Here is a 237785-nt window from a genome sequence, read left to right on the forward strand (position 1 = left end):
CTGAGTACTTTTGCCACCTCAGCTTTTTTTACATAAGCATCTCAGTACTTCTACTTTTATCAATCTTTATCAGTCTACAAGTATATATCTAAGTACAGAATGTGAGTACCTTGCCACGTCTGCCTTTATAATTAAATATATTTCTTAGTCTGTAATGTTTTTTCAACTTTTTACCCAAGTGAGCTAAAGTATATTTTTCAAGTGTCTGAATGTGTTTTTACTTAAGAACAGTGTTACATCCCTTTGCCCCTCTGTTTTTGCACTATTGAATATTTTATTCAATAGTCTGCTATTTTTAACTTTTATTTAAATCAAGGAGTCCGCTCAGTATTTGCATCTTGAGTATTTTTAGACTTCTTCAGTATATTTTTGCCACATTTGCTTTTGTATTTAAATGCATTTGAAACGCTGTACTTTTTTAAAGAATACAATGTAAAGGAGTTAAAGAACTTGTAATTTGATTATTTTGTAACATAAGTGCAGTAGCTGTCATTTTAAGTACGCCATGTGCGCATAATTGCCCACGTTGAGAGTGAGGGAAAACACATACAAAAAAAAGATCGTCTGAAGTTTAGTAAGAACCAATTTCAAGTTTGTTTCTTACTTCCCACACTAAACAGTGGACACATGCCTTTGAGAGAAATGGGGGCGTATTGCACAGGTCTCACCAGAAAGACCACATGCACGGTGCCTTCGTGCAGGGGGTGGGGGTGCAGAGTAGGTGGAGGAGAGTGAGGAGAAGCTGCCGCATGATTTTCACACGGGTATCAATACGATGCCAAACGTGGTGCGTTCGCGGACTAATCCTCAAAATGATCGATTCCAATTCCAAGTTGTATGTCATCATCCCAGCTCATGATGTTGGATGCTGAAGGCGACGCAGCGAGCTTTCTATTGGCTTCCGGCGGCGTCGCTCATAGGATTGACAATTTTTTTTTCCACGTACTTGCAGCTCTAAGCAGCTGATGATGCCCAGGCAGTGAACGCGGAGCCTGGGAGCAAGTGTTTCATGCAACTTACGCCCCGTCGTCGGCGCTTTGTTGACCGAGGATTCGCTCTCACCTCCGTCCAGGGATTGAGTGAGTGATTTTTCATCATGTCACGACGCATAGGCCTGATTGGGCTTTTTTTTTTTTTTTTTCTCCCCTCTGACTCCTCACTCTCTCTCAGACACATTGCTCTTCATTTTCCCATCTCATCCTCTCCTATGTGCATGACGCCTGCTTGATCATCCCCACCTCACATCTGTAAGGTAAACACGTAAATGAAATCAATAAATGAGTCCCCCCCCTCCAAAAGCTTCTCTACGCGTCATAATGATGGCTTTTTAGAAGGCATTGAAATTGCTCAATCGTGTGTCTTGTTGGCGCAACAATATCGTGAACATGCTCGGCATCTAATGTATGCACCGGTTGCTGTGGAGGCAGAGGGGAAGCGTGCACAGTGCTGGAATGGTGGCGCGCTCCGCAACGCAGTTAAACGGTGTAGCAATCTCAGTACAACATCCCGTGCATCCTCACTTCATCACATTTATTATCTAACCACTGGAAGCATGTTTGTTTTACATCTACAATAACACTATCAAAGTCATTCTTCATTTCTGGGCATGTCAGATGCACAGAAAATGTGATCAGGGTAGTCAGAGGGATATGTTTCTCCACCTATAGAGCAGCTCGGGGTTTTTTTTTTTGGGGAGGGGGGGATAGGTCTGCTTAATGGGCTCTATAATCAGTCCTCAGTGGCAGTTGCATATCCTTCGATGGCCTCAATCGCTTCTCCTGGAAGGATGTAGCTGAGTGGAAAGTGCACCGCATAGGAAGACGCCCACAGGCACATGAGCCATATCATCATTAAAAGTGTGTTTTGGGAGATAATGAACAAGTGTCAGCTACACAGTCATTGGTGGAAAGTAATAAATAGTAGTTAGTTACTTTAGGCTACTCGTACATTTTTGAAGGTCTATCTATGTTTTGTTAATTTTTCTGATGACTTCTTACTTTGACACCCTTGATTTGAAAACATCTGTACTGTCCTTCACCCTAAATAGGGCAGGGTTCAAAATTGGACCAACCCTCTAACTTGGGTCCATTTTTTGGGTGTTTCATGAACAACACACAAGTTGTATCAAAATCATCAAAGTTAACGGCTTGGTCTCATTATTCTAAAATTGGTTTGTTTTAGACTCAGCAAGAATGTAACTTTATCAACTTTTTTAAACCTCCATTGATGGCAACATAATGCAAATAAACAAATAAATAAATAAATAAATGCAAAATATTTACTGTACCATGCTTAATTTGAGAAGTGTACAGGAGTTGTTTTTTGCACATTTGTCTGTACTTTAATGCTGAGTGTGATTAGACAAGACATCAACAAGGGAAAACATGACATAACATAAAACAAAATTGCAATGTAACATAAACAAAGTCAACAAAAACACTGCTCATGAAAGTAGAAGAACAGATGCCCGTGTACAAAAAAAGACTGGTAAAGGTAGAAGTATAAAGTCCTTTAATTAAAACAGTGCAGATTGTGGAAACAAACAAAAGTTCAATTACTTTTTTTTGCTTTGAAGAAAACAGATGTGGACTATAAGGCCTCTATTTGAAAGAAAATGTCAGACAAAAGTGGCAAAACAAAAATATTCAACTTTAGGTATTGTAATGATAGCTCAGAAAATCTGCTGTACGGTCTTGCAATATGTATGTATAATTCACTTGATGCTCTCCATGCACCCAAGTGCCCTTGAGCAAGACACTGAGGGGCAGCTCGGTACAGCAGCTGGGTGAATGAGTGAATGCTTCGAGCACCCTTGTTGAAGAAAAGAGCTGCAGACTACTACAGCCGTGCAAAGGGCGCTCATGTTCGTTTAGCATCCTTTAGTATTCTTTCTAGCACAAAACAAAGCATGCAGCTCCGGCATATGGGTAGTAGCAACGACGAAGTCAACTTGAAAAAAATGTCTTTACAATAATGTGATCTATACGGCCCGACTAGTCTAAACACTGCTTGCTTGACCACGGAAAGGTCGTCCAAGACGTAGGCGCCTCGCTCCATGTTGTTGTTGTGTGGGTTCCCACATAACAGAGACACTTGATTATGGAGCCTTACTTTTTATTCTTAGCAATTTTTTTCCACATATAAATTTAGCAGGCTTGTTAACAATACTTTTTCTCTGTGTTGTGTCAAATTTACAGACATTTTTTGTCCCTCTACTCCCACACCCTTTTAACACATTTCAACTTATTAAAACACACTTTATAACACATTCCTTTGCTCTTGTTCTTGTCCTAGTTAACAACCATCTACTGCAGAATGTATCAATATGATATTTTTAATGTAAGGAATTCCACAAAGTAGGACCTTGGACTGGGAACTTTCAGAATTGGCATTTAGGAGAGTTAGAAAATCGACACTATCTATGCTTTTAAATAGAACCTTCGGTAGAGACTGCATTAGAATCATTAATCTCTCCATTCATCCATTTTCAACACCACTTTTGATCCTGTTTGCTGGAGTCTTTCCCTGCTAATGTCAGGCAGACTACACCCTGAACTGGTCGGCAGCCAGTTTCAGGGCACATCTAGAGACTAACAACTAAACACACCCACATGAACACTGCCGCTGAGCAGAAATTGATCCCACGCTGCCTGCACACAATTCAAGCAAGTGGACCCCTACACCATCAGCGTCTTACACCAAACAGTATCCAAGTAATTCTTTTACCAATGACACTTTAGTACTCTGAGGCAGCTCAGCCCCAGGCTGGAGCCAACACTAACAGAGCAAAACAACTTCAACCAAGTTGTTTTACCAAGTCAATTTGCTTTGTGGTGACAACCAATCAAAGCCATTTACAGCCTGAAAGAAAGCATGTTAGCCAACCAGAGGGGACTTTGTTCCTTCCAACATTCTGTTATATTTACAATAAGATTTGTTTCTGTTTAGCTTGCCACAGTGTGTATCAGACTTTGCCTTGCTCTCTTCAAACAGGATAGCCGTGTGCTGTCAGTACTTGCATTTTGTACTTGAGTAGAAGAAGATATTTATATTTTAAAAAAAGACTTAAAATTTGAAATATTGATTCAACTCATGTACCAGGAAAGGAATAGACTTTAAATGTACTGAAGTACAAAAATAAACATGTTTTTTAACTCTAAATTACATGCACTTTACCATTCTGATAACTGAGTAGACTATAAAAAAAACCTTCCCCGCACAAATAAAACCTACTTTCCATCTTTTATTAATTAACATCATGCATGAAATGAGAAGAAAAAAATCACATAAAACACAATTTTTTATTATTATTTCAAACCAACAGCTAGCTGGTAATGGCTCAGGATTGGTGCTATCAAAACGTATTACTAATGCCACAAGCACCTCTTTATCATTTGCGTATGTTTTTTTGGCCTAGTTTAATCGCCATAGTTAGTGTTCCAAGATTGCCGACCTACTGCTCGTGCGTGCCTCAAATTGCGCCGGGGTCACAGGTCACGTCTTGACTGGGACAGGTCCTAATAAATATGCAGGGGACGTGATCCCCCCCATTTGCAGTGTCATCTGCGCCTCTGGTTATCTGTACACACGAGGGAGCAAAAGTGATCAGTTATGAGCTCTATAAATCTCAAGTAAAGCTTCACAGGTACCTGAAATGCCCACATAAGTACAGTAAACAAAGTCATTACTAGCCTCACCTGACTGTTGGATAATGACTACTCCTATATGACAAACATTGAAAAGGTCAAGTACACCAACCACCTGATTGACATCAATCAGCACAATGCTTAGTTCCTTCATCAAAATACTGCGTTCTTACCTTTTGAATGTTTGCTTTTGTCTTTTAGGCACAGGTGTTTGGAAGCTCCAAAAAGACTGAGAGAAAAATAACCTGGAGAAAACAGGAGTCGTAAATTTAAAAAAAAAAAAAAAAAGACATTCACAAGCAGCAGCTTGAGGCAGAGGGGGACGTGAAGACGAATAGGACTTAGAAATGCGGTGTGGTCAGAAGCTCACCGCATTTCTCTTGGACTCCACAATTGCCTCTAACTCCATCTCGCAGCAAGACTGTCATCGCTGAATCGCCAAGGGTCTCGTTTCACCTGCTGGAGGAGCTCTGCTAAACGGTGATGTGATGAATAAGTTTGAAGTCCTTGGCATTGTGGGTGAAGGTGAGTTGCTGGATTTTATTGCATGTATTCTTATGTGACATGAGTTAAACGTGCCTTGCCCACAGAGGATCGAGATCTTTCTCATCTCTTTGTCAGGTTTTATGATACCCTTGGTGAGCTTGATTGAGCGAGATTTTTATCGCTGTGCAGATGAAACCACAAACAACAATGACAATCATCATGAGCGCATGTGTTGTGTGTGCGTGTGTGTGCGAATGGATGGATGGATGGATGGATGGATGGATGGATGGATGGATGGATGGATGGATGGATGGATGGATGGATGGATGGATGATGGATGGATGGATGGATGGATGGATGGATGGATGGATGGATGGATGGATGGATGGATGGATGGATGGATGGATGGATTGACAACTTGCATTGTGCTGCCAACATTGTAAACCCATGATGCATTGCACATCCGCAATCAGAGGTGTGTCAGGAAACGACTTCAAAAAATGATTAAATTGCTTTTGTGGAATTTCCTTTAAGAGATTGTAATAGGTGCATGTGCAATGTTTTTGTCGATATTAGTAAAAATAAAAGTGAGACAAGTGTGTAGGAGAATTTGTATGCCTCACACCTCATGCATGTTTGGGAGCCCACAACACAACTTAGAGGTTGCAACTTTAAAGCACATCTCAGATTCATGTTTTATTGATCTTTTTTTCTCTTTTTCTATGAAGGCGCATATGGGGTGGTGCTCAAATGCAGACATAAGGTAAGAATTCTCCTCACTGCAGGTCTATCATTTATTTATATGACACATCAAATGTTATAGTTTGTATTTGGGATATCCTTGTTGTGGTTAAACTACAACTGAGTTCATTGGGGAACATGATGCAAAAGAGGATGAATGTGTGTTTTCAGATTCATGTATAATTTGATTGACTTCCAGTAGCTCCTTGAAAGAAGTTTCCAAATGAATGACATTCATGTATTTGACTTGAACTACACTTCCAGTGGTGTCTTTATATAATTGAATGCTTGTGTGACTTCCTCTGCTTGCGATTTCTCAGCAGTATGTTTATCAAAGCATTGGCAATCTTGTCAGGCTGTGTCTTGTGACTTGCACTTACACAAATTGCTAGGCACTCTTGTGGAAATGTTGTTCTAGTTGATATGCAAGGGAAGATGAGACTCTGTTAGGCAGGACATAGAAGAGTGGACAGAAAGCCAACAGAATAATTGACAGCAAACACAACCCCATGACCACACCCACTACACGCAAAATGTTAGGCAAATTTCAGGAAGGGGTGCAACTGTCAACTCAAATGCCGTTTCCCCCACAAGTTGGTCAATAACTGGCAGAGGACTGGAGTTAAGGTTTCAAAGTAGTGTTTGGATTTGAAAGCAGGGTTAGGGTTTCAAAGTTGGTTCAAATTAGCGTTCAAACTGAGATTAGGGTTCAAATGAAGGTTTCAAAATACTTGTTGAATTTCAAATTAGTTTCACACTTGGAAGGTTTCAGACTAGGAGTAAGGTTTCAAATTTGGGTTTCAATCTCAGGTTTAGGGTTTCAAATTAGGGTATCACATTTAGATTAGGATTTCAAGTTAGGGTATCAAACTAGAGTAAGGTTTCAAATTAGTCTTTCAAACTAGGGGTTCAGGTTAGGGGTTCAATCTAGGAGTAGGGTTTCCAAATAGGGTTTCCAGTTTTTGGTGTATTTTCAACATGAACTTGTCAAATGCTCTTAATTCCATGAAATGCTGTTGAAATGTGTTGAGCGGAGACCTGAGCAGTTGATTTTCCTCAGGAACATTCTGCCACCTGATTCTCACTGACTTGAAGTCAATGCGATTCTTGTTCTCACGCAAAGCCAGACCCTGACCGGATTAATACTACATTTGCTGTACAAGAGCAAGTTATTTTTACTTTTCTCAGCTGGAAGCAAGGGAAAAGACATCGGGTGGGAGGGGACGAGCAAGAGAAGCAACGTGATAGTGTGCATGCGTGCATGCGTGTGCGCAATGGAATGGAGGAGGTACTGAATTGAACATGTAGACCTAGCTGATTTGTAACTGGGTCACCCTTTTAACAGTCGAAAGCCGAGATGGTATTGCTTTGAGTCAATCATAGGAATATATAGGATGCCATGCAACAGCTACTGGAATGTGACCCAAGTGGGTGACTGTGATGGCACTTAACGTAATGCGTTGCAAATGTGTACGTCTAAATAATGGATTCATGTGCACAACGTGGCGACTTGGAGGGAACATTTAATTAGCCTAGCAAATGCGTGCCAGTTTTTGTGCAATGTTCCACCACTCTGTTACAAGTGTTGTGGCGAATGTGGGTGTGTGTACGGAGGCTAACGTGTTATCTCTCAATTTGGGAGTGACAATAGCGCAAGCTACATGCTAGCCAGTGTTTCCCTAAGGCAATTTCTCACTGCTAAAATAACCTGTGATTTGATTACATGAAATAAAATTAAGTGACTTTGGAAATAGAAGTGATGCAGGTCGAGGTGAAACGTGACATCACAAACTGGTAAACAAATACGCGCAATGGCAAAAAATAAAACAGCAAAACACCATAGTTGCTAATGTAAGAAAAAAGATTGTGAAGATTTAGCCCGTATATGTTACAATCTGGAGCTGTTCGTCTCCTAAGCAGAAGAAAAGTCAGCGGTTATTTATAACTACGCTGACACCACCGTGGCTCCAAAAGCCGACGAGAGAAGGTCAGAGACGCTATTTACGATTAAAACAATCATCAGCATCCTGCAAGATGCTGTCACGGAGCTTGAACGCAGTCTACTACATCATGCATGAGCGCTAATGACGGGAAGTCCTTCTCTGCCGTTCACGTCCTCTTGCCTTCAACTTCAGCCGCAAGAACAAGTCGTTGGATTACATTTCTCTCCTCAGACATGAGGTGAAAATGATGTGGTGTTTTTTTTTTTCGCTCTCCTAAAGCATCCTGAGCCAGGCAGCGGGTTTGTGTGGGAGATCTCGCTGCCAGCCCCTTGCTGTGCGCCAACACTGAGAGACCTCTGATGTCTGACCCCTCTAGAAAACAACACGATCGAGATGCATTGGAATAGAAGAAATGACAGAGGGAGAATCACATGTAGGCTTTAGTTCTCGTTAGTCTCTCTCCTCTCCATAGGTTGAATCTTAGTTTCGATATTATTTTAATTGAAGAATGACAATCAGTGCTTCTTAAACATTTCATTCTCTACCAACAGTAGGATGCAGAATGCCCAAGAGTTGTCAAACACAAGGCAGGTGTTTCATTCCTGGATTGTATTTAATCTTCTTGTGGCATTGTATTTAATCTTCTTGTAGCCCCGAGTTAGCCCCAAATCCGATTTCAGTCATTTTGCAGACAACCGCGAACCGGCGGATATGCAAAAGGGAGGGCTGTGCCATTGTGGGAGTGCTCACAATTTACTTCAATCGTGGACAATCAAAGCATTTTCTTCTCTTTAAAAGTGGCACAGTAGTTGCACACTAAAGGAAGGACCTTAAATATTTTCCAGCTCCTTCCCTCTGCTCAGCACGATGGTACAATGCACACCAAAACAAGCAGGCGTCCAATGGTTTCTTTCCCCTTGACATTAACACCTTCACTAGTTGACTTGTAATTTCAAAGTGACTTGTCAATCTGCAAATCTCAAGCTCCTTAATTACTATATTCACCGTTGCAGCTCTGTCACACTGTTTACGACAACACTCGATCGAATATCAAAACTGTTTTTTGACATACAGAGGATTTTGATTCGAAATTTGCGTGTGTGTGTGGGAGGGGGGAGCCTGCTGCCTCAGATATTAATAAGGTCACACCACTAAAGATACATTTCCAAAAACAGCACAAAAGCAAAACAAGAAGCCTTTAATTAATTCATTTCAAGTTTGTGTTTTGTGAAAATGCATTATTCATGTCCACTACAAGTTCCTTTGAAATGACATTACAACAACAAATCAGAGCCAGTGTGCCTCATTTTTAAAACTGCTTTTGCATATCACCAAAGTTCCGCCCGCAGAAGATTGATTTGAATGTATGGCACCTCAAGCTAAGAGCACGGAAGGCCTCTCAAAAACAACTTATTACCACAAAAACCGAGAGAGAGAAACCGGCGTGAGTCATTTCTCATCGCAGATCGACGTCATTGTATTGGGTGTTGTTTAGTCACATGATCAGACAATGTGTGCAACCTCTTGATGAGTCCAAGTGTTGTGTTTGTTTCCGCTCACTTGCAGGACTCCCCTCTGTACACAGAATGAGTCATAGCTCACTAGCTGGCTTCTCTTTTTGTGTTTTGGGTGATTCCTGAATGTCAAAATGGGCATTTTTTTCTCTCCAGTGATTAAATTGGTGGATTTGGTTATTAATTCGGACACGCATGAAACGTGGGGGCAATGGTGGGGCATGCTTGTGAAGTTGCAATGCAAAAGCCAAAGATTTTTGTAATTTGTGAAATACAAATGAACCGATTAAGAGGATGATTTTTGGAGGGAGTAAAATTATTTTATCAAATTGGCTTTTGTGCATGAATTCGCTATTTGGTATTGGGCCTTGGTAACAATATGGTTAGTTTATAATATTGTTTAAGAGCTTAATCGAGTAGTCTGCACAGACAATCTATCAGTGAGTAACATGAAAAAAGTTTGGACCCATGCTTCTAAGAATATTTCCAAGATTATTGTGCATGTTTTCTGGAAAAGAATCCAGGCTTCTATTGGCGCTATCTGTGAATGTGTTCCAAGCCATCCCAGCAAATGTGGGATGTGTTAAATCCTGCGCACATCATCTCGTAGAGCAGCAAAAGCCACATCGGAAGAAAGAATCTGGAACTAGACCAGATTGTTGAATTCGGCAGGGGCACTAGAGCAAAGCTGAAGATACATCTTAATCTTATTCTTCTTTTGTTCTGTGTGTGGGTGCCCCGGGGTAAAAGAATTGCCTCTTGTCTAGATATACTGAAGTCTTTAAATCTGTGAAAGTCAATTGAATAGTTCTCCTCTTCATTAGTTTTACAAAGCCGTCCATCTGTTCATCCAGCACTCCATCCATTCCCGTTGTGACTCACATAGCCAGGAAAGCTACAATATGTTCCCAGTCTGAGATTTGTTTACAATGAGACAATAAGGATTATAATTGTGCCTATTGTTTTATTTATACACATTCATTGCACCCATCCATGGTTTTAACGCTCGTGCTTGCGTATTGACAGGAAACCAACGAGCTGGTGGCTATCAAGAAGTTCAAAGACAGCGAAGGTGAGCAGGACAATGGCAAGCCCCCGCAATAAAGGATCATCGTCATCATCATCTTCATCGCAGTGTTTTACTTGCACACACAGAAAATGAAGAGGTTAAGGAGACGACTCTTCGGGAGCTGAAGATGCTTCGCACGCTGAAGCAGGACAACATCGTTGAGCTGAAGGAAGCCTTTCGCCGCAGGGGGAAGCTCTACCTTGTCTTTGAATACGTTGAAAGGGTGCGTACTTTAATCCGTCAGTGTAGACCAGGGGGTTTCAACTGGTTTTGTCCAAGGGACCACCATAATAATCAATAAGCAACTTGGCCACCACTGCTTTGGCGGAATATTATTTTATTTTACATTGCTATTTATTTGCATCTGTATGTCTATTTTGGTAATCTCAGCTATATTTGACATCATTTGGATGGGTAAATGATTCACAAAATTAGCTGGAAAGTCTAAATAATACTTTCTTTTTAAATATGCTACAATTATTTTTCTTTTCCAATTTCGTGGACCACTTTCAATGCCGCCATGGACTAATAGAGGGCCGCGGACCACCGGTTGACAATCGCTGGTGTAGACTGGATATTCTCACTGTTCTGCCTCTACACGCTTACATTTTCAGTTTGTTGAGGCTGCTCAGTTACACGTAAAAAAAAAAAAAAAAAGCATCGCCATGGCAACATATGAACTTTGTTTTCATGAATAGTGGATTCCCTCACTATGTTGCCACGGTATCCAGCCCAGTAGTTATTTCATAATAGGTTTGATTTTAATGTTCAGTGTCATTTTTGCCCACAGATTTTTTCATTTCATTGCTGAGTGATTTTGTTTTTTATGATTAAGCTCCTTTTTAGAAAACACCGACCAATCAAGATGCATGTGAACGCATGCTATTTGCAGGAATTGAGTAATAGGGAATCAGGAAAATCTGTGAGAATCACTGGTCTAACTGAAGTGCCTCAACTCACAAGAACATGGAGTCAAGTTGTCAATAGATGGTGGCAAAGTACTACTTTTGCCTCAATTCAGAACCTCAACTTACTTCAACATAATTTCTTGCCATCATCCCCTCAACAGTCCAGGGTGTGCTCACCTCTTGCCTAAAGTCACCTGGGATTGGTCCCAGCTCATACGAAATTCTAAAAGAGGACACGGCCAAGAAAAATGAAGAGATCATTTTTGTCTGTTCAACTGTTGAATGCACCTTTCAGAACATGCTGGAGCTGTTGGAGGAACTTCCGAATGGTGCCGCGCCAGATAAAGTCCGAAGCTACATCTACCAGCTTATCAAAGCCATCAACTGGTGTCACAAGAACGAGATCGTGCACAGAGGTGGGATCTTTATTCTTTTTCTGAAATGGCATGATGATGCTTTTCTGTCACTCATGGGTGACATTTTGGGATTAACCCAGAATACACTGTAACCCTTAAACATGAGTTTGATTTGACCTTCTGTCTATTCATGGCTCAAATATATTGATATTTGTTCACATTTAAGGGTCTTCCTGAAATTCCAAAGGTAGCAATAGAAAAAGATTCAGACACATTCATCAACGGCAGAAAGATGTCAATGTAATACTTTTGTCTTTGGGTCTCCCGCTCCTCCAGATATCAAACCAGAGAACCTGCTCATCAGCTCCGAGGATGTCCTCAAGCTCTGTGACTTTGGTGAGCTTTCCTTCTCAAATGCTAATACTAAAATACAGAATTTTTACATTAGTACTGACCATAAACAAACAAAAAAAGGATTTATATTCTAATTCTTCCGGTGCTTCGCATTCCCTGGTAGGCACCGATTCTTAAAACAATCTTCTCTTTTTTCGAGGTGCATGTTCAAAACAACTCTTTGTTGCCAACAGCCTTACAAGTTCCCAACCTGTGCAAGTCATTTTTAAATGCTACAGGGGTTATGATTGTTTAGAAAAAGGAACAACAACAACGAGAAAACTGCCTGTAATTGCTCCTACCTCAGGTACACTGTGGATCAAGTCAACATGTTTTCCTGTCAGCCTTTTGTAGACTGATTAAACTTTTACTGTTCAATAAAGTGCACAACACCACGGGCTGAGTCTCAAATGAAATTAGCAGTAATCACTGTAGTTATTTTTATTTAGTTTTGCCCTGTGAAAAATGTCATTGTTTATTTATCACCTTGTAAATGGTGTATCTGCAATAGAATTTTTGCTACTGAAAACCAATACAATAAAATGCATAGTTAAAACCTCAAACACAAATAGAATGATTATGTATGAAATGGGTTTTTTCCAGAGAAAGTAAGATTAATGTTGTTTGTTGAGCCTGAGAAACCGGTCATTTTTCAACATCAAGCCAGCGAGCGAGGCAGACAGACAGGCAGACAGGCAGATAGACAGACAGATTTATATGTTTGCATGCATTCAAATGTGTTTATTTTTATTCATTTGTGTTTTACTTTGGCTCAGGTTTTGCACGCAACCTGTCTGAAGGAACCGATGCCAACTACACTGAGTATGTGGCCACAAGATGGTACCGCTCACCCGAACTGCTGCTTGGGTGAGTAAGGACTAGATGCTTCCATCTTGAGCATGGATTAACATGAACGTTACACGTGAAAAAACAGTTTGGGGTTGATTGGTTGGTGTTGTTTGTTTGTTTGTTTGTTTGTTTGTTTGTTTGTTTGTTTGGTGTTGTGTGTTGGTTTTTGTTAGTTTTTTGTTTGTTTGTGTGTTGCATTGAGATGGCCAACATGAGAAAGATTTATCAGTGGGTTTTTGTGTGTTCACTTTATATTTTCCATTGTAGATCTGTAACCTTGAATTTTTAGCTATTGACCCTTCAATATTGGAGTCTAATTTGACTTGTTGACAGCAACAAAAATAACCCAAATGTCAGTCTCTCATCTTTAAATTGAATTGCTTTTCCTAAAGTGACCCCAAATACACAACACATAACATTGTTTAAAAATGTGGTTTTTTTTGTCCATGTGCTCCAAAGTTTTTGTAGACTAAGGCTGTTTTGTGTCTACAAAATGAATTTTAGATTTACCAGTGTGTGTGTTAAATGAAGGGGAAATGGCCGCAATAGTAAAATCTTGAAACCAAAACTACGGTATGTTTTATAAATGAGTGTATTATTTAAGGAGCAACTTGAAGCCTCCTGTAGTTTTACTGAATTTGGGTTCTCTCCACCTTCTTGGTCTTGAGATCAAATTTGTGTTGTGTTGTTCATGCAGCTATATATTGTGTTTTGATTTTCTGCATGAAAAGTCCAGTCCAGCTGAGAAACAGTTGAAGTCACATAGACTGGATGCGCTTGCCTGATTTAGTAAACGCCCTGGAACATTTATCGAGACGCTATTTGAATGCCGCCCCCTCAAATCATCTCTCCCTCCAACACCACCTCTGCTCGACTGCTGCCAGATCGCTCGCCTTTTCTCACCACGCTCCTCAGCTCCATTCTCTCGCAAATGACAGTTTGTTTTATGTGCATCGCTTCCCGTAGCATGCAATCGCTCTTTTTATTTCCCTGCACCAACATCACTCCTTATTCGTCTTCTTTTCATTTCCAGCGCCGCCATCCTTGTTTTCTCATTTCAGCACCGAGGTCATAATGCGCTGTTAACGACTTGGCACATTTTCTTCATCGTGTCAGGGCTCCTTATGGCAAGGCGGTGGACATGTGGTCAGTGGGGTGCATCCTCGGGGAGCTGAGCGATGGGCAGCCCTTGTTTCCCGGGGAAAGCGAGATTGATCAGGTCTGCTTACTCTCGTGCCCTTAAAGAAAAAAACAAAACGATTCTCACAAGACATATGTCACGTTCATCATTTTGAACATCTATAAATGAAAACATAAGAGGAGAGTTCCTCCAACTGTGATAATTGCAAATCCATATTTCCCCCACAATAATCCAAATGTCTCTAGCATTTATTATCTATCCTTGATGTCCACCTTAAAGTGCATGTTCTACTATAATGCTCGTTGTCTTCACTCGTAAGACAATTAAGTGGAGAATGACTCAGGCGCCCTATTAGAATGTCTGTGTCTTTGATTTTTTTTTTTTTTTACAGAACTGCCTTCTACTACTGTTTGACATTTCAGCATTGGTATTTTGGCTAAAAACTTACTTGTTGACATCTGCACGCTACAAGTAGCCGACTGTGAGTGAAGCACTACACCAGTCGAATTTTATAATGTCACACGAGCAGGGGTAGGCAATAGCGGCCCTCGGTCCTTCACGTTTTAGATGTTTCCCTCCTTTGACACACCTGATCCAAACTGATCATCTGATAATGACTAGTAGTGTGCAGAGGTCAACTGGGGTACTAGAAATATAAAGGTAGTTGTCCTACTTGTCTTACTAGTGAGGACAAAGCGCATACTCGTACAGAGATGGAAAGTTGCACTTTGTTCTTTCATTCATTACGCTTGTCCCATAATGTCTACGACAATATCAACACTACAATAATATTAACACCAATGTTTGATTTATTATTATTTACAGCTATTCACTATTCAGAAGGTTCTTGGGCCACTTCCTGCTGAGCAGATGAAACTGTTCTACAACAACCCTCGCTTTCATGGAATCAGGGTACAACACTGCTGTTTATTCTTTGTCGACTTCCTCGTATTTTTTTCCCCCTTCTTCGTCCTCACTCGTCGCTGTTTTTATCGCTCACCTCGCTTCTTCATGACTGAGTCCAGTGCTGTGACTCATGGGATGGAAACAAACCGTTCCACAAGGCCTACGGTGAATGTGTGTGTGCGTGCAGTAGATTTCGAGTACCATGTGACCTTAGCCAATTAGAACGTCTTACAAGCATAAAAATTTAATTAAAAATATCAAGGTTTGACATCGTCTCTGTGTGTATGTGTGTGTGTCTCAGTTTCCCTCAGTTACTCATCCTCAGACACTGGAGAGAAGGTACCAAGGCATTTTAAGCGGTTTGATGTTGGATCTTATGAAGGTAAAATTCAAACACAATACAATGACACTTGGTTAGGTACAATTACACTACTGCTTCTCAAACATTTTACAGAGATTTTATTCTTATGATTACAATCATTTTTTTATTATACTGCCCAGGAAGAAGAAAAGATTTCACACCCCACCCCAATTCTCCTCAGTAACCAAAAATAGGACATAATCTGTCTATAAGATTATAACACGTAGACCTGTGCATAACTTTGTGGCCTTATTAACATGTTCCCTGGGGTCACACAAACGGGGGCTTGCCCCACTATTTGAGAAGCACTGCACTCAGGGGAACAGACAGACTGCTACTTGTACGTGTACCATACGTTGGAAAACTAATGAGAGTCAATACAAGCGCTCTGAGAGGCATTTATTTATAGACAGTGAACCCACGCATTATTTTTCAAATTCAACAATTCTTTAACTTTGAACCTATCCTATCGTCATTTGCCTGCATCCATAGACAATTGCAGTACAGAATAAACCTTTTGCCTTGTCAGTTATTCACTTTCATTTGCGGCAGGGTTCCGTCCCTACCTCCGTGAATTATGGGGTTCACTGTATTATGGAAATAATTTGCACTTCACTTAACGTATTTAATCACAGAAGAGAACACTAGGACTACGTGTGACATTATAAAATTCTCGGAATCAACATCTATCTTGTGATCCCGCGCATCTATCTTGTTTTCTGGGTTTTATGTCAATTTCAGTCGATAGCTGTATTAGGCTAAAATGTCTGATGAGAAGTTCGATGAGAATAGATGCATTCATCTGATTCATTCTTATTCCAAAAATCCAATACTATTCAGAACACCATGTTTAGACACATATTTTTGCAAAGAACATTTTCTCCGAGAGTTTCCTTTGAATGCACGTGTGTGTGTGTTACTCATCAGAACCTGCTGCTTCTCAACCCGACTGAGCGCTATCTGACTGAGCAGAGTCTGAATCATCCAGCCTTCCAGCCTCTGAGGCAGGTGGAGCGAGAGAGGCCTTCGCCTTCCTCGCCCAACCCTCCACGTTCCTCCAAGAGGAAAACACACCATCATGGAGAAAACACAGTCCCGACAAGGTCCAGTAAACAGCTTTTAAAATTACGCTTCAGCTATCGTACTACTACGTTGAAAAAAAATTGCACACACTATGCAGTGCTACATCGTCTTTCATCATTTGCAGCAATGCTGTTTTGCTTTTTTCTATATATGGCCAACATAACAGTGAGACTAGTACTATGATCCGTTTGTGTTTTTTTTTTAATGTGCTATCACTTTGTTGAGTATCAAATCTTTAATGGTTTTTAATCCAACCATAGCAAATCAATTTCCACTGACCCGTCTATGGCATTCCGAATTATATGTTGGTGTGAAGCGAGCTGACTTTCATTCGAAGAAATATTTCATTCGCTTTTGTTTTGTGTTAGTGTTATGATAAACCTCAACAGGCAAAGACAAATCGACAGCTTGAAGCAAGCACACTTGGCATCTTATTGCGCTAACAAGCTTTTGCGTCCCATTTCTTGACTGTGACACCGAGACCATGTGATGAAGGAATACTTAAATACGCTTGTTTTTAATTACTTTAAGTTTAAATGTGTTTAAAGTGTCTGGGAAGGGTAAATGCCATAAACAGGGCTTCCATGTTATAATTTACTAGTAGTGCATGTTTAACTCGGTGTGCTGCCCCCAAGCGGCCAGAAATACAGCAAGCACACTGAATTTGAACATGTTACCCTAGGAGTCACACCAAGAGCTCAAGCCAGCGTCGCTCCAACAGCAAAGAATGTTCAAGTCTCCCACGTCATGGTGAGCTCCATCACCTTGGCAACGAGAATTTCTTGAATGGTAACAAACCCCCGTCGAGTTTAAGTCCGACGCTTCACCCCAAGAGTCAGTATCTGTCCCAGACCCTCAACCGCTCTGCCTCGTCCAGCAAAGATCTGGCCAATAACAACCTGCCGCACCTCCTCAGTCCCAAAGAAATAAAAAACAAATCGGAATTTGATTTCAATTTGGGACCCTCGCCCAAGTTGCCAGAACAAGGACATGGTGCAAAGTACAGCCTCAGCAAGTCCAGCGGTTCCTCTCGCTCGCAGCAGCAGCAGCAACAGCAGCAGCAAGGTGGACGCCACACCTTCCTGGAAAGCAAGACCAACACCTTACAGTCAGCAGGAGACAAACAACACGGGAGACACACCCACAGCGTGGCCGACTCAACCCATGGATCCATGTCGTCTTCTTCCAAAAGCTCCACCTCCTATCTCAGCCTGTCCAAGAGCCACAACACTCTGAGCGATGCCAAATCTGTAGGAAACCTCAGCGACGGTCGACTTCACCCTGACGACCCAAATTCCAACACGACCGCAGCGGTGGGACCCGGCGCCCGTTTCTTCCCTGCCAGCTGTCTGGACCTCAATGCCCCTGCGGGGGCCCCTGGGCCACCTGGCAGCCCCTCGGCACGACACAGTGATCGCCCGGGGCACAGCCCCGCATCCCGTAGCAGCAGCAACGTCCGCATGGAGAGCAGCACGCTCGACTCCTCCTCCAGACACAAGTCCAGACATAAATCTTTGGCTCCAGGTAGGTTACACTGAACTGAAAACGTAATAGAAAATTGCTAGATGGATTGTAGATTCTTGAAAATGTGCAATGAATCTTCCCTCTCACCCGCAGAGGAGGCCAAGGCTCCGGAGCTCTTAGACCCTGGGGGTGCGGGGATGCCCTCCACCCACACGCTGCCCTCCCCACACGATTCCTACCATTATGGCCTGGGTTACTCGTCACCCTTCTCCTCTCAGCAACGGCCTCAACGCCATTCTATGTACGTAAGGAGAGAGCGTCACCGACCTCATGGCGGAGAAGCTGGGATGGTGGGCTTGCCCCCTCCGGCTCAGGCTATTCCGACACGAGCTTCTAGTCTCCAGCTTCTTTCCCCGCAACTTCAGCACAGGACCACGCTTAGTGGGCACTCGGTGAGCTCTTCCAGGGAAGACTGCACGGACGGCATGAGCAGGGTAAGTGTAATGTGGGGGTGGGGAATCGGGTAAAGACGGATGGAGAGAGAGAGAGGAAACTTTGACCACCTTTGACATGTTCGTTTCTTCAACAGAGCGAGCCGTCCCCGAAAGACATGAGCCACCCGTGTGCCCCCGTCAAAGATTCAACAAGAGACAACACTGCCACTTTTCATACTCAGCGACTGCCTAAGAATGAGGTTTGACATCATATGACTTCCATCTTACAAAGAGTATAGACAGCTGTTTTTTTTGCTTGTCTCAGTGTCTAGTGTGGCAATCATAATAAGATTCTTTGTATTGCGTTGTCTTGTGCCCATTTGTGCGACGTATAGGTCGGTATGTATCACGACGCTCATGGAGAGGATGGAGCGTCTTCCAAGGAGAACCGGATGATCTTCACTGAGTCCATGCCTCGAAGAGTTGGTAGCTTTTACAGAGGTCTGTAAAACTGTAAATAATAAAAAAATATATATCTTATTGTTTGACTTACCTGGACAATCTTAGAGATGATTTATGTTATCGCAAGAAGGAACAAGGCTTGTCTTGGTTCTGTCCAGTGCCGTCGCCCAGACCAGATAACTCCTCGTCTTTCCACGAGGGTGTTGGGCAGGGTCGAGGACCAGTCGTACCCGTTGTCCCTGGCAACCCTGTTACCATGGTCAACCACTCCAAACGCCAGACTGCCTTTGACTGGTGAGAATCTTTTTAAAGAGAACGCCTAGGTCTTTCAAGTCGGAGTGGACAGTGGCTTAACTTGAGTTGAAAATGTGGCCATGACTTTAGGTACCTCAATCCAAAAACTTTCATTATAAAACTTGGTATTATAAAAACGATAATGCAGCATCATACCGGAATAGATTATAAAATAAAAAAGACATATAATGTTGATTTTTTTTCCAAGAGAGTTGTATTGCAGAGATGTTTGTATATTTTTTCTCACAAAAAGCTTTTTGAAGGCAAAGTCATTTATCACATTGTGGTCTTGCCATTACAAACATAGTCGATCGGTGAGGAAGGTTTCCTTTTTCAGGAGCGCAGCGGAAGCAATGGTGATGAATCCTCCAGAGCCTGCCAAAGAGAAAGAAAAACAAGGCTTCTTCAGAGCCATTAAAAAGAAAAAGAAGAAGACACAAGGAGTAAGCACTTTCCCACAAACGATCTATTCAATTGATGGCAATTGGGGGAAATTATTACTGTGATGTCCGATGGGATAACAAACACAAAACATCATGAAAATAAGCAAAAGTCAATCAAATACATCTGAAATGATAGATTTCGTCCGATACACATGTTAGTTGTATCGGACTAGTTTTGAGGTGAATTTACTCCATTTTGTTGGGTGGTTGCAAAACATTGATCCAGATACATATTTTAAGTAAAAATACTTTGTAAAAACTTACTTTGTATTTCACCACCAATAGGAAAAGTATACTGCCGTATAGTGCAGACATACTGTATATCATGTTTAGTGATCATTTATTCATTTAGCTGCTGAGACTGAAAGTGACATGTTTTTCTCTTCACAGGCAGACATGGCGGACGGGCGGAACCCCAGTATCAGGAAAAGCCTCTTCCCGCTCTTCAGCTCTAAGAACAGCCTAAAGCACAACTCAGCTGTCAAAGTCCTTCCTGTGGTGCCCTCGCCTATGCTACAACAGCAGCCTCCTCCGCCGCCATATCCTGCCACAACTGTAAGACTAAAAAGCACATGACTGTGATATCTAGCATAAAGTCCATGTCCTCAAGAGTAAGACAACGCAGCACACGAGTAGGACCACTGTCTCACTACCAACATTTATTTCCACTACTAGTTCTACTTTAATTACTAGTCTTACTATTGAGGAGAAAGTCTTTATTTATACATGGGCCAAGTAAACATAATTTATTTGTAAACAAAAATATATACCTGATGATATACTATATCTGATGCTTATCTCATATCTTCTTGCGAAAAGGGAACTGGGAATGCTCAAGAGCATCTGTCCTTGCAGAGGGGCTCCAAATCATCCTCTCGCCACGGAAGCCGTCGGAAAAACCGAGAGCGTTCCCGAGACAGAGAACGAGAGCAGAGCAGAGACCGCGATCGAGACAGAGAACGAGAAAGAGGAAGAGAGAGAGTGAACGAATGGCCGACAGAAAAAGCGATTGACTCACATTCTCAGGTACATACTCGGCCTCAAGTACACCTGAACGTACAAGGAAAGGTACAATTTTCAGTTTTGGTAGCAGTTAAAGTCAACTTGTAGAATCGACAGTATCTGACAGTAAATGTACTTATCAAAAGTAATTTGAAGTAAAAACAGTAACAATGTATTTGCACTTTGGTACTTCCCTCCACTAACTGTAAAACCTGATTAAAACTGATAAATAGCTATCTATGTACAGCTAAATTTTGTTAGTGTACTTTATTATTTTATTATTATGTATTTATTCATTTATTTATTATTTACATTTATTTTTATTCATTTATTTATTATTTATGACATTTATTTACCTGACAACTTTCCTTGATGTCCCTCACGCGTAGAGCCAAACACTGAAGTCCCTTCGCAGGCTTCTCCACCTGTCCCCTTCTCCAAACCAAGGCCAGCCCCCTCCTCCTCCTCCTCCCGCCCCCACAGACCTGCGCTTCCAGCCCCCTCTGCCCAACCCCCCTCAGCCTTCCTCCAAAGCGGTCTACGCCGAGGGCCGGGGGCACGCCGAGAGCCGGGGTCACTCCGGAGCGAGTGGCTCGTCTCAGTCCAAGAACCGAAAGGCCAGCTACCCGCTGCCGGGCCAGCTGGAGTCCGCCTGGCACGTGTCGGCGCTGCAGCGGGCCGAGGGCGTGCAGTTCACGGCCGAACAGTTGGGCATCAAACCGGGGCAAAACGGACCCACCTTTACCCGTGCCTCTCGCACCAGAATGCCAAACCTCAATGACCTGAAGGAGACGGCGCTCTAAACGTCCAACTCAAGCTGTACCACCTCTGCTACGGCTCATCGTGGACACACCTGCTGGAATGAGGAGGGCCCCGCTTGACTATAGTTACAGTTTAGGTAAAAACGTCTTGCGCTCCTCTGGCGCGATGAGCCCGGACAAGGACCGAATGCAGACACACAACTCGTCAACGTGAACTTGCACCCCAATGGAAAAAGCCCTTTGAGCATTTATATCCAATTTAGGGTCTAGGCTCTAGAACTCTTTTTGAAAATTAATTTAGCACATAAGTTGCAGTATTGTGTCTCACTAATATTTTTTTCCACAACTAGTGCCATTTTGGCCTACAATTAAATCATACTACTAAACAACCGTGCTGCACTGTTACTAGTTAGGTCAAACTAAACTAGTTAGTCTCCATGCACTCCTTTTCCTACTAATGAAGCACTCGATGGTAACTGGTAGAATCGTCACTCGTAGCAGTTTTGCTTCAATGGTAACATGTGGCCTAACAAGCTGTTCTACCAGTGAGCGCATGGGTCATACGAGTGGTATCAAAGAAATGTTTCTTCAATCTCCTTGTTATCCATCTTAAGGTCCACGCGTATTTGTCCTCACCACTAAGACAATTCAGTAGTTGGGACAATCCAAGGCAGCCCAGTACTTTACTAGAAAGGTTTAATTGCATACTAGCCTAAAGTAGCCCTAGTTGTGGAACAAGTGATTCTACTGAATTGGCTGGGTAATGCAGACAAAGATTGTTCTAGTACAGAGACCTGACACCGGATGAGAATTCGATGGACTAAATGCCGAAACGAAACCTTTCCATTGGCCTGCCTCTGTCAGGGTTGTTCTTCTGTCTTGAGGATTAGAAACTGCCTCTGCTCCCACCTTTTGGTCACAGAACACAGCACATTCCCCTGATGACCACTAGAGCTTTTTTTTTTTTTTCTCAAATATTTGATGAGAGAGAGAGAGAGAGAGAGAAAAAGATATATATCAACATAATTTATTGTTATTTGTTTTACATCTGAGTATATAAGGTATAGTTATAGCCCTAATAAGATAAAGGGCATTATTAAAATGGTATGTAGTGTTCAATGTGTAATTACAAGAGCTTTACTTTGACACAGAGATGAATAGATGACTATGTCATAGAAATTATTTAATGGTGACTGTTGTTTTAATTTAATTTGATATGGTCTCGACAGATTTTCTTTTTTTTTTTTCACTTTTGTGGTTTTTTTTCTCCCTAGAGACAATAATGATAACCCTACGTGTGGTGGTGGGGGGTGGGGGGTTATGTCATGTTAAGTTCTCATTCAAGAATATACATGTCCAGCAGTTCAAAGCATTTCGAGGCTATTTGTCAACATTTTGACAACAGCTCTCCTCTTCCTCGCTGCTACATTGATTTTTAGTATCCAAAAAATTGTTATTGTGAAAAGTGAGCATCTTGGAATGAGGATAAACGTGTCGTCTTAACACAAGTCATTTGTAACTTTTAAGATCTACGAATAAAATGATGATAGTTTGTAAAATAAATTCCAGTGAAAAGACTATAAACAATAATTATTGATCCTAACTTCAATCAGAATTCCAATAAATAGCTAGTAGCTGATACTTGCATGCATGTCGGTGACAGTTCTGTCATTATGATGTACAGTATACTGACTATATCACCACAGACTCATTCGTTTTCTTAAAATTTGTGTTTCCATTCAATTGATCACTACTTGTTTATGGTTTAAGAATTGTTTTTAATTGTCATAATCGGGGTTGATTCATAGTTTTACTGAATAGATAGACAGACTGGCCAATTGATGGACGGATGGATATGGATTGATAGACAGATGGATGGGTTGGCAGGCGGATGGGCAGACGGACGGACGGATAAAAAAATCATTACACACCCCTGATCAAATGTCAGCTTCCAGTGAGCTAAAGAAATTAGACCATCAATGTCCCCTATTAACTGTACAACTCATGTTAATAAAAAAGAAAGAACATTCAAGCTTTATTTGAGGTTAAATAGCGGAGCTTTAAATGGTGACAGGTGTTTGCTGACTCCCTGTGATTGGTTAATTCTGAAAACAGCCACACGCCCAGTTCTAAGAGGGTGTGCTCACTTATGCAACCATATTATCTCTCATTTATTGATTTCTACTTCCCTTCTCAACACGTTTTTTTTGTCTTTTTAGTTGTGCAGGTTAAAGATCATAGTAACAGTGAACAAAGTTTCATCTCTGTCCCATTTGTTCATAACACCTGATATTTGAACAGGGGTGTGCAGACTTTTTGTATCTATGGCAGAGAGATAAATCCGGAAACACAAGCGAAAAAAAAAAGCGACATAAACAAAATCTATCAAGCTACATGTCTGATTTAAAGCAATAAAATTGACTGACTGACAGACTCGATTGACTGACTGATGTAGTAACTGATCAAATCAGTGTAATTGGAGCCGAATAGAGTCAAGAGGGAGACCGTGATTAAGGGTGTGCACTTAAAATCAAATTATCCTTGAGCTGCCTCATCTTGTGGTTATGGAAAGTACTGATTGTATTTGATTTGTTTACATCTTCACTTGAAACAGTGTTGACATAGTTTGCCTTGCTCGTGACCAGAAGCCTTACATTTGTTCATTATTGACATGAAAACAAAGGCTTCAACTTCCCCCCCCCCCCTCTCCAACACTTGACACGCATTCACTGATTTTTTCTGCTCTCAACTATGAATGTTTCCAAGAACAGCAGTTCATTTTGTTCAGGACACAGATGCCCACTTCTTACAAGATGTAAATAAAAATAATAGAGTGTATCTTATACCGAGTGGTCCACACTAAAAATATATAATAATAAAAATCGACTTTTTTTTTTAATGGTGCACACATTTGTTTGGTCTCACTGACAGAAAGAACACATTATTTTGGCAGTTTTGGTTTCCAGGGTAAGAAGAAAGGACAGTGTCCCTTGAGATACCGACCAACTTTCAAAGTTACTTTATAAATATGTATAGTTGAATATATACATATTCAACAAATTATGTATGTTTGTATAAATTCAACAAGTGACGTTCTTTGAGGATATCTTTATTATCAACAATAAAATCCGTGGTGGGGCAAAGCTACGAGACATACATTTTGAACGGAATATTTAATTAATAAATAGAGTAGGGTCACGTTAGACATGAAAAGAAATGGGAGTCATATGGGAGTAGGCTATATTTGACATCAAAGATTCCACTTGGCTTCTTATTTTATTGAATAATCAATATCCTAAACAGAATTATTTTAACATGGAAAAAGAAATCATAAAACTTGATGGCACCAAAATACAAGCTATCGATGACACCCGAATTTGATTTTAACAGATGTTTTTGCATTATGTCAAAATGACCACAAGATACATACGTATGCATCACCTGTTTGTTTGTTTGTTTGTTTGTTTGTTTGTTTAATAATTAACAAATGTTGCATTTTATTTATACAATGATCCCCCCGCAAACAAACTCAAAAATTGATCTGTGTAAATCAAATATCTCAAATTAAAACTCGGATGACAGAAATACAGCTTAATTATGTTCATACAGTAGTAAGAAATTGATATATTTTTGGATAAAATCAGCATCAATAGCATTTATGGTCACAAAACAATGACCTTGTGACCTTCCAACAGGATATACCTGTAATACAACTCGGGTTGTGTTTTTCTTCTTTTTGCCATCATCCACAAAAGATAATATTCAAGTTATCATCTGCCTGCTGTTTCCTTAGAGGCTGGTAAGGAGAGGCTTGGTAAGAGCTGTAGAATTCCCTTCTGACCACCTCACGTCAAAAGAGGCAGCGAGCGTTTCATCGAGCTGTCATACGTGTTCGGGATTGGTTTGTTTGTGTGCATATTTCCGCCATAGCAACGCGCTCTCTCCTGCGCCACTATTAATTACTGTTTTGAATTTATGCCCTTTCAGTGCAAATGCAACAATTGGCTAGCAAGAAAAATTAATGCAGTCAGTGTCATGACGACTGGTTTAAACAAACACAATGGAGAGTTCATTTGCATATCAAACATTATATTCAATCAAGTCGAAGCAAACCTTTTGAAACAGTATTTTAGTCTACTCATGGGACATTCCAGAATTGAAGGACATTTCAGAATTTGACGAGAAAACCCAAAATATCTCATGAACATCCCTTGAAATGGTTTTATGTATTCCCCCATGTCGCTTCCCTTAGTCTCATATAAATATCAAATAAAATAGCTTTTTGATGTGATTTCATCTTGTATGTAAATGTTAAAATATTTTAAACGCATTGTAAATAATTGCAATTAATGCTCTCTGTTTTTGCTCTTAGCACACAAACGTCTTAGTAAAATGTTTTTCACCATCAAAATCATCAGCAGGAATGACTTCAAGATAATTTCTCTGACCATCAATAAGGTAATCACTGGTCTTCAACAGTCAGCATATTAAATCACACAGAGTTAGCATGAGCAAAAAACAACATTTGTATTGATTTCAACCCTGTTACTGTAATTATCATAAATTAAACTAAAAAAATATGGCAAATGAAGTATCTAATCAAAATCTTACTTTTGCGAGTCTAGCCGTACGATAATAAAATCATATGGGGATTTATTTATATTTTTTCTTGAAAATAAATCAACAAATAAATAAAACAATACACTAGATATATAGATCGAGATAGATACTGTAGATGGATCGATAAATCGAAAGATAGACAGAATGATTGATAGATAGTCTGTTATTCCAAAATATTGGTGCCTACATTGTCCTCCAATCCTGGAATGACTGCTACACAACTATGATGGAAAATAAACACACACGCTGAGAGGGTTTGGACAGAGGAGGTTGAAGGTAAAGGCTTGGAGGAGTGCACAAGTGGGAGGCTCAGGCACATTTGTTCATGCAGAGCAGCAGCTCCAGACGTAGCGCGATGCGTGTGTGCCATCCCAGGGGGAGGATGCGGATGTAGCGCGCCACGATGGGCGGCCGCAAGAGGTTCTGCACTGACGAGGAGCGGTCCGAGTTTCCATAAAACACCTGACGAGAAGCACGAGAAGATGTGTCAGAATGATCACTTCTAACTGATTTTTGTCTTACTGGCGATTGTGTTCTTCAACTGACCCTGTTATTCCCAGTCTGGTCCTTGTAATAGATCCAGTTGAGTTTTTCGTCCGTGCGGTACTGCACACTGTACTTGGTCACCCATTCGTCGACGTCGCAGCGACCTTGGGTGAGGATCCCGGAGACCACCATGGCCTCTCTCAGGTCAATCTGCAACCACTGGCTGTTGTCTTGGAACTTGGAGAGCCACGCACAGCTGAAACACAAAGACGTTTGGTGTTGATTTGAAAAAAACATACCTTTGTCATTTTCCTCCTTTACAGTTTGCCTACCCAAATCCTTGGCTGTTGAGACGAGCCTTGCTTGGGAGCCAAGAGGAGAACCAACCGCTATACTGATCCTCATTGGAGCAGGTGATCTGGTCCGGACTCACCGATCCAGCCTCGAAGCCTAAAGGCTTGTGGTACGGACACTCTGCAAGAAGACACACTCGAGAAGTAACCGTCTGACCGTATGAAATGAAATGCAACCGAATCTGGTGTTCTATGTGGAGCTCATCAGAGAACACCACATATAATCCCACCATAATGTCAAATGCCTGACTTGTTTTTAATCTTCATGTGTGAGGTCTGTAACAGATAATCTCTTAAAATCTGAAAAATCCTATCCTAATATTTGTCTGTCTTTTCCTCTAACACCACTTCAAACTTTATTTTTCATGGGATCTTGCTAAATCATAAATTGTCCTTTTTAAGATTGATTCATGACTCCATAAAGTAATCGCTTACTAAAATCTAGCATTAAAGAATCCATTCGTTTATATTTTCCGACCCTTCAAATTTGAGTTTGTTTGTACCTATGAAGTTTTATTATACTTGCAAAATGGATAGAGGTTGATACAAATGTTTTAAGCAGCCCCAAAGTGACCCACATGCCATCCTAAGAGCATCCACTCTTAATTCTCCACTTTGAGAGATCAGGCGATGGCCATTCGTGGAGTGGGCGAACAGATGGCCGTGCGGAACCCTCTGAAGCTTTACTCTGTCCTCGCGTCCACGAACAACCAAAAATAACAAGTCCTGATGGGAATCCTCTTTGAAAAAAAAAGTTGAGCTGAAAAGGACATTTTCATCAAGAGTGCTTTAGTCCCTTGAAAAAAAAAAAGTGTTGTATAATGTGAGCAACACGCCGCATCGCCGCTGGGGCCCATCCAGTCTAATCCGAGTATTACAACGTACTGAGCAGCGGCTCTGTGCATGGGAATCTGACGGAAGTAAGTGCTGACGTAACAGTAAAGCCTGAGACTTGGATGCAAAATGACAATGGATGAGGCAAATATTTGGCTGTGCCAATCATAATTTGCACCCTATCTATCTATCTATCTATCTATCTATCTATCTATCTATCTATCTATCTATCTATCTATCTATCTATCTATCTATCTATCTATCTATCTATCTATCTATCTATCTATCTATCTATCTATCTATCTAGCACGTGCACACACACACACACACACACCATTTGAAAATGTCCCCAATTTTGTATTCATTTTTGTGAAGAAGTTGGCACTGACTCAGAGTGGAGAGTCTCCTTGCTAATGGCTCCGCCTTTTCTCTCCCTTGGAGCATGTTCTCCCTGCAGTGTGATGCATTCATGCATGTGTGCATGTATATATAGACTTCTTCCATTGATTTTTCACCTATACACAAGAGCTTCTCTTTATCAATACATGATACCAGAGAACATTCTTTCATTTCAAACTGATTGGCAATCCTTTTTTTCTGTACTGTTTTTGAATATGCCGATTGAATAACATGTTTGTGGTTATGAAACTGACTTTTACCTGGCATGCAGTCCACTCCTCTCACTGAAGAGGAGCCAGTGAAGGAGAACTGAGTTGGTGACACACCTTCTTCACAGTTGCATTTGCATGACTTGCTGGTCCATGCTTCAGACACATCCGTCTTAAACAAACCAAGATACACATCACTTTAAAAACAAAAGACAAAACAGTCACGTGTAAACAATCTAAAAGTGCTTATTTTTGGACTGAGTCTGTTAGTTATGATAATAAAATGTAAAAAAACATCCCCAAAATGTTAGAAAGAGCATCATGAAGACATTTCTAAAAATTGCAAGGACAGATATAAACATACGACTTGTCCGTGTGCATCAAACGACTGTATTATGATCCAGTCCAATTGACTTCTATGTTCTAAACATCATTTGAATGTACAGTCCAGTAGTGTTTGTGCAGTTTCCTCATACCTCTTGAGCAAGGCTGCTGAGAATGACTGTTCAAGCAGATGACAGAGACAACATTTTTATTATTTTATTAATATTTTTAAATTCACAATTTTAATTAAATTCAAACAAGCACAACATGTACATCAATCTTTCATCATAAAGACATATCTTACTTAAATAGACATGGGATTAAGAAAAAGTGGAAATACTGTAATTTTTAAAAATGAAAATAATATATTGAAGTGCATTTGGGAAATTAAAAAATATCGGTACCCTGTAAGCAATCAGCCACCCAAATTAATAAAATAACTCAAATCCTACCGTGAGCTGCAATCAAAAGCAGAGTGGGCAGGAAAGGACGCACGTTGAGAGCCATCTTGCAGCCTCCACATAGGAAAACGACTGAGCATGGATGGAGGAAGCAAGCCAGCACTCATACAAAGTCTGGATTACAATAATCCACAGGACCCGGATGACCCAACCTAAAGCCATGTTTATCTGGCAAAGCCCCTACAACTGTTCTACTGCTGGCATATGCAGTGGGAGACGACGCCAATGATATGTTTGTTATCATTAGGACAATTTATGCTAGAATGAAGCCACATTTGTGGCTAGAAACAATCTCGCCAAACAAAGTCAGAGCCTTCAATCCAAAACGATGTACCGTATTTTCCAGACTATAGGGCGCACCGGACTATAAAGCGCACCTTCAATGAATGGCCCATTTTAAAACTTTGTCCTCATATAAGGCGCACTGGACTATAAAGCGCATCATTAATGCATCATGTCAGATTTTTAATACAAATTAAATCATTCTCCATTTTATCTTTTTTATTTCAACTTCAGATGCAACAAATTACTTTAAAATCACAAAATAATGATCCATAGTCATTTTGATTCATAATTCATAGTCTTCAGATGGCCACTTATGATTGATTTCTTGACACAATGCTTCGGGTCAGTTTAAATTTAGGAATTTGGTCCATATATAAGGCGCACCGGACTATAAGGCGCAGTCGGCTTTTGAGAAATACCTTCTTTAAAGGTTCTAAATGGCCCTTGTGTGGATAGTTGTTTACATGTTGTAAAAATTCATGAATGGATGTTCATGAGTATAAAGAAGTAAAACATTTCTGTTAATTATTTGTTTATTTATTTATTTATTTATTTGTTTATTTTTGGGAGCGGTGAAGTGAATCAAATAAGGTTTTGTTTAATTTCAGGTCCTAGGCTAAATCTAACCCTAGTCTAACCTAATTTAAGAGCTAACAACAAAAAAACAATTTTGGTGTGAAAAATATTTATGGTAAAAGAATTTTAAATCCAAACTCAGAAGGCATAGCCACCAGATTGAATACTGAATTAATAATAAAAAAATAACAAATAAATAAATAAAATAAATAAAATAATAAATAAAATAATAAATAAATAAATAAATAAATAAATAAATAAATAAATAAATAAATAAATACATACATAAATACATAAATAAATAAATACATAAATAAATAAATAAATAAATAAATAAATAAATAAATAAATAAATAAGTGGCACGGATATACAGAATCCCAGCGTACCAAGAAGCCTGTGAACGCTGCATTCCACGCAAGGCTGTCAGTGTGAAAGCCATTAAGCCTCATTAGGGAAAGCTGTTTTTAATTTGTTCCCATTAAAAGCAACCTTTTGCTCCTTTGCCTGTCTCTCATCCAACGCACAAGCTCACTTTTTACTCCTTTGCTGGTATGTTTCAGGAGGAAAACCTCCTTGGGTGACTACTTTGACACAATCCAGACACAGCATCAAACAAAATGAAGGCTCTTGCCCGTGCAGCACCCAAGAAGAGGAGGCGTTGTGCTCGCTTCACTCTCAAACCTCGTCATGGGGTTAAACCCCAGCAAGGGTGTTTGGTATGGAACTTTTTTTTTTTTTTTAACTGGTGTGGCAGCAATACACGTTCGAAGTTTTGCTTTTCATTTCCTTGTGCAGGTCATTCCAGCCGGGTTGGGCACTTTGGGTTTCCTGCTCGGTAATCACACTTTGCCCAGACCGGTCGTTCTCGGATTGGTGAGCTCGGAGGCTTCGAGGCTTTCGAGAAGAAAGCGGGTCAAAGTCATCACCTTGCGTGAGATCGACACTGCTGTCACACTCGTACGACAAAAGCTTTGTACCAAGGTTGCTGCATGACATATGGTATGGGAAATGCCCACTTCTATTATTAAAGAGTATATTTTTAACTAAGTCTCAGGCCTTGCACTGGTATTTATTTAAACCCTCTCAACTTACTTGTACTATGGTTACATACAACAGTTAAGTGTTTGTCTTATGTGATTTACTGCAGTGGAGACAGTCAACAAAACTCTTAGTGCAAAACTGTTCAAATTTCAGTTTGTTAGCTCAATGTCCAGACTTTAAAACGGCCTCAGTGATTCTCTTGTCTTGAAACTCGTGCATCTCAGAGCATGCATTTTAAAAAAAACCTTTGTGTTAATTTTTTGTTTCTTAATTAGTCTTACAGAATTATTTTTTTTTTCTCCCCAAAACTGCTATTCCACAGGATATGTTGACATAAGCAAATGCAATGTCAGCGTCCTCCAACTTGTTTTTTTCCTTCAATTTACAGGACATTGTGCTGCTCTTTCTGTTGTATGTGGCTTGGCCACATGGGGGCAGTGTACCAAACATGGGTATCAAGTTTTCCGTAAGCCACAGTGATCTTTGTTCTTTGCTGAAGACAAAGAATATATGCCTGTTAATTTGTATGTTGTTCCACGCTTACCAAGTACTCAAATATACTTTGCATAAGGGATATAACAACATGACGCCGATGCTGATTGCTCACCCACCTACGGGATTTCTCATGAAGGTCACTCACTGGTAAAATATGATTTTCTGCAGCACACCTGATCTGTCACTGCACCCTGGCTGGGGAGTTGGTGAACTACATGCTATGGGATCACTTGACAATGTCTCCGCCTCCTCGATTCCCTCTCATCTCCTCCTCCTCCTCCTTTTCCTCTTCCTCCTGAAGAGCTACACAATCTCCGCCTCAGACATGGGTACAAAATAAAGATGAATGGCAATGGAAGAAGCACCTAAATATCTTCTGGGCTTGTCCAAAGTTGGATGGGAAGCACGTGGATCCATCTCATGGTTTGTGACTCACTTGTAAACATTGAGCAGGTAAGAGCATCACTTTCAATCATTCTGTTGTCATCATTCAGGACAGGGCTTTGTTGGTGTTACGAGAGCAGGATTAAATGTACTATTCTGTTTTAATCGACCGAATCGTTCTCTGATATTAGCTGAGCAAAAAAAAAAAAAAAAGATGTTCATTTGAAGACACAGTTCATATCACTATTTTAAGTTGATTCAAAAAAAATTCTGAAACCAAATTTCTGTGACTGGTTTGCCATTTTACCTTTCCAGTCTAATTAAAATTCAAAATGAAATGCTATTAAAATAGAACAAGGTCATTTTTTGTGTGGGGGGAAAAATAAATTCAAACTCACATGGCACAAAAGGGCCACTCAATTACGGAAGTAATTCATATTGAAACTTTGGTGAATTTCAAATTAAACTTGCCATCATTTTTTTGCTGTTGCTTTTGACCATTCAAAACAATAGAATAAAAAATAAAATAAAGTGAAACTCTTCAAATTAAATGTATTTTTTTTCCATCTCAGTTTGCATTTAAATTTACCAAAAAACATTGCTTAAATCTTTTATGGTTTAAAATTATGGCATTGTTGTTCCATTTGAGTTAAACTTTTGTATGTTGAGTTTTATTTGGTTTTATTTTTTTTTTTTACATATTTTATCATAGTCTATGCTCTATGAATATACATATCAATGGCTCTCCCATTCAGTCTCAGTGCTGTGCTGAGCACACCCACCTCACCACAGACGGCTTCGCAGACTCCACCTGCCAGATGTGATCTACCTTTTTCCCCATTCATGCAATTTGTGGACTTTCTCACTGCTCACCATGGGATGCGGCGCCTCGGTTGCCATAGAGACACAAGTGACGAAGGTGGCAGGTACGTAGGTGTTGCTGTGACATGAACCTTGGCTCTGTTGTAGCTCAAAGACTGTGAAATGTGGTCTCCTTTGGGATTGGTTTATTAAAATAAAATCCAATTAAATGTGCTACATCACCTTTGATGAATGACTCAGCATAAACAATTTAGGTGTTGTATTGTTAATCAGTGGAAGATTTTTTTATTTACTCAGAATCTGAAATGAATAAATTTAAGACTAATAGACTATCATAAAAAAGGCTTATTGTGCATTTGAGTGAAATTTCAGGATGACCCTAAAATGACCTTCACAGGTGAACTCAATTTGACCCTCTCTAAACTTTTGAATTCACATTCAACCGTGCACAACTAGCTGTTCGCCAAGATAGAAACCCTCACCCATGAATCGAGCAAAAGATTTCCGATGATGTCCACTTGATTACCTTTCTGTGGCTCTTCCAGTAAGCTGCTGATGACACTCAAGAAGCTGTTGATGAATTGTTAGGTGTCATTTTAGCCGTATTAAAATGTAATGAAGAGCACTATTTAAATGCTAATCTAATTGAACAAGGAAATATACGGGTCCATTCACAGATCAAACACATGTTGTGAATTTTTCCATCCAGCTCCATGTTAGAGAAGAGCAAATGGCAAATTGTCAACCCAGACTACGACCGTACATTTGTGACAGATGTTTGTAATCCCTAGTGTCTTCTTTCTGTTGTTTGTCTCAAAGGTTGTGTATGTGTAATGTGCTTTTGAGCTTTTCCTGTCCCGCAGTGGCTCACGGCCTCCCTGGTGTCTTGTTAACACTTCCCTATTTGGTTTTCGTCGTGTTTGCGTTGCTTTGCAAATCATTTTATTCAATTAACACGTTCCAACGCTGACTTCTATTTTTCTTCACTCAGATGAAACAAAGCCACCCAATCCAGCATTAAGTAAGAGCAATTTATTTCTCGTTGGTCATTAGCATATGCAAGTCTGATTTGAGAAAGAAAAAAAAAACAACCCGGTACAAAAATGTACTAATTACTGATCCTATATGAAGGATGCTTCAGCACTAATTCAGTATTTTTGATATCCATCTTAAGGTCAATGTATTAGTGCACTGCTTGTGATCAGTTGTAAGACAATTCAGGACGTGTAAAAATGAAACAAATATCTTGCTAACAAGTTTTTTTTCCACAACTTTTTGCTCACCAGTAAGACAACTGTAGCCAGACAAGCTGATTGACCTAGTGAGCCAGAATTGTGTACTAGTTGATATCTGCATGCTACTAGTACTACCAGTGAAGCACATTACTTTTTAATTTTGTCATTGCTTTTATGGTCCTATTTCTCAGGACAGTACATTAGGGTGAGCATATTAGTCATTTAAGCATTTATTCTTTCATGTCACCAGTTGACACGTTTGTAAAATGACTGTCTGATCCATAAATATGTTTTTCTACTCATGCCTGTTACTCAAATTCCTTGGTGTTGCCCCTGTAGCTATGAAGGCAGCAGTGCTGATCCAGCGCTGGTACCGCCGCTACATGGCCCGCCTGGAGATGAGGCGAAGGTACACATGGAACATCTTCCAATCCATCGAATACGCCGGCGAACAGGATCAGCTCCAGGCAAGTACAGTGAGATGTCTTAAAGACAACCTTGTAAACCTCACCAAGCTTTTTGTTTGATGCTGTTTCCCCCCTCAGCTGTCAGGTTTCTTCAGCTTCATGCTTGACAACTTCACTCAGCTAAATGGAAATGGACCAGGTAAGATGACGGCGAGAACAACTGGTACAAAGGACGACTCAACTCACTTCACAATAAGCAGCAGCTATAGTATTTTATTTATTTAGTTAGTTAGTTATTTTATTTTAGTATCAAACTAAACCTAAAGAAGAGAGAATTACATGCTTACTCGTTTTATGGTAAACTTGGGAGTGATGAATAAACACCTTGAAGCAAGCACACTTGGCTTCTTATGTCATATATTTTTTTCAAAATGTGTGGGTTAACACTATTTTGAAAAATACATAACAGTTTCTTCTCAGTGATTTTCACCCTGTGATCAATAGGGATCGACTATATTCCTTTTTTTCCCCCCACTGCTTTGAATTAAAACAGAATGTTCTGTCTAATACATACCATATCTGTGTAATACGTTTATAATAAGCAATTCAAATGATTAAATTGCATCACATTTGTACACGTGTATTCATACATAGCCTTCAGTCAATCAAATGAAACACCACTTTGATTAGTGATGCTCTTTTATTTGGATGTGAAAACCCCTTTGTGTTGCCTAGCAACTAATGTGAGCGTGGCGTGTCGCACGAAAGCAGCTGTGGCTTAAGGGTGCACTGACCCACTCATTCAGCTAAAAAGCCTTATGCACCATTGTAAAGCTAATCCTCATCATCTTTTTTGAGTCAAATGAAGTGATGGAAAAGGGCCAGATCCTCGCTGCCATTTATGACACACGACATCTCTGTGTAACACAACAAAGGACATTGATTCACACAAAATAGTCAGTGAGGTGAATCAAGCCTGTTTAGAAATGGTTGTTTGTAATGCTGATTGAATACCATAATGCAGAAAAGTCGGCATTATTTCGTAATCAAATGACAGTCAATTCTTACTGAAATGATCAAAATAACTAATTACTAAAACTAACTCAAAGTAAGTTATGGGTGAATTCCCATAGGTAGCCGTTTCCATTTTTTTTTTATAGGAATTTGGATAAAAATCTTTTTTGATTTCTCAACATGAAGCCTATTTAATTGTTTTGCCTGCAATGTTTCTCAAAGTGGGATGTGAGTTCACTCTTGTGGTACGTGAAAGAATGACTTAAATGTTCAAACTGTGATTCACTTGATTAACATAACCTACTGGTAATTTGAACATTTTGATGGTTCTTGAAGTGCTAAATATTTTTTAGTATGTGCAAGTGATTTTTTTTATTTTTTTTTGTAAATAGAGAATTTGACTTTCTTAATCATTGCAACTGCCATACAGCAAATTCTGCTTTCTGTTCTGTGGTCAACAGATCTGATTTCGCAGCTTCTGGAACCCGTGATTGACCCCTGGTTAGACCGAGAGGGCTGCTACGACGCAATCCAAGTTCCAGAGTCGTACGTCGGACCACGACTGTCGTTTCCCCTCTCCACGTCAGACACAAACGCTCTTCTCGGTGCCTTTAAAGAGCAGCAGGTAAATTGTGATTCCTCCCATTGCTTGTCACGTATCTCAAAAGCTGTTTGATATATTTCCATTTGAGGTGCATGTCATTTTTGTCCTCACTAATCATGAAGCTGTTTGAGTATTAGGGGGGGGGGGGGGCAATGACTTTTACCACAAATCGGCCTGCCCACGTGGTGCCACAGAGGGAAGGCGACCATTTTAATATTGCTTTGTTTGCCACTTTCTGTTGACCAACTGCCATCAAAAAAATCGTATCAAAGATGCCCGTTCCCACTCATGCAGTGAAGTAGGTTCGCATTCGCCACTGCACAAATAGCCACTTCTTGTCCCTCATCCAAGAGATTTTTTTCAATGATCAGCTCATCAGCAAGCTCTGAAGGAGTTTGGTAACCAGAGGTGTCAAATCCAGGTCCAGAAAGTAAAAACCGTGCCACATCAAAACAAGCTTCCCCACGACCTAGCTCATTTACCTAGAAGCACCTGTTGATTAGAAGCTTCCTTTGCACAGACTCTCCACGCCAGATACGTGTTGCAGCTTCTCTACGAGACCAAGAAGCTCCTCAAACAGATGCCCAACGTCATTCACCTGTCCACATCCTACACAAAGGAGATCACTATATGTGGTAGGTGGTCTTCGTCACTTAGTCCTACTATGCTATTGTATTTTAATGGCGGTCGAATGTTTCAAATGGGAGTTATATGAAGAGAAATGTGAGAAAAATAATGCACAAAAGATTTAATGATACCTGGAAGCATCTAGAAAGTATTGTTTGGCCTCTAAATTGTATGATTGGGGGGGGCGGGACGTTGAACTTTGGACACACCTTTCATCTGTCATGTTCATGCTTTTTTTTTTTTTTCTCTTATGTGTAATTTAGGTGATCTTCATGGTCGACTTGATGATTTGCTTCTTATATTTTATAAGGTAAGTCTTGACATTCTGATTTTGGCTTTACAAGTAGGATGTTTTATGAGGACGAATGACTTTTGGTTAAAAATCAACTCTTGTAACCCTGGGAACTGCATTTTTCTGTTGTCCCCAATTTGTGAGCCACTTGAATTGAAAATAGGAACATTCAATAAAATGTACAAAGGCTTCTTTGATTTGATCTTGACCAGAACGGCCTCCCTTCCGCTGAGACGCCATACGTATTTAACGGGGACTTTGTGGACCGAGGGAAAAAGTCAATCGAGGTGGTCATCCTCCTGTTTGCTTACTTGCTACTTTACCCTGATTACATGCATCTGAACCGAGGAAACCATGAGGACCACATTATGAACCTCAGGTAAACAGGAAGTGGAGTATCAAAAGAGAAAACACGCATGTTTAATGGTTAATACAGAAACAAATCATGCATCGAGCGCAATCGTAGAAAACATCTTGCCTTTTCATTTCAGATACGGATTCACAAAAGAGGTCATGCAAAAATACAAGGTATGCTTTGGCAATGTAGTCATGATTTCTCGATACCTACAATACTGGATGTAACGTATTCCGTTTCCTGTGAACAGGCTAATGGGTGTGAGATCCTGCAGCTTTTTCAGGACGTCTTCAGTTTTCTGCCTGTTGCCACAGTGATAGATGGGAAGGTCCTAATTGTTCATGGGGGCATATCAGACCAGACTGACTTAGACTTCCTCAGTGTCATTGATCGGCACAAGGTCAGGAAGGGAGACAAATATCTGTTTTTTTGCATAGATCAGTCACTACTGTCGGCAGAAAAAAGTGTGTTGTTCTTAAGTCAGTATTCTAATACATGTGTGACTATTCTATGACCATGTATGTGAGTCCTCCCCGAAAAGTGCTGACTGACTAAGATTTTTTGCCAAACATTTACCAGGTTAAATCGGCGCTGAGGCTTCCCAGACGGAGTTTGGAGCAGCTGGATATCGGTCAGTCCAATAAACAGACGAAAAGAATGAGATCCACGGATACTTATCGCAGTCACTCTAAGAACCAAAGAACCCCAAACCTGAGGTCAGAGGTCAACCAGAAAGGGGCTTTTGTCAGACATCATAAGTCTTGTCATTTTCAAGCCCTTGGTTTTTGTGTGTCGCTTCAGGAGATGCTCCAGACTAAGCCAGCAAGACAGCTTTGCCTCCATCTCTTCCTCATCTTCCTCATCCTCTTCGTCATCTTCCTCACTCTGTTCTCCACACACCCCATCGTGCTTCTCGCCTAATCCGTGCACGTCGTCTCCCAATGTGCCGTACAACATAAATATCCTCCAAGTGCCTTTTCTGGATTCTGCAACCTCCATTCCGCCTCCTTTGCCTCCACAAAAGGAGCAGGAATGGAAACAGGTAACAGGTGACGTTCCAGTGTTTGGCTCTTTGCGCATGTATTCAAAATTTTGGAAATTCAGCTCTTCATTCTTCTATCCCATCCACATTTCTGTTTAAAATAGCTTATTTATTTACTTCTGAGCTTATTGTGGCATCGTGGTGTCAAGGAGCTATAATGTTGTGAGGTGCGAAGCTTCAGAAGACTGGCTAATAGAAAAGTAGTTCTCTTCCACCATCTTGTGGCATCAAAATGCAAACAAACCTTTTGAGGGATGGGCGAGCGACATCTTGGTGCAGAAGAACTATATTCAAGAATTTAGGAGTTTAATTTAGATAAAGGCAGTGCCGCCAAATTGTGGCATCTTGAGTCCAAGAAATTCAAGTGAGTTGAAGAACTTTGGACAAATGTAGTGTTTTGCTGCCATTTTATTGCATCTTTGTTCTGAAGAATAATGTTGAAGTACGTTGAGAGGCTTCATTTAGACAAAAGTAGTGGTTAGCCAACATCTATAGGCGATTATAAACTTCTTACTGGGGGTATCATGGCAGAACACGCTATAATTTATTTCAGCAACTTTTCATTGTAGATTGTGGACATACTTTGGAGTGACCCCAAAACCCAAGAAGGTTGCAGCCCAAACACATTCAGAGGTGGCGGCTGCTACTTTGGCCCAGACGTCACGCGGAGATTGCTGCTCCAACATGGCCTGCAGCTGATCATCAGATCCCACGAGTGCAAACAAGAAGGTTATGAGCTGTGTCACAGTGGCCAGGTATTGTCACGGTGACTTATTCACTTTCCTATTTGAAAGAAAACATATTTGTCATTGCTCAACAGGTGATCACCATCTTCTCTGCATCTAACTATTATGAGGAGGGAAGCAATCGAGGAGCCTACATTAAACTGGGGAGAGATCTGGTTCCACGCTTCTACCAGTACCAAGTCAGCCGCTCAACACGCAAACTCACATTGACTCAAAGGTACATCGAGTTTGCTTTCAACTGGTTCCTTTACAATTTATGGCCCATTGGTCTACAATGACACAAAGCAAAACAAAAACAAAAATACATGTATTTGATTTTTGGCTGTGTTCACAGAGTGCGAGCTGCTGAGGGTTCAGCTCTCAGGGCTCTGAAAGAAAAAGTGTTTGCCCATCGTTCAGACCTCCTTGCTGGCTTCCAGAAGTATGACCAGAATAACACTGGTAGGCTAAGAATCAATCACTCTTGTCCCCTGTGCTTCAGTGCATTCAAAGATTTGAAAACAACTCCAACAATCTCTAGGTAGAGTGACGGTCAGTGAGTGGGCTCTGGTGTTGGGTTCTGTCCTGAGGCTGGACCTCCCGTGGAGGACCCTATGTCCTCGTCTAGCTCATCTGGCACCAGACGGCAGTGTGGACTACCAGTCCTGTTTTGAGGACATGGGTGCCGGCATACAGCTACCTCAGGTTAGAGATCACCCAAACTCAACTAGTCACATTTGTGTAACACTATCTGTCTACACTATTACAAACTAGCCATCCTTCCATTTTTACAGAACTGAAATGGCGAGAACTTTGGGTTTGGGTTGTTTTGCATATAATGTACCTGGCTGTAAGAATGTCTGCTGATAAATTTTCCGTCTTGTAGGTCACGCCAAACATGGCAGAAACTCTGTTTCGATACAGGACAGACATTGAGATCATATTCAACATTATCGACAAAGACCACTCAGGTAGAGAAGCACTGCGCTTTGTTGAAAGGACTTTTCTTCTTGGAATTGGTGAAGATCAGTGTTGTCACATTTCAGGTCTTATTTCCATCGAAGAGTTCCGTCATACGTGGCGTCTATTCAGCGCTCACTTGGGGGTAGACATCAACAACGGAGCCATTGATGACCTGGCTCGAAGTATCGACTTTAACAAAGACGGCAGTATAGACTTCACAGAGTTCTTGGAGGCCTTTAGAGTTGTGCACAAACTGGACAGCAAGGATCAGCAACACAAGACAAGTGGAGAGTAGGTGCTAGACATTTTGATTTTGGATAGCTGGGCCGTCCCCTGGAAATGAATTCTGGATTCTGTTGTGATTCTGCAGTGTTTATTATTAATACTGCAATGGATAGGTGCAATAATCACAAAGTTTTGTCAGTGGAATTTTAGGATGAACCTAAAATGCAGTTTGGTATAACCAAGAGTTTTGCCATTAAGCTACTTTAAATACTGAAACATTGAATAGGTGGACATTCAAGAGCATTCAAATGTTTAGAGAAGGTCAAATGCAGCCGTGTGGTGATAGATGGATAGATACTTTATTGATCCCGGGGGGGGAATTCAGGACACTTGTTGGACATGTTCATTACACATTAACTCTTACTACTCTCATTAATACAAAACATTTCAATTAGATCTCTGGATTACCCAGTGAGAACATGCAAACTCCACAATGATCCCAGAACTTTGAAACTGTCAGACGGACACAAGCACCACATGTCAACCGTGAGGTAGATGCGTCAACCGCATGCTCCACCGGGCCGACTATACGTAAATATACGTTTATGCACAATGCAAGCATCTCATATTTCTGCAGATGTTTAATTTTTCTCAATTCGTGGCACAGCACAAAAAAAATGACACTTTGCTACAGTGGTAGTCAGAATAATACTTGTATCACTGTTATTGTAAATTTTAATGCTAAGGGTTTAGCTATTAATGACTATTTTGTGCTACTTTGAGGGAACAATAAATTGACACTGTTACATAAGACCATACTTTCATGGCAGCAGCAGCAGCAGCCTCCCACTGGTTAGAATATCTTAATTTCCTCACACATCAGTTGTACAATGACAATAAAGCTGTTCTACATTTCATTGTGCCAAAGTATAATTTCTTCAGTGTCATCTCATGAAAAGATAAATATCTGCAGAAATGCATGGGGTGTACTGACTTTTGTGAGAAACTGTAGATCTTGATTTGGAAATAAATGCACATATGAAATGATGTCCACAGTTCAGGTTTACAAATGTATTGTGAAGACTATGATGTCAACATATCTTTGGAGTAAATATTACAAGCACATGCCTCCTCACAAGTCTTTCTAGAGGACCCAGTGTATGGAAAGACGACTGTCTTACAAATAACATCTGAAATCATGAATGTAAATTTCCCCATTGTGGGACTAATCAAGTTTTTCCTAACAGAAAGATGTTTAAGCATTTACTTACTATGAAAGAAATCTATCTTAAGGTTGTACTAGTAGGTCATTCTATCAGTGCAATGATTTGTTGTAGTAGTGAGTATAAAAAGCAGACCAGTATCATGGACCTAAAGATGGATGCAAGGACATCAAATAATTACTTCATAAAAATGAAATAAAACAACAGTTTTCACTGCATCAGGCAGCTAGAACTTGGCAGAAAGTCTTGAAGGTATGAGATTGCCGCTTTGGACAAATACGTCATGGTGCCGTAGCGGCCACTGGGGGCGCTGTCATAGAAAAAGTTGCAGATTCCTGTTGCAGGGTCCTTCTGGAGGAAATAATCACAGGCACTGTGAGATTTCTGGGGATGTGGAGAGAACAAAAAGACTTGTTGGACATGTCTTCCAAAATGGATGCTTCTTCCTGTCAATGTGCCATACATACCTGGTCGCTGAGGAACAAGTTGTTGGCCATGTGTAGGATGCGCTCCACATGGATGATACCCCCAATGCTGTCAACGTCCACGTCGGCTACCAGGCCCAGAACCGTCAAGGTCTCCACCAGCAGCTGTCTGTATTCTGGTTGAGGTACGTGGTTGAGAACTGACTCTACCTGCACTGCAAACTTGATTTCTCTTGCTGTCATCTACACACAAGGCAGAAAAATGCATTCATGTTGATTCCGTGTTTCCAGTTACTGAAATACAGACTTCTGACATGGACTTCGGGATATTAGGCTTTCATTGATAAGTACCTCTCTTGTGGTGGACGAGGGTAATACGTATCCATCGATGGACAGGCCGTGGCACTTTTGCAAAATCTTCCACACCTTCTGGTAAAAACCCACCGGAACTCTGTTGATGGCGCCATCCAACCTGCGTCTCCTGAGCCATTGGCCTTGCCTCTCCTCCCAGTGCAACTGCGTGTCACCTTGCGCAGAGCCCACTGGGGATAACATGCCACTGGGAGTAGAGGGACTGCTGCAACGCTGTGGTGAAAACAAAGAATTTACTTTCACAAGAGCCAAAATTGTATAATTATGACACAAATCACAATTAACATGCCATTGTGTCGAGTTTGCTCAGCGTACACAACAGTCAAATGCGAAATGAATTGAAAACAGATGAGGTGAGATGTTTTTACCGTGGAGCGAGGAGAGGTGACATTGCTGCATGTGGACAGACTGCCACTGACGATCTACGTAAGCACATGGATGACATGACATGAAGTTGGAGATGCTTTCGTGCATCCTTCGAGGCGTGAGGTGATGAATGAAATCAGTTTGAGCTGGTTACAAAAAAGATGAGATCAGTTCTTGTGCAAGACAGAGCGGCCATTCCCATAATGGAGCTGCAGTACAAAAATATGGCAAATAGCAAATGGTCAATGTTAGCGAGAGTCACATATATATTTTTCTTTTTTTCAAACCCACACTGAGTGGCCGAGAGTCATCCAACTGCAACCAAAGGCAAAAGAAACACTATTATTGAACACATTTCATTGATTTTGTTTTTTTTGTCAGGCAAATTTGCTAACCTCACCTGTCTGATTTCACTTTTGAGTTTGTGTATCCCTGAGCGCTCTGTCTTAGTGGCTCCAGTGTGTCCTAATTCATGGATAGAGATGGCCGGACTGGTGGCTGTTGACTGGATAGGTCGCACTGATGCACACAGACAAGAAAATGTTTGACACAATGACGGAAATGGAAAGACTGCAGCTGCTCAGTCAAATAAAATAGTGGAAGTTGTGGAACAAACAACTCACTGCTTTTTTCCACTCCAAACTCCTTGCCGCTGAGGATATGGTGCAGCAAGTTCTTCATGCCAAAAGGACTGAGGCTCATCAGGCTCTCAGAGGCCTCCTCACCTACAAAAAAAACAAAGCCTTTTTGAAACATTGTGATATTGTGGATTTTTCATGCGCACATAGAATGTTCCGGGTCAGTTATGACAACAATATCCTCATAATAATTACATTAAATTAAGAGACACATTGTTTCAAAATCTATTAATAGCCTGTCTGACAAGTTCCTACCGGAGCATCGAAGACTGCGAGCCAACTCGGTTGCCATCACTTGCATGATGAGTCCTATCCTCAGACGAAGCATGTCACCAAATAGGGCAGGCTGGGAGCGCACATACATGGCCAAGTAGACCATGATTTCCTGCAAGATCAGCACACGTCTCACACTGGTTGTCACAAAACCAGAAAAAACAACATTGCACTGATCTCCAAAGTCACCTGAGTGAGCACAGCAACACTGATGTCTTGACCGCTGGCTTCAAAGATGAGAGCATTCAGCTCCTCAGGGGGGAGTGGACTGGGAAAGAAATGAATGTAAAACAATTCAAGCACAGATTGAAAGTTTTTGAGCAAATTTGACTTACACTGTGATGACTCTTTCCCTGGGTTCAGGAGGCAGACCTACGGTAATCTGCTTGTGGTGGGAAATAAGGTCCGTACAGGCCTGTGCATTACACACGTTAAATAATTACTACATACATTATCATATATGTCTAATATAGTTTTTTTTTTTAATAAAAGTATTTATTTTACCACTGTAGCTATACATGCAGCTCATTCCGTTTGATTAAAAACAAGCTCATATATTATACAATGAATTGTTCACTTGTGATTTTTTGGATGAAAACATAATTTTGCTTTTGTAATTTGATAATTTTATCTTTTAGAATTTTGCAATTAAAATAAATGAACTTTTCTATTATATTTTAATTGAGATGCTCATGCATAGCAAGTGCCTCGAGTGTTTTGATTATTTTAAGGATGAGTTGCTTCACATTAATAGCCTCTAGTACACTCATTTCTATTACATGGCATATTGGAATTGTAATTTCCATCAGACACTGTAAAAAAGCATGAATTTGTTCCATGTCCTCAAGTACCCTTGTATTTTATCATTATTGAACCGCAAATATTAACAACAAAATGAATTGGAAATCAGAAGTCTCTGAAAATTGTGGCGACAATATATTTATGTGTACAACTATTGTTCATTTAAAGTTGAGAGATTTGGTATGGAGAAAAATGCATGTCAAATGTAAAGAAAAAAAAAAAAAAGGAGACAATTTCAGATGCAGACCTCACAAACACCAAGAAAAACAAGTGCAGGGTGAAAAGGCTTTAACTCCATTTGACTGCTATGATAAAGCTACAATTGAATTCCCTGACCTCAGCGAGGACTTCCACTCTCTTGCGTAGGATTCCCGAGATGTATCTGATGAGACCCCATTCCTGGGAGGCTCCAGCTTGCACATACAGCTCCTCCAAAAGGGTGCGCACACTCACCCAACCGTGGCCTGGACCCGACACCTCAAGCAGCCAATCAGCTCCTCTGGCCAGCGAGCACAAAAAGAGCTTGTAAGGAAAGGTTTTGGGTCATCATTGCTTGTCTTTTTTGTCTTACTTCATCACATAGAGAATATAAAGGATGTCTGCTTGGTCCTGTAGAGTGGGGCACTCCCTCAGCTGCCTAACCAGCGCTGCAAAATCTGTGTTGCCTTGGGCATCTCGTGGCAGGTGGAGATCAGCTACACTGCGACACTTTGCCAAGAAAAATCCATACACAATATAATAATAACAATAATATGTATAGTAGGTAATGGCATGGCATGCACCAAAGAGGCAATAAGAGGAAATAAATGCTGAGATACCTTCTGAAAGGAAAATAGTCAATTGAATTTTTTTTCTATTTGGCTACCTTGTGCTGCTTCGCATGTGAAGCGGGTTGAGGAACTTCCAACAGGTTCAGAGACTTGCGATGCTTGTTCATGAAAGGAACAACAGGTAGATACATAGAAGACTCTGAAGAATATACAAATATGTTTGTTGTAATATACAATTGTTGCAGAGCGGCAATCAACTCCTATTTTCATTTAATGCAGGGTAGTGATTCAATTCTAAAAATGCCTTTGTGGCTCTAGTTGTCTTTTAAAATAATCCCTAGGAATTGTGCTTTGTGATGTGATTAGGAAAGGACTTCTGTCGAACTATGATGCTCTTTTTGCTAGTTTAGTATGTTTTTTAAATAATAACACATACACTACTTTTACAAAATTGCAATCCAAAAAGTAATGAAAAAATTATTTAAAAAATTATAAATGAATTATAAATATTAATATAAAATATAATTTACAAATATTAATATATTATTAATTATAAAAAATTACAATTATATCCCTGCTATGAGTGGTTGATTCCCCACTATTATTTTTTTTTTCGATACAAAATATCCAAATGAATAACGTAAATTTTGCTATTAGGAATGGATTGCCCTTTTAATGAACATGTTGGTAGCTGGTAATGCAATAATACATAGACTATTCCAACTCACTGGGCATGTTAAGCCCCTGAACCTGGGCCATCATAGACAGAATATCTCTGGTGGTGTGTTCAGCACTGAACACGTGGTCCTGCCCACTCTGGATGGGAGGAAGATGACATCTGGAGGTGGTGCTGTGGAGGAGCTGCGTGAGGTACTGATCAAACATGTCGTCTGAGCCCTCTAAAGTCCAAGAAAACATTAAGAAAACTGTGGAAACTTTCAACATACATGTGAAATCAAAATAAATATTGGCCTCATGATGTAGGCTACCTGGAAGCTCACAGTGACTGTATTCTTCCCCATAGTCTTTATCTCCCTCGTCATCCACTTCAAGTAAATTGTCGTTTTCTTCATCCAAGAAGCTGAGGTGAGTGTGAAAGGAAGTGTTTTGTAGATTGGGGAGGTCTGACATCTGGATCCTAAAGGCGCACCAAAACGAATGTTCACGATTCATAAAAATTTAGGGATATGGAGCTTTTGGGTGAAATTTCAGGATGAACCAGTTAGAAAATGTTGATAAACTTATTTAAACCTCTAATATCTTGAATGCCCAACTGTTCAAATTTTCAGTACAAAGTTTGAACTGCAAAATGTGTTCAATGGGATCTCATGCTCCTGTATGAGAAAACAGACCTTGCTCCAGCAAAATAGCCATCCTGGAGCTTGCTCAACGTTGCTAGGATACACGGATCAATGGCATCTCCATCTTCAACTAAGAAAAGAAGAAAACGTGAACAATAATGTCACTTGACAAATGAAACTTAATAATTACAAATCATGAAAACAATGGAGAATGAAAATCCATTCTGGGAATACAATTCTTAGCAAAAAAACGGCCAAGAGCCGCCACACATACCAAAAATTCTCATTTTGATCTATAACCTCTCTCACTTGCGCACGCACCAAAAATCAGCAAAAAAGCATCAACAGTCAACAGAAAAGTCACACACACACGCACAAAAGAGGGTCTTAGGTATTAACAAGCATTGTAATGAATTTATTATTATTACAACTTTTGTTTGTATTGGCATGCAATTCGTGAAGGGTGACTTGGGTGACTCTTTACCAAGCATGCTGCGAGTGATGGGGAAAGTCAGAGTGGGCCGTCCTGTCATCCTCCAGCAAGAGGAGAGATAGGCCACTTCCGTACGCAGCATTTCCACAATCATCTGGTTGTCCAGGGCCAAATAGAAATGGTGCTGATCCAGAAACTTCACAGAAGAAGACAGCAGTGTGAACAGTACAAAGAATAATGAGGGAATCGCAAAAGAGGAAGCTTGTTGTACCTGAGGGGTGAAAATGTAAGAGCGATTCCTGATCTCATAAAATTTGGATGTTCCCAAAACTCCAATGTGTCTGTAGGGCCTGCCGCTCAAATCCAGCTTCTTGCAATTCCCTGTCGCATTGACACACAAAAATGGGATCACTACATAATTTCATATTCTGGACTACTTGGAAAAAAAATGTCATTTTTTTTAACTTATTAGTGTTTCATTGTAAACATATCAGAAAACAGGCAAACATGTTGACCGGTTTTCCAGGAATGTCTTTTGTGCTTAAAACAAGATCCACACTAAGAAAACAGTATTTTGTTTGCATTTGTGTGCGGGTACCCAGTCGGACATAAATGTGGCTGAGGATGCGAGCAGGCAGGACCCTAATAGGCAGAACCTCAGACAGCATTTGGACCTTTATCTCATGCTCACGTAACAAGTTCTGGATTTCCTTCGATTCTGCTAAAACACAAACTGATGCAAACACAAGCAAGTTTAAAAAAAAGTCTGAAAGAGGACATTTGCATCAACATTCATGCCATGTCTTTCATATCCAGCTTTGTGTACTAGTACACTATTTGTCCTCATTATTAAGTCCATCCATTCAGTGCACTGCCACTTTTCCCTTACTAGTACTCAGTTACACGTTACTGGTAAACTAGTGTGATGCAATAGTAACACTACAAGGCATGACAAAATGTGTCATGTACACTTGTACGCCACTAGCCAACAATGCCCACTAGTAGAGGAAGGTATTAACAAAAAAATAATAATAATGATAATTCTATTACTGTGTTGGATTTCAATAAGTCACTGTACTTTACCAGTAAGATTTAATTGCAGACTTGTTTGCCAAAATGGTACGACGACTACTAAAATCACGGCTATGAAACAGATGCTCAAACAACTTTCCATTTCCCACTCAAACCAACCTTGTACCACAACATCTGGCTTTAAACTTGTAGAGAACCTCCTGTTGAGTGGATCGATCTCTCCTGGTGCCAAAAAGCCCTTCGAACGCACACGGGTTAAATTTAGAATAGCAGGGTTAGGTTTAGGGTTAACAACACAAGTGGTGCTAAGGCTTATCGTACTACATACCTCAGCCAAAAGGCAACCCAGGATGTACAATGATTGTCCCCACATGTGAGGCACCTGGCCCATGGCTACTCGGTCCACAGAGTGAGGGTTGCTGTACTCCTCTTCCACCTGCAATTAACTACAGTTTTAGTTTTCCATGTATTTCATCAGTAGTAGTAATAGGCAGATATCAACTAGTGCATATTGTTACCACGCTAGTAACATGTCCTACTTAGTGTGCAAAAATGTAATACGTCTTATTATTATTATCAATGGTGTGATGTACCTTGTCACTTGGTACTGCATAAAGTTCAGGTAGCAATTTGATACCATTTTTACCCCGGATTAAGATCCCCTCCAGTGCCTCACGGTACTCCTGCACCTGAACACAACACACGACGGTTTAGTATAACATTATCGTGAATTCGGAGACAGTCATTGAAAAAAAAAAAAAAATTCATTGTGGTAGGGAGTTTGTCTTTCTGACCTGCACTTGGTCTCCTGTAAAGACTCCATCAAGAATGAGGTAGGTCCAGAAGATCGGCCACTCGCATTCGATATTCTCAAACAGTTTCAGCTCAGCAGGATCATAATGGAGCCGGGTTGGGTCCTGGGAGATAGGACGAAATATTGAATATTCCATCAAATGCCACTCTTTGAGTGGAAGCAATTTGATGAAATCGTAACCGAAGCGATGCACAGCCAGGAAAAAATGGTGCTGCTCTGCTCTCAGTTCACACATTATATTGACTGGCCTTATATCATATATCGTCCAATATTTAGGCTTTGAATTAAAAAAAATACTGGAAATTTTACCTCTTTAGGACAGTGATATCCATCCCTGATGAAGCGACAACAACCATAGCGTCCCTGTCAGGGAATACAAGGTTACTGGTATTACATAAGAATAAAACTGTGTATTTCTACTGAGCCAACACACTTTAGTCTGAATAAAAATCTAAAAAAACTACTATGTATTTTGAATAAAAACGGGTGGTTACGAGTTAAATATGTCACAGCAGAGTGGCCTGATATTGCCGGGGAAAAAAAGCAAAACATGTCTGAATAGAGTTAACAAAATGTGGTCTTAAATAGTACCTGCAATTTACTAATGATCTCCGACTTGGTGATGGCCACCAATTCTGCATCCTCCACTGCAAAAGCAGGGAAGGAGATAACAGATAGGAGGCCAGCATCTATTTCCTTGGACGTGGAAGCTCTGGGCAGCATGGAACACAGGATGGACTGAAAGCGTGTCAAAAGAGGCAAGATGATACTATATAAACGTCTCTCCATATTTGTGCACGCTTAGAAGGTGGAAGGCGCATTATACCTGACAGTGTTCTACTTCATCGGGGAGAACATGGATGACAGACTTCGGGCCACCGTGGGCACCAAAAAGATCCAGCTCATCAATAGCTTCAAGAGCTGCCTGGAAACACAAACACATCGCATTGGTTTAGATCGGGTTTGCAGCCAATGTCCAAATACAATACCGTAGTTCATCTTTCCATGCCAATGATGTATAGTGACAAGTAAAAAAAGTCACGGAAGAGCAGGAGATATATAATGAACCTGTAAATCCATTTAGTGTTGTTCCATGAGATTTTTTGGAATGTAAAATATGTGCCTTACATCATTGACCTAATGAAACCCCCCTTGTAACTGCCTAGAGATGCCACAAGGTAGCAGAAAAGAGCAAATTTTGTCTGAATAAAGCGTCTCAACTTACTTCAAATTGTTTCTTCTGGACCAAAATGTCACCAAATGTTACAAAAATAAACGCAAATCGGTTCCCCATCAAAAAATAAAAATCCTAGACCACAAATATGCAGGGTTGACTATAATTCTAATTTGCAATTAAAATACCTTAGCGATTCCGACAGAGCTCCCGTTGAGCTCAGGGATGCCCTGGTTGGTTTTGTCACCTCTCTCCCACATCCCATAATCCTAAAAGAGGACAACAGGCCTTGGTTCACAATGTCTTCATTTCCTAACATTCCGCTCATCAAATCATGATGCTTACCGCAACCTTGTACGCAGCCTCGATGTAAAAGACCAAGTTTTGGATGAAAGCCACCTCATCTAAGTTTGAGATGATACGAAGACCTGCGTGATCATATGGATTTTTAGGTTTTATCATATGATGAGGTATTTAAACATGAATTTAAAACCACTTATATGCGCCCAAAAATCCTCCACATAAACTTTCTCATGTCACACACCAAAAACTTTTTTATGGTGTGTGTATGAAAGTCGATCCATAGGTGGGTGTGAGGTTTTTCGGTGATGTGACAGAGTCTTTTTGGAGTGTGCATGTGTCTGTCGCATGTGAGTTTTTGGATGAGTGTGAGGGAAACATTTTTGGGTGAGTGCATCTGTTTTGTGGGCTTTTTGTGTATCCGAAATGACTTTGTGTGAGTGAAAGTTTCTTTAGTGTGCGTAAGTGGTCATTGCCTCAAGAACACCTCATAGAAAACAAAAGCCAAGGTCCAAACCTGATGCCGTCATCTGTGCCAACATCAGCAAGTAAATCGAGGTGGCATCCACCTGAAGATGACCCCACTGGTCATCTCCCACAACGGTGGCACAAGTGGGAGTGTCATATTTGGCATGCAGGCAATCCTTAGTACTCTGCGTGTGTTTGAACTTCTCCACCTTAGCAACCTGAAAACAAACAACAAAGTGTAGTTACCAAAGAGCAGGACTTGGGTCAATACTGGTCTACATCAAATTATGAACTACAGATTTATTTAAACAATGTAAAAATAGCCTTTGTGGCAAAAAACAAACAAATAAATAAAGAAATAACACAAGCCTGTTTTACCTGTCTTATCATGCAACGCAGAAGTCCTTGCATCAGTTTGACCACACTCTGCCAAGAAAGCAAATAAGAGTAAATACAGCTAACTGAAGATGCTGAAGATGTTTTTACAAGTTGAACTTTTAGATTTATTTTCTTGTTCAATTTCTCCATTAACACAAACAATTAAATGAGTTAGTTGAACGCAAAATATATTGTTTAATTAAACAAATATGTGCTATTTCAAAGAATATATACCAAAAATCTTTACATGTGACCTGTAACCTTCTAGTTGCAAGGATAGCAGCTTAATGTTCAGCTATATGCTTTTCCTGACATTTATATTGCTCTCCAGCAGAATTATTCAACTATCTGTCCATCTCTATACTAAGTGTGCATTTCACTGCGTTTGTAGCCTTTTGCCCCTTGCAACATTGACTTGAATTGAATCCTACTAAAGCACAGAAGAGTCACAAATGTTTGATCATCTTCCAGCCAATATCCGAGTACAATCAGCATGTGGGCGATGAAAGAAAAGAGGAATGGCTAGAAGTGGCTGTCACAAACACCTGCTCCAGTTCGTAGGCCTTGGCCTTGTCCTCGTCACGGTCAGCATTCTTGCGATAGGCCATGCCCAGCCCCCACACGGCCAAAATACTGTACACATTATCCCTCACCCATGCATCCTTTTTCTGGGTGCTGGCAGGCAGGAGCCCTGACACTGGATTCTGAAACACATACATGAACACACAAAACTGAAACACAATAAGGGAAGAAGGGACATGATAACTTGAACTTGAATGACCCATGCATTTACAACAAGCAATGAGCTTAAAGTCGCTCTAGCATTTATTCAATAGCATTGATCTCCATGTAGCTTTAAGGTCCATGTGCTTGTACCCTCTTGGTCCGCAAGTGTAAGCAGACTTGGTAGTGGAAATGAAGTGAGGCTGTATATTATATAACCAAAATGACAGCTGCAATATTTAAGTAAATTACTGCAGAGGTTTTCTTCCCTTGTATTCATTTGCATTGACTCTGGTAGATTTTTAGTGCTCCAGTTGTATGTTGAGAAAAGGAGTCACTAGTGTTATGCATGACAGAAATCAACACCGCTGCTTTATTTTAGATTTTAAAAAGTTAAATGAATTGATAAATGAAAATGCATATTCCATTCAGTTTTGGTGGTAATTATTAACTTCCTGCAGTTTCAACTGCAATGCTTTGCTTGGTGTATGTACTCGACTTCCCGAAAGAGACAAGCCTCCTACAAAGCAAAAAAAAAAGAGGAAAATTATTGTGAAACTATCTCATCAAAGCAAATATGTCCAACGTGCTTCAAAGTCAATTCAAGAGTCGGTCCCAGGAGGCAGGCCTCGATCTACACCAGGGTTGGTTGACCTTTGCCCGTGTTTGTTTTTATGCACTTCACACTGGTGGAGCCTGAACCTCAAGAGACAACAGAACATCTGGATTTGTCGATGCAAAAAAACAAATAAAAAAAACCCCAGCATGTTCCTAAATATTGATTTCTGCAACCAATAGCTAACCTTTAAATACTGTTTTGGTCAAATAGTTGGGGAGAGCTTGGGAACCACCAATGTGGGTCAATTCAAAGAAAGTTCTAGCGTCCTCATTTATACCACAATAATGTGTTTTGAACTTTGGTCTAAGTCCAGCCATCCATTTGTACTACTGTCTCTGTAAAGGCATGTTTTTATGTAGCTTCCTAAATTAGGGGAACATAGAATCTTTCACATGGAAAAAAATACATTGTCAATTTATATTGAAACAATTAAAAGAGCCTACTTGACTCTGTTACAATGAATCTCATTAGACTTTGTGAATGTACCTAATAAAATGGCATGTTAGCATAATAACACAATTAATTTGATTTTGTCTGTTTTACTGCACATTTTAAATTGCTAACAACTTTTATGTGCTTCTCAGTACAAATGAATAATTACTTGAATACCGTTTTCATTTATTTAAGTAGTGGCAACATACAAACTGGTAACAACAGAAACACAAGAATTAAAGAGCAGTAGTGTATCAGGCCTAAGTGAAAAAAAATAACATGGGGTTTTATTCCTAAAACGATTATAAAATAAATCTGTAAAATAAAAAAAGGAATGCACTTAAATACAAACAAAAAAAATGAAGTGGACATACGAAGTTACATAATAATGAACCCAAAAGTGAAATACAATTAGACAGTACTCAAGACAGTGATATTTTCCGCTACCACACGAGGGCGCCCGCGATTCACTAGCGCTACTTGTACCACATTCTAAGAATATTTCTGTTCTCGTCCACAATTCAGACTCCATTTTACCATGAGCTGTCAAATGCATACAATTGTTGAGTACCTGATGACACAGAATAGTCTCCTGGACAAGCCTGGCATATCCATCCAGCCTCACTCCCGAATTACTGCGGCTCCTCATCCTTGCTTCACAGTCTGGTTATAGTCCGAACGAGACACGTCACATGTTTCATGCAAATCTTCCCTTCAATCGGCTGCCCTGCGCACTCTCTCTTCAAACTGCTGTGCGTGACTCCGCTTTTCTACTGAGGAGCATCCACCCGTGTTTTTTTTTACATCATACCAACGCAAAAATGTTGAAGACGTCAAAGGCAGTTGTTGGTTGGTTGTCACAAACGACGCTTCGTCGCATAAGGCGGAAAAAAAAAAAAAGCCTGTTCATGTAATTTCACCATTGAATCAACAGAGGGCACCAACAGCCTTTCCTATCATGGTTGACGCAACCGTTCCAATGTAAACAGTCCGCTCCAATGTAAACGGTCCTTCTACCCACCGATCTATCTATCTATCTATCTATCTATCTATCTATCTATCTATCTATCTATCTATCTATCTATCTATCTATCTATCTATCTATCTATCTATCTATCTATCTATCTATCTATCTATCTATCTATATACATATTTACATATATACATGTATATATATACATATATCTCTCTCTCTATATATATATATATATATATATATATATATATATATATATATATATATATATATATATATATATATATATATATATATATATACACACATACATTGTGTGTGTGTAGGGACATAGATTATAAAGTATTCAATTAATTAATTATTTAAATAAATGATTTTTAAATGAATGAATGAATGAATGAATGGATGAACGAACGAACGAACGAACGAACGAATGAATGAATGAATGAATGAATGAATGAATGAATGAATGAATGAATGAATGTCCAGTTTTGCGACGTAGGGAATAACGGTACATCCCAGCCAATCACAATGCTGCTCTGTTAGTTTTTCTGTCCAATCAGTGCTGATCCGAGCTGGTTGTTGCCTCACCATCAATTGCTAACAACTAGCCGGATGAGACGCTGGCTAGCTCGTCTGACACGTATCTAAAGCCTTGTTTGTCTTTTTTTTTAATGTGTTTTATGTAATCTTACACATCTCTGCGATCCTCCAAACGACTACAACAAAGGTAAAACGATGCATTTCTTATGTGCGATAGATTAAAAACTTGATGAACGTCGTGAAAATTGAAGTGAGAAATTGCTTGTCCATCGATTTAGCAGTTGAATCGAACATGTGTCTAAATGAAACTTTTCACTGAAGCCTTTCAGGTGTTTGTTGTCATACGAATGAATTATGCATGAACTGACAATCAAAGTTGGAAACTTTCTATGGATATAACGGAAATTGATGGGGATGAATTAGGAATTTGCACAAAATGTTGGCTCATATAGTCGGAACCTGAATATATTTGAACGAAATATGTTTTAGATGAATAGTGACGAAAGCAACTCGTGGCCCAAGTTACGCTATGTATTTATAATTTAGAATATTTTGCAATTATGCATTATACATTCCAATGGAAATTTGCTGAACATTTTCCACACTGTATTGTGCTGCACTGAAAAACGTGTCAAAGTTTGTACTTTTCAACGCTGTATTAATGGAGTGAAGGAGTTGAATCAGTACTTCTAGTTTTGTCACTTGTTTCACAAGTGTATGTCTTTCTACATAGGTAGAGTTTGAGTATTAAGAAATTAATTCGTTATATGAGCACACATCAATGAACGTCTAGTAAAACTGAATATGTTGAGCAATGTTGCTGAGTAATTTTGGCTGAGTCATGAACATTTGTCACTCAATGTGCAACTTGACTCTGTCAGATGCAGTTCATGCTGCTATTCAGCCGCCAGGGAAAGTTGCGTCTCCAGAAATGGTACGTTCCTCTCTCTGACAAGGAGAGGAAGAAGATCTCCAGAGATTTGGTTCAAACCATCCTGGCCAGGAAGCCCAAAATGTGCAGTTTCTTGGAGTGGAGGGACCTGAAGATTGTCTACAAGAGGTGAGTCACACCATGATGTCTACTGACGCAATCTCATGACATTCAATACTCCCAACAATATAAGTTTTGGCATTTTGCACTCACCATATGTGTGTGGTAGATATGCCAGCCTGTATTTCTGCTGTGCGGTGGAGGATCAGGACAACGAGTTGATCACCCTGGAGATCATTCATAGATATGTGGAGTTATTGGACAAGTATTTTGGCAGTGTGAGTTTCTTATTGTCTGTCACACCTAATGTTTATCATGAGAAGTAACTCACCTACTTTGCTTCTTGTGTCCACGCAGGTGTGTGAGTTGGATATAATCTTCAACTTTGAGAAGGCCTACTTCATCCTTGATGAATTCCTCCTGGGGGGAGAGGCCCAAGAAACCTCCAAGAAGAATGTTCTGAAAGCCATCGAGCAGGCAGACCTGCTGCAGGAGGTACGCGCATCGTCACACCGTCAAGTAACTGTAGCAGCAGCGAAACTGTTGCTCCCGCCTTTTACGCGCACTACATTTGAATTAGAATGATGCTCATGTGATATCTCTACTCCGTCTTCAGGAGGCGGAGGCTCCACGGAGTGTCTTAGAAGAAATCGGGCTGACATAAAAGTTGGCGTGTCAGAACAAACGCTGCCACACCTTTCTTTTCTCCTCGTTGACCGTCAGTGTTATACTCGTGTATTGTAGGTATGTATGAATGTAATCAACACGTCTGTGCTGTATTTCTCGGAACTGTGCTCCCCCTGTAACATCCCGTGACTGTGGTGGTGCCAAGTGTGGTTTCAATGATGTCTTTTCTGTAGTGTCGTCTAATGTGCAAAATCCTTGAGACCAATGTAGCAACGAGAACATAGCCTCAGTATCAATTGGTGTTCATGCAATCCAAAAATCCAATCATGCCTTCATGTTGTTGTTCTGCTGCATCTGAAAAAAGTACAAGTATAATTCAGCTCATTTAGTTGTTGATGGTTCATTTTTGTTGTGAACGGTTCCAAACATGTACATGGGGTACTTCAAACTAATTTCAGAAAGCAGAAGCGCCTCTGTCAATGTTATGTAATTACGATACAAACATGAGTTGCAAAGCATATGGAACTCAGTTCAAAATGTGTTGTTTCTGTGGAGTGTTGTTTGTAAACCTCAATGCATTTTTATTTTGTAACCTGGAGAAATGACAGTGCCCACTTCAGGTCAAGTAATGTGACCCAAATAGAAATAGCTCTATTTTCCTTACATTGATGGTTTACATTTAAGCACTGATATATATATATATATCATATATATATATATATATATATATATATATATATATATATATATATGACCAAAGAACTGTGTTTTACATTCTTAATGGTGTCTAAGGGAGCCTAATGCGATACAAAAATGGAATCTGGTATTGAGAGATGTTTGAAGCAAAGTATTTTTCATTTCAATCCAATGAAACACACACTATCAAATGTACACTTTGCAATACACAGCAGCAAAAGAAATTTGGTAATATCATGTTCCAGTCAAAAAGTAAAAAAAACAAACAAAAAAACAGTGCAGCCACATGGTGTTTATTCTAAAACTTCAGCATTCATTCAGAATGCAAAATTTCTTTCATATCTGCGAAAGAAACCATTTTGTATTCGCCATCGTATTGACATTTAGATTCGACAGTATTTAACAATAAATGTCTTCAAACCGGAAAGAAATGTTGACTTTTTCTTTGCAGTTTAACTAGGATAGATCTTTCCATAATTAACCAGATGAAAGTTTCAATTGTAAAAGCCACTAAGAAGAACTTTGTGTGGGCTCATCAACCTTTTCTATTTCAGTGCTTGGACATACATTCAAGTCATCTTTGTTCTGAAGTTGTTCTGCTTTTTCTCCACTTGGACTTTTTGTCAGGTGTTTGTCCACAGTCTCTTCCTCTGACTCTCGCGATGACCTCATCGATTCAGGTGAACTGCTCCGCTTCTTGTGCTTCTTGCTTTTCTTCTTGCTCTTTTTCGAGCGCTTGTGGTGCCGGCGTGTTTTGTCGTCCTCATCGAGAACACTTGGATTTTCATCTTCAGCCTCCGGGCTGTGATCTTTGCTCTTTGCTCTACTTGATTTGTTTCTTTCGACATCTTTTACCACATCTCCGTTTCTGTCTTTCTCTTTACTTTTGTTCCGATTTCTATCTCGACTCCTTTTCCGGTCTCGACTTCTGCTCCTGGACGTCTCTCTGCTTCTGCTTTTACTTCTGTTCCTGTCCCTACCCTTGTCATAACGCGCTGAGCCAAAGGAGCGTCTTCTGTCGTCTCCTTGGTGCCAAGACGTTCTCCTATCCCGACTCCTCTCACTGCGTCGGTCATCTTCTCGTCTGCCGTAGGATCTTTCCGATCTCTGTGGGCTTCTGCTCCGGTAACTCCTCCACGATCTGTCGCTTCGTCTTTCCGAGTATCTCTCCGAGTGACTGCCTTTGATGCTGCGATCTGGTGAAATGTGAAGGTCCCTGTCGGCCTCCCAGAATTCATTGCCAGGGTTTCGAAATACATGCAGGAAATTGCAATGTTTCCCTTTGGGGCACTTCTTTCTGTCAAACAGCCCTGTGGGAAAACAAAACAAAGGTTTCTCAACCTCTAGGGTTGCAAAGTGGATTTCTTTTTAAACTCTAAGAAAGGTTCGAGTAAATTTCAATGGGGCAATAAAATGGGGGATTTGGGAAATATTTCAATTAAATATTCCAATTAAATATTCTGGTCAAATCTATTTTTGTTTGACGACAGAGCATTTATAAATTTAAAAGTGAAAGTAAAACATTTCACTTCAGGTTCTACTTCTTAAATTCATATTGTGCATAGCAGCGAACTATCTTCTTGTCTAGAAACTTTTTCCGAGGGAGAATTTCAAACAAATATGCATGGCAAGTGTAAGCAAAGTCAACTTCATCTCACCACAAATGGCATTCTTCCACCGTGTTACAGGACAGATGTCACAGTGAAGCTGTTTGCCAGCGTACCACCTTCCGTTAAATTTGATATAGGCTTCTCTGCACTGCTCCTCACTAGTCAGAAAATGATTCATGAAAACATTTGTTCAAAGTCCAGCTCATTTATTATGCATGATTATTTTCAGCCCTTGTGTGATAATTACGTTTCAAACTGGACGTAAACGTTCCCTCGCAAGTGTGGCTCATAGTTGCAGCTGACCTAAAAACAAAGATTTCAGCAGAATTTTAGTTTCAACATCATGATGTAATAATGATTACCCCTAGTTACCGTTTATCCTATATTAATAATTACTTCTACAAAGCAATGATGGGAATTGGAGGATCACTGAACCTGAATCTTCTTTTCAAATCGATAACCACTATCCAATAAATTTGAGGGCGCGTCCCAATTTACCTTAAACTGGACCACCTTGCCAATCGTCCTAAACTCTGGTAGAACATCATGGTAGAATTCTACAAAGGACTCGTGCAGCTCTTCCTCACTGTGCTCCAGAGAAGCATCCCCGTCGTAGTCGTCCCGTTGAGACTGTTCCATGCCGTATGTTATGAACATAGCGCGGATCATCAGAGTGGGGCTGCTCGATGGGTAAACGTGTTTCCGAGAACATCTAAAATCAAGAGGAATGAAAAAAAAAAAAAAAGAAATTGCTTCATAAAAGTAAGTGACACAAATGAGGGTTACTGGAATCATGGGGGGAAAAAAAGCCAAGCCACAGTACCTGTCTCCAAATCGACACGATCCAGTTTTGAGGAAGAAAGGGCAGTTGGCGACATCCCGCTCTGTGCCATAATTTTCAGATTTCGCTGTTACCGGTGCTTCGGGATTCATCCACGGCCCTTCATTAGCTAGCTGCAAAATTCAAAAACATCATGTCAAATTTGTATACCATTACGCGAAGACAAAAAAAAAAAAGAGATCATACTTGAGGTAGTGATTATTAAATGTACTATTAATGGGACATAAAACAGCACGACAAGGAACAGTACCTGATTTTCTGCTTCATCCAACATTTTCTGAACAGCCTCCTACAAATGGTGTAAAGAGATGTCAGGTGAAAATGTGCATTAGGCGGAGCATATCTGTTTCCTTCTTGTTAAGACCGCGTTCACTGGGGCAGATAATCACAACAGCTTTGACAAACTTAGTCAACTTTGATGACTCAAAAGGTTTTTGGGGAGAAAACACACAAAGTTAAAAGATACGTCCTCGCCGTGACAGTTGGGGGTGCAGGTAAAGGACTTTTGCAACAGTATCTTTGTTAAGGAGAAGGATGCTCGCTGCTTGTGCCACTTTGTCAAGGAAAGAATTTTAAAAAGCAAGAAGACAAGAATAAATTCAACATTTTCACGTCAGTCCTTCTCTGACAGCCACAGATCCAAAATGACCATTACACGTACACAAAGTGGAGTCTTGCTTGTAATACAAGTTGAATGTCATTTTTGAATGGATATCATCATTTCTGAAGATGATGTAGAAGTGGATATTTTTGTCTCCGCTTTTATCCTCCCACGGCTCGTTTCACCTCTCTGTCTCGCTTCTGCTGCTGCTTCTGTTCTTTTTCTTCATCGTCTCTCCTCTGCTGTGCCTCCCATTCCTCCTTTATCTTCCGCTGTGGACACAACAGTTGAAAGTAAACATCGCAACATGCCAAACAAACGTTTGAATAGCATTAAACAAAATCTAGCTAATGACGATAGAAATGTTACTGTAAATCTCAAATAATGATAATAATGCATTTTATTTTTAAGGCACCTTTCAAGGCACTCAAGGTCGCCGTACAGACCCAAAATAGCATAAAAGAATTCCCGCATGTAAATTTTAAAGCATATAATCAAGGAGTTGTTCATCAATCGTATGTGATGAAATACTGCATTACCTCATCATCCTCTCTTCGTTTCCTTGCAGCTTCCTCCTTCTCAGACCTCAGACGAAATTCTTCCTGTGCAAGCCGCTCTCTCTCAAGCCACTCTTCATGGAGCCGTTGCCTGGGTAAAAAAAAAAAACACAACTTATACATGTTTCAGTTTAGCAACCGTTGTGTCAAAGCTTCTCTTTGACTTCGTTAGTGTTGAATTTATTTGTCCACAGCAACAAAAGCTTAACCCAATGCTTAAATGTTCACCCCCACCTTTCCTCATCAAACATACTGGCATCCTCATCATCTACTTCGTCCTTTTCCTCTGAAGGATCAACAACGGTTCCACTTTGTGTCGCTACAACAGAAGATTAGTTTAGTTTAGCGTTTGGCATTACAGGATATCGCAAACAACACAAGTTGTTTTCATACCACATTCTCTGGTTCGGGCGATTGCTTGTCGTTTGCGCTTTCTTCTTTCTTTCCTCGAGGCAGCCTTTCGTTGCTTGTAACTGAATTCAATGGAAGAGAAAAAAAAGTTAAACTACATGGCCGCATTTTTGGTATTTCCTCAAAAGAAGTGTGGGCTTAATTTCATTTACTATACAGATTATCTCTTTAAAGGAAACTTTAATAGACATCCCACAGTTATCTATGGATGACACAAGATTCTGGTAAGGCACTACTTTTGTCTAAATTAAGCTATGATGGTAGCAGCAAATCACAATTTATACCTAAATGACTTTGTTTGTCTAAGTTCAAACAGTTCCATGGCACCAACAAAACACATAAGGCTGCAAATTACAACTTTTGTCTAAATTTAGACCTCAACTTAGGTCAAAATAGTCTCTGGGTGCCACGATGCCAACAGTAAATCGCTAGGTCTTGATTTTCATCGATAGCGCCAATCAGCTCCATAACATAACGATATAAAACAGCAAGAATAAAAAGAAAAAGACTATTTCAGAATGGATATTCGTTCTGATTTCAAATCAGGTAACATTACGTTGTAAGACAAGCGAGAAGCTACAGAAACACACTCACCTTAAAGCAGGAGCACTGTTCAATGGAGCAATAGGCGCCGCCATCACAGCAGCTAACTAGCTAGTTAGCGACGAGCCTACGACTCCGAATTCTTTAATAATTGTAAAAATCAAGTATAAATATTGAGTCGAAACGTAAAGTTTCCCAATGTGGGGCAATGTTTGTGCGATTTCACGGAATCGACGCTTTTTTTATTATTAGCTGCGTTAGTGCAACATTGAAAATACTTCCGGGGTGAGAAAGAACTACTTCCGATGTCAACAAACGAGCCTAACGGGTTCAATAATTATGTGGCATAAACCTGATACTGAGTGGTCGTCTAATAAATGTTTTAAATAGTGTGTACACTTCATATTTTTAAAAAATGCTGCAAAAAACAAATCAAATATGAACTAATTTTATTAACTATAAAATATTAAGCACAAAAAACACGCTTAAACTCATTATGCCTTGAACTCTTGAATTTTTTTTTATCATGTATCTTTCCAAACTATTACTGATTTTCCAAAACAGAAGAAAGAAAGCTTTACAGTTAAAAAAAAACACATGTACAGACAACATTTATTTCCCCTCACAGAATTAATGAAATACTGTATCTCACAAAATTGAGCAAACTCTTCACATTTTTTTCCTCAATATGTAATTATATTTTTCATTGGACAACATTGTTACATTGTAATGTAGTCGGTGTATTGCCTGTATAACAGTGTAGCTGCATTGACTTCTCAGAAAAACTCAGTATTATTGTTGTCCCATGAAAAGATATAATATAATACTTCCAATTATGTGAGAAAAATACAGATTAATGGATGGATATACTGCTATGGTACACATTTTTTCCTCCATATGTAATTATATTTTTCATTGAACAACATTGCTACATTGTAATGTAATTGCCTGTATAACAGTGTAGATGAATTGTCCCCTCAGAAAAACTCAGTATTTAGTGTTGTCCCATGAAAAGATATAATACTTCTAATTATGTGAGGGCAATACGGATATGGATGGATATACTGCTATGGTACGTGCTCCAAAACATGTTTTACATATTTTATTTTACATCAAAAAGCACTCATTTATTTATCTCAACTAGCTACTACACCTTGGTTAATAGCAGCCCTTCTGTAAGAGAGTGTACACTCAAGCATTTTTCCTATGTGGCATTCCCTTGAGGAAGAAGGCAGGCCTGGTAGTGTAGCGGTAGCAAAGGGCCTGAGGCACCACAGCATACAGGATATTAACCAGCAAAAAGACAGTTTGGTTGTCAACGGGAACTCTGTAAGACAATGGCGTCCGTGTGTGGAGGGAGGCGCCGATATGAGAGAACTGGGCCTGGTGGAAAAAGGAGGGAGGAAATAAAGACGGGGGGGTCATCAGAGATTTTACCTGAGGTGGTTACGAAATGTAAAAAGTTCCAGAGCCACTGGTTAATGTTGTAAATTCTTCCCAAGTCAGGACCGAGATTTCGTTATTTAACAAGGAGCTATGACTATGAAAACGAGGCAACGCATAATTGCACATAGATTGTTTAAGATTTTGTGTTTAAGTGATGATCAAGATAGAAATTATTAATTAACCCTCTCCTGAGTATAGTGTTTCTATTGTTTGGGGGAGGGGAGCACTGGACATGTCCCCTAGCAACCATAGTTGTCAGGGCACCAGCAGCCCTATTTTTATCTTTGTTCAACAGCTGACATTTAGATGAATACCACCAATACCAGGATTCCTCCTGGTCTGAAGTCAGCTTCCGTCCTCATCCAGCGAGTGAGTGACGTGTCAGGTTGCAGCGCTAACACAGCAGCTGCTTTGTTCTCTTTGGTTTACACTGTCCACTCCTCTTGCTTGGCACAACTTTTTGTTTTGTTTGGTATGCATGCAAACATACCTCAAGTAAACCATGACAGAGCTTATTTGGCCAGATCCCTTATCTCCATATTTGGCAACATATTCACACCGTGTACTTCTAATTGTAAGTCTGAGTTTGACCATTACATTGTGTAGCAGTAGGAGCAGTGTAGTTTGTATGAGAAATGAATGCAGTGCAGCATTTTTTGAAAACTGGTTAATTGCATCCTGTTGCATGTACATCATTGCATTTTTTTTCTTCAGTGATCTGGCTGTCTACATTTTGGTAACCATCGTATTGGTTCATTATTGAATGCATTGCAAGGTCGCAAGATTTCATGGCCTCACCATGCTGGAAAAAAAATTATATTTATTGATGTTGTGTAAAACAAAAAATTAGTACCTACTTGTGCTATTGCACCTGAATGTACAAGAGTCAAGTCCAGCATCCACTCACATCCTGGAACCAACAAGCTGTAGAGAGTCATGATGTAGTATGGGCACGAGTACAGCATGCTTACCAGCATCTGACAAAAAATTAGAAGATTTACCGCTTCTGGAATTCAAAGAATTCGAGTACGAGGGTGAGAAGTTAGCGTATTCTTACATGTTGTCCCAAAACCTGCAATACACTTTTTTTTCTGTTTTGATTCTGGTATCATTTGGAAAGACGTGAATCCATTAGCATTTGAGAGCTTAGGCTTTGCGGCTTTGAGCGATAGTCCGCTTTAAGAGTTTGGTCATTGATAGTAGTAGCAGACCTTCCGCACCATAGTTTTGAAATCTTGGTACGAATAGCGTTCCTCAAATTGGTGCTCAAGTGCTTTTGGGACACCATGTATTCACAACTCATGGACGCTTACGTGTATTTTAGCGTAGGCCGAGGGGTCTTTCACATATGGCTCGTAATGTTGTACATAGTGTTGGCATAATGTGTTGGAGCAGTCCAGGGCAACCTAAAGCAACCTAAAGTTAGACTCATCGAGAGAATCCTTGTGTGTTTGTGTTTCTTACCAGACCTCTGAAGACACAGAAGCTTATAGCTGGGATGAGGCAGATCACAAAACATAAGTCCAAAGGTCTCTGGAATAATGTCATCCTCTGAGTTTCCTGGATGTTCTGGTGGAGAAAATGATATTTATAACATGCATGTCACAGGCGACTTAATTTAAGTCTGATTGATTGAAATATATACATAACATCAACTGTGACGCGATTAAAAAAAAAAACAGTTTGTAGATGCATTCTTTTTATTGGTTCACAACGATGTAGCTTCGAATTGTCGAAACTAGCTTTCTAGCTCTGGAACTGCTATGTACATTATAATATATAATAATGAAAAATATACATCTAACTTACTGTCAACTCAACAATTTGTGCAGAAGGATGGCTAAAGATGCGAAAACAAGCCCAAACAGACACTAAGATGTACAGCAAGTGAAGGAAGAAGAAAGGACCCATTTCAGTTTCATATTTTCCTGGAAAAGAGAGAATTACTAAAGAATCAGACTTCATATAAACCAAAATTAACCATTATTGATGCACAAATAAGTGAGCAGGTAGAAATATCAAAGTTATGGACAAAGCACAACATAAAGAGCCTAACAGTTGCCTCCGACATTTTGAAATGTTTTCGGAAAACGAGAAAAGAACAAAACAAAAAAACAAAAAAATTCAACCTTTGCAGGTCACATGACCTGGATAACCAAAGAAGAAACAAAAAGAAACGCAACTTTTATTGGCATTTTTCCTTCTTAAATTGATATTCTGATTGTTGACATGTTAGGCAAATCAAATATATTTGATCAAATATATTTGATATATTCATTTGTGTGTCTTTCATAATTTTGACTGTACTTACCAACAGCATTCCCAAGAAGGTAGATAATGGAACGCATACCAAAAGACCCAACCCAGTAGAGTCCAATAGCTCTGAAGTTGTCCCTGAAAACAACACATTTTAGATACTGGATGGCATGGAAATGCATGTGGATACTCCAGCACTCACCCCCAAGTAATTGCAGCAATCATGAGCAGATACATGAGATAATGCACGCAGCCATCCCAATACGACATCATGTGGCCATGTGCTGTATTAATGTGCGGATCTGCCTGGAAAAGCAGAGAGGGGAGGGGGGGGGGGGTTATAAGTAAAAGACAGAGACAACATGGACTCAACATTACAAGGGGAACATCAAGCTTGCCTCTTTCAGGTAAAAAGTCACAAATCCATCAATGATGTTGTCCTGTTCCAGTCCGATGATTAAGCTCACCACACTGAAGAACGCATGGACTGCATACACTGAATAGATGCATACATTCATTTTTAGCAGCACATAAATGCACATTTTTAAAGTTTAAATGCAACAAAAACATTTCATTGGTCATTCATGTTTTTCCTTCTTTTCCCCTCCCTTTTCTTCTCTTCCGTATTCCTGCTTGCAGATAGTATAAAACCTTCTGATCTGTACTGACTGGCGTAAAACAACTCAAGATCTTGCAAATAAAGAACCAACTATTAGCCCACATCTTTTTTTCCTTGCTCATCTTGAACAAAATGCAACAACTTTCTCAATGCATCTACGTTTGAGCATGAGCTCAAGAGTTACATATTTATTATTCTAAACAAAATATAGCAATCAGTATTACGACAGCTATGGTTTTGCGTCATGACTACTATATATACGACACAACAAGTAAACATTTTTGTATTTTGTTCATGGTTGAAATTCCCCATCTGGGACAAAAAAAAAAAATGTCCCTACTTCTAACCCAAGTATACTTACCATAGAAAAGAGAGTCTAAAGGAGCTTTCCTCTTGAGTATAAAACGAGTAGATATGATCAGAAAGATGAATGTTGCACATCCAGCAAAGAAGAAGGCTTCAGCGCTATAAGAAAAACAAGTGGGAAATAAACAATATCAAAACATCCCAGAAGTCCTAACTCAGACACTCACCTGTTGTTGTAGACGAGAGAGTTGAACAAGTAGCAGATGGGAATAGACATCAAAGAGAGCACAAACACTCCAGTCCCCGCAGAAGCACTCATTGCTGACCGTGTGCCAGATCCATATGTTTATTCTGTGGGTGGCGATAATATTGATTTGAACATTATGAATAAATGGCAAAGCTGCACAGTTGTTTCCAATGCTGGACTGACTCGAGTTGTAATGGTTGAGCAGGCATTCAGTGGGTAGCTCTATAAATCTTTCACACCCATATCCACACCCACTTTTGTTCAGTTATTATTGGCCACAGTGAAGGCACTGCTGCCGAGCAGTGGATTCATATCCTTGTGTGTGCGGGTCATCAAAATGTAGGGCGTCAAATGTGGCCATCAAACGTGCCACTACACAAATGAAATTACACAGCGAGAATTGAAATGTTAAAATTTCAGGGTTAAATTACTGAGAGTTCATTCCAAAACTTTAACATTTTCAGAGTTAAGTGGTAGCCAGGAGACGTGTTATTGAGTGAGTGAGTGAGTGAGTGAGTGAGTGAGTGAGTGAGTGAGTGAGTGAGTGAGTGAGTGAGTGAGTGAGTGAGTGAGTGAGTGAGTGAGTGAGTGAGTGAGTGAGTGAGTGAGTGAGTGAGTGAGTGAGTGAGTGAGGCAAATAAATAAATAAATAAATAAAGTATGAAAAGTTCAATTGTAATAAACTGGCAAGTCTGTAGCATACTGGATTTTGCTTATGCAGTAAGCTGTGGGAAAAAATAAAACGCTTGACGTGCTACAAAAAAAAGCTTGTATATTTTTTTTAATCAGCAAGCTAATTTTAGTGTCAGCATAAAAATCTAACTCGGAATTATTATTATTTTCAATTATTTCCCTTGTGTAACATTTAACAGATGTTGTGTAAGTATAAAAAAGTCATATTCAAATAATTTGAATGCTTTTGTCAAGTGTGTACTTATCAATAAAGTTGTGAGCAGGCGCCTGTTTTTAGTGCGCCTGCGTGCGTCATTCCGGGAGCGACGCAATAGAGGCTAGCTAGCTCAGAAGACAGCAGGTGGCTGGATATCAAAGTCGAATGGCGACCACGTAAACGAAACAAATAAACTGACTTGGTAACAACAGTCTATGGCGACCGGTGGCGGCGGTGGCTCGGCGTCAAACCATGACGTCCAAGAGTCCAGCTCGGCTCAGAGCGGAGCTCCGGTAACGCTCTCCAACGCGCCGACCGCCGCTCTCGGCCCGCCCGCCTCCCCGCCGGTACTTGCCGTTAGCCGGGAGCCCGGGGTGTACAACTGGCAGGCGACAAAGAGCTCCCTAAAGGAGCGCTTTGCTTACCTCTTCAACAATGAACTGCTTAGCGACGTCAGGTTTGTCGTGGGGAAGGGCAGACAGGCGCAGAGGATCCCGGCCCATAAGTTCGTCTTGGCCGTAGGCAGTGGCGTATTCGATGCCATGTTCAACGGGGGGATGGCGACCACCTCGACCGAGATAGAGCTGCCCGACACCGAACCGGCAGTTTTTCTCTTGTTGCTCAGGTGGGTCGAAGCGACACAGGTGTCGAACATGGTCGTGTTTGCTCATGCCCCGTTCCCCAGTCTACTTCCAAAGTGGAGGGGAAGCAAATTGTTTGAGTCAGCCAACTTCTCTCCTCTTGCATTCAACTCATCTAAATTATGATGATGACAACCACTTATTCATTTCTGGATGAGGTACAACTCAATATCAACAAAGCATAAGTAACCACAATTCAAAAAAACGATTGTTATTTCCAGCAAGCCATCTGCACTTAAAAAGGAAAGGAGGTGAAATTGTTTTTAACCATCAAGTCAAAGTCATAATCCATAATAATAGCCACAGGACAATGAAAGAATACTTTCTGATTTCCTTAGTTTAGGGGTCACCAATGTCCAATCATCGATGATTGAGCATTGTGAATTCCTAATAATGTTGAAGATACGATTATTTGTAAATGTGCTGGGGCTCGATGTGTATTCTGAAAACGTCTGAAGCATAACAAAACCTCAAATATGAGACTGTACTAATGTGTTCATATTAAGAAACGTACGTATGTGAAGGCCAGCATGGAAAATCAGTCCAATCTAATTGACTCGTTCTGAATTTGATATATTAGTTTTTATCTGTCTACATTAGCACCAGGCTAAATTTGCAGCGTAACACCAAAGTGAAATATTATTTCTGAGGAACACTGAATCCTGCCCTCTAGTGTTCGAATGGACACGGACAGGCAATGCTATGGACAACAACATTTTATTGCCGTTGCAGGCATTACAAGTTCTGTGATGACTAAACGCAGTTATGCAAATTATCCATCAGTGTGTGAATGTTTGTCTACATGTGCCCAGTGATTGGCTGGCACCCCCTCTCCCTCATTCAGCTCAAAATATGCAACTGGGTGAACAATGAAAGATGCTATGTATGGCCAAGCATTTACTAGTAGTTTTCGTTGTCTAACTTCTTTTACAACTTGAAGATCAGTGAAGCCGCATGTTGTTCACACGTTCGAATGCGGGAGTCATCCGAATGGCCTTTCAAGTTCTCACTTTGGTCCAACTGTGACTGGTATTAATGGGCCCGTGACCACATTAAAAGAGAGTGTTCTAAGTGGTGTCATAGGCTATCTTCGTGTTTAGTGCTTGAGGTTCCACTTTGTAATCGACAGAAAACATCTGTTGTCTCACTACTCCGGTCCGTCCTTGATTTGTTCCCAAAGACATTCAGGTGTCCTTCAGATATAGATATGGCGTTGAAATCCTTCCAGATATTTTTTTTCTTAATAAAAATAAAAAATAGTCCGTTTAATGAATTCCAATTCCAAGCAAGGATGAAACAATCGACTAACTCATTCAAATTAAAATGGTGCTTAGTGCTCAGCAGTGTTAAATTTTTTTTTTTTTGTGAGACGTTGGTGCACAATGATCATTGTAAAGTTCTCGTGTTCTTTTGCACAGGTTCCTGTATTCAGATGACGCTCACATCACTCCAGAGACTGTGATGTCCACTCTGAATGCAGCCAAGAAATACGCTGTCCCTGCTCTGGCCACTCACTGTGTGGAGTTTGTGAGCAAACATCTGAAAGCAGACAACGCATTCATGTTTCTCACACAGGTTCATGCTTTCACTTTCTGAATGTACTCCCCCACATGGAATAGCTTCAAAGTGCATCTTTATAAACATTATGCTGACATGCGTGACTTCATTTGGGAATGTATTTTTTGGTGTTGGTCTCCAGTCAGTCACAGGGCAAATTGTTTCTCAATGCTTAAATTGAAATCTTAAAAGAATCGACCCAGAATACAATTCAAATTGGAATGCCAAATGATTAAAAGTAGTATCGTGATTTTACAGTTTTGGTTTATCTGAAAAGATCATAGTAAAGAATGTAGAATGTTCTTGTGTTCACAGGCAAGGTTATTTGATGTCCCTCAGATTGCCAGCCTCTGTTTGGACACCATAGACAAAAGCACTGCAGAGGCGGTCAATACAGAGGGCTTCACTAATATTGATCTTGGTAAGCGAGCCTTGGACAAAAGTACCTTTTTCATAACTGACCTGGCGATTGTTTTGTGTGCCGTAGAAACTCTATGCACAGTCCTTGAAAGAGACACGTTAAACATCAGGGAAAACCGTCTCTTTGAGGCTGTGGCACACTGGGCTGAAGCTGAGTGCAGCAGACAACACCTTCCGGCAACCTCTGAGAACAAACAGAAGGTATTGGGAAAAGCCCTACAACTCATCCGCTTCCCACTCATGAGTGCCGAGACGTTTCCTACAGGTAAGAGAAGTACATACCGGCCACTGTTTTGGGCCCATGTGTCATGTACAACTTTATGATACCTTGACAAAGCCAATTTAGTCATTTACTTGCTATTCTTTCTTATGCAACAAGTGGCGAGTGAGGAAATCTGTTTTTTTTACACTCGACAGCAAACCCAACACCACGGCCCAGCACCAACGACCGATCACGTTGCTACGTTCGCGGTGAAGAATGCACCATAAATAGATTTCAGCATGTCGAGAGTCGATGGGGCTACAGCGGTACCAGTGACAGAATCAGGTGAGGTGACAGCGCGGTTGTCCTAATAAATGCCAGCTTCATACAAAAAAAAAAACTGTATTTCTCATCGTCTTCTTATGTAGATTCAACGTCAGTAGACGAATATCCATCGTGGGTTTTGGTCTTTATGGTTCCATCCATGGACACACAGACTATCAGGTCAACATACAGGTAACTGCTGCCGTGTTTACAACATGATGCAGCTGGAGTAACGTCATTAAAAATGGGGCTGGAAGCTTTCCGTCATTGTGGGCGCTAGAATTGTCAGTATGAAATGTATGCATTACATAGTGACCTAAATAACTCACCTTTGACACCCAGAACTAATCCAGTCATAAAAGAGCCCTGTTGACAATTAAATAAAATGTCAAGTGCGTTCTCGTCGAGTGAGCTAATGCTAATTAAATGTCATTCATTGCTACACAGGTAGCCTCCATATACCAGCTTTGGTTTGACAATAGTTCATTCATAATGGACAACTGAAATATTTGTAAGTATTTACCACAAACTCATAGTGACTGAATCCACCAGCTCTTAACCAAGTCGTGCTTTCTATTTTGTCTCGGTCGATTACAGAAATGAATTCTTAACAGATGAATATGTGAGAGTTTTAGGTATGCAGCTCATGAAATTGAGAAAACTAAAATGAAAAGTATCATTAACAATTCCCTGTTAATTCTCATGGAGAGTGTCGAATTGGGGGTATTTCCCAAAGCCCCCCCTGCTTCATTTACCTTGGCAATTTAACCCTAGACAGCAACCAGCCAGCAAATTGGATCCATACCTTGTTGCACTACAGTGCATATTCACATTTTGGCATTTTGGGGGGACCTTATCATCTGTCATTCGCAGCTAACTCACCTTTCCATTGTTTATTTATTTTTTTTCTTTCTAGATAATGGAGAGTGACAAACACCTGACCGTGGGCCAGAACGACACGGGATTCAGTTGTGACGGCACATCAAACACCTTCCGGGTAATGTTCACAGAGCCTGTGGAAATTCTTCCTAACGTCAGCTATACTGCATGTGCTACTTTAAAGGTGAGATGGCTCTCAAACATCAACTTTCAACCAGCAAACATTGGGTGCAGATTCATCACATTTGCTCATTTTCCATGTAGGGACCCGACTCCCACTGTGGCACCAAGGGCTTGAAGAAAGTCACCCAGGAGTCAGCGACAGGGACTAAGACAACATTTGTCTTTTTCAAATCCCCCGGAAACAATAACGGTACCTCGGTAGAAGACGGACAGATACCAGAGATAATCTATTATACATAGATTGACGTGGGAAGACTTCACGTGGCTTGAGTTGTTTTGTGCTTCACAATCTCTGGGAATGAACACAGAGTGGCAGTTGATTTAATGGCAAAATTCACCGACACAAGGATTGTTCCAAGCAGCAGTGAAAAAGAAAAATCAAAGCCAGTTTTTGTTTTATTGTTATTAGATGTAAATATGTAAATAATCAGACAAAGCATATGTCCTCCATCGGAATTGGTTGGAACCAAACGAGTGACTGTTCTCCTCCAAGTTATTCGTTCCCCTGTGAGTCTTGTGTGACAAACTTCCGTCAACCAGTTGGCAACAGCACCAGACTTTTCAGTCGGTAATAAAAGTCGTTTGAGCATTTATTCTATATTCTGTGATACTCATCTTAAGTTATAATATGTAGACCTTAAGATGGCTGTGAAGGATTTACAGTAAATGCTCAAACAACAACAAAAATATTTCCCGAATACTAGGAGGATGCAGTTAATGCAAATGTATTCAAGTTTGTTGTCAGTACATGCTACATAGTGATTCCGCCAACTCGGTGTGTGTTATGTGATTTTGTTGTCACCTGTTGTAATTCATACGCGTTTCCTTGGCACTTCTTTGAAATTAAAAGAACAGCTTCTTTTTATATTACAGACTTGGAAAAAAAATTTGTAAAGTGTAAATGAGATTGCTCTCGGTTACAACCTTTGTTATCGGAAGATAATGATGCTGTATATAAAAAAAAAATATTTTTTTATAAATTAGCTCAATTAGCAGGCAAGACTCAGTATAAAAGAATCCAACCTAAAATGTATCATTCTACAGACTGTGCTTCTGCTAAATTTGATATGGAGCTCATCTTATTCAATGTACAAAATGTTGTGAGCGTGCACTTCTTTCCAGCCCACGTCAAAGCAACATGGATATGCAGGAACACGTTGCCCGTGTACGCATGTCCAGCTGGTGGAAGTTATGCAATCTCGATTTTAATGATGTAGGACTGACTACTAACTAATTAACACATGACCATACTGTATGTACGTATAGGAGTCTGTGTGATTAGTAGCAGGAATGGCCTTGAAGCTGGTGAATAACTTATGAAGCCTTCTCATGATTAACTTCTAATTAAGTCACACGTGCATAGGTGTCATAGATGAAATTTCAGATGACTGGCACATCGGCATGGGCTCTTATTCGTTTTAACCTGGTAACTCATTTGAGAACACTTTCTCATTTACAATGATGACCAGGAGGCAAAGTGTGTAAAATGTCTTGCCCAAGGACACAATGACACGCGACCCAGACAGACTCGGGTTCAAATCGCCGATCCTCCGGTTTCTGAACGAACCGCTCTGCCTGAGCCACGTAATCAGTAATGTCTTAAAATGTCACCAGGATTGCACCAAACAAAGCAAAACATGACCAATAAAATATTTCAAATGTGACGGGGTAAGGCATCTCACCTATACCAACCCCTGCCTGAAGAAAACTCAGTTGATATTTTAAGAATTTAAATGTCATCATATGTTCACAAATAGAAGATATGATCAAACACAAAAAGAAAAATGTGTTTGGTATCCTTCACAAGACTCGTGTTAATATTTAATCCATCCTAAAAATAAAGTCTTTATAGTGTCAAAATATTTACCTCAAAAGCTGTTCGAGTACTCGAATTATTTCAATTTTAAACAGGTTCAGTGCAGGGAAACAACTGAGGTTAAAACTGACCCCATCTAGATTTATGGACGGGGCGTCTACCCCACTTTTGACGGTTAAGATGGACAAATCAAATAATATGGTGGGGTTTGTCCATTTTTTTCCAAAACAACCCCAAATTAGAAAATACTGCCCATTCCGGAATGGCCCATATAGTGTGCGTATTCTGCATGTCCCCGCTAGATATAATCAGACTAACAAGCAGAGAGCCACTGTCTATACACGGATGACCTGACCATCTTGCATGATTAACTTACAGTGCAGACTGTGCAGTCGAACGAGCAAAGGAATAAAATACATCTTAAGTTCTCGAGTATGCATGAGCGTAAATCCTTACCATTCTATTCACTGCTATACATTTTCTTTAGGAGGCTGAGTGGAGAGAGTAGAGTGCCACTACTTTTCTATTCACACGTGTCACATGCTGTATGAACGCTGGACTGGCCTGGGTCAACCTTACCCCCCCCCCCCTGCACTTTCCAACACCAGATGTAGGTCGCAGAGTGCTGCAGGGGTTGCATGCGGGGTTGTGTGTTTTGCGTGCGTGTCTGTGTGTGACTTTGGACGAGAGACTGATGATTGTAGTCTCCACCGAGGACATGGCCCCCAGCACACTGTCTCCATGGCTGTCACTTTGCATCATCCCAAACAGAGCGCAGCAAGTCTGACAGGCTGCCAGATAGGCCGAAGGGATTGTCATGGCTCCTTTCGCTACTGTCGCCGCTCTCTCTACTGTTTTTCATTGTGTGAGCTCGTCACCACGCAAAATGCATTAACGACATGCTGATTAAAATGTAATGGACATTGGATGGGGTCACAAGTTGTATTTTCATGGAGGAAGGTGTGTCGCAACGTCCAAGATGAGGAAGGCAAAACCACCACTTCACCTCATCACACCTCTTTTGAGGAATGCACACAAACTTCCAGGTCATGCATGGCCGCTATGTCACAAGTCTGACTGGGAGAATCATCGCAACTTGAAAGAGTGCAAGCCAGGCACGTACGTAAAAAAAAAAAAGCTCCAATAAATAAATTAGTAAAAATCACAGACGTGATGGCTTTTAACTCGAGAATCAAGTCACCACTTTATTCATAACGATCCGTAGTGAGTAGCTTCAACAAACTTGACAGACAGCACACATGAAGCCAAATGCTTCATTTCATTGATACAGTACACTTACAGTTTTCAGTAAAATGTCGAACTACATAATGGATTTGAGAACTCACACATAAACACATTACTTCTTTTTAAATGAGTCAAATCTATGCCATAAACTCATGAAAGTAAACATTCTTGACACTGTGAGACTGGTCAGACGTCAAAAAAAGAAAAGAACAGGTATAACATTGCCACATATACAAATAATGAAATCCTCATGATCAATATCTGTCATAAGACTTATTGTAATGTGAGTCGCTTCCCTGATGGGAGTTTGACTGAGACCCACGATCATGCCCCCTATATCGGTCTTGGTGTTGCCTCTGATGCCATCCTCTTCCAGGGTGATCACCCCTCCAACCTTGGCCTTCTCCCCAGCCACGACCTCCTTGACGGTACTGGTGCCTACAGGGAGGCAAACAAATCAACAACTGCTCTTTACAACTTGGAACATCCAGCTATGTTTTTCTAATCAGGAATGCAAGCAAAATCGATGATCTTAATTTTAAAAAGTGCTAAATTGTAATATTGGAATCATTTAGAAAATTTACAGCTAACCATAATGATTAAAATATAATTTAATATAACTAACATGATTTATATAATTTAATATTTTTAACGATGATGCCTTGACTTACAGGTTTAATTTGTCCCATAACTATACTTGGAACTCAAAATGTCATGTTGCAAATCATCGTTACAAATTGAAATGTCGAATAGTGCTTTAAGAAGCATTAAATTATGCCTTTTAAAGAATCCATAAATAAAGAAATGATCAAATTTCAGCTGTATAGGGCTGTGCAAGACTGGAATGCGCATAAAACAAGATTTGCCAGGATGTACATCAATATCCAGTGCACTACATGTTTGGTTATCCGAGGAAACCGTAATTGAATTTTTACATTTGCACTTTTATCTCGTACCTATGGTATATATTGGTATATTGACCCACTCTACCTTCTATCTCTCCCTTGATGGTTTCCTCCCCCACGACCTCTCCAGTCCTCCACGATAGGCGGCGGATCAGCTGGCCTGGTCACGTACTGCTGGTATTCTTGGTCCTCGGAAGAAAATCTGTGAGCGAACATCTCCTCGTAACTTTGAGGTTTTTCTGTAGTTTCGCTCATTCTGAAATGAATGAAACTCTAGTTAACATGAGGCAAAGGCGATTGCTATAAGAAAACAAATATATATATACTTTTGGTTAAAGATCGTCTCCATGTTTGATAATGAACTATTACAGAAAAGAAAATCCAGGCTACAAAGGGTAAATTAATCCATATTGTTTGTGGAATAAATGCTTTAAGCATGATTGTTTACAAGCATTAGATTTAGCCTCTGGCTGTGTGCGCAATGTAGATAGCCTCAACAACAAAGCTAGCATAACAACGAGGTGACAAAATGCAGCTTAGTATTCATCAAACCTGTTAACAACAAATCCGTAACTAACAACCTAGTAGTTATTAGCAATACTTCTTGAACACATACCTGAGTACACTACGAAACAGCACACTCCGGAGCCCTGAGTCCACAGCACAAATAGTACTACGCTAAAAATGTCCCGACTGGAAACAACAAAACGAATACCAAAGGTGCCGGAGCACACGCACGTGCAATTGTTTGACAGCGATCGCCTGCAAATTGGATGAGAAAAAGGTTATTTCCAAATACGCTAAAGAAAATTGAAACACGTCGAGTAACTAATGCCCATGGGTGGCACATATATACCCTTGACATCTATCTATATATTTAAATAATTCAAAGGATTTTTTTTTTCTGTTGGAAACTGACAAGCACTCACTGGAAGTCATGTAAGTGCATGAGAGAAGCAAACTAATTATGTCGTCGACCGTTAAAGTATTAATTGTGAAGGATGCATGTGTTTGACCAACAAATTGTGCGTGTAAGGGGGGGGGGGGGATTCTGCGCAACGCCGCTCAATTTTATGCAACTCAACTTTATTTTGAAATTACTTTAAAATGTTGCTAGAACAAAATAACATATGTAAATACAAATAGAACAGAGGAAGGACATTTTATTTTAGGACAAAGTACAAAAGATGTGAGCTTATGTGTGCAAATAATTATTTTTGCAGCGCCCCCAGTGGAAAAGACATACTCGCAATTTGGCACACACGGATTCACCTATTCGCATTTAAAAAAAAAAAAACTAAAATTAAATAAAAATGTAGATTATTCAGTCCTATCTTTTATTTATTTTTGAGGAACTGTGAAGTCAATCCCTACTATCTGGAGGTTACCCCACCAAGAAAATGAATGCATCTGTTTGCATTCATATTGCTCATAATTAAGCATAAATAATAAATACTTGTAAAGGTATTTGTTACTTTAACACTGGCTTTCCGAGCACCACCACCAAAAAAAATTAAAAAGTGTGGGCGTGTGAGCAGGTGGAAGCCGCTCCGTGTCGCTGGTGCTGCTGTTGCCTGACGCGTGGAGAACTCAAGCCCACTCACTGGGGTGGAGGAGGAGGAGGAACAAAAGTCGGGCAGGTAAACGCCAACATTAACTCCACTAATTCAGTGATCATTTCGAAGAGAACAGCGAGGTGAAGGCTTTTCTATACTGCTTTATTTTCATTTGCGTTTTTTTCATTTGGAGGTGACGAAGGTGAACACAGCAGGTGACAACTTGGTTAACAGGAGACAGAGCTTTGCAAAACCTCCAACACCACGAAAGAAACAAGTGCTCAGCGATTTTCTTCTCCCAAGCGACAACGGCACTTGTTCGAAGGGGAACAACATTAAACTCTGAAGATCGTGGATTTTGATTCGCGTTCGCCTCGCGCCACGGCATAGCGCACGCAGCCCAACGAATCCGGAATATCTCCGCGTTACAATGGGGTGAGTACGCTACAATCCAAATTTACTGTGCTCCCATTTAATAGTCCTTCAAAATACCTTCCCTTCAATTTTCCTCATTGGTGTGAAGATAATGCACCAGAGCGTGATCATTTGAGCAATTCCCTCACTTTCCATCTGTGACACCCCCCCCCAAAGAGCGAATAGTCATGTCACTAAAATATGTTTCACCACTGAAGCAGAATTATAATGTGGATTTGCCAGAAATTCCGATAATACGTTATGTGCTTTTGGGGGGTAATGGTGTCATTCAGCTCTGCCCACGGGGAGTGCGTGCGTGTTGCAATTAAGTGTGGAGGTCGCTGTGGACACCCACGGTGCACTATTTTCGCTTATGCTGTCTCTGGACCAACAGCGGTCCAAATCGATACTGGCTATCAATTTGGATTTATGCACTTACTCTATATTCGGAATTGACAGGTCAAGGTCTTGTATTAGTTCACTTTGTCCTCTCTCTCAATTTAGTATACTTGCAGAATTATTCGGGCACAATAATAGAATGACTGGTTTACTAGTAATAGTTTATTCCACTACTTGCGCTATTTCCCCACTAGTATGCAATCAAACTTGACTACTAAACGACTATGCTGCTCTAGTTAAGACTATTATGGCCAACTAAGGTGACATGCGTTCTGCACTAGTGGTCTCCTGTACTCTATTCGCATCATCAAAATTCCTGGTTGTCGCTTTGCCTCACTAGTAGTTGTCCAACTAATGCTAAAGTTGTCACCCTCGTTATTGTCCTTTTTTTCTTACTAGTGAAGACAGAGTGTACTAGTGCATGTACCCTATGATGGATATTAATTAAATATGCACATATGTAAAGCATTTGGCATGACACATTTGACATCACAGCAAATCTGAGAGTTGTGATTAATAAAACTTTGTTAACAGATGTTTGATATCTTATCTCTTTGAAAAATCAGTTCTAAATCCGAAATGAAGCGACATCCTGGAACGTGCCCCACTAGCAATGTTTAATGTCATTGGTCGTACTGTAACTTTGGCATTGGTATAGAACTGCACTGTCTTACTGAGATGTTCCTAACGTTTTGACTGTGTAAGAGCACTGGTTATGGGCATATGAATGTAAATTCTTCCTTGAAAAAAAAACAAAAACAATAATACATAGAAGTGTGTTTTTCAAATGCCAGTAATGGATCGCAATTGGGCAGTTAGAGTAAAATGCAGGGTTTCCTCCTGTGCAGGAAAAACCTGGCTTGATGTGCTGTATGTACTGTTAATATGTTGCCAAAATCTTTATTTAATCAAATTTATCTTTATTCAAACAATATATTTTATTGTTCTACACTTTAATGCAAATGTTCCATATCATTGAAAATCGAAAGATAATTACACTAAAAGGATGTACACACATTTTTTTAAGCTCTAACATTATCAATGTACCGGTGGCATTTAATAATAAAAATAAAAAATAAAAAACATTACCCTGATAGTTTCTGGGTGAATATACTGTAACATCCCAAAAAGTTTATTGTGACAAGCCAACTAATAACTAATGTAAATAAATACAGTACACTGGCTAAAATGAAGGGCACGTTTGGAAATGGGCTCCGAGCATGCACTAAAAACAGAATGCTGCGTCCAAGTGAATTTCCAAATGCAGCCTAGCCACCATGAAGCCGAGTTGGCTTCTCTACCATCACGTTCAGCGAGTTTTCTGGGGAAACGCTGAAAGAGTCTAGCTCCAGTAATGTCAAGGGAATGCTGCACTACCTGTTTTCTCAGAACACATGTTTTCCAAAGCGAGTACCACAGTCGTGACGCCTTCTCTTGAGGTCTACGTACTTTCCCAAATGCTTTGAAATGTCATCCATAGTGTTGTCATGAAACCGCCCCCCCCCCCCCCCCCCCATAGATCAGCAGCTGAGTGAGTGTCTCAGCTCATGTCGCCAACATAGTGACGCCGCGCTCGCCTACGTTCACTCACTGCCGGCATGTCGTTGACACCTCAATACGTCTGGTCAGGCCAAACTGTTTCTTTACATTCTTTAGAACCACAATCGAGGACAATATGAATACAAAATCTCTTAAAAAATAGACAGAAAACCATCAATCTAAGTTTCTACTTGATGGCAGAAATGTAAATATGCAAAAACAAGCAGTGGAGTTAATGTGTGAGTGTGTGTGTGTGTGTGGGGGGGGGGGGTAGATAGATAGATGGATAGATTTATTTATTATTGAATTAGGTAGTGTAAATAAGTGATAGTGCATTTTGAAGCGTCACCACTGTAATTTTTTCTTTTCCTCTCTTCTTCTTTTTTGGTTGTCAGCGTTTTGCCCCTTTGGCCCGTTTGTTACTAAACGTGGTTATAGATTAACAATCGCAGACATCATGTAACCTTTTGCTGCCCTCCTGACCTTGACACATTCGTATTGATTCGATCCCCATGTGTAATTTACAATTCAGTGTCATTTGTCGGTAAAATAAAATAAATGAACCACACAATCCGATTCAAGACAGGACAAATGTATACATCTTGATGATGAGAGCGCAACGTTTAAAAGACATCTGCAGTACCTTTCAGGTTGGACGCTTTTACTGCCTTGTATTCGGGAATAAACCTTAGCTATTCCTTTGACAGGCACCCACAGAAATGCAAGCCGCATATTGCTATTTAAAGTAAGTCCTGCTGGGAGCTGCGCTAACACAGGGATAGATGATAATCTGGCTGGCTAGAGACTGACATCGAAAGGCTAAACACTCATTGATTAGTCTCACACGTGACGTAGCACTGGGTCTCGCTACCGCGCCAGGAGAGTAGACTATAAGCCTAATCTCAGCACGCCTCCTCTGTCTGGTCAGTAAGCAACCCGAGAAGGTGTAGAAGGAAAGTGGCTGCACGGCTTGGTGTTAAGGAATCATGGGTAAATGAAAGAAGACAGGCTGAAGGCGGATTGGAAGTCTCTTTGCCAGATGGTTGAGGCCTGGGAGGCCATCTGCTGCCATGCTGTGCCACACTGGAGACTTCTCACGTCCTCTTGCGTAGAGATTAAGATGGCCTCTGTGACCCACTGCCTTCGTTGCTGTACTGGGGGATCACTGTGCTTGATAGTTGGAAAAAACTGAGCCTTCGGTCTTGCTTCATGAGCTCATTCACACACCGAAGAGTGAATTCAGGTGAAGCAAAGTTAAATAAAACCTCAGTTGCATCAAGAATTTGGTTCTTGTGGTTGTTGCAGCTTTTTAAATACATTGTTGTCACTCAAATGAAGATGAAATCATATTTTCAAATCAATTTATGCAGAAATTCAGATAATTCAAAAGGGTTGGCATACTTTGTTTTCTCAAATTAGTTCTTTTATCTTCCACTCTGACATATTTTGGAGGCATTCTGCGTTTATTGCGGATGTGTCATAATGAAGAAAAGTACAGAAGAAGAACAGCTTGTAACTCAGTACTGAAAAAAACAAAACTCTTATCCATATGTTGTGTGACCAACGTCTGCCCATGCAAATTCATCCAATTTGTCAGAGGTCACAGTTCTAACATGGACTTGTATCGTCATCTCAGATGTTCTCAGCGGAGTCTCGCTTTTGTCTGGCCTTTACAGTACAAACCTGACTGACGTATTGTCACTCAGCAGGTGGTTCACTCGAATGTTTCCGAGCGCATATAGCGCAGCACGTCCAAACCACCGACTCCTCCTCACTGAGACAATCAGCTTTGTTTTGCACCGGGAGGATTGAAACGACGTCAACGTTGTCTCCCTGACGTATCGCACGCTCATTCACACCAATGTGGATTTGAGGTTCTTGCCTCCAAGAACGAGCACCGTTTATTCCTCCCATGTTGATGTTGCTAAAATCATATCTTGGCTGACCCATTTTGCATGTGTGTATATATCGCTGCTATTGTCGTGGCGTTAATCTGAATAATACTGCGTTACGTCGTCTAAGAAGCAACACGCAAAGCCCGATGCACGTCGGAGATGTTAAAAAAAAACTATTACTAACACTGGTTTGACATTGTTGTACCTTCAGTTTGAAGGAATAAAATCCAAGAAGACCTGGATGGCCATCACTCATTTTCCTGCTTGTGGCACATTTATCTTGGAAACTCAATTGTGGAGCAAACACTGCTCAGTCCTCTTGATTGAATTACAGATGTTACTGTAGAAAGTAGGATGGAAAACAGATTTTGTGGGCATGAATGCATCCCCCATATGGCTTCACCAATGTGCCTTTGAGCTGTTAGAAAGTACATTACAGGCTAACGCAAATGCGTTCCCTCGAGAGCACACACCCACCTGTAAATTATTTAATGCATCAGATGGAGCGGGGTAAGCATGTCGCAGTTAACTAGATGAGGAACTGCTGCCATTAGGTCACAAATGCAGTCTTGCCAAGATAAATAGGTAGCCATTGAGTTGGATTTTTTTTTTTCTGGTGGTTCTTCCTTCTTGCATCTGTGCAAAACTGGTGTACTGATGCATGCAGTGACAGCTGTGGACACCTACTGTGTTCCTGCTCTGGACATCGTCAGCTTTTATATTGATAGTGTCACAAAATGTTCAACATATCCTCAGCATCCTGAGCTAAATTGGTAGATTTTCAACTCAAGTTTATGATTTATAAATATGTGCGGTATTTCCTTGCAAGAGAAAACATCTCTTGTGCTTGCTGCTAGGCTAGCCAAGTATACTATAATTTGCTCAACTTGGCCAAACACGCGAAATAAATTTTTGCCTTTACGTGCTCTCATGAATGACAAATGACCCGTAAAGTGTGTTCCTCAATCCGCATCTGTCAAGTTCACCCCAAAACATTAGTGAGCAAAACCATCATAGAACATGGATGGATGCATATTTTCTCTCCCTCACCTCTAAAATGACAACTATACTTCCTCTTTTAATCCAGTAAAATCAATCAAGCTAATGCTTTTTATCTCAGCAAAGCAGATCACTGCAATCAGCCGACAGTTGTGCGAGTGCACCCGTGTGTTCGCCATTGACCTATTACTCCTGCTTCCCTGCCAGTGTGAGCTGCTTCTGACTTTGTCACAGTAAAGGTCAGCGTACGCGCGCACAGGCAAAGCAGCAGCAGTGATCCGTTGAACAGGTTTCCTTGTTTTAAATCAGATAAGCAATGAGATTAGTCTTAAACAGGGGACTGCGCATTGATTTCTGTGAGAACTATAATCCCGTGGAAGTTATTAGCTCATGAATTTCAGTCTCTCCCTGTCTGACATGTTTTTTTTTTTTTTTTTTTTTTTAACTGGCAGTAATGCTCCAATGCAGCGAATGCTTCTGCTAAACATCACCAGAACGTTTTATCAGGGTTGATTTGAATGTGAATAACAAATGTCAACAAATATGACAAATCACTTTACATCCAAAACATACAAGCAGGCAGAGCTGAGTGTGAAACACAACTGTCGATGTTTTGCGATGAATCTCTTTTGGATCTTTTGCTCACAATTTCAGTTTTGTTGCACGGTGGGGTAGTAGTAAGCATGTGGTGAGGCAGAATATGATAAAAAGCAATGAAAAGTAAGAACCATAAATAGATGTCAGTGAGTTTGGTCTTGTTAAAACCTTGATGTGATTTTTTTTTTTTTTTTTCGCTGTGAAATTGCTTTTAACAGACTTTGGTGAGAATGGAGGAAGGGAGTGTTTAAATAGTGGTGGTATTGAATTTGCATGCAGAAATAGTAACCATCTATACTCCTTTGCAAGGATATGCAAATTGTGCATTTTTGCCGCTTTTTGAAGTGGGAAAAGAGAAGAATGACACCTTACTGGCCAGCAAGTGAGTCATGTACAGGTTAGGGAGCGCGGATGATTCAAGTGCAAACTGCTCATTTGTTGGAATGTCAAAATGAGACGCTTTAGCTTCTTTGAGCAGTTTCTCTCTTTCTTTTTTTTCTTTTTTTTTTTTTAATCTATCCTTGTCATCAGTTCGGTTCAACTGACAGCCGTCACCTCACATATGTACACATATATACATATATACACTTTCAATAGCATTTTAAACAGCCTCTCCCAGGCTCTCAAAATCCCAATACATAATGTTCCAACCCTTTTTTTTTTTCTTCATTTCACATATTCAAGGTATTTTTGTTTAATTTGAGTTCAAACAGTTTACAGAGCTTGCCGATAAACTGATCATTTGAATTGGGCGCGTTGGAAGAGAGCGACATCGAAAACATGCAATACAGCAGCCCTCAGGGACGAGAGTTTGACAGGACGACCATAATTACGATATGACCTGTGATGAAAAATAAATGAAATCCTTTTCCAGACAATAGATGTTATGATACACACGTGATATGTGGACACACTATGTCACGTCACAGAGGAGACTGTTTCTTGATGTGCGAATAGCTTTGAGTTGCCATGAGGATTTTTTTTTGTTGCTGGTGTTACATTCTCAGCCTGCCTCTGTCTCTCTGGATTTCTGGTGGAGGAGCCTGCAGGTATCATGATTCTGTTGAACTGTATCCGGCTAACTTTTTAAAGGGGTTGCCTCTCAATCAGTACAAAGCTATGTCAGTAGTCACTGTTCTGTGATGGTACTCACAATTGTCCCTCTCCTCTGTCCCAACCCCTCAGGGAACAGCCAATTTACACCACCAGGGCCCATGTCTTCCAAATTGACCCAAGCACCAAGAAGAACTGGGTCCCTGCCAGCAAACAGGCCGTCACTGTCTCCTACTTTTACGACAGCACACGCAACAGCTACCGCATCATCAGCGTGGATGGAACCAAGGTATGAGTGTGCTCTGGAACGAATAGATCTGGTGAGAAACGTGGTGCTGTTAAGAGATGAGAGAAGATGTATAGGTCAAATATGCATCACCAGATATTGAGAAATATCCAGATATAAATCTTCCAGTTTTAATTGAGATCAGGTTTAGATTTATGCACCTGGATCGTGAGCAAATCAATTGTTGTTGGATATCATAACACATTTCGTCAAAATGGCTTTTTGTGATCAGTCCCTGTTGTGAAAATGATCCACACTTTGGTTACGGATTCAGATTGAGGTCATAATCGAACAATGAGCAATTCATTTCTTAGCTTCTTTTTAATCATACAATTTTATCTGGCAAAAGGGAGCTCTCGAGTTTATTTCACCATTTTGAGCAGGAACGAGGAGTTTCAATCTTGTATTGAAGTCAAGTTTTTAATGTAGTACTTATATTTTAGCAATACAAATATTTGTTTTTATTGTGCAATTTATTTCAAGCATGCATAGAAAAAATTGTTATGATCATGTTTGTGGAAAAAAAAAAACAAGTTCAGTTTACATTTCCATTCAAAAAGGGCAAAACCTTTGGGATAAAAGCTAAATCTAAAAACTTAGACATACAACCGCTAATAATTTGCTTAAAATGCGTATTTATGCATGTATCTGATCGTTAAAATTAGGCAAATTAATGTTTTATATAAATAGATTGCATTATTGTGGAACACATTTGAGGTTAGCATGCTGGCATGGACCTCACATGGCCCCTGACAAAAATTATTTGCTAACCCCAGATCTAGAAGGTACAAAAGCTCCCACGTGTGGTTTAACGTTAGGGTTTTCATTTCAGTGCCACTTGTCTGTCACACAATTTCAACTCAACTTCATGAATGTTTAAATAGTACTTAGCTCCTCCAATAACATGTCTGTCACATGGCAAGCCTGACCTAAAAACGCTTACCTGTAATTGATAGCAGAGCGTCAACATTGGCATTGCGGGTAATAATAGACACCAAATATTTATATCCACACGACCACCGTTCCTCAGCTTGGTGAAAGTATAGATTATGTTTCCATGGCGATAAGAGCCTCCTCTCTTCGTGAGTAGGCACGAATATTGTCATTCGATGGATTTTTACCCTTTTAATTACGTGTGAGTGGTTGTCAAGATACAGTAAGAATGCAGTTGTTTGGATTTTGCTCCACTATTTGGGTTACAAAGTTTTGGGAGTGCAATTCTTGCACAGCAAGGATTTTATCATTACAAAGAAACTTTTCATCTAATATGATGAGATGTTTTTCACAACAATTTTCAGGTGAAAATTGCTTTAGCGGCATGACTGTAAGTTATTGGCGTGTTTTTGTAAAGCATTGTTTAGTCAAGTGACTCCCACTGCTTGAAACCAGCGAGGCAACACTCATCAGGTTATGTCATCACGCAGTACTGACAGCAGATAACTGGCGACTCCCAGACCACACTGTCTTATTTTTATCCCACAGGCGCATGTGTTGAGAAAAGACTTCATTTGTATACAAAAAAGAATGGATAGCTTTCATCTTTACTTTTATATTTTCTTCTGTACTTCCCCCAAGGTCATACCTCCTTTCTGCGCTCTCCCACTCATGCTTCCTTTTCGTTCTCTCCCTAACGTTAACTAACAGAGTTTATGACAGTTCCACAAGGCAACTGCAGTAGGCGAATCGAATTTGCTTAATAGACATCCATCCATTACAAGAAATTTACCGTGATGTCACACGGACGTCAGGGTGGCAAAAGACAAAGCGTTCTTGGATGTTGTCACGAGTGAACAAACACCTTTGTCATTTGACCATGGCAGAGACATTGAAAAAGGAGACTCAATGGCTTGAATGAATGAATTTCCTCTTGGGGTGTGGTATGGAAAGTCTCAGTCTCTCTTTCTGTCTCTCTTTGTCTCTCTTTCTATCTCTCTCTCTCTCTATCTGTCTCTCTCTCTCTCTCCTTCACTCAAACTCACTTCAAACTTCACACTTAAACTTTAGACCCGATCATGGTGATTTGGTTCCCAGTCTGTCCCTTTCGAAATGGCGACGCTGTCTCTAGACAGGCTCACGATCTCCTATGTACAACTATTTATGAGGCCCACTTACCTTATCATCCACACCCACGGGTTTTGCGAGATGGTGGCGCAATCCCAAAACACAAGACGTTATTGACGTTGTTTCACTTCAAGTCACGAGTGTTTTGTCACGCAATTCAGAATATTTAGAAATGTGTGTGCGTTTGGTTTGCACACTCCTTTTGAATCAGCCAGGTCTGTCGAGAACAAGTTTTTGCTGCTCTATGCACTAACCATGACATAATGTCAGCTTATATTGGTTCACTGGGAGAATCAGTCAGCTCACTGAAGATGACAGCGCAAGTAGAAATGCATTCCAAGCACTTCTGGCCCTGATGTGGACTACTCAAATAAAATGACCACAGCATTATTATACCGTTTGCTTTCCGTAGCCAATTTATTCAATGACATCTTCCGGGGCACGCATTTGAAATTGTGTGTTGGGCCCCACCCAGTTTGGTTAGTGGTGGCTCTGACCCAAATGAGAATAATGGTCTAGAAAATGGATGTATGGATTTTGAGCAAATTCCAAAAATAATATTAACTCTACCTAGGTAGACGTTACATCTACAATATTACCTAATAACTGCTTATTCTGCCAACTCCTCACTTACGTAATCAGACAAGGATCTCGTTTTCCATAGGGGGTAACTCAAGCAGGCTGGTAGTTTGAAACGGACCCTCAGGTTACTGGTCAACAGCATTTTAATTTGCACTTCCTGTTCTACTTGATACAGCCCTGGCTGTCCACCCCCACAGCTGCTCATGTCACTCGGCTCCCCCTCCCTCTGTCATACTCTCCCACTCGCTTGATTACAGTCTTGCATGCACATTCATACCACCTACAGCACCCTTAATGGCTATTACGATCAGACAAAGTGGACAAAAACAAATGCAATATTTTTCTCCATCATTGAATTAGGCTTTCTGCTCTTTTTGTAAGCTTCAGAAGAATCGCACCGTGCTGGAAACGTCCTCAGACTGGTGTGCATAGATCTGGCTAGTAATGGAAAGACAGAGACTGAGTGAGGGACAAACATTTGCTCAAGTGCAATTTGGCAATTCTCGGGAAGCAGACTGGCAACTCCCAGTTATCAAATTTCAGTCTTAAGGTTTCAAACTCGCAACCACAATCCCAAATTATGTACTGTCCTATTGCCTCCCAATGGACGGTAATGCCAGCAAAACAAACTTCAAATATATTACAGTGTATTACAAATTAGAGCAGGGATCGGCATTAAAGTTTGGCCCCGCCTACAAATAGTAATTTAACTCTCAAAATTTGGTTAGGGTCAGTGGAGCGATGTTGACATGTAACATGCTAGAAGAAAGGTACATTACATTTTAAGCATACCGGCTTCTGTTCTTGTGAGATCTGTCTGAGGCATTTATAGCAAAAGAAGACATGTTGGGTTTTTTTTGTTTTTTTTCAATGTCATGTCCGGTTCATGTCACTGTCTGTTTGTCCCCCCTCAGAAATGGATGTTCACCAGACTTGATCATTTGATCATCTGGTTTTTCAGGTTAAAGATTTGGGGGTATTTAAATTTGTGGGGTTTGTCTTTTGTGCATTTCTAGTTGTTGTTGGTGGTTTTTTTCTTTCCAATAACTCAATATCTTGCAGTCACCCAGTTTTCCACTTTGGGAATTAAAGTTTCATATCTCATTCTCATCTTCAAACAAATGTTAGAAAGCTCACTCAACTTTTGGGATGAAGTGATGTTCAGGATTTTTTGGGGAGTGCTGTATCTCCGTTGAGAAAATGGGGTCATCTTTGTTTTCAAAATTAGATGAACCTTGTAGAATCCAGCCTGAATCCTTAGTTACAGTCTTTAGGCTTTTCTTTCTAGTTTTTTTTTTTTTTTTTTTGGGTCAGTGTATTTGCAGCTTCGGAAAAGGTGAAGAGGTACATTTCGAGTTGTTGAAAAGGACACACATCTGTCAGATTTGAATTCTCAAATGTGGTGTTCACATCCAGGTTGCTATGAAACAAGAACTGCCCAGTAATTTAGCTGTCTTCAGTGTCTCCTAATCATTGGGATAAGTGGCTCATTCTAGTCAGACACATTTGGGTCGATGTGAATGCTTTCTCGTGACTGCTTTTGTCAACATGCAAAGCACAGTACAAGTCACATTCAAGTCGCGTTTTAAGTAGGAGGTCTACTATTGTGGCCATTGGGTGCAGTTCTGCGCAGCAACAGGTGACGGCACTCTAGCGAATGGATGAATGTCATTTGACAACTCAAAGCTCTTTGTGGGTCAGCAGTTATCACTGTGGTGTGCCCACTTCTGGGTAACGCTCTTTTGTAGGTCAAACATGAATTGCTCAATTAGCATATTAACGGTTCATGTTTCATCGGAGGAGGTTTGGCACAAACTCAAGGCAAAATGAATATAAAGTCTTTGCAAATGCTACTATTCTAACTCCAACTTGCTGTGGATGTGTATATGACTGAGCTGCTCAATTGGAGAACTCATGGCGGCAGAGCAACACTTTAAGGATGATCGGACTTTCAAGTGAAATTGGAGGATGAACCTAAAATGCGCTTCCACCTTAGCAGGTGAGCTTAATTTGACCTTCACTTGAGATGACATCATGAGACTAAGACGCCTAACCATTAATCAATAGCGTGGGTGTTAATATGTTAGTGCACATGTGTGTGTAAACGTGTGCGTGCAAATGTGTGTGTGCACGTGTGCACATGTATGTGTGCGCATGGGTGCACGTGTGTCAATAAAATAAAGTCTACTGACTTTTTTGCCCCAAACTGCAGCCGTTGTATTTAGAAAATTGCATTGCATTGCAATACCAATTAGAATTCGATTAATTGTACAGCCCTACTTAGACTCTAATGTTTGAGCGTAGTAGTAGAATTCAAAAGTTGGGAGGAGTACAAAAACAAATTTAAGCTCAACTTGAAAATATACACCAAAAAAACTTTTTGTGAGTTACGTATATACAAACTGTATTGCCATCACTTGAGCACATTGGAGGTCTTATCATTTGAGCTATTGCAACTCATATGTCTTGTTTTCCCTAGGTCATCATCAACAGCACCATCACACCCAACATGATGTTCACAAAGACGTCGCAGAAGTTTGGCCAATGGGCTGATAGCAGGGCCAACACCGTGTTTGGCTTGGGCTTCAGCTCAGAGCAGCAGCTTGCTAAGGTAGGCGTGTTCAGCATTACACCCAGTTGTAGGTGTACAGTAAAATCATTCCTAATAATCGTCAGATTTCCACTAAGCATTGCAGTCTAGGTCTGGAATGGGCGATCTATCATTATCTCCTAAAGGGTGTGTAGGCGGGACAGCAACATTATATTAATGATGTCGAAAGTGTGACATCATACCAGCATAACACAATGGATGTATTCAGCAAAGAGGAGGCAGGTGTCACGGTAAACAATGGCGGAAGTCCCACATTTGAGATTTTTGTTGGCATATGTTTGATTAGTATGACAAGATAGATGAGCTTTGTTGTAGAAAATAGGTTTTAAACCAACCAGGTCTGATTTTGTACCCATCACAACTCGGAGGACATAAATGCAAAAAGCTTGAACTGCATCGTTAAAAGCTGGCTTAAAGTGTCAGTCTTGCTCATCGCTATGTATTTACTCCAGCTCATTCCTGTCATTTGCAGTTTGCAGAGAAGTTCCAGGAAGTCAAAGAGGCAGCCAAAATCGCAAGAGACAAATCCCAGGAGAAGGTGGAGGTGCTGAGCAATCACTCCCCGGTAACCTATCACTCTTCAGACTGCAATTCTGGATCGGAACAGGTCTTGTATAATCATATACATATATTACTGTGAGAGTAGCACAACTGTATGCACCGTTTTGTTCAAAATCATAATCAATTGTCGCAGAGATACAGTAAGACCCAAATTATTGAAACACATCTTTTAGCGCAGAGATCTTCTGCTCCGCCGAACCATCCAATCTGGCTCCTGATTGGATTCCATGACTATAAAGGTCAAAGAGAAAATATCCTGTAGTCCACACTAAAGCAACTGAAAACAGAATAGTATTATTTATCTTCACTGAAAACGCATAACAAAGTTTATCACGTACTAACGTCAGGTAAACTGCGTTATGAGCTTGGTTAAGAAAGGAGTTCTACTCTTAAGTCAAGGTACCACTGTATCAGCAGTGGTGTTGAACATAGTTGACTTGTCATGATTGTTTACAGTATTTTGCCAAAGGAGTGACCAATTTCACAGTCAGTGGTGGATTTTTGAGAAGCCATTAAACTTGTGAAAGCTTCAGGCCACATAGTCCATTCATGTAAAAGGGCCCGAAACATCAAATGTCCCCTATCCCCCCAGCAGGAGTCTGGCCGTGAAACCCCATCAACAAACCAGGCTTCCAGCATCAATGGCACAGATGACGAGAAAATCTTTCACGTGGGACCAGAGGCTGTCCTGCTGAAGAATGACAACGATCTGCTCAAGAGCACCGTCGAGCAGAGGTAAAGCGTCCTTTTGGATGTTTGATTTGCTCTTTCAAATCATTTTCATTTTTGATTAAGTCTATTTTCAAATTTTGAATCATGGTTTGGCTTACTTTTGGATTCAAGTTATTTGTCACTTCCTGCTTGGGCTGCAATATGGAACAAATATGAATCATTTTGGGATCATTATTAATAAACATGATTATATATATTCAACTACCAAAATTCTACTTTTAGTATATCTTGAAATAACCACCAGAAAATAAACCACTAACAAAGTAAAATAGTTACTAATTAAAATAATAATAATAAAAAAAAGACAACAAAAAATTGCAGCTGTTTCTGCTGCACTGGAGAAAAAAAAAGTATGTACCTTTAAAAATATTATATTGTCTTAAGTAATCTTTCTAATTTATATTTGTGGCTGAATGTATTTTTTACTTCAATGTAAATTTACAGTGGGGCACCAGAATTAAATGTGTCAGCAATGGATGTGAGCGTTTTACTGAAGTTGGCTGCTACGTCAATAACATTTGTTAACTCCGTCATTGTCAGTCCGTGTTTTTTTTTTTCAAGCCGAATGAAACGAAGTCAGTCCGTCATTACTATTTTAAGCGCTTTCGTCAGTCTGGAAATCATCAGTCTGCCATTTATATGTATCGAACTGGCAGTTAGGGATCCCGCTTACTGATCCAGCTAATGTTATGAGTTTCACAGTGTTCTGAAAATTGTCTTTTTACTGCTGCTGGGATTATCGCACATGCACATTAATGATCTACTCTGAGGGGTGAGACTGCACCAGTCGGCCATTTAGCTTCATTAACCCAATACAATATCATTGCATAAAATAGCAGATGTTGTTCCAGATGAGATTCAAATGACCCCAGAACATTGTAGTCCACTTGAACAACAGTGACTGTCTTTTTTTTTTCAGTCGCGATTTATTTAGTTAGCAACACAGAATAAATCAGATATGCAACCAATCACGTATCATGCCACGTCTGGCAACACTGAGTCTAATGCATAACATTTTATTATGTAAGTATTTATATGCTTCTCTTAGCCTCGAGAAGTTTTTCAGACTTATCGGAGAATTGAGACCTACAATGTTTTAGTTCGCACTTCTTTCAAATTGCAGGATAAACCTCATATGCACTATAATCTTTACAGATAAACTTAATTATCATGTAGCACTTTGGGCGGGGGTTCCATCTTGATACACTTTTGAAGTACATATTTCCACGTCTCATCTAAACATCTCCCGATAACAACAGGTGCATTTAGGCTTGCAGTCATGATTGGAATGATTTTCTTGAATTCTGCATCACCTCAGTGGGCACAAGCCTCAAGTATTTCAACACTAGCCTGTCTAAATGTTCGCTCCTTTAATAACGCTCCTCTTGGAACCGTCTCGTGTCTGACAGTAACACCAACGCCAAGAAGTGGGAAACCGAGCTGCAGACGCTAAGAGAGAATAACGCCAGGCTTGTGGACGCGCTGCAGGAATCCTCGGCTAATGTAGAGAGCTGGAAGAAACAACTGAGTGCCTGCAAGGAGGAGAGTGACACGCTCAGGGAGAAGGTAATGTGCTTTTTGCATATCGAAACAAAAGTCTGCACAAACACTTTGACCCATTTTTGGTTTGCTTAGCTTGACATGAAAAACACTTTTTTGGGGGTGATCATTTTTCATACCTCAAGGGGGAATTTACTTTACACTTAGCTTGATATATTTAGCTGCACACTACACAAAGAAGCAGAGGACATATGAGGACATGTCCTATAAAAAGAGATGTCAGTGAGTTCAGACTGGGGGCAACGACAAATGGATGAGCATCAAATGTGCAATCAAATAGTATAATGTTATTTTACCTTGTTGCGAACATATAATTGGAAAGGCTAATTAAAATTAGCAAAGATGCTGCAGTCTTTATAAACTTCCAAACAACTGCTACTTGAACACACATCAACACATACAAACGGAGTGAACAACGTCACCCAGACATGTAGTCTCACTGCTCTGTGGGATCAAACTTCAAAATAAGCCTAGAAGCTTCATTGGGAACCTTCTAGGCCTTTTCTTTTTGCCCGCATCTCATTACGCTGCATCTCTTCTAGTGGCGTGCAGTGCTATCCGCCAAACATCTCAAACTTTTGTCCATAGGTCAACTCTGGCTACGTATCGCCGACTATCACGGGTGTACAAGTTTTTCATGTCTTCTCTTGCTCGTGTGTGTTTAGATTGCAGAGCTGGAGGTTCAGTGTAATGAGGCCAGTCAGGAGAAGCAAAGAAATGCGCAACTGAGCGTGCGTGTGCAGGAGCTAGAGGCCGAGCTGCACGACAAAGAGCAGGTGAGGCGTGGGTCGTGTTTGTCGTGACCAAAACAGAGAGCGTCTGTCCCCCGGGAGGTGATTATACGTAGCATTGATTTATTGGGAGGTGGCAAGTGCTGTTTTGGGAATTTGCTCTTGTCTGGATTACCCTGCCCAAAGATGAGAATCAGTCTTTATTTGTCATCTTGTATTCAGTGTTTTTTTTTTTTTTGGTTCCAATTCTCAGTTTTTAATAATAAGTGCAAATTTCCTTTTGTAATAAGGTTCTGACTGATGGGATTTTTGGGCCGATGCTGATTCCAGTATTTGGCAAAATACAGAAATACTTTGTAATTGATTTGACTATTTGTTTTACTTTAACATGGGAGAAAAAAAACATCCAGATTTTTTGAGGGAGGGGAGTCGGTTTATACATGTCATATTCTGTAACGTGTCAATGTTGGCTGATTTTCAAAAAGGGCTAAAAAGATTAAATTGTTTGACTCATAAATTGACAGGACTTCATTAGAAATGGTGGAACATTAAAATTTCAATTATTTTCAGCGGAAAATATTGATTTGATACACAGTAGAAACAAATGAAGTTTCGAGCTTAGTGACTGAATGAGTTTTTGAATGAAATGGGTACCACATAAATAAAGTATATGACGCTACTGACTTTGTCTAATCATATCAGCATGGGGGATTTGGGTGTAATTAGCATAAGCGGCATTGTATTCTGGAGCAAACCAGCAGAGTGTTCAGCTCATCCTAATTGTGCTATTATTTCTAATGAGAAAGAGTCCTGTGAGGACACGGTCTTTTGGCCTTTGCTTTTGGCCTGCAATAATGTACAAAAAGAGAGACTTGCATTCATATTTGCTTCATTATACCAAAACCGGCTACTTTCAAACAGAAAGCCAACTTAATCATTCTTGTTTTTCATGCTGTCCAAATTGTGACATCACGAAACCAAGAATGACGTGACCCTCAACGTCACCATGTTGCAAAAGAGATACTATCAAGTAGCAAGACTGGAACAGAATGGATCGAACACCTGTTGTGAATTCCGCCATTCAACTTTTTGTTCGACAAGTTACTCAAAGAGCACAAAACCAATGAATGACTAGACATGTGGATTCAAAAGTTTAGATCAAATCATTTTCACCTTTAAAGGTGTTTATTGCATAGTTAAGATTCACCTTGAAATTGTACCCAAACGTTTTTGTATATTGTCAAAGTCAAAGTCCGCTTTATTGTCAATTTCTTCACATGCCAGGCACACAAAGAGATCGAAATTACGTTTCCCACCGTCCCACGGTGACTAGACACAGTACACAACACTCACATCAAATAGCACAAAGAGTAAAAACGGATAAGTAATAAGCAAATAACCCAAATAAATAAACAATAAATAAATAAATAAATCAATAAATCAATAAATAGACAAATAAGAGCAGCAAAATGGAGCAAGCGCGCTAATAGCTTATTGGAGTTTATTATGATGAAAGGATCATTGACCAACATTGTTTCCATTCATTACGCTCCAACCCTGACCCCGCGGCCTGCATATGAAATCACAGTGAGCGAGCAGATGGCCCACAAAGGCTCATCTGCCCAGTGACTCATTTCTCCTAGAAACACACGCACATACGCACACACAGTTTGTCCCGAGGAGGTGGGCATGCGCTGGCTGGCCAGTCACAAAGTAGAAGAAGAATCAAAGTGCTCCAGGTGATGACTAATGCCAGGTTATCATTAATATTATGAAGTGTTTCTCACAAAGCAGCAAGGCAAAGAGGTTTCAGGGCAAAAACTGAAAAAACACACATGGCACACACTCAGAACTGAATCTTTTATATTTATTCTGTACTTTTACTTGACATTCGCTGGCCACAACCTAAAGTACACCTACACACTCAAATGGGATCTCATATTAATTGAACAATGTTTTTTTCACTTGTAGTAAGGAAGAACTACATTAGAAAGTTTGTCATTTTCATAGACTCTCATTGTACTTCAAACACACTGTACAAAAAAAATAGAAAGGCGACACTTTTTTGCAAGACTTTTCCCACGTGTCTAAAAGGCTGATTTCTCTCAATTATTGTTCATAATTCACCTTTCCTTTGCTGGGATAACTCATTCGCATCATAGGTGTGGTTTGTGCTGATAAAATGATTATTGCCCAGGTATGCCTTTGGCTGACCACAATAAAAATCTTTCATCAGTTCTGCACTAAACATTTCTTTTTTTTCCCCCCCCTCTTAACCAGGAGCTGGAAAATTTAAGGAAGCAAGCAGAGATAATCCCTCAACTCATGTCAGAGTGTGAGAACATCACTTCCAAACTGCAGGTAAAAAAAACGAACCCCTCTCAGGTTGGTTTTGATCATTTACAGCGGTGTGCATGTGAAGGCATCTTACGGTATGCTTTTGGATCGAGACTACTAACGTCATGCGCCGAGGTTGACGAGTGCTTTCTATTCATCCTGGCCTTAAGGCTGGTGATTCGACATTCCTGTCAGGAGTCTCTCTCTCACACACACACACAAACACACACACACACACACACACACACACACACACACGTATGTGGACTGTCTGTATCTATTTTCAAAGGATTATTCCCAGCCCAACGGTGTGTGGATTACCACCTTTTTAGATGCTTACTTTCAGATCTCGACAGTGTAAAGAAAAAAAAGTGGTTATGATGCCACAATTCGTAGAATGTTTTTTTTTTTTAGGTTAACTTTGTGTGTGGGTGTCTTATCTTAGGCGTCGGCTACTTCCATAAAGCCCCGCCCGTTTGTCTTTTCAACAAAGGGGCACTTGTCCATCAGATTTTGTGAAACCAGAAATGTGAGAGTGCACAGGCGGCAGGTGTTTGAGAGCCAGCTGTTACATCACAGCACCTTGTAGGCTCCAAGTCAAAGTTTGAAATAATCTCCAGAGGCCGAACGTGCTTTAATGCTTATTTGGCCAGGCGGGGAGCAAGATAAAAGCAACAATGACATGCCTGGAGTTCCTCAACTGGCTGGTTTGTTTGTCAAAGCAGCGAGCTGGATGAACAACAACAAAGAGTTTGAGCCTTCTCCTCCACTTGAATGGCTCCTAAAATGGCAGCAGCATATTTTTTTTTTTCCTCTAATGCTTATCTAGCGCTGAATAGAGCTGAACAATTAATTGGACTCAAATCAAAATCACAGTGGAGTCGACTGCAATTTTCAAACTGAAAAGGCTACAATCTGGAAAGTGGAAATAAACTGCCTCGTTTTGGTTGGTTGGTACGCTATACTATTATTGATTTTTATATATATGCATGCACACCTAGACAGAAATGTTAATATAGCTCTAATAAAGAAAAAAAAATACATTTAAAAATTCTGAAACGTTTCATTTTTGCAACAACGGATAATGCAATTAAAAACTGGTGAAACTGGACACCTTAATTGAAAATGTCATTGTCAAATCCTTTTTAAAATTTACTATGAGCAACACTAGATTGCAACTTTCTTCTTCTACTCTTTAATAGGGTGCATCTTAATCCGAGAACCCACACTGCTCCCAAGTGGCAAGGTTGCATACTGCATCAACAGCTCTCCAAACAAAGGCAGTGTGGGCAATTGTTACAGTACAAATTATTCTTGTGCTGGTGTTTGTTAAAAATACATGGGAAGAGGATCTTAAAGCACATTAATATAATACATATTAAATGGCAGTCACTATTTGAGGGGGGGATCCAATTATATTGTTATCAAAACGGTTCAATCCTAAAGGTGAATTTACCACATTTTTTTTTTCCTCCTTCAAACTGTGTGGCTGTTCTAGAAAAGATATATGAGTGATAATAAGTGCATCATTCTCTCCTCTACTTAAATGTGACACTGGCGTGCAGATAAAGTTTCAGGAGTCAGCTGGACCTATTTAGCACTCCTATTTTAAACTCCTCCCTTCACTGGTATCTTTGGCATTAAAGTGTTGCCTGACAGTCTGGACCGCCCGCTTCACCTTCCCCTCGCAGCACTCATAAACACATAACTGCAAAATGCTACAGTAAGCTTTTTTTCATTTCCACAAGTTGTGGGGCTATCTATTTTGTGTGAATGCTCAAAAGCATTCATACACATGTACAATATGTTATCTCCCACACACACAAAAAACAGTTTTATGCCACCAATGGACCAATTGTTGCAATTCTCCATCCACGGTCTTCTCCCGATCAAAATATTTCATTCTTCAACTACTGTATTTCCCACATTTATATCATTATGACTTTTCCACACAAAAAAAAAGAATCAAGTGAATCAGACATTCAGGACTTCACCCAACTCCTATTGGAGGTTTATAAATGTATTTTAAATGTATTTCCAAAATTATTCTTGCTATTTGTGAGCCAGCCCAATCACTATTTCTCTCACAGTCCACTTTAGTTGAAACAATTTTACTGACTAAAGCAAGCAGATCTCAAGTAAGAACTATGCTACTGTGACTTGAGACCTTGTGGCCATTTTTGGTTTAATGTATCTCTCCCAGTGTCCAGCACACCTGTGACCCTCTTGAGATGCAGTATGCATGTGCTATTCCTTCTGGTGTACTTGCCTTGGTCATAAGAACATAAATGATGAAGAAACTTACTTCTTCTACTCTACTTTACTCCATTAGATGCAGTAATTGTAGTATTTTTTTTTGTAGATAATAAATATATGCCTGTCAACACTCTACATGAGTTTTTCCCCACCATTTGTGTTCCAATATCTTTTTTTTTTTTAAAGAAAACTGCAACAATGGATGCTACCTGTTAGCAAGGCTCAACTTGGTACTGACTCTAAAACATATTCATTGCATTTCCATTCATTTGAATAGGAAACATGACCTCGGTTCAGTCACAGAACAAATTCAATTGGCAAACTGAAGTTCCACTTTTGTGCTTTCTTAATGTGATCAATTGATTATTGGAGCAAGTGATTAACGGAATACTGTCTGTGCCGATCCTTGATATGTTATTCCTCGCTCTGCCCAGACTGCAGAGACGAAGAACAGAGAGCTGGAGGGGAGGATCGACGTTCTTCACATGGATGTGGACGACAGTCGTCAGAAGCAGGGCAACATCAAGGGCGAGCTGAAGAAGTTGATGGACACCCTGGACATCAAGCTGGACGAGCTGCACGAGTTCCGAAGAGGCCTGTCACGGCTGGGCATCGACAACTGAGACCGTCCAGCCGCCGTTGACATCTTCAGGGCACAAACTACGTGGCGCTAAATCTCGCTGAAAAGTCACATCCACTTGGAGACACTATGGACGTACTCGGAGGAGGAGCAGCATGCTCCAAATACATGACTTTACCTTTTGTGTGCAAGCCAATTAAGAGTCATACTTTGGAGCTTATGTTTGTGGGTGTGATCTGGGGGTGGGTTGGCCGATACTGGGCGTTTTATAAGGGCTACAAGTAACAACACACAAGGGGAATCCTGCTGAGCGTCACTCGAGTAATAATTGCTGTAATTCTGAAGCCCCGCCCCCTCGCGGCACAGTCAATAAGCTCCATCTCAGGTGTGTCGCTTTGTACTGGCATGACACGCACCCGTGAGACTAATGGCCGTGATACTAAGTGCCTCCAGGGGGATCTGTTTTGGTGAAATCCTCCTGGTGAGGAGAAACGGCCTCATGTGAAAAGCATCTTGCTCAACAAACTCGGATGTCTGGAAAGCCGTTTGAGCATTTAGTCCATAGACTTGCTAGCTCGCTTTAGTTCCACGCACAACAACACGTTCTGGTGAAAAACAAAAAATGACGATATAATAGTGAAGTGCTGGATGTCAACTAAAATAATTTGGTTTATTGAAAAATTGCTCAAACGGCATCATCCGTTTATCAATACTTACGAGTCCTTTTGTCGTCCAGCATTTCCAAACGGGTACAAGTGAAGTCTCCATAGCTCTCTGCACCAACTAAGTCATCCAAAATGAATAGAAGCCAATTTCTCAGTCACTTTCAAGGACCGGTTTTGTGAGTGTGTGCAATAGTATTTGGGGTTGGTTTGTATCATGCTGTTAATGTGCTTCCTCAAATTTCTTTTTTTTTGTGCGTCAGTGGTGATTTTGTGAGGCAGGGGGACGTGGTGCTGCTACACGGGAGAACAATGTGAACAATAACACTACTACTGAGGGACTTGTGACTTTTGTTTGACATTATTTGGGTGCCTCTCTCCTATGTGTTTCTTGAGCAAAGTCAATCTATATGATGTACAATGCTAGAGGAAATATACCAAACTTGTCTTCTATCAGAGCTGATTTGTACAATATTCTATTTTTAAATATTTACAACAACAAAAAACAATAATATATTTACTTGCATCTCTGTTATAAAATTGGAATTTATCCATCTGTGTAATAGCAAACATAGCAAAATGACCTTTTGTTTTGAACCAAATGACTCTTGTAAACACCTGTGGCTTCTCTTCACTGTACAATACAACTCACTGAAAAGAAAAGAAGTTTAATTACAACACTGTGTGTATGAGAGAGAAAGACAGACTGTGACATATTTATTCAGTGCTTACCCACTTAATTAGAGCACCATCCAATATCAGGTTTAGGTCACAACTCTCCTGAATAACTTGATACAGCGTATTATTAATTACCCCAATTTTTTTTTTGATGTTTCTGTAAAGGTTAATACACTTGGAACTAGAAGCTATCGAACTGAAATGCTATTATCAACGCTAAAACAATTGATAGTCTTGAATTTCCGAACTTTGTCTTACGAGAAAGATGAACCAACCAACCCATGTCGTCTGTTGAATTGTTGCAATTACTAATTAACTTAATCAGGAACAGTTTAAAATTGTTTTTAAAAAAAATAAAATAAAAGGCTAAATTCTGTTTGAAATTTCACATTCCCGGTGAAAATAGATCTGATGTGCCTCGTAAGTGTGGTAAGCACTGTACACCACTTTGAAATAACCAAGTGACAGTGAAATATTTCTGGTGGCAATAAAGGAGGCTGCTCGTCTATGTACAGCAGGAAACCAAGATGTAATCTCAGCACACAATGTAACACAACAATTGAGCAGATATTTAACATAAGTTTTCTTATGTCAGAAGAAAAAAAACTCAGCCAGAAATAGCCTGTTTGCAGGATGGAAAAACCCCAGTGAGGAAATATCTGCAGTGGAGGATGGGATGACAGGTTGCCTTGGCAACTTAATCCCACTCACTGCCCCCCCCCCCCCCCCACACACACACACACCACCCCAATTTACAATACCAAATGGGAGTGAATGGCAAATATACACTATCTCTCATCTCCTCTTATCAACAATGAAGAAATGACACTTAGAGACAATGGAAAGGAGTCTGTATTTACTGCCTCCAAAAAATGTCTCATCCCACAGCCATTCATGTCTAACGCACTGGAAACAAAAGTGAGCACACCCCTAAGTGAGACTTGCCAATTTTGGGGGATATTGAAGCTGATCGTTATTTTTACTCACTCAAGAATTGACATGAAAACAGGCATAAACTCCGAAATCTTGGTTATTGTTGTTGATTTATACATATAAACACATTACAAGATCAAATAAAAATTAAGACAGAATAATCATGATCAGATCTTTTGGATCAACATGAGCATGTATGAGCACCTCATATTATATACAGTAAAAGCTACAAAACAAACTGACAACTCATTTTCAAATCAGACGAGTAAAAACTGGTCAACTATTAAAAAAAAACATTATTAAAAGTGAAGACAATTTGCAATTCTAGTATTGACACAAATTTGATGCACAATTTGTCTTTGCGGGCCACTTAAAATGATGTGGCGGGCCGTATCTGGCCCCCGGGCCTTGACTTTGACACGTGTGATGTAGATGTTGTCAGTCCTTGCTCTTTGACAATCATCACAAGAACACCTCAAAAGTGTTAGTGAAACATGGTGGATTGCCAAGACTCTGTTACCATAGTAACAGGCTTTCAGGTTGACACTGCGTTGGACGCGAGTTCCTTGACCCTTCCCCTAGGAGAGCTGGAGACGGAGTCTGAGCCAATGATGAAGAGATGAAGCGTTGACAATTGTTGCGATGACTCATCATAGTCATCATCATCTTGTGGACAACTCATCCACACAACTCACCTGGACAGAAAATCTCTTGAGCATTTACTCGATATCAGTGCTTCTCAATCATTTTCTGTGATGTCCCCGCTAGGGAGAAGAAAACATTTTGTGCCCCCCACCCCCCATGTTATTAACATTAAATAAACAAAAATAAATAAAAAAGAAAGATCAAGTTACAATATAGAATATCTTTATTAATAACATTGTTTTTTTTTGTGTCTGTAACAGATTCAATGTGCATCACTTTGCCTGAAATTGAGCAATTTGGTACGCTGCTTTATATGATGCTTACAGTGCTTGCTGATTGACTGAAGTAGCATTCACAAAGTGTGATGATTGTTGGCAATATTCAGCCCGTTTTCACTGAAAAAAAACTCCCTAATGAAGTGGCCTGTGATTAGGTACACCTCACGGACACTTCAGTGGGTACATTACACGAGGTAAAATAAATAAATAAATAATACGATTTGGTGAACGATTCTTATGAACAAGTCCTTTGAGTCCTAGGTTGAAATAGCTGAGTGGTTAGTGACACAGTCTTGTACCCGGTGAGAACTTGGGTCGAGCCTAGGTGTGAGCACATACTTGATGCTTTTAAATTTGGAATTTCGCTTTGAATCCGTACACATGTGCAAACAAATGCATGTATTTATGTGTAAATATATATGATGGCCCCGCCCCAAGGATGGCAGAGCAAACCAATGAAATACGCCCACCACCTAGGGTTTGGGTTTCAAAGTACGGTTAGGGTTTAGGGTTTGGGTTTCAAAGTAGGGTTTGAGGTCAGGGGTTAGGGGTTAGGGTTAGAGTTTCAAAGTAGGGTTAGGGTTTAGGGTTAGGGTAGGGTCTAGGGTTAGAGTTTCAGAGTAGGGTTAGGGTTTAGGGTTAGGGTCTCAAAGTAGGGTTAGGGTTTAGGGTTAGGGCTAGGGTTTAGGGTTAGGGTTAAGGGTTAGGGTTTAGGGTTTAGGGTTTAGGGTTTAGGGTTTGGATTAGGGTTTGGGTTAGGGTTGCAAAGTAGGTTTAGGGTTTGGGTAGGGTTCAGGGTTAGGGTTTCAAAGTAGGGTTAGGGTTAGGGTTTGGGTTAAGGTTTGGGTTAGGGTTGCAAAGTAGGTTTAGGGTTAGGGTAGGGTTCAGGGTTAGGGTTTCAAAGCAGGGTTAGGGTTTAGGGTTTGGTTTAGGGTTTCAAAGTAGGGTTAGGGTTTGGAGTTAGGGTTTAGGGGTTAGGGGTTAGGGGTTAGGATTAGGGTAGGGTTTAGGGTTAGGGGTTAGGGTTTCAAAGTAGGGTTAGGGTTTGGAATTAGGGGTTAGAGTTAGGGTTAACCCTAAACCCTAAACCCTAACCCTAAACCCCACTTTCAAACCCTAATTCTCTTCACCCCACCCTCTACACTAATGGATTTCATCCAGTTCCCTAGGTAGTGGACGTGATCCATTGGTTTGCCACTTTATGTATTTACACATAAATACAATTGTTTCCATATGCGTACGCATACAAAGCGAGGTTCCAATTCTAAAAGCAAATTTCAGTGAATGCTCACAACTGGGATCGAACCAAGATCTTACAGAGTAAGAGCCCGGGTTACTAACCAATAAGCTATCTCGACCTCACGACATTTGGCTGTCAGCAATCTTTTATTCATTTTTTACCTCATGTAGTCTGGAAGTGTCCATGAGGTGTACCTAATAACAGGCCACTTCATGAGGGCAAATGCTTAAGTGAAAGTGAAAAGTGCCACACCTGGCCTCACCCCCACTTTCTGATTGGCTGTTTGCTCTATGACGTCATTCAGACACTCCATTAGGTACACCGCCATTTTCAGGTGTACCTAATAACAGGCCACTTCATTAGGGAAAAATCAGGGTCAAAATTTAAATGAAAGTGAAAAGTGCCACACCCAAACAACCCCCCACTTTCTGATTGGCTGTTGGATCTGTGACGTCACTCGGACACTCCATTAGGTACACCGCCATTTTCAGGTGTACCTAATAACAGGCCACTTCATTAGGGAAAAATCAGGGTCAAAATTTAAATGAAAGTGAAAAGTGCCACACCCAAACAACCCCCCACTTTCTGATTGGCTGTTGGATCTGTGACGTCACTCGGACACTCCATTAGGTACACCGCCATTTTCAGGTGTACCTAATAACAGGCCACTTCATTAGGGAAAAATCAGGGTCAAAATTTAAATGAAAGTGAAAAGTGCCACACCCAAACAACCCCCCACTTTCTGATTGGCTGTTGGATCTGTGACGTCACTCGGACACTCCATTAGGTACACCGCCATTTTCAGGTGTACCTAATAACAGGCCACTTCATTAGGGAAAAATCAGGGTCAAAATTGAAATGAAAGTGAAAAGTGCCACACCCAAACAACCCCCCACTTTCTGATTGGCTGTTGGATCTGTGACGTCACTCGGACACTCCATTAGGTACACCGCCATTTTCAGGTGTACCTAATCACAGGCCACTTCATTAGGGAAAAATCAGGGTCAAAATTTAAATGAAAGTGAAAAGTGCCACACCCAAACAACCCCCCACTTTCTGATTGGCTGTTGGATCTGTGACGTCACTCGGACACTCCATTAGGTACACCGCCATTTTCAGGTGTACCTAATAACAGGCCACTTCATTAGGGAAAAATCAGGGTCAAAATTTAAATGAAAGTGAAAAGTGCCACACCCAAACAACCCCCCACTTTCTGATTGGCTGTTGGATCTGTGACGTCACTCGGACACTCCATTAGGTACACCGCCATTTTCAGGTGTACCTAATAACAGGCCACTTCATTAGGGAAAAATCAGGGTCAAAATTTAAATGAAAGTGAAAAGTGCCACACCCAAACAACCCCCCACTTTCTGATTGGCTGTTGGATCTGTGACGTCACTCGGACACTCCATTAGGTACACCGCCATTTTCAGGTGTACCTAATAACAGGCCACTTCATTAGGGAAAAATCAGGGTCAAAATTTAAATGAAAGTGAAAAGTGCCACACCCAAACAACCCCCCACTTTCTGATTGGCTGTTGGATCTGTGACGTCACTCGGACACTCCATTAGGTACACCGCCATTTTCAGGTGTACCTAATAACAGGCCACTTCATTAGGGAAAAATCAGGGTCAAAATTTAAATGAAAGTGAAAAGTGCCACACCCAAACAACCCCCCACTTTCTGATTGGCTGTTGGATCTGTGACGTCACTCGGACACTCCATTAGGTACACCGCCATTTTCAGGTGTACCTAATAACAGGCCACTTCATTAGGGAAAAATCATGGTCAAAATTTAAATGAAAGTGAAAAGTGCCACACCCAAACAACCCCCCACTTTCTGATTGGCTGTTGGATCTGTGACGTCACTCGGACACTCCATTAGGTACACCGCCATTTTCAGGTGTACCTAATAACAGGCCACTTCATTAGGGAAAAATCAGGGTCAAAATTTAAATGAAAGTGAAAAGTGCCACACCCAAACAACCCCCCACTTTCTGATTGGCTGTTGGATCTGTGACGTCACTCGGACACTCCATTAGGTACACCGCCATTTTCAGGTGTACCTAATAACAGGCCACTTCATTAGGGAAAAATCAGGGTCAAAATTGAAATGAAAGTGAAAAGTGCCACACCCAAACAACCCCCCACTTTCTGATTGGCTGTTGGATCTGTGACGTCACTCGGACACTCCATTAGGTACACCGCCATTTTCAGGTGTACCTAATAACAGGCCACTTCATTAGGGAAAAATCAGGGTCAAAATTTAAATGAAAGTGAAAAGTGCCACACCCAAACAACCCCCCACTTTCTGATTGGCTGTTGGATCTGTGACGTCACTCGGACACTCCATTAGGTACACCGCCATTTTCAGGTGTACCTAATAACAGGCCACTTCATTAGGGAAAAATCATGGTCAAAATTTAAATGAAAGTGAAAAGTGCCACACCCAAACAACCCCCCACTTTCTGATTGGCTGTTGGATCTGTGACGTCACTCGGACACTCCATTAGGTACACCGCCATTTTCAGGTGTACCTAATAACAGGCCACTTCATTAGGGAAAAATCATGGTCAAAATTTAAATGAAAGTGAAAAGTGCCACACCCAAACAACCCCCCACTTTCTGATTGGCTGTTGGATCTGTGACGTCACTCGGACACTCCATTAGGTACACCGCCATTTTCAGGTGTACCTAATAACAGGCCACTTCATTAGGGAAAAATCAGGGTCAAAATTTAAATGAAAGTGAAAAGTGCCACACCCAAACAACCCCCCACTTTCTGATTGGCTGTTGGATCTGTGACGTCACTCGGACACTCCATTAGGTACACCGCCATTTTCAGGTGTACCTAATAACAGGCCACTTCATTAGGGAAAAATCAGGGTCAAAATTTAAATGAAAGTGAAAAGTGCCACACCCAAACAACCCCCCACTTTCTGATTGGCTGTTGGATCTGTGACGTCACTCGGACACTCCATTAGGTACACCGCCATTTTCAGGTGTACCTAATAACAGGCCACTTCATTAGGGAAAAATCAGGGTCAAAATTTAAATGAAAGTGAAAAGTGCCACACCCAAACAACCCCCCACTTTCTGATTGGCTGTTGGATCTGTGACGTCACTCGGACACTCCATTAGGTACACCGCCATTTTCAGGTGTACCTAATAACAGGCCACTTCATTAGGGAAAAATCAGGGTCAAAATTTAAATGAAAGTGAAAAGTGCCACACCCAAACAACCCCCCACTTTCTGATTGGCTGTTGGATCTGTGACGTCACTCGGACACTCCATTAGGTACACCGCCATTTTCAGGTGTACCTAATAACAGGCCACTTCATTAGGGAAAAATCATGGTCAAAATTTAAATGAAAGTGAAAAGTGCCACACCCAAACAACCCCCCACTTTCTGATTGGCTGTTGGATCTGTGACGTCACTCGGACACTCCATTAGGTACACCGCCATTTTCAGGTGTACCTAATAACAGGCCACTTCATTAGGGAAAAATCAGGGTCAAAATTTAAATGAAAGTGAAAAGTGCCACACCCAAACAACCCCCCACTTTCTGATTGGCTGTTGGATCTGTGACGTCACTCGGACACTCCATTAGGTACACCGCCATTTTCAGGTGTACCTAATAACAGGCCACTTCATTAGGGAAAAATCATGGTCAAAATTTAAATGAAAGTGAAAAGTGCCACACCCAAACAACCCCCCACTTTCTGATTGGCTGTTGGATCTGTGACGTCACTCGGACACTCCATTAGGTACACCGCCATTTTCAGGTGTACCTAATAACAGGCCACTTCATTAGGGAAAAATCAGGGTCAAAATTTAAATGAAAGTGAAAAGTGCCACACCCAAACAACCCCCCACTTTCTGATTGGCTGTTGGATCTGTGACGTCACTCGGACACTCCATTAGGTACACCGCCATTTTCAGGTGTACCTAATAACAGGCCACTTCATTAGGGAAAAATCAGGGTCAAAATTTAAATGAAAGTGAAAAGTGCCACACCCAAACAACCCCCCACTTTCTGATTGGCTGTTGGATCTGTGACGTCACTCGGACACTCCATTAGGTACACCGCCATTTTCAGGTGTACCTAATAACAGGCCACTTCATTAGGGAAAAATCAGGGTCAAAATTTAAATGAAAGTGAAAAGTGCCACACCCAAACAACCCCCCACTTTCTGATTGGCTGTTGGATCTGTGACGTCACTCGGACACTCCATTAGGTACACCGCCATTTTCAGGTGTACCTAATAACAGGCCACTTCATTAGGGAAAAATCAGGGTCAAAATTTAAATGAAAGTGAAAAGTGCCACACCCAAACAACCCCCCACTTTCTGATTGGCTGTTGGATCTGTGACGTCACTCGGACACTCCATTAGGTACACCGCCATTTTCAGGTGTACCTAATAACAGGCCACTTCATTAGGGAAAAATCAGGGTCAAAATTTAAATGAAAGTGAAAAGTGCCACACCCAAACAACCCCCCACTTTCTGATTGGCTGTTGGATCTGTGACGTCACTCGGACACTCCATTAGGTACACCGCCATTTTCAGGTGTACCTAATAACAGGCCACTTCATTAGGGAAAAATCAGGGTCAAAATTTAAATGAAAGTGAAAAGTGCCACACCCAAACAACCCCCCACTTTCTGATTGGCTGTTGGATCTGTGACGTCACTCGGACACTCCATTAGGTACACCGCCATTTTCAGGTGTACCTAATAACAGGCCACTTCATTAGGGAAAAATCTGGGTCAAAATTTAAATGAAAGTGAAAAGTGCCACACCCAAACAACCCCCCACTTTCTGATTGGCTGTTGGATCTGTGACGTCACTCGGAGACTCCATTAGGTACACCGCCATTTTCAGGTGTACCTAATAACAGGCCACTTCATTAGGGAAAAATCAGGGTCAAAATTTAAATGAAAGTGAAAAGTGCCACACCCAAACAACCCCCCACTTTCTGATTGGCTGTTGGATCTGTGACGTCACTCGGACACTCCATTAGGTACACCGCCATTTTCAGGTGTACCTAATAACAGGCCACTTCATTAGGGAAAAATCATGGTCAAAATTTAAATGAAAGTGAAAAGTGCCACACCCAAACAACCCCCCACTTTCTGATTGGCTGTTGGATCTGTGACGTCACTCGGACACTCCATTAGGTACACCGCCATTTTCAGGTGTACCTAATAACAGGCCACTTCATTAGGGAAAAATCAGGGTCAAAATTTAAATGAAAGTGAAAAGTGCCACACCCAAACAACCCCCCACTTTCTGATTGGCTGTTGGATCTGTGACGTCACTCGGACACTCCATTAGGTACACCGCCATTTTCAGGTGTACCTAATAACAGGCCACTTCATTAGGGAAAAATCAGGGTCAAAATTTAAATGAAAGTGAAAAGTGCCACACCCAAACAACCCCCCACTTTCTGATTGGCTGTTGGATCTGTGACGTCACTCGGACACTCCATTAGGTACACCGCCATTTTCAGGTGTACCTAATAACAGGCCACTTCATTAGGGAAAAATCTGGGTCAAAATTTAAATGAAAGTGAAAAGTGCCACACCCAAACAACCCCCCACTTTCTGATTGGCTGTTGGATCTGTGACGTCACTCGGAGACTCCATTAGGTACACCGCCATTTTCAGGTGTACCTAATAACAGGCCACTTCATTAGGGAAAAATCAGGGTCAAAGCTTCATGGAAAGTGAAAAGTGTCACACCCGCCCTCACCCCCACTTTCTGATTGGCTGTTTGATCTGTGACGTCATTTGGACACTTTATTAGGTACACCGCCATTTTCAGGTGTACCTAATGACAGGCCACTTCATTAGGGAAAAATCATGGTCAAAGTGGTCACTACAAATAGATGTTACTAGTTGACTTTGTTGACCACCAATGGGACATTACAAAATTGTTCTAGTCAACAGCCATTCACTCTTGAGAGTTTTCCTACTTTTTTTGAAACCTGCTTACTAGTATGCTTAAGATGTCCTACTGCTGAAATAGCATCGCAGTGGAAAGACTAGAAAGATGGTCGTTTTACAAGTGCACCATAATCATTCTAACGGTGTGCTGAATTATCTTACTAGTTCGGACAAAGCATGTACTAGTACATGGATATCAAAAGATATGGCAATTCAAACATTTCTGTAGCCAAGCCGACTCATCAATCAGATCACACACTCATGTCAGCGGTCAATGTTAGATTTATTTAAACAATCAACTCCACATGACTGTCATACAATCATTGGGGCATCAAAAATATTTTCCCAAAAAATTGGCAGCAGCTCATCACATTACAAATTCATGACCTTGGGCTAAGTGAAATATTATATAACCAAAGTTAGGAGCTCGGTCACAGAACAGATTAAACTTGTAAATCAGGTTATCATTGTAGATTCTATCTGTGCAACGTTTTAGTATGGCGGTGTTTTTTTCTTTTTTCCTAAGATCATTAAGTTGTACAGTAAGTAATATGCCTTAGACAAGATCATCATTTTCTAATACATTCATAATACTGGAGAACAGCAAACAACAACATATAATAAGAGCAAGAAGAATAGTAGCTTTGCATAACTAATAGTTGAATTCAGGCCATACAGTACAAATGCTGCATAGTTTTTCTATGGAAAGCTGTTTGAACTTTTATTCAATCTCCCGCTTAATGTTTATGTACATACTAATACGCTGGTCACTAGGAAATTAGCATACTAATAGAACAACTATGTCTTACAAGTAATGATAATTCCAATACAGTATATTTCTGCATACTACTTTATAGTAGGACAACTATAGGACATGTTATTATCAGGGCCCAACTACTAATGGGTAATTTAGTTGAAATAGTAGGTTCCAAGGGTTTAAAATTGCAAGACATTACACTGTACTATCACAAAATATGTCTGTGATAATCATACTGTCAATTTAATGAAAATCAAACAGTGAACTAAGGCAGAGCTTCTCAAGCATTCTCAAGCTCTCCAAGTACAACCTTAATGACCAACGTCAAATTTGTTTAAAAAAAATGAGGTTTTGGTGTGAATGTAGTATTGTAACATTATGCACAGTTCAATCATGATTGCTTTTCTTGATAACAGGAAAATAAAAATACACTAAAGTCATGATTAGATTTCAATGTGTTGGAAATAAATGTTAAATAAAAAAAACATAGTCCAACACGTTTCAAAGTGTGTGTTTTTTTCTAAATACATGATGCTGGTAGATAAGTGTCGAATATGTGCAAAATTGAAAAGAATTTAGTACAAGTACATAACACGCTCCTTATAGCTATGGCAATAAGAGTACAAATGCCACTTCCTTATTGATAATAACTTGGAACCAAAAAGTACATCTTCCTGAAGTGTTCATCTGGGCTACATAAATGTGAATCATTGATGTGATGTGGCTAATCTGACTGAAGTGCAGCTAAGAGATTTTTATTCTGTTTAGCCACAATGGCTAAGCGGTTTCATGACCTTTAATCGGATGCCAAGGCTATGGAACAAAAGCTCAAACAGCTTTCCATACTACTCTATTAAATCCCCTAGTCTGTAAATACAAAGGGAAGATTCAAATCCCGATCGAAAAGTTGACTAACAGATGATGACGATAGAAAACCAATTTAAACAAACTTCCAAAGTTGGCCGTAACTTAGGTGTTGGAAGAGTAGCTGTATCTGTGTGTATGCATATTTAGACGTCCTCAACTGTCCCAGTCTCCATTCTGTGCGTCCTCATCTCCTTCGTCGTCGTCATCGGAGTCGGCCGACACCTTCTTCATCCTCATCATGGCGGCTTTGATGCTGCGCTCCAGCTCGTTGTCTGGCCTGCCGCTGTGCACTGAGCGAGCCGGCAGCACCTAAAATACATTCAAAATGATTTTCTGAAGCGTGTGCAATTTTGTACAAGCCCGCTCGTTTTCATTTCCCCCTTGCGCTGTGTTATTTTGGTGCTAACCAAACCAAGACCAAAACACTGGCGCCACTTAATCTTCAGCCCAAAATAACCTAACTCCCATATAATAATAATTATAATAAGAGCGATGATGACGATGATATCCAGTGGACACCTAAAAAGTTCTCATATCTTAGGAAAGATTTGGAGGTTCTCTAGTGTAGAACATCTGACCTTTTTCAACATGACTCCTTGTCGGATGGCCGACATCAAGCTGCTTCTAGGATCTGTGATGGAGGAAGGCGTCCTGGGTCCGACAGACTTTCGAAGCCGGATCTGTCCACGTTGCAGTGAGGCTAACACTTCATCCATGGTTCCTATAGCAACAACGCAGTTCAGTTTTCTGTTGACAGTATTTATTCTCTACAAAAGCCAAGAAAATTAAAAGCTCCTCAGGCCTCAAGGGAAAGATGGCAATCCAGGACAAAACAGTGTGTATAGATGCAAAATATAGACTAACTAAACAAACACATGCTTCAAATTCTCTCTTTAATGGAACTAGTTTTTTATCCATGTCCCACATAAGTGCATCTACATGAAGTGTAAATTTTAGATAAAGATAAAAAGTCTTAAACTTAGGAGATAAAAAGTCAGCCTTTTCAGTATTTCTTAATATAAATATTATCAAGATAAAATTAATCATTTATGTTTGAGATAGGTCATTCCATGTAAAGACTGGTGCCTCACCTATATTTTGTGTGAGAGTGCTTTTGGCTGGAAAATGAGATTCTTCTTGGTCACTGAGCGCCATTGGTTTGTCCTGACAGGAAGTGCTGAATGGAGGTGGGGGTGGTGGCGGGGGAGGAAGAGGTGGAGGTGGCGGTGGTGTCGTGGCTACAGTCGAGCTGTTTCCAGGCGGAGGTGGCGGTGATGAGTGGATTTGGACTGGGATGTCTTGAGGCTGCGGTTTGACAGGAAATGTTTTGCGTTTCGGTGCAGGGCGGATGGATGGAAGCCCATCAGAGGAGGGAGGTGGGCCGAGGTTGATGATGGAAAGTGGCTGGGAGGGACAAGATGACTCTGTGGGGGACCACCGGGACTTCAGGACATACAGACCCTGTCGCTTCTTTGTAGTAATGAGGGGAAGTGTAAAAAGACAAATGTTGAAGACAAAGTGACAAAATTATTTTGTGTACGATTAACTTTGCTGTTAAATTCCGGCATTGATCAATTTCATAAGAACTGAAATGCTCGGACACTAAATGCAAATCCACGGTGAACAAGTATAGTGCATGAAAAAAATAAATAAAATAAATCTATATCTATGTGTGTGTGTGTGTGTAATACTAAATCAACAGCAGCTGAAGGCATCTTTTCCAGAACCTGCTATGTGAATGATCTTTTTTTTTTTACTCAATTTGCCAGCTTGTGAGTTACTATACCATCTTGACATGCGTCAAGAGCCCGTCATTGACACATGTAATTGAGAGAATCTGCTCGCTTTTAAAAATAAAAATTTTTTTTTGCTTCAGATAGTAACGTGTAAGTATTGTACGTTTCTTTTTATTCTTAGGCAAACGTTTAATTAATTGTGATTAACAATTGTAAGGCGGGTTCTCTCTGTCATACCCGCATCCAGAATACCACATTTAAGAGGACGCTTTGCATCTTATTGATAATACCAAATAAGAGCAGGTTTCACCTCTCTGAAGGATCGTAATCTGTTCAGAGTCTTCTCTCGTTCCTGGTCCACCCACTGCTTCCTCCTCTGCTCCTCCTCTTTCCTTTTCTCTCGTTTCTACAAACGACAGTGACAGAAAGCGAAAGCGAGTGAGAGAAGTTGAAGGCGACACTGCGGGGAGACGGACAGAATCCGATTGCGGCTCATTAGGAGATCCTGCCGACGTGGGAGCATCTCTCTGACTGTCTCGTTGCCATGGTGACATACCAAGTGGACTTGATGATGCTGGGCGAAGACTATGGAGCTCTGCTCGGCTGTGAGCTGCTTCTGCTTGTGGGCCTCCACACACTGGTCCTACATAAACACACACACACACATCATGAAAACAGCCCTTTGTTGCCCATTCATCTTTCACCACATGCTTTAACTTTGCTATTTCTAATTGAAAATAGGAAAATGTAGGGTCTGTTTAGGCAAAAGTTGAGAACCGACGTTCAGACAACTATCTCTAACATCTTTTGTCATTCCAGGGTGTTACAGAAAAAGCACGAAAATACGCAAAAACTGCAGCAGAATTTCGATATCACAGCTTAAACGCTAATCCGCATAAAGCCAATGTGTAAAATATGGCAACTACATCAATAATAAATCAATCAATAAATAAATGTCATCTTCAAAAGTAAGAACTATTCAATCGCAGCACCTTTTTGTTGCGCAGGTAAGCTCGACGAGCACAGATCTTGCCTCTCTTGATCTCCAGGTTCTGCAGACGTCTTCGTAGTTGACGGATGGCCGGGGACTCCGTATGTTGAAGTCCTGTGCTGACCATGCTATGAAGCTCCTCTGGATCCTCACACACGTCATAATACACCACTTCCTCCTTCACTTCTAAAACACATGAGATGCATTTTATTTAATATTTAGCCAACAGCAGCACTATGGTGTGTTTCATAGATGGACATGGGGAGCAAATAGGTCACTTCTCCAACTTATGTCCAATGTATTTAAGGCAATACAAATACCTCTGATCTGACGCCGCAGAGTGTCGGTTTGAGTCACCAGCAGCTGCTCCTCGTTTTTCAGAATCTCAAACTTGGTATTGTACAATTCCAATTGGGTTTCGTAGAACTTAAACTCCAGCCGGTCAACGGAGTCCTGCTCCTGGCCTTGCTCAGACTCAGAACCAACATCTGCTGTCTGGTTCTGGTCTCTGCCAATCAAGTTGACAAACTGGAACAAAATATAAAAGCAGGTAGTGTTAGCCACAAGAAATATGCATATTCAGGGATTTGATCTAATAAATGCGTAACTATCCAAAGCAAAAATCTGGATCTGGGCCTCCTTATTAATACTAGTGTACTGTAATGCCATGAGATGCCAAAAAATGACAGAAAAGGACTACTTTTCTCCAAAATAATGCTCCTCAACTCACCCCAACATTATATTATACTTTTGGCATGCAGTTTTCAAGCTAAGCCAGAGATCATATGTTGCTTCTGATCTTGATGAAATAAGCTGAAAGCAACAATATTTATTCAGCGCTCTTTCAAAGCGCCTTCACTGTTCACGTAGGCTGAGCTGTGACACATACAAATGGAAACTGACTGGAAATCAGCCTCCAGCTTTTAGAGTGAATGATTTGCGATGATGTGCTGCTCATTCTGTGCGCACGTACACACACACACACACACACACACACAGGCATCATGCAGCGAAATCAGCAAGTGCACTCAACAGAATCACAGTTTTATAGCCACCGGTGATTATATGAAGGCGTTTCTCATTGATCGCATGACAAAAAAAAAAAAGAAAAAGACACACGCAGACACAAAGAGCTTCATCAAACACACAAACACACACAGCGAGCATCACAAAACCTAACCTGGTATTTAAAGAGCCTAATAAGATGGATGATGCAACATGAGTGCAGCAGTAGATAAGGACTTTCCGAAACACTTTGATGATCACATAATACAAATACACACTCTTCGTCTGGCTTTCCCAGGAAGGGTATTGAGATGTAATGATGTAGTCTTTGTGCTTTCGCAAACCTTTTGTAAATAGATGACAGGTGTTTTATAACCAACAGTAATATATAAGTGAACGAGTGTCACTTCCTCCAAAGCCTTGCCACAAGCACATGTTGATTCCAAATAGACAGAATGTGTTAGAAATCCACCTATGCCCTCCAACCACCCCCTAACAAATTTCCAGCATGCCGTTCAGGTCAGAGTGGAGCACGAGCTGTGCACCTTTTTTTTAATGCTGGCTTTCTTGCTGTTCAAACACATCTCTGTTGATCTCATGTGCTGCAGTGATTCTTTGGCCAGTAGGAAGCGCAATTTCTCCAGTCGGGGGGCCGCAGAAGCCCAGGCGGCGGCTCCGAAGCGCCGCTTATCCTCCTCCATCTGCTTCACCATACCTGAACGTGTAGAGTAAGCGCAGACGTCGGTTAGGCGTGTCTGCATTCTTCTAAAATAGCCACTATGGATCTCATTAGTAAACATGTCACATGTTTTAGCAGTTAACTGCATAGTATGTATTCGAACTTGAGACTTCCGTGATATAAAAAATAAAGTAATAATACACAATGAGTCACCAGCTAGGGCCTTGGATGTCTGTGCAAAGTAGGTGACTGTGATGTCCTGAATTGAGGTGACTGCATCATCCGCTTTGGCCCTCCACTCCTCCGCCTCCCTCTCCAGAGCTTCAATCCTCTTGGGACCCAAGTCATCAAACTCCAGTGATTTCTGTGGAAAATAGCAGTGTGGGGAACAAAGTTCAAACATCTATGAGAATGACTTTTGGAAGAAAAAAAATGGTTCCCAACAGTTCTATTTTCACAGCAGCAGTTATGCTGTATGATAAAAGTAGAAAAGGTGTTCTTTCAAAGAAATGCATTTTGCAAAACAAGTTTCTATGACTAATGTATTGATCCCTCCATGCATTTTCGATGGTGGTCTCCTCTTTAGGGTTGCTTTGTGTAATCAATGTATTGGATTATTGTTTCAGCCCTCTACCACCACAAACCCAATCATCCATCCATTTTCTATGCCGCTTGTCCCCACGGTGGTTGCGTCCGTGCTGGAGCCGATCCCAGCAGTCATCAGGTCGCGGACGTGCTGGAGCCAATCCCAGCAGTCATCGGGCAGTAGGCGGGGGACACCCTGAACCGGTTGCCAGCCAATCGCAGGGCACACAGAGACAAACAACCATCCGCACTCGCATTCACACCTAGGGGCAATTTGGAGCGCTCAATCGGCCTACCATGCATGTTTTGGGGATGTGGGAGGAAACCGGAGTGCCCGGAGAAAACCCACCCGGGCAGGGGGAGAACGTGCAAGTGTGTCATCGATCGATGAAGATATCACATGAATGATCCTCAAAGAAGTGTTTTAAAAATGGTCAGTTTGCGACGGTTCACTCTTGTTTCGCTATTGTACTTACCAGAATCTCCATTTTGTAGAGGCTAGCCAGCTCTCGCATGTCTCTAAAAGGCTGCAGCAGATACTGGAAGAAGGTGGTGGCCACAGTGACCAGATCTTGGTAGGCCTCATCCTCTTGCGCGTAGATAGCCAGCAGCGTGACCATCCGGTCTGCACCATCATGACTCTGCAGCAGCTGAGAGGCCAGAGAGTACGCAATCGTTCATTGATGAATGATCATCAGATACTTTTCCATAGTTATGTAGAAACGTATAACTGCATTGTCTTTTGGAGTAATGTATCCATGTCATCTATGAGTTCCTATTTCAAGTAGTGATTTTTGCTACCCGGAAGTACGTGTGACGTCATGTTCACCCTCTCAATAAATGTGAAAAGTTCAGTGACTGTAGGTTGTACAGCTACCTGCCGCAGGTGACCTTTCGACCTTGACATCTCGTCGTGCATGCTCTTCTTCTTGAACTCTTGGAGATTCTCAAAGTAGTCTTCCACGTCACGCGCATCCTGGGAGAAAAGCGTTTCGAGTACTATAGTCCTCCCGCAAACGTCGATGGCGGTGCTGAAATATTTTTCCAGCTTCCGACATGGCGCGTCTGAGTCCCTCAACTCGTCGCCCGAACTGTACTTTCGACTTGGGAAGAGTACATCCCAAATGCTGCCATCTTCGAACTCGGATAAGTCGGGAAAGCATGCCGCCAACACATCGCCGACACATGTCAGCTGCTGATGGATGTGTTTTAGATCGCTCACGGAGAAGAGTCCAGCCCAGCTGCTTTGATGCTCCCCCGTCACGCCAAATTCTTCTTTGCGCCTCCGCCGTTGTAATGTCCTGTTGTGGCAGGTGACAGCGAACTTACACTCGATGACGTTCCACTGGACGATAAAACCCAGTTTAAACACATCAGCTTCTTCGAATATGTTACTTTTTATCGCCACCCATTCATCCAGGCTGTCAGGGCGTTCACATTCGATGTTGTTCATCGTTGAAGATGTTTGAACGCTGGCCTCAAAATTGCGGCTCTGTTTACAACGTCGGCCATTTGCGTGACGTGAGATGCATTCAAGGACGACAAAAAAATTGTTTTGTTTTTGTTTGTTTTACATATAAAGTTCAAGGCTTCATCAAAGTGACTCGCGATACAAAAACTTGCCGAAAGTTGCACGCAATTTTCCCCCAAACTAAAATGATGTTCTTATTTTTATTATCATCATTATTGTTGTTATTAGTAGTAGTAGCAGCGGTAGTTGTCTTAGTGTTAGTACAAGTATTATGTCCAGTTTGGTTGTAAATCTTCCACATTTTGCTACCGATTCAACAACCCCTAGTTAATGCTGTTGTATGTTAATGCACATTTACAGACACTGCCCAAGGGTGATACCGTCTCATAACTATAATAATATTAAATATAACGAGGGACATTGAATGCACCATACCCTTTGCCATTTATAACTGAGTCACAAGATTCGGGATTTCCACTCTGTGATGTCAGAATAAAACCGAATTTTAAATGTCTGATATCATTTTAATCTTTGAGTTGCAATGTACGTATATGTATCTTTTTTTTCAATAAACAACATAGACAGTGTTGGGCTCTATTCTCCGGATGTTTGAGATGTTTTTGACATTTGATCAGTGTGCACATGCCTCATCTATTTCTGTCCCAAATTCAACGTGTGTTGCTGTTCCGTTCAGAGTTGGCTTGTCATTCACGCAATGTTTGCGCAAAAGCTGATTCATTGCGGTAAATATCCCTCCACTTTTTTCATTCATTGCTGCATGTAAATTGTCTTACTGTGGGTTTTTCTTCAGATCAGTATTTAGTGCTTATATCACTTTGTTATGTGTTATTATGTCCTCCCACAGTCATTACACATGGATCTGCATGAAATTAGGGGAGCGAGACTGGATGTGATTGCAGAAGAAGCTGAAGTCCAAGAGTTGGACAAAGACATGGCCAGTCCTCTGATGAAGTCCACTGAACAAGATAATGTGTTTACCATTGAGGTAGGAAGCTGAACTTTTCTGCTACCTATTCAGCTTCATGAGAGGGGGCAAATATGAGCATGCATGGAGCTGCTGGAAACCCAAAATTTCAAATGAATGCTCAGATGGCTTTGCATACCCGACAAGGTCAATGCCACAAATTGAAAATAAAGCTTTCTAAGATCCAAGACGGGTTTGTAGAATTGTTATGTCATTTTCTTCCCCTCGAGCTATTGTCGGTAATACTTTTAAATGGTCATATCCTTGAATGGAGGAGCCATTTTAAGTTTATTCAAACCTTTGTAGAGTGAAATTGACAGCACCAGGAATCAATTGCAAGAGAAGGTGGCTGAGATGGAGAACTTTGCAGGACACCTGGAAGAAATCTTTCTTACAGTTGAGGTAAAATGTTTCCCTAAGATATATATATTTTTTAATTTTCCTTTGCTACCTCGGTGCCATCAAGAAATGATCTTTAAAAACAAATGGCAGGAGAATTTTGGCCGGCGTGAGCAACACTTGGAGCATCACTACACCGACGTTCTTCAGACAATATCACAGCGTTATGATGAGCGCGCTGCTAGATTGGAAGATGAGAAGAAAACCAAGTTGGAGGTTCTATACGCCCAGTTGCTGGCCTGCGGGCATGCACTGGACGCTTCCAAAGAACTCATAGAGGAAGCCAAGGAGGTTTACCGTAGCCAGGACAACAGGCTTTTTCTCAAGGTATCGTTCTATCTGTCTCGCCATCCCTCCATCTAGCCACTAATCTTCATGTATTAAATCATCTCCATTTGTTTCTTGACAGGAAGTTGTGCCCACCATTAAACGGTAAGCAAAACGTCATCCAGTACAAATACGTATTTGATATTAGTTTTGCTCACTTCATCAGAATTGAGGAGTTTGCCAAAGAAGAGATGGACCTCACGCTGGCAACAAGTCTTGATTTTGAAACCCCGCTCGCTGACCTGTCGGATGTCAAAAGCATGATGGACTCCATCAACATCATTCCAGGTTCCACTTCCATCCTTGTCTTGCAGTTTAATGATAAGGGTTAATGGTGTTCCAATCAGAGTTTCATGCTGCCGATTCCGATCATCCCAGAGGCCGATATTGATCACATGGACATGTAATTGTGTCTGTGTCAAATGTGTCAAAATGTATTTTTTTTTTTTTTTTTAATTAATTGATTAATCTAATTTAAACAAAATATATCCAAATATATCCTTTATTATGCAAAAATAGAGTATTTCAAATTGACATAAGCCGATCACTTTACTGGATATAACTTGACATGATTGGCTTCCAAGTAAAGACGGCGGGATGTCCACAGCTCCATCTGCTCCAGTTATCAACCCCCAAATGGCCAACTCAGCCACGCAGACATCTCTGCGTGTGTGCTGGAGTCTTTTCTCTGACGACACAGTGGAGTTCTATGAGCTGTACTACAGACCCGTGCTGCAGGCTGCGCCTCTGGACAGCACCACTGCCTCACAAGGTACGGCAAACACCCCAACACCATCTGCTCTGTTGAACCAGTTCCAGTTTCTTTCCCCTTTAGTCAGCAAATTAAAAGTGAAAGAGACCCACTGCACTGTGAGAGAGCTTCTGCCTGGCGCACAATACGAGCTCTGGGTGACAGCCACCAACACAACAGGCATCAGCCCGGCCAGTGAGAAGGCTTTATATCTGACAGGTGATGAAGCACAAAATTATTGTACCTATGTGTTCAAGTCATCTGTGTTTCTTTTTGTATTTTTTTACTCCCTAAATCAGATATCTCAATAAATCTCACATGATTGTTCTCCGCAGTTCCATCACCTCCAGTGATCAAACAGAGGCAGTGTTGCAGCTGTCCGGGGGCTGCTCTCATACGCTGGGAGTCGGGAAACCCTGACCCTGTTGACTCCTATACTGTGGAGCTTATTGAACTGAAAGGGCCTGATGGCACTGACAAAGGAGTCACTGAGTAAGAGTGCATGACATTCATTCAAGGGACAAATATAATTTAGGTGAGCTGAGAAGGCCTTGCTTGCCCTGAGGGTCAACCACTGTAGGATGAGTTTTCAGTGCCTTGCAAAAAGGTACATCAATTGTGCTGAGTTGTAAATGAGCATGTAGTCCAAATTGTCAAAGTCAGCTTTATTGTTCAATTTCTTCACGTTAAGACACGCAAAGAGATCGAAATTACGTTTCCCACCGTCCCACGGTGACTAGACACAATACACAACACATACAAGCAAATAGCACAAAGAGAAAAAAACAAATAGACAAGAGCGATGAATAAGTAATAAGCAAATAACCCAAATAAATAAACAATAAATAGATAAATAAAATTGTCATTAGAACACAAAGTTGGTCGACTGAAAACACAAACTAGCAGTAGATACCTCTGGTTATTTTTCTTTGCTTTTTTGCTTCTATGCTTCCATAAACAAGAAAGATTTGTGAAGTCCCGTGGTTATTGGGCTTCTGAATCAAAATACACCCTGTCCCAGAAAAATCTATTCTTAGCTCTTATCCTCAGCAGTTGGGGCTCATTTTCATTTTGAATTAATTACTCCATAGAAGTTGATGCATTTTTGTTGAAGGAATGTTTTGTTGAATGAATGCAAAGAAATGCTGGTTTGCTGTGAAAATGTCAGACTTATTATATGTTCTAATTCCCAGGTCTGTAGTAGCAGTGCCTACATGTCAATGTCTGCTTCAGCTTCCAGCTGGTCACCATTACCTCATCTCGGTGAGAGCAGTCAATATTGGTGGGCCCAGTCTAAGGAGTGAAGAAATAAGCATTTCCACCACTGGTGAGAATAACACAGTCACTTTCTCATTTGTTTTCTGTTGAGGCTACCACCACACTAAACATCATCTATAAACATGTTGTTCTTCTGCTGACAGGCACATTTTTCTATCTCCTTGAGGAGACGGCTCATCCATGCCTCTCCATCTCTGAGGATGGTTTCACAATTTTTTATGGAGATGAAGAGCTGCCAATCAGCGCTATGGCTTTAGATGATAACAATTTCACCAGGTAAAGCAGAGAATACAATTAGTACTGTAAAAATGCACGAAGGGACAATACATTGAAATAGAATTGTTAAAATTGAGATGTTGAGACAAATTGGATCAGTCAAGAAATGTAGGAGATATGAGATGTCAAATCCTGTGCATTGATTTACAGCTGTCATTAAAAATATGAAAACAATTGAAATGAGTAAATTTAAAGCATTTAGTATTTACATAGAGCGCAAACAGGTGGAATAATGATATAAATGTATTCTAAAAAAATGTTGATGCACACGTGAATGGTCTCCAGCATAAACCGACGATTTCTCTTGGACCTCCTTTTCATTACAAATTCTGTTTATCAGGTGTGTAGCAGTCCTTGGGGACCTGATTCCAGTGCGAGCAAGGCATTACTGGGAAGTGGAGGTGGACAACAGGACGGAGTACAGGATTGGAATTGCATATGAGGACACGGAGAGAAATTCCTACCTGGGAGGCAACACCACCTCCTGGTGTATGAGACACATCCTCAGTACTTCGAGGTACCATCTTATGTCATGTTATAGAGAGATAGCTACTTTTTTTTATTTTTATTACACTCCATGTCCAAATTTCTTCAGATTGATCAATATTTGAGTGTAAATGTGGTTCCAAAGCTTTGCAGATATTTTGTTCCTTGTTCCTCCACCTATCATCTGAGCAGTACTATCTTTGTAAAAGTCAAAATTTTTGATAATTCTTGACTGTGATCTGAGATGTTGCAAGTCAGTAAATGAAGTACAGTATTTGATAGTTCTACCAGAAATGTATTGCTGTTAACACTATCAAACTATGGCGACATTTCAGTGACTGTAAACAACCTTTGTTACTTTTCCAGGCACAAGTATGAGTTTCTGCACAATGGCCAGAGCCCTGACCTGAGGATCACAGTGAACCCAGTCCGAATAGGCTTAGCTTTGGACTATGAGCGGCAAACTCTTTCCTTTTTTAATGTCCATCTGGAACAACACCTGCATACCTTCCAGTGTCAATTTCAGCGTTATGTCCAGCCTTGCTTTGGCCTGGACAGCCCAGGAGCTCTGACCATCCACAATGGCATTGAGGCTTCGAAATATGCATTCATAGGACATCCTTAGTCTCATTTAAAGAAAGGAACCAGATGAAATGGGTGTCCATTTGAGGTGTTTTTAATATTGTATTCCATGGGAACAGACATCCATTTTCTGAGCGAAGAAAACGTCATTATGCCAACTCCAATTGATCTGTTTTCAGTTCAGAGCAAATAAATGGGGCTGATTTGCAGTCAACAAAACTAAAAATGTCATGTTGAGAAAAAACTCTGGTCATTTTAACACCTACAATTGATGTAAATTTTTTTTGTTGGTTTAAAAAAAGAAAAATCCACCCCAAAACACTCTGTTAAACATTGGTAGCAGGGGACGCAATTTGCTGTACTGGTACTCAGGTTTTAATGTATTAAATTCATGACCATTACTTCATCAAGTGACCTTATATTGACGAAGTGTGATAATATTGAATAAAATAAATAAATGCACTGAGTGTAGTCGGAGGATAGCTTCAATATTTCTCTGCTATTTGGAAATTCACAAAAGCACTTTCACCAAAATGATTAATTGCCTACAGATGACACAAGATGGCAGCTTCGGCCTGAGCACAAAAATAGTGTATAAATTTGATCCCTTCAGCAAATAGCAGAGAAAAGATTTCTCAGAAAATCTGCAAATAGACTTGCAAGTAGTGAATCGCAATTGTGCCAGATAAAACTGTCCATTTCTTTGCTTAACATCCGACAAGTCTCCCTTTCAAATTGAAAGTGAAGAAACAACACATCTCAAACCAGTGTGTCATATTGTGAGAGTGGATTTTTCTTTTTGGGGGGGATTCAAGTGCATCTCTGAAGCGTCATGAGTTGCTAGTCTTACTGCTGCGCGTCCTCTCTTCTTCCTCGTCAGAAGAGTCTCCGCCGTAGGGCACCAGCCCTGATGCATCCATCACCGATTTGGGCTTCTTCTCACACACATTTTCAACAAGACCTGCTGGGACACAGCATTAGAGACAAACAGACGGGAGGAGGTACAGGGGGGAAGGCGAGAACCACAAAGTAAACCCAGTGAAGAGCCCCATGTTAGCAGTGGTTTACAGGTGGTGTGATTCCCCCCGTCAACCAGGTCAAGACATTGATGGCAGGCAGGTCCGTGGACATGTGGAGAGAGAGAGAGAAAGAGAACAAGGGAAAGACAAAAAGACATATAGAAGAAAAAAATGTTAGTGGCTTCTAGCAGTTGAGGAACGTCTCACAGGTGTTCACTCCTTCTCCGTTCCTCCACAGGGGGTGGAGATGACACTCCAATGAACAGACAACATCTCAACAGACCAATTCATCAAGACGTTGCACCTTCTTCAGGATGGCAAAAGCGCTGGTAAACAAAGGAGTGTCAAAGTCTAGCCTGTTAGCATCTTGGCGACTGACACTCCCAAACACAGTGGGAGAGATGATAGTAAAAATTACTGTTCAAACGAATAAGCGTAATTTCTCAACTATGCTGCTACCTTGGTCAAATGACATTTCTGAAAATTAATGGTGCCACGGATGAAAGCTAGGTAAGGCTTTTTGTCACCTGAAAGTATGAGCAACGTCAGAATGAAAAGGTCCATAGAGGGGTAAAGCTTCATTTCTCAGAACAGGAGCAACGAAACGGGTACGTACCCGAAGATGCGGCGCTGTAGGGTGGACTGCCTGGATCTTGGGTCAACATGTCACTTGTTCGTTTCAATGGGCCAGAGGTGAGGACAGCGGAGAGAGGCAGCGGCGGCGGGGGCATGAGGATCCTAAACGTTTGGATCCATAGTATTCATTAAAAAAAAAACAACAACAACAACAATGAGGTCATTGGTGAAAAATCCCATGAAGAACTCAAAAAGGACAAACCTCTCTATTGTTTTGTCTTGGACAACGGGGGAAGGAAATGTGGCCTCTTGAAGGACAGGAGTCTCCTGAGAGTGGCTGACAGGCTGAACAAAAGCCTAAAATGTATAACAAGGTCTTTATTTTGTCCACAGAAACATACAGTCTTTACAAACTTCCCTTGTAGTTAGTATTTTACAAAAAAGCGGCCCTCGAGTCTTTAAGACTCCTCAAGGCTTTTGTAGGTGAGGTTGAAATGATGCGTAAACTATCTATCACATTCGGAGTGCGTGCAGGTATGACTGACTCTTTGTCGAACCTGTTCTTCCTCAGGACCGTCATGGTGATTTGAATTTCCTGCATCCGTCTGAGGGCGTAAAGATTCCACAGTGTCCACTGTGTTACTGCTACCAACACCCTTTAACACAACACAACCCGTACATTTAGACATGCCTTTTACAAAGCATTTGACAAATATAATTTACATTTTTTTCTAGAGTAAAAATAGTATTCATCTTGAAATCTTTGAAAGGTCTCTGTCAGTCCTTACCGCATATTGCTATAGAAAGAGTTTTTTTGTACATTTGTGACGGAATGATGTCATTAAAGGAACTGAATTTGGACAATAATCCCCGCTGAAGGCCGAGGAGTCTGAAACTCACTGCCCGCCTCTGGTATTTAAAATACCAAGATTAAACCCACACTCCAAAAACACAGAGCCAACAACCAACCGCAACAGTTTGAATCGCCGGGATTACCTCCACAAGATACGGATTTGGATTCCGTGGACACACCGGATACTGAACCATTGCCTGAGAAGATGGAGGGGTTGTCGACATGTTAGAATGACTTGGGGGACCATTTGCATTACTCCAGTAACCACTGGCTCCCGGGTACGCTGAATAGCCTCCAGCATACCCATTGGCTGGGTAGTTATACCAGGAAGACTGGCTAGAGTAATTGCTATTAGGTGGAAATCCATGAGCTGCGTATGCTGAAAGGAAAGTATAAAATGCGGCGTTAACAGCGTCAGGTCACATACATCTATCTGTAACAGGCCCAATCACTAAAAGACAGGATGTGGGAAGTGTCAGTGTCTTATTGGCATCTTTCTATCAAAAAACGTGAAAGGAAACTCACGTTGAGTTGTGCTGGTGGCCGCGTACGACGACTTCGAGCGAACGTGCTCGGCTCTCACCTGTAGGTGGAGGTTAAAAACAAGGCTGGGTGAATAATAAAAACTGTAACAACAGCAAAGTTGAATGGATTGACAGCTGAAATGCATTGTAGGTAGGTGCAGTGCACTCAGGACCTATCTCTGGAGATCTGGGGGTTCACCCTACCGCTGCTATTCTTGGAGGTGAGTATCGGTGATAACTATATGCTTTGATAGTTTCACCTTCTTTGACCTCCATGCAAGTGTCATTCAGGTTCAGACGAGCAATCAACTTACAGTTTCTAACAGACTCTCGGCGAGCCGCTTGGCTGCCTCCAAACCAGCTGCGTTTGGGTGGCTGTAACATAAACGCCATAACTTTAAGGTTAAAAGGAACAACGTCTCCAACAAGTTGGTTTATAGGGCATGCAAAAGTTGCCCATCCTGAGAGAGCAAAATGTATAGTACCTGATGTAGACATAAAGCGGTTCAAAAGACTCCCGTTTGGATGCCTGTTCAATGTAGCCGGAACCTTTGCCCCTGAGGAAAACTCGAGCCCCCGTTTCTGTCTGGATGTGACCCAAGTATGTTCCCCGGGGTCCTTCGACCTTTTCATTTACGTTGAATGATGGCAGAGACTTTTCCAGGCCCACAAAGATCTTTGTGTGAACAAAATTCTATGAAGACAAAAATGTACTTTTAAACACACACAATTTTGCCTGATAAAAAAACAAAACACGCTGTCAGCAGATGCAGTAACCCATGGCTTCTGCTCTTTACACCAAGGATCTTCTCTCTGCTATTTAATTTGGGAGGTGGGTATCAGTGATGGCAACATGTTCTTCACTTGCCTCACTTTCTTTACCTCCAAACTATACAACAAAAGGCTTCGATCGATTTTGCCTACCCCCGGATGCGGAGCTGCTGGCCGATGCCCATGACTCTGCGTCGAGTTGCTGTTTGGTGTTTGGATGATGGGCCGAGGGGGCTGAGGATACAAGGTGAGCGGGGGAATTATGGGCATTGGTTGTCCTCCGGAAGCAGCGGAGACCCTCAACATATCCTCAGCGATGATCTCTTTTATTCTCGCAACAGCTTCTACATTAGCAGAAAGGTTATGGTACACACATCAGTTGCAACAAACTTTTCAGACTTTATTCTTAAAATTGAATGAACGAAGGGTCAGTGGCACTTACTGTTGACCTGCTCCTGTGTCTTTGCCTGGACATGCAAATACAAAGGTCTTTGTCTACAAGGAGACAAATCAGACAGGTCATGGACAACAAGGAAGTTCTGCACGCTTAGGATCACTTTATATGAAGGAAGACAAGCATTTTGTGATCGAGTGGCGGGTGTGTGAAAACAGCTCGAATCTACTTCCTGCTTGCGCAATTGCCAGTTAAGAGAAACAACCGTCTGACTGTAAATTGCACGACATCTAGAGAACAAAATAATTGTGCGTGTGTCATTACTACGTCACATGTAGCAACCACCAGTTACGGTTTAACCGAGAAGAATATTTCCAGACCTACCCTAATAAATTAAACATACCATACAATTTGAGGTTAGTGTTAATGATTCAGCAATGAGGAAGAGCCTGGGGAAAAAAAACAATTTTCCGTGGCAGAGCTCCAAAAAGAAAACGACCGGCACCTTAAGATGTATGACTTGTCTCACTTTTGCAAAACACATCCGTATGATAGCATAACTCTTTGAACAGTATGCGTCTCGATGCATCTGGCCTAAATGTAACACAGCATATGATTACAGTTTTCAAATGTAGGATTCCTAAAAAGATTGTATATCTAAATACATACCCTCCTGCTTTTTCCCTTTCAACATCAGACATGAAATGCCCTCTGGTAGATACAACTGCCCCGCTACACAATCGAATCTGAGACAGAAAAATAGAGTATTGCAAGTTACAATCTCCTGCATGCATTTTGAAGTCTAATGCTTCCAATGTTGAACTTCCACAACCACATCTCACATACCTCATCATGGGTTTTGCCTTTAGTGAGAAGGTCTCTGCAATTTAATGGCACGTCATTTATGTCAACTTCTGTGACAACCAGCTCTTCTGTGGGGGGTGGCACGGGCGCACTCACGGGGGTCTGGATGACGTTTCAAAATAAATCAACACATTCATAACGGTATGGAACCAAGTTTTATTGAAATAAGATATTCCTTTATTTGTCCCACCCTGGAAAATTTGAGATGGACAAGTACTAACCTTTGTCAACAATGGTGGGGGAGTCAAAAGTTTTCCTTTAGCCATTAACATGGCATTGATTTTAGCAGCCATGGCGGCAGCCATTTCGACTCCCCCCTGGGGTTCTGACTTTTCTGCTCCTGATGATACACTTTCTTTTGGCTTTGTCAGGGGAAGTGAACCGCTTGAACTAGATGTGCCAACAACCCCCGAAACACAATGGGCTATATTGCCACTGTCTCTCGGCGTAGATTGGGCTGGTTGATCCCATCGGCTGGTTAGACACCTGAAACAAGAACTGAAGCATTAGTGTATATAAAAAAAAAAAAAAAAAAATCGGCTTGGATCCAGTTTCACCATTACAAATCTATAGTGCATCAAAATCAACAGTGTTGTTTGCCACATAGCAACGACAATTTATAGAGCCAATTCAAAGTATGCATGTGAAAACAGTAGATGTAATCTGGGTTAGGAAAAAAAGTAAATACATGTCCATGCCTGCTCATTTTTAATTTGTTGGTGTACTTTGCGCCAATTTTGAGTCTCGAAGCTACCTAATCAAGTGACCGCCACCTAAAGCTCAAACGTACTAAAACCAGCTTGAAAACAAATAATCTAAATTTTATGAGTCACGCTTTAAAACTTAATAAAATGAGTTGAACTTTAGGCGAGAGCACAATATGGCTGCATCACGCAGTCTGAGATTTCCTCAAACGCTAACATTTAGAGGCCACGAGCACAAGTTAGCTCGCCCGCAGGTCTAAACCATGAAAACGTACTGACTCGGTTGATGTAAATGTTTTCATTGGGAGAATAAAAGATACTTACGGTGTTTGCCCGGCCATTCCTGAAGACATAGCACCACTACGTGAACCAGCATGAGAATTAAAAGAGTTTGTAACAAACGCTAGACGACGACAGCGAGCATCTACAAGCAACGCGCTCGGTTGCCGGCGACTTCCTGTGACGTACTTCCTGTAACGGCTTCGGTGTCGCGCATATGAGCTAGCGGAAACGTGAGAGGTCGAGACTCACTGTTACCTCAACGGATAATAAACATTACCTGTGTTTGGAATCACCCCGACCCACTGCTTACTGTGCTTAATATAGTGAACTCGCCATGTTCAAATGTAGACCGAATGTAGATTATTTCCCATTTTGTATCACAACATTTATCCTGAAAAGTTGTAAACAAGCAATGCAATAATACAGTATCAGAGATCAGGACAGAATCCTGCCAACGAATGTCACAAGATGGCGGCAAAGCATATCGTATATCATATTATATACATACATACATATGCATTTCAATGCCATATAACTATCCATAGATACATCCCCCGACCCGACCCCAGATAAGCGGTCAAAGATGGATGGATATATCTGTCTTTCTATATCTCTATCTGTATCTCTATCTATCTGTATCTCACTCTATCAACCATTTTCCTTACAGGCGCTCACACTAAACCACTTCAATTAAATTGCCCTGCAGACTACAAAAGTCTCTCCCAGGTAACCACAATATTTACTGAGTATTATGTCAGTCACTTCACAATGTGACCGGAGTTAATTGAATTTCAAGGCTACATATATTGAAACAAGCTACTCGGAAGAATGCACACAAATCTTTCCCCATCAATATGAAATATCTCCGCTCCCGTCTACCAGAGGTCATAAACATTCATGACTGCTGTTTCTTAATTTAGCTCTGGTGCAGTTAGTTTACAAGTTGCAGTTGTGCAGTGGGCCATTTTTTCTTCACTGGGGATCTGTGATCAGTATTCAGTATTTAAAGTCTGAATCATGAGTGAAACATTTGTCCCACGTGAAAAGTTGAGGTTTGCCTCCTGACAGAAAGTTTGTTGTAACAGAAATGACCTAGGGCAAACGATAACGGGAAAAGCAGTAACGTGATTGGAAAGAGGCACCAACCGTTGAATAATTTCTTTTTATTTTTTTCATTGAATAGTTTCTATTTTTTTTTTTTTTTTTTCCGTGCCCTCAGACCAAGATGTGAATCAGAAGGAAGAAACAAGACTCTTCATTGAGTGTACAGTTGTGTCATCAGAGAGAAACTAACATACAAAGTAACTGCATTCATTCGACAAACCGTTGTCTATGGCAATTATATACTGTTTAACAAGGAAGTATTCTTCATCAGCAACAATCTTTCGGACGTATATTATTCGTAACTAATCTGGATCTACCTTTGATGACCAATCAGCTTCCTGTCCTGGGTCTGTGCAGAAGGATGTTGAAGGTGAAGTGGCCAAAACAGAATGACGTTGGATTGAAATCAATGTGAGGCCGCTTCAAAACAGTGATAGACAGTTCTATGATGCACATCCTCTGTCATCAACCATCTCTTTTTCTATATACATGCTCTGTGTGACCACCGCATTCACAGGTACTCAGATCGCTATAATGGCTGATCTCATTTGCTGCAAATCCAGTGTAAAAGTCTATAAAAATATTGAGATTTATTTGAACATAACCTGACTATGTTATAATAAAAACTCCAGATGTCTCTTGCAGTTGCACAGTGGGATGTACTGTATAAATATTGTATAAAATAAGGCAGTCTTTTCAGTAGGATAAACCGGATACAAAAAATTCTGTGAGGAGAAAAAAAAATTTCAAGTCCTAAATGGTTTTCACATATTTCTGCAGTTGTCAAATGTCAAGCGGTTTACAGCATGAAACCAAAGAGTGATGGATTGTTGCAACAATGACAACGCATCATGTGCACGACACCTCCCGATGACCAACGATAACAGCTTATTCTCCAATGCAACAACCCAACTCCCCGACACCGAGACAAACATTTCTAATATGGTTTACAGTGCAATACAAAAGTCTTGAACTGGTACTGTACTTTTGATAAGAAAATAAAACGTTTAATATGGTAATGCTTCATATGAGTAATAGTGAAAGTTACAGTATATCTGAATTCATTAGCTTTGGCTTTTTCTCTCTTTATTAATTTTCTTATTTACCAACGACTTCAATTGGGATATTTCATATTGAAAATATGGTACGTCTAAATATGCGAACATACCAAATATAATGTAATTGTTCAGCTATGATCGCAATGTTAGGGTTCTTGTCCCCTCCCGCATGCCAGTTACTATATGCCACTTTGATGTGTTTCTGTCGGGCACATGGAGATACATGGGCAGTCATTTGAGGAGGGGGGGGGGGGGGGGGGGTGAAGAGGAAATGTTATTTCATATTCCAGCCTCCAGGAGCAGAAGGAGCAGTCCTGCCTTGCCGAGTGAACAAGGACGGAGGATGAAGTCGATCGCGCGACCTGACTTGTATTGAACATCTTCATTTATTCGCACCACGTTTCCATTCTCTCCTCCAGTGTTGCTGGCTCCTTCAGTAAACAAGCAGTTTCTCCTCCAACAGCAAGGTCAGTTTCACAGGCAGGCAGGCAGGCAAGCAGGACAGCTCATATGGGACACACGGGACTGAAGTTTATCCATGAGGCCTGGTCGGACTCTTTCTCAAGTCATGACCAGCTTACACTGCAAATGCCTGAGAGGCATGAGAAGTTCCAAAAGGGGCTGTCGTGTGTCCACGTCTGTTTTTTGTTTGTTTGTTTGTTTTTTTCTCCACAGTTCTCCTTGGAACAAGCTTGTAAGAGCCGCAATATCAACACTGCAGCTGCCTGTCAGTACGTCACTGTGGAGGACTGTGTTTCCTGTACGCACGCACACAACACGAGCAGGGGGGAGCACCTACTCCGGAGGCGGTCGCAGGCTGTGCAGCTTTCGTTCATCCAGGCCTTTCCAGTACTTGAAGTTGTTGTCCAAGTGCTGCATAAGATTGGGGAAGTCGGCGAAAGCTGGAGACAATTCAGACAAAGCATTCATGGTTATTCATCAGATTTGCAGCTTTCCTTCCTAATTCATCACAGCCTTACCATCCCAAGCATCAAACATATCCGTGATGAAGTAGTCTATAAATGAAATCTGCGACTTTGGGATGCTACATGTGTTTCTGTCAAAGACAGGCATGACCACTGGAAGGCCTTGCCGCTTCTCCTCGTCCGTCTGTAACAAAGACAACAGTCATCTACATCACCACCGCCACCATAGTGTTCTCACTCATCACACTTTCTTGGCATCATCTTGTTTTTTTGCGAAAAAAAAGGCCAATTTCAGACTCATGTTATGGCTACTGTAATTTTATGGCCAATTACTTACACAACTCTAAAGCGAATTAATTCCAAGAAGTGTTATTAAATTAACTTCACTTCTACTTTTTTTTTTTTTTCCATCGATGTTTTTCTCAGGAATGTATTCCACTTTAAAACAACTACTACTTTGTTCAAGTGAACTCAGAAGTCATCAAAAAAGTGATTCAATTTGACCTGATTCGAAGAAACTCTGCGTGGATTCATTAGACTTGAGTTAGCTCTCACAACCCCGATAGTATAAAATGAGTTTCTTTTCAAAGATGCAAAAAAGATTCAAGCGTGGGCGCTTCCAAGCCTTTGCTTCGCCCCACTCCTTTTGAGCAGCTCAAATAAAATCTTTAAAATAGTATCTTTGAATCTTAAAGTTGCCACTGTTTTGTATCACTTCATTGTATCACAGCTTGAGCCTCAACAAATTCAGACATACAGTATAATGGGTTGACAGCTGCACTTAACAGTTTCAAAATGTTGTACAAGTAAAGCTTTCATATCACCTGTGCAAAATATTCCTCTGAAATGCGTCCGGCCCATTCGATACATAGCTCCAGAGGCCTGCATGGATTGGAGATGTCTGCACACTTGATCAGCATTCGCTTGACAAGGATGCGATTCTCAGGGGATGTCAGAATACTTTTCACAGACTCCTCGTCATTATTTCCCTAAAAACAGTCAGATTATGCACATTCGATAACTCCATGGCAACATACACATCCTTATTGGTTTCAACATTCGCTCAGGCTTTGTTTTCAACATTTGCTAAGGCTTTTTGCCCTTCAATTCAAAGTGTTCACACATCCGTCGATGTCATCCATCTGTCCATCCAAATCCATCCAAATCCATCCGTCCGTCCGTCCATCCATCCATCCATCCATCCACCCAAACTTATGGAGGAGAGCATAAGGCCTTTATCATTTTAACCATATCATTCCTGCCTTAAAAAGACGACAAGCTTTAAAAGTCTCCACAGGGCATTCCACACTAAGACGAGAAAGATGATACCAACTTGTAAAATTCTCTCCTTGCACAGCCATATGTGTCCATGGCAACACCAGATTACAAGTCAGATGAGCCTCTTTTCCTTAAACTGCATTATTTTGACTACACACGTGAGTTCATCTCACCCCATTCTCCTCCAGAGCAGCCAGTGGCTTGTTGATGCTGTTGACAAATTTGTTGACATGTTCAAAGTGTTTGGTCATCTCGGTGGCGAGCACCATGTCGATGATTGCCTGTCGTAGTGTTCGATACTCATTCCTGGAGATAGGGAAAGACGAACATTACAGATTGGTAAATAACAGGGAACGTGAGCAATCCAATCTGACTGCAGTGACAGTGGATATGAATGAATGCTTTGTTCACACCCCCCTCGGCCCTCTCGCTGGCGAGTTGTGCATGTGAGCTATTCGGCTTTGACTTGAATCACATGAAACCTTGATTATGCTAAACACACAACACTTTAAATAACCGGATGGATGGTGGTACTGCATCAGAATTTGGGTTTTGAGCAGAAGCGGCATGTAGACTTCAATCGCCAGCACCATTAGTTTAAATTTCATTTACACCCTAGATAGTTGTCAAACAGATTAATTGAAAGGTGAAGCCCTAAATTTCAAATTTCATTTGAATTGAAAACAAATTACAATTCAAAGCACTTGTTTTGTATACCAATTCTGTATTTGTTGCAATGAACCAGGTTTTGTAACTTTAAGTCAAATGGATGCCCGTCCCTTTATTATAAGGCAATATCATTTATCATAGGGTAAAAAGCGAAACATTTAATAATAATAGGTTAATTTTACTGGTAAAAAAAAAAAAAGGCAATCTGAGATTCAAATAAACCTTTGCAGATAATTTTCTTTTGTACTGATTAAATTTTTTTTAAAAAAAACTGCCACGTGTCAATGTTAAAAATGTTGATTATTTGAACACAAATGGCTCATCATCACATGTAGACAGACAAAATAACAATATTCAAATACATATATTCTTCATTCTCTGCGAACAAGACTAATGTCACTGCATGTTACAAAGTTTCATCCAGCAAAATTAGCAATGAACAAAGTGTCAAATTAATATGCAATATGAGTGTTATTTCTCTTTCCAAATGTTAATTCTATTTTTTGCAATCACTAATGTTGTGTAGAGTGTTCTGGTGTACCTTTCTATATTCTTAAATATGTTGCACTTATCATCTCGGGTTGTGATCTGGAAGGCGAGAGCTGCGTGGTGGCTCTCCAGCACAGCAGTGTCGTTGTACAAGATTGCCAACTCGCTTCCTGCGTTGCACAGAAAGCTGTTGGTGCGGCCCGGGTGGTCCACGTCGTGTACGGTGGCAGCAATCAGGGCAGCCACCTCATCAATGGGGTCTAAGCTTTGCTGTTGCAGCAAGCCACATGAAACACAGATGAAATATGAACACAGGATGTTACATTTGAGGAAATCCACCCTGCTGCATGAACATACGAGTGTAATGTAAACATACCACTTCCCACTGCTATCAGTTCTGATGTGCATTTAGTGGCCCACAAGCTGAATTATTAATTCATCAAATAGCTGGAGGGGAATTATTGTAGGCCAGGCCTAACTCCAAAACCATCACTTTTCGGGAGACCCCCCCCAAAAACCATCAACTTTGCGTTCCCAAAGAGAGCAAGCCATCTTCAGCACTTTAAAGTGACCATTCATTTGTAAAAATAACACCCGCACGCCTGGCTGATCAATAGTATAGATTTGAACAAAAAGTGTAACCAATTGTACCAACAGGCACTTTTTTTGGGGGGGGGGGGGTCTATACACAGCTTCACTTATACATACAACACACACATAAATACATCCATCATTTTAGATACACGCTCTTGTACTGGATATGGATGAATCGTGCAGGTGTTGTGACTGGCAATGCGGTATTATCGGTATTGGTCTCTGGTTTGTGAATTTACCTTGACTCTCTCCTTGCACAGAAAATACGCGGTGGCATGCAGGACATCGGCCGCATGGGAAGAGTTGTGGTAGGAGTTACTGGAGTGGTAGTTGGCTTCAATCACTTGCAGCCAGGAGCGCAAAGTGGCCTCAGGGCAGTTGAGGTACTCACAAACCCCAAAGCGGGAGAATATTTTTAAACCCAAGAAGGTCAAAGGCCTGCAAGGGGGAAAATCCAGTATTTGATGTTTTCTCGATCAAACACAGTTAGAAAGAAAAACAATTGCCTCACCGTTTCATGGTTGCAGCTTCTAAGTTGAAAATGTCAAAGTCCCAAGAGTCCTCAGTCTCCATGGTCTGAGCTATACGAGGGGGGATGTCATTTGGAGAAAGAGGAGTGGCCAGGTGACTGGGGATGTGATGGGGCTCTAAATGACAGGGAAGATACAAAAAAACTATGTGGTCTGCACAAAAAACATTCAAATAATGACCTCACCGATATATCACAATTGACTATTTAAAAACAAACAGTGTCCCTCACGTTTTGTGGAAAAGATGTATTCGTTTCCCGACAATCTGCGCAAGCCATCCTGCAAACAAAAACGGAGAATGAATGAGCCATCGTGTACTCTATTCATACCAGGACTTGAGGGAAATTAAAACCTTTAAAATTTACTGACCCACAGGAAAAGATGTCGTACATAAGATGCACAAATTATACAATGAATATCACCTCTTTGATAACAAGCTCTTTAAACAGAAATGAGAAGTTATTCTAAAGTTTTGTAATAGTACAAGTAAAGAGGAGGGAAGCAAGGCATTGATTTTCCAGATTTTTCTTTCTCAAAAACCTTTCAAATGCCAAAAGTTTTTCAAAAGCCTTTAACAACTAGAGTTGTAGTTTTTTTCTACAAACATGAGTTGTCTTTTTTCTATATTAATCCCTGTAAAGTGAAAACAATTTGAACAACGCGTCTAAAGTTAAATGATTAAAAAATTGCTGAGTCGTAAATAAAAAAAGTGTGAAATCAAGTCATTTTCTCTGCTCTCAAAGGCAGTGGGGGCGTGTCCGCTGAATGGGCCGAAACCACGTCCCACTTAACTGTCAAAGGTCAATCAAATACCGCTGGTAAAAATTGATGCTAGTTCACCAAGCATTTTTTCATGCCTACGTATAACTTCATGTTTCTGATGCCAAAATACATCTGGTTAAAGCCTCTGGCGGAAGAAATATGGCCCATCAATGTTTTCCTACAGTGTGACAAAGTAGCCACACAAGCGCCAAGCCCCTGTCTGCACTTTAGCTGTCTGCGTGTCGCAATGGTGCCAGATAACCGCTGATGTGAACAGAACTGCTGAAGTTCTCATAGAGTGAGTGGGTCAAGGGCAACTCAGGCCAGAGCCCTGGTTTAGCCTCATCCCAAAAATCTGAAAAACTGAAACGCTCGAAACAGCTCGTTATATTTCGCCAATTGAGTACTACAGAATTGACAATCTTTGTTTCTGTTAAATATTTTTCAAACATGTGTAATGTATTTAGAAACAAATCTGGAAAGAGTCTTTAAATGTAAATATTTATTTTTATTGTCTGACTTGAAATAGCATTATGATATCTCAACGACATCTTCAAACTATATCATGGCATAAAAAAAATAAAAAATAAAAAATCCACCTCATATATTTTAGGTTTGTGTTGCCGAACAAAATATTTCCTTGACATGTGAAAAAGGAAAAGGAGACTAGCTCATCTTTGACCTGAGTATTGTCTCATGGTGGCACTGCCTCTGTACACACGAGCTATTTTAAGACTTTCTCGTCAGAAAGATGACAACTCCTCTCAAAACGTTTGCTGGGTCCTGTGAGTTCGGTCTCACTGCACCAAAGCCTACAGATGAAATGACAGTGGGCACAACGTACTCTAATACTCATGAATCTCCATCCATCCATCCATCCATCCATCCATCCATCCATCCATCCATCCATCCATCCATCCATCCATCCATCCATCCATCCATCCATCCATCCATCCATCCTGGAAATAAATAATACAAAACATCCATCCATTCATGATCATGAATGTATATCTGCTTTTATCAGCCCTTTTTTTTTTTTACCAAACAAATATTTTACAGGGAGGCTGAAATGTATGTGTGACCCCCTCTCATCCCCTCATGAATGCACATTATACTTTTCTGAGTAAAGTCATGCTTATTCATCTGATCCAAAGAAGAACAGGATGTTTCCAAGCCTGCACGAGTGAGAGAAAAGAGGTCCATGTGCGGGGACAGAGAGAAAGGCGGGGGTGAGTGGTGTAGAGGGCGGGCTTTTCTCTTCAGCCTCCAGCAGCACAAAGGACAATCTAACACTTCCTGTGGGGTTGTTGCCAAGACTGCCAACTTGGCCTAATTTGAAACTTCACTATCGCTTTTTGGTAACGCCATTGGATGACTCTCTCTCTGCATCTCTCAAGAGTTAGGTGGTTTTCCTACACCAGCTGACATACAGTACAGATGACAAACTTGTCACAACAATTCCCATGAAATCAAATGCGCAAAAAACTTTCAAAAGCTCTCATTTGCATGCCACACTGGAGTTGGGAAAGGCCCGTTGAGAAGAAACACCAAGGGCCTGATTTGCTCGATGTTTGTTTGTACAAAGCTGGGCAAAACATGTAAAATACCGTCAATTAATCCAGAACATACAGTGCAATGTCATTTATCCTAAGACCACTTCTGGTCGTCCATCTTTAAATTCCACATTTTAAATGACCATTACTGAGGTTAGTTACTGTGACAAGGAAGGAGGTGGAGAAAATTGAAAGGCGATGAAGACAAGCAATCTTTTCTGCTTATTTCAACATTTTTGAAACGCCAGTAACTAAAATTACTAGACATTTATTTAGGAAACAACCTGAAACATTTCTAGCTAACTTTCAGCGCACCTTGGAAATTGATGTTGGATGTCCCAAGATTAAAGCGCAATGTATTAATAAAGTGTATTACTCTGCGTGAAAGTTCAGCGTATTTGCAAAATCATCATTATCATGAGGTTTTAAGCTATTGCACCGATTGTCGAGCAGACATATATTTTTGGGCAATGGGCTTTTGGTAATAAATTGAGGTATGTTATATCAATTCTGTAAAAGACTAATTCTTAGTGTGGGAGGAAGCACATTTGTAATTTTGGTCTTGTTAGGTCTACAGGAGCAACGCTTACAGTCATCAGTCCTCCAACCAGGTCATTGGTATGGGGGTCTTCGTCCTTTGTGCCCAGCTGTGGTGAGTAGAGCTCCGTGGTCCTTAGGATCTCAAGTACCCGATCCAAGGCCTCCGCCACGGGCATGGGGCTGCTCTCCTGTGCTGCATTGATGATGTTTATAACCTGGAGGATGAAATGAACTGAAATGCCATTAATCTGTTTCAGTCAAAAAAATTCTGACACATCTTGTGTAAAGAAAGCATTAATTAAAAAAAACAAAAAAACATTGACAAGACGATTTGAAGATAAATTGGTATGGTTGCGCTAAAAGCTACACATACTGAAGCATTTGTGTTGACATGTGCCTTTGAGGGGTGTGGCTTGGTGAGTGACATCAAGAACTCAAGCTAAGGTTACCATGGTGTGAGTTCAGATTCAGCATCTTTTCCATGCTGCTTGTGAGTGTTTTCATTTTATATTTGTGGACTTGACTCTACCTGCTAAAGAAATGAAGAGAAATGCATGGATGACTGTCACCCTTTTTTTTCTCGATGTTACTGACAAAAAAAAAAGCTGGACGTGTGAAATAGCAAAAGTGTTTATCAGGTAATGGATCATCCTGGCCTCATGGATGACTACTATGATAAAGTGGCCTGTGCACCCACACACACACACACACACACACACACACACACACACACACACACACACACACACACACACACACACACACACACACACACACACACACACACACACACACACACACACACACACACACACACACACACACACACACACACACAACAGTAGGCTAATATCTAAGTGTGCTTTATTCTGGAGAGGATTCTGCCTCCACAGTCAAACGATACAGCAGAGAAACTGTAGTATGTCCTATGAGTCCATCCCTGGGGACTTTCTCTCTTCCTTCCATCCATTGGACCACATCCAGAACAGCAACAGCAGGTCAGCATGGTGCGGCATGCTTTCTTGTGCATGAAATGTGGCATTTTATCATCATCATGCTTGTGGCCTCTAGAAAATTGGATCTATTTCTGGTGGCTGTACAGAAAGGACTCGTGGCGGTGTTTTTTTTTTTTTTAATAATCGCAGTGTTGTCATGAGATTTGAAGCACACACTGGAGTAGAATATGAATATGACCGTATCTGAGGCACCACCTTAGTGATGGGAGCCTCTATCGTCATGGAGTGGATCCGGGCCATTGAGGAGTGCCTTCTCTGTGAGCTCCCTGCAAAAAAATAAATAAATGAAATAAATAAATGAAATAAATTAATAAATAAGTCATTATATTTTTAACTTTTATGATTCGCCCCCCCCCCCCTCCACCTTCATTTTTTAATGAGTGTTTTTGTCTGTGCCAAATCAACACTTGATCCAAACAGACAACTGGGGAGGTTTCATAAGTGTGTTCGTTTCCAACCATCACTCTCACCGTCGCTCCCCCGAGACGTTGTGGATCTCACATCCAGAGAGCCTTTCCTCCGATCTTTGTGCTTACTGGATTGGATGTCTAGGGAGGTGACGACAACGTTTTAGATAAACATGCGTAATCCAATGTTATTTGTTTGTTTTTGTGCTTTGGAGGGCAGAGATAGGCGTGATATCATGTGATACATCCAGTGATTGTGAGTAGCATACAACATAAAAGGAAATGATAAGTCATTGTCATTGTGTGGGCCCGGCTCTATTCAATGCAAAAACAAAGTTTTTCTTTCTGACATGGAATCCCTAACAATGCAAGTCACTGTTGTGTTTCCTGCTGACATACAAAATTCGGATGATGTTGTCATGGAAAGAACATCCCGCAATAATTGCTGATAATTGCCCCCCTGCGGGAGAGAGCACTCAAATCTGTACGACTCCACAGACTTTTGAATTGTTTCGTCATTAGACTGTCATAAGACGGCAATTTGAGAAGCAAGCAAAGAGATATCTTCAGTGTCATGCATGCATCAGACAAAGTCAAGAGAATATTACCCGTTTGCGACTCTGCTTGCACTCGTTCACTTGATTTATCCGACTGTATAGACACATGGAAAAGCAAATGGGTGCATCAGGTACTTTTATTCACAAACGACTCAGCAAAACTGCAGTCTCACCTTATTATTATCATTTAAAGGCCTGTTGATCGACACGTAGTGTCTTATTTTTCTGCAAAATGCAAAAGGTTGTTAGTACATAAGATATACAAAGGCGCTCAGAGATCACTGTTGGCGCTGTCACTCACCCTCCCTGTCCAATCACAGGTGTGATCTTCACATTTTGCTGGATGCTGTCTCCATTCTTCTTTTTGGCATAATAAACTCCTTGCCACTCCTAGAAAACATCAACATACAAGCATGCAAACAATCAGAAATAGGAAGTGACTTCAGAGATAGAAAAAAAAAAAAATACAATTGCAGCCCAAATTAGATCGTGGGAATAAATTCTTTCTTCAAGGTGGGCAATGGCTATCAGACGGCGATGACTGTGACACGAGTGAGGTTAAATGTTGGCTCAAGGTATTTCAGAGAGAATCAAGTTACATTTGAAAGGTAGAAGCGGCACTCCTGCAGTCCAGAGGGACTGTTTCATGTCCACCCTGCTCTTTCCTTCCCTTCCCTCTCCACCTACAGACTGCTGTGGCTTGAAAAGAGCCTTCCTGCTGTTAGCATCTCTGACATTGACCTTTGCTCTCTGTGTAGTAAGATTACAGCAAAGGCTTCAGCTGCTGGTCATGGCTACATGAAAGACAGCGACTGTGTGACACAGATGCGTGTATGGAGACATTTCTCAAAATATAACAACAATCACAATACATTTCAGAATTGGTGGACATTTTCTGACCACCTCATGTCATCTGAAATAATGCACAAAATACAGAAACATGCATCTGCTGTGTAAATTATACCAGTTTTGAGAAAAACTAAGAGTAGATATTGTCAAATCGACTTGAAAAATGTATTTAAATTAACAAACGCTGCATAAGCAATCCCCTAAAATGTCATTTATTTTCCTCTTGTCCCTTCGTTTTGATTAGCAATGTACAAATCAAGTAACTTTAGAGCAAAAAGTATGACATTAGCAACGATTTGTCATCCCGCAACTAGAATTAACATAAAGCTAAAATCAATTTAGTATTTCAACAAGATTTGACTATTTAGCGTAGAGGATTTATTTTGCATTATTTTTTTAAATAAAAATGTGTGTATATATATATATTTTTTTTTTTTTGAAAAGATGCAACACAGTCAATCTTTCAAACATTTTTCGCAAATACAAACAGCATCTTTAAATACATTTGGCAAAGTATGGACGATTAGATGCTTATTACCTTTCCTTTCCGGATGCAGGAGTTTATTGTTTCAAGGAGATCAGGCTTATTCTTCTCACTTTTAGGCACTTCTATTATTTCCTTCCCTATGAGCTCACCTTGTTGGTAGCCCATAATGGACTCATAGGCAGGATTCACATACTGTGAAGGAAAATTCAGAGTGAGGCTTCATATTAGAAGAATTTAGTAAAACATAATTCTCTTGGTATTGACATATTTTTGAAATGTTGTATTTGATAGTGCAGAGATATTAAACGTACATCGAGTGCGTGAATTGTGGGGGCTACAGTGACCGTGATAGAAAAACTGCATCACAACAAAGTTTATGAAAATGCACCTGAATGACTTGATCTTCAGAAGTGATCTCAATGGCCTCTTGGCTTTGTTCTAGAGCTGTGAAAATAGCATTGCCAGCCCTTGTACAGGTGGCAAGAGAAAGTTGTTGTTAATTGTTATCATTTGACCAAAATGATCTGTTAGCATCACAAGTGGGAAATATCCAACTTTAGATTAGGCTACAGACTCCCTTGTTGCTGATCAATCTCATTTGCTTATTTTACCAGGACATTTTTGTACAATTCTACCTTTCCTGTTTTTTTGGGGGGGGTATTTTGTTAAAGAACAGCAAGTGAATCGAAAAGTACTGATGCACATTAAAAAATTTAGAGTTCAAATTAAAGTTGTCGCTATAGTTTATGGTGAATTGTAAATTGATGCTAAAATTTGGCTCAAAAACAGAATATACCTGATTTTTTAAGTGGAGTCTAACAATATATTCATCCTCAGCAACATGTAGTTTTGTTTTAAAAGACAAAATTGCTCAACTCACCTCAGTTTGAACTGTGCAAGCACCTCTCCATGCTCCAGCTGCAACAGCTCATTATAGCAGGCCATCATATTGGCATTCTCCACATATCTCTGAGGGTCAGAGATTAACAGCACAAAATACCAGTCAAAGGCAACTAAAGCTCAATTTTTCAACAGGATTCATAATTTTGTCATTGAATATATAGAATTGTGAAGTTCACACCACAAAGCCATGCTATTGCTATCTCTGTGTATGCGTCTCCAGAGCAAACAAAGATTTACGATCTAGATCTCGGCCTTATTGATAGAAGAGGTATGAAAATATTTCATTCGAGGAATGCAAATATAATGTAGGTAAAGGACAGGGCTACACAATATATCCCCAAAATATCTGTAACGTGACATTGGCCCTTGCAATATGCATATCGCAATGACATGCAAAAAGTTTCTTGTGGAATTTTATACTTTTCTCTGAAGCATACGCAAACTGAAATGTGCATCGCCATCAAACACTTGAACATTATCTGGGGTAATTACAATCAGTTAGCTAAGTATACATTGAACTTGCTTAATTTTCCACATGAAAAAAAAAAAAAGTTTTCATCAGATAATTCAAATGTCATTTCTGAAGGTATATGTCAAATATTGTAATAGTAGTGACATTGCTATATTCAACAACCATATTGCATATCAAATGGGTTTACTATATCGTGCAGCCTGATTAGAGGACATAGATAAACACACAACACCTCTCACCCTATTAAAGCCAGCGTTGATCAGCGGCATCACAGAGGCTTCCTCCCTGTCTGGCCTTATAAAAAGAATACAGAGGCACGTGAGCTTCAGCCTGGCAAATGTGTTTGTTTTTTTGACAGTTATAGAGCCAAGCCACAGCTTTTTACAAGACAAATCTCTCAAAAATGGCACTGACGGTATAAAGTGGGTATAGCACCCCGCCCCCATCCCCAAATTGACTTATTCTTTGATTCTGTTACTCGTATTTTTTTTTTCTGCCATTAAATTATTGTAAAGTGAAAAAGTACATTTGACACGGACATGAGTGTTGTTGACAACCTTGCCAAATGAGAATGATTAAGAAAACAATTAAATGAGGCTTCAATCCATGAAAAAGAAAGCCATTCTCGCTGAATACACTAAAAGCTCGTGCTCAGCTGTCAACTACTGGCACCTGGAAAAAGGCAACCGTGCCTTGCTATGCATGCACGGATGCCTGATAACGAGGCGCTCTAAAGCCTGGAGTGTAGGCATAGCTAACGGGCACATGGCCTGTTTGAAGTGATATGTTAGCACATCCGGCATATTGGATGATGACATATTAGCCATATAGTTGGGAATTGAAATTTGCAAAATGAAGTTAGAATGACAAGACAATCAAAAGCAATCATTCAGTATCAATTCAACGAGTTCTGGCTGCAAAGGAGCAAGTGAACGAGGCATCGCTTCACTTTGCCACATCCAATACGGCTGCGGCGTTAACGTACTCAACGTGATGTCTAGACATGTACTGTAAATGGTGCCTATGGTAATACGTACTTGCCAGCTTTGGCACAGTCTGTAAGTAGGGTCTGTAGGGTCTCGATAATAATTGCCCCCCCTTTAAAGCTAAGGTCTGCGGGACTGAACTGTTATATTTAGTGAAAACGTGGCTTTTGAGCAGGGGTCGCTGAGTTGTACTTACCTCTTCACAACGGCGACTATCACAGTGTTTTCTGAAGAGCTGACCGCTCTCATTGACCTAAATGTAAACACAGAGAGCCCTTTAGCTAGCTGGCCAACTGTCGGAAAAGCCTGTGGCATCCAATCAATGTATTTTTCAGTTTTTCACGCTCCGATTCTCCCAGGCAGCTCCAATGATGGAGCGCTGCAAGCTGGCCAAGTCCTCTGAAAGAATGCTGTGTACAGGGCCACTCATCCGCCTGTGGTTTACCCCAGCCAGTGGTCATAAAGGCCCTTTAGTTCTCGCGTCTGAGCCCGAGCGTGTACACTGAACATATGGAAGCGGCCAAAATGAATGGAGTTAACATATACGCCGGGCAAGGCAAATGGATGTTTGTAAATGTGCTTTTGGTTTGGGCTGATGCTAAAGATAGAAAAGTGGTATGGGCAGACACGGTTCATTTCTCATTCATTTTACACCGACAGTTAACACGAGTTACAAAAAAAACAAACACACTGGGTCAGTATCGGCCATCCTATAATGGCCATTTTATGATCAGGAACTTGAAATTAGAAATTAGATATCTGTATTATCTAAATGATTAGATATATATCGCTAAAATAAATGAAATAATGCTAAAGTTAATCCAGTAAGTACTTGGTAAACTGACTAACGATGGCATCAATGTAAAGAGGAGAAGAGAAGTAAAACAACATGGACGATATGGCCAGTGTCCTACCGGCATAGTGCTTCAGCATCAAAGTGTCTGGAATGTCTGTGGTCAATGATGACGAGGTCGTGAAGCTTCTCGGCGAAGCATTCGAGGGCCGACTCGGGCGTTCGCGCCATGCTGCACCTGTAGTTGGCCTTCTCACAAGCCCAGCAGAAGCCATTACTCTGACTGTCCTCTTTGGCAAAAACTAAAAGTACCTGCAAGACAAGAGATGACTCAGCACATCAAGCCTTATGAGTCATTTGGTGACTTATTTCTCTGACCTTATGTAATGTCACTGTGCTATACCTTTAGCCAACAATCAATTATGAATTCATCCATTTTTTTATCCATCTTTTTCTTATGAGGGTCACAGGTGTGCTGGTGCCTATCTCGACTGACTTGAGGTAAGAAGCTGGGTACAGTTTGGAGTGGTCGCCAATCACATGGCACATAACCGACCAATAACAACAACAACCATCAATTAGTTAAGGTGAGTCAAAAGTGCTTCCTATATGGCATCAACCCCGTCACTGAGAGACTTCCATAGACCCTCTTAGTTGCGTAAATACTGGACTAGCAATCTGGGCCCGACTCCAAGAGCGGCGCAGCACTAAGAGTGGATTCATGAGTCACCCTCTCAAACAGACGTCACCCCCCAACTCTTGGCGGGGAGCAGAGTCAATGCAGAGAAAGAAGAAAAAGTTTTGTTCCCCGATTTTATATCACGTTAAATCAAGTTTGGGTACAAAGCCCAGACTTTAGTGAGGGAAAAAATGAGCCGCTTTTGTTTGTGCCAAGTTGGATGTTTTGACAAGTTTGATTCATTGAGACAATTGGTTCAGGTTTAAAGTAACAAAACAAGGCTTAAAGTCAAAAGGCAGGCCACTCCAAACCTGAGAGGAGTGTTACTAATGGAAACCATATTGAACATTTTCATTTCATATACCAGAAAGCGTGTTGCACGTAAATGCATCTCCACTGAAGTAGATTTGGAAAAGAATTCCACATTGGGATGTTTGTAGAAACAGTCAACATTCCAGTTGTGGCAAGGCAACATATGCTGAGATAAGATCCATTTTTCCCTGATGTATTCTGGGATCGGACACATCATAAAGCTGTCACAAAAATCTCACACGCAAAGCAGGCCTAACATCAGAAAGCATTGGAGATAAAACACAAAGGGAAATGTCCAAGGCAGTAAAAGAAAGAGAGGGTAGACCATGAAAATGTTATAAAAAAAAAAAAAAAGGCCCAAGCCAAATTGTGTGAGCTCCAAGAGGAGAAGGAGCAGAGATCAGATGGGACTGACAAAAACAGGAAGAGGTTATCTCTCACTCGCTTTCCTACTGGAGCGCATCAGACAGTACTGCACAGCTACTCTGTGCACTCCCATTTGAAATTGCAGGATGTGTAATTCATTACTTTCAGTCTCGTTACATTGGTTTCATAGCGTGGAATCTGCTTCACTTTTATTTCCATCGCATTGATTTTTGACGTTAATCTCCATAATCCTGGTGCGACGTGGCATTAAATCATAGAGCAGGAACGTTTCCATATAAGATGCAAACAAGTGCCGTGACTTTGTGTTAGATTTGGGGTTGTGCGTGACCAAGTTTCAGATAGGTCACTGCTTGAGTAAAGTGGAAAAAAAAAGTCTAGATTCAAAGATAAAGCTCTGCAACTCACTTTAGCCCAAACTAGGTGCAGCCTTCTATTCCCAATGAAACCGAATGGCTAATAAAAACGCTCCATAAAACACCTCAATCAGAAAAAAAAAAGCATGAATCCGAATGGAATTTATTTGGATCCACAGAGCGTCTCCATGTAAACATAGCTACAGTTTTTTTAGCACCAAGGTGACAAAACACGGCAGCAAAGCACCACTTCAGTCAAAATGAAATTCCTCAAATTACTTCAAGATAGTTCCTTGGCACCACGATGTCACTCTATGCCATAAAAAAGTTTTTCAAATCACCTCTTTGGCTGTAAGATGCCACAAGATGGTGGCAAAACACAACCTTTGTTTTGTTGAAGCTTTTTAACTGACATTAACATTGAGCCCCAACACCAGGATGCCAGATGTTTTCTTTCGGGACTAAATCAGATTAACGTCATTTCACGTCATTTCAACAGGGAAAGTAAATAGATTTACGAGTTTGATTCAGCAACAAAGTGCACGCTCAAATCAAATAAAAATAAATTACAAGTTTTCTTTTAGAAAATGTCACTTTTAAGCATTCAGTCATGCATTGGATATATATCTTAAAAAATACTTTTAATTTATGCTGAATTGTTTCATTTTATTATTTTTTCATGTGTGCAATTGAGTCCTCTTGACTTATGCTTTGATGGAAATGTTTGTTTCGTCTTATTTTTTTTTTTTTATACCCTTTGCTGAAACTTTCCAGATTCATCAGAACCCATTCAAAAGCCTACCAATAAATAGTCTGTCTCGTATTTAAAATGAAATAGTTGAATGCCTGTGCGGTTGTACATTGTGGAATTCAACACAGAAAACATTAGTGCCTAAAATGGAACTGATTCTCTGTGCAATTCTTCCATAGCATGCATTGTTCATTATAGTATGGTCTTGGTCAGAAATGTTTGGTCTTGTTGCCTAGACAACCCAAGTTGCATCGCACACAAAACACCTACTGTCTCTCTGACACTTTCTTTAGAACCTAAGCAGAGTTCTAACGACCCAAAAAAAGGAATACCAATCATCCGTTTCACTTGTCCTGTATCACTTGTCCTCATTAGGGAGTACGAGTAAACTCAAGCCTATCCCAGCTGAACTATTCACGCACACATTGACCGCTACGGTCCATTTAAATCAATTTAGCATCAATAAACTGATGAAAGATGTTATACAGTGTATAAGAAAAATGCCTCTAAATGTTGACAGTGTTGCTAAGTTGGGCTTTCAAATGTTAGAAGCTTCTAAATGTTATGAACATTTGTTTCATGAGGGTACTCGTTGTTTGAAAATGGAGAATAATATCATAATTTCAATCACATACTCTAAGTGTCATTCAGAAATTGTGTATGGTTTTACAATACCTGAAGTGGGTCTTTAAATAACTTCATTGGTCCAAATTGCACCTCTGTTAAAGCGGTCTGAAAGAACAAGAAATACAGGATCATTACACAGAAAACATTCACATCATCTCATGATTAAAGTTGCCGGCAGATACCAACAAAGCACTAAATGAAGGTCTATAACACACTTCAACATAGTTTGTTGCCATCAACATGCCACATCATTTTAGGCTGAATGAAGCTGCTCAGTTTGATTATCTCAATTAAGTTAATTCACATTAACATTCAGTATTTCCTTGTCAGCAAGGTGCCACAATATGGCAGCAAAACACAATTTTTCCATTCATGAAATTTCTTAACTCAACATAGTTCATTGGAACCAAGGTTTCCAGAACAAACGTAATTTCGATCTCTTTGTGTGCCTTAACGTGAAGAAATTGACAATAAAGCGGACTTTGACTTTTTGACTTTGACTTTATAGTGTATAAGCTTGGAATTTGTCTCTTTGAAGCGCTTCAAATCACTTCAACATAGTTCCTTGGTACAAGATGCTAGCAAAGTACAACTTTTGTCTACTAACTCAGACAAAGCACTGATACATTGCCACTCAACTCATTGGAACACAGTTCGATGCTACCAAGACGCGACACAACACCAGCAGAGCACGACAATACGAGAATGTGCGAATGGTGAAACTGCTAATATGTGCGGATTAACTGCATTTCATTATGTATTTATTGTAGCTTTAAATATAGCAACAGTACCTGATAAGCCAAAAATGTAAAAAAAATGATTGCATTACAGTATAAAAATTAGAATCCGCTGTATTGGCCAGGTTTGTTCATGCCAAACAAGGAATTTGACACATCTCTCAGCCTCTGTACAACATTTAAGTCAGGTGACTAAATACAATGAACCTCAGCTACATGTAAAGATAACTTGCAAGATATACTCTTTATCATCAAATGAAAACTTTTGCATTTTTTCCACAAGATTTCCTTCAATGCACATAACCCTATGAGAACAAAATCTTTGTCTGCAACAAATTTCACTTCCTTTCTCCTAAATGGAACCCAGCTCAGGGGTTAGTAACCATAGCAACCAAGCCCCTTGTGAACAGCCATCCCACTAGAATTCCTCTTCTCCGTAAACAGTCTCCACATGTGGAGCAGAATAGAGGGAAGAATTTCAGAGCATGCCGGGCACCCGTAAATCATTTCTTGCTGAACTGTAAGCCTTTTGCCGACTCAGTGACACAACAAGGGGGGGAACAAAGCTGATTAGGCCTCGGTGTAGCACGGCTGACGTCATTCTGACACTGGGCTGCTTGTTGCCGTCCGAGTAGTCGCAGCAGTATGACGCTGTGTGATCAAACACGAGATCAGTGGCCACATGATCAATTCATGAACAGGAACGGCGTGTGTGTGCATGTCGGTTTCTACTGTATGCCGATATGTTTTCTTGTTTGTTTTTTTTAATTGATGCACGGTGGTCATAAACAAAATGTTCTTCTGTGGTTTGCATTGTAAATGTTGCCCATTTGAAAGTGTTGATGTCGATTAGAATTCACAGCATGCTGCTTGGGACTGAAACAATGGAGGTAGTGACAGCAATTATGATAATGTAACACTTTGTGGCCATTACATGTGACTACATCAAGGACAAACAGCATGAACATTTAATGAATAGAAAATGACAACTCATAAATAATGATGTGGGTCAACACACAAATTTGACTACAGTGTGAGAAAATTAACAATGAACAACAATAATGAGTTTTATTATTTATTTTACAAGTGTATATTATGATAATTATTAATAACTATTTTCAAAATAAAGACAGTCCGGGAATTCCAGTGTCGAATCCTTCCAACGACAGTATTGTTTTTATTATGCATGGACTTGGTTTGTCTTAGTGAGTTTGTTTATCAGTGACGAAAAAGAATGAGAAATTATTTTCGCAAAAGAAGTAATGCCACCATATTTTTTTTGGGGAAAATATATTGTTGTTGTTTTTTTTGCATCGTCTTTGTGGCGTGCACTTTGTAGCAGCTTGCCTGATTTTGTGATATTACGCTGCTTTTTTTTTTAGGATAAGATTAGAATGACTAACAATACAATAAAAAACACCTCTGACACCCAATGTAAAGAGAGTATTATGATTGATGTATTTCTGAAGATTAATGACACAAGATATGACAATAAAAATTGAAAGCACATTACAGACAACATTTTGATTCACCAATCAAGTCTAAATTGTCCAATTCACCAACATTGAAAACTCCACTGTTACCATCAACAAAGTATTTATGAACTTTCAATCCACAAAGGTAATTTAACGCAACAAATAGCGCTTAATGTAACAATGACTTGCCCACACATTTCAACAGTCCAAATCCCTTGTGCAGCCAAGACCACTTTATGCTGTTCATTGTGCTTATAGAGGTCAGAATAGAGGCTGTACTTTCCCTGTTGTCACATTTGATTTCGATGACGTTGACCATGTGTGTCAGAACAAATAACTCAGCCATCAGCTTTATGAACTATGACTAAAGATTCCAGTCATTCATTTTTCCTGGAGATGTGAAACAGAACATTCTCTCCTGCACACGAGACCGCTGGGTAAATGTCCCTGATGGAAGATAAACTCTCTCTCTCAAAATCCTACTCTCCCCCCCCCTCTGATGTCGATTGTTAGGGGAATTAGCTGAGGTTAAGGCCTTGACGTAAGGAGTTTGGCCACAGGGCCTCGAGCTAGCTGAGGCCTAGAAGAGTGCAAGTGCTCCTTCTCCATCCAATGAGACTTCTCCCTCTAACACACACTGACAACACCATTACAAGTGCAGCTGCCGTATGCTCCCACAAATCCCCCCTGACACACACACACACACACTGCACACAAATGCAATGTACACAAATGCTGTGTGTAGCGCAGCACTGTGCAATGAATCAGCCAAACATTTGCATCCTCTAAACGTCACACTGGCAGTCAAGCAAAGACAAACAAGGCGCAGGAAGTGAGCAAACGAGCATGTAGGGCAGCGGGCAGGCAATCCAAACATGGCGAGCCCCGTGCCACGCTGTACGACTCAGGAACCACTGCGAGTGCACCACGCAGGAACAACGCGAGTGTCATTTGGCAAGAACCCAAAGATGCCAAAAGTACTCACACTCTGTGCTGAAGTAGAAATATTTGTGCGGAAAAAAACGCTTAAAAGCATTTTTTTTCCATTGTGCTGTTTTTTTGTGACCTGCCCACCTTTGAGAAACACACACATTTTTTGAGACAGCTCAACTCCTGTCATCATTACAGCCCTAATTTTGCATTTTCACAGAGGCTCATCACTTGGAGCTGTGTACTTTTGTTTTGTAATGTCATCTGAGCTGCCAAGTTGCTCCAATCACCATCAAGATTTCCTCACGACCCACTACTTCTCACTGAATACACGGACTATATTTACTTAGCAGATTTTCCTCTGATCCTTATATCCTGCTTTCCTATGGATCTCCTCATGTTTCTCCTCTTTTCCATCCCTCTCAACGCATTGGACCATACATTCTGGAAGCGTGGCTTTCCACTACAGTGAAAAACAGGAAATTGGATGACATTGTTTGGTGCGCCAACGTCAGCAGTGAGAGATAGAACGAGTAAACAGCTTCCTTCGACGCAGAGCTGCGATCAGGAAGCAGGGATCTTGGGATGCCCGCCCTGCTCGTGCGGTAGAATGCACGTGGCCGCACCGCTCTGTGTATCGACCACCACAATATTCTACTACGCCACTAGGAACAACAAGTAGGAATGTGTCACAAACGAGTAGCCTTCTGTAATCAACAAATAGCACCAAAGTACCCACAAGTTAGGGATCTTAAGCTAGATATCAAGTATATCAACTAAAAGATGAAACAACTTTCCATAAGATTCTGGCTGACATCTCATTCGCTAGCCATGCATTCATTGGCAGATTATCCTAAAAACCAGCATCACTTATTGCTCAGTTTTTTTCATAAATGGTAAGCATTATAGTATAACCACCATAACAGGGTAGGAAATTGCCTAGGCCCAGCGCTAAAGAGGACCCCCGAGGGACAGCTCGCAATGGCTCATATCAATGGGCACTGTTTTAGACACTCCAACAACGTGTCAAGAATGACGAAAAGTGTGAATCCAATATGGATGAATCAATGTTCCTTATTAGGTGTAATTAAGGGGAACGGTCTTGGCCACAGGTGTGGGGCGTACACCATGTACCAGAAAGACAGACTACGCACTCATATCGTCCGCAGACGATACAAAAATCGAAACGGCATAGTGCGACATCAACCTCGCCATATGCTGAGCAACTCAGATAGCTGCACACAGGGCCCATGGTGTGTGTGTGTGTGTGTGTTAGCTCAAACAGAATTATTCACTTTTATGTGCAAGCTACTTGCATTTGCTCTGAAGGTATCCATGACAATGGCCAAGCAAACTTGCAATGCCTTCCAAACATCCCTAGTTAATCACATGTGCACAAATAACTCATTTAATTCTGTGCATTTGTTGCTCTTTGAATACAACTCGTGTGAGATCACTGCAAATTGTCACACTCACGTGCTGCTCACCAAAGTATATTGATCTATCGGCTGAAATTGCAGGATGACCGTAAAGTTCTTTAGAGGTGAACTCAATTTGACCTCTAAACCTTTGAAAACTGTCCAACCGCTCCGTGTTGCAGTACTTGAGTATTTGATTTTCAGCACAAGGAAAATGATCAATTAATGGATTATTTTTCATTTTAATTCATGCTGAATGTCTCTCAATGTTCTCCCAATACAACACTGGCAAGGAAACAGAGTTTGCACGCTAGTGCTGCATTGAGCTGAATAATGCTACTTGGAAGAATTAGTAAATTAATCCATAGCGGCGGTGCGTAAATGTAGCTTAACTTTCCACATCTGACGTCATGTTGCTCTTTTTTTAAACCACCAGCTAGTTAGACAATTTGTTGTCCTCAAGTAGTGAGTGCCTTCCATTTTGGATCAATCAAATCAAATAAATATATTCATTTACTTTTTCCTTTGTTATTAGCAGAAAACAATATATTTACAGTAACTGCAATTGAAAGTGAATTGAAGTTAACTTTTGGCACCTCACAGTTGTACAGTGGATATAAAAAAAGTCTATACATCCCTCTTTAAAGACCTGGGTTTTTTTTAATGACGGCTTTTTTTCCCATTTTTGTTGTCCAGTCAGCCTAACCAACTTTCACATAAGTTTTTAACGAAAATCCCAAAAGGTATGTTTGTCGTAAACACAACACTGCTCGCCACCATGAGAACATCATAACTACAGTGAAGCATGGTGGCAGCAGCATCATTTTTTTTTTTCCTTAGTCAAGGTTGTGGGCAATATAAACATGCGATTCTAAATACAGCAGCCATGTCCCAGAGGGTGTGCACACTTGTGCAACCACATCATCTGAATTGTTTATTTTTACTTCTTCTCTTGAAATTGCTCGTTTTATTTTTTCTAACTGAGTAAATCTTATATGGCAGATTAATTGTGGGAAGAGTTCTTAAACTGGCATTTGAATCGGGGTGTGTAGACTTTTTATATCCACTTTATACACTATTATGAGAGGTTTGGGGTCACTTAAGGTTTTTCCTTTACAAAATAAGGACATGTGTTTTTTTTTTTTTTCCTTTTTCAATAAAGATAACATTGGATTAGTCAGAAATACCGTTCCTTGACATTGTTAATGTGTTAAAAGAAAACACCCTCACACCCAAACGCTTTTACAGTGCGTTATCACGGAAAACGTGAAATTAGGTGAATAGACAACCCCAACATTTTTAACTGTTGTGTATGTTTTTAAGTACTACCGGTTTTCACTGACATTTCCTTCTGAGCAGTCACGCTACAGAGTGCAGACATGTTTACATACACATCGGGTGTATTTTGGGCAGAGGCGGCTGTGACCTTTATTCTGTGTTTGGTGACATCGCTCTGCCCTCAGCAGATAGCAGCCCAATTCAAGCATACATGAATACAAACACACTCACACAGAAGAATGAACTTGACTTGGAATTCACTCCTGAATGACGTTGAATGACGTCTGAGGCTCTAAAATACAAGCTTGCAGAAAACTAGCAAGCAATTCAATTTGTGAATTGCTTTACACCACACAACAGATTGCTTGGCTTGGCTTGGCTTGCAAAGGATTGAGAAGGTTCAGGGAAAAATCTTGAATTTGAAATTTCTTCTAGTTGTAGTTTGTGGTGGTGTAGATATTTTTTCATATAATGTAGCTCAAATTAACTTAAGTTTACAACTCTGAAAATCCCCCGCAATTCAAATTAGCACCTTCCATCGGTCATCCTGAGAACAAGAACATACCCACCGTGTTTGTGGTGTAATCTAAGCAGTGTGACCACCTCTTGTACTGTATACATTGTATGTGACAAAGTCCTCCCTGGGCATGTGACACTGCCTATAAGCCAGCCTGCATATCCCGTGCCCATAGTGGCGCCAGTGTGTATGTGAGCGGATGACGCCTGGCATAGTGGACGAGTGATGGGGGAGGAGATGTCCTGAGAGCCTGGACATACTCGTCTACAGACACGAGAAGAGCCACAGACATGGAACACGCAACACAAAATATGCCTGCTTTCTGCATTTGAGTACAAGTGAGGAGGGATTTTGGGGTGCTTTGAAAAAAAAAAAAAAAAAACAATCGAGCATTAACAGACAGAAATGCAATGTGTTTCTATGAACCCTTCCCTCCAATTGTTCTGTGTTCTATTGGTACTGGTCTTGGTGACAAAATTCAGCATTGCAATAATTGTTGCCATGCTGGCTGGACAATCGAATTGAATGGAGTTTTGTGAAGATTTGAAAAGCGGGCAATGCCATAAAACCACTCTTTCGTTCAGATCTGTGTCATGCAATTTCCACGAAAAATTACTCAGATGCCCATGTCATGTCATTCATATAATTTGGAAAATGTTTTCCAGAAGTTTTCATTTGTTGAACAAGACCCACCATAAAATAGATAAAACTAATAAAAGTAGTGTCCCAAAAAATCCCTTCAAGTTCAAGTAAAACAGTTTAACTTGATTATTACTTAATGCCCTTCTCTGATTGGCTGACGTTTTCAATTAAAAACTTCCACCAATAAGCTGAAATTCTGAAGGGTTCTCCAAATCAACACATCAAAATGACAGTGACCTCTGAATCTACTTTCCCAGAAAATCAACTTAAGTAGTACAAATAGAACTATGTTTGTGAGGCAGCAGATTTGAGGTCATATACTTAGTTATTAATTGTTTTTGGTGAATTTATTATGAAGGATTTTAAGAGTCTTGTGAGGTGCTCATTCCATTTATTTTTTATTTTTCTATTTCACAAAGTTGGTAGCCTCACGGAACTTTTTTAAGGACTGGGTCTTTAAAGCAAATGTGAGAATCTGCCACTAGATTCAATGCTGTTAGCTGAACGGTACACCCATACACAGGAAGCAAAGCACTTTCTCCAATGTTCACCTTCGAGATATTTCTGTCCTTATCCAGATTACTGTGAAATCCCCATAAGACCTGCACAATCCTAAGCCACACCGGGCTCGGGAGCAGCCCCCTTACTAAAACCTCCTCCAGATCGGCCCCTGGCATCACCAGTCCAGTTTTATGGACAGTTTTGGATTCCGTTTCTTTCTCTTCGAACCACACTGCATTTTGCTGGAACCGAAGCAGGACCTTCGAGCGCTTCCTCTTAAAACACACTAAATTTATGAGCAAAACATGCTAAATGTCTTTGTTTCCACATCTAACTGCAGGAGAGCGTCAATGGATACACCCACTCAACTCAACATTCTCCTTCCTTGCATTCTAGGTAAGGTCAAAGGTCAATCAAGCAAAAGGACACGGTAAAGAAGCTTGACAAAGTCTAAGTGGGACGCTGGCCGACCCAGTGACACAAGAGTTTACTGTAATCTTACCAGGAAGCTTTCCATTGCAGCAGGCTCCTCCTCTTCCTGTCCAGCATGTCATCAAGACTGCAAGCTCAAAAAAAGAGAATTCTTCATGCTCTAACAACTTTTATCATGTTGTCAGCTCCATATCCAACTGTCTTTATTACCTCGCCTGGCACTGCAGCCTGAGGAGAGGATTAGCATTAACAATACGCCTACTTTGGTCCCGCCAGCCACGCTCTATGTACAAATTTACATGACTCCACCTCTCCAACTTGCTGGCTTTTGACAATATCAGAGAAGAGCTCAGCAAGAAAAAGCATTATATAATCACCGGGCTCCCCTCCTCTTGTTCACCTGCTAAAACAGGGGCACTGATGTCACCGTTGCATGAGGGATCAGTGAGTGACATGAGCCGTGGTGCCGGCTCGGATCTTGGCACACAAACACACTTGACATACCCACACCCGGGGATGCACACGCAGACACATACCGTCTTAGTCAAGTGAGGGTGAAAACTTCTGTCGCTTCGCATAGAGAGTTGTTGAAGCACTTAAAGTGTACCTCCTAAAAAAAAATATTTACAGTGGGATAACTAACATTTAACAGCACATCATTTTCAGCCCAGAGCAAGTGGCAACATTTATTCTCAGTGGTATTAAATGTACATGGAAATAAATGACATTAGAAACTGAAAATAGCTCAAGAAGTGCATTATCCCTTGAAATGCAAAGGTGTTGTTCTTAAGGGTTAGGGTTAGAAGGGTTAGGGTTGAAATACAAGTGAACTGTTCCCATCAAATTGACACTACTAGACTTAAATAAGTTCATAATACATTATGCACAGTTTGAACACGTTATTCATCGATTGTCACATACCACTCGTGGTACGCCGACCACACTTTGACAATCACTGTATTATAGGGTTGCACAAAAAGAAACTAGAAACATTAAAGAGGAATCGTACGCATTTATGAGAATAAAAGGTGAATGAACTAGTGATTGACAAAATTACAGATAAGCTCCTAATAGGCCATTTGAACAATGTTGGGGAAAATACATTCAAGAATAATCATGCAGTACCTTGGCCTATGTATCCAATTATTTTTTGGATTCTCATTATTTTACATGCTATATGTTTTCAGAACACCTGAACCTGCATAGTTTCCACTGAACATCATCTGCTCTCTCATGGCAGCCAATGATTGAGATGCGGTATCATATACACTATGTACGGTATGCCTGGTCGTGTGCAAATTGCAACTCAGTGCAAAGCCTGGATGTGACCATCATGTGATTCAGCAACTCTGACTGCACCGACTCAAGGTCAAAGACAAATGTTGTGTATGATGTGAAAATCCCACCATGACGGTATCTGCGGACAAACCAAACGAATCATTTCTTAGCCTAATATACATGCCTGTACACTCGACTGAAAATGGCGCCGAGCTCCCAAAACTATAAATAGAATACAGAAATTGTTTTCAACCCTTTTGCAAAGCTTAGGAAACAATGACATCTTTCCCAGCACTGTCTTGCCTGGGAGTTTCAAAGAGGAAATGAACAGCAGTCTCCCACACCAAAGTCCGGTGTTTGTGTGAGGCGTCCACATCCCCGACCCGACCCGGCCGGCTCCGCTCTCCTCCCAGTCCCCACACGGACACTCTCACTACACAATGACATCATCCGATAGCCTACTCTCCTATGGTCAGGATTACTACAACTAAAAGATGACACCTGTTACTTCTTCTATGCTTTTGATGATGACATCCGGCACGATCATTGCCTTAACATACAATTTATTATTTTTTCGCCCCCCTACACATGTATGTGTACTTCTACGCAGGTACAGTGCCTAAGAACCTTTCTGATCTCTGATCATAGCTGCGTCCGTTCAAACGAGCAAGGACACACCCACTGTTGGCTTAATGCAAGCCTGTGTAGTTGAATGTATGGGATGAGGCTATAACATAATAAAATGTGGAAAAAGTCAAACGCTTTGAGTACTTTCCGGATGCACTGTAAATCCAGTGAATGATACTCTACTTCTGACTGCCTAAGTGAACAAAGGCTATAAAAAGAATTTAAGTATTCGGGAGTTTTTCCATAGCGAATTTGCTTCAGATCAGCTGCCAATTTTCTTAATAAAGTGTCCGTTGGATTCATGAATATAAAACTAAATCTAAATGTGTGGGACTTTGAAAATCTTGCCAAGGGAAGTGTCATCCAACATGAAGTACTGTGCAGTCCAAAGATTTCCTCAGCATTTTGGGGCTTACAGGGAAGGAATGTAGTGGCTAATTCAAATGTTGCGTCTGTTTCAAGCAGTGCAGTTCTGCCTTAAGGAATGACTTTAATTTGATCCTTGACCTCATCTTCTATGATCACTATTTTGTTTGTTTTCTGGGAAATATAGTAGATAGAAGGAGAAGGCATCATGGTTTGGGACTGCTTTGCTACTTCATGGCCTGGATGCATTTTGATCATAGACGTGAAGATAATCTCTCACATTTCCAAAGTCATTTCAAAGGAGTCTGTACACCAACTAAAATTCTCACATAGACCAAAAGTGAATGACCCAAGAGACCGAACAAAGTAAATCAAGAGAAGAAAATAAACCTTCTGAAATGGACCACCCAGAGTCTTGACCTAAAACTGATTGAGATATTGAGGCAATTGGCAATTCAGACATTCAAAGAACATTGCTGACCCGAAAGAGTTTTGTAAAGAGGAATGATACAAAATTCTGCCTGAACATTGTACAGCTCTGATCTACAACTGCAAGCAATGTTTGGTTGACGTTACTGCTGCCAAAGGAGGCTTAACCAGTTATTAAAGCCAAATGTTCACATACTTTTTCCATCCCACATTGTGACATTTACATGTTGTGAAGTAAAAACATCAAATGTATAAGTGTGTGTGTGTGTGTGTGTGTGTGTGTGTGTGTGTGTGTGTGTGTGTGTGTGTGTGTGTGTGTGTGTGTGTGTGTGTGTGTGTGTGTGCGTGGTGTTCCTTTAAGAAGTCTCTCATTGTTGGGACTGGGATGAAAATCAGATCACATTTTATGAGCAATTTATACAGCTATCTAGGGTTCACATACTTTTTCTTACAAAAGCTCATATCATGTATATTTTCATCAGATCATATAAAAGGTGATTGCACTTTTTCTGCTCGGAAGCCCCTATTTGCCTAATAGGAAAACATTGCTGAAGGCGTGGAATTATGTAAATAACAAATATAAAAGCACTCCAGAAAGAAGCTTACGTAAACGTGTCGTTTGCTTAACCAGTGTGTTACTCATGCTCCCCTCATGTGAAGACTGAAAACACACTCGATACTAACGAAGGCACCGACATGGTGTCACACGAATGATCACTCTCAGATGAACGAATCCTTTGAAGCAACAGAGATGGCGTGTTCTGTACATGCTGTACTTTTCAAAACCACTCAACAACCTTGAGCCATCTTATCTCAGCTCACATGACAGCACTGTACCATTTGCTTGGTCCATTCAAATAGAGCAAAAAAAAAAAAGGGGATTTTGGTGTAATACATAAAAAAATAAAAGGGTTCAACAGCCGTAAATTGAATATTGACATGTTTCTACAACAAGGAAAACTAAATGGTTTTGCGATTGGCTGGGGATTGGTTGGGGTACCCCACCTCTCGCCCATTGTCAGCTGGATGAGAGGCGGATGGCAGCTTTAATGAAGACGTTTGACTGAGCAACCTTTGAAACAAGAGATACACAACATTTTGAAGCAAAATGGAAAATATATCAAATGAATATGGATTTTCTACATTTATTTTGAGGAATTTCAGTATTGCATCAGTCACAAAGGCTCCGGATACACTCTTGTCTGTTCACATATATATATTATGGTTGAGCATCTTTGTTTAGAATTTCTTTGACTGGCAGTTTAATGGCTCCTCCTAGTGTGCTGCATCATGGCTTGGTGCAGTCTCTTAAACCAAATATTATCGAGGTTTGGGAAGGGCGATTCTATATGACAATAGAGTCTGGTAAGTTTTCAACTGGCTGCCGTTTCACACGCATCTGGTCTCGAATAAATACTGCAAGTATTCATGAAAGCCGATTCTCACGATATAAAAGTACAACAGTGGAATGGCACCAAGTTGGTCTTCTTTGAGCAGAACCCAAGTACCTTTGTTGTGTAATTTTTCCTAATCTAGCCACACTATCACATGCTGAATTCATGACAAACGTAGTCTCCTCGAGGGGGAGCAATGACTGCGGCCTTCTTTGTAAGGGCTATTTTAAAACAGCGGGAGGTTAGTTTCACCCCAGTTACACGTCATAAGTGAATATTCTCGGAAGGAGGAGACCTTCTGTCTCTCTGGGAAAGGCTCCAAGATGAATTGTACAATTGTGCCTTGATATGAGAGTTTTATTTGTTCAGTCACTAAGGATCAGAACTCAAACCATCTTTACAATTGAAAGGAATGGAGGCGCCTTTAATCCGTTCCAGTCTTGTACCACCAATCTGTCCTTGCAAATCAAAACTATAAAAAAATAAAATAAAAATCAGCTAAATGACAGCAAGTGACAGCTCATATTTCGAAGCCGGGTCACTCGCATCTTAAGGCACCACTGTATAGTTTATATATATCAAACTATATTGCAAACGTTTTCAGTGACAAAATCATCAGTCAGTGGACGTCATGCACCATAACTAAAGCCAACTCATTTCCTCCGACTCATTCAGCTCATGTGCGACAGATGATAAATGACACGGCCACTCGCCGGCCTGTGGACAGGAAGGGAGGATGGGGTCAAACTCTAGTTGACCATAATGTTTAAAATAAAACACAATGAGCCGCTAAAGTCGTACCTCAAGTAATAGTTGGGCATGATGGAAATGGTTCAGTGGAGAGGCACAGATTTCACATTTCAGGCTGGATTTAGACTACGTGGTTCAAGTGACCCAATTTTCCATCCCATGTGGCTCACTTTGCATATGCGTCATGAGAGTGTAAGAGTGTGAGAGGAAGAAGGGGGTGAAAAAAAAGGAGGAAAAAAAGAAAAAAAAAATCAAGGGATGGCCTGCCACACTGCCACAATGTACAGTCAGCAAAGACATACAGGATATAGTACCATCCAAATGCACAGATCAATCAGATATTGGAACTGAAATACAATGTGGCCTTAAGGCCTGCAGTGTAAAACCTGCCCAATATGTAATTACTGTACAGAAGGCTCAGCAAACTTGAGCATTGACCTGACTGATGGCAGGAAAGTTTTTTCTGGCTCGGCCTGGAGTTGGGGGTGGGCATTACGCTGTTTGGACTCACTTTGAAGTGTTTTTTTTTAAATACTTAAACATATTAAGGCACTCTTTTAAAGAGTTTCTTAACGCTTGTTCTCTCTTCAAGTCAAAAAAAAAATCCTGCAATATTTCACTTTTATTAAAAGGGAAGACAATTTAAAATGTTGGTATTTTAACAAGAAACGGAGTTGACACACGAGTTCATTCCACGAGCCACGTGAAATGATGTGGCGGGCCGGATCCAGCCCCCGGGCCTTGGGTTTGACACCGGTGCGTGACACTAATTATAAACTTTCAAACCGCTTCTTTAATTTAAACGGACCAGTAACACAAACAAATCATAGAACATAATAGATTAAACATTATTTATTTGAACATGGAACTGCTTCACCAAGCCATGTAATTTCATCAAACTAAAGTCGATTAGCTTAATGCTAACATAATGTGAAAGGCCATAGACAATTTACAAAGTGCACCAAGTTGATAAATGTCATTCACACATTTACTACGCAGGCATGGAACTGCCGATGAGGAATATTTTTATTTTTTTTACTTGGCTACGTTATTTGAATGTACTGATGAAGTCATTCAACCGTGTAGGTAAAATAGAGGCTAAATGCTAAAAACATGAAATGTTTCCCATTATTGACTTCTGCAACATTTTTTCCTGGCCACGCTTCATCGTTGATTGGTTTCCAGTCAGCCACTGCTGTCCTTTGGAATAAAATTACTCTGATGATTCTTAACATAGACTACATATACGCATGCATGTATAACACAACAGTGAGCAAAAGAATAGTTGGAAAATTTCTAAAAAAAAACTAATTGTCCCATCTTTTAATGGATGTACTTTAAGGTCATAAAATGCTTTCCTTACAAATGTTGATTGATAGAACTAATTGTGTTTTAATCTGCAAATTGGAAACAGTACTTTCTGCTCTTCGGCCATCTTTTTTTCGTATCTGTACTTCTAAGCAAGCACTTTTGCCACCTCAGGAAAAGAGGGCAACCCGACGGAAAAAGTCAAGGCCGGACAAATGGCTCCGTGTTTGGTCGAGGCTTGTGACTGTCTATTTGGCTGGAAGAAATGCCCACTATCACAAGACCTTGTACTTGAGCCTTATCATCCTCAGAGCAGCCCAGATGGCACCATACCCTTGACAAAGACTCACGTCACGCTCCCAAAGCTCTATTGAATGTTTCTCACACTGCAGACGCCTGCACGCTGTCTCCCCATGGCCTGAGCTCCAAACACACAGCACGCATTTGTTTGACTGTGTTTTTGCAAGAGGCTCAACTTCACTGTGGCTACGAGCAGCTGTGTGTGTGGTTGGAGAGGATAATTATCATCCTTACAGGGATGAATGTGTGTGCAATCTTCACAACCACAAATGACACAAGCCAGAGAACACATATGCACCATGGGATGAGAAAAAACAACATTGAAAATGTTGCACTAAGACAACTGATTATTTCACAGTTTACAATATTTCCTGAATTGGGTTTTTATGGTCAGGAAGCCCCCGTTTCCACGGGAGAAGTACTGTACTCTGCCAAAATCCTAGGCAACCATTACAACTGTGAGTTATTTTAGCATTGCCAAAATTACCTCCCTCATACCGTCACTTGAATACACCCAGACATCATGACAAAACAAAAAAAAATAATACTCTGGATGCTTACGTATTTAGTGAAACCTATTCCTCCATCCACTAATGTTACAATGGTGCAGCAATGGCAAATTGGCTTGCAGTGATGGGAACTACAAATACTTGTAGTACTACATTGTGTATTTGTCAGGTATGTGCACTACTGTGGAGTGTTTCGTTCTTGGACAATTCTATCTTTACTCCCGACATTTGAAAACAGATGGATGCACTTATCACTATTATTTATGATGCTGTCCTTTTTCAACACGTTCTATGTAAATGCTATATTGAATCGGGTTAGTGACATTTAATGTTCAGGAATTAGTCAATTCCATCTGTTTAATTGGTTTTATCAATTCTGTTGTTTCAAATTTAACATCCCAAGCCGGATGGAAAAAAAATCCAATGGTTGGAGGTACAAGTGAAACTACTCTTTTCTGGAGATCTAAACTGTTGAGGCCAAACCGTTCAAAGGATAAATGATGTTGGCAAATTTGAACGAAGCAAAAGGGTTAAAGGCTAAAAAATAAATAAATAAATAAATCTAAAAACAGGAGGAATACTGATTTTAGAAATAAGTCCAACTAAAAGATTAAAAAGGTTTTCAATTATTTTCCCCTACAGTAAAGAGTTGATCAATCAACTAATTGTTTCAGCTCTACTTACAACTGTCATCTACTGGGATTTAGAGCTGCTAAAAAAAAAAGAGAACAAAAAAAGAAAACAGAGAGCAAAAGAGAAAGCAAAATCTACTTGGGTATGAATATTTTGCGTTAGTGTTTAAAAGGGGCTTTAAAAGGGTGGCATGGACACAATTTCCTAAACAATCAATAGCTATCATTGATTTCTTTGAGCGGTAGAAAAAAAAAAAAATAATCAAAGGAATCTGCACCACATGACCTAAATCTGATGCTTAGCAATAATGCAACACAGAAAGTGCACTTTTCTCCACGCTAAGCGTCAATTGAACTCTGCCAGTGGTAGCGATGATCCAGCGAGGACGCTAAAGATGACAACTTATAGATTCAGGATTAACCATTTCCAGCTGAACGAGATTTGTGTACCATTAGTCTAACTCAATCAGGGGACTAATTCAATCAAAGGCACAGTGGGCGTCCTGACGTGGGGGCATCTGTCACGCTGCCTTCTCGCTGCATTCTGCGCAGACATTTAGCCACAAAATTCAGGTCGACACCAGCCCTCAAATAGCCGGCGGTCTGACCAACAAAATGTACATACAGAAAACATATGCACGCACAGGCACAGGCACAGGCACAGGCACAGGCACAGGCACAGGCACACACTATCATCAAGCTCTTTTAGTTCCTAAATTAGATGTACAGTACGTGGGTCATTACAGACAAGGACAATTTCTATCCCCCAACCTCATGAAAATTGAAATAATCCTTGCACTTGTTGCGTGAATAATAGTTAAAAATTAAGCGGAGCTGTGGTCAAAATGTTTTTTAAATATTATATAAAATACCAAACAGATCATGAGCACCTGAAATAGCTTTTTTTCCCTTATGGTGTCAATTTGACAGTTTTTAATCATCTTTTTTTATAACTATCTTCAAGTCTCGTTTTTGAATTGTTAAAAGATTGTCTTAGCCCAGACAAGTTTCTAAAAGTAATAATTGTTCTGTGAAATTATGTCACGCAACATAAACGCATGAGGAACATGACTCAGCAGAAATGACATCAAGCTCATTGCGCTGACCAAGACCTTTCTTATCATTTTCATATTTTTCAGCCATAATGGAGTATGTCGCTCAAAGAAATGCAACACTGTTGCTCATATCATCAGGATTAAGGTTCTTGACCAGTTGGCATGGCAAAGCTAGCATGTACTCTAAAAATAAAAATAACATTAGCATTGATTTGCAACCCTGTTACTTACAATCCTGTTACTGTAATTAGAGGAAGAGTAAAATGAAATTAGCATTCAAATAGCAATATGCTTTTTAAATCATATTTTATTCAGGCACCTGAGTATATGTAACAGGGTTGCGCCAAACACTGCAAATATTTTCATATAAAAACAAATGTCGGAAAATGTTAAGCGTTGATGTTCGATCTGGACCTATTGGCCTGTTCTTAAAACGACCAGAAAACCAGTTTATAAAATGCAAATTGCCTTTCAATTCTACACGTAGACATGACAGCACGAGTGCTTGACCTTCAATGGAATCGAAGACAACTTAAATTTCTCGTACTAATATTGACTTAACAACTCGACATTGATTGGCTTCTTGATTTGTGCCATAAATCAAAGCCATCAGTCTTTCTCATCTCAGCCTACTGCGCAGCAAACACACCAACGTGCATGTGTGAGCTCTTACACAACATGCAAATGAGAATGAAATTGATCATCCCCCTGATGGGAAGCACATCTCTTTTTGAAGCATCCAAGCAGCACATCTCATTACGCCACTCGGACTGCAATTATTCATGGTCCAAAAGACAAATGGAACTGTTAGATTTTGTGATGATGCAACATAGTGTACACTTTGCAGTATGCTCGTGTCAATCCTCCTACGTTTGACTTTTTTTTTTCCATGAAAAGAAAAAGTATATTTTTGTGTGATGACCTTATATAAGAAGTCATAGAGGCCTCCATAAGTAGTGGCAAGAAAGCCTCCTAATGAGAAGCAGTAGAAAGGTGAAGCAGAGGCCAAATATGTCGAGTGAAAACTTTGACACAGATTTCAGCTCTGGTTCGTCGTCACTCAATCGGACGTTTTTGTGTGGCCTCAAAATCTAGTCAAGCGTATATCAGGGGTTGTGTTCATTTTCATAGTGCACATAACATTACAGTCGCTTACTATTAAGGTACTTTTTCGGAATAAATGACATATCCACCTTCATAAACATTTCCAACAAGGGGGCATAAAAATATGAAATGGAAGCATAGCATCATTTAAGTGCAGCATGAATGAAGTGAGACTCGATTCTAGTTTCTCTCGGAGTTCAACACTGCAAAGTCCTTTGGTGCATGTGACAAACAAACATTTTGTGTGTGTGTGTGTTTGTGCGTGCGTGCGTTCCCTCACCTTACAGCTCTGGGGTTTGAGGGGTAGTCCCGAGACAGGATTTCCTTGATGCTGAGTGGTGTTTGTCTGCTGGGGCGAGTGGGAATCCTCGGACTCTTTTCCACTGTGGTAGACCACCCTATCAGAGATATGAATACTTGAAGCACAGCCCATGCTTCAACTCACTTCAGCCTTTTTTTTTTTTCCTGTCCTTTTTTTGTGCAAGTTCTTCGTTAGCTCGAGGGCCACCAGTGTCATACGCTCACTTGTCGTTCTTAATGACACAAAATGGCCATTTTCTCAGCTTAAATATATAAATAGATATATGTCATCTGGGCCACAACAAATCCAGTTCTGTAATTGCTCTGAAAAGCCGCATGAATAATAATTTTCCAACCTCCCCACCCCCCCACCACCTCCAAATACCCCTCCAGGAGACCAGGAAGCTGATTTCCTCTCTTTTGTTTTTTTTTTCACATGAATTTAATTGGAGATCTTTAATCAAAGTAGCCGTCCTTCTTTGGCGGGTGGGAAAAAAGTTGGGTTATAGTTCAGCCGGACTGCTCGGATCCCACAAGGCTCCTCTTGACACTCGTACCACATCACCATTTTTCATGTTGCTTTTTTTGTGCTCTTCAGTCATCAAGTAGGCCTGAACACAATCACACACACGTACACGCATGCACGCACACACACACTCACGCACACACACACACATTCACATACACTCAGTGCAGCCTCATGCAACAGTTTTATCCATTTCTGCTGTGCAATCTTGCATTGGTAGTGGTCCTGATCCACACTGGTGCCATCCAAGAATATAAAGACAAGACAGAAGGTGTGTGGGTTTCTTTTTGGAACAATCTGTTGGCCCACTTCAGCTGAAGACGGTCAAGGTACACGTTGTCACTGTGCTTGGCTCCAACCTCGAACCGACCAGCATCATCCTCATCATCATCAACAGGCTGCAATATTATTCACACTGCATGGCATTCTTGTAGACACTCGTGTCGAAGCATTCCCAGTGGAACAGAACGCAACTCCCCATGTATCAGCTCCAGAATTGGCCAGTGGAGGACGCGGAGGAGCCAACCGGCGTTCAGGCATCCGCTACCCGCTTCAGGATGAGCCCAACCCGGGAGCAGTGTCTCCGGACTCCTCCTCGATGTTTCCTCATTCCGGTGGTGGCGGCGTTGGGAGGAAAAATAATAATAAAAAAAAAAAAATCGGAGGATGTATGTAGAGGCTGTCAAATTGTAAAAATGACGAACATACCGCCCTCTGGAGCGTGCCCAAAAAAGGCAGTGTTTGAAGACAAGTTTTCGGTGCAGGATGATTCAAAGGTATCGAGGGCGCAGGGACGAGCGAGAATGAAGCTGCAAAGGCTAGCTCGTTTTTTTTTTTTTTTTAGGCTTGTCTTTTCTCTGCCTTGCCTGGCGTTTGCCCTTCCATTTCTTCGCGGCACATCCAATAAAAGCACCCGCAAGGATTGACCTACAGCCTTTACTGACGTTAATGCAAATGAGGTGCGCGCAGCTAATGGGCGCCGCGCTCCCGCAGCCAGTGGGTGGTCCTCTGCGCGGCGTGGGAACTTTGAATACACTAACTGCGCTCGATGCACTTTTTCCTCTTGGCCAAATGCCTAAATGCGGGAGAAAAACGTCTTTCTTCCTCCACGCAGTGCATTCTGAGCATCTACTTTTGTCCTCATTACACAATTCAGCACATTAGTAGAAAACATTAGAATATACCAGTGCCAATTAGGGCCCACTAGTAGAATGGATATAAAAGAAATGGTCTTGCAAAACTGATTTGTATTATTTTCCTACTTCTGCCCTTATCAATCAATAGTAATACATAACACGACAAAGCAAAAATATTCCATTCAAGAGGTCATGATTATGAAATGGATTGATATGTACAGATCACGACAGATGTTTTATTGATCAAACTTGGCTGGAGTAAGAATCATCATGTGTCCGGTATTGCATCACATAGATTGTGAAAAGGTAACTCGTACTCTTTATAATAATAATAATAATAATAAATTATATTTATAACGCACTTTATATTCGGAGGAATCTCAAAGTGCTACATGGCAAGTAAAAACAAGAATAAAAAGCAAGGACAAGTATAAAACAACTGGACGACAACCAGGATATAAAAACAGGAATCACAGAAAGGCCAAATTAAAGAAGTGAGTTTTAAGTCCGGTTTTGAAAGAGTCAGTGGATTGGGGTGCTCTTAGGTGGTCGGGGAGGGAGTTCCACAGTGTGGGGGCTGCATGGCAGAAGGCCCGGTCGCCCATGGTACGCAGTTTGGCGTTGGGGATATGGAGAAGGTGAGAATTGGATGAGCGGAGGTTTCGGGTGGCAGATTTGGGGGCAAGGAGTTCTTTGAGGTATGGGGGAGCATGTCCGAGGATGCACTGGTGAGTGAGGAGGGCGATCTTATAATTTATTCGGAATTTGATGGGGAGCCAGTGCAGAGAACGGAGGATGGGTGTGATGTGGTCGCTTTTCCGCACCCTCATCAGGATCCTAGCAGCGCAGTTTTGAATGTACTGGAGCCTCTGGAGGCTCTTGCTAGGGATCCCGATGAGGAGTGCGTTACAGTAGTCTAGCCTGGAGGAGACAAAGGCGTGGACAAGTTTCTCAGCATCTTTATTTATTTTAAACAAACGATGCTACGGATGTGTTGGTGTAGTAACTTTAGACAAAGTACAAAAATGAAAAGTGGAAAAAAGGACAACAAAGAGAAAGTATAAAAATCAGACGAGTGACGCACAACTAAAAGGATGGTAGAAGAGCAATTAACAAAGTGCAAACAAACAGCAACTAAAAGTGAGGAAGACCAGGAAAACAACATCATTCAAAGTTCTGTCTCCAAAGTTCTGAGAAAACCTTTGCACGGTTGGTTTACCGCTCAAGTCATCTATCTAATTGTTAAGAGGCGTAACTTAACCAGTGAGACAGAACGCAGCACAGAAAACAGGAGTAATCTGGGATCTTTCTGGTGTGGCTACAGTTTAATACTGGCAGCTAATTATAATTCATTTTCCGTGTGTGTGTGTGTGGCTGCGTGTGTGAGAAACGCACTCTGGACTTGGCAAATATAGACATTGTGACCTTTTTTTTTTTCTCATATTCTTGTTCAAACAAGGATTTCACTATGTCAAGGGGTCTGCTTTTCAAAATGTCTAGACACAACACAGAAAATCTCAACTTTGAACACTGCAGCTATTCTTTTGTATCATGTATTGTCTGTACGCAATGTCCTTGTTTTATCTTTGTTTTTGTTTTACATGCAGTTCCTGGTCATGACCAATCTGTTGTTCAGCTTACAATAGGCACCTTTAACCCTTTGGTGTCCAGGCAGTAAGTAAAGCTTCTTCATCCTGTGTTCCATTGCAATATATGATTTTATTTGTACAATATACATTTATGTTAAAAAAGCAGTCATGTTAGTTGTGATGCTTATAAATTGCTTGATTATGTGTCTCATATATTTTTTTTTTGAACAAGTGAGCAAATCACGCTGTGCTGGAACATGTCACAATTTCATCAGCTGACTGCAGTACAGAGGCCTAATATAGATTCTATACAAGCTGCAGGCTAGTGAGCATATGACCACATTATTTCTTTAAAGGACATTATGTTATAAGAAAAATACTTATTCATACACAAATATTGTATGCATAAAATACTAGTAGTGTGATGTTGTTCATTACAGTTTAGCCTCGCATACAGTAGTGTCCGACTAATTGATGGTCAAGTCTGTAATCAGTGGAGCCAAAATGGCAGAAGAATCAAGTTCCCCTCTATAGCTGTGAACAACAGAGGATTTTGTCACTTCTTCACCAATTTTCATGACCCACCACCCTCCCAATCCCAAAGTGAGACCATGCAGCGGGATTAGGATGCCCGGGCCTTATCACAGGCCACGGCTGCAACCTGATCGCATTCACCCCGTCGGCGGCTGATCCAGGCCACATTGTGACGAAGAACTGGAGGTGCTCAAATAGGCCGCGTTCTTGAGCACAATGTCAAAGAGCTCGAAGAACTAGTGTCTGACAGTACAGGACAACCGTGTTTTGATTGCTTATTGGTCTTGGGGGCACATATGATTGTGCCATGTGGTGGGGAAGTAACAAAGTACAAATACTTTAAATACTTATCATTTTTTTAAATACAAATACTTTTACAACTATACTAGATTTTTCACCTATCATTACTTGAGAACAGTGTTCCCCAGCAAATGGTAAGAATCTGCATGTAAATGACACAAACCTGAAAAAGGTTTAGAATTTCCCTTTAACGGCCACCAGATGGCGATACACTACTTTTGGTTCAGTAAAACTCCTCAACTCACTTCAGCATAGTCCTTTGACACTAAGATGCTGCAAGATGATGGGAAAGCAATTGAGAATTAAGTCAATGGCTAGCTATCTTCAAAACACCTGTAAATTGACTTTGATCTTCTTTTGGAATTTTGTAAAATATTTTTACTACTTAGTGTGTATATTATTATTATTATTATTATTATTATTATTATTGTTGTTGTTGTTGTTGTTGTTGTTGTTACACAAGTATGAGTGCCTCCGCCTGAATTCTGTTTTTCAGGTATCCTCTATGGCAGGGGTGTGTTTGCGATGATATAAGAGTGCATTAATGGCCCCATGAGGGAAACCATAACTACGATATGGCCCGCAACAAAAATGAGTTTGACAATTCTGCTCTCCAGTTTATTCAAAGCGCCTCTCCCTCCATCTTTCTTGAACTGTAGTGAATACATTTTACCAATAGATGTCAGCAGCATACAACACTATGCAATATCATCAATTTATAGCTGTGTCTGCACTATTTACCTTTTGCTGTATAATGTAATGCAAGCATCATATCATTGGGTTTGTCTTCTACTAACTAACTAACTAACTCAACAGGAGAGTGTGAAAATGCTTACCTAAACCCGCCACGTTTCTACCTACAACCTTGTTGACCTTTCACGACTAACCCTGGACTAGCCAAGTCCAGCCCTAGGGAGCTGCTATCCTGCTTGTTTTAAAAGTATCCTTCCACATCACAATTTAAGTAATCAAGGTCATCAGTAAGACGCAATGAAGAACAATCCAAAGTAAGTCAGCTCACCTGCAACGCCCACCAGAAATGGATGGTAAATGTACCATATTTGTCAGATAAGACATTTGCAAAATTGATACATGTTTTTAATTCTATTTATTAATGTTGCACAATACAAAACAGCACTTGCTTTCCTTATTGCTGGACTCCACTCGCAACAGACTTTAGGAGGCAAACATTTTTGACTGTATCCTTCTGAAAATGCAATTCAAGCATTACAGACACGTTTCTTTCTTCATTCTTAAGGCATTTCTGCTGTGCAAACAAAAAATTCTGTGAGAATGACTTGCAGCATATAACTGGCCCAGTTTTGCAACAAGAACAGCAGAGGCAAAAGGTAAAGGCTACAATATATGATACGGACTGTAAATATATATATACATATACATATATATATATATATATATATATATATATATATATATATATATATATATATATATATATATATATATATATATATATATATATATATATATATATATATATATATATATATATATAAAACATGAATTGGTGGGAAATCCAAATAAAGAGAAAAATGACAAATCTAAATAGAACTTTGTCCAATCAATTGAAATCTTTACAAAATTATCTCCCAGTGAAAAGAAATCCATCATGTTTAATAACCCACATAACAACTTGAATACATTTATTTAAATATAAAAATAGTTTAGAAAACCACAGAAGTGTTGTTTCTGAGTGTTCAAAAGGAAGTAGTTCCCTTTTCCCTGTGCCCTAGTTTGGCGACATTCTCATACCAAACTCTACCTTGTCCTCATGTTGACTTGAAGATGTCGAAGCCAGAAACAATAGCCAGGCCAGAAATGCAGTTAATATTGAGATATACGTATGTTGAAGGAAAGTGATGGTGCTATACATAATCAATTTATTAGATACACTTGAACAGTGCAATGCAACCACTCTGCCATGATTTCTTGGCCACAATGCATTCTATCAACTTCACAGAAAACAACATTAGGGAAATGTTGTTGTTGTTTTTTTTGCTAGCATCATTGTTTTTTTACGATGGACCGATAAAATCTTGGGCTTGCTTTGTAATTCATAGCGGTGATGTTTCCGAAAAAAAATTCCACCTTTTACTGAACCTAACCCTTAATTCATAAATATTACAAAATATATTACAATATTAAATATAACGAGATTATTTTTTATTTTCCTTATTATTACTATAAAAACCTGATGTGCTAGACAAAAAAAAATCTAGAAAAGTTTACTTGGATCTTCGATTTAAAAATCTTTGTATAATGTTGAATTCATAGCAGGGTTGTTGCATACAATCACAAAGTGTAGCTAATAAAGTGGCAGGTGAGTGTACAGTGAACCCCGCTAGTCACGAGCAATTGATGCCACCCATACAGGTTTGTAATTGCCAATATATGCCACAAGATAGTGGCAAGGCACTTTTTTTTCTGTTAGACGAGGCTGTAGTGACTATATGAACCTCCTCTCCTTAATTCAACAACGTTCAATGGCCCCAAGATGGCCAATGTAATTTATATTAAACATGGCTTTGGTGACTTTTGTTTTAACAAATGATACACACACACACATGAATAAAATTCAACAATTTGTGAATGCCTAATCATGAATAAGTCGGGGTTCACTGTACATCAAAACAAAGCTGTTTGCAAGGGGACTGTAATGCACAGCAATGTCAAATCAAAACAATACATTCATATTCACCCAGGACATGAAGACCCAATCAAGAGCAAGATTTTGGTGCCAACTGTTACGACTAGTTAATGTATTTGTGTATTTGTCAATACACTTATAAAAATCACAATGTTCACTATTTTGACACTCACACTCAAGTTGGAACAGTTGACTTGCAAAGTAAAATCTGTACAGCCGTCCTGTTAATATTCATGTTAATCTTAATAGAGACACTAGGTAATAAATCCATAAGCAGCAATTGAGTTAAAATTCCAAATTGAGCCTCTAATCATTTAAAGCTCAATAGAAACTGCCCATTTCTGGCAAGGCTAGTAGTGAAAGTAGGACTGCAGTGTACCACGACGGCGGACGTCAGTAGTCCAGCAATGGAAGCCGCCACCCAGCGAGTTGGCATGGCGAATGTTCACCTTTATGGTCTTTATACCTACATCACACCAAAAACAAAATAAAAAAAGATTTGACAGATGACTCTACTCGTCGGTAATTGGCATGAGCAATACATTTGTTCAACTCACCGAGGTTCTCGAACATTTTCTGAATGGTGAATTCATTGGACTCAACCATGACGCGCTTCTCATCCAGCATCAGAACATTCATGGACAACCACTTAGAGGACATCCATAGAGGGTGATCTACACAAACATGCAAATCAGGTATTAATGCAATGTATTGATGAATTTTAAATGGTTTTCTTTTATTGTGTGTTTCAATATGTGTCTCGATCAGAATTACTCAGTCATAAAAATAAAAATCGAACAGAATGATAAAGCTTTGATTTGATATTGTATTTTTAGCATGCTCACCATAACGGTTTGCTAACAAAAAGTGTTTAAATGGTGAAATTATACAAAATAGAAGTGGTTTAACTGCAAAAAACAACAACAACGACAAAAAAACAGCCTGTCACTGTCCAGCATGTTAGCAAGCACATCTTTTGCTGTACTGTATGCATGCACATTGACTGCTTGCAGTTAATCGATTTAAAACAATAAACATGTACACTAGGAATAACAAAAACGATCATCTCATTTTTCACCTCGAGGTGATATTTACTTTCTAAAACAAGGTGCATTCAATTGCAATCTGTACTCACCATCGGGAATCAGAGGTGTTGGAGGTTTTACAACACTCCAGCCTGCCTTCTTGAACATATCAATCTAAAATAAACCATAAAATGAAACATTATAACCTTCCAATAAGATGCCAAGTTTGCTCCAGCAGGTTTTCCTGCATTACATAGACAGGAAATTTCAGTCTAACCTGACGACATGGCCGATCAGGGTTTGACAGCACAAGTCCTGGTCCGATGATGTTGAAAGTAGCATCAATGTGCATGGGGTTCGGGTCTTTGAATGAGATGATGTGGATATTGTAGTCTGGGGCCAGGTGACGGCGCATCCACTCAATTCCCATGTAGTTTGTAACCTACAGGATATACACACGCACTCAACTGAGTGGCTTGATGCGATACGGTTGCTCATTATGAAGTCAAAGGAAATAATCGACTAGACTTGTGGTCGTAATGCGTGTATGAAATAACTACAAAAATAATCTTTTGAAATTTACCATGTACATTGGTTTATTTCTATCGCATTGTGTAACTCTAAGTAAGGCCAGCATATTAAATATAGTGTTTTCTAAAGAAACAACAAAATGACATCTTTATTATTATAATTGTTTATTTATTTATGTATTTTTATGATTCTGTTGCTGGTGTTGTGCGTACGTGTGTGTGCGTGTATGCACTTGGATGCAAATATTTACTATAAAAAAAACAACTATTCATTGATAACTTGTTTCAAAATTTTTGCTCTGGTATCATCCTGAGACTGGTTGAAGCCCCACCCTACAACAGATTTGCGCAATTGTTTTTTTCTTTCTACATCTATTAACTCTCAAACTGACGTTGATTTATGGTCCAAGGCTGACGTAATCTTTCAGTCTGCACGTAGCAAATGGTTATGGCTCACAGTAAAGTTCAAGCTGTAGAGGAATAAAGTTACTTGAGACGCGTCTTAGCTGTACCTGACTTCTCTGAACAAAAATGTCCTTGCCAGCACGAATGAAATCAGCAGCGTCAAAGCAGGGCTCGTGCTCCGTGGTCACAAATTTGCCCTGAGCGGCCAGCTTGTGTCTGTCCTCCACTGTGCGGATGGGATAATCCTAGAAGAAGTCGAAACAAATCCAGTGTTATTTAAATGTAAGAGAAGGAAACACGGTATGGGCCACGACCGTAAGGTGTCACCTGATCGTAGAGCTCATCAGACATAGTGGGCTTGGGAGCAGTGGTCCATTTAGCACCTTTTCTGAAGTACTCCTTGATCAAAGGCCGGTATGCTCGGTACTCGAAGAAGCGAGCCCTCCACGCCATCGGAGCCTCGATGATCTCGTTTCCCACTACCAGAAGGATATCCCGGGGCATGGCTGCATACATGCCTACGAAACATAGTAACATAGCATCCTTCACATTGTTGCTAATAGAACAAACAATCAATTTGCAAATTGATTGTCGTTGTTGGAAGAACTCATCTGAGAGTCTTGGACTTCTTTTTTTATTTTTTTCTTAAATCGAATCATGTGCAAACCAGTTATTTGAGGGCATTCATGTCATTGGATATTATACTAAACGGTTGTAGAATCATCGTGACAACTGTGCATTTCACAAGAGGTGCATGTTTTGGATATTTGGAACAAGGATCCGTCTCGATGTACATGAATAAATGTAAGACGTGATCTAATCTTAGCAGTGATGTGATAATGTGTCATTGTTTTATTTTAGAACTGAAATGCAACATGCTGCATTTGGTATGTGAAACGTGAGGTAGGATTGTCGAAGAACGTGCAGAGTGACTCCATGAAATAATTGTCTTTTGTGCTTTTAAACTGAATTTGATATGGATTTTCATCGACATTGCAATCGTTATCGGTAGGACATTTGTGGCGGCGTCTATTCATGTTACAACTCGGTTCCTATTTCGAATATTTCAGACAAATCAACTTTATAGAGCATTTAAAAAAAAAAAAAATCACGACTAACAAAATGTGCTTTACATAAATAAAAACATTCAACAATTGGAACAATAAACAATAAAATCAAACAGAAACCTGATGATTGGAAGTCTGGAGTTTTGTATTCCATGGACCAGTCAATCGGCTCTGGCCTCCTCACATTCACACCCTCGTGATGGAGAATATTGCACATTTCTTCAATTTCAGAAACAGCTTTTTTTAAATGGTCCTCGGGAAAAGGTTGGCCCCCATACTTCTGATAGAAGGACCAGTACTTCTCATATGTGTTTGCCTGGCAGGAAAGAAAACACATCAGTGGTATTTTGTCCAGTCCTGTGAGTATAATTCGATGTTATTTTAGGAAGAATAAAAGCGCCTCACTTTCACTTCCACAGTGAAGGGAGGCACACGGGCATTTTCGGCACGGCCCACAATGACCTCCTCAAGAGGGTCCCATTCATTGTAGCTGCTAACAGGACACTCCTGCTGTGCAGGATCAGTAACATGGTCGTCTTCAACCGTCGGCTGTGTTTGAGCAGCTGCGGCGCTGGAGGTGCTCTGGAAGGCCCTCTGCACCCAACCAGTCGCTGCACGGGTCAACTAGGGATAAAGAAGAAGGGGGGGGGGGGGGTTTAGTGGATTATGAGGTGGAAGTACCAAAAAAAACGACTCCAAATACCAACTCCAAAAGGGTTTCAAAACCAAAAGTATCACAATATTAAATCTAAATATTTACATTTTTACATGCAGGGAACTCTCAAACTCCAGTACTAAGCCCGAGGTAAATACTGTAGTTTAGATAACTGGTCACAATGTAACTTAGTAGGCTGCGATTGCTCATCCCAAGGTTTTTGTTGGCCAATAAGCAAATGATACAGGTCACTGGATACGTGCTGGGTCTTTATAAAAAGTGACTCCAAGAAAAATGGATCATGGTCACTGCTTCAGTTGGTGGTGGACTCAATCATTTTTAATAACGTTTACAAACAAACGCGAATTGTCCAAATTATGCTGTTGACTTATTTGGAGAGCGAGCGGGCATGTGTCAATAAACTCTTTAACAATGTCATATTGCTATTTTTTTTTCTATTTTTTTTTCGGTTGGCATCACTTATTTATCAAAGTTATGAACGTGTGCATGTGTGTGAAGGGAGCGGAATTTAAGCGAACTTGATAAATGATCAAATTCAACTTGTGGTACTAGTAGCACACAGATGTTAATCACTTTACAGTTTTGCCAAAGTTGCCCGAATAATGTACAGACTTACCAAGTATATACACGCCCTGAGTCATGCGGTGGTACTAATGTTTGTTGATATGCATTCTCATCCAGTGCATTTTCAGAACTGGCACTCATTTGGACTCATAGAACCATAGTTAGATACATAACTCTGGTTTTCCCGAATCATTCGAGAAATAAGCTATTTTACTGGTGAGGAGAAAGAGCAAAGTAGCACACGGAGCACAAGATAGAAAAATTCAAACGACTCTAAAACATTAAAGACAAATGTATTGTAACTAAAAGTTAAATACAACTGAATTTATGTATTCTGTACTGGATTAAAAAAAAAAAAAAAAGTTGTAGCATTATGGACAGTTTGAACATTTCATTCAGTGTTTCTGTAACACTGAAGGGAGCCAAATTTTTGAGAACTAAATTGAATAGAAAGGCTTTATGTTATAATCTGCTTTCCAAAGTCAAGGTTTTGACCCTTCGGACTGGCTATCAGAGCAAAAGACAGGTTGGTCCTATGCCAAAGTACACGTATCGGTAGGTGTTCCTTATCTACATTCAGATAGACGCAATCTTTAGGGCTCAGAAGCAGATCTGGTGTCAAAGAGTTGAGAGCGCATCTGTGCATTGCAGCTGTCCTGCCACTCAGGGACGGACGGGGCAGCCATAATACACACAAACCTTTAAATCCAGCTGAAAATCTAAAGTCATACCCATGCCTGCATTCAAATTCAAGTGGTCATTTTTTTTTTTTTTTAAAGTAAACAAAATACAAACCATGGCTCCGATCAGATGGGCAGCCTCGGCCCCTCTGCTCCCTCCTCTCAGGCACCTCACTCGCAGCATTATAGCCCAATGATGATTTAGTGTGACTTGAAACGCAGCTACCAGTCCTCCTTACTCCCTTTCTTTAGAATGAAGACGCCTCGGCTCTCGGCGGTCTTTATAGCATCGCAAATACGTGCCTGCAAAACCATTGGTCGGCTGCAGGTTGTGCGGCAACGTGACTTGAGGAAAGAAGCATTTCTGAAACACAATCCCTTACACCAGCAAATTCTTATCTACTGGCCTACTGGCGCTAAAGGTTTCCAAGGAGAGCGTCTGAAAATGTTGTAAGAATCATTACTTGGACGGGGATAAACAGTCTCTTTGAAACTGCGTGTTTTTCTAAAGAGTATCCAGTGAACGGAAACATGAATTGGTCGTTTTGTTATTTTAACAATTCCAGATTTTGGTCAGTTCATAGGTGTTTTGTAAATTATTGATCAAGTGTTAAAAATGGCTCGCTCTCTTTGATGAGCCATGGTAAATTATCTCAGAGGCAGAAGTGTTAGGCTCGATGCCAGCAATGTGCTCCACTCTACACTGTCAGAAAATGGCGCTAAATTTGTACCTTTAATGATCCAATGGCTTAAAAGGTCATAACACGAGGACTTTTGATGCTATTCGTTCATCCATCTATGGCATTCTGTATTGTTACTCAACACTTAGACAAGCTGACATAAAGCTGCCACACAGAGCTCGTATCTCTTAGTTTTTGCTTACAAGTCAAAGCTAAAACAAAAAAAAAAACTCATAAAAAATATGTATACATTTCTAAGTCAGGTCACTCATATTTCAAGATTGTATTGGACCTGCGCATACTTAAGTCGAGGCGCTGACGGATTCACCAATCGACAGACTATTTTTCAGTATTTTTTTTTTTTAGATGGTCAACCCACGTTTGATGGAAAAAGCTCACTGGCAATTTATCAACATTAATTTCAATATTTTTTAGGTTTGAAACAAAGTTTTGTTGTGCAATTATAATTTTTTATTATCAGTGGGCAGGCCCCCATGCGAATGTCAGGGTTGCATTGTTTATAATAAAGAAAGTATGAAATGCAGCGAAACTGACCTTTTGGATTCTTATTTTGCTCCATAGAAAGTACTTTGTGTGTATCGGTGCTTTTTTAAACGTTCTATTAATACAGACGAATTGAGTTGAGTAAATTTAAGAAAAGGAAGTTGAAGTATACACTGCAGCACATTAATAATGAATTCATCATAAATCAATTAATAAATGATTAAGTAATAATTTTTTAAAATCCCTAATAGTGTAAATGTACCAGAAAAAAACTTTAACCCAGTGAAGCCATTAACTTAAAGTGAAGTCAGTTTGTAGCATTTGCTTGTGATCAAAATCCAGTGCATTTCAAAAATAATTATTTTTAAAGTAATGAACATAAATAGCAGTTGTGTCATCATAGAAGCCACCCCAAAATGAAACTCACTTCAACAAATTAGTGGAAGTTGTTCACACAAGTATGTGAGGGCAACAAATGGTGGAAAGGGGAGTAGACATAATCAAAGCAGATAACCCGGCAGTGTCACCGCATGCTTGACTGGACTGTGCTCACTGGAGTTTCACAACCCTCCACTGCTGATATTACTTTGGCCTAAGAAAAAAAAGAAAAAAAAGGAAAATATTTTGCTGATGCCCAAAGGTCAAAAGAAGCGCTCAGATGAATGAACTGATGAGCAATGCAAGTTCCTATCGGTGGATTTTCTGAAGGAAATAAATGGGTTGAGGATGAACCCAGATCCGGAGCATTAAACAGTGCACGTGAGGAAGTGTGAAGGTTAGTGATGCAAGACCGTCAAATCATTGTGAGTTTGCTATCGGACGGAATCAAAGTATTTTTGCATTTAATGGGGTCTTTTTGAAAATATTTGTACTTCCACTTAAGGGAAATATTTTTCTTCACAGTACTTTATGTAATCTGGCTCTTAAGCATTCAGTAATTTTGTTTGGCAGTTGTTTCATTAAATTTGTATCTGCAGACTTTTACCAGATTCTTTCCTGTTTTTTTTTTTTACATATGTTTATTAGCAATATTAATAATACGTAATGTGTTAAATATGGAATTTTTTTTAGCTTTTAGCAATGTGCAAAAATTAATTCCTCACCAAAACCTCTCCAATCAGTCTTGGAGCATTCAGGCACATTTACAGGCATCCCTCGCGATACCACGGTTAAACCTTTTACGGTCTTACTGCTTCACATATTTTTTGTTATTGTTTCAGATGAAAAAGACACAACAGAGTGGACTGATGAATAAAATATTTTACTGTAGTTATCTGGAAAAACGTGTTTACTTCTCTTTGTTAAACAAATGCTTGAGCCTGAAAACAAGTTTTGTCCTTTGGTTTCAATGTTATACCTGTATAATATTGGTAAAAGTATAAATGTTTATATTTCACGGATTTCACCTATCACGGGTTCTTTTCGGAACGTAACCCCAGCGAAAAACGAGGGATTACTGTATCCTCTCTAATCAGCAGCCAGTACCGCCTGATCCAAGTAAAGACCAGAAAACACACAACCAGTTTCTCAGAGCAGACTCGAGTTGACACGCGGTTGTTCTGATTTTGGTGCATCAAATAAATTACAAAATATTTTTATTACCTCAACAATCCGTTCCCGTATGTCCTACATTGTGAGTGGTCATTGAATGCAACTCGAGTGTACTTACGGTGAGACCAGCGGAGGCGGAGTTTTAGTCAACCAGGCGTCTTGCAGGTTAGAAAAAGAAAAATAACTCAAATTTCATAAGAAATTAGACCACCATTATGCCAAAGGTAAGCCTATAATCAACTGTAGAAAGTTTCTTTAAAAAAAAAACAATGATCTTTACTTCTATGTAACTTTTACAATAGTTTTTTTTTCTCCAATCAAGTATCTGTATTATTATTGCATATTAAGTATTGAATGTTAGTACTTTTGACACCGCTGCTTTGGTACTTAAATACATTTCAGCAATAGAACTTGTTTTCATTTTTGTAATGAGTTGAAATAATATTTTTTTCCCCGCTCATTTTTTAACCTGTGCTTCTACTTTAGTGTCATTTCTTTACTTTTGACAATGCATTTCAATCTTAGGTAAAGCGAATTACATCAGTACTTTTTTTTTTGCACTTTGTCTTATGTACAAATTACGAGTACTTTTTGGGAGTATTTGACGCCCCGCCTCCCTCCTCCAGACAAAATCCTATTTACCACATTCCCCACTTCGCTGCGGGGCGAGGCACTTGTTTATTTATTTTTTTTGTCAGTCCGTAGCCGACTTGCTGCCTTATCAAACAGCCATGTGGATATATTTGTTTTCAGTTCTTGCAGCTCTCCCCATCGTAGCTTTGGCCGTTAAACGACGTTCTCCTTATTTGTGGGCTGATATCGTGAACATCAGAGATCTTGTGAGGATTCTGCTCAAGTTTGTGTGGAGGCGTAGAAGAAAACCCGTTTACTTCGCTTTGGACCGCTTTTTGGAGCAGACCGTTGCCCAGCCGAACAAGCCTTTCGTGGTTTTCGAGAATGACGTCTATACGTTTGCATCGACAGATGAGAAGAGCAACAGGGTGGCCAACGCGCTCCTCGCTCACCCTCGCTACTCAGCCGGAGACGCTGTGGCCCTGTTTATGCCCAACGAGCCTACCTTCATGTTTACTTGGCTGGCCTTGGCCAAGCTTGGCTCCCCAGTGGCTCTGCTCAACTACAACATCCGCACCAAGTCTCTGTTGCACTGCTTCAACTGCAGCAAGGCCAAAGTGTTCATTGCAGTTGCAGGTAAACAAGAAGCCTGCAAGAGTTTGAGATCACGCACGGGTTTTTATGGGATTGAGAGACAGCAAGGCCTTCCTGTTGACTACATTTACAACCTAACAGTATTTTCACGACTACATACATGTTACAGTAACATATTATCTTCTGATAGTCTGTTCCCTTCATTGGGCAGCTTCCAAGATTTTTCTTTTCTTTTTTTGGTCTGATCATATTCAGCCTCCACGTGCAGCCATGTCAAGCATGTGCCCAGAGGCTTCAGATTCTTAAACCTTTCGCAACACTTTAAGGATCTTTACTAGGAATGTGTTAAATGCAGAAGTTGAATAAGTATTTCAACTTATTGTGAACTTGATTTGTGTTGGATTTATTGACAGAATATTTGATTCTGAAAAAAATACTCAATTGCTGCTGTCCCGGTCTCAAAATTTCAAATGTGAACTACACAACACTTGGGCCTGATTATACCCATTGATAAGGCAAGCCAAAATGTCCAAATTTAACAAAAGTAAACAAAGACATTACAGAAAACACTATCTTGTTCACTCCAGGGCTGTTTTGTGCCGCCATTGTTGATAATCCGAGGTTAATCGGGATATGCAGTCAGATTTGGAGGGACTGGTTGCTCCTCCCCCTTCATTTAGTGAATGTCTGAGTTTTGGGGGAATTCTTAGGGTTTAATTGTTATTATTTTTTTCCCAATGCATTTTAATGGAAGTCACAATCCTGATCGTATAAAAGCTAAAAGGCTATTGTATCCCACAGAGCTAAAGGAAGCAGTTGAGGACATTCTGCCATCTCTTAGAGAGCAGGGAGTCGTCGTACTCCTGATGGCCCAAAGCTGTGACACGCCTGGCATCGAAAGCTTCTCCGATAAAGTGGATCAAGCGTCAGACGCCGCCGTTCCGTGCTCGCTCAGAGCACACATCACGTACAAAAGTCCTGCTGTTTATATTTACACGTCTGGGACCACAGGTACTGCAGTGGGACTGCAGAATGATTAGAAACTAACTCCCTATTTTCAAATATTAGCAAAGGACCTATATTACCGTACTCTTTTGATCAACTCTGAAGGTAAATAGTTTTTCTGATGTGTTGCAGGGTTGCCCAAAGCAGCAGTGGTCAACCAGAACCGCCTCCTAATAGCGCTGGCCGTTTTATCTGCAAATGGTGTTTTGTCGAGTGACGTCATTTATCTCAACTTGCCTCTATATCACACGGCAGGATTCATTATAGGCTTTATCGGATCCATTGAAACAGGTGAGTACCGTATTTTCTTGACTATAAGTCGCCCCGGAGTATAAGTCGCACCAGCCATAAAATGCATAATAAAGAAGAAAAAGTCATAAATCACACCAGAGTATAAGTCGCATTTTACTGAATGACCTTCCAAAGCCTTAAAGTAAACCCTATTGAATGTGTGGGGAATATTTAATTCCATGTTTTTTCACCTCCAACATTTCCAATAATATACAAAAAAAAAATCACTTTGAGTGTACATCCAGCCTTAGTTTGACAATTCCCCAAATACTGCATTCCTTGAGACCATTCAACCCACTTTTGACCTCAGAAGAGACAAGCTGCAGTGTTCCCTGGCATGGAACAACAGATAATCACACATACTTATCATACTTGAGTCACAACGATTGTTCAAATCCTGTTTTATCTGTAGCCAAGACAAAACTACATTAGTATAACATAAATCATTGTCACCCACGGTTTTTTTCATTACGTTTCCAAGCTATTTCAAGCCACAAAATTTATTATGTTCTACATTGAAATGTAGTCATTATTTTAGCAAATTTTTATTGTCCTCTGTTCTGTGAGGACCAAAATAAATAAAGTCTACGTGTGCCCTGCAATTGGGTAGTAACAAGTTTGGGTTTCCCAGGATTATTTGATTTACTGGGCCAGATATCAGTTCCAATATTTATATATATATATTAAAAAAAATCTTATTAATCCAAATATTAAAGGTAGTGATTGGGTTTAATGACTGATGATAATGGTCTTGTCTTTGGAGGGTCTACAATCGTTCTGAAGAGGAGGTTTTCGGCTTCTCAGTTCTGGGATGACTGCAGGAAATACAATGTTACAGTCGTGCAGTACATAGGAGAAGTAATGCGCTACCTCTGCAGCACACCCAAGGTAAAGTTTCAAGTGCTTTTGCTCTTTCCTTGTTATCTCAAAAGGAGGATGAGGAGTAACCGCTAAAACACACTGCAAGAAGAGATAAACAGAAGAAAAACAAGTCTTTGGGGAGTACAATACACTTTTAACACGAGTCTGAAGTAGCAACTAAGCAAAATAGAAATAATATAACAGCGACATGGATACTGTAGGCGCACAAAACTGAAATGTCAACGTTATATAGTATGTTACTTTTTTCAGTTAATCACTCCATTGTGAAATAGTTTCATAATATTCGGAATACATATTTTTTATCGCGATCTGAATTTCGGGCAAAAAGAAACAACCTTAGAAACTAGCAAATGTGGTCCAAATACTGTACAACATCTCACCTTACATGATTCCCACTTGGTGGAAGTAAGAAGCTGACATGGGTCATTTCATTGGCAAGGCTTTGTTGGCATCATGCCTCCACTCTGCTTGAAATAGCGTATCATACTTTCATTCAAGCGAAATTCACATCCCGAATACTGAGAACGAACCAGCACCGAGCTTTTATTACAGATCTTGTTGGAGATAACTTTCCAAATCTGCACATTCCCACTCCCTCAGCTCGTCACAGCTGGTTTTCCAAAATAGAAATCGTTAAATCTCTACTATCGGGTTCCAGCCTTCTGCGTCAGAATCAGCAGGGGTTTGGGCCATGTGATTCCTTATGGATACGTACTGTAACCTTTAATTGTTCATACAAGTGCGACCCTTCTCGAGGATAATGAAACCATTTTTTTTTTGAGCTTCTCGAAATGAATGCACTGTATTCAGTCGTGCTGTAAATTGCTCATACACGGCCATTCAGAGTATCTAATTGTGTCACATGCACTCGAGCTTCAGTTTCTCACATGACCCTGTATCATTTGTATCTGGTCACCACTCGGAATAGATGCTGGCCTTTACCCTGGCAGACCATATCGAGTAAACTTGGTTATCAGCTCTCACAAGGAATGCGAGCGGTTGCTCGCTTCGATATTTTGTGCACTTTCAGTCGATTCAGTGAACTTGAAACATTTTGCGGACCGGAATTCGGCCCTATTGAATAGGTGAAGATTGCAAATGCGTATGTACTAGCCAAAAAGGTTGCTTGGCTGGAGCGCAAGCTCAGAGTGGTGGGGCCACACTACTGTATTTGGTCCTGAGCCACGGTGTCTGCCATCTTACATAAAGTTGTAATCCTAAACCAGTGATCTCTAACTACTAAGGATTATTACCCTATTTTAAGTCATATCCTGCCTCAATTTTGAAAACCAAGACCTAGACTGGCTAAATTCAAGGGTTAGGACTCTCAAATAGTGTTGCAACAATACAAAAAGTTTGACTTTGCTACTACGCCAGAGTAAAATACCTTGATACTGGTACTGAAATGATACCACGGCAAAAAGTTCAACCATCACTTAAAAAACAGTCAAACTGTTACTGACTAGGTAAACAACGTCAATTTTGTTTCATTTGTATTTATTCAACAAAAGTTACCAATATTTCGGAATGATAATATTGTGTCATACCGTCTAAAATTCACGGTATGATACCGGTACCATTACTTGATGCATAGGTTTAGAGTATGGTGTTCTTCAAACGTTTAGAAGATAGATGGATGGATGGACGGACGGACGGATATTGTATCAATTTTTTTTCTGGGTATCCTAAGAAACCAACTGACATTACTCAATTTGCGATTCTTTGCTTAAAATACAGAAAGAAAATGACAAGGACCACAAAGTACGACTGGCCATTGGAAATGGAATCCGAGCAGAGATATGGCAGGAGTTTGTGAACCGCTTTGGGAACATTCAGATCAAAGAGTTCTATGCCGCCACTGAAGGAAATGTGGGATTTGTCAACTATACAGGAAAAATTGGAGCCCTCGGAAGGGTCAACTTTTTGCACAGGGTAAGGAAATAACTGCCCTGGATGTCTGTAAATATAGTGAGTTTATGTACAGTGTGTATACTATTTCACAGTGATTTTCAAAGTGGTATGCCAACTCCCTCTAGTGGTAAAAGAATCACTGCCTAAGACATACCGTTATGTGCTGCATTTACAAATTTAGGTTCAGTAGCTTTTCGTTAAGAACTGTTTGTCATTGTTTATTCACTATGGTTTTTTTTTACCTTGCGTGTGTGATGCGTTTGGAAGGGATCACTATAAGTACTGTTTTTTTGTGTTTTTCTTTTTTCTTATGTTCAAATTGCATAATGCTAGAGTGGCTTACAATAATATCAAATCTGCCTCGTTTAGAGCTACTTTTTTTAGGTGTTACTTGGTGTCAAAGATATTTATTTTATTGTCTTCATTTTTCTCTAGAAATTATTCCCTTACAGTCTCATCAAGTATGATACGGAGCGTGATGAAGTGCTTCGAGATGCTAACGGTCTCTGCATTGAGGCACCCAAAGGTCAGCAATAGTGCAAAAAACATTCAGAGCAGTCAGAATTTAACACTATTCATGTTTTTTCTTGAAGGTGAGACAGGACTGTTGGTATCCAAGATTACCGACATAGCTCCTTTCATCGGTTATGCCCAAAATGAAGAGCAAACGGAACGCAAAAGACTCCGTGACGTTTTCAAAAAGGGAGATCTCTACTTCAACAGCGGAGATCTTATGAAGATTGACAAAGACAACTTCATTTACTTTCAGGATCGTGTGGGTGACACATTCAGGTACAGCAGTTCTGTCATTCAAGCCTTCTACATTCCTGAGAAAAGAGGAATAAAGTCAAAGCATCATTTTGTATGAAAACTGTGAGTTCAGAAGAAATTGTCTTCTTTTGTCTTTGTTGTTGTTTACAGGTGGAAAGGTGAAAATGTGGCTACAACAGAAGTTTCGGACATCTTGACAGTGACGGATTGTCTCAAAGAAGCCAATGTTTACGGGGTCCAAGTTCCAGGTATTTCAAAATATCTGTCATGAATGGGACATTTCCCCATGTTGTCACGCATCCATACCACCAGATTAGTGGCAAAGATGTGGTTTTGTAGTTTTGGTCTTATTGTCTTGAAATGTTTTTAGGGGTAATTCCAAAGAAATATACATTTAAACTAAAGAAGGCAGCTAGCAGCCACAAGAAGTGATGTGAATTGCAAAATACAATTGAGAATCAACATTTCACGAATTGATATATATTTTTTTTTATAGTTTTTATATTAATTTGCCTTTGAGTGGTGTTTATATGTTTTGTTCAGGGCATGAGGGACGCATAGGAATGGCCGCTGTTACTTTAAAAGAAGGTGCCCAGTTTGATGGAAGCAAAGTCTATTCTCATGTGGTTAGCTACCTACCTGCGTACGCCAGGCCACGCTTCATAAGGATAAAGGTAAGAGTCATTCACTGTCCTGTGGAAGTAGAAGGTCTATAGCTTGCTTTTGGGTGGATGTACAGTAATCCCTCGTTTATCGCGGACAATTGGTTCCAAAACCACCCCGCGATAAGTGAAATCCGCAAAGTAGGGTCAACATTTTTTGTGTGTAAATAAATGGATGTGAAACCATTTAAGTGCATATGATATGATTAGAACATTAAATAATAGTTTCAAACATGTCAACAATACATTAATAGTATAAAAGACGTACAGAAAAAATTGAAAATATGTGTGTGTAACATGTAGATGTGACGTTCTATCGTTAACCTTGGTTAAACAGGGACCTCTAGTGGTCACAAGTCACCATAGCAGCGCTATGTGCATATGTAGATGAATCTAAAGTATACATGCATACTGTATTTTAGGACTCTTCTATTATTATAACAACTTTTTACAACAAGGTACGATAGCATAAATATGTTTTCAGAAGTCTTTTATTCTAACAACTTCTAATATAACAAAGTACAACACTGTAAATATGTTTTTAGAACTCATAACATTTTGAGTGTCCCCAACTTGTGACTGAATGTCAATCTTTGGTTTCAACTCCTTGTAGGATGTGGTGGAGTTGACTGGGACATTCAAGCAAATGAAAGTGAAGTTGGTGGAGGAGAATTTTGATCCAGGACGAATCTCGGAGCCCCTGTACATCCTCGATGATAAGCACAAGAGTTATGTACCTCTGACAGCCGAGGTCTACAGTTCCATCTTATCAGGAAACCTTAGGCTCTAGACCAAGTCCCACTGTGCTAGGTCCAGAGGTACTTAGATTGATCATCCAGCTCAGGGATTCCTGCTTGCCTTTTAACAATCAAGTTTGTGAAACCGTCTAGAATCCATCTTCAATCAATGGACATAAGAAGTGTCCCAATCTGGGAAGTGAAATTTTTACACGATATATTGTACATAGCATATAGTATCTAAATATATATTTACCAGCAAGTTCTCATAAATAGTCAAGAGTTTACAATTTTCAGATTTCATTTTGGTAAATGTGTAAAATTGTGGTGACCAACAAAACATGGACCAGTGCAGTGTAACCAGATATATGATAGGATGACTATACTCGTCATCAGTGTAAAGTGGTGCCTTGCGGTATGAATTTACCAGTTTGCCTAGATATGAGCCTTCTATTTTTTATGCTTCGGATACAATTGCTATATGGTGGCAGTGAAGTCAACACCCTTCACAACGAGGAGATCATGGCAGACCATGAACAATTTTTCCAAAAAGAGGCTTCAAGCTGCCTACTGCTACTCCTACATGAAGTTTATTGTCGAACTTAAAAAAAAAAAAAGTTACGTTTTAGGTATTTACAGCCACCTCAATATGCTAAGCTTTTTGGCTGCAAGCCTAATGCTATCGCTAACCTGTAATGTGAAATGCCATAGGCACAAACTAATAAAACTGTAAATAGTTACAGATTAAAGAAAAATACATTTGGGGAAAAAATGTTGTGAATGAAACAAAAAAAAAAATACAATGGTCAACTTGAAACTGACAAAGATAAATTTAAATTGAGCAACAATGTTATTGACAAAACACAAGCTTTTGGGACAAAGTACTTTTGGATAAATGAGAGTGGAGATTTTTGGCAAAATTCAAACATTAAGCCTAATCATAAAAAAAAGACACCGTCCCACTGTGAAACCAGGGATTCTTTGCTGCAAGTTGCTACTGGGTATTTTAAACCTGTGCAGCGTACAGAAGTGTGCTGCTGTGCAAAAGCTTGGCATTATAGGTAGGCCATGGGTCTACTCGGACAGTGACAAATTAAAAAGCACCCAGAAATGGCTAAGAGCAAAATTTTGGACTGTTCTGAAGTGGCCCAAATCAAATAAATAAATAGCTTAATAGTTTGTTGCACAACCTTTTGAGACAATCGCTTCAATCAAACTAAGTGTATAATCTTCGTCCAGGTCGCTTAATAGTTTTTTGCACAACCTTTTGAGACAATTGCTTCAATCAAACTAAGTGTACCATCTTTGTCCAGGTCTGTTTCATTCGTTTGTTTTTACAAAAATTCTATTGAAACATCATTCAAAAGTAATGTCTGATTTTCGTTGGCTAATTTTAGTGTGCATGTGTGTGCATGTGTATACATACTATATCGTATTTAACATTAGATATATATATGCACTGTATATTTATATACTAAAGCATTAACTTCTGAAAATATATATATCTGGAAAGGAAACCAAGTGACCAAATAAATTCCATGGCATGTGTTTTCCTTGACCTGGTTCAGTGAGTAGCCTGATTTTTAAATGTTGGAGGATAATCCACTAGGTGGTGACAAATGTACAAGAAACAGCATTAACTTTCCTAAATATTTAAACAGTGTCATCATCCTTGATCTAGTTTGAAATCCATGAATAATCAGTCACGGCTTTAAGCGGGCAAATAAACTAGAGGTGTCAAAGTGAATCAATTGACAAATCGATTCTCAAATAATTAATCAACAATGACAGCTATTTTTGTCTTCAGCCTCCCAACAGTAATTCTTCTCTGATTTCTGTAGTTCTTGTGCTTAATCAAAATAAGACATTTGCAAACATTTGCTTTTCTTGGGAAAACAATGACAACCTATTGACTGAATCAGCTGTGATAGTCCTCAATTGTTTTTCATGATTAAACAATACCAAACAATTGGTGAATAAATAGTAATCCCGGGGCGAAAGGGTTTTGTAATACACTTGAATGCAACACAAAGTTTTTTTTCCAATTAATCGCTAGAATAATCCATTTTAAAATATTGGAAAGTGACAGGAAAATGTAAAAATGATTTTTATTAGTATTATGTTGTCATCGTTAGCTTAATTACTGTTACTAGTGCGGATGGTTGTTCGTCTCTGTGTGCCCTGCGATTGGCTGGCAACCGGTTCAGGGTGTCCCCCGCCTACGGCCCGATAACGCCTGTGATAGGCTCCAGCACGCCCGCGACCCCCTTTATTTTTTTCTTCACTGGCCCTAATCCTCTTCCATATATTTTAGTTTCACTCTAATGGTCGATATTTTTTTTGTGTCGTGTACTTTGACCAAAACGGTCATTACAAGTTTATCAGACGTGTACGACGCAGGAAAGGAGGCGGGGTGGGGGGGGATAGTGAGAAAGTTCAATGGGCGTTTAGGGGAATAGTGAGAAAGTTCAATGGGCGTCAACGCTCCAGTTTTTGATGCTCATCTGTTGTTGCTCAAATAAACACTCCCCATTTGATCAACATGCTTGCCTATCTTTTTTACACCGCGTTGGCAGGCTTGGCCATCGCTCCGTTGCTGCTGTACTGGCGAAATCCCTACTTGTTACATGATCTTCGTTATTCAATCACTGCCATTCAAATCGCCAGACATCTCAGCAGATTTTCAACTAAGAAACCCTTTTATAGTATTCTCGACTCTTTTCTGGATAAGGTGTCCAAACAACCCAACAAAAAGTTTCTAGTATTCGAAGAGAGCAGCTACACGTACAGGCAAGCTGATGAGGAGAGCAACCGTGTGGCCGCAGCCTTGTCTAGCCTGCTCAAGCCTGGTGACACGGCGGCCGTGTTTGTGGGCAATGAGCCGCTTTATGTATGGCTATGGCTCGGTCTCGCCAAACTGGGATGTGTCGCTGCTTTGCTCAACTACAACATCCGATCCAAATCTTTGCTGCACTGCTTCTCGTGTTGTGACGCTAAAGTTCTGCTCGCTGCGGCTGGTAAGCAGAGACAACCCGTCCCGACTTCATGTCATGTTGCAGAATGCACCGCCGTAGGAAACGTGATTGTAAATGAATGCACAAAATTAGATGATACCTTAATTGCCGTTTTCTTGACAGCATAGCAAACCATGAAATCATTTGGCGTTCTTTTCCCCCCCCCCCCAAATATTATTTTTTAAATAAATTGCGGGATAAATCCGTTAGTATTTTTTAGTAGTTAGTATTATTTTTAGTAGTCATTTTTTTTACTCTACTTTAATTTCAGTGTTATTAAGTAACAGTTGAAAGGTAATGCAAACGTAAAGCATTTTGTTCAAGAGTGCTTGCAACTTGTTAACTCCTGTTAAGTGGGCAAGAACTCTTAAAAAAAAGAAAATAATTAATACATTTTTATTAATTGGTGTTTTTTGATCATATGAGAAATTGTTTTTTATTTGTTTGGTTGGTTGGTTCAATGTTTAAAAGTGAGACACTCCATTATAGCTGAAGATATTGAGATTTATTTATTTTTTAAATACAAAAGAATAGTTACCTTTGCCCTACCCACCTCAGAGCTTGATCATATCATTTCTGCTAATCTATAGAGCTCACCTCATCCTATTCAAAATGTCACAACCACTGTTCTGGATGGCTAAAAATTAACGATGTCACAAAAGATTGAGTTGAATAGGAAAATCATTTTGGATTTTAAATTAGACCGAATCAAACCGTTTAAATTTGAAGTATTTTTGATAGAATGTATCAAATCATCTTTTGTTGACAACATTTGTGTTGGAAGGAAATGCCAGTTACAAATTCATCAGTATGTAAAATGACTTAAAGAAACTCCCCCTCTGAAATGAGTGGCACCATAAAATTTCAATGGGTTGAGAATTATTTTGTTACTGCATTTTTGTCAGGATCTAGTGTCTCATTGGAGTTGTTGTTTTAACGAGATAGCTACTTTTGGGTTAACGTTTAAGTTACAATAAATTCAATTCCATTGCCAAGACTCAAAGGTCACCTACAAATTTGACCCTTGTATTATTATATTGGCCTCTCACCACCTTGTATTGTCTCAGAACTACGAGAGGCCGTCGAGGAGGTGCTGCCTAACCTGAAGCAGCTGGGGGTCCGTGTGTTCATCCTCGACGAAGGCAATGAGTCAGAGGGCATCGAATGTCTCTCGGACAAGATTCGCCAGGCCTCCGACCAACCTCTGTCACCACAGCTAAGGGCTAACATTAACATGAAGAGCCCTGCCCTTTATATTTACACTTCAGGAACCACAGGTTGTGTCCAAGCTTCTCAATTAAATTATGTGACAGTGCAATTTGCAGAAAATGTTACTGGACTTCATTTTTGCTGTGTTACTATGTAGGGCTTCCCAAAGCAGCCATCATTAACCACGAGAGGATATGGTTGGCAAGTTTTCTTCAGTTGGTTGCTGGCGTACGTTCGGATGATATCATCTACCTCTACCTGCCTCTTTACCACAGTTCTGGTTTTCTTATGGGATTGTGTGGAGCCATAGAAAAAGGTAATCCGTTTCTAGTGACATCATCACATACTGTACGAGTGGCCCACAATTGTCTCACCTTGTTCACCTCTCCAAACAAACACATCTTGCCCCAAAAAAAGATGCTCAACCCCCTCTCGGTCTTTTATGACCCGATGAAATCTCCCACTCACAATGCAGTTCATTGATCCATACGTGTGACTGTCAAACAATCAATGACACAATCATTCATGTGTAACCATAATATAGTTCATGCTTTGCATTTAACATGAGCAAAATAGAATAAATAAATTAATTAATCTGCGGTTGAAGTTGATAGACATGATTTGTTTTCACTGACCACATCAAATGGTGTGATGGGCCGAATCTGGCCCTCAGGCCTTAGATTTGATACCTGTGTTGTACATATACACTTTTGTATTTACAGTAACTTCCCATAAAGAGTCAACCTTCCATTTGATCAATTCCTAGTTTATTCCTGTTAATTCAATCAAAGACCTAAATTTGTCACTTCCCTTAATCATCGCACGATTGGCAGATGACTCCGATGCATGCTGAGTGTTTGACCTCCAAGTTTCTACGATACATTTTCTGAATTTGACAACCTTTTGAAAGTTCAAACACTGAGGTTTCACCGTTCTGACATTGACACTGAGTTTATCAAAGGATAAATCAACAAGTTGGTGACCTCAAAGCGCAAGCAGTTTGCCCCTGGTCTTGGCTGTTTATATTTCAAAGTCCTAAAGTTTACATCCATGCGTGACTTGGCACAATGATAATTGAATGTGTACTTCTTCACCTACAGGTATTACTGTTGTATTAAAACGTAAGTTCTCTGCATCCAATTTTTGGAACGACTGCAGGAAATACAATATTACGGTTATTCAGTACATCGGCGAGATTATGCGATACCTCAGCAACACACCGCAGGTAAAACTCCTACATAGTTGCTATCGGTGATGAGAATCTTTTCAACAGTCCTGTGTAATTCTCTCCTTTGTAGAAAAACAATGACAAAGATCATAAAGTCAGAATCGCTTTGGGAAACGGGATGCGATCGGATACCTGGGCTGAGTTTCTGCAACGGTTTGGCAACATTTGTATCTGCGAGTGCTACGGAGCCACGGAAGGAAATGTTGGCTTTGTCAACTATATTGGGAAAATTGGAGCTATTGGCAAAGAGCATTTCCTTCACAAAGTAAGATGCATTCAATCATTTATACTGTATTAAATTTCATCAATACAAGCTTCCTTTTTTTTCTTTTTTTCCCCAGTTGGGGTGCCCCTATGCCCTCATACGCTACGACACGGAGAAAGAGGAGCCAGTCAGAGACTCCAGAGGATTTTGCATTGAAGTACCCAGAGGTCCATGTTGATAAAAATAGGAAGTATTTTCCACAACCTAAATATCTTAACTAAAAACATTTCATTTTCAACCAAAGGAGAGACTGGTCTGTTGGTGTCCAAGATTGCCGCGAGAACCCCCTTCTCAGGCTACGCCAAGAACAAGCAGCAGACTGAAAAGAAGAAACTGAAGGACGTGTTTGTGAAGGGAGACATCTACTTTAACAGCGGTGATCTTCTCAAGATAGACCACGAGGGTTTTGTCTTCTTTCAAGACCGCATCGGAGACACTTTCAGGTCGGTGGATGAAACAAATGTAGGATAGGCTACAACGGTGCCTGGAGATACGACATAAATCTAAATGAGTTTTTATTCCTACAGTGTTGTTTAGTGTCTGTTTTACAATTAATCACAGATGGAAAGGAGAAAATGTGGCAACCACAGAGATAGCCGATCATTTGCTCATGGTGGACTGCATTGAAGAGGTGAATGTCTATGGGGTAAAGGTACCAGGTAATATTGCATCATCGTCATCGTCATCCTGTTGATAAGCTACCAGCCAAAAACATGAAAGGTTTTGTTTATTTAATACTAACATTGTCAAGCCCTTCAAGTGCTGCATGGCCTCTTTGACCACGATGTGACTTTTTTTTTTTGGCAATCATTGATGAATATAGCCATGAACTGTGTCATACTGGGAATCGTGACAAGACAAAGATAATTCAAAAGTCCTTTTGAAACACATTTGTTACACATACAACCTTATTTATTTCATGTCTATTACTTTGCTTACAAACATGAACTTCTATTTTTCCTATTAGGACACGAGGGAAGAATTGGAATGGCTGCGCTGACCCTGAAAGAAAACATGGACTTTGACGGGAAAGCTATGTATCAGTATGTCAAAAGCTACCTTCCGAGCTACGCAAGACCACGCTTTATCCGCATTCAGGTAAATCACACGCTGCCTATAAACAATACAACAATTACAGACCACGCTTTATTCACATTCAGGTCAATCACATACTCCCTATAAACAATACAACAATTACAGTACATTGCGAGATAGTAGAAGTACCCACACTTCACTTAAGTAGACATTGAGACAAAAACAAAAGTATTGACTCAAGTCCTAAATATACAGCAAAGGTTAAAAGAAAGTGTCCATTTTGAAATGTGATTAAATACACAAGTAACCCGCCCATTTGTATGCAAAACAGATATGGTTAGTAAGCCACACTGGAATATAAACCGCAGGGTTCAAAATTTGAGAAAAAAGTAGCGGCTTATAGTCTGAAATTTACGGTAAATTAAAATAATTGGAAAAAAAAAAAAAAAAGTACACAAAATAGTTCCAGATTTTAATGACTTTAGTAAATCACGCTACACGTCACATTATGTTGTTTAAGCGAGAGCCAGCAAGTAAATGAATAATTATATAAATGACATTAGCTCATGATGTCATCAAGTCACGCCATTTGGATTTTTTTTCCACGTCTTTTCCTGCAGAACGCACTGCAGGTGACCGGGACATTCAAACAGATGAAAGTGAAGCTGGCCGAGGAGGGCTTCAACCCTGACGTCATCAACGATCGTTTGCTTTTCCTGGAAGACAATCAAGGCTATGTCCCCATGACTCAGGAGATCTTCAACTCCATAGCAGAGGGAAGAATCAAGCTGTGAATCACTTTATACTCCACTACTCAACAACAACTGTGAAATCCATAGAATAAGCCATAAAGTGATTAGGAATCATTTACATTGCAAATAACACAAGGCCAATGTATTTTTTCTTCTGTGAATGTTTTCAAATTAAATGCCTTGTTTGTTTTTGATAAAACTCTCAAAACAAAATTGATACGCAGTTTGATTTTCCCTGACTTGACAAATCTCAAACTTTTTACATCAAATACCTCCTGAAAAAATACTTGTCTGTCCCAAGTATCACCACCGGCCAGAGCAGAAGTTTTATTCCTAAAAAGTACATTTCGTATCATTGTAAGCCACGGTAACATTTTGCTCAGTTTGAACATTAACATTGGCAACGATCTAATTAAAATGCATTGCATGTAAGCTAAAAACCCTTCAAAGTGATTTTAGCAATGTTTCTCAAAGACTCCAATAAACATTAGTCGTTAATAACACTCTTCTTTGTGGTGTGCCAAATTTACAAGACATATTTATTTTCACTTTACAGGGACTTGAACCCCTCACTTTTATACATAAACTACTTCAGTTAAAATGTATTGCACACAAAAATAAATATTGAAAAACGATTCTAAAATATTTCATGCAAGTGTATTGTACTTAAATGTTAAATACAATGAGAAGTGACCATAACAAATGTACAAACAATTTGAATTTACAAACAAAAATTTGAAGCCACTGTAACATGATGCAGTTTAAACATTTAAGTGATACTTTCACATACCACTAGAGGGAGCCTGTGCAATTCACTTTGAGAATTAGTTCACAGACTGGCTAAATGCCACATTTACAGAAGTTTGGAAGTAGTAGTAGTAGTAGTTTCCATGGGATTGGGAGAGGCAGCTGTGTTGGTAACGGGGGAAGATGGCATACAGCTTATTCTCCTACAAGTGGAGGTCAAATGTTTTGGAGCCTGAGACACTTTTAGAGGGCAGCAGATCTGGTGGTGACCACCCTGCGCCCACTGATTGCAGAAGCTTGGAACACTGTTGAACTTTGTCAGCTTTTTTATGATTTGCTTGCTGACAATTTTAGAAGGCATTTCCGCCATCTTTCCTTCGGTGGCGCCTCCAGGTGTCGCTAACGTTGGCAGGACGACTTCTTCTTGAGGGCTCAGCTTTGTTTCAAAGGCGTAGACGCTTCTTAGACCGAGATAACTGTATGGCAGAGGCTCACTGTTGCAGCTCAGAGAGCGCATGGGTCTCCTGGATTGATTCCAAGCCTTGTCGATCCAAAGCTCCACTTGGGCCTTGTCCATCCTTGGGGCGGTCTCTTCAGTCTCCGGTGCCCTGACACTTATGTCGTCTTCATCGCCTTTCACTGTGGCTCCCAACGTCTTTGAACTATCAAGAGCCCGCGTTTCAACGAGGAGATTGGAAGCTATTTTGGAGATAATGTTCCAATCTCTACGAATGTCATCTGCCGTGGTGTGCTGTGAGGTCACCGTGAATCGAATGATGCGTTTGCGGTGAATATCTGCTGGAATGAGGTACATGGCACCAGAGCGTGTCAACCTCCTCAGCAGCTCCTGGGTTGAAGCATTACCTTTCTGTAAAAGAAATAAAAACAACAGAGCCGCTGATAATTTCACAAAATCAAACTGTGTTTTCTGATCATAATCACCCTGTCCTTCACCTCCAAGTGATAAAAACACCTACCTTTGAACGAGGTGTGCCTGGCAAGTTTGTACATCCCGACAATGATTAATTAGCCTTTGTAGAACATGTTGCTCCACGGAAAGTTAACTCGTCGTATTTATAATTTACTGCTTTAATCCCAAATCCGGGACTACCTACCTTGAGACAGAAAACAACCAGGCCGAGATATCTCTTTGCAGGAATCTCAAAGTTTGGGTCACTTCTTATCAGAGACTCCAGGAGCTTTGCCATCTCAATACCCTGAAAGTATTGAAATCAAAGTTGGCCATTTAAACCAGTGGTGATAAAATGTCTATTCTATTTTGCTCATTGTGTAACTCCCAAATTATGTGAAGAACAACTTCAGCATACATGTCTGATATGTCCCTGGAGATTTTTCAGTCCAAAGGAACGCATGACGAACCAGAGTTTGAGAGAGCGGAAACGCCGACTGAGTGGGATCTGCCAGTGCTGCATGGATAAAACCAAACAAAAGTGAGTCCCCAGAAACTGGAAACTTCAATGTGTTTGCTCATGAAGAGCACATACCATAAAGTCTGTGGCTGCTTGTGAGTTTTCGTGTCTGAGATAAACGGGGTCCACACTGAACGTCTGTTGAAGTTTGAGTTTGTCTTTGACCCTTGACCCAAACATGGAGGAAAATTTAAAAAAAAGAAATAATGACTGGAGTACAGATTAAATATATTCACCAAAAAGCTGTGCAGTCGAAATGGACCATCATCCATTTTGATGGGTTGAAAACAAACGAGTGTGCAAATTCAATGCCTTCAAGCGACCAGCGCAGCTCTGGACAGAAGTAGGCCGAGCCAGCATAAGCAGCATCCACATGGAGCCATAGTCCCTCTTGCGCGCCTGTGAAATGTTGCAAATAACATTAAGTGCATGTAGTGATTGAAATGCTCTTAAAAATTGCACAAGGATGAATATAAAAACATACACACGGGTCCCAATTCTGAGAGTGTGTCAAAGGCACACACGCCTGTGGTTCCCAAAGTAGCACATAGCTGAGAGAAACACAAAAGGAATGTTTGCAAGAACAAATGATGACGGTGCAAGTCGATTTGATCAAATATTTCCAGCTCATTAACATCACGGTTGCATGATTCAATCATCTCCATCCTTCTGTACCAGAAAAGGGACCAGTCCTCTGCTTTTGTCCTCTTGAATGGCCTGTTTCAACATCTCTCCTCTCAGAGACAAATTCTCATCTGTGGGTAGGAATCGGATCTTCACGAGAGAGATCTGACCCGCCTTTTCCACTGAGGAGTGCGCCTGTGATCATAGTAAAATAAAACATCATTGTAATGGATTATTATTTAGGCCAGTGATGTTACTGTCCAAATACTGACCTGATCTGAAGCGTAAGCTACTAACGTTGAATTTAGGACAGAGTCGTCCAGTTCGTTCTCCAGCTCGGCACGCAGTTGCAGAATTTTGTCTTTCCTGGCCGCCAGAAGAGCCACGAGTGTGCTTTCGCTGACGGTGCTCTGTTCGGCGAGTCAAAGCAACCTATCAATCGATGGATGACGCCTCACCATGTGAAAAGATGTGTTGGTGGTCTACCTGTATGATACCTCCTCCCCGGCTCTCGCTGTGGTAATGGAGGAAGAATTGGGGAAGGCCTAAGGCTTTACAAAGCCAGTCCATCACATTCATTTCCAACTCTGTACAAGCAGGACTAGAGGCCTGTAGAAAAATCAAAATAAAAAAACACCACCACAGATTATTTAATCTTTTACCAGACATGAAGGACAATTCCTGCCCTATTTTCTGTAATTATGCTCTGAAATTGAGTGTCAATATATACGCAATCCTGTTTCGGAAAACCTTCTAACAATAAAGGAAGTGAAAACAAATTGAGCCACATGACTCTGTTGCAATATCATCAAGCTAATTGATCTAATATCTACATGATCTATTTTTCTTTTTTTTTTTTTATTCCTGCATCCATATCGTTGATGGGCACTTTACAATAGGACAAAAAATGTTTCTCAAAACCTGTATGGTTGATGACTTGTTTTTCTTTAGAACTTAAAATATTTTCTGTTTGGTGTCTAAATTGTCCTTCAATTCCAGAATGACCCTAAGGAGTCTTTTTAGTCCCTTTTGCTTTTTTCTTGCCTCACCCAGGTAAAGCCAACACAGTTGATGGCATCAGCTAGCATGTCCCCCAGCAATGAGGGCCATGATGTCAGACTAGGGTAATAGGCGTGCATGTGAGGACTCTGCCAGTGGACCACCTGCACAAAGTGTCAAAACAAGCCTGCGTTCACAACATGCATGACCCCCAAGTGAAGCGGATGACATGATGACAGCATCAAAACTTACTCCCGGCATGATAACCTTCTCGATGTCATCAAATATTCTCTCCCAGTCTTCAGCCTCTGTGGGTGCCGTGTCTGGTAGAAGTTCCTTCATGTAGCCTGGCTTCACATCTGGAATCACCCTTCTCTCCCGGATGGAGCCCAAGTACTTTGTGATGTAGTCCACCAACTCCTTACCTGGTCAGGAAAAAGACTTCACTATTGTATATAAGGTATTGACAAAGGATTATTACCTCGGCGATTGTATTCCTCAGCCTGCATATTTCTTGAGGTGGGCGGTTCTTGAATGGTTTGTTTTGATGCTGCAGAGAAGCTTGCCTTTGTGTGAGTACAGTAGTTGCTCACCATCACCTCACATCTATATAGCCAGTATTAGCAGGAGCACGCCCTAAACTGGTGACGCATTTCACACAGAACAAATGTTCTTTTATGATGTCAGTCACTGACTCCAATTTTTTTACAAAATATTCCCCCCCCCCCCAAAAAAAAACCTCTATTGGCTCGATTAAGACAACATAAAGGCTTGTGTACTGTGACTGAAAATAATTAATAGTACAGTTATATTGCAGATCCGACAATGAAAGGTAAAATACATATTAAGACTGAACATTTAGCACAAAAATGTGTTACATTCTTTCAAATAATGTGCTCCATTCATTCTAATTGACTAAATTGCCTTATTAATGAGGGCAGATATCAAATCATGCCTAAGGGCTTGCGGATTAGTAACAGGCAGTTGTCATTGAAGCAAATCTCAGTCAACATACACGACAAGCCAAATTCAACAATACAAATTATAATAAGTGGCACAAATGATCTTATTTATTATCTAAATAATAGTTATTTGCTTTTCTATCAGGACATTTCATGCTCACCAAAAATGTTTCATTTGAAAATCTTGCTAGTCAACAAAAAAAGCTTTTCTGTCACCGAAATATGTTTCATTTGAAAAACTGCGTTATTTTATTGAATTGATTCATAATCTAATTATCCTTGTTATTTGTGTGTACATTCATGACACATTTCATTGTTTGGAATGTCACTGTGGCTCATCTGAAGTTCAAGAAAGAGTGCTTTTAAACACTTCCATTATTTCTTAGCTTCCTTGAACAATACAAGACTTGTGTACAGGATCGGCAGCATTTCTTCAAAATCAAGTATGTATGGGTTCCTCTTGTTTCACCTATGTGTGTTTGTTTTTAACGTGCATGTTTTTTTCTTTGAAGCATCATAGAGCATCATAAAATTGTATATTATGGCATTCAATATAAGGAACAGGAGTCATACAAAGGTCAGAGGGTGTGGGGATCTGCACCTGGAAAACAAAGTAACCTGAATGTTAACTCTGAAATATTAAGTAAGGCATTATCGTAGATCTTTTAATGTCAGACAGGCTATTAATACATTCTGAAAAGATCTGTAAGTCATAATTTGGTGTTAATAATTAAGCAACTATTCTCAAAATTGACCCGGAACATGTGTGCATAGAAAATGATTGTTGATAGATGATGTACGTACTGTCCAAATGCATGTGGCCTATACTGTAAATCAAACAATGAACATAATGCAGACTTTTGATCTCATTGAAGGCTGAATGCCTGTGTATGTCAATTTTGAGTGACACAAAATATAGGAAACTTTAGAATCACAGGTTGATGGAGCAGAGCACAATGACAGCATTGTCCTCCACTTGTCTGAAAGTCTGAGCCTGATGAAAGCGCTTTCATTTTCATAATTGTCCAATCTAGGCTCCATGTGCCCCCTTGTGACTTCAAAGTGGAAGTTCTGCATGAGAGCTGTGTGCTTTTATTAATAGTATTAAAAATCCTAAGCTTCAATGTTTTATTACACTGGCTTCCATACAATGAAAACATCAGAAAGACTGTTTAAAATTTACATCCAAATAATTTGAAATGTGTCCTAATAAGCCTTCCCCGATAGGTCAGTCTTTGTTCTCTTTGGCAACTATAGTATAAAGTTTGCTTATTTATTTATTTACTTATTTATTTATTTGTTTATTTATTCATTTATTTTAAATAATGGAGATGCTTATGGTTTTCAAGAAACACCCTTTACTGTATTCGTTTCACGTTGTCCAATCGCCTTCAGGCTTGGAGAAATAAGATATTCCCCAGCTTGAAACAAGCAAATTTTGCTTCAAGACAACCGTGTGGGCGAGAGTATTGATTTTTTTCCTTCAAAGTAACAAGAACTGTACTTTAAAAAAAGTGTATTTACATAATTTTAAGTGTGTTTAAAGTGTATGGGACAAGTGAAACTTGTTTTCTAAAACTTATTTTATGTCCCTGCAAAATATTGTCACCTACACCTAGACTTCACTACCTTATTAAACAGCTTAAACCGTTTTAATGCAAAAGTAATGCATATTACTAAAGTGCGTGCGTGCGTGCGTGGGTGCGTGCGTGCGTCCGTGGGTGCGTCCGTGCGTGCGTTGTAATTCCTTTGACTGTTGTAATCAACGGAAAGACCTTTTAAAAATATCTCATTATTTACTGCACAAAATATACATATATACATATGCATACATGTACAATGTTCGACTATGTATATTAGTAGGGTTTTATGTGTTCAAATCGTGTGAGAGGGGTTAAACTATGTCGTGCTTTTAATATGCTTCGATTACAGATGTACAAATGGGGATTGCGCTGTACTGAAAAATATCTCCAGCAGGTTGCAGTGCAGCTGGAAAAGGCGGCCCCGCCCACATTCGTCACCGAGGAAGAAGACAAACAAGGAATCAGCTGTCAAAAAAGTAGCCTGTGTGATAGAACGCATCGAAAGAGGTACAGCGTTTCCAGTCAAGTCGGCAAATAATCGAAAATGATTGCATGTATTCTCGACGGAATTAGAAAGTTCTATCGAACCCAGCCTCTGCGTGGTTAGGGGTCCGCGGCTAGTCGAGTCTTAAGTAGCTCACATTAGCTGCTATACCTTAACTGCGTTAGCTGGCAGTTTAGCTGGCCAAACAACGTAAACGCTATCTTGCTAACTTCGAAAGGTTAAAAGCCAAGTTGTTTGTGCGTTGTTTCACGCCGCTTGCATCACACCCTTTCTATCTCGCGTCACTCGCATGAAAGAACGGCCTAAACGTGGATTTTCACTTCATAAACATGCTGAAACGAAGACGTGCTAAGGTTAGCCTCCAAGTATTTGTTGCGTCAAGTCCTGCCACAACAAAATCGTCCTGTTAAACTAATATGTATGTAGTTAATTCGGTATTCAACCCTATGTCCATGTACTAGTACGATCTTTGTCATCACTAGGGAGATAATTTACTTCCTTCGCGGAACAACTGTCGAACCCTTCCAACTTCCGCTACTGTATAAATGTCTCCATATCAGGACAACTTTGGACGCTACGAGTGAAGAAGTAGATACTAACTAGAAATGTTTGTCACGACTAGTACTAGTAGTACACAGATGTTAACTAGTACTTAGTTTTGCCTTACTACTAACATGTAGTTGGCCTGCTAGTATTCCGATTTGTTTTTAATTGGGAGTACAAAGCGCATAGTTGCATATGGACATTAAGATGGATGTCAGAAATATCAAAGCCACTATCATGGATGGAATTTACCTCTTCTGTGTAGATTTGTTCAAGATATGAACGGTGATTTTCTGTTACCTCACGTATTGCCTTTTTTGGAGATCCCCAAGTTCTTTTCTGGTGCGTAAGTCTTTCAGCCAAGAATCCTATCACTTTCAACCTCAAATATGCCAGACAAAACAAATACTGTTTGCATGATTTAAAACTATCTATAAAAATGAATGACTGATTCATTGGTGGTGTAAATATTTCCAATAACCACTTTTGTAGTTTTTAGCTATAACACTGGCTAAAATATTTATACAAATACTTGGAAAGTACAGATACTTGGTTAAATTAGAGGCACTGATTCAACTTTTTACAGAGGAGTACTCTGTAAAACAACCACGGCCGAAACAAAGTTCTGTACAAAAACAACTTGGTAAAAAAAAAAAAAAAGAAATTAAACCAAAAAAAAATAATCATTCAAAAATCATTCATTCCTTTACAATAAAAGATCATTTTTAAAAATGAGTTTGTTACATTTGAAAGACTCCTGTGGGGCCTTCTCTGTAAGACCAAGCGGTTAAAATCCTTGTGTGTGCCACCTTGCAATGGTTCTCAGCTGGTGTGTCAGTATTTGGTCATATTCTCCAAAGCTGTTATTATGCTACCTTCACTATGGCTTTCAGGTCACAATTTACATGAACAAAACATAAGATATATATACAAAAGTTCAACAGTCATCAGAAAAACAAACTCAGAAACCTTAAAATTCTATTTGAAGTCCAGTACGTGTTTCCCTCCACTGGTCGATTTCAGCACTTTGTGTTAAAAGCATATTTTTAGTGTCTGTTATGTTGTTGTCAGGTATGATTAGAGTGTGTGAAGTGGACTGATTAGTCGTGAGGTCTGACTGAGCCCACCTGCCAAGATGCCTGCGGTGTCCACCGGTGCCAAGGACCTCTATTTGAGCACCTCTCTCGGTGACCTCAATAAAAGAACAGAGGTTAAGCCGGACAAGATAAGCACAAAAAGGTACGTGTTAATAGTCGATGTACAACTGATATGGCAAAACAGATGGACGCAATTCAAATCCAATTTTACTGTCATGCAGCTACGTTCAGAGTGCCTGCAAAATTTTCAAGGCAGCAGAAGAGAGTCGTCTGGACCGAGATGAGGAGAGAGCTTATGTGCTTTACATGAAGTATCTAACCGTCTATAAGATTGTCAAGGCCAGACCAGACTTCAAGCAACAGGCGGTATGGTGACCACCCATTGTTTGGAAACAAAATAAAGTACATATACGAGTTGTTCTTTACTCCATTGTGTGCAGGACTACCTGACCATGCTTGGACCAAACAACGTGAAGAAAGCCATTGAAGAAGCTGAAAAACTCGCCGAAAGCCTCAAACTCAGGTCAGACAATTTGACAGAATGTTGAGTGAAAATGTTTAGAAAGACAAAAATGGTAGCTTGTCATCTAAAGTGTGAATAATTGAAAAGGTATGAGGAAGTTGAAGTCAGAAAAAAACTGGAAGAGAAGGACAGACGAGAGGAGAAGAAAAAGGAGAAAGAAGTGGAGATGAAGAAAGATGACAGTCAAAGCTCTCCTAAATCCTCAGTAGCAGACAAGGACAGCAATAAGGTAACGGCCGTCATTTTCTGTGTGTGATACAAAAGTTTAGGAGAAACTTTTCTTTCCCAGAGCAATGCCAGGAAATAGTTGTAACAGTTGTAGTCTGGTTTTGAATACGGTTCAAGAAATCAATCTTCATACACTATGCAAATGTTATTGATTACATCCTAGATTTTAAGGTTGCATCTCAAAGTAATTGATTGGTCTCACTGGGAAAGGATCTGCTTAAACTTATAACACGCTTGTTTTCTTTTTAACTCTCAGGTTAAAGGAGAGGTGAATGATTTGAAGAATGCGTCTACTAAAAGTAAGCTGAGGACATGATACTTGACTAAAATGTTTTTCCATCTTACTGTCGTTCATTTCAAATGTCACGGCTTATCTTGTGGCTTGTGGTCCTTCTGGCTCGTCCGCATTCATAAGTTGTGCGTCATTTAAATAACTTGACCTGATTGCAGCTGCGACGGCGGCGGGTGGGATCACGGCGGAGAAACTTTTCCACATGATGAAGGACCAAATGATAACTATTATCGTCATGGATGCTCGAAGCCAGAGAGACTTTGACGAGTCTCACATTCAGGTCCCATCTCAGGCTTGCATCAGTGTGCCTGAGGAGGCCATCAGTCCAGGGTATGATACAAAAGGAGAATATGGGGATGAAGTCTGTAGCTTGATATTTATATATATATAGTTTGTGTGTGTGAATCATCGATCCTAGACTGTTTTGTTTTTTCAAGAATCACTGTGAATCAAATCGAGGAAAAGCTCCCTAATGAGTCCAAAGAGCAATGGAAACAGAGGGGATCCGTGGATTACTTAGTCCTGTTGGACTGGTTTAACTCTGTTACGGATTTGACAATAGGCATGACATTGCAGAACCTCAAAGATGCTCTATATAAGGTAATGTCAGACATTTTGGATGTGAAGGAAAATGTCTCTGTGTACGAATATATTCTTCAAATAATCTGGACACTCCACAGTGGGACAGTATGACCATCTTGCGCAGTGAGCCACTTGTGCTGGAGGGAGGCTATGAGAGCTGGCTGCTGTTTTACCCAATGTACTCAACCAATGCAAAAGTCCGTTCGCCTCGGCAGAACGTCAACAATGCCAATGCCTCCATGTCACAGTGTGAGTGTCATCGCTCGAACTACATTACTTGCAAAAAGTTCGCCTTATCGGTCTTTTGCTTAGGATTTCAGAATGAAGCCAAAATGCACTGTAACCTTTACAGATGAATTTAATTTGACCTTCTTCATTGCACCTCTTGACTGTTCTTTTTTTTGTTTTTGTTGGGGGCAACTTGATGTTTTGAAGCAAGGAACGTAATTCTGCCCCCCCCCCCCTCTCTCTCTCTCTCTCAACACAGTATACCATATAAAATATTCATTATGAAAGGAAGCTCAAGTTTTCATTGTGCGTTGTGTTGAATATTAAATGGAGAATATACTCACTGGCCGTAACATTAGTTACCCACATTAAGAGGGCATTTTAGATCGAGTAAATGTGTGTACCTGTATGTAATTTGATTTGAAGCTGTATTCATTTTCTCTTTTTCTACAGTAAACCTCAGTTACCCATCCCTCAAGGAAATAAAACCTCCAACCCCACCTCAGCCAGAACCTGAGATTAGACCTGAGCCTGTAGAACCCTCTGCTCCCCCACTCACAAATGGAGTTGCTCCCACTGACGACCGTCCGCCCACACCACTTGAGAGCACAGACAAATTGGTAGACTCTGTTGACGCTCTTTTCTCTAAGATGGACTTGAGTGAGAAAGGATCAGTGCTAGACACATCCAACCATCCTTCCACACCCAAGGCCCTCCCACGGGTATGACTGAACAATTGATGAACAAGTGTCTGGAAACTGCTATTGAACTTGGTTTTGCTTACATCACTCTCTCTCTTTTAACCAGTTTGACCGCGGCAAAAAGCCACCGGTCCGCTTCTCAGAAGAGCCTAAAGTGAGCCTGAACGGACCAGACAAAGAATCCGGCAAGAACACGCCCTCCGTCCCCGACCGCTCAGCCAAACCAGCCTTCGCCTTTTTGTCCGAAGAAGAACAAAGTCAGATACACTCGGAGGTGGTGGCGTCCATGGAGAAAGCCAGGCAAGAAAAGGAGAAACGCATTCAAGGACGTCTGCTTGAAGAGGACAGGCGGAAGAAGGAGCTGAAAGAGAGGCTTGCAAAGGAGCAAAGTGATAAGAAAAAGAAGGGCGACGACGACAAAGGACTTCAAGACAAAAAGAGACTAGAGAGACAGAAGGCGAAGGAAGAGGAAGACAAAGAGGACCATGGGCGCAAAGAGAAAAACAATAAGGGGAAAGAGCAGAACTCTGAAGCCCCGTCCAAAAGTTTGTCTCTGGACTCGCCTGGTCCGAGTCTAATCATCAGTGAGGTCAAGGTAGGTCGTTCACATCAGAGCTCATGCACTGTTCAGACACAAGCATTTGGGCACTCAAGACTATTGCCCCTGTAGGTAGTGAAATTGGTATGTGAAACTGTTGACTTGAAGTCGGACACTCAGATGTGTCATCTTGAGGAATTGAGATTGAGAGGCGAATAATTTGTATAGCCCAGGACTGTTCAATTGATAATGAAAAGCAATCTCATTGTGTTTCATAAGTCACATTTATAGTTTATCACAAATATTGATTTTTCTAAAACAAAAATTTAATACAGGCCAAGTGTATAGAAATTTAGGCTACAAGGTGGTCTTAGTGTTTTAAGAGTTCCAATGAGAATTACTCTTACCAAAGTTGAGTCTCTGTGTGTTTTGATTTCACAGAGGGAACCACTGACAAGAGCCAGAAGTGAGGAAATGGGAAGGAGTGTGCCTGGTCTGCCAGTTGGTTGGATGAAGGTACCTCACATTTGAAGATGTGACACAATTTAAGATGTGTATACATATACACACGCACACATGTATAGAATACCTGATTCCTAACGTTGTACTGTTTTCACTGCCCCCCTCTCGCCTAGTTCCTTGACACTGTGACTGGAACCTTTCGATACTACCATTCCCCAACCAACCGCGTCCACCTTTACCCGCCTGAGGTGACAGTTCCGACGGCAGTGGAGCCGAAACAGTCGCAACTAGCAGTGGCACCCTCCAACGCAAAGGAGGAGGAGGAGCGGGAACAGTCTACGTTAAAACGCTCCTACTCTTCCCCAGACATCAGCCAGGATGTAAGAGAAGAGGCCCAGAAGAAGAGCGCTGCCCCAGTGGCTCCTACTACCATACCCACCTTCAATAGAGAAACCAAGTGAGGCACATGGTTGTTACTAGTAGACCAGAACAAAAGTGAAAAGGGTGCATGTTTGGTTGTCAGGTTACATGGGGGGAAAAAAATAGAAAAGTCTGACATTTTTCCTAAAAGCTTTTTTTTTTTTTTTTCTTTCATCAGACCTCCCAGTGTTAAAGTCCATCCTAAAGTGGAGCTTACACGACCTTCAGCCGCCAAAATCCGCAGCCTGAATCCAACATTTGGAGGCCTGGGTGCAAGTTTGACCGGCCTTCGTAATCTCGGCAACACTTGCTATATGAATTCAATCTTGCAGTGTCTGTGCAACACACCTGCCATGGCAGAGTACTTCAACAATAATTTCTACCTGGATGATATCAACAGGTGTGGAGTTCAAGTGCACTCCGTCTTGCAACATTACATCTACAGAAACGCAGTTATTTAGGCCTTTCATGACATTTTCATTTTCAATATTTCTAAAATGAATTGACTAGTCCATGCTCTGGTAAATTAATGGTTAGCTAGTGCTCCATTCTTTTGTATTTGCATTGACAATGGACACCTCTTGTCCTCTGGCAGATACAACATTCTCGGCCATAAAGGGGAAGTGGCGGAGGAATTTGGCGTGATCGTGAAAGCCCTGGGGACCGGTCTGTACAAGTGCATCAGTCCACGAGACTTTAAGATCACCATTGGAAAGATCAATGATCAATTTGCTGGCTATGACCAGCAAGACTCCCAAGAGTTGCTCCTCTTTCTCATGGACGGCCTCCATGAGGACCTCAATAAGGTAATGTGCACACACAAAACCAACCAACCAAAGCAAGCATAGGGATTTTTTATTCAGCAAATATATTGCCATGCCATTTTTGAAAATATTACATGTATTTTTCCTTTTTTTTTTTTTTTCCCACTGGGTTTCATTTTGATGGCAAATTAGAGAGTAAGTAAATTGTATGTGTGTGAGTGAGTGAATGGGTGAGTGAGTGAGTGTGTCAATGTTTGCTCTCGCTGCAGCCAGCGACTGTGCTCTGTCTGCATCTGTCTGGTCTGATGCTCATCGGAACCTCTGTGCATGTAGACCCAAGACACACCTCATTGCTTGCATCAGCTGTTTTGTTAAGAAATGGAACTAAATAGTGTGCCTCAAGTGTATATTCATCATTCCCTTTTTTTTTTTTTTTTTTTTTTTTTTTTGCTTTCGATTTTTGGTTATTTTAATTTTAAATCCAGCATTTTAAATCTGTGTATTACGCAGTGCTGTTCCGTTGTTGACTTTGTTTTCTCACGTTGGTTATGTTTCTGTCCGGGTTGTCAGGCGGACAACAGGAAGCGCTACAAAGAGGAGGAAAACGACCACCTGGATGATCAAATGGCGGCAGACCAGGCTTGGAACAAACACAAGCTGCTGAACGAGTCCATCATCGTGGCGCTCTTCCAGGGCCAGTTCAAGTCCACCGTTCAGTGTCAGACTTGCCACCGTAAGTCTCGGACTTTTGAGACGTTCATGTACCTGTCACTGCCTCTGGCCTCCACCAGCAAGTGCTCACTTCAGGTTAGTAAACATTAAGAGTCGTTGATCTTTTTTTAAAAGATAATTCAAATTTACTAATCCTCAGGTTCAGATCGATGAATGTCATTAATCTTTTTTTAAGGAAAATTTGAACTTTTCTGGTGGGGCAACACCATTTTCAGTTCAACTCAAAAGTACTCACTCTTTCTGCCGTCTTGAAGTAGCTTGGTGCTCATTATTTACCAACATGAAGACGCCTATAAGAAAAAGTGTGCACTGAAAAGTGGAAAATCTCCTCTATTCCAGGATTGTCTGAGGTTGTTCTCCAAGGAGGAGCGACTGACGGATAACAACAAGGTTTTCTGCAGGCACTGCAAAGCTCACAGAGATTCCACCAAGAAACTGGAGATCTGGAAAGTCCCTCCAATTCTCTTGGTTCACCTGAAGCGGTGTGTAGTGACTCGTCCATCGCTTTGCTCCGAACTACTCCATGTTGACTTCCTTTTTCTTTGCATCCCTCGGCATTCTTACAGCTTCTCCTATGAGGGTAGATGGAAACAGAAGCTCCAGACCTCTGTAGATTTCTCACTAGACACTCTGGACCTAACCCAATATGTCATCGGACCGAAGCAGAACCTGAAGAGATACAACCTTTTTGGAGTGTCTGTGAGTAGATCTGTCCACACCAACAAAACCGTTTCAAATATGTTCCTTAATATAAAAAGTAGCTCCTTACTCTGTCAAACTTTATTTTAAAATGAAGAGAAATTGTGAAGAATAAAGCCGTTTGTGTGTCTGGAGGCAATACAACATACATACCTAGACACAAAGCACTTTGGAGTTTGGCACCTGTGAGCTACACGTTCCTAACCAACCGTGTAGAATTCATAATGCTTGGTTTGAGCTTATTTGTGATTTCTTTTTATTTTCCTAGAACCACTATGGAGGTTTGGACGGTGGCCATTACACTGCCTATTGTAAGAACGCCTCTAAGCAGCGTTGGTACAAGTTTGACGATCATGAGGTTTCTGAAATCTCCACCTCCTCCGTCAAATCGTCCGCTGCCTACATTTTGTTTTACTCTGCCCTGTGATGGAGCTGCTGGACCTGAAGAACACCGTATAGAAGGTTGTCCGTTTCTCTCTCCCCCCATCCCCCCTCTTCTTCTACAACGTGGCAGTTGCAGACGTGTCCATCTTTGAGCTGATAGCTGAAGGATGTGGCTCAAGAACAGTGCAGTGCAGCACAGCATTGCTTCAGCCACTAGAGGACCCTAGAGCTGTGAAAACATGCCAGCTACTCCTAATTCTGATCATCGATTCGAGAGACTATGAAAGATGCCAGTTGGACTTGTGTCATTGTAGGGCAGGTGGCTGCTTCGATACTCTTGATGCGGTTCACGTGAATGAATGGCTGGATCGCTCACATGCGTCAACAGCAGGTTCACATTTACATAGCTTGTACTTATTTAACAAAGCGGATGTTGCACTTTTCTAAATGTAAATATTCGACAACATGTTAAGATGTTGTCTGACCAATTTTTGTTGTTGGAGCTCCCACCCACGGTCGTTGCATTAGGGTTTCAAGTTGCCACTTTCTTGTATTTAATGTGACCGTAACAGGGGACCTATCATGCTCACCTCATCCCGCTCAAATGTTGTACCAAATCTCATTTTAGGCTTTTGCAATGTGTGTCAGAAAAGTTCAAGGACTGGAATCAAACACTTCAAAAACAAACAACAATAGCTACAATGATAATCATAAGAAAAAAAGAAATAGCGCCCAACCATTTTTTGGGCCGACCCATCATAGCCCTTCAAACATCAGCTGATGTTTATTTTGACATTTATCTAAATGGCAGCACTAGTTTACACGTCCGCTTTACAATGCAGAGGTAGTGGGTTCAAAATCTGTGGAGTTTGTATGTCCTCCCCCACATTCCAAAAACCTGCATGGTTAGTAAACTCTCCGTAGGTGTGATTGTGAGTGCGAATGCTTGTTTGTCGAGGTGTGCCCTGCGATTTGCCGGCAACCTGTTCAGGGCGTACCACGCCAGTCAGCTGGGACAGCACACCCGCATGCTGCGATAAGTTCAGATGTACTCTAACCATTTGGAGCTGTTGTACACAAGTAGCACGACTTGGAAATTCAGACTTATCGGCCACCGATTGAGTTTGATCAGTAATTGCGTCAAATGCATTTGTGAGGTGGGGCAAACAGCGGAATGAACCACGCCCACGCGTCTCATGGGAGTCGTGGGAAGCAAGGCCCAAAAAAATTTTACCTATTACTATTTTTAATTACGATTACCTTTGCAACTCTATTTTTCCAAATCGAAAGTGAAATAATGTGGTTGCCCAAAAGTATGTTTGGCGCAAACAAAATTGGTCATCAAAAGAACACCGCACCCTAGATAAGGTGTCCGCCCGCCACACCGTTTTCAATTTGCAGCAATTCGTCTTCAGCTGGAACTTAAACGAAGTGGACGGAATTAGAAACATTTCTAAATAGCTCATCAACCACCACCGTCTACAAAGACATCCTGCAACATTAGGTGAAAGTTGAGGCAGGACAAATGGTGGCTGCTCACAATCCTCAGGAGCCTCTGACAGTTCCTTGCCAAGACCACCGTGCTTTTCTACTCAATGTTTTTGTTGTTGTTTGGTTTTGATTACTTTTGTGGAGCTCTTTATTGAAACGTAGGAGAAATGATGGAGCTCACTGACGCGCGGTTTCAAATACATCTACAGTACAATATTGTGACGCCAGTCCTGGAATCTTTCTGACACAACTCCTTGAGCTTAAATTTTTTTTTCCCCCCAGCAATGAACTGTTGGGTATATTTAATGTTCCAGTCCAAATAAATAAGGATATTTTCTCAACTGTGAATCATGCAAACGTGAACGGGTAGTTTCCCAGAATAGTTGATGATTTGCATAATAGGTCCTCTTTAATGCCATGGGAATATGACTGAGTAATGACACTTATTAAAGGATAGGTGGGAACTGTGATGGTTGCTTGTTCATGTTAATCATGTTGAATTGTATGCAATCCGCAAGGATGCGGAACGGCATAGCTTATCCATTAATCCTCAATGCCAAATGCTTTAAATTGCCAGACATCTCTTCTGTCAAGCCCTATAACATTATACAATATAACAAGTCTGCATTTAGAAGAAACATTAAAGGTATTTTTGTCCCTGGGTGATTTTTTTTTTTAAAAGGTCGACTTTTTGTAGGTCGTTAACGTGCGTGTATCTTTTTAATTGAATTCTTTCATAAATCCAGATTTGATTTGACTTAAGATGAGAATTTATGTTACGCCTTCACTCGCTCAACACTAACTGTTCCAATCTGGGGACAAGAGCAAGCACACAGTACAAATAAATGGACCAGAAAGCAGAAATGTGCAAGGATTTCACTCACTTGAGCATTAGATTTATCAAACTTTTCTTTTCTTGTACATGTTGGACTTTATTTCTCAATGCTTTCAAATGTTTCAGTATAACAAATATAACCTCCCAACGGCTCGTGACTATTAAAATTGCTTTGAATGTGTGCGTGTGGTGTTGCTTGAGGAATGCAGTCATGTTTTCTGTCATTTTTTTTTTTGACCTTTGGTTACAGGCCAACAATCTTTGGTTTTCGAAATGGCTCGCGGCTGTAAAGCAGGACGTAGGCGTCTGGGGATTGTACGTGACTGTCGTGTAGCTCCCGGACGGCAGAGTCATCGAAGCGGTGCCACGTTTGGGTCAGGGTGTTGTGGCACATAGCGGTGTAGTGACCCATTTTCAGGTGACCTGCGTGGTTCTAAAGATGGAAAGGTTTCTCCATTCAACGACTTGAAAATGATGTTTGTGGGATATCACGACATGAAAATCATCACTGATAAAACGGCCACTCAGTTTTTATATTGTAGTCAGTGCAACCGTGTCGAATTTGCTATCCCCTCAAAAGAACTCATTACACAGCAATTAATGTTTAAACTGCTGGCAACATAAGTGACAGCCCTAAGAGAAAATGTCCAAAGTGGCAGTTTAAATCGATTCATTGATTAAGCTTATTATTTTGAACATGCGGTACCAGAAACCATTCCATAAATATCTAGAATGTAAATATCACATCTGAAACATTGCAGTCTTAGTCTGGACAGAATCAGGAAAACGTTAAATCTCTACGGTTTGCTGAGATCATTTATCCGTCAAAAACTCCAACCTTTAATTAGGTCGAATTTCTACAGATATTATACAAAAATATCACTTGTAAATATTTTCCAGCACACTCAAAAGGCTTTTGCAAATACTCCAACTACAATCAACCATGCCAATTAAACAAGTTGTACTCACCACGACCGCATAGAGACGATATGAAGAACAGGAAGTCTTCTGTGCCGAGCTGGACACAAACAAGCTTAGATCAAGCTCAGTGGAGAAGATAACGTTAGTCCTCAGTTTGACCTGGTTCTTTCCTTTACAACCAAACCTGGAGAACACATCCAGCATTTATAATTTCTCTACAATCTAATAAAACCCAAACAAATGGGATTTTGGAAAATGTGGCGGAACCAAGCTTTGAAAAACGACAATGCTTGTATCCAGCACTAAAAGGATCTCTTCCTATCTACCGTTTAAGGTGCAGCACGAGGATTTCGGGAGCTTTGTCTAGATAAGTAAGGAGAGCAGTTTCTTCCCTTAGCTCACAGGCTGAGCACAGAATCTTCTCTCCTCCTGTCAAGAGACTCTGCTTAAAGAACAGAGACAAACAATCCTGCACAAAACGGACACATTGAAGAAACGGGAGGTCACAGAAATCACGTTATCCTTACTGGGACTTCAATTGGGACCAAAATCCCTCCAAAATGTACCTGAATGGAGCACTTGCTGATATGTGTAGGGATAGGTAAAGAGAGCACAGTGAACATCTGCCTGTTGAGGGTCTGTCGGTGGCACCCCATGCAGACCGTCACGTAGCTGAGCGTGCCTTCAAACAACTTGGAAACGATAGTAGACTCTCCCACTCCGGTGGAACAATTTCTCTCCTGGTCTCGTATCAGCTGCTTTGAGAAGCGCATCTTGTGCCTCTCAACCTGTAAAGCAAAAAAATAATAATAACCATACTATTCATTTTTCATTCACGCATCAATCCAGGTACCTTCTTTAGGTCATCATGGAGTGCATTGAAGAGGAGGAGAAGCAGTTCCTGAGCGTCCTGCTGAGAGTGGTTGTTGAACTGTGGCAGGATGGAACACAACAAATTCCTGGCCTCCACAGGGGCACAGCTGGAATTCCTCCCGAGCCACATCTGCTCCAGGAGGCGGACAAACATCTGGGCTACCTGACACTTGGCCCTGAAAGAGCATCAATTGGTGCAAAAAGAAAGCCAATCACTCGATGAATTGGGAATGATAGCTGTATCGAAATGCTTCATACCGTGCCAACTCTTTGCGTGTGTCCTGATGAAGGAGATGCTCCACCAGGGGTACCGTGGAACAAACACACTGCAACACCACGTTCAAGTAGCAGGAGTTTCCAGAGTTGTCTAAACCACACACGCCGGGACGGTCCCATTCCTGGAATCGCTTTTCTATCACATGATCACTGCTGGTTGTGTTTCTTCTGCAGGTGAAAGTAGGTGAATTTACTATCAGAAATTGTGCAGGTTCTCGGAGAAACAGACGCGTTGGACATGGGATTGGTGGACCAACCTTTGCTTCAGGACATTTGTCAGACTTTGCATCTCTTGGTATGATGTGCTGTTTAGCTGAGGCAGTACGGGCACTCCGCCATTGTTATCCAAAGCCAGCTGAGATGCCAAAGTTCTGGTGAACTGGGTCAACTGGACTTGCCTGCCTGAGCTTTGCAAGGTGTGAAGCACAAACGTGTTGATGTAGATGGTGTGCAGCGTCACCCAGAGACCAGGGAGTAACACGTCCGCCTGCGATCCTCTGGTGTCCGACGTTGGAAAGAGAAGAGCTGGTCCGGTCCAGCCTTTGAGATGCGCTGCTAGGAGAGATCGCCCGTAGAACTGAGATGTGCTTTCCTCTGGTGAAAATGGTTCCGTCGTCGCCATCCGAATCCCTGAATCCCAAAAAACGTCGATGAGCTTGCCCTCCATCCGGGCACTGGTGTCCAACCACACCAGGGGACGTTGGCTACAGAAAGGCCTGATCAGATGTTCTACCACCTGCACAACGACAGGCTTTCTCTCTCGTCTCCGAAGCTGCTCTGGGATGTACAGGTTCATGTTGCAAATGAATCCCGAGCTTCTATCGTAGAGGATGGCAAGATGAAGCGAGCAGGGAGTCTGTTGGTCCCAAAGGTTGTATTTCTTCACAGCCAGGTTCTCACTAGGCGTGTATAAGCCTTGATAGCGCTTGGTCACGTGGCCGCAGAAGCTAGACAAGGCTTCCAGCTTGTCTTCATCCTCCAGTCGGCTCAGATGAAAGAGGCAGCTTTGGAAGCAATTTCTCTTCAGGACCCCCTTCCATCCTTCTAAGCCCAGACTTACCTCACGCTCTCCTACAGAGAGACCGTCTTGCAGAACCATGGAAATGCAAGTTAACATCTCGATATAATCCTCCTCGGAGAAAAAGCCGCCTTGTTCTTTTCTCGGAGCGTGCGAAGGTCGAGGAGGTCCACATCTCTTCACGGAGCCTCTCCTAATCAACTTTCGCAGGGCGCCTCGATCCAGCACCTCCAGAAGGAGCTCCCGGGCCGTGTAGTACACCTGGTAAGCCGGCCCCGTTGTCTGAGTCCCGCTAAAGGGCTTGACTTTCTTGGACTTGAAGATGTTAGGCAGACACAGGGTTTCTCTGTGTGAGTCTCTGGACACATCCTCCACTAGATGGCAATCCTCTGGCATCCAGTCACACTCCTTCACTGACAACGCTTTGGCCTTCATTGTCTTGGTGTGCAGGTCATGATTGTGATGTGCTGTGGGTGGCTTTGTTTGGCTCCTCCTATATAGGATGATTGCCAAATGATCCATACATGTCCACTGACACACCGGAGAATGTGTCGTGGAGGGTGATCTCCTGGGACCCTTGTGTCCTGGCAACCTGTGAACATAACAACCTGTACGCAGGGGAGCTCCCATGGCACCATTTGGCCACCATGGCTGACTCCCTGGGTTTGTGTTCGCTTTTAGAAAGACATTTTAAAGTCACACTACTTTCCATATTTATTTGGAGTGTAATGAAAAATCAACAGTCAGGTCAATGAATGTCTCGTTTTTCTGAAGGCGTTTGTGGTCCAGTGGCAAAAAAAAAATCAATCATTTCCACGGTTAATGTGACTCATAAGTTGTAAAACTCAAATAGAGCTACAAACCTTGATAGTTTTGCATAAGTGTACACACCCTCTTATCGTTACAGAATATACACATGTGGCAAACATACAATCAATTGCCAGAACATTTGGCATGGCATCATATCTATGAAATAAAAAATGTTCAACTTCTATGAACCCTTCTGCTTCTCTACGGAGTTTTCCATCTGGTGGCACAGGTTGGACTAGTTTCAGGGTTGGACAGCCAAAACCAGGCTTCTCTGCTTGTTTTTTTTTTTTTTTTTCTGTTGACGGTTTAGAAAGGTCTTTAAGTATTCATTAGATGTGTGCCAGGCCTGTTTGGTTGTGATCATTCTCTCGCATAAATTAAGGTCATTAAAGGTTAAACAATGAGGTATCCTCGTGCGACAATACACCCTTGATCTTACCGCAATGATTTTGCATACTTTCATTCATTTAACTAACACAAGCCAGAGTACACTTTTGTCAGCTTGCTTGTAGGAGAACCAATCTGTTTTTAAATAGCTCAATATCATTTGGACATCCTCATCAGTTGTCATTCAAATGTATAAAAAAAAATCTAAGGATAGATTTGCACATTTGCACACAGTACAATGATGACTTGATCCAAATGTTGACTTCCTTCTTTTTTTTTCGCATCTTAATTTGGCTGTCCATGCGTCATTGCAGCGTCTATTGGTGTTTGCTGTCGTCTCGTGACTACATACGGACCAATTTCCGCCATCTCTCAGGGCCAACAGTCAGCAGCGGTTTTTCTTCCCTTCCCGTTGTCGCAAAGTCTAAAGCAGGACCATTGTTTTGTCATGAATATGGACCAGTGGGGCAGTGGCCTGGGTCGCCTGCCCAGTTGGATTCAAATGTGCTCTTCCTTTCTGGCCTCTTTAAAAGTAGCCTCCATTCTTTTTTTTGGCTGCTGGTTCAAAGAAAATAGCACCATTATTAGTAAGCCAGTTGAGATGAATGCCACTTGGGTGTATTTACTTTGAACATTTGAAGGAACAAATGAGGTCGTTGACACCTCGGTGTGATCCGAATGGCTGGCCAAATTCTGCCATGTCACGTTAACGCTGTGATGATGTAGAAGGAACAAAATGGCATCACTTAACACCAGAATGTTCAGTTTGTACCAGCATGAATTCACATCTGTTTCCCTTTTACTCACTGCAAATATGATTCGTTGCTTTTCAGAGTCACAAAGCCCGGTGGAGATAAAGGTCAAAACAGGAAGAAGGATTATTGAGGTGGAAATGTATGAAGGCTGTTTCGAAAAGGCGCCACGCTGTTTGAGCACGAGAATAACTGATAAGTCTGGTTTTTACTGCTTCGTTTTTAGAACGACTCGCTGCATGCGGCTCATTGGATTTTTTCCCCAAAATATATTTGACTTTGTAGCCTATGTTTAAGTGGGTTGCAGAAAACGCAGCAAAAAGGAATTGAAGAAATGAAATATAAAAGGTTTCTGGTTCATGAATGAGCGAAATGAATCCATTCATATTACAATAAATGTTTACAACACTGTCAACATAAAAAGCCAACTACCAGGTCAAATCTCTGCACACTACAATCACTTTTTGTCTGAAGACCCAGCCCCTAAAATTGTTAGGGTTGGACCTCTGGTCATTGATTCAACTCTGAAGTGAAAATGAAAAGAACATTTATTTTGATGTATACCTGTTTTGATCAATTTGATCAGACAGAACGATGAGAAAGTTTGAGCAACTCTGTGACCTTAACACTGGTCTTCAAATGTGAGAACCGTTGTCTATTTATAAAAGCACTTTGTGTTCTAACTTTAGCGTCCGCGGCTGCTACCCTGCTCTCAATATGCTCTTGACACGCTCGTGTGGCTGTAGTTTTATCGTCTCTTCGTCTCCTTGTTCATTCGATCGTGCCACTGCACTTTGCCTCCAGTTTATGTTTATGGAAGGAAATGTGTGTACAAGAATTTGGAGCATCTGAATTTGCATTGCACACTCAACTTCACAATTGTGTGTCTAAAACACTTAAAACATGTAGATTTCATTTTTATTATTCTATTATTCTTTTTTTATTTTTTTATTTTCTTAGATAACTTGGGTTAGGGTTTTAAACTTGGTTTAGTAGGGTTTTAAAACAGGATAGGTGAAATAGGGTTTCAAATTAGGGTTTGGGCTTTGAAAGAAAGTTTCAAGATAGGATTGGGGTTTCTAAGTAGGGTTTCAAACTACGGTTAGGATTTCAAATTAGGTCTAGGATTTTGAATTAGGGTTTCAAATTAGGGTCAAATAGTGCATGAGAGATTAATATTTCATCAGAAATTTGCTATATTATTCAGAATAAAATATAGCTATTTCCGCTACTATTGCATTTGCACCCGATGATGCATGGTGGTTGCTCTGAAGGAAAATTACATGTGGCTTATCAAAAAAAAAATGTACTTGTTGTACACTGGATTGTTTTATCCACCTGATTACAACATCAAACTTTGGACTGCGTTCCTTTTCCTGAGGTCAGAGCGTCGTATCAAATATGACATACCATAAATGCGGACTGCGTGTTTTCCAGCTAGTTGGCCTAGATATCAAACTTTTTTATTGGTCCCACTCTCTTGGAGAAGATATAAAAACAATACTTTGAAATTCATTTTCCAAAATAAGAGCAGTATACAAGTATATGTGTAGAGAACCAACAAATCCACTTTTCCATCTCAAGTGTAACCGACAACGTGAGTGTTACTTAAGAAACTCAGGGTGAAAAGTTGTGGAATGCTAATTGTAATCTTACTTGTTCCTCTGCTTTGAAGTCAAAAGTGTTGACCCATGTTAATATATTGACTAGAAAAACACGCAGAACATGATAGCACATGGAGCAATGAAGAAGTCAGCAAAGTGTTTGCCTTTAAGTTTATTTTTGATATTTTGTAGAACAGGAGAACCGATGATTACAAAAAAGTCCATGTGTTCTACATGCTACACATTAACCTAACTAGCATGCTTGTCTGAAAAAAGTACATAGAAAAAAGGAAAAAAAAAAAAAAAAAGTCATACAATTAAAACTGACGTACAATATACTTAGCATTTACTTTAAATGTACCTTTCCTCTTGCCTCCATGCACGCAATGTTTGATACATCACATTGATTAAAAAAAAAAAAATTAAGACTTTTAGGTGCTGCCCGCCCCCACCCCACCCCGAACAGAATGCACCTATAAATAAAAAAAAATTCAATATCGATGGAAAAATGGAAAGCCTCAACACAGATGAATTTGCATCCTACCATAAAAACAAAAAGGAACACTTGGACGCCCAAATAGTGCTGAAATGAAAATGGTCTTAACCAACTCCTCGCTCTTCAACAATCACATTGAAATGACACAATTTTCCGATCAAATAAATATCGCACGTGCTAGAAATAAATAATGATCACTGAAAAACACCTCACTATGTTCAACTCTAAGGTGAGAGCGATTTCAACTATGTATTTGTTTCATTGTATGAGGATGGTCGTGGTGTGCAAAGCACTAGTGCGGCTTCGGGTGTCTCTCGCGGCTGTTACCTTGAGGTAGATAACACGATACATTACGCCTACGATAATGCTTGCTGCTGGCATCATGTGTCACATTTACAGTATGAAAGGGGCTTTTGCTCAAAAATCCATTTTGCCCTCACACCCCAACAGCCAAATTAGAAAGCCGCCGAGACCTCGAGCGCCGTCCCCGTGCCTATTTTCCGTTCGTCTACAGTACGTGAAGCCAGTTCAGCAATGAGGGTGTAGACATGAACCCGTGAAGGCCTGGGCGTGGAGGCGACCGAAAATTCAAACAAGTCATCCATCTGCACTCTTAAAATTGACTTTTAAAACAACAAGAAAAATTGGTATGAAATGATTCAAGTAGAAGAACAAAAACAGGCTGTCAGAGAGAGAGAGAGGACATTGCTTTTTCTAGTTAAGATGTTTGAAGATGCTGCTGTAGGTTTTGTGGGCGATCTGGGGCGAGCATTTGACAGCACAGGGGGTGAGTGACGCCTGGATGGATTTCAGAGGCAGCTCGTCGGGGCCCAGAGAGTCCAGCTGTACGTTTAGCACGATCTCGCCGCTCCGGGTGAGGAAGTCCTCGCCCGACTCTCTCTCCCTGGCCTCCGGGGTCTCCGTCTCCGGGTCCGACTCTGCGACGCGCTCCTCTGTCCGGCCAAACAGGTGGTCCAGGTAGCTGGTATAGGTGCTTTCCTTCTGGAAGTGCCTGTCCCGGCACGCCTCGTCGATCTCGGCCACTCGTTCTCCGGAGCCAAAGCCCTCCCAGGGATGTGCGGGCCGGGGGACTTCGCTGCCGACCAGCGCCGAGCCGCTGCCTCCCCCCAGCTGGGCCAGGTTGACCAGGCACTTCTCCTCTTTCTCCTGACTTATGGATTTAGACATGGAGCCCGAGCGAGGGGCCTCCAGCTGGGAGACTGAAGAGTTCAGCTCGTTGAGGAGGCCCACCTTGCTGAGCAGGCCCACCTCGCTGAGCAGGCCAACCTCGTTGAGGAGGCCCACCTCCTGACAGGCCTCGGGCTGCAGGCTCAGTTTGATGGTACTGGCGATGAAGGAGTCAAAGTCGAAGCCTTGTTGGCCGGGTGGCTGCGTCTGGTGTTTCTCCTGCTCGTGGTCCTTTTCCGCCAAGCTCTGGGTCTTCTCAGCCTCCCGCATGGCGATCTGGGCCTTCACCAGCCCATTCTTCTCGCACTTGCTCTTGGCCTTGCGGTCGGCCTTCTCCTTGCTTTGCTGCTCCTTCCAGTTGGAGAGGTCGATGATGAGCTTGGGCTCGTAATAGTGGTTGACTTCGCTGTCCCGCCAGATGAGGTTGTCCAGGTAAGAGGGGGACACGGCCTTGTAGTTGCACGTGTGGCTACACTGCAGGTCGCAGTATTTGTTCTCGTGATGCTCGTCCGGCCACGACCGCTCCGACGAGAACGGAGTGGAGTAGTCGAAGGAAAGTTCGTCCAGGAGCTTTTCCCGATCTCCGTCGGCGTACTTCCGAGGGTCCACCTGAAACATGCAACAGGCACAACTCAGCTGGCAATTCTCCCCGCCTTTGTTAGAACGGCGGCGTATCTAAGGCTCAGAAAGTAAGCAACAGCTCGTAACCGGCAAAGCCTGGCAACTGGCGCACGAGAAAGTCAAAGTCTGCAGTTAATCTTCACGCTACCTTTTGAACACTGTCACGATGGCACCAGTAAAAGAATGTTTGATCGCCAGTTAATATTCAAACTCACGCACCTGAACCACTTCCTCATCCGTGACATCAGAGAGGGCCCTCGGATCCACTTGGACTTCTTCTGGGTCGTGAATGCTGTGCAAGTGCCAATCGGCCTCCGACAACTGGCTCTCGTGATACCTGATAAAGAAGGCCGGGGCACAAATAGTCATTAAAATAAGCACTGGTTCACAGGTAAGGTACCTGCTGAGCCTGCTAAACCTTCTAGCATTCAGCTAGTTTCACACACACGCACCTGTCCCATGTGTGGCTGTGGCTCTGGTCCATGAGCAGGATATCGTCGACTTCATCTTCAATGTGGAAAGGGTGCAAAGAGATGGGCTCGTCCAGGGGAAAGGAGTAGTCGGCCATGTAGGGGTGGGCCAGCGCCTCTTCCGCAGTCAAACGATCCATGGGGTTAAAGGTCAAGATCTTTTCGAGGAAGTCCAGGGCTATACATGATGGCAATAAAGAAAGGAAAGATAGGATACATTTAAAAACGCTAACCTAATCACAGTGTAACAGGCTCATGAGTGTGAGCCTGCAGCTACATCGCAGCGCCTCCCCCCCTTATTATGGATTTGAATTTAGGCCATTTTGACAAGTCCGAATTTAAAACTGCACGTCCCAGTGTAGTGCCACATTATGCCAAAACAAGCCTGGCAGCACTGAGTTCAGCTGGAAGAGATGCTGTGCTTTTTTTTTTTTAAAAGAAGAGGCTGAGCAGGCTCACAATTACTGTGGTTCCCACACTGAAAGGAAAAAGAGGCCTGACCCATCCTCCTGCGATAAATGGGGGTTCACTGTATTTCCACTAGGTTGATACCTTGAGGACTGACGTCAGGCAGCAGCGTGGTGAGTGGTGTGTGAGGTTTGGACATGTCGTTGCGGATGAAGATGGGGATGACGCTGTGAAGCTCCTGGCGGTCTTCCTCTCGCAGTACCGGGATGGACTCCAGGATCAGCTGCATCTGCTCCAGTTCGTGGGCCCCTGAGCGAGGAGGCGAACGTTATTCAGGAATATTCAACACTTGGCTGAATTTGCTCCGAGCGCAGCAGAGGTGTTTGCTTTCTGCTCAGCCCAGGCTGCTTAAACAAACGATAGGGCCGCTTTGCAAATATGGCATGACAAACTACGTCAACGTTTACCCGCAAAGAGCGTTTTCCCAGTGAGCATCTCTGCAAAGATGCATCCGGCTGCCCACATGTCGATGGCTTTGGTATAGTTGTTTGGCGAGAGCAGCAGGCGGGGAGACCTGTACCACTTGGTGACAAGACCTTCAGACAGGTGACCCTGCAGCAGCAAAGAGAGAGAGAGAGAGAGAACATTTAGGCACTGAGAATGAAGCGGCACACAACAAACAACATTCGAGACTTTCAAAATGACAAAAGCTGCTCCTGTGGTGTGTGCAGCGTTCGAGTGTACAGCTCATGCACGCGGCACAGCAACAGGACAAAGAGCGCATAGAGACGAGGACAGTTGAAAAGGTGGAGATCAGACACGTGGAGGCCATGTCAGCACTCTGAGAGCAGGATAATCCCTCAGGGTCACATTCGCACCAATCTGCATCAAGGACCATGAACACAAAAGGAAGTTGGCCTCTGAGGGGAAAACGACACCCTCTCTGGCCTCATGCTTTGGTAGTGTGCGGCGAGGCCAAAATGAAATGCTCAGCTCGCCACTGAACAAGGCTCCTGTTTCTGGCCTAATTTAGTGGCAAATGCTCATTGCCACGCTATCCCGAGGCCTGTCCATGCTCAAGCATACTTGCTGGCTGGCTTTTGTAACAAGATAACAGCTCACTGAGCTATAAGAAGTGGGTCATTAGCATTCATATTAGCATATGCATCTAGCCTCATTGCAAGAGTGATCAGCGCATATGAAGAAAGCCTTTTATTGCTACAAAGTTTTACAATGAGCAAAGGCTGGGTCTGGGCCTGTAGTGGACTTTCAAGTATGGCCGATGTGTAGTATTCTCACCAATCACGCATTCATCTTTTTTTTTTTTCAAATTGATTTTATTTACAGCTCGGCACACAATGAAACCCTGTTCCTATCCTGTTGTGATTCTAAGGTTTAAACAATGGCAAAACTAGCAGACGGGGGCCACTCAAGAACTTCTTGCCAAACACCCAGTTCAGTCAAGTTCGGCTGGGGAACATGAGATGAACATTTCAGGTCCACTCAGTCTGGGTAGAAGAATGACAGTGACATTCAATCAGAAGTGATCAAACCTCAGACATTTTTTTTCAATTCAAACCTAATCTACCACATCTCTGACATCAATTAAAAATAGAATTCATCACTGCGGTATCACAGGCCACGTGAGCATGATTGATCAGATAATCCTCTCCAGGAAACCCATTACTCTAAACAGTTTACAAACACATACAGCCTTTGGAAGTTCAAGTTCAAGTAAAAAAAACAAAACAAAAAAAACCTCAGTTTCTTCAGTGTGGTTGGCTTCAGAAATGCTTATTGCTGTCTGAAAAATAGGTCAAGTGTGTGCGGTTTTGGGTTGGAAATTGAGCGAGATTCTTGTGGCAATCCCTGTGAGCCCTTGGATCCCAAACCGAAATTGTTGCCCTCGAGGCTACAAGTTCACCATTATTTTGGTGGTTCAAAATGTTTTTGTTCGGGTGGTGGGGCCAATTATTTTACACATGCATGCGTACCCTTAAAATACAATATCCCATATTACAATATTCGAATGCTAAAACTACAAAATCGAGTCTAACTGAGGGGGAAATGGAACATACGACTTAGTTTTGGATGAAGTTAAAGAAGTACACGAGTCTCTTTGGAGGAGAATCTGAGTGGTTCAGGTCAGATGGTTGCACGTGAATTCCAGTCATTCTTGACGTGGAGCCACCACAAGGGCTGAACACAGGGTTGGTTCCCACCCACATAGCGTGCATTCTCAGAACAAAAGGAGCGATCTAACACTTCATGCCAAATCCAAACCGGATTAATTTCAACTAATTCTAAGGGACAGTTTAGAACTCATCTTAACTTTATCAGATCCAACGACCCAAGGTAAATGAGGATTCAAGTTGAGAAGTATCTTGAACAGCACTTGAGGACCAAATGAGCCAATGATAAAGTGACTCTTTATATTAATAATATTAACATGCCTCTTATGGCTCACTTCAAAAAGAGAAAAAGTACAAAAGTGGATGTCAGCGCAAACTTGAAAAGTGATCGAGTTGAACTGGGCAGCTGACACTAGCACACACCCAGCGGCTGCAGGACAGCTTAGTGCAGTGGAGTTCAGGGGGTGATGGGTTCATTTTCAAGTAAGCCTGGTTCAGTCTGAAACACGAACCCTACTATCAAATAGCTGCTGGTGCCATGTAAAGGGTAGTTAGTGGATAGCAGCGATATTTGCATTCTGTGTCTCTATCTCACTCGCAGTACTATTGTTATCACTCAGGAGACAAGACAAAACACAGCAGCTCTGTTTGGAAAGAAAAGTAGCCAGTTCAAAATCAGCCTGACCACAGCGTTTGTAACCTTGCTAGAAAGTCAGCAGACGATGGCCCGAGCACAAGAGGCCAGACCCCCAGCCCATCAATTAAAAAGTCTATCGAGGCCAAAAGCCCACATGGAACGAAGACAGAAGAATGCTGCGGGATTAAAACACTTGCGAGCGAAACACATTTTTTCCCTTCTCACAGTGTGACTCATGTGAGAACACATTTGTCAGAGATTTACCATGGAAGTGGCACTTGGCACAAAAACAATGAGTCGGCACGAAAAAAGGTGGCAGCCGTCACGATTCTATCTAGCCGTGCGATGACTGAAAAGGCACCAGTCATAAGGGTTGAGTCACGTGGGCCAGTCAGACAAACCAATGACTAATCTGAGTCACGCACGTGTGATTGCTTCATTGCCCTCAATAGTGAGAGCAAGTAAACCTCCCCGGTCCCCCACCTAGATTTCAACATCACGCCACCATATGGGCTTCAAAAAGAATTCCCTCATCCCTTTTATAAGAGTGACTCTACACACAAGGCCAATACAAAAAAAAAAAAAAACTTCCATCTGGCGATGATACACGGGGAATCACATTCGCTGTCATACTACCTGCAACCTGTTATTAAAGCTGCAGACAAGAGAAAACATGCTCTTTGCCTTTTAATTTTCAAATGTAACCAGGCTCTTATAAGAAAACAAAGATACATTAATTCTTCTGTTAAGCCAACAATCAAAAATGTGCGTGTGTAAATTCAAAAATGATAGGCAATGTGTTTTTCAAAGCCTCACTTCTCCTGAGAAGGGAAACAGAGGCGTTACCTCACGGAACCGCATCCCGTCTTGTTGACTTCCTGCTCTGAAACTGCGTCACCCCTGGGATGACCACATTACTGTGTGATCACGTAAACACTACATGGCAAGGGGAAGCACTTAGCTTTTTGGTCCCAATGACTATACACTCCTCTTTTCTTACCTTGTGGGAATAGTGGGGGTCCATGATGCGAGCCAGACCAAAGTCGCCAATCTTCAGTACCAGGTCCTCTGTGTTGACAAACAGGTTGGCGGGCTTGAGGTCGCGGTGGAGAACATTGGCAGAGTGGATGTATTTGAGCCCCCTGAGGAGCTGGTACATGAAGAGCCTGGCGTGGCCTTCGGACAGAAGGCCGCGCTCCAGAAGCTGACACAGGTCTGTCTCCATGTACTCCTGCACTATGTAAACCGAGTTGACCTCAGTCAGGGACACCACATCCTCCGTTAGCCTGCGACCGCTGGGGCCCAACGTTTCAAAAACCTAGAAAAGGACATAGGCAAGCAAAGGGAATTATTTGGGGGGTTGTCAGTCATCAAAATCATCTCTGCCTGACATGCAAGTTTAATTTGTTATAGTCCCATGTATGCATTCTCGTCTTCTAATTTCTGATCATAAAATGGCCATAAGAGGGCAGATATCGGCCACTGTCACAAGTACAGATACCTTGAAATAAGGCTGGTGTCTGTACCGATACCTGGTATCGATACTAAGGTTTAGAGCTACTCTGCCCTATGCTCCTTGCGAGTATATCTGAATCACACTTAGAACTCATAAAATAAAACAAACACCAAGCAACTGCAAACTTGAAATTTCACGAGTTAATGTACCATCGTATATCGCACTAAATCGAGAGTACATACATACCTTGACTATATTGTCGTGGTCCAGGCGTCTTATAATCTTAATTTCTCGGAGGGCATGCTTGACACTTTGGGGATCAGTCAGGATAATCTTCTTCACCGCCACACGCTTGTCACAATCGGTGTCAACCGCTGAGAAAACCAGGCCGTTCCCTCCATAGCCGAGAGGCTTCAAATCCATGTAGCGAGAGCCCAGGTCGAAGCCGTGGATGTTCATCAGTGACTCAAACTTCTCGGCCATAATGACTATTACTTTGAATGTTATCTCTAGTTTGCTTTAATCTGTTTATGCTCACAGAAGACCCCCCCTACCCCACATAAACTGCCTCAGATGCTACACTAACCGCACTCCAAATGCAGTCAACTGCTTCCCAGGTAACTAACTCCCTGTCCCCTGTGCAGCCGTAATTGTCAGATTAAATTGTAGTTAAAGTTCTTCATCTTGAGTGAGGACAATTTTGAAAATCCAACACCACTCCTGGTTGGGTGGCTTCACTTAACAGAGCAGCTCTTCCGCTTAAAGAAATCAATGGAATGGACGTTGAGGCCAATTAAAAATGCACTGTTAAGTGCTAAAAGCACATGGTTGCATTCTCACAGTGGTATACATTCAGTGTATAACTGGTCCTGAGCAGCTTCATGGGAAATGTGCCAATCTTTTTATGCTTTTCCTTTTTTTCTGTTTTTTTTTGTTTATTTCTGAATAATTTTCCTAATCAAAAAAAATTATGAAGACCCTGGCCTTTAGATTGGGGTGTTAATTGTGAGCCTCAGTGATCAGGTGGCTCAAGCTCGCCACAGTCACAATCGAAACAATCCTCCATTTTAATTGCCTAGAACCTGAAATACAAGAGAGATCACAAAAGAAAATATGTCAATTACATATGTATTGACACTACTGCTTGAAATTAAATACACAAAGGTTCACTCAAGGACAGTAGTGAAAAAGCACTCAGCACCTATATGAGTAGATGCTATACAGTACTGTACTACAATAACACATTTGTAATTAATCGATTTAAACTCAACTTTTATCACACTGTAGTCAACTACAAAAAAAACCTCTAGTCAACCACAAGGAAGTACAGGTAAAAGTAAATCAATAAAAAAGAAATACAAGACACCTGAAGAATCTATTAAAATACAGTCACGGATTATTTGTACTAATTGTTCCACCTAAATAGCCATTCAATTATTATTACAATATAGTTAAACACTTTGCAACATGTTTACGATAAATGAGCCCGCTGTAACATGTTTTAGAGAATATAGTATTTATACTTCGTTACTTTGTGTCATTAATAGCAGCGAACTCTACCCACCCGTTATAGTCGCCGCTAGGGTATCGGTTGACCTGTTTAACAAGCAACCTCAAATTAAATAGGAAATAATAATCGTGGGATAGTATATCGATAAGACGGTATTTGTTGATTTTAACACCCGAACGTGACATTGACGGTGGAAATGAGACCAACTGACGGAAAAGGGAGAGGTGAACATTAGCTCGCCTGATCGTAGACTTGCCATGCGTAGAAATAAACATCGATATGGATATAAAATACCCCCACAGATCCGAAATACATTACCGATGTGAAAGAAATATTAAAAGTCGCGAAAAGACGACGAGTAGGGTGCCATTTGAACGGAAAACCTCACGGCACAGACAAAGGGGCCGTTGTTGGCGAGGCGACTGACTACGTGGTACAAGCTGCCCCACCAGCACAAAGCCGACACAAGAGACTCACAAGACGCTCCATCGAGGATCACAGATACAATCCGAATGAACGCGGAATACTCACAGTTCGTATTCGTCGCATTGGAATCGAGAGGGATGAAATTAATCAGACTCGGCGGTGGTTAGCGTGGGCTCCGCTCCCGGAGCTCGGCCGATCTAATGCAATCGCCATTTGGCACAGCACAGACAGACGCCAACGAAGCCGTGACGTCAGTTAGATGCCTTCCTTGACTGTAGGACATTTAACAATCACTCCCGTTCACCTTCGAGCATGCTATGAAGGTAAGCGAAGTTTTCCCAAAGAGGGATGGCTACAAAACTGTGTCAACTTTCAACATTGTAAACTTTCCATAGGAATTGACGGACATGAATAGAAATAAATACACTGTCCTGCACGTTTTAGCAGTTTATAATGCGAATGTTTCTTTGAAGACGGTACAACTGACGCATGATAACGGTGTGGCTTTGAATTTGCGCTCCACATTTTCGATTCGCGAGTTTCAGGATGTTTGAGTGGCTTTGAACGCAACACTACGGATGAGCTTTGAATCCACGTGATGACGCCTAATTCAAAATCCAATGCGAGATTCTTTCCACTTCAAATTGGAGCAGAAAAACATGTTATTGTGTGGAAGTAAACACAAAATCTGCCAGTATAACTATACTGTTCCATATTCAACTATAATCCCCTCACATTGAATGCAGTCTTTTAGATTGTCAACAGAAGATACATGGTAGCTATTTACATTTATTTTTCTCCTTCCAGTGGATTATGTCATATAATTTTGTGTTAACACAAATACAGTGGTGATTAGGGGAAAAACAATCTCAGTAATCACAATAATGTAAGTGTCAAGCACAAGGGTGTATTTAGTCATTTGGGGACCCAAGGCAAGCTCAGTCACGGGGCCCTCCACATAATGAACTGACAAAAGTTTGATTTGAACCGCAACACAGTCTTCAATGAAGTCCTTGAAACACATCTGGCGGATTACTATTGAACACATAAAGCATGCAACACTTTTACTCTAATGAATAAGAACATTAATTAATCATCATTTAGTAGTACACTTTCAACCACATTCATTCTCACAAAGATTTTATCACGCCTTGATAATGAAAAGTGTCATTTGTGTCACTTGGATGTATTTTTTTTTAAGTGTGTGAATTAGGACTAAAGCAGTTATTGCTTAAAATGATAGAACATTTTATCAATATTTTTTATGTGGCTCAGGCAATTGCTTACAGAGTATTTCCTTAGTATTAAGTCATATATTATGACTTGAAATAGTATGTTTGTTCTATCATTTTGGTGACGTTGTTTTTCTGTTGTTGCAAAAATAATGTCGCAATGTGCTTCCTTTGCTGTTCCAAATCATTGTTTGATTTCCTTCTCGCTGGCTTATAACTTCGTCAGCCGATTAAAATGAAGCAATATTGCATTAGCAGTGTGTCAAAAAGGAAAATCCCCTTGCATGTCTCACATATTCGCACACGCAAACACAAGCACTCACTGCAGTTGGCGGATTTACAAAATCCATCTGGCAGCATGCACGATGCGCAGGATCTTTCTCTTCAATCACCATTCAATCCAAAGGTTAGGTCCACCGAGAGCAAATATGACGAAGGGTAGCCTTGAGTTTGCTCGAATCATCTTTCATTTCATTCACGCTGCACTCGCGACTGTGTGAACGCTGTGAATGGCCGGATGGACGGACGGACGGACGGACGCGCACGGGGCGGGATGGAAGGGAGCGCACATCACAGTGCAGCATCATCGGCATCCGCAAGGCACACCATGTGAGCGAGCATGTGCTCCACAATGCGGATGCCTCAGCCTTATACAGGCCGGGATGGGCTCGGTTCAGCTCGGCTCGGCTCGGGCATGCCCACTTGATGCTGTGCGGGATGCGGCACATCTTATTGGTCCCTTATAAAGCAATGTTAAATACTGCATGTTTTTAATTAGTCTTACTATTAAAATTATTTTTCCACTCCTAATTGCCTTTTATAAATTATATTACTAATCATTTTTTTCCATGACTATATTAAATTGCTGCACACTAGTAGGACAACTAAGGCATATTATTTGATAACTGTGTGCTAGTAGGAGTACTGCTAATGACCTAGAATTAACATTAACGTGAACGTTCAACATTTTACTATTTATTAAATAGTGGTTGCAAGCACATGTCAACTAGTGCATAAGATTGGCCTTGCTAGTAAAATGTAGTTGTCATATTGAATTAATGGTGAAATGTCTTTCCATAAAATTGTTGGAGAAATTATTTGATATCCTCGATAGTCACCGCAAGGTTGTATTAGTAGGCTGCAAATGACACTAACAGTGGAAGACTGTTATTAGTAGGAAAAGACACTGTGAGCTTACTAGTCTCCTGACTTGTGTTACTAGTGAGGACAAAGCTAAAACATGGACTTTAAAGTGAATATCAAGATTATGGAATTAAGGTTCATGCAGTGTCCGATAATTAAAAGCATACAGCACCAAGTTGTGTCTAATTGGACTGCAATGTTGACTGTATACTTTAAGCTGCTGTTTAACCTCATGATGAGTCGACGTATGTATACTTGGATGTATGGTTATGTAACAGACACATGGATGCTGGCATGCCACACATGTAGGGAAAGTAATGCAATGCAGGTCACATTGCAAGAGCGCCACCAGTTTCTGTCTGTAATAAGCACCTTTTACTCTCCAACTATCTACCGTATGCATGTGCATACGCATCTAGTACCTACCTAGATCGATCGGTCTGTCTGTCTGTCTGCCTGCCTGCCTGCCTGCCTGCCTGCCTGCCTGCCTGTCTGTCTGTCTGTCTGTCTGTCTGTCTGTCTGTCTGTCTGTCTGTCTATCTATCTATCTATCTATCTATCTATCTATCTATCTATCTATCTATCTATCTATCTATCTATCTATCTATCTATCTATCTATCTATCTATCTATCTATCTATCTATCTATCTATCTATCTATCTATCTATCTATCTATCTATCTATCTATCTATCTATCTATCTATCTATCTATCTATCTATCTATCTATCTATCTATCTATCTATCTATCTATCTATCTATCTATCTATCTATCTATCTATCTATCTATCTATCTATCTATCTATCTGATTGTCGAGTATCTGATTGTCGTAGTTTCCTTTCCCACTTGTCAATGTGAATCTGAGTGTGAAAGGTTAACTATCTTCATAGTATGTGACCTGAGATTGACCCAGACAAGGGTGAAAATCTCGGTTTTGTACAAAGTTGGCTCCGATAGGCTTGTATAGAAAAAGGATGGGTAGCGTAGCTATTAGTGTATGTGGTGAGGATCTCCTTCCCTCAAGACAAAAACTGATTAGAAAACTGAGAGATAATGGCATACAGACACACAGACCATTATTATGGTAGTAATGTAGATTGTGTATCTGGCAGTGAAACCTAGGTTGTAATCGGGATGGAACGACATAAACAGAATTGCTTCATCCCGCTTCACTTTTCGACAGGTCGTGTAAAACATAATGTGAAATGAAGTTCTAACAAGTGTGTTGTACTTGCCGAGATAAGCAAAATCAAATCAAATTACAGTTTTCTCAGTTGCTTTGGAACATTTCTCAGATCAGTTCTCTTTAACTTTTAAGTCCAACACATTTTGTGCCCCTGTTTGATACCCATACAAAATATTAGTACTCTTCTTCAACATAGGGGCACAAAGTGAGCTTTTTGTGTGACACTGCTGACCAAAACATCTTTATCATTTATTGCCAGCAGCACTATCGTTCAAAAAAAAAAAAATACAAAGCGTATATGAACCTTTTGCATTATAATTACACTAATATTCCTTAATACTAATTCCACAAATTAATATCTCATCACTTTCATTCATGCCTGATATTGCCACTTACCAAACGTGAGACTCTCCCGATGTGACCGATGCAATAACATGATCTTCCGGTGTGCAGTCCACTTAAAGTAATGCATCCAACATTGGTAGCAGGTGCAGATATCTATCCGTATATATCTAGTAAATATATGAAGGTACTGTCAGAGTGTTGGCGATGTGTTATCCTACTCCATGTGCCTCTGTTTGTGAGGCGGAGCTCACTGGAGACTTAATATAGGCCAGGCCAGAGAGGGGAGGAGACTGCTCTCTGTATGGCCTGGCCTGTCAGTGTGTCAGACCTACGACCTACGTTTGTGTTCACTGCCGTATTTCCACTGTGCCAATGAGTGCTTCACAACCTATATTGAGTCAAGGGCCGGGTACATATATTGTATTAGGAGAAGGTTCAAGTATAAACGGGTCATCCCAGGATCACAGGACAATTTTAGAAAATGAACAATTTATTTAGAGATTTTTTGGTTCTATTGATATAAACATGGAAACGGTATGAAAACTTGAAGCGGACTTACCTCGGGCCTACAAAGTACTTGTGGTTCAGAGCAACGAGCTCAATGATGTCATTTCACCTGAGTCGCGGAGCTCACTTTTTGTGTCTGGCCACTGTTAAACAGGCAAAATCCACCAGTTTGTATCCATCTCAGTGGGCGGACATTTTAACACTTGCTGTTGACTGAAAATGACATCGCAATTGCCAGGTCACAACCAATTACAGCTCAGCTTCTGAAAACTGGTTTATCTCAGGACAACAACAATTTACACAAGTTGCTATTTTTGAGCATGAATGTTTTGGAATGTAATGGTGGTTGGGGAGGTGATACAACTGGAATAACTCATATTCTGGAATAATGATGATCATGTCTAAATTTACTCACAAATGTACTCAGTGTAAAATCTGGAAGCTGTTAGGCCACTCTAGTTCTTCGTGGTTCATATGTTAAATCAGGATGTCATAAGGATGGGAACTATTTATCATCATCCCCAATCATGGAATTGTCATGTTAAAATTCCCTAGTTAAAAAAAACCCAAAACATATACACCACCACCTTCTTTGCTACAAACATGTCAAAATATTAGAAAGAGCTCACAAAATGATACAGTGCATTTCTTTGTCAGCTACCTGATTCATCCATTGATCCATAAGTGTGTGCTGCACACTCTTTGATATTCATTTTCTTGACATTGCATTTATTTAATTTTTATGCTACCTGCAAAAAGGTTTTAACTTTCAAATTCAACCCACAAATTGGATTTAACCCCTGAGTGGGTCGATTTTGGCCCACGGGCCTTATGTTTGACAACACTGATTCATGGGTTGTCGAGCAAGCCTTGAAAAGTAGCCCCTGTGAGCTAATTTTAATTATCATTATTGATTTAATGCTGATTACCCCAATTGAGAGCAATGAGAGAGCATTATGTAACAAATTGCCAGTCAGAATGAGGCACAATGATCTCTGATTGATGGTGTTTTACCATTATATAACATCTCATCTGGGTGGCCGATGAGCCAAGGTGTGGAACGGTCCAAGAGGGCAGAGCGCAATTTCTCCTCTCGATATCAATGCACACACACCCTGGTCAAGGAAGATACCAACCACACAACTCTGGTATTTCACAGTGTTGTGAAAGAAGCCCTTTCATAGAACATTTTTTTCTGCACTCTGAGCTGAGGTAGCAAAAGTATTCCCATTCTGTACAGCAAAACAAAAAAGACACAAAAAAAAAAAAGACTGAAAATTACATCACAGTGCCAAAGAGCTTAGGGAACAACTAATCATGGCTCACCCGTGTCCTGGGTTTGGACATGTGATGTAGGCAAGCTGAGCAAATGTGATGTTTTCAGTCCACAGCAAGTGGCAAAATGGCTGTGTCCCGAGATGAATAAAAACAATCTGGATTTGGTTGCTTTATTCATATTCAACCATTGCAATCAGTAATCAGGCTATCATGTTTAAAATTACTCGGACTGCATTTAACATTTTATTGTAAAAAAGATAGTTTTGACCTGACTTGTCTTTTATGTAGAAGTATAAATAAATAAATGAATAAATAAATAAACGAATGAATGAATAACACGCCATACTTAAGAAGAGGTAAAGGTACAGTATTTGCATTAAAAAAAGAAGACTAGTAGAGCTAGAAATATTTATTTGAATCCTGTATATCGTATAAAGTTCAGTCATCCATTCATTTTCAACACCACTTATCCTGCTCAGGGTTGCGAGGGGTACTGGAGCATATCCCAGGAGACATCGGGTGAAAGGAAGACTGTATCCTAACCTGGTCGTCAACACATAAAGATAAACAATCAGTCACACCCACATGCACATCGCCACTGTATTATATGCAGTCAGCATGCCATTTCGGAATGCTCACACAGAATCGAAAGAGTCCTCCGCAATGGTGACGTTATGTGCTCACCTGTTCCAAGATGCTTCTCTGATCTTGCGTCAGCACACAGCCGCAAGCAGTCACACATGCAGTTTTCTCCTCCATACACAACTCCCCTCAACTTTTTTTTTTGATATCCGCTTTCAAATGTTAACAATTATGCAATCATCTCTGCTTCCAGTAAGTGTTGATGAATCACACTTTGCATTAATAGGGGAGTGGTGACATGCAAAACTAGGAAAACAAGTTGAGCCTCCGGCCCAAATGATACCAAAAAAAAAAATAATCACTGTGATGTTTCAATGCGGAAAGAGTAATAAAGCAATTAAAGGTGTTCAAATTCTTTACTGCCTATTAAACTCTTCTCTCAGCTCATTGTTTTATTTATGGCTTGGCATGTTTCAACCCCTGACAAATTTGTTCTGTAGGTTTTCGGTCTGACAAGTCTTTACTTTCTATCTTCCTGAACCTGAGCCAGATGTCATTCAACCTGCTTGTGTGTGTCAAAAGTCAAGTGTTTGGTGACACGAGAGAAGGTCTAAGGTTCTGATCTCGTTCAATCTAAACCGAGCCCTGAGAAGCACACGTTTACACATGCAGAATAATATTGCAGGCATTTTACTCACGTAGCTGTCCATGCATAGTACAGTAAGGAACGGTATACGGCTGATCCATATCTATCGAGAAAGAATCAACGGCTTCTATCATTTCAAACGGGGACTGTAGTGAATCCATCGCCATTCCTAAATGACAAGGGTTTAATATCTGGAATCAAAAAGACACCGCCTCAATCGCCTGAAAAAGATCATAAAACACTGATAATGTCTATAATATTAAAATGAGTTCAGAGTATCAGCTCAACAAAAGATGCCCATAATAAATGACATTGCCTGTGTGTGATAACATCAACTCGGCATCTTTTGTTACGTCACTCTATTTTACAACACGCAAGGCCGGGTTACTCATAATATTTGGCATTAAAATAAGATCATGGATGTCTTGTGTAGTTATTATCAGCAATCTGCTGTCTGAGCATATTTCATAAGTTGTCACTTGTATGCTGTTGATACACCAGAGTATTTTATGATACATGGGACTCAAGGTCGTAGTGCTATTACCAAATCTAGGTACAACATTAGGTACATCTGCACAAATGAATGGAAAGTTCTCATAACAAATCATCAACTTGTTGTTTTTGGTTCTCAAGCTGTCTTGGATTTTGTGAATCTTTTGAAGTTGCAATGTTTTTAGAAATGTAGTGAGTGCAATGGTCATTCACAAAATGACGTAACCTTCCCCATGATCTCTTCTAACATATTTCCACTCACCAATCTTTAGCCGCTCTCTGCTAGCGTCAAACCTTTTATCCCGCAATAGGTCCCTCTGTCGGTGCGTACCATTGATCATCCTCAGCTTTTTCCATTCACTTGCCAGCAACCTTTTGCTGAAACCTTTTTACCTCCATCCTCAGGTTCAGTCATTTTATGACATATGAGGAGCCATCCGGGAAATCATTCCGTAGTGTCTGGGAGCATTTTAATCGTGTCTGAGAAGTAATGGTGAATGATGTCCCCTAACAGCCATTCATAGCGACAGTAGGATGAAATGCGCTCTGCACCGGCATTAGGCAGAAGCCTGTTGTTTTCATGTGACAGCAGGCAGTTAATGAGCCTAAATCAAGCTACTCACTGCAGCACTTCCTTTTGCTTTTCCCACTAAATCGCCCCGGGTCGATCAGCGCACGTTTTTCAGCCAGTTCCCAGAATGGCAGATTTAATGGGGTGCCTGTCTGGCTTGTGTGAGGCTCACCCTGCCAAGTTGTCACAGTGTGCTGCCAGCCACGGCATCCTAATGATTGGATAAAATGCTCTCCTTGGGTAGCTTATCTCATCTTCGGGCTGAAATCACTGGCAACCTTAAACACTGTGGGTATATATATATATTTGAGACAAGGTTCAGAGGTGGCGAAAGTACGGAGAGTGTAAAATATTGGGGTAACTCCTGTATTAAAATAGAACGAATAAAAAAACAACACAAACATTGTGATATGCTGTAATTAAGCACAAAAGTCAATTTGATTGTCACATATACAATAGTTCAGAATCAATATTTATCTAAAAAAAAAAAGTAAATACAATACATCATTTCAGTGATTTCCAGTGCAGAGTTCCAGACTTTCCCTGGCTTTGCAAGAACGCCGGCTCTAAAAGGTCAGTGTTTTCATCAGTGCTGGTAGGAGCACTCCTTTCGCTACCGTCAAGAGCAGATCTTGTTTCAAAAAACCTGCCATGGATGGTGAACTATGAATTGGAGCAGTGTGGTGGTTATTAACAGATACTGAACTGAGACAAAAACCTCTTGCCAGGCATCAATGTTGCAACACAGCTCAAGTGTCAATTGGCATGCAATGGGCAATGACATGCTTAAGAAAACTGCAAAGCCTGAGTGATGCAAACGTGAAAAAAAAGAGCTGTATAGTGACTTTTGGGAAACCCTCTATCTTGAAAGGTTCAAAAGGGATCATGACACAACCTCATCTGTCCTCTTGTGACCCACCTAAAATAATTTGCTGAATCACGCCACAATTTTTCCATGTTCCATTTTTACAAGGGGAAGTCAACCGTCAAATTTTCTTTGTAATTATATTTTATGTGCAGCCCAACTATTCGAAACACAGTGTTCTGATTAACGATTATTTGTGGAATATGAATCAAACAGGCAAATGACTGGCCAGATGGTCAAGCCCTGAGATGGATAAAGTCAGATGAATTTCACTGGTTAACTCATATTTCACATTTGCTTGACCCATGGGAACCAACCTTTATATAAAAAAAAATATGAAAAAGAAGCACTGTCTCATTGCAACATAATGTACATATATCTCCATATGTATCAATGTCACAATGGAATTCTTTGGGCTTCTTTTTTGGTGGAAAAAAAAATGTTTGTGGATGGCTGAACTGTGCTGAAGAATATCAGTGGTCAGTTATCCAATGTCAAGTCTACTTTCATCACATTATATATAGTCAGCTACAAAAAAAAAAGTGTATGCGCTTGCTCGGCATCCTGCCCCTTAACACCAAAACAAAAATCTGGGATTTTCCAGCCAGACAATAAATTGGTCAGTAGTTGACTATCGATTGTCCTGTGCAAAGCATCAATCATTAACTTGTGCACTGTGTTACTATATCACGGTGCAACGGGAAGGGAAGTGGAAAAACACCTTGCAGGGACAATGAACCAACCCAGGTTTGTATTGCAACAACATGTAATCCTCCACCGAGGTATGCTCCGTCCCTTGAACCGTGTGAGGGCCGAGCTGTGTGTGTGTGTTTTTCCAGCTGTAACACCCTACGTGGACTGCACGGTTTTCAAGCAATGGGTCATTGTAGTTCATCAGCATCATCTGTTCATTTCAAGTGCTGAGAAAGACAGCCCCAAATCTTAATTTGTTATTATTATGACTATCTACTTCTTTGTATCCCTTTTATCTCAAAGAAATAATAGATAGTGAGGTTAGAAAATATGGGTCATTCCATGTATGGAGGACAATTCAGGCATCCTTTCTGAAAAACGGACAATTTATTTCACCAGATAATAAACATTTGGAGCATTTGAATCATCCAGTTCAACCGCTGACAGTAGTGTAAATGGTTTTAGCGTTAATATATCACGACAAGCCCTTTTCACACCGCAGTTGCTCGACAGCACGGAAAGACGACGTTGCCCCGGTTGCAGGTGTGCCCATATTTGGAAGTCCTGTCATAGAACCCAACCATAAAGTAAAAACTGAACTATATTGTATTTAGCTCACTTTTATTTTCTTCCACCAGATGATTAAAAAGAGCTTAGTATTATGTATTATGAGAGTATTATGACAACTATATATGTTTTTGACCGAACTAAATGTTTTAACAACTACAAAGAAGACCACAAAATTATAGATATATAGATTATAAATTTGAAGGATTTAATATTTAGAAATCACTTCTACTACAACTACATTTACGTTTCTTTTAAGACAGCTGTAACTTCAAGAACAAGTGCATACTTCTGTATTTATTGGACAGATTATTAAAAAAATTATAGTGGTGATAGGAGATTGTGTGGACGTTCTGTAATAACCTAAATATAGGCAAATGAGAGCACCTTCACGTGGTAAACATTTCCAGTAATAAATGAGACAGAGCGTGTCATCTTGAAGTGGAAGTAAACATGCATGCATGGACCTGTGATATTTATAATCAGAAATGAATGACTGTGCATACAAATACTGTATTCCAATATTGTCTGTTTTGAACATTTTATTTTCCCTTCAGAGATGATGTAAATTAAGACTTGGTTGTACTTTCTTTTATTCTCTAAATCTTTGGTTCTTTTATCTGACAACAGAACAAATTCCTGTGACAGAAAATCCAGAATCAGATTCAACATATTATTTAGTATCTATCAG

General features: G+C 40.7%; 21 protein-coding genes across 38 annotated transcripts; 9 read left to right on the forward strand and 12 right to left on the reverse strand.

The window, feature by feature from the left end:
• Positions 1-5128: 5128 nt before the first annotated feature.
• On the forward strand, positions 5129-21298 carry cdkl5 (cyclin dependent kinase like 5). Of its 4 annotated transcripts, none has more exons than XM_085907736.1 (20): positions 5129-5171; positions 5861-5895; positions 10357-10402; positions 10486-10622; positions 11603-11723; positions 12000-12059; positions 12833-12923; positions 14022-14124; positions 14872-14958; positions 15254-15334; positions 16241-16416; positions 17079-17920; positions 18014-18354; positions 18450-18554; positions 18690-18795; positions 18915-19050; positions 19388-19493; positions 19884-20048; positions 20313-20537; positions 20885-21298. In XM_085907736.1, the coding sequence occupies exons 1-20, from the start codon at positions 5135-5137 to the stop codon at positions 21296-21298; spliced, it is 3414 nt and encodes a 1137-aa protein (XP_085763862.1). In that variant the 5' UTR covers positions 5129-5134. The 4 variants fall into 4 exon arrangements, with proteins under 4 accessions (XP_085763862.1, XP_085763863.1, XP_085763860.1 ...); XM_085907737.1 differs by having other exon boundaries at positions 19884-20017; positions 20321-20537; XM_085907734.1 differs by having other exon boundaries at positions 5135-5171; positions 20313-20519.
• Positions 21299-26185: 4887 nt separating this feature from the next.
• Positions 26186-28988, reverse strand: rs1a (retinoschisin 1a). Its single transcript, XM_085908050.1, has 6 exons — positions 28934-28988; positions 28634-28659; positions 28209-28329; positions 26695-26836; positions 26423-26618; positions 26186-26338 (listed from the first exon to the last, which is right to left on the reverse strand). Exons 1-6 carry the CDS (start codon positions 28986-28988, stop codon positions 26186-26188), a joined length of 693 nt encoding a protein of 230 aa, XP_085764176.1.
• Positions 28989-30251: 1263 nt separating this feature from the next.
• On the forward strand, positions 30252-41144 carry ppef1 (protein phosphatase, EF-hand calcium binding domain 1). Of its 3 annotated transcripts, XM_085907707.1 has the most exons (22): positions 30252-30520; positions 30600-30803; positions 31234-31311; positions 31509-31793; positions 32480-32650; positions 33538-33567; positions 34121-34248; positions 34327-34387; positions 35664-35827; positions 36327-36441; positions 36697-36743; positions 36938-37104; positions 37217-37253; positions 37331-37480; positions 37660-37796; positions 37882-38122; positions 38692-38877; positions 38943-39085; positions 39203-39309; positions 39389-39552; positions 39734-39818; positions 39894-41144. In XM_085907707.1, exons 5-22 carry the CDS (start codon positions 32599-32601, stop codon positions 40103-40105), a joined length of 2226 nt encoding a protein of 741 aa, XP_085763833.1. In that variant the 5' UTR covers positions 30252-30520; positions 30600-30803; positions 31234-31311; positions 31509-31793; positions 32480-32598; the 3' UTR covers positions 40106-41144. The 3 variants fall into 3 exon arrangements, with proteins under 3 accessions (XP_085763833.1, XP_085763834.1, XP_085763835.1); XM_085907708.1 differs by lacking the exon at positions 31234-31311; XM_085907709.1 differs by lacking the exons at positions 30252-30520; positions 30600-30803; positions 31234-31311; positions 31509-31793; positions 32480-32650 and adding an exon at positions 33015-33090.
• Positions 40373-53428, reverse strand: LOC147059153 (phosphorylase b kinase regulatory subunit alpha, liver isoform-like). 3 transcript variants are annotated; one of them, XM_085907703.1, is made up of 31 exons: positions 53149-53428; positions 51349-51507; positions 50804-50851; positions 50475-50643; positions 50003-50085; positions 49846-49926; positions 49310-49408; positions 49075-49221; positions 48793-48846; positions 48464-48586; positions 48263-48358; positions 47998-48105; positions 47829-47907; positions 47236-47370; positions 46909-47018; positions 46689-46833; positions 46256-46334; positions 45893-46041; positions 45632-45802; positions 44999-45102; positions 44705-44841; positions 44470-44632; positions 43668-43747; positions 43522-43600; positions 43315-43444; positions 43045-43146; positions 42822-42940; positions 42424-42477; positions 42035-42268; positions 41726-41926; positions 40373-41642 (listed from the first exon to the last, which is right to left on the reverse strand). In XM_085907703.1, exons 1-31 carry the CDS (start codon positions 53224-53226, stop codon positions 41469-41471), a joined length of 3690 nt encoding a protein of 1229 aa, XP_085763829.1. In that variant the 5' UTR covers positions 53227-53428; the 3' UTR covers positions 40373-41468. The 3 variants fall into 3 exon arrangements, with proteins under 3 accessions (XP_085763829.1, XP_085763830.1, XP_085763831.1); XM_085907704.1 differs by lacking the exons at positions 49846-49926; positions 50003-50085 and having other exon boundaries at positions 49310-49404; XM_085907705.1 differs by lacking the exons at positions 40373-41642; positions 41726-41926; positions 42035-42268 and having other exon boundaries at positions 42430-42736.
• A 691-nt stretch (positions 53429-54119) lies between these two features.
• LOC147059154 (AP-1 complex subunit sigma-2) lies at positions 54120-64039 on the forward strand. Of its 2 annotated transcripts, XR_015065631.1 has the most exons (7): positions 54120-54283; positions 54978-55156; positions 55257-55365; positions 55445-55582; positions 55704-55831; positions 60031-60114; positions 63887-64039. XR_015065631.1 is itself a non-coding variant. In XM_085907400.1 (5 exons), the coding sequence occupies exons 2-5, from the start codon at positions 54978-54980 to the stop codon at positions 55749-55751; spliced, it is 474 nt and encodes a 157-aa protein (XP_085763526.1). In that variant the 5' UTR covers positions 54120-54283; the 3' UTR covers positions 55752-57594. The 2 variants fall into 2 exon arrangements, 1 of the variants encoding a protein (XP_085763526.1); XM_085907400.1 differs by lacking the exons at positions 60031-60114; positions 63887-64039 and having other exon boundaries at positions 55704-57594.
• Positions 56547-61270, reverse strand: zrsr2 (zinc finger (CCCH type), RNA-binding motif and serine/arginine rich 2). The gene is made up of 11 exons (XM_085907398.1): positions 61025-61270; positions 60413-60492; positions 60254-60338; positions 60002-60110; positions 59648-59734; positions 59112-59150; positions 58844-58974; positions 58519-58732; positions 58268-58323; positions 58069-58178; positions 56547-57720 (listed from the first exon to the last, which is right to left on the reverse strand). The coding sequence occupies exons 1-11, from the start codon at positions 61066-61068 to the stop codon at positions 56921-56923; spliced, it is 1755 nt and encodes a 584-aa protein (XP_085763524.1). The 5' UTR covers positions 61069-61270; the 3' UTR covers positions 56547-56920.
• Positions 61479-66475, reverse strand: LOC147059156 (transmembrane 6 superfamily member 1-like). Its single transcript, XM_085907399.1, has 10 exons — positions 65828-66475; positions 65656-65759; positions 65074-65171; positions 64878-64981; positions 64731-64813; positions 64229-64347; positions 63884-63988; positions 63733-63825; positions 63277-63396; positions 61479-62356 (listed from the first exon to the last, which is right to left on the reverse strand). The coding sequence occupies exons 1-10, from the start codon at positions 65917-65919 to the stop codon at positions 62165-62167; spliced, it is 1110 nt and encodes a 369-aa protein (XP_085763525.1). The 5' UTR covers positions 65920-66475; the 3' UTR covers positions 61479-62164.
• Positions 66476-66835: 360 nt separating this feature from the next.
• On the forward strand, positions 66836-71806 carry LOC147059157 (BTB/POZ domain-containing protein 1-like). Its single transcript, XM_085908324.1, has 8 exons — positions 66836-67361; positions 68796-68952; positions 69250-69355; positions 69422-69619; positions 69772-69901; positions 69985-70072; positions 70797-70943; positions 71024-71806. The coding sequence occupies exons 1-8, from the start codon at positions 66952-66954 to the stop codon at positions 71180-71182; spliced, it is 1395 nt and encodes a 464-aa protein (XP_085764450.1). The 5' UTR covers positions 66836-66951; the 3' UTR covers positions 71183-71806.
• Positions 71807-73944: 2138 nt separating this feature from the next.
• Positions 73945-75879, reverse strand: LOC147059158 (RNA guanine-N7 methyltransferase activating subunit-like). Its single transcript, XM_085907530.1, has 3 exons — positions 75525-75879; positions 74994-75164; positions 73945-74441 (listed from the first exon to the last, which is right to left on the reverse strand). The coding sequence occupies exons 2-3, from the start codon at positions 75161-75163 to the stop codon at positions 74258-74260; spliced, it is 354 nt and encodes a 117-aa protein (XP_085763656.1). The 5' UTR covers position 75164; positions 75525-75879; the 3' UTR covers positions 73945-74257.
• homer2 (homer scaffold protein 2) lies at positions 75596-99019 on the forward strand. Of its 5 annotated transcripts, none has more exons than XM_085907525.1 (11): positions 75596-75847; positions 76447-76548; positions 76658-76899; positions 83493-83649; positions 88769-88900; positions 89373-89507; positions 90054-90196; positions 91603-91759; positions 92419-92529; positions 94765-94845; positions 97512-99019. In XM_085907525.1, the coding sequence occupies exons 3-11, from the start codon at positions 76895-76897 to the stop codon at positions 97698-97700; spliced, it is 1110 nt and encodes a 369-aa protein (XP_085763651.1). In that variant the 5' UTR covers positions 75596-75847; positions 76447-76548; positions 76658-76894; the 3' UTR covers positions 97701-99019. The 5 variants fall into 5 exon arrangements, with proteins under 5 accessions (XP_085763651.1, XP_085763653.1, XP_085763654.1 ...); XM_085907527.1 differs by having other exon boundaries at positions 75597-75847; positions 90057-90196; XM_085907528.1 differs by having other exon boundaries at positions 75597-75847; positions 89373-89465.
• Positions 99020-108308: 9289 nt separating this feature from the next.
• Positions 108309-116207, reverse strand: whamm (WASP homolog associated with actin, golgi membranes and microtubules). The gene is made up of 11 exons (XM_085906755.1): positions 115542-116207; positions 115141-115314; positions 114293-114443; positions 113946-114115; positions 112716-112923; positions 112397-112581; positions 111961-112047; positions 111715-111810; positions 110760-111138; positions 110247-110389; positions 108309-109977 (listed from the first exon to the last, which is right to left on the reverse strand). Exons 1-11 carry the CDS (start codon positions 116115-116117, stop codon positions 109822-109824), a joined length of 2325 nt encoding a protein of 774 aa, XP_085762881.1. The 5' UTR covers positions 116118-116207; the 3' UTR covers positions 108309-109821.
• A 393-nt stretch (positions 116208-116600) lies between these two features.
• On the forward strand, positions 116601-121462 carry fsd2 (fibronectin type III and SPRY domain containing 2). Its single transcript, XM_085906756.1, has 14 exons — positions 116601-116678; positions 116830-116878; positions 117001-117141; positions 117427-117522; positions 117613-117846; positions 117929-117951; positions 118013-118134; positions 118454-118618; positions 118682-118816; positions 118933-119089; positions 119791-119924; positions 120019-120151; positions 120492-120668; positions 121004-121462. Exons 3-14 carry the CDS (start codon positions 117010-117012, stop codon positions 121260-121262), a joined length of 1767 nt encoding a protein of 588 aa, XP_085762882.1. The 5' UTR covers positions 116601-116678; positions 116830-116878; positions 117001-117009; the 3' UTR covers positions 121263-121462.
• Positions 121296-127408, reverse strand: LOC147059162 (KH homology domain-containing protein 4-like). 2 transcript variants are annotated; one of them, XM_085906759.1, is made up of 14 exons: positions 127249-127408; positions 126442-126706; positions 126203-126322; positions 126026-126102; positions 125405-125457; positions 125116-125306; positions 124677-124885; positions 124506-124566; positions 124193-124250; positions 123811-124046; positions 123372-123470; positions 123077-123171; positions 122855-122976; positions 121296-122180 (listed from the first exon to the last, which is right to left on the reverse strand). In XM_085906759.1, exons 1-14 carry the CDS (start codon positions 127275-127277, stop codon positions 122050-122052), a joined length of 1746 nt encoding a protein of 581 aa, XP_085762885.1. In that variant the 5' UTR covers positions 127278-127408; the 3' UTR covers positions 121296-122049. The 2 variants fall into 2 exon arrangements, with proteins under 2 accessions (XP_085762885.1, XP_085762884.1); XM_085906758.1 differs by having other exon boundaries at positions 121296-122183.
• Positions 127409-127528: 120 nt separating this feature from the next.
• Positions 127529-165722, reverse strand: pde8a (phosphodiesterase 8A). Of its 2 annotated transcripts, none has more exons than XM_085906754.1 (22): positions 164251-165722; positions 146337-146393; positions 143301-143428; positions 142583-142639; positions 141640-141694; positions 140906-140994; positions 140414-140492; positions 140077-140217; positions 138991-139079; positions 138863-138914; positions 138741-138783; positions 138196-138273; positions 137921-137991; positions 136760-136924; positions 134085-134133; positions 133836-133971; positions 133564-133762; positions 132783-133000; positions 131746-131878; positions 131119-131283; positions 130349-130478; positions 127529-130270 (listed from the first exon to the last, which is right to left on the reverse strand). In XM_085906754.1, exons 1-22 carry the CDS (start codon positions 164401-164403, stop codon positions 130164-130166), a joined length of 2394 nt encoding a protein of 797 aa, XP_085762880.1. In that variant the 5' UTR covers positions 164404-165722; the 3' UTR covers positions 127529-130163. The 2 variants fall into 2 exon arrangements, with proteins under 2 accessions (XP_085762880.1, XP_085762879.1); XM_085906753.1 differs by having other exon boundaries at positions 143301-143491; positions 164251-165721.
• A 4247-nt stretch (positions 165723-169969) lies between these two features.
• On the reverse strand, positions 169970-176216 carry gatm (glycine amidinotransferase (L-arginine:glycine amidinotransferase)). Its single transcript, XM_085907635.1, has 9 exons — positions 176086-176216; positions 174456-174674; positions 174171-174366; positions 173311-173501; positions 173091-173228; positions 172326-172490; positions 172159-172222; positions 171581-171697; positions 169970-171489 (listed from the first exon to the last, which is right to left on the reverse strand). Exons 1-9 carry the CDS (start codon positions 176152-176154, stop codon positions 171374-171376), a joined length of 1275 nt encoding a protein of 424 aa, XP_085763761.1. The 5' UTR covers positions 176155-176216; the 3' UTR covers positions 169970-171373.
• A 3020-nt stretch (positions 176217-179236) lies between these two features.
• On the forward strand, positions 179237-186421 carry LOC147059165 (long-chain fatty acid transport protein 2-like). Its single transcript, XM_085907633.1, has 10 exons — positions 179237-179914; positions 180674-180883; positions 181010-181168; positions 181932-182056; positions 183788-183982; positions 184397-184487; positions 184555-184753; positions 184883-184980; positions 185276-185406; positions 186008-186421. Exons 1-10 carry the CDS (start codon positions 179437-179439, stop codon positions 186182-186184), a joined length of 1863 nt encoding a protein of 620 aa, XP_085763759.1. The 5' UTR covers positions 179237-179436; the 3' UTR covers positions 186185-186421.
• Positions 186422-188614: 2193 nt separating this feature from the next.
• Positions 188615-193851, forward strand: LOC147059166 (long-chain fatty acid transport protein 2-like). Its single transcript, XM_085907634.1, has 10 exons — positions 188615-189148; positions 190213-190422; positions 190512-190670; positions 191455-191579; positions 191653-191847; positions 191924-192014; positions 192092-192290; positions 192409-192506; positions 192815-192945; positions 193503-193851. Exons 1-10 carry the CDS (start codon positions 188674-188676, stop codon positions 193674-193676), a joined length of 1857 nt encoding a protein of 618 aa, XP_085763760.1. The 5' UTR covers positions 188615-188673; the 3' UTR covers positions 193677-193851.
• Positions 193852-194269: 418 nt separating this feature from the next.
• Positions 194270-198063, reverse strand: hdc (histidine decarboxylase). Of its 2 annotated transcripts, none has more exons than XM_085907631.1 (12): positions 197916-198063; positions 197687-197859; positions 197485-197598; positions 196922-197044; positions 196708-196845; positions 196487-196630; positions 196296-196362; positions 196048-196210; positions 195887-195977; positions 195710-195808; positions 195497-195598; positions 194270-195249 (listed from the first exon to the last, which is right to left on the reverse strand). In XM_085907631.1, exons 1-12 carry the CDS (start codon positions 198028-198030, stop codon positions 194488-194490), a joined length of 2091 nt encoding a protein of 696 aa, XP_085763757.1. In that variant the 5' UTR covers positions 198031-198063; the 3' UTR covers positions 194270-194487. The 2 variants fall into 2 exon arrangements, with proteins under 2 accessions (XP_085763757.1, XP_085763758.1); XM_085907632.1 differs by having other exon boundaries at positions 197485-197621.
• A 2122-nt stretch (positions 198064-200185) lies between these two features.
• usp8 (ubiquitin specific peptidase 8) lies at positions 200186-211186 on the forward strand. Of its 3 annotated transcripts, none has more exons than XM_085907626.1 (19): positions 200186-200486; positions 202099-202266; positions 202346-202490; positions 202565-202647; positions 202735-202876; positions 203132-203174; positions 203326-203497; positions 203605-203767; positions 203848-203998; positions 204431-204699; positions 204785-205273; positions 205658-205732; positions 205852-206135; positions 206277-206498; positions 206694-206904; positions 207433-207669; positions 207934-208076; positions 208161-208293; positions 208562-211186. In XM_085907626.1, the coding sequence occupies exons 2-19, from the start codon at positions 202163-202165 to the stop codon at positions 208718-208720; spliced, it is 3225 nt and encodes a 1074-aa protein (XP_085763752.1). In that variant the 5' UTR covers positions 200186-200486; positions 202099-202162; the 3' UTR covers positions 208721-211186. The 3 variants fall into 3 exon arrangements, with proteins under 3 accessions (XP_085763752.1, XP_085763754.1, XP_085763753.1); XM_085907628.1 differs by lacking the exon at positions 200186-200486 and adding an exon at positions 200507-200837; XM_085907627.1 differs by lacking the exon at positions 200186-200486 and adding an exon at positions 200844-201369.
• LOC147059169 (uncharacterized) lies at positions 210973-214693 on the reverse strand. Its single transcript, XM_085907630.1, is given in 8 exon segments — positions 210973-211436; positions 211973-212108; positions 212251-212393; positions 212491-212712; positions 212778-212973; positions 213056-213241; positions 213331-214639; positions 214642-214693. Coding segments are annotated over 8 exon segments (2433 nt in total). The 3' UTR covers positions 210973-211247.
• A 3107-nt stretch (positions 214694-217800) lies between these two features.
• Positions 217801-227417, reverse strand: mapk6 (mitogen-activated protein kinase 6). Its single transcript, XM_085907430.1, has 8 exons — positions 227094-227417; positions 225299-226134; positions 224597-224914; positions 221295-221439; positions 220972-221136; positions 220402-220597; positions 220169-220286; positions 217801-219937 (listed from the first exon to the last, which is right to left on the reverse strand). The coding sequence occupies exons 2-8, from the start codon at positions 225533-225535 to the stop codon at positions 218855-218857; spliced, it is 2262 nt and encodes a 753-aa protein (XP_085763556.1). The 5' UTR covers positions 225536-226134; positions 227094-227417; the 3' UTR covers positions 217801-218854.
• Positions 227418-237785: the final 10368 nt, after the last annotated feature.

The sequence above is a fragment of the Syngnathus leptorhynchus genome, chromosome 3 (assembly GCF_054491065.1).
Source record: "Syngnathus leptorhynchus isolate UIUO chromosome 3, UIUO_Slep, whole genome shotgun sequence".
In the NCBI taxonomy this organism is placed as follows: domain Eukaryota; kingdom Metazoa; phylum Chordata; class Actinopteri; order Syngnathiformes; family Syngnathidae; genus Syngnathus; species Syngnathus leptorhynchus.

Bases quoted from the DNA above. Each gene is read 5' to 3' on its own strand.
- cdkl5 (XM_085907736.1), top strand. From the start codon at position 5,135: ATGAATAAGTTTGAAGTCCTTGGCATTGTGGGTGAAG. The intron at 19,051-19,387 runs GTGAGAATCTTT...TTCCTTTTTCAG, and splicing joins CGCCAGACTGCCTTTGACTG to GAGCGCAGCGGAAGCAATGG. The intron at 19,494-19,883 runs GTAAGCACTTTC...TTCTCTTCACAG, and splicing joins AAAAGAAGAAGACACAAGGA to GCAGACATGGCGGACGGGCG.
- rs1a (XM_085908050.1), bottom strand. From the start codon at position 28,988: ATGGCTCTCAACGTGCGTCCTTTCCTGCCCACTCTGCTTTTGATTGCA. The intron at 26,837-28,208 runs GTAAAAGTCAGT...GTCTTCTTGCAG, and splicing joins AGGAGTGGACTGCATGCCAG to AGTGTCCGTACCACAAGCCT. The intron at 26,619-26,694 runs GTAGGCAAACTG...TTTGTGTTTCAG, and splicing joins CTCAACAGCCAAGGATTTGG to CTGTGCGTGGCTCTCCAAGT.
- ppef1 (XM_085907707.1), top strand. From the start codon at position 32,599: ATGGGATGCGGCGCCTCGGTTGCCATAGAGACACAAGTGACGAAGGTG. The intron at 33,568-34,120 runs GTAAGAGCAATT...TTGCCCCTGTAG, and splicing joins GCCACCCAATCCAGCATTAA to CTATGAAGGCAGCAGTGCTG. The intron at 39,310-39,388 runs GTAGGCTAAGAA...AACAATCTCTAG, and splicing joins GTATGACCAGAATAACACTG to GTAGAGTGACGGTCAGTGAG.
- LOC147059153 (XM_085907703.1), bottom strand. From the start codon at position 53,226: ATGAGGAGCCGCAGTAATTCGGGAGTGAGGCTGGATGGATATGCCAGG. The intron at 49,927-50,002 runs GTAAGCATCATG...GTCCTCTTTTAG, and splicing joins AGGCTGCGTACAAGGTTGCG to GATTATGGGATGTGGGAGAG. The intron at 43,601-43,667 runs GTAAGTCAAATT...TTTCTTTCCCAG, and splicing joins AGGGAAAGAGTCATCACAGT to TCCACTCCCCCCTGAGGAGC.
- LOC147059154 (XM_085907400.1), top strand. From the start codon at position 54,978: ATGCAGTTCATGCTGCTATTCAGCCGCCAGGGAAAGTTGCGTCTCCAG. The intron at 55,157-55,256 runs GTGAGTCACACC...TGTGTGTGGTAG, and splicing joins CTGAAGATTGTCTACAAGAG to ATATGCCAGCCTGTATTTCT. The intron at 55,366-55,444 runs GTGAGTTTCTTA...GTGTCCACGCAG, and splicing joins TGGACAAGTATTTTGGCAGT to GTGTGTGAGTTGGATATAAT.
- zrsr2 (XM_085907398.1), bottom strand. From the start codon at position 61,068: ATGGCGGCGCCTATTGCTCCATTGAACAGTGCTCCTGCTTTAAG. The intron at 59,151-59,647 runs GTGAAACGAGCC...CACCATTTGTAG, and splicing joins AGCAGAAGCGAGACAGAGAG to GAGGCTGTTCAGAAAATGTT. The intron at 58,179-58,267 runs GTAATTATCACA...TTTTCTGACTAG, and splicing joins GTTTACGTCCAGTTTGAAAC to TGAGGAGCAGTGCAGAGAAG.
- LOC147059156 (XM_085907399.1), bottom strand. From the start codon at position 65,919: ATGAGTGCTTCTGCGGGGACTGGAGTGTTTGTGCTCTCTTTGATGTCT. The intron at 64,814-64,877 runs GTGAGTGCTGGA...TGTTGTTTTCAG, and splicing joins ATTGCTGCAATTACTTGGGG to GGACAACTTCAGAGCTATTG. The intron at 62,357-63,276 runs GTAGGTACTAAT...TTTTTCCACCAG, and splicing joins ATTCAGGTGCAATAGCACAA to GCCCAGTTCTCTCATATCGG.
- LOC147059157 (XM_085908324.1), top strand. From the start codon at position 66,952: ATGGCGACCGGTGGCGGCGGTGGCTCGGCGTCAAACCATGACGTCCAA. The intron at 69,356-69,421 runs GTAAGCGAGCCT...TGTGTGCCGTAG, and splicing joins CTTCACTAATATTGATCTTG to AAACTCTATGCACAGTCCTT. The intron at 69,902-69,984 runs GTGAGGTGACAG...CTTCTTATGTAG, and splicing joins GGTACCAGTGACAGAATCAG to ATTCAACGTCAGTAGACGAA.
- LOC147059158 (XM_085907530.1), bottom strand. From the start codon at position 75,163: ATGAGCGAAACTACAGAAAAACCTCAAAGTTACGAGGAGATGTTCGCT. The intron at 74,442-74,993 runs GTAGAGTGGGTC...GCCTCCCTGTAG, and splicing joins CATCAAGGGAGAGATAGAAG to GCACCAGTACCGTCAAGGAG.
- homer2 (XM_085907525.1), top strand. The intron at 88,901-89,372 runs GTAGGCGTGTTC...TGTCATTTGCAG, and splicing joins CAGAGCAGCAGCTTGCTAAG to TTTGCAGAGAAGTTCCAGGA. The intron at 89,508-90,053 runs GTCTTGTATAAT...CTATCCCCCCAG, and splicing joins GCAATTCTGGATCGGAACAG to CAGGAGTCTGGCCGTGAAAC.
- whamm (XM_085906755.1), bottom strand. From the start codon at position 116,117: ATGAACAACATCGAATGTGAACGCCCTGACAGCCTGGATGAATGGGTG. The intron at 111,811-111,960 runs GTATGTCACCAT...TGTCGTTTGTAG, and splicing joins AGCATCATCAAGTCCACTTG to AAACGAGAGAAAAGGAAAGA. The intron at 111,139-111,714 runs GTGAAACCTGCT...ATTACTACAAAG, and splicing joins GATTACGATCCTTCAGAGAG to AAGCGACAGGGTCTGTATGT.
- fsd2 (XM_085906756.1), top strand. From the start codon at position 117,010: ATGGATCTGCATGAAATTAGGGGAGCGAGACTGGATGTGATTGCAGAA. The intron at 118,817-118,932 runs GTGATGAAGCAC...TGTTCTCCGCAG, and splicing joins GAAGGCTTTATATCTGACAG to TTCCATCACCTCCAGTGATC. The intron at 119,090-119,790 runs GTAAGAGTGCAT...TCTAATTCCCAG, and splicing joins ACTGACAAAGGAGTCACTGA to GTCTGTAGTAGCAGTGCCTA.
- LOC147059162 (XM_085906758.1), bottom strand. From the start codon at position 127,277: ATGTCTTCAGGAATGGCCGGGCAAACACC. The intron at 124,251-124,505 runs GTAAGTTGATTG...CTCCACCTACAG, and splicing joins CCGAGAGTCTGTTAGAAACT to GTGAGAGCCGAGCACGTTCG. The intron at 122,977-123,076 runs GTTTGTCCTTTT...CCAAACGTTTAG, and splicing joins CAAGACAAAACAATAGAGAG to GATCCTCATGCCCCCGCCGC.
- pde8a (XM_085906753.1), bottom strand. From the start codon at position 164,403: ATGGGCTGTGCTTCAAGTATTCATATCTCTGATAGGGTGGTCTACCAC. The intron at 141,695-142,582 runs GTAAGTACAACT...TCTTTTTATAAG, and splicing joins ATAGTCGCCGTTGTGAAGAG to GCCAGACAGGGAGGAAGCCT. The intron at 138,274-138,740 runs GTAATATTCTCT...TCACCTCCCTAG, and splicing joins GCAAGCAGAGTCGCAAACGG to ACATCCAATCCAGTAAGCAC.
- gatm (XM_085907635.1), bottom strand. From the start codon at position 176,154: ATGCTGCGAGTGAGGTGCCTGAGAGGAGGGAGCAGAGGGGCCGAGGCT. The intron at 173,502-174,170 runs GTTTCTGTTTGA...TATGTTTCGTAG, and splicing joins TCCAGACTTCCAATCATCAG to GCATGTATGCAGCCATGCCC. The intron at 171,490-171,580 runs GTGAGTTGAACA...GGTGTGATGTAG, and splicing joins GAAAATGTTCGAGAACCTCG to GTATAAAGACCATAAAGGTG.
- LOC147059165 (XM_085907633.1), top strand. From the start codon at position 179,437: ATGTGGATATATTTGTTTTCAGTTCTTGCAGCTCTCCCCATCGTAGCT. The intron at 179,915-180,673 runs GTAAACAAGAAG...TGTATCCCACAG, and splicing joins AGTGTTCATTGCAGTTGCAG to AGCTAAAGGAAGCAGTTGAG. The intron at 185,407-186,007 runs GTAAGAGTCATT...AACTCCTTGTAG, and splicing joins CACGCTTCATAAGGATAAAG to GATGTGGTGGAGTTGACTGG.
- LOC147059166 (XM_085907634.1), top strand. From the start codon at position 188,674: ATGCTTGCCTATCTTTTTTACACCGCGTTGGCAGGCTTGGCCATCGCT. The intron at 191,848-191,923 runs GTAAGATGCATT...TTTTTTCCCCAG, and splicing joins AAGAGCATTTCCTTCACAAA to TTGGGGTGCCCCTATGCCCT. The intron at 192,507-192,814 runs GTAATATTGCAT...TTTTCCTATTAG, and splicing joins CTATGGGGTAAAGGTACCAG to GACACGAGGGAAGAATTGGA.
- hdc (XM_085907631.1), bottom strand. From the start codon at position 198,030: ATGGTGAGCAACTACTGTACTCACACAAAGGCAAGCTTCTCTGCAGCA. The intron at 197,599-197,686 runs GTAAGTTTTGAT...CACTTTGTGCAG, and splicing joins AGAAGGTTATCATGCCGGGA to GTGGTCCACTGGCAGAGTCC. The intron at 195,599-195,709 runs GTATGCTGAAGT...CAATACTTTCAG, and splicing joins TCCAGGGACATATCAGACAT to GGTATTGAGATGGCAAAGCT.
- usp8 (XM_085907626.1), top strand. From the start codon at position 202,163: ATGCCTGCGGTGTCCACCGGTGCCAAGGACCTCTATTTGAGCACCTCT. The intron at 203,768-203,847 runs GTAATGTCAGAC...GACACTCCACAG, and splicing joins TCAAAGATGCTCTATATAAG to TGGGACAGTATGACCATCTT. The intron at 208,294-208,561 runs GTGAGTAGATCT...TTATTTTCCTAG, and splicing joins ACAACCTTTTTGGAGTGTCT to AACCACTATGGAGGTTTGGA.
- mapk6 (XM_085907430.1), bottom strand. From the start codon at position 225,535: ATGGCCGAGAAGTTTGAGTCACTGATGAACATCCACGGCTTCGACCTG. The intron at 221,440-224,596 runs GTAAGAAAAGAG...TTGCTGCTGCAG, and splicing joins ACCCCCACTATTCCCACAAG to GGTCACCTGTCTGAAGGTCT. The intron at 220,598-220,971 runs GTATCAACCTAG...CATCATGTATAG, and splicing joins GCCTGACGTCAGTCCTCAAG to CCCTGGACTTCCTCGAAAAG.